The sequence below is a fragment of the Equus przewalskii genome, chromosome 29, assembly GCF_037783145.1.
Source record: "Equus przewalskii isolate Varuska chromosome 29, EquPr2, whole genome shotgun sequence".
NCBI classification, from domain to species: Eukaryota; Metazoa; Chordata; class Mammalia; order Perissodactyla; family Equidae; genus Equus; species Equus przewalskii.
Window position 1 is genome coordinate 25,820,403 of NC_091859.1, and position 220,960 is coordinate 26,041,362.

Sequence of the window (220,960 nt, forward strand, 5' to 3'; positions counted from 1 at the left end):
TGGGGTGAGGGTGGAGGTCTTTTAGATAAAAAACTAAAAATACAAATGCCGAAGGTCCCCCCATGAGGGGCCCATACTAGTGAGGCACCTTGAGGCTTAAACTTTCTTAGCTTCATGGTAGACCCATAAACCCTCTCAGCTATATATCATCCATTCTACATATAAGGAAGCTCAATGGGGTTAAGCAATTTGCCCAGTCACAGAGCTACAAAGTGGCAGAGCAAGGATTATAACCAGGCTTTCAAAATCCTTAAAGAATTTCCTAAAGTCCCCAAATAGGCAATTCATAGGACGAACGCCCTTGAAACAGCAGCATGACACCTTGATATGGTTCTGAGAGTATCCTGGCAGGGCCCAGCCCCTGTCAGAACCTGCAGGACTTGGGGGTGTGGAATCCTGCCAAAGATCTCTGGAGGAATTTGCATCTTTCAGATTTACAGACTCTGTAAGGAAAGCCATTATTGAAGGAGAGAGAAAGACAGGTTTTAATGGCTCTGCTCTTTGTATTTATAAACCAAAAATTAGAAGAGAAAAAAAAAATTCTTTTTAAGACACACGTTTAATTTAGCCACAGTCCTGGATAAGAAGCTACTAGTGTTCAAAGCCAGATGCAGTGATATGCTGGTAAACTAGCTCAGAGCAGCAGAGGGAGCCCCAATGTGTAGCATTTGCCAATTTCTATGGTGTCAATACCCCCACCATGGCCCATTTCAAGCTACCCATGGCTAGAAAAATTCCCAAATATTTAGCAAACGGCTCTTATACAAGCAGGTACAAGCCACTCCAGCACACCGCGGGCTGGATGTTAGACTTGGCCCTGACGGTCATGGCCTCAAGTTCTTCACTTATTATGAAGATCTTTGTTAAAACTCAGAGGCAAATATTCTTGGCCCTGAAATCTTGCCTAGTTGGCACTGTGGAAAGAGAACATAAGATTAATTGTTAAATCTCAAGAATGTTAGGGAAACGGGTTAAGGGTTCTTCATGGTCCACCAAGACCCATTTGTAAAATCTTTCTGCAACATATACTCAACTACTGATGCAGAAATGAACCCTTGGCCCCTGTCCCTCCCTAGCTGCCTGACCTACTGACCCCCATCAAGCCTCTGCTCCCCACCCTCCTTGAATAACTACAACAGCTGCGGATATGACAGTTGGCAAAAGCAAAAAGGGACAAGTCCAACCTCCTCATTTTACAGATAGGGAACTAAGGCCCAAGGAGAAGAAAAGTGACAAAGGTCATATAAGATTTTAAATATTAGAAATGGGACTAAAAGTTAAGTCTCCTGACTCTCTGAAATCCTTTCTAACACCTTGCTGTTTAAGCAATTAAACCTTATAATAAACATTTCATGATAATATCTTTGAACGGTACCATATCTTTCAGATTAATTTTGTAGCAACATCGGGAAAGTGATAACTTGGCTGTTCGGGGCCCTGACTCCTTTCCCCTGCCTCTGCCTTTTTCAGTTTTCTAGAGCTGAAAACATTCATCACTGTGCAGGTGAGCTCAGGGCTGCCCAGTGCAAAGACCAACAGAAAGCAGAGTCTGAGACAGGGGCTTGTGTGAGGGTAGTTTATTTTGAGATGTAATCTGGAGAAGCAGGGAAAGGCAATACATCTTTGTGTTTTTAAACTCTGGGAAACTGGGACTTGATCCCACTGGGACTCCATGAGGAGGCTTGCAGAATGCCCTTCAAAATTAGTGGGCTCCTGCAACGTAAGTCTTTCAGTGTGAAAACTAGGAAAGTCTCAGGAAAACCAGGATGAGTTAGTCACTCTATCAGAATCATCTGCCCAAAAGCCAGAAGAAGGGGACATTTATCTACTAGCTCCCATCCTTCAGTGGCTAAGTTGCCCCATAAGATGCCAACTCCCTTGCACTTGCATGTTTGCAAACATAAAAGTCAAAACACATTTCTACAGGTGTCCAAAGAGTGGAGTGAGAACAGTCCCAGAGCAGAACAAGATGCGGAGCACCTGAGGTGAGGCACTGTAGGCTCGCACCTCTGGCAGCTGGGAGCCACAGCAGTGGCTGGAGTAAGACTAGGCTGGGAGGATGTGATGTGGTGCACAAGAGCATCTAATGCAGGGCAGAAAGGGTATGCAAACAGCCTTGGTCCCTGAGCTGGTAGGAGTTCAATATCAACTGACTCTCTGAGACCTGGGATACAGTGACTCCTAAAGCTGCTATGAAGTTTTCCAGGCTGCCCTTTCATGAATCTTCTCATTACAAGATGTTGACCCATGGTTCTCCTTCCTTTCTCCCTTCCTTCCTCTCTCCCTCCCCTCTTCCCTCCATCACTTCCTCTTTTCTTCCTTCAATAAATATTTAGTGAGTACCTACAATGGCCTAGTATGCTAGGTACTTGAGATATAAAAATAACTAAACACAACCCTTGTCCTCAAGAAGCATGTAGAGAAGGGATCAGTCATAAAACAGTTATAATACAATGCAATCCTGGTAGAGAAACAAGCAGAAGTGAAAAGGGAGAAGAAAGGCTTCACATAGGAAGTAACATTTAAGCTGAGTCTCTAAGGATTATAATAATAATAATAATAGCAGATAACTTTGATGGGATGCTGGCTATGTGCCAGGCAATGTTCTAAGGTCTTTATAATTCTAACACATTTAATCCTTACAATAGCCCTATGGAGGAGGTGTTATCATTATCCTCAATTTAGAAGTGACAAAGCTGAACCAGAGAAAAATTAAATAAGTTTTCCAAGGATTAAAGTACAATGGCACAGACTGGTAGCTATTCACCAAAGCCATTTTCTCTTCTTCCTGGACACAAAGCTAAACTGCACTTCCCAGCCTCCTTTGCAGCTAATTGTCCATGTCACTGAATTCTAGCTAATGAAATGTGAGCAGAAGTCATGTGCACCATTTCCAGTCCTGACCCATAAAAATCTCCCATGTATATCCTCCATATGCTTTCCCCTTCTGGATGTCTGGAAAGGGTGACCTTGGAAAGCATGTGTTGAAAATGGCTGTGTCACCATCAATCAGGGTCCCTAAATAGAGGAGGGCTTGCCCCACTGATTATTCACCTGCCCAGTACTGTTATTTGAGCAAGAAATAAACTTTTATTATGTTTGAGCCATTATAGATCTTTGAGTCTTTTTGTTACAGCAACAATTCCAACTATCTTATGAGTCTATTTATTAATGCAGTTAGTCTGCTATGATTAATATAGACACATATAAAAAAGGGACAGAAGATTGAAAGGTTGAAAGATAAATAAAGATAAATAAAGGGTGTCATGTACCATATGAAAAGTCTGAATCTTTTTTTTCCCAAAAATACAGATGAATTCTTCTTTTAAGGTGGAGCAGAAGGGAAAGAAAAAGGTAGCTATAGATCCAGTTTGGTAGAGAGGACAGTTGATGGAGGTTATACCTAATATATTCTTTTTTCTGAGCAATAAGGAGCAGAGTCACCTTCCTAAGGGCAAGCTGGGTGTGCAAGCGTGTGGGCGGGTTGGGAGAGAGCATGTTGGAAGCATGAGAAAGGCAATGAAGGTTAATAACATGAGACGCAGCCATTAATAGGACAGACTTTGGAGCTTGTCTCAGTCATGTTCCTGTAGGGAAAACAGATATAATCTGGGTATTTCAAGTAGAAGAGTATTTAATACAGGAAATTAGGTGCTCACAGAACTGGTGGACAGGCCTGAGAGGCAAAATTCAGGAAGATCCCCACTTGCTTTCAGTTTCATTGCCTCAGAGTCAGAGGGCTGCTGCCATCCAACTCAGAAGCCTACAGGAGGGGCCAATCCCATGGCCGAGTGGTTAAGTTCACGTGCTCTGCTTTGGCTGGCTGCGGTTTTGCCGATTCTGATCCTGGGCCTGGACCTACCACTGCTCATCAAGCCATCCTGAGGTGGCATCCCACATAGCCACACCAGAAGGACCTATAACTATAATATACCACTATGTACTGGGGGGCTTTGGGGAGAAGAAGAAGAAGAAAAGAAGACTGGCGATTGGCAACAGATGTTAGCTCAGGTGCCAATCTTTAAAAAAAATAAAAAAAGAAGCCTACAGAAAACCAGTGCCAGCTTCAGAGTCCCAAGACATGATATGGCAGGGAACTGTAGTGATGACTGAAAAAACTCAAGTTTGGCAAGTCCATTTAAAAATGCTTTAAAACAGTAACTGCAAATCCTTTGAAATTCTTTTCATCAAGAGATGTGATCTGTGTCTCTTCCTCTTGAACCTAGACAGACTTATGACGGCATCAACCAATGGATTATGGTGGAAACGAAGCCATGTGACTTGTGAGGTTAGTTCACAAATGGCCTTAAAGATTCTATCTTGCTTGCTGAGAACACTCATTCTAGAAGCCATGAGCCACCATATAAGAAATCTGACTGCCCCAGGCCACCATGCTGTAAGGAAGCACAAGCCACATGGAGAGGTTTATAAGAGGAGGCAGGAGGGCCAGAGAAGGCAATGAGACAATGGAAGCAGAGGGAGAGGAGATGTGATGATAGCGGCAGAGGTTGGAGTGACACGGGCCATAAGCCAAGGAATGCTGACAGCCTCCAGAAGCTGGAAAAAGCAAGAAAACAGAATGTCCCCTAGAGCTTCCAGAAAGAACACAGCCCAGATGACCCAGTTTAGACTTCTGACCTCCCGAACACAACGTTGCTTTAAGCCACTAGGTTTATGGCAATATGTTCTAGCAATAGCAAACTAACACAATGCCCAACTCTGCATACACTGTCAGTAAATGTTTGTTAGTAAATAAACAGATGAACTAGGCTACAAGCATCCCTTCTTATAAACATGGAATTGTAATCCAGCATAATTTTTAAAGATTTTACTCTCTGACATCTAAGTATTAGGAGGTATGATAAGTCCAGTTCCCTTAAATTCCTAAATCCAGACTAAATGCAGGCAGGAACAAGCCAAATAGAAAAACAGTTTTAAGAGACAATAATGGATAAAATGTATTGAACACGTACTATGTGCTTTATTTACCTTCTCTCATTTAATGCTCACAACAACCCTATGAGGTAAGCACAACCACCATCATCTACAAAGGAGTAAATAATTTGTCAAAAGTCTCATAGCTCCTAAGTGATAGGCCAGGATTAGAACCCAAGCTGACTGACTCCAAAATTCTAGCAGGTATGCTCTGCTATGCTCTGCTGTGGGGGTGGGGGTGGGGGGTGGGGAACAGCACAAGATGATGGAAAGCCTGCTGTACTGGGCACCACCAGGTAAATGTCCAGAGCTGCCTCTGCATGGCTTTGGGAAAATTCCCTAACTTTGGGGTCTGGTTTTTTTCTTCTGAAAAATGTGGAGGTTGGGCCAGAAGACCTTTAAAGTCTCTTTCAGAATAGAGTTTCTGTATCTACTTCCAAGTTGAAGAAAAATCATACATGCTAAAGGAGTGAAATAAGGACAGGGTAGCGTTATATCCTGCTTGATGCCCTGAAGGAATGTGCTTCCTTTGATGAGCACCTGCTCAAGTTCCAGTAGCCACTTGCTTATTTCATCTCTTTACCACCACTGTTTTATAAAGGGAATGAGGATGAGTGTGTAGACTGCAAAAATGGCTCTAATTGTCTACTCCTCAATATAGCTATACCCTTTGCAACGGGAATGTGTAGGTCTTCCCATCAAGATATGGAGACTGTCTCCCCACCCTTTGAATTTGGGATGTTCTTGTGACTTGCTTTGCTCAGTAGAATACGGTAGAAATGGCGGTGTGACAGTTCTGAGCCTAGGCCTTGCACTCTTCCAAGCCCTCTCAGGCCTCTACGCAGCCATGAGAAAAGCCACGCTTGCCTGCTGCATGATGAGAGACCACACAATGCAAAGCCATGTAGGCAAGTCATCCAAGCCAAGGCCATGCTACATTGGCCAGCCCCCAACTGGTCAGTCAGCAGATCACAGATGCATGAATAAGCCCAGCCAAGATCAGCCAAGACCAACCCAGAACAGCAGAACCACCCAACCAACCATACGCTTGTTGCACGGCACTGTGGTTGTTTTCATGCAGCTTTATTTGACATTAGATAACTGATAAAGCTTCCTTTCAGTCAAAGCAGAAAGTCTGGTATGTGAATTATGCCCGTTTTAATCAGGACAATTAATGAAACAGGAAAATTAATCTAGGTTGCAAGTGACAAAAATCTGACTCAGATTGGCTTAAAGACACAAGGGAATTTATTGCCTTATGATATTGAAAAGTTCAAGGGTAGACACAGGTAGACCTAGATGCCCGAAATTTGTGATTAGGAACTTATTCTCTCCATCACTTATCTCCACTTTTGTCTTAGTTTAATTCTCATGCAAATATTCCCTCATGGGGCAAGATGGCCATAAGTAGCCTCCAGTTTATCCTCTATTGTATTAGTCGATAAATAGCAAGAAGGTTTCTATTTCCCCATATTCAAGTAAAGGTCCATAGGGACAACTTTCACTGGACTTACTAGGATTGCGTGCCTATCCCCGAATCAACCACTTTGTTTTTTCAGGGAGATACACTGGGCCTGGGCCTGGATCATGCATCCAACCCTGGAGATAGGGCGTGGGTTGGTACTGAAACCCCATGGAGTAAGAATAAACACAGTGGTGATTCTGTAAAAGAAAATCACAGTAGTACTACCCAAAGAATGGGAAATAGATGAAAACCAAATATGTCTTCTATACTCCCTAGTATTACTAATGAATTAAAGAAAAAGAGAGTGAAGTGATACTTCTCAGCATTGATTCTCCTGCAGAACAGGAGGTGGTTCACTCCTACCTGTAAAAACTTCTCACCATTGATGCCAAAGTAGCTATTGTTATGCACAATGCTCCTTTCACCCCATCCAGATGAATGGTTTAAAAATCAAATTTTGATCACATCTCTTTATCACACAAGTAGATAATAAGATCAAGAGGCCATACAAATCAAAAGGAAGGGCTTATGACAATCTTGGGAGCTGTGAGGTATCTGACCTTGATCTCAAAGGCTCTTGAAGTGTGCCCATGAGCTACCTGAATCATCAAATTGCTTCCAAGTCCTTACTGGAGGGATAGCATACCGCAGTGGTTAAGAGCACAGATTCTCAATATAGCCTGTGTGTGTTTGGGTCCCAGCCTGACTGCTTTATGACTATGTGACTTTGGGCAAGTTACTCAGTCTCCGTGCCTCAGCTTTCTCATCAGTAAATGGGGATAATAATAGAATTTGCCTTGTAGGAAGAGTAAATAAATCATTATGTGCAAAGCACGTGGAACAGTACCTGGTACAGAGTAAGAGCTATAAAGTGTCAGCTGCTAATCATCTGGGCGTCTGCATGTGTCAACAAGTCCTTTGAACCTAGAGTAAAAAAATCTGGCACTATTAATCAAAGACAGATGAGCTCAGCTGAGTCACTTATTTTCTCTGGGATTATTTTATTTCTGCATCTATAATATGATGGAAATTATATCTACCCTGCTTACCTCACAGGGCTGCCATAAGGATCAGAGGAGACTATGGATGCTAAATTCTTTGAAAACCTCCAAGTCCTTTATAAATAAGAGGTCTTATTAAAACTAATTATCTCTATCCAGATTATCTGATTTATGTGCAGTCAGGGCAGTTTTTCATCCCACACTGTTTTGCATGAAGAATCATCAGGGGAAAAAATCTGCTGTTGACATAAAATAATGGATTCCCCAACCAAACCCAGTTCGAAGTCATCAGGCTTCTTTTGTGATTTGAAATATGTATCACCACCTAGCATGAAGTGAACTGATTGTAATGGAAAGGGTATTAAATTGGGGGTCAGGACATCCAGATGCTAGTTCCCGGTTCTGCCGTTAATTTATTGCATCATTTTGGGTGAAGCATTTTATTTCTCTGCATTTCCCTAGTCTGTAAAATGATGAATGCTTGTAATGCTGTGACTGCATAGCTCTTGTAACAGAGATGTTCCTGGGCATTAGGGTTCTGATGACTTCTTGGTGGAGTATTACTCATCACTTGGGTTAAATCCCCACTGAACCTCTGGAAAACACATCCTCCCAGACAGCATTTTATTGTAAATATAATATTTGATTAAGAGAATACAACCAAGAGTATATGTTGAGACTCCAATGTCTTTGCCTCTGGAATTCCTCATGAATATAAGCACAGATCAACCTATAGATGCTCCAGAAGCAGATGACAATCTTCCTTTCTCTGATCCTACAAGGCATCTGGCAATGACCTCTTTTCCATGGACATTCTTCTGCTGCCCTTGCCTTGGGACTCTGTCAGGTCCTTCTAAGAAGCTGTTTCAGCAATTTCATACTATGATCTATAAGGCCCTGTGTGATCTGCTCCCCTACACTCCCTCTGACTTCTTCTCCTCCTCACTCACTCTGTACCAGACAAGCTGGGCTCTTCGTTAGTCCTGGACCAGACTGGAGCTCAATCCTACCTCAGGGCCTTTGCACTTGCTGTCCTTCTGCCTGGAATTATCTTCATCCAAACAGCCCCATAGCTCCCTCCAGTTCTCCCTTCCTTTGGGTTTCTGCCTCCCTGACAACCTTATACAACATAGCAAACCCTACCCACTTTGCTCTGTTGCTCCCTGAATTAGGTAGCAGCTAAGCTGCAATAACAAAGAGATCCAAAAACAAAGTGGCTTATGTTATATAGTTTATTTCCCTCTCATGTAACAGTCAAGGGTTGAGAAGTCTAAAGCTGGGGGCTCTGCCATCCTCCACACTTGGCTTCCAACGATGCTCCAGTCAATGCCATTTCTCAGCCATATGAAAGGAGAAAATGTCCAAGGCAAGTGGCTTTATCCTTCAGCAAACAACCTAGAAGTTACACAAAATGCTTCCTCTCATACCCCATCGGCCTGAACTTGGTCACAACACTATACCCAATTGCAAAATGAAGACAAGGAAATGTAGTTTCTAATGCATGGTCACGTGGCCAGCTGAAACTTGAGATAGGAGTTCTCCTTCTAAAAGATGAAAAGGAGAATGATTTCTATGGAACAATTAAAGGTTTCTGCCACACTCTCTATCCACCTGCTATATTTATCTCCATAGCACTTATTGCCATTGGACAGTCTATATAGTTACACGTTTATTTTTTTTCTCCCCGCTCTAGAATATGAGCCCCGCAAGGGCAAGGACTTTGTTTAACTGCTGTATCTTCAGCCCTTAGATCAGTGCCTGACACATAATAGACACTCAATAAAGATTGATTGAGCAAGTAAATGAATTTTTTTTTTCTAGCTGGTGTTCTGAGGCCTCACTTCTCTTTCTAATTTACTTTGGATCTCACAGATCCAAATTTCCTTGGTTTTCTAGTGTTAATGAGATTCTGGTCCTACATCCTCTTGGAGTCCCCAAGATTCAAGAGCAGAGTGTTGTCTTTCTAGAGCCTATCTCAGGTAGCCATGAAGTTCTCCAAAGGATTTTGGGTTTAGAAGGAGAAGGAGTTAAGAGAAGATGCAATTTTAAAAAATTAATAGGCTCTATTTTTGGAGCAATTTTAAGTTTACAGAAAAATCAAACAAAGTATAGAGAATCCCCACATATCCACTTATCCTCCCCACACAATTTCCCTCATTAACATCTTGCATTAGTGTGGTATATTTGTTACAATGGATAGACCAGTGTTGATATATTAACTAAAGTCTAAGTTTACACTGTTTGTATCGTACTGTTCTATGGATATTCACAAATGCATAATGTCATGTATCCACCATTCAGTATCATACAGAATAGTTTCATTGCTCTAAAAGCACCCCATGTGCTTCACCTATTGTCTCTCCCTTCCCTATCACCCAGCTCTGGCAACCACTGATCTTTTTACTGTCTCTATAGTTTTGCCTTTTCCAGAAGGTCAAATAGTTGGAGTCATACAGTATGTAGCCTTTTCATATTGGCTTCTTTCATTTAACAATACACATTTAAGTTTCTTCCATGTTTTTTCATAACCTGATAGCTCATTCATTTTTACTGCTGGATAATATTCTATTGTATGGATGTACCATAGTTTGTTTATTCATTCACCCATTAAAGGACATCTTGGTTGCTTCTAAGTTTTGGCAATTATGAATAAAGCCATTATAAACATCTGTGTGCAGGTTTTTGTATGGATATAAGTTTTTAATTCATTTAGATAAATACCTAGGAGGGTGATTGCTGGATTCTATGATAAGCCCAGGAAACTGTCTTCCAAAATGCTTGTGCTATTTTGCATTCTCACCAGCAATGAATAAGAGTTCCTGTTGCTTCCTATCCTCTCCAACAGTTGATATTGTCAGTGTTTTGGAGTTTAGCCAATGTATTAGGTTGTAGCAGTATCTCATTGTTATTTTAATTTGCAATTCTCTAATGACATACGATGTTGAGTCTCTTTTCATATGCTTATTTGCCATCTGTATATCTTCTTTGGTGAGTTGTCTGTTCAGATCTTTCGCCTATTTTTTAATCGAGTTGTTGGGGTTTTGTTGTTGTTGTTGAGTTTTAAGCGTTGTTTGCATATTTTGGATACAAGTCTTGTCAGATATGAGTGTTACAAATATTTTTCCCAGTTTGTGATTTGTCTTTTCATTCTCTTAAGATGCATTTTTAAGTGTACCTCTAAAGGTATTCTATCACCCAGATCAAAGAGTGGTATGTAAGAAACTGAGAAACCCCATCCCCCACCTCCCCCACTAATATTGAAAACGTACCATTGTATGTATGTAAGATGTTCTGGGAGCAACTCTAATAATTCTTTGACTTCACATAAGCAACATTTAAAGCATGTATGTGTACATTACTTCTTTTGATGCAGGATTAATTTCACAAAGTCACATAGCTGAGTAACCCTCCTAGGATTAGAATCCAGGTTTTCTGACTCCTGGTCTGATATTCCTTCCAATCCATCACACTGACTCCTATCATCAAGATTTTGTATTTGATTTTTTTGATTCTTACTCACCCTATAAATATCTATGTTCAGAGGAAGGCTTAAGTTTCCAGTCTTGTTTATCAGCAACATAAAAATTTTAAATTAGCTATTCAGGTATTGTTTAGGTTGCAAATGACAGAACCCAATTCAAACTGGCTTAAGCACAAAAGAGAGAATTAATAAACTAAGGTAACTGAAAAGTCCAAGGACTGGATGGATTCAGTGGCTCAAATAAATTAATCAATCAGTCTCTCTCTCTCGGTTCTATTTTCCTTTGCATAGACTGATTCTCAGACAGACCTCTCCATGAAGTAACAATAATGGCCACCAACAGCTTCAGGTTCCTACTATCTTGGCAAATCCAAGAAAAAGAAGTGCCTCTTTCTCTATAGGTCTCAAGAAAGTTCCAGGTGGTGCTCTTGGCCCAGTTTGGGACACACGCCCATCTCTGAAGCAGTTACTTGGCTAAAGAAAGACAGCCCAGATGCTGTTTCCAGAGGAAGAAAGAACAAATACAGTCAAGAAATCTACCACAACAGCCAAGCATTTATTTCTCTAAATCTGTCCCTCCTAGTTCATACTATTAAGCTGTAGGGCAGTAAAAAGTACTTAACTTGAAGTTAGAAGACCCAATTCAAATCGCACCACCACTTAGCAGCTCTCCAAGTATAAGCTCTCAGATCTCTCACACTTACAGTGAGGACAGTACACCCTACCTCATAGATATGGGTAGGAGAATTAAATAATCATAATAGCAAACACTAATATAAAGACTAAACAGTCAGAATAGTAAACACTTTCTATAGCACATGCTATGTGCCGATGTTTGAAGTGCTTTAACATACACTGAGTGAGTGATTCTCAAACTTGAGCCTGCATCAGAAGCACCTGGAGAGCTTGTGAAAGCACAGATTACTGGTGCCAACCCCCAGAGTTTCTGATGTACCCCCAGAGTTTCTCAGGTTTGGGGCGGGGCCTGAGAATTTGCATTTCCATCAAGTTCCCATAGGGTGCTGATGTTGCTGGTTGGGGACCACACTTTGAGAATCAACATACTAGGTCACTGGCTCCTTATTACAAGCCCATAAGAGACACTCATACTCCCCCTAATTTTGGGGGTGAGTAAACTGAGGTTGACATAGCAGTGGTAGAGCAAGGGTGTGAGCCTGGGAGGCCTGGCAGCAGAGTCCAAGCTCACCTCTCCTTCAAAGAAGCAGCTATGATGCTACCATCAAGACAAAAACCAACGCAGATGCAATGATAGAACCAAGGCGAGAGCAGGAAAATGGCGAGGGGGAGAGAAATCCAAACTGTGGGACCCCTTATCCTGGTTAAAGAAGACATCAACAGTCTAGTTAAGGATAGAAATAAAGAGTAGAAATCACGAAAATGGATATGTACAAATATGCAGATGTTTAAATTGTTCAAAAAGCAGGTTAATTTAAGGTATCCTCTGACATCTCTTAAAAGAAAATAAGGAGTTTAAAGTTCATGACAGAAATAATGCAAAAGGTGTATGAAAATGAGGAAGGAAAACAAGCTGAACACAGAAGGCGATGGTGTATGTGTGTGTGCGTGTGTGTGTGCATGCATGTACATGCATGTGTTTCAGGGGGTGGGGAAGGGTGTTACAAATATTTTAACACCAACTGAAAAACTGCACCAACTTTCCTGTAAAAAGTTGAGTCACTCACTGCATTAAAAATAAAAAGCAGCAGGAGCAGCAGCAGCAACGATGATCTGCTCTCTGCAAAAGGCATGTTGAAAACTGAAGACAAGAACAGCCGTTGGTTTGAGGAAGAGGTTAATGCAGGGGCTGCCCATTGAAATGCCTACAGGGGCCAGGTGGATACTTAAATCAGTGCAGGACAGTGGGGAGTGGTGTAGACAGAGGCAAAGGGGCTGCCACTACTCAACTCCAGGGGATTGCTGCTTTTCAGAATGTGGGCCCAGTGTTGTGGATTTTTTTATCTGGATTTTCACCTGAAATCTTCGGACTTTTAAAAAATTAAAATATTTTAAGAATATTGTAAACAAAACATACGAGGGGGCTACACTGGGTTTGTGAGGCCACCAGTTTGCCATTTCTGATCTAAAGTCTCTGATGCCTGAGCTTTAAACAAAGGAAAGGAGAATGGAAGCTCAAAGGTCTCAGGGCCAAAAAAGTGGTCACATAATTGAAAAGAAACAATCATAATAGTAATTAACGTTTATATAGCTCTGTATAGGCTACAAGAGACGAGCTGCATTATCTCAAAGGATCTCCTTACCAAACAGTAAGTGAAAAGGCAGATTTGGTTCTTACGCCTATTTTAAAGATGAGGAAACTGAGGCTCAGAGATTAAGTCACTAGTCCAGTTATCAGCTAATACATGGAAAATTCTAGAAATGGGACCCAGGTGTTCTTCTGAATCCAAACTCCATGTTCTTGCTGTCTCCCAGTTTACACACAACTGTGAGCAGTACAAAGTTCTCTCAAGAAGGGAATCATCTTTCGATCAGCTAACTTACTACCATAATTAAGAGTTACTAAAATATCCTCCTTGGCCCACTCTTTCTTCTTTTCACTTCACTCCCCTCTATTGATTTGAGGTCTCACTTCCTTCCCACCTTGTTCTGCTCTGGTTTGATATGTTGTATCCTTTGAGCCCCTTTCTAGACAAGACCATGCCACCAGCCAGACCTGTCCCCTTCCTGACCATCACATATAATATTTTAGTTCATCTTTCAACAGCCTTGGATTACTGTTGTCCCCACTTTATAGATAAGGAAACCAAGGTTCTCTCCACCTCTGAGTTTCACTCTGTCCCTTACATTTTCCTTTTTACTAGCCCAAGGATACTAAGGATGATAGCAATGTCCTTGCCAAGATGTGGCTTTGAATTAGCAACTGAAAATAACCAAATTTGAACTCAACTATTTTGAACCTTTTTGTATACTGTTCCCTCCTTTTTATACTACTCTCTCTACCTAGATAACACCATTCATGTCCATGCTTCTCCCTTGCCTGGATAACGTCTATCCATCTTCCAGGTCTCAGCTTAAACTTCCACCCAGAAGCCTTCTCTGGATTCCACTTCCATTTCTATTCTGGGTAAACTCCTAGTATGCTCTTATTGTCCCCTGGGCTTGAAACTGCAGTGGAATAGGAACTAAGGAAACAAAGATTAAAAAGTAAAACTTAAAGGAGTTCCCAATCTAGCTGAAGAAGGAAAGAATGAAGGAATTATGTGAATAAGTTTCCTGGCTGGAATGGATGGGAAAGGCAGAACCATTATGGAAAAAGGAAATAGAGAATGGCATGGGGATATTCAAGGCCTTGGCAGAGAGGGCAAAGGCTGGGGGAAAAGAGACGTTCATAAGTAAACAGTGGTATTTTTCATATTGAAAAGAGTGGTGCATTTTCAAACAGTGGTGCTGCATTAAGGTACTCCATAGAACCTCAGACACTTAGCTTTGGGAGAGACCTTAAAAATCACGTGGTACAATCGACATCCTATGTAGGAATTATATTATTTTTGAGTTTGTTAGGATTAAACAAAGTATCATATGCATTGTTAATTCAACAAACATTCATTAAACAACTCAAGTTCAAGGGATGCGCTGGCGATACAAAGTTGGAAAAGTACATGGTTTCTGCTTTTAAGGAACTTGGCGGTAGCCAGATAGCAGAGGATAAATGGTCACCTATTTGTCCATTCAGCAAATATTTATTCCATGTACTACATGCCAACACAATATCTTGCAAGACTGGTATTATTCTTACTTTCATTTAATAAATCAGGAAGCTGGGTCTCAAAAAGGTTAAATAATAGTCAAAGGTCATGCAGTTATGGTACCTGGCACCATTCTAAGAACCTTTCATCCATTAGCTTGTTTACTCCGCTCAACAGCCTCCTTTGGTACACATACTTTTGTTACCTCCATTTTACATACAAGGAAATGATGCTCATAGAGGTTAAGGAACTTCCCCAAGTCAAACACTAATAAATGGCACAGCTAGAATTCAAACCTGGGCAATCTGGTTCCAGCATCCATGCTGTTAACCACCATGTTATATTGATAAATTGTTAAGCAGAGTTGTCAATATATGAGAATCATATAATGAGTAACAATGCAATTTGTAACTTGAAAGTGTCAGTTCTCTTGGTGTCCTTGATTTTCATTTTTCTCTCCACTCTTTACTGTCCCATTAACTCCATCACCAAAAATAAATAACAGAGAAGGAAAAGAACACAGTTATCTGGGGGTGATTGTAGCAGTAGATTGGGAACATTGCTTAGAGTCGGGGCTCTTACCTTCAGATAGATGCAGACTTCTAACTCTCTGAAATCATCTACACATTTTAGTGTGAATGAGCTTATTTGCATTTTTCTGAGGAGAAGGTCTACGTTTTTCTTAGACTTCTTTAAGGGATGTGTGATCCATCAAGGCAAAGAACCACCTAAAGAAAAAAAAACCCAAAAGCCAATTAGCCTACTGGAAGCCAGCCAAACATTGGACACGTCTACATTTTATCATTAAAGGATAAAATCCATAAGCGCTATGGAGCCATTAAAAATATTTGCAACAACCGCATGATGACATAGAAAAATGTTGATGTTGTAATGTTAGTTACAATACAAAAGTGTTACGTCTACTTCACTTCTTCACCTGGTTCCCTCCTCGATCCATGCATATTTCACCTTCTTTCCTCCACAATGGACAGTGCTTGTCAGGGTCACCAGTGTCCTTCATCTTGCTAGATCCAACACTTCTCTATCCCTAGCTTTCAGTATAGTTGGCCACAGGCTCCTCATCTGTGTCAAGACTAGTCTGTTTCTACCTCACTGGCTCTCTCCCAGTCACCTTCCTGGCCACTGCTAAATGTTGGAGAACTCCAAGTTTCAAATTGGGTCCTCTTCTCTTCTTCATCCTTTTCATCACTCTCTCCCTAAACAGTCTCGTCCAGTTCCATGGCTTTAAATACTTCATACTTTCAGCAGTTGTGTTTTTAAGGTATTTAAGTCACACTTCCAGCCCTGACCTCTATGCTGTGCTCTAGGCAGGAATGTATTTAATTGTCTACTTAACATCTCTCCTTGGCTATCTAAGATGTAAGTACCTCAGACTAAATATTCCCAAAGAGAATTATTATTAACGTTATTAGGGTCTTCTTTAGCTCACAGTGCTTAGCCCATAGTAGACTCTCAAGAAATATTTGGTGAATGAATAAGTGAAATACACACAATTGTTTGTGCAATTATGCTTACCAACATGACATTAGAGTGGTAGGGAAAACAAAATGTTAACAGTGGTTATGCATGAAATCATAAGATTTTTCTTTAAAATTCCTTTTCTATTTCTCAATTTTAGTTAGAACCTAGTGGTTAAGAATCAGAATTCGGAGTTGAGTGACCCTGTCAGGCTGCCACTTACCAGTTAAACATCCTTGCTTTCTTCCTGTGTTAAAGGGGCTTTAAAATATGTACGTCATTTATGTTTGTTTAGCATTCAAAACGTGCTTTACTGTGAAATTACGGATGTAAAGAGCTTTGCATGGTGGAGGGTACACAGCGAAGGGCAGCGATTGCTAGCTGACAATAATTACAGGTATTTTTTTTCTTTTAGAATAAAAATGTACACATTTTTCACAAATCTTTACTGACGGGAGTAAACACAACAGACACGCCCGGCCAGGGGCTCCAGGTCTCCAGCCGGCTACCCGGCGAGTGCGCCTGCTCCGTCCGCCTCTTCCGCCCACGTGACCAGCTTAGGCTCCTCCCGGTCTTCAAGATGGCGGCGCCCAGGGCGTCCGGCTGCACGTGAGAAAGAGTCTGGGGACCTGGGAATCAGAAAGTGCAAGAGTGTGAGCCAGTTTCTTCTCCCTACCGTCGGTTACATCCCTTCGACCCTTCCCTAGGTCCTCGCGGCCGCTGCCTGTCTGCAGCCATGAAGACAAAGCCCGTTTCCCACAAGACTGAGAACACGTACCGGGTGAGCGAGGGCACTTGGGCCGGGAACCGTGGGTCCCTGCTGCCTCGCCCATGGGACCTGCTCTGAGCGGGACTCCTGGCGCTACAGTGTTCCGGGCCGAGCGTGAGTCACTTGCCTGGAGGCTCTGACAAACGAGGGAGACCCTCCTGGTATAGTAAACACGGGGTGGGGAAAGAAGGCTGGACAGCAGATTTCGCCCATGCTTTATGGGGTCTGGCCTCCCTGGGAATTCTCTTTAGTACAGAGTTAAATTCATTATCACAGACTGATTGCTTAGGAGCTGTTCTTACCCGCTCTTTTATCCTTAAAGACCAAATTGGGGGCGGGCCTGCCGGAGGAGGTAAGTGATTTCCAGCTACTGGCTAAGACACCACTTTCTCTGTTTGCCCATCGAAGGATTCTTTGTTACTCTACCACCGTAGGTCTGTATATATTTTCAAAAACTGTTGTTGCAGCGACTTAACCAGATCCCTATGCTTGTAGCGGGTTGTGAAACCTAACAGTAGATCTATGGAGGTTCAATGCCAGCTTTCACCTTTGGCCACCACAGTCTAGTATGTAACTTTTATTGGAAGTGACGTAACTGAAAGACTTATGCAAATATATTCATAGAAGTATTTGATATCTTTCTATGATAGTGCAGTGCATTTAAGACTATATCTTTCAGTTTTTTTTACACTTTTGTGATTCATCCGTGATGTCTACTTTTAGTTTCAAAACACAATTATACATTTTATGATTGATTGAAAATACAAGTCTGAAATTGCTAGCAAAACATGCTATTATTTGTACTGATAGTACATGAGGAGGCTTATTGAAGCTTTAAACTTTCTACTTGACAAGGAAATTAGCATTCAAACAGATATTCAAGATGTGATAAGTATTAAGTGATGATGTATCTTAAATATGCTCTCCCTGCCCCGCACAGTTTCTTACGTTTGCTGAACGACTGGGGAATGTGAATATTGATATTATTCACCGGATTGATAGAACTGCAAGCTATGAAGAGGTAAGAGAATGTTGTATTAGCCAGTCTTCGAGTATTCGTAGTTGGTTTTTAGTCTCTCCTCTTAGTAGAAGTGAATTGTTTTTCAAGCCATTCCTTTATGACCATGAAATGCATTAGACCTGTGCTGTCTAATACAGTAGCCATACATGGCAAATTAGATTTAAATGAAAGTAAATTAAAAATTCCAGTGCTCAGTAGCCATATGTGGCTCGTTGCTGCCATATTGGCCAAGTGCAGATATGGAACATTTCCATCATCGCAGGAAGTTCTGTTGGGTGATGATGTGTTAGACAGTTGACTTGATACTCAGGTAACTTCTCTGATTCCAGCCTCTCCCTTTTCTGTGTGCATTCCAAGCACTGCTACAGATCCATATTCCTGAAGCTACAATTTTAAAGAGATTTTGAGCAAGTCACTTTCTTGGGGCTTAGTTTCCTCCAGTATAAAAAGAAAGAGGGCAGACTACATAATTTCTTCCAGTTCTAACCACCCTTTAACTCAGTCACACCTCCAGTCAAAACTCTTGCTTTTTCTTTGTCAAGTCATTATTTTTCTGCTATCCTTTTAAGGTCCTGTATAGTATCCCTTTAATTTAGAGATTCAATGTCAGTTCTTACTGTTCTTGACTTGGCTCTAGTCAGACTCTGCTCACTGTCTGTTTGAATGCCTTGTCTCCAGTGTGTGAGTTCAGCGTGTTAAGTGATGTTGTCCAGATAAGCACGTAATGCTTTGGGAACTCATAGTGAAGGGAGCCTAACCTAAATTCTTTAGGGGTGTAAGGTGGTTTATCAAAAAAGGTAATGTAGACAAAGTGATACCTGAAATGAGTCTTGTTGTTTGTATAGGTTTTAGCATGGCAAAGAGGACAGGGAAGGTTGAGGGAGAAGCCTGTATAAAGGGACAGAGGCTAGGGAATGCATGTCACATTCAAGAATCTGCAAAGCGGTTCAGTGTGGTTATAACTGTGTGTAGACTGTGTGTGTTGATGGTGACTGGGATGGGGGAAGGGGGTAGCTGGTGAGAAATAAAGCTAAAGAGATAGTCAAGGATCATAAAGGGCTTCATATGTGAAGCTAAGTTTGGATTTTATCCTGAAACTATGGGATCTCATTCTAGGATTGTAAGGCAGGGGAACGAGTGACATGATCAGTTTTAAGTTTAGATCTCTCTGGCTTTAGTGTGGAGCAAAGAGCAGGGCTGGAGTCAAGGCAACCAGTTGTGAGGATTTAGTAGTCATCTAAGTACGAAATGGTTATGGTAGCCACAGTCAAGATGGAAAGAAGGGAAGGATTCCAGAGATATTAAAGAAGTAGAGTGAATAGGACTTGTGACCTGCTGGAAATGCAAGGAGGAAGGGAATGGAGCTAAGCTTTTGGTCCCAACAACTGGGTGGTTGAGGACATCATTTAATCAGTATAGATTTATAGAAGGAGAGCACAAGGTTGGTTCCGTTTGGAGCTCATTGAGTTTTTGATATACCTGTGGCTATCCAAATGCTGGTGTCCAAAAGACATTTGGACATGTGGATCTGGAGGAGTACAAGTGACTTTGGAGGTGGAATTACTGATTTAGCATTCAGTATGTGGTTTATAGTTTAAGCCACAGGAGAGGTTGAAAGTACTAAGAGGTAGAATGTTAAGTTAGTAGAGAAGAGAGCTTAGGATGGGATCTGGGGCTGGATGCTCTAGAAAGGCCTCAATGCCATGTCTATTGACCGGGGCTTATTGGTCTTAGTTGTCCTAATGGCCTCTTATTCTTCAATAAGCTAGACTAGACTTCGTTTCATGATGGCAGAATCTTTCCAAGAGAGCAAAAGCAGAAGGTACAAAGCGTCTTAAAGCCTCACTTTGGCAGTTGCAGGATCACTTCCATTGCACGTTATTGGTCAAAGCAAGTCACAAGGCCAGGCCAGATTCAAGGCGTGAGGAAATAGACTCTGTCTCTTTGTGGTAGGGGCTGCAAGTCACATTGCAAAGGGGCAGGGACCTAGTCTATCACAAATGGCTGACGTGTACCACTCACTGTGCTGGGCTAGGAAAGCCTTCTACATTTAGGTTTTAAACTGTTGGGTGTATTTCCCGTCTGCCTTAAGAGACACTGAAAAACGCTTAGTGAGATTCTGTTTCCTTCTCTCTATTCTGCCTGTTGATTTTATTTCATTTTTATTTGTTGAAGATTTCCAAAGCACAATTTAAGGGTTTACCTTTTTTTGAGATTGTAGATTTGGTGTGCTGTTTGTATGTGCCTATGTATTTTTACCCTCTCTCTCCATATATGTGTACAAATACACATGCATACATACATATATACATGTGTAGTAATAATTTATTGATCTTACCTTTCAAAGAACAAAGTAATATATACTGTGTTAACAAGCCAAACAACATAATGGTGAACTTAGACAAACCTGTTATCTCACCCTTCCCACCCCTCATGGCCAAGGAAACTAATGCTGACAGTTAGTATATATGTATTCTTCTGTACTTTCTCTCTAATATGTACTAACATTTATAGAAGTCTTTTTTTAAAAGAAAAATTGGTTTCTACCATGTACTTCACAATGTAACTTGCTTTTATCACTTTGGGGGTATATCATCAACATCCTTCTAATTCAGTGTAGATATAGCTCTTTTTAATAGCTGTATAATGTACTTTAATGTATAGAGACATGAGTTACACCAACCGTTTTCCTATTGTTGGCTATTTAGGCTGTTTTATATTTTCCTTCCACTATAGTACAGCTGAATAAACATCTTTATGTTGTGTGTGCAAATTTTATAAGAAATATCTCCAAAAAGGGAATTGCTGGGTCAAAGGGCATGCCTGTTTTTAATTTTAATAGAAATGCCAGATTACTTCCCCACAAAGTTGTAGCCATTCTTATTTCCAAAAAGCAGAATGAAAGAACTGTAAGACTCAGCACATTTTTCTGGGCCTAAAATTGTAAAAAACAGAAAAAAATATTTTCCTTATTGTGACTATTGCATAGGTTTTAGAGAAGTATTTGCTACAACCAAATCAACAAAATATCATTTTTATAAATCGTCTGCCCATATTGTACCTGATTGCTTTTTTAAGTTAGTTAATGCCCTTTTTAAAAATAAAAATGTTCTAAGTTTTTAAATTCTTGACTATCATTATTATCTTAAGATATTAATATGTCATTATTCTTGTTTACTTTGATCATAGTTGTGTTGTCTGATTAATGGACTGCTTTAATCTTGGCAGGAAGTTGAAACCTACTTTTTTGAGAGTCTGCTGAAATGGAGAGAATTAAACCTTACGGAACACTTTGGTATTTTCTGTTTTGTTTCTATTTTATTCACCCATCATTTGCATTATATATGGTCAAAACAACTAAACAGTGGTGTGATAGAAAAGCAGAACATACTCTTTTTTTTTTTTTCCACCCAGGGAAATTTTACAAAGAAGTTATTGACAAATGCCAGTCATTCAATCAGCTGGTTTATCATCAGAACGAGATAGTTCAGAGTTTGAAGACTCACCTGCAAATCAAGAACAGTTATGCCTATCAGCCGCTTTTGGAGTAAGTAACATGTTGAGAGAAAGCTCGATGACATTTATCTGAATTTTAGGAAAGGTTATGCCTTATATACATATGCCTTATATACATATAATGTTATATACATTATATGTATTTGTGATCTGGTATTTGTAATTTAGAAACAAGAATTTACCTTTTCTGTTAGATCAAAATATTAGTACATTACCATAAAGCAGAATTTTAGGGGTATACTTTTTTGTTTTTGTTTTATACTTTTAAGAGCATCCCATTTTTCTTTGACACTATAGGAATGATTGACCATAACTTGTGATGGAATGCAGCTTCTTGCCATGGCCTGATTTCTTTGCTGAACTCTTTTATTTTGCTGAGGAAACTTGGCCCTAAACTAACATCTGTGCCCATCTTCTTCCACTTTACCTGTGAGATGCCTGCCGCAGCATGGCCTGATAAGTGGTACTTAGGTCCGTGCCCAGGATCCAAACCAGCAAGCCCCTGGGCTGCTGAACCAGAGCTGGCAAAGTTAACCGGTTAAGCTACATATTGGGCTGGCCGCAACTCTTTTTTTTTTTTTGGTGAGGAAAATTGTCTCTCAGCTAACATCTGTGCCAGTCTTCCTTAATTTTGTATGTGGGGCACCGCCACAGCATGGCTTGATGAACAGTGTGTAGGTCTGCACCTGAGATCCAAACTTGCATAACCTGGCTCGCCAAAGTGGAGTACATGAACTTAACCACTACACCATTGGGCCAGCCCTTTTGCTGAACTCTTAAAATGTGAAAAAATTTATAGATCTCTTGAGACTTGTTTTGGAAGATTGAATTAATCCTGTCATCATAGACATCATTTGTGAAATAGATTTGCAGTCTTTGTTTTTTGATCTGTATGTCTCCAAATCAGTTACTTCTACTTATTTTTAATCCAGTTTGGTTGTACAGTTGGCACGAGATCTGCAGACAGACTTCTATCCACATTTTCAGGATTTTTTCCTGACTATCACCTCGATCCTGGAGACTCAGGACACCGAGTTATTAGAATGGGCTTTCACCTCACTATCATATCTTTACAAGTACCTGTGGAGACTGATGGTGAAGGACATGTCCAGTATATACAGGTGACCCCTTTCTCTCTCTAATACGGGGTTGGGTTTTTTTTGCTTTTAAATTTTATTTATAATTCAGTGCTCTTTAGTAAATTTATAAAGTTGTGCAACCATCACCACAATTAAGAACATTTCCATTATCCTCAAAAGATTTCTCATGCCTGTTTACAGTCAGTCCTGCTCCCTATCTGCTTCAGATTTTAGAGTGAAAGAAATATACGTATGTTGACTATTCAAGATTGCCTCTGTGAAAACAACTGTGTGCTTGAGGCCCCTAAGAAGAATGATCCTCCTCAATAGTGAGATTTTTTCAGCATTTAAGTTTTGTAAAGTTCTATTTTTTTGTCAAGGGTTGTCTTTATTGATCCTGACAACCAAGATTTCTGACTCTCACCTTGCATTTAGTTAAGACATGCATTATACCTGTGATATGTACCTCCTGATGTGGCTGCCTGACTCTCATGTGTTCTCTAATTGCCTTTTCCCGGCTTGTGACTCCAAACTACCTTTCCAGCTCAAACTCTACTTCTGTATACAAAGTTGGTTCTCCAGCCAAAGCAGCCACAGTCTGTTCTGCCACTCTGTGTTGACCTGACCTTGTCTTAACTCAAGCTATAGAAATCATACCACCACCATCAAAGCCTGGCTTGGCTTCTATAACCTCCACAAACATTTCCAGGCTCCTTGGCCCAAGTGAAAGCTTTGTACTCTGAACGCCTGTGGCCTTCTATACTACTTATACTTCACAACTCCTGTTATACTTGTTTGTTCATAGTGTAATAATGTCCGCTACAAACCTGGAAACTCTTCAAGAACCCCGTCTTAAATATCTGCATTTCCCCAGCCCCTGACATACTTACTACGCCAAAAGAGATGCTCAGCGTTTTTGAGCAAATGTGGACAGAGAAAGAGAATGAATTCTGTAGTAGCTTTTTGTTTAAAGTAAGGGAAAGATTGTTTATAATCTGTTTCAATCTGGGATTTGGTGGAAGTTTCCAGTTTATGTCCTGATTATTTCTACATACTTTAATTGCTACAGGAAAACATAAGATTAACCTTTCTCCCCTACTCCCAGTATAGGTGTGGGTATGGATAAGACTAGATTTTGTTTTTGTACCACCCCCCTTCACCCTACTCTCCTTTGAACAAACAATGAAAGAGGAATATTTTTCCAGCCTTCTCTATGAAGCTTTTGGTAAAATGTATTGGAAACCAAGATTACTGCATTAAAAACCAGCAAGATCTTAGGGGGATATATAGTTTATTTGGTTTCATGACTTCTGCTGTTATTTTATATCTCCAAAGTCAGGTTCTCTAGTTCTAAATTTATTTACTTTCAGTGTGACATCTTCAGCAGTCTGGATATTTTCGTTGAGTGTTACTGAAACCAAAGTCAGCACATCCCATTCAAGCCAACTCTTCATTCATTCATGTCTTCAGCAAATATGTACTCTATGCCAGTCACTGTTCAGTTTCCCAGTTTCTAACAGTGATACCATCATTCTTCCCAGCACCGAGTCTTGGCACCTTAGAGGTGTCTTTGACCCAGTTGTCTTCAGGGACTCCAAATCCTCTTGATTCACACGCTCATTCAGTTCTGTGAATATTTCTTGAATGCTGTCCGTCAGGTACTTGAGATATAGTCACAAATAAAACAGATAAAAACTCCTCTTTTGCAAAGTTTACATTTTAGCAGGGGGAGGACATCGTGGGCACGTGCCTGGCATGTGCAGGGAAGAAGGAAGGCGCGGTGGTAGAGCAACATGGATAAGGGGAGAGTAATTAGGTGATATCACAGACATGGTAGTAGGGGGGCCTATCATAAAGGGCCTTGTGGATACAGTAAGGTCTTCAGTTCCATTGCAGGGACTCTTGAAATGTCTCTTTGGTCCATCCTTTGCCATTTCCCTCTACCACCAGCCTCTTTTGTGCCCTTGTTGCCCAAGCTTGTGACTTGAGCAGGTTTCTAGTTGGACTGCTAGCCTCTTCTTGTATTTCATACTATATATTGCTACCCAATTAATCCTTCTGAAAATACTCATTTCTTACTCAGCCAGGATTTATTAGTACCTGCTATGAGCAAGGGCACTGTTAGATACTGGGGATATGGCAAAAATAGGAGAGAGATATTCTGTATTCTTTTGTTGTTAGAAAGACCAGTTTAAACACTGATTAGACAAGTAATTATTTAGTTACAGCTACATGGCTGTATGACCTTGGGTTGGTTGCTTACCTTTTTGCCTCAATTTCATTTTCTGTAGAAATAAGGATAATAATAGTACCTACTCCATAGAGTTGTGCTGATTAGATGAAATAACATAAATGTAAGCTAGGGTCCAAATTCCTCTGCTTGGTGTTGGAGCCACCTGTTTACCTGGGCAGCTTTATCTGCAGCTGCCCTCCTCAACCATATCATCCTCCTTCTTTTAGACTAGTTGGACTCCTTGTTATCTCTTGACCATGACGTCTTCTGCCCACCCCATTTTTGATCTCATTTGTATCTCTAATAATATGCATTCCAGTACCTACCTAAGTTCTTCCTGTCATTCAGGGCTCACTACAAGTTGCAGCTTTTTATGGAGTCTTTTCTATAACACCAGCACCACCAATCCTAGGATTCTTAATGTCCGTGACCTTCACTCTTCTGTTCAACATGGGGTGTCTTGGTAACCAAATGAGATTTTAAACTACTTATTTCATACCTGCTACGTATTCCTTGCATAATTAGCACAGTGTTGGACATATAGTTGACATGTAGTACATCTTTATTAAAATTATGCTTAATTAAACATTTTATTTTCTCATTTATAGCATGTATAGTACACTCCTGGCTCATAAAAAACTACACATAAGAAATTTTGCTGCTGAAAGCTTTACTTTTTTGATGAGAAAGGTTAGTTTAATAATTTATATGTTTATTGCTCATTAATCCTCAAGAATCTGATGGACAGAAGCATGTATTTTTTTATAATGTGGTTATCATGGACTAATAATTTTTTTATATAAACAGAAACGTATTACTATTTTGAGTTTATCTCACTGTAAGGTTGTCTTTGCTCACTAATATGAAATAATTTGGGTCACTTTTATTGTTATTTAGGGGTTTTTTGGTAGCTTTCAGTGTACATACATCAAAACTTTTCAGTGTATATATAGCCTCTAATTCAAATCAGAAAATACATGAACAGGAATACATTAACAGGAATTTTTGTAATAATTTCCTGAAAGGAACTCATTGTGTCATGGTGTCGTTTGTGTTGTTTCCTTAGTAAATTTTAGAGAGTTATTGTAATAAAACAAAGACGTTGGTATTAAATTTTTTTTATACTCGTAAAATATATGATTTACTTTAAAAGACAGAATGTTGCCTTATGTAGTTTTTCTTGGTACATACCTTCATATCATACCTATGAATTAATTATTCTTTTGTGTGACATTACAAGTGATAGTATACTGTTATAGTAATTTGAAATCATTGCAAGTGTCTATTCCTTTTAGAATTTCGTGCTAATTACATTCAAATATGAATTTGTGGAATAGCAAATAATAATTCTTTGTTTGGATATGTTTATGTTGTAAATACAATTTTCCATTTGTATTTCGTGTTTTAGGTTTCTGATAAAAATGCACTTTTCAATTTAATGTTTCTTGATCTTGATAAACATCCAGAAAAAGTAGAAGGAGTCGGACAGTTGCTCTTTGAAATGTGCAAAGGTGTTAGAAATATGTTTCACTCCTGTACAGAGAAGGTAAATAGCTGGGAGGAATACTTTGAGTTTATGTGAAAGATATTAAAGAAAAAATAGGTAAGATTTACACAAATGATGTGGAGAGAGGATTGCCTAGAATAGATAGAAAGCACTAAATGGGGAGCATTAGGGCTTTAATAGCAATGCTTACCTAATGTAGGCCCTGGGTCATTAGGTATTTTTACTTATAAAATCAGTGCTGTCTTCTTTATTCTGGATCCTAGAAGGTAACATAAGTTGATTAAGGAGCGGGAGTGGTGGGGAGGGGGTAGTTGTATGATAAAATTCCCCGTCCTAGTTTGGAAATTCCTTTTGGGATACATAGTTCACCATGAAAGCTGCCAGATCTTTAATTATTCCAGATCACATTTTAAGGTAGCTTAATCAGAGAGGGAAATAGTGTAATACTTAAAAATAAGAGTGTACATGTTCATTTTAATGATTCTTGGATTCTCACAGGCAGTGAAGCTAATTTTCCAAAAGCTAGGACCAGTTACTGAAACAGAAACGCAACTACCATGGATTTTAGTTGGAGAAACACTCAAAAGCATGGTCAAGTCCACCGCGTCTTACATCTACAAGGAACATTTTGGTACATTTTTTGAATGTTTGCAAGTGAGTTCTAATTTTTAAGAATTTGTATGTAATAAGGAGTCCAAGAGTTGATTGTTGTTGCTCTTAGTTTAACAGACCACCCCTGGAGATTGTATTTTATAATTGTTGTCTTCTTAGGATTTTCCTTCCCTCCACCCCCTGTACTACTTTCATTTGGCTTGATATCTTGAGACACAGTAGAGCCTAGTGGTTAAGAGCACAGGCTTTGGAGCACACTGCCTCTGTTTGGATCTTGGCTTTGTCACTTACTGCTCTATTTCTCAGTCTTTTCATCTCGTAAATGGGGGTGATAATATTCCCTACCTTGGGGTTGTTGCGAGGGTTGTGAGGAAATACTTTTAAAGAACTTAGAACAGTGCACTCAAAAATGTTCATTGTTATTATCATTAGTGACACCTGGTAAATGTGTCTTTTTCTTTGAGAGCAAAGGGACATGAAAATTTGAACTGCTTCACGCAATAGTTTCATCATTGAATTAATAGTTGAGTTTGATATAGTTATTCTCTCTGGTAAATTCTTTGTTTGCAGGAATCACTTCTGGATCTACATAAGAAAGTAACCAAAAGCAACTGTGGTGAATGTTCTGAACAGATAAAAAGGTTGCTAGAAACATATCTGATACTCGTGAAACATGGAAATGGATCAAAGATAACCAAACCTGTTGATATTTGTAAGGTGAGTTCCCAACTTAATTTGCTTAGAGTCTGTTCGTTAAAAGCTGATTGCTAAGTGTGTGTTGTCTTTCTTTTCTTTTACAGGTGTTGTCTCAAACATTACAGATAGCCCATCTCTCCACGTCTTGTCAGGAGACCCTCTTGGATGTAATTTCTGCTTTGATCCTAGGTGAAAATGTTTGCTTGCCAGAGGCCCTCGTCAAAGAAACCGTAGAAAAAGTAATTTATTTCAACAAATGTTAATTGAGTAGTTAATAAGATGTTTAACATTGAGTGGGTCTCCTGGGGAGTACAGATGAAGAGTGGCAAATGCTCTGTCCTCAGGGAGTTTATAATCTTGTTAAAGAGATGTGAATTGCATGCTGTAATAGAAATAAGCAAAACAAAGTGTGGTAAAAGCTAAGTCTGCTCAGCAAATATTCACCAAACATGTCTAGCTTGCCGTGTGTTGGGTATGGACCAGGTATCCCAGGGTGGATGCTGGTGCCTGTGATTTTTAATTGTTAAGGAGGTGAGCCCTGGGAGTGAGTAGTTGCAGTCCATTGAACGAATCTATTCATGTCATGTTGAAACACAACGATTAATTTTGCTTGGGGTTGAGGAACAGAGAATGTTTTTCAAAGGACTTGTATCTGGGATAGTCCTTGAAGATTAAATAGCAGTCTGCCAGTCAGAGAAGGGATTAGAAATGCTAGGAAAGGGAACAGCAAAGACACGTTCAAAAGTGTGCCATCTGGGCACATAGAGACGTGGGGAAATGTGGTGCACATCAGCAAGGTTCTGCTTGGCTTTGAAACGTTAGGTTGGATTTTATCCTGCAAGTAGTGGAGGGCTCTGGAAAAATTTTAAGTAGGGGAAATGGTTTGATGAGACTTGCATTTTAGTGAGTTGAGAAGATGGATTGGAGGGAAGTGGGATTGCAGAAAGATCAGTTAGGTTCTTCCTAGCTTCATTTAATGCAGCATGAAGTATAGAGGATGGTATAAAACCATGCTGCTTGCCCTTTCATAGTTCTCTGTAGCTGGGAAAGAACTGAGCAGCTGTCAGGCAGAGCCCTGTGTGATCCCTAGAATCGCAGTGCCCTTTGCATCTGTGTAAGTTCCTTTGGAGAAGGCCAAGCATGTGGACAGAATACTTGTTGAAGTGTGCCTACGGTTGCCGTACTCTAGCTGCTTTCACGGGGAGGGCTCAGTGCCTGTGTCTCACACCCGGGTGTGTCCCTCTACACAGTGGCAAATTCAGCCAGCAAGTTCTTTTTGCCTCCTTTGACTGTGTTAACTGATATCGAGCATCCCACTACTTCCTGCTTGCAAGTTAGAGGACCTGGAAAGTTTGGGATGTTTTTTATTTTCAGGAACAGGGAAAGTACTCTCGGTGTACTTACATTAATACTTTTTACCTGTGGTCCACAGACTTTTGAGAGCAGATTTGAAAGACATTTACTTTTGGATTTTTCTGAAGTCATGTTTGCTATGAAGCAGTTTGAGCAGGTGAGTGAGATAGTAAGTTTTCGGTTTATTTTGTTATGTTCTTAATCTGTCATGATAAAATAATCAGATTTAAAATCCTATGATTTTTTTGTTTGTTTTTTTGAAAGGAACAGAATAAGTATTTGATATTTCAGTCCATATTTTTTAAAGTAACTATATTCTAATTCTAGATCGTAAGTGAAACTTTATTCCATATGCTAAGGCATTTAAAATGATATTAAGTAACCAACTTGTTTTTTAATAATCCTTTAAGAAGTTACAGAACCATGTGGTAAAATTGAAACAACAGTTTAAGGAACTTTTGTGTGAATTTGCAGCATAGAAAATAGTTTCTGAAATGGTTGGCATTGGAGGAATGTTGCAAATTCATTTCATTGCTTCCAAATAGATACCTGATGGAAGGAGATAGAAATCTTTCTCATCAAAACCTGAGTTTACTTTATCCCTTTCCTCTCACCTCTGTCAACCGTTTGCTGCTCCTTATAACTCAGTAACCCTACAGAATACGTCATGGAAACCTTTCTCTCTGTTCTCTTATTTTTCGCTTTAGTCTTTAATAATATATATTCTCATTTGTCTCAAGAAAAGCTTCTTTGTATGTGTCCTAGCCCTGTTCCTTCCTGCCCAGTGAGGGCCCTTTATCTCGCTCTGGTTTTCTTAGCAACTGCTTATTTTTCTTCTTCCTTGTTCCCTTTGGTCTTTTAAAAAATCTTATTTTTATCAGAGTACTCTATGTCTATAGTTTAAAAGTCAAACAGGGCTAGAAGACAGTCACTTGATTTCTACTTCCATCTTAACTCACCAGAAGCAAGCACATCTAATGAGTTTTAGCATTTTTTTTTTTATTTTTTAGTATTTACTTTATATATGTGAATCCTCTGAATAACTGATTTTCCCTGATCATTAGTTTTAGTTCTCATCTGTAGACTTCCGCCTATGATAGATGGATTCTGGTTCTTTTACCTCTCATCTTCTCAAGAGAGTTACATCACAAATTTTGGTTGAATTCATATTCACCGTATACTTAATCCTTATAAACAAGGAGTATTTTATAGTTATATTTCCCTTTTTTTATACCTTTTAATTCTTCCTGAAGTTAATAATTGCCTCATTCTTTGAAAACTAGAAATTGTTTTCTTTAAATAGCTGGTCTGTGAGTCTGTCTTCCAACAGCATAGTAGAATGTCTTTCACATGGCAAACTATCAGATAATTTAGCAGCTCAATTTTTTTTTTTCCCTCCATATTTTGGAGACATTCCTCCTGGAGCAATTCAAGTCTGAATGGATTGCTTTCTCAGCCCACTGCACAGATGTCGTACTAGGACTTCCTTTTGTTTTCCTCCTGTTTCTTGGGTCCCATGTCTTCCTCTTGTCATAGTTTATTCTCTCATATTGATGGAACACATTCCCCAGATGTTCCTGAGAAAGGCTGAATGGGAGTAAAATTTTGAGATTCAGTTCATCTGAAAATGTCTTTATTCTTCTCTCACGCTAATATTGCTAATAGGTTGGGTATATAATTCTAGATTCTGTCATTTTCCCTCGGAGTTTTCCGGGCATTTCTCCACTGTCTTCTAGCTTCCATTGTTCCTGTGGAGAGCTCTGATGCCGTTATGATTCCTGATCCTTTGTTTATGATTTATTTTTTCTCTGTGGAAGTGTTACAGTCTTCTCTTCATTAGGTGTTCTGAAATGTGTATCTGTTAATCAATGTGATTTCCTTTCTTATTTTTAGCTTTTTCTACCAAGCTTTCTCTTATATATTGAGAATTGCTTCTTGATTGATGATGCTGTGGCCAAAGATGAAGCTCTGGCTGTTTTGGCCAAGCTCATTCTGAACAAAGCAGCACCTCCCACTGCTGGCTCGATGGCCATTGAGAAGTACCCTCTGGCTTTCTCACAACAGACGGTGGGGTAAGTTCCAAGTCTTTATTCCCTATAATGTTGGTAGGATTACCTGTTTAAAAATAATGCATCAAGAATACTCCCCAAAATGAAGATCTGTGTGTATTAACTGGAAAGATGTGCATGATATATTATTATGTGAAAAAAGCAAATTGTAGAATAGTACATGTAGTATGATTTTTGCAAAGTTAAAATAAAAAGTATATATAATCATAGAAAAATGTATGAAAGGATACACAAACAGGTTAACTTGGTTAACATCAAGAGGATGGCAAGTGAAAGAGAGAGGTAACTATTAATTTTCTTTAACTTTTTATTCTAAAATAATTGTACCTTCATGTGCAGTTGCAAGGAATAGTACAGAGAAGTTCTGTGAGCCTTCACTCAGTTTCCTCCAATGGTAACGTCTTGCATAAGTTTACTGCAATATCACAACAGAAAATTGACATTGGTACAATGTACAATCTGCTGTCCTTATTCAGATTTCACCAGTTTTACGTGCACTTATCTCTGTGTGTGTATGTACATGGATATAAAGTTCTGTGCAGTTATATCACATGTGTAGATTTGTAACCACCACCAGAGTAAAGATACAGAGCTGGTGCTGGCCCCATGGCTGAGTGGTTACGTTTGTGCCCTCCGCTTCAGCGAGCGGCCCACGGTTTTGCCTGTTCGGCTCCTGCTGCCTTTTATTTTTTTGAGGAAGATTACCCCTGAGTTAACGTCTGCCGCCAATCCACCTCTTTTTGCTGAGGAAGACTGGCCCTGAGCTAACATCTGTGCCCATCTTTCTCTGTTTTATGTGGGATGCCTGCCACAGCATGGCCTGACAAGAGGTCCATAGGTCCACACCCAGGATCCAAACCAGTGAACCTCGGGCTGCTGAAGTGGAATGTGTGAACTTAACCACTGCACCACCGGGCCAGCCCCTCAGTCCACCTTTTAATAGGCTCATTCACCCTGATGCTTCCCACTCCATCCCTAACCCGTGGCTACCACTGATCTCTTCTCCATTTTTATGATTTTGTCATTTCAAGAATATTATCTAAATGGAATTATACAGTCCAACTTTTGAGGTTGGCTTTTTCTCACTCAATGTTAATTCCCTTGAGACCCATCCAAGTTGTATCAGGAGTCCCTTCCTTTTTCTGTTTAACATCTTTTCATGTGCTTGTTGCTGAGTAGTATTCCATGGTATGGATGTAACAGTTTGTTTAATCATTCACTTGTTGAAAGACATTTAGGTCATTTCTAGTTTTTGACTATTTTGAATAAAGCTGTTATGAGCATTCATGTACATCACTTTGTTTCTTTGAGATAAATGCCCAGAAGTGGAATTGTTGAGTTATATCATAAGTGAATGTTTAGTTTTATGAAAAACTACCAAACGGTTTTCCAGAATGGTTTTGCCATTTTACATTTCAGCTAGCCGTATGAGTGATCCAATTTCTCTGCATCTTCACCAGCATTTGGTATTATCACTGTTTTTTATTTTTGCCAATCTGATAGGATTGTGATTTCAATTTGCATTTCCCCAGTGGCTAATGATGTTGAACATCTTTTAATGTGCTTATTTGCTTTCCGTATATCTTCTTTAGTGAAATATCTGTTCATTTCCATGGCCCATTTTCTAACTGATGGCCTGTGTCTTTACTGTTGAGTTTTAAAAGAATGCTTTATATATTCTAGGTACTAGTCCTTTTGTCAGATATGTGCTTTGCAAATATTTTCTCCCAGTGGATAGCTTGTCTTTATTTGCTTAAAAAGATTTTTCACAGGGCAAAGTTTTAGATTTTGATGAGATCCAATTTATCAACTTTTCTTTTATGGATAATGTTTTTGATCAAGTCAAGTCTAAGAACTGTTTGCCTAGCTGGAGCTCCCAAATATTTTCTCCTATTTTTCTAAAAGTTTCATAGTTATTTAAACTTGTCTGTGATCTATTTTGAGTTAATTTTTATGTGAGGTGTGAGGTTTAGGTCAAGTTTATTTTTTTGCCTATGGATGGCCACTTCTTTGGCAACATTTGTTGAAAAGCCAACTCTTCCTCATTACTTTTGCACCTTTGTCAAAAATCAGTTGGGCATATGTGTGTGGGTCTAATTCTGGGTTCGCTATTCTGTTCCATTGATCTGTGTATCTCTCCCTCTCTAAGACCACACTGTCTTATTACTATAGCTATAAAATGAGTCTTGAAATTTTGAAAAAAAGAAATCCTCTCACTTTATTCTTCTTTTTCAAAATTGTTTCAGCTATTCTTGGTCCTTTGCCTTTCTATTTAAATTTTGGAAGAAACTTATCTATGTCTACAAAAAAACCTTACTGAGATTTTGTTTGGGATTGTATTAAATCTATAGATGAATTTGGGGAGAATTAACATCTCCCTAAGGATACACAAAACCATTAACTTTGTTTATGTCAGGAGGATGGTAAGGGGAAGAAAGAAGTCACTATTAACTTTTAGATTATATACCTTTGAATTGTTAAAAGCACTGTGGATTACTTTCTTAATTTCATTAAAAACATCGCATACCCTTTGGAAGTTGAAAACAAAGTTTACGTAAGTGTGTGAGAGGATTCAGGTCATTTTTCAAATAGTTGAGTGGATATGATTCTAGAAATTGTAGATTAGGAAACCAGTTAGTTCCCTTCTCGTTCCTATTATTTATACATAAGAATATATAGGAATACATAAATTTCTTGTTTCTATTGGATTAGTTAGACCTGTTGCTACATCCTTTGAGGTGGGCATCATTGTCCCCACAGTCACACAGCAAAGTTAGTTTGTGAATCTGATCAGCATGAGATTCTGGAGGAACCCATCTTCTTCAAACTTTGCTCTTCTGCTGATCTTAAAAGTAGCTTCTCTATCAAAACATGCCAGCATAGTCTTGTTGGTTTCTTACTTCGCTGAGCCCTGATTCCTGAGGAATGGGTAATGAGTAACTCCTGTAGACTTACTCCCTTGGAACTTTTCTCTTGATTTTACAACACCAAGCCAATCTCCAACAGGCAGATTCCTTGCGAGTGGCCAGAACTCTGGGTTCTGGGCTGTGAGAGTGAAGCTGCTTTGTTGGCTTCCATGAGGTGAAGCCAAGGTCCTGGCTGAGGCTGCGGGTCAGACCTTACACTGCCATCTCAGCCGTCTCAAATCCTCCTTGGAATGTGGCACGATAAGAATAAATAAATACATGTAGTCATATTAACTTAAGGCAAGTGCCACAGCTTCTGTGTCTTTCTCTGAGAAAACATCCCTCTGCCACCCACACAGAGATAGGCTGTAGTGAATGGTCACCTTTGTCTGCATATTCTTAGTAATACTCCACCGATTCATCTCACAGATTTGTCATGAGAATAAAAAAATATAATAGCTGTGAAAACACTCTTTAGAAGATAAATTTATTCTGTCATTTGACCAATATTTATTGTATAGGCACTGTTCTAGGTTCTAGGATATAATAATGAATAAGAAAAAGGTTCCTTCTTTTGGGGAGCTATGTTCTTGGAGGAGACAGATATGAGGCAGATAAACAAACAAGATAATTTTAGATAGTGATAAAAAGAAAAATAAAACAGGTTGTTGAGAGGGTAGAGTAAATTCAGAGACAGCACTATCCCTCTCTGGAGAGGAGACCTTTGGACCAATTGTAATGATGAAAGGGTCCAGCCTTGCAAAGACCAAAGTGAAAGGCTTTCCAAGCAGAGGGAAGAGTTACTCAAAGGCTCTGGGACAGGAATAAGCCCAGTATGTTTGAGGAACAAAAAGAAACTCTGTGAGTAAAGAGCATTGAACAAGGAGAGTGGAATGAGAGGAAGTGAGAAATGAAAGTAGGTGAGGCTCAGATCACCATGGGCCTTCAGGAGGAGGAAAAGAGTGTAGATTTTATTGGAGGAGCTCATTCGCAGATGTGATGAAGCAGTGAATGACATTATAACTAATAACTCACTTTTTTAAAAGTATCTCAATATTTGTAAGTTTTTTGCCATTTGTTGGTTACTGCTACATGATTACTACTAGAAAGACTGCATATCAAGATGTAGCAACTTGTAGAAATTGTTGACTAAATTAATTATTGTAATTTCCAGGAATTCAATATCCTGGTAAGTATGAAACAAAAGAGAATGCAACTTTTTGGTTAATTTTAATGACAAAAAGCGCACAGGAATAAAAACCTGATATTCTACTTCTGTTGCATAACAAACTAACCAAACTGGACATGGAAGGTAAATTATAAAAGAAATCATTTTACTTATTGTTTCTGTAACCTTTTTTTCAATTAGATCTCTTTCAAATAAGACTGAGGTATGGTTCATTGGCAAAAATTAAGAGGCAAACAAAAATAGTGCCAAAGTAACATACCTAAAGCTGAGTGTCATGCAGAAAACATCATTGAGTAACCATTTATCAGATTAAAGCAGCAGAGAAAGTTACTTCTAAATCATAATCAGTTTGGTGACATTTGTCAAATTTACCATGATAACTTTGCAGCATCATTCTCTATTTGTGAAGTAGTAAAATTCATGTCAAAAAGGAAAGGGAGATGGAAGAAGTCAGTTCATTGCAATAAATTACCTCTCCAGTTCTTAAAAATGTGTCCATCAGCACGAAATTCAGAAATAATAGCTAAAATTAGAAGAGAAGAGACTTGGTTAAGTTATGAAGCAAATTAAAATAGAAAATAGAACTAATAGGGATTGAAAAAGCCTCTCATTGAAAATCAGTACATAACTCACATTTGATTAGTTATTTATCTTCAACCCCACTAGTCCCCTCCTCCCCCGCAGTGCTCCGCACATGGAAAGGAACCAGTTTTGTTTCAAACTTCAGAGGGCAAGAGCGATTATGTTCTCTCCTGTCCTAAACATTTGTTTGTCTTTTCTTCCTTCAGATCTTATGTAAGGCAGAAGAAGACTAGATCCAAGGGAGGAAAGGAACAGATTCCAGCATTGGACCATCTTTTGTCTATAATTCAGTTACCCCCAAGTAAAGATGCTACTTACCTTTCACATTCTTGGGCAGCCCTTGTCGTGTTACCTCATATTAGGTGAGAAAATAAACTATGTCTGATTTTGAAGGAGATACATGACATGCTGATTAAAGTTTTGTAGCCATTTCTTGCTAGTCCATGAAAAAGCCATTAAATGCTGGTTTGAACTTTTTTCTTTTTCTCCCCACTTCTTGGACAGACCTCTTGAGAAAGAGAAGGTGATACCCCTAGTCACATGTTTCATAGAGTCACTCTTCATGACTGTTGACAGAGGGAGCTCTGGAAAAGGTCAGTTAACAATCACCATTTGTTCTCATCTCTCTTTTCTGGCACACCAAAAGTAACTGTATACGCATAGAATACCAGAGAATAACACTAGCATTGTGTTCTGGCATAACCCCCATATGATAAATACAGAGAAAAGAGGATAAGGTGGACATGTTGCACTTGTACCTCATAACGTGATGACTGAGTCTGGATGTCTTGAACATAAGCTGAATCTAAAAGGTGAAGTATCAGAAGGATGCCATGGCATATAAGACCCCTCATTTTCGGGCCCCAGTTTGTGTCTTGTTCCCATCTCCCACACCCACTCTACACCTGTATACAACTTACGCTCCAGGCATTTGCTTACCCTGAGCAAGACACTTTATTTGACAACCCTCTGGCTGCCCTTTAGATGCATTCCTTCTGCCTAGAGTCCTTTCTAGGTCTTTGTCATTTGCTGAACTCGTACTTTTGTTTCAAAATTCAGCTCAAACACAATACCTCTAGAAAGGGCTTCGTGATTCTTCCAGGCAGAATTAGGCCGCCCTACCCAGAACACTATTTCCTATTGTATACTTGTACATCTCTTCCTGCTAGCCTGAGAAGAGCAATTTAAAAGTAGGTATTTTGTTTTATTCTGGCTTGGTATTATTTTTCCTAACGTGTGTAGTAATCGTTTATTCATCTAAATATTAATGTGCTAGATTCTGTGTTAGATGCTAAGTAGATATATTAGAGAATAAAGTAGATTTGCCACATTTCTAGTGCTCAGTAGCCACATGTGGCTAGTGGCTACCATACTGGATTGTGGCTACGTATTGTCACAAGTATAGAACATTTCCACCATTGCAGAAAGTTCTCTTGGATAGCGCTCTTCTAAAATCTGGAGCAGGGGTCTGCAAAATTTTTATATACTGGACCAGACTGTAAATATTTTAGGTTTAGTGGGCCACATTCAGTCTTTGTGGCATATTCTTTTTGTTTGTTTGTTTTAAATAACCCTTTAAAAATTAAAAAGCATTCTTAGCTTGCCAGCCCTATAAAAACAGATGACCTATAATATTCTGACTTATGGGCCATAGTTTGCCAAATTCTGGTCTAGGATTAAATGAATGTCTAATTAATATTTATTGAGTGGATTGTGGGCAGGAGCCATCAGGTTTGTGACTCGTTAAAAGTTGGAGACATAAGATCAACATGAGTTTTACGCAAAGATAATCTCTTAGTTTATGAAAAGTCCAAGTCTACTCTTCTCAAAAGTTCTAATTTTGATAATGGCAGTCAGTGGAATCCCTGAACTCACTCTTCATCTCAGTTAATGGAACATAGGTTTTTATTCTCTATGTTTGAGTGTATTTTTCTCCTAAAAAAGTTAAAATATAAGATTTGGAACCTTCTCTTTCCAGTTCCTTTCTGTTATTTTCTGACACTTGACAGATAATTCTTTAGAAGGCACAAATTCACTTTAAAAACTTTGTATAAATAGCAAGTGTTAGATAATGAGATGTCTCATAGTTATTGTGTCAAAGAAATAAGTAATGTGGTGTCTTCTGTTTTTCTGCCCTTAGGAAATTTATTTGTTCTTTGTCAAGCTGTAAATACTCTGCTAAGTTTGGAAGAATCTTCTGAACTTCTTCATTTGGTTCCTGTGGAACGCGTGAAGAATTTAGTGTTGTGAGTAAACATATCTTCTTCCATTCAGCTTAACAATGAATAAAATGCAAAAGCTTCTTTTTATCCTGGACATAGTAAAAGTCCTTGTTTTGTACCTGAGCAATATTCACATAGGAAATTCAGTTTTGATTTAAATCCTCCAGTTAATATAAGTGCATTTTTGACCCAGTCTTTAAATGCCGATTCATTTTTGTAAAGGGGTATTTTACTATGTGTGTAAACTCATGTTGTAGAGTGTAAAAGGCATAACGCTGATTCCTCCCAACCATAACATCGCAATGTTGACCTTTGGTAACTTTGTGAGTGGTTCCAGCGTATACATTCCCACTGCTTTCGTATTCTATCTCAGCTTAACATAATCAGCATTTTAGAAGACTTTCTGTGGTCCTTATACTAAATGCTAAAACAGTCCAGTTTTTTTGTTTTTTAAGTTTATGTTAGCTAGCTCCTGACTTGGGTAGTAGCACAGGGCCATTACTGGGAGCCATTCACTACTGAGCACCCTTTCTAAAGGTCAGGGCTTTTGAAGACCTGGTAAATTACTTGACTTCTTTTTTGGGAGTCTAGTCCATTTTGTTCCCATGCTTTTTAAAACAGATTTACTCGCTTACTTCTTTCAGTAAATATTTATTCGCTTTTCTCGTGCACCCGGCCCTATTCTAGGCACTGGGAGACATAGTCAGTGAGTGAAACAGACAAAATCCCTTGCCTTCTGGAGCTGACATCCTAGCAAGAAGAGACACTAAACAAACAAGTGAAATATATGGCATGTTAGATGGTGGTAAGAAAATTGAGGCAGAGTCAGGGGATAGGGAGAGTCTGGAGGTTGGGGACAATAGCAGGGGGGTGCCTGGCTTGAGCAGCAAGGAACTACTGTGACTGAGCAGAGCGAGGGGTGGGTAGTAGGCGAAGAGGACATAGAGTTGGTGGTAGCAGACAGTGTGTGACGTTTGGCCACTGTGGGACCTTGGCTTTTACTCTGAGTGAAAGGGGAAGAAGCCGCGGGAGGGTATTTGGCAGGGGAGTGACTTAGGCCTAAACAGGATCACTCTGGCTGCTGTGTTGAGAAAAGACTCAAGGGGAAAAAAGGAGACATCTCCAGTTAGGAGACTTGCTGCAATAATCCAGAATCTCTTTACATTTCCAAATCTGGGCAAAGCTGGCATTTCTCCATGGTTTGTTGAATTGCTTTAAATTCCTTTAAGGAGGGTTTTCCTTTGATATCTCCCTACATATCGTATTATGTATTCCCTTTTTTTCTTGATCGTTCTGTTTCAACTTATACTATATTCTTTGGTATAAACAATTTAAGGCATCTGTGGAGGTTTTGAAACAGAAAGGCACACATCTCACAGAGTGAGATTAGTATGTCCCCTGTGGAAGGCCAGCTGGCCTCCCATCCAGTTGGCTCTTAGCCTCGGAGGCCCAGAATCCTCTAACCGGCGTGAATCTGGCTCTGAGGACGGAGGCGTAAGCTTCCAGTTGTGAAAGTTGTAGATGTGGGCTTCTGTGCTCGGTGCTGTGCTAGTTACTGGCTAAGTTCATAGGCTTCACAGCCAAGACAACCTGGATTGAATCCAGAAGATTCAACCTGGATTTGAATCTCCACCACTTACTAGCTCTGTAGCTTTGGGTAGGTTAACCTCAACTTCAGTATCTCTTGAAAGGAAGTAGCAATACTTCTCTCATGGAGATTAAGTTAGACAGTGCATGCAGTAATAGCAATATACAAATTGCATTTATTGTGTTCTGAGTACTTTACCTACATATTTAATTTAATCCTCACGACGACTCCGTGAGGTGTAGGTGCTATTATCATTGTAGATGGGGGGACTACATTTCTAAAATAAATCCAGAATCCAACTACTCAGTACCGGCTGCCACCTAGTCTACCACTGTCTCTTATCTGGGTGATGGCATCAGCCTCCTAACCAGTTCCCTTGCTTCCGTCTTTGCCCTGCTGCTCTCTGTTTTATACCCAACAACCTTGTTGGGATGATTCTTTTAAATGAAAGACAGATCTTGTCCCTCTTTCGCCAATAGCTCCAAGACTGATTCTTAAGCAGGGGCAATTCTGGAGATGTTTTTGGTTGTCACAAATGGGGTCTGCTACTGGCATCTAATGGGTAGAGGCTCAGGATGCTGCTAAGCAACCTGCACAGGGTAGCTCCCCACAACGAAGCGTTATGTGGCCTAAAATGTCAGTAGCACCGCTGTTGAGAAACCTGGCTCTGGTGGTATCCCCTCTGACTCAGTATGAAATCCAAAGTCCTTATGTTCCTCAGGGCTCTGTGTAATCAACCCCTGGTACTTCTGACCTCATCTCCAGCCTCTTCCTTGTTAACTCGGTTCCTGCTAGACTGGTCTCCTTGACTGTCCTCAAATAGACGGGCACACCTGTCTGGGACTTGGCATCACTGTTCCACCTGCCTGGAAGGCTTTTCTTCCAGGTATCTGGTGGATCACTTCTGCACTTCCTTTGGTCTCTGCCTCCACGACCACCCCCTTATCAAATAGCACTCCTCTTCACCCTGCTACCCCCCACCCCAGTCTCTCCATCTAGCCTCCTTTCCTCAGTTTACTTTGCTCCACCAAACTCATCACTGTCATACTGACTATTTATTAATTTATTTATTTATTGGCTACCTTCCTCTATTAGAATATAAGCTGCAGGAGGATAGGGACTTTGTCTTCTGTTTACTGCTACATCCAGTGTCTAGAAAAGTCAGTGGCACATAGTAGACACACAATGAACATTTGCTGAAGGAAGATGGCACACAGAGGGTAAGCGGCTTGCCCAGGGTTACACTGCTGTTAGATGATGAGGCTGGCTTCAAGCCTCAGCTGCCCAAGGCCAGAGCCCCTGTGCTGGACCCCTCCTCTGTACTGCTTCCCTCCTTAGCTCAGTGCCCAACACGTGGAAAACACTTAGTACATAGTATATATCCCCCTTTATGTCATTTTCATTTACAAGCATGTGAATGGAAAAGACAGCATTGGATTTTAGTCAGAATACCATCTCCTCCTCCTGCCTCTTCCTCCAGCTGGCTTTGTGTCCTTGAGCACATCACTCACTGTTGCTAGTCCTCAGATTCTTTGTCTCTAAAGTGATGCTAAATGTCTACATAAAACTTTTAGCTGTTCCCTTTTACGTTTCCTTCATCAGTGATAACGTTCTGCAGTTTCTAGTGTAGCCTAAATATTCGGGTGTCTGGTATGATTTGGATCCGATAAATATCTCATTGCAGAATGTTTCCTTTGGAGCCATCTGTGTTGCTGTTGGCTGATCTCTATTATCAGAGATTGTCCTTATGTGGCTGCAGGGGGCCACTTTCTGAGGAAGCTTTAATGGAATTATTTCCCAAGTTACAAGCAAACATTTCAACTGGTATATCCAAGGTAATACTGTTCTGTGCTGTGTGCTTCATCTCTCATCTTTTATTTCTATATGTATTGACAGTGGATGTCAGAGCTCCTTAATCAGAAAATGCTGCTGTGGGGTGATTTCTGTTTAAAGCAGTGATTCCTAAACACTGACCTAAACGGATTGCAACAGGATTAATTGGGGAGCTTAATAAAAATAAAAATTTGGGTTCCCACACCCCAAAATTCTGATTCAGTAGGGTTGAGGTAGAACTGAAAAATCTGCATGTTTTTTGAAAGCCCTCGAGGTGATTCTGCTGCTCGTGCAGGAGTATAGAAATACCCTGAATATGTTATTTACAAATGAAAATCACGAATTTCAGTGGAATTGGAAGCTTAATCATTTGTACTTATTTACAAAGATGCTCATAGTGTCACAGTTCAGAGAAACAATATGCTTTTATGGGCAACCTTGTCTTCGTCTAGTCTGGTCATTAATTGTTCCATGTGCCATTTGAATGAGATATTGCTTAGTATTGAACATGAAATAAGGGATAGAATAAATATGTATTACTCTGACAAGTGGTATATTTTTCATAATTCTATAAGACTTAGATCTCACTGACTGATAATCAATTTCTTCTTATGTTTAAACTTCGGAGTTTGAAACATGCCTTTGACTTTCTCTAGGTTCGACTTTTGACAATAAGGATCCTAAACCACTTTGAGGTTCAACTTCCAGAATTGATAGAGGTATTTTAACAGTTCAATTTGGATGACTTTTTAAAAATGTAGTTTCAGATGTATTTTTGTTTCCAAAATGATAATTTTGTAGAAAATTCAAACATTAATTAAATATCTATCATAAAAAGTGAAATTTTTTTTGTAATTCTTACTCCTGTCCCCCCCTCCCCAGCCCCCAACAAGGCCACCACTGCAAATCCAGTTAATTGGTGAATATTCTTGCAGACGTTTTGTATACACACGCACTTTTAAAAAATGATATCATGGAGGTTTTTCCGTATCAGTACCTCTAGTCCTACCTCATTTCTTTTGAAGTTTGAATAGGACTCCACAGTTTGAAATATCTTATTTAACTAGTTCCCTGTTGATGGATGCTTAGATGGGTTGTTTGTAGTTTTCCATCATTTCCAATAATACTGCAGTGAACAACATCCTTACACAGGTATATTTGTGGGGGGAAATATTTAGAAATGCAAATTACTACTTCAAGAAGTAGAAATTACGTCTACTAGAAATAAAGTTGTATGGTGAAAGTATATATATGTTTTCTTTATTTCAACAAATGTTACCAATCAATTTGAGTCATTTTGAGATTTACTTTCCTGTTTTTTACTTGTCATTACTATGCTAGACACTAAACCTAAATTATCTACCAAAAAGTAAATGGTGTGAGGAAAAATGAATCATTTACCCAAAAATTGTTGGGGCTGACCCAGTGGCTTAGTGGTTAAATTCGCATGCTCCACTTCGGTGGCCCAGGGTTCACTGGTTCAGATCCTGGGTGCAGACCTAGATACCGCTTGTCAAGCCGTGCTGTGGCGGCATCCCACATACAAAATAGAGGAAGATTGGCACAGATGTTAGCCCCCCAACAATCCTCCTCAAGCAAAAAGAGGAAGATGTTAGCTCAGGGCCAATCTTCCTGACCAAAAAAAAAAGAAAGAAAAGATTTTGCTTATTTAATTTAAAACACTAACATATGCCAGTTTTTCTTTTTTAGACCTTTGGTCACATCGTTGTTCTTTCTGGAAAATCAGAATACTGATCTGCCTCCTTGGTTTTCTCTGGTTGTTCAGGATGATGGGCTCTCAGAGCGTCAGTCTGCCTTTGCTATATTACGCCAGGCAGAACTTGTTCCAGCAACTGTGAACGATTACAGAGAGAAGCTTCTTCATTTAAGAAAACTAAGACATGATGTGGTGCAGACTGCAGTCCCTGATGGGCCATTACAGGAGGTATAAAACAGTGGTCAGAGGCCGGCCCCATGGCCTGGTGGTTAAGTTCAATGTGCTCTGCTTCCACGGCCTGGATTCATGGCTTTGGATCCTGGGGATGGACCTACACCACTTATCAGCTGTGCTGTGGTGGTGACCCACATACAAAATGAAGGAAGATTGGCACAGATATTAGCTTAGGATGAATCTTCTTCAAGCCAAAAAAAAAAAGGGAAGATTGGCAACAGATGTTAGCTCAGGGCAAATCTTCCTTAACAACTACAACAACAAAAATTCAGGGCCAGCCCCTTAATGTAGTGGTTGAGTTCGGCGTGCTGCACTTCGGCAGCCCAGGTTTGCGGGTTCAGATTCCAAGCATAGACCTACACCACTCATCAGCCATGCTGTGGTGATGACCCACATACAAAGTAGAGGAAGATTGGCAAAGATGTTAGGGCGAATCTTCCTCAAAAACAAACAAAAAAAACTGTTCTTTTTTTCTTTTTTACTTAATTTATGCTTTAGTATATGTTTAGCTGGCTTTTGAAAAGAGGAGCATACCAAGTAGTCACAAAAAAAAAAGAAATTTTTAAAACTGATAAATCCCCAGTTTTCTTACATGCTTTGAGTTAAATGGCTCTGCCAGCCTTTTCAACAGTAGAAATAATTTACTGTCCTCCCTTTCCCTGAGTATTTGTGTAGTATGTGAGGGTAGGTAGGAAGTGGCAACAGGAGGATTCAACATCAAGTTTGAAGCCTGACTTTCTTCTCCAGATTTGTTCACTGCTGTGGGACATCAGCCCTATACCTTTTGTACAGGGATTTTCTGTCCATGACTCTTGAAGATACATCACAGACTCCTTGGGAATAAGGCCAAGTGGAGGCATTCCCCCTCAATGAGAGCAGTTCTGTTCTTAACCTGTGTTATATGTTAGTGTCCTTTGTTACATTTCATTTGGAAAAACGGTTCTGCTGCTAAAGTACATACAAACACCCCCCTCCCAAATAATAATAGAACTACCATTCTACGTGGTGCCTCCCTAGCACATGGGGACGTCAGTAACCGTGACTGTCGTTTCAAAAGGCAACTGAGAAAACTTTAGACCCTCTGAACTGAATTCTTTATTTAATGCTTAGTTTTGAGAACTCAGACATCTGCTTGTGAAGTCTCTGCTGCCATTCACAGCATACGTTCTTGGGTTCTTTGCCCTCTGTGCTTTATTGAGTACTGTAACAGCAATATTTGTTAGAAGGAAATTTAATCATGAGTCAAATCTGTTTACTCATATCTGTTCTTTAAGCGTGGACATTGGGGTGAGTTTGAATACTGTCTTTAGTGATTCCTCTGTGTTAAATAGCAAGTGGCATTTTGGGGAGAGGAGGAAAATTATACACTGAATTTTGGATTGGTACCTACAACTTTTTTCTTAAAACACAAACTTCCTTCCAGACCTCAGGTTGTCTGAGTCAGGATATTTGCATTTTGGGGGCCATTCTGTTATAGTTTATTACCCATTTACTAAACTAGTCTCTTACAATTGCAGGTGCCACTTCGTTATTTATTAGGCATGTTATATGTTAACTTCAGTGCTCTCTGGGATCCTGTTATTGAGCTCATAAGGTAAGCATGGATTAAATGAATGAAGCTGTTATGCTTTAACTACTACAGAGTAATAAGGCCAGTATTATCCTCCTAGGTGTGATTTAAATGAATAGGTGTGTATAGTATTTATAGCTACCTTAAATCCTTTGTGGGACAAAGTGAAGAAAAAATAAACATTAATTACTGTCTCTGAGGCCAAGTTTTTCAACAGTTTAAATGTTATGTCTAGTTTCTTTGTACATTGAAGTAACTGTGGAGGACTTTTTTTTTTTTACTTTATATGCTATGTCTGTATTGTTTAATTTTTTTTGCAATAACAAAGTATTGTATAATAATTACATAATTTTATTTATATGTATTGAGTCATTGAGCCAAACTTTAAAAATAAGAACTTTTTAAAACTCTTGCTGTCAAGTTTCCAAAATCCCGTTAGCTCTAAAAAGGATCTTAATAATCACATAGAAAATACATATGTTCTGCCTCATATGTAGAAACCCGTCCATTTGGAAACATTTCTCTTCAGATGGTCTACTCTGGCTTTTTGTCAAATTGGAAATATGTCATATGTGGCCTCTCAAAACCTAAGTATTAGTTCTTATTTGACAGAAGCAGAGGAAACAAATCCCTTTCCAATTTGGAACCAATTTGTCTGCCTTTTACTGCCCTTAAAGCCGTCAAACCATTATGCTGAAAGCAAGGCCTTCTAACATCAACTTCCGGATTTTGTTTATTGCACTTAAGGAGGAATCTGACGTGTGCTACCAATAGGCACTATCAAAAATGTTAGCTCTTCAGTTACTGAATGCCTTTAATGGTTCTTCATAGCTGGCTGGGCTGTCTTCCTGTTGGGTACATCTTTCTGTCTAAAAATCGGTTAATTTTTTACAATAGTCAACAACATATATAATTCATTTCTCATGTAAAGTTTATGCATATTCTCAGAAAATTAATGACAGAATATAAACATTTTGAGAATATTCTTGCGAGGATATCAAATTATGTAAACACATATGATTCATCTAATTTCTCCTTCTTAAGTTCTGAAAGTTAATGTTTCATGTAATTAGTGAATATTTATTTTGCCTTTGTGTTAATGATAAGTATATTTGAATTTGGTGGAGGAAAAACCAACATTTTAAAATTAACTTTGAACAAATTGAGTTTTCTGTCTAAACAGAGGCCTCTCTTTCCCTTGATGGGCCATACCTCATACCCCATACTCTGTTCCTGTTACCATGCCTTAAAAATAGTCTTCTTATATAGATCTACTTAGGTTTTTAAAAATACCCTGTAGTACTTTATGACTGTAAGAATTCTTTGTGCTCAGTGCAGGCATTTTGAAAAATGTAGAAAGTACAAAAGTTGTTTACAACCCCACATTCAGGATAATTTAAATTAACATTTTAGTTATATCTTTTCACTCTTTTTTTTTCCCTATAAGGACCATTCCACATTTTTTGTTTTATGATCTTTTCTCTTAGTTCTCATGCACATGAAATGGAAAATAAGCAATTTTGGAAAGTCTACTATGAACATCTAGAAAAAGCAGCTACACATGCTGGTATGTAAGGGGATGTGAATCAGGGCTGAGAGCAAAAGTGTCAGTTTAACTGTTTAATTTTGACTGCTTGATTACACATGAAATTGGGGAATATAAATGAGAAATGTATTATCTTTGATAACCTTTGGATATGGTTGATTGTTTCCTTATATTGCTAGAGAAAGAAATTCCCTTATGTGAGGAAACTAATAGGACAAATGTTAACATTTATCTAGTGGTTATGATGACTTTTTTTCTTTCAGAGCAAGAACTGCAAAGTTATATAAGAGATGAGGAGAAGCCCACTGGAAATGAAAGTTGGGAGCAGACTCAGGAAGGAGATGTTGGAACTCTTTATCTTGAGCAATTGGCATTGAAAACCAACTGTCAGGACAGACTGGACCATACCAATTTTCGATTTTTGCTCTGGCGAGCTCTAGCAAAATTCCCAGAGAGGGTAGAGCCACGGTCCAGGGAGCTTTCCCCACTTTTCTTGAGATTTATCAAGTAAGTGTTCCCTTCTAGGAATATGTCCTTGGTAGGGTATGAGGAAGAGAAGGTACAAAATATTAGGCTCCCAGATTGGCTGAGTTCTTTCTACATTTGTCGTGTTTTTGTATCATTGGCGCATCTCTGAAGCACTGGTTCTATCAGATAACAACTAAACTAGTTTTGTTCACCACTGAATTTTACATGAATTAAAATTTAGCCTGCCCACAAATGGTATTAATAAAAACTTCCAGTTTACAAAATAAGGAAGGCCATATTGACTTAGATCAGTGTACAAAGGCCTTGTTATTTCTTACTCTCTTGTTCATTGTTTTCTTGCCTGCCTTGGGCTTAAAAGTATTTTGCAGTAACCCAACCCCAGCCACTCTGTTTTGAACCTCTTGATTATTTCCCATGATGCTGAGGAATGTACTCTCAAAGTATCACAAGAACTTTCTGGAGCATTGTTTTGTTTTGACTAGATATGCTATGTGAGACTCAGATTGCTTTAAAACTCTAAAGATAAGGGATGTGGTCCACAAAACAGTACTAATCAATCAATAGAAAGTATGTTTTCCAGTAGTATTTCATTACATGGGAAAATACCGCAGGTTAGGGTTGTTTACCTTAACTAGTGCAAACCATAGCACACCTGGCTTGTTTAAGGAACAGCAAAGAAGTCTGAGTGGATATAGCAGAGTGATCCAGAAAGAAAGTAGCTGAAGATGAGGGCAAAAAGTTAACAGGAGACCAAATTGTGTAGGGCCTTTAAGTGGTAAAAAGGACTTTGTTTTTTTCTGTCAATGAAATGGAAAGCCAGTAGAAGGTTTAACAGATGACATGACTTAAATTTTCTTAAGGATTTTTATGGCTGCTGTGTTGAGAATAGACTGTAGGGGGCAGTGGTTAGAGCACAGAGACCAGTTAAACATATTGTAAAAGTCCGGGTAAGAAATGATGGTGACTAGATCAAGGTGGTAGTAATGCAAATGATGAGAGGTGGTTGAATTCTCGGTATTCTGGGAAGGATTTAAATTCAATAAGATATATTTTTGAAGGATTGCAGCTAGATCAGCCTGCGGGATTTGATCAGCCAACAGATCAGATGTGGTATCTGTTGGATTGATCAGCCAACAGATCAGATGTGGTATGGATGTGTTGGTGGAGGGGAGTGCAGGAAGGGCAGGGGGGGACGAATTGAGGATGTCTCTAAGGTTTTGACCTGAACAGCTGGCAGCAGAGTTACCATTTACTGAGGTTGGGAGGAATGCAGAAGTTTTCAGGTTTGTGGGGAGATTAAGAGTTCATTTTTAGACATGTTAAGCTTGGGATACTAGATAGACATCTAAGTAGATATGTTAAGTACACAGTTGAATTTGGAATTTAAAGTTCAAAGGAAAGGTTTGGTCTTAAGATAATAAATTTGAGAATTGTCAGTATATGGATGGCTCTTAAACTTATAAGACAGGGAATGAAGCCACACCTAGAGTGTGAACGTAAGGAGAGACTGATACCAATGTTTAGAGGTTGGGAGACAAGGAACCAGCAAAGGAAACCAAGCAAGAGTGATCGAAGAAGAACCAAGACCACTCAGTATCCTAGAAGAGAGAAGAGGCTGTAACAGAAAGTGGGTCTCTGAGTTTAAGATGTAGAGACTAAAAATACACAGTTTTTTAAAATATTTAAGATTAGTTGGTAATGATTACCTATACACATACTTTTGTAGATGATTCAAACTAATGGAAAACCCGAAGGTCACCTTTAATTCTGATTTTGAAATATATTATGGGCTTTTTATTTTTATTTTGTTAGCTAGAAATTTATATTTCTAAATATGTTTCAAACATTTTGATATTAGAACTAATTTGTGAATCTAAACATTCTTTGAGAAGAACCAAACCGGAAGCAGGAATGAATGACTAACAATGGCGAAAATATCCCAATAATAGGTGACATTTAATGAACACTTGCTGTGTGCTAGACACTCTCATAAGTGCCTTGTGTGAATTATCTTAATTAATAAATGAAGGAGTGAACATGCTGTGCATGGAGATAAAATTTAAAAATATGCTGTGTGGTTAATCAAATGTTAAGAGTGTAATAGGAATGTTATTAAGTGGATGATGATACAATTTGTAATTGACAGAGCAACTTTGCTCGTTTCATTCATTCATCCATTTTTTATTAAGTGCCAGATCCTGCTTAGTGAGAATACAAAATTGAATATGGTAGTGTTCCAGCCTTCCAGTTGTATATTAACCTGGAGTTTCTTCCAGGTGTGTTGGTAGGATGTTATCCTCAACATTCTCATGTTATTTATAGTGTATTTTTGAGTGCGGACTTTAAAGTCGGTCTGATCACTTTCCTTATATATAGCCCAGTGCCATGCACAAAACAGACAACAAACAAATTATTGCCGGATGAATGAATTAAAGTGACACAAAACTAATGCACTCAATGACAGTCTTCTTGAGAATATTAGCTACCTACAACAGTGGACCAAAATTGAAGGGATGGAATTCAGTAAAAACCAATGTGAATACCAAATGCACCAACTTAGTTTAGAAGAGACAAAACTTAAAGACCTTCTAATTTTCATTGCCACGACATTCAGTTTGAGTCTGTGTCGTGTTGTGACTACCCCCAAAAGCAGCAGAGTTGATAGTTCCATTTGTCTTATCAGACCATACCTGGACATTTTTTAATGGACATTGGCAAAGTAGAGTATATCTGGTAGAAAGTGACCAGCATGGTCTTCATGCTATACTTTAATAGAATCCACCCCTACACCTGCCTCCCCTAGTTGTGGTTCCAGAGACAGGGAGACTGATTTCAGCTCTGTCCAAAATAGACATTTCAAGTATTTTCAACAGTGTAACAATGGAACGGGCTGTCTTCTTCAGTTCATGATTGACTTGTCAAATAGGGTGCTTAAGAAGGGCTGAATAAAAAAGAATAATGTTGTAGAAGAGGCATGAGGTGTCTCAGATGTCTCTTCAGTGAGTGATTCTGTGAACTGTGGACATACCTCTTTCGTAAACAATTAGAACATTTCAGCTTCATCTGTCTTATGTCACTCTCTTTCCACTGCAGCAATGAGTATTACCCAGCAGATCTGCAGGTTGCTCCAACCCAGGATCTGCGAAGAAAAAGCAAAGGAGTGGCAGCAGAGGAAATAGAAGAAGAAGCTGCTGCTGGAGATGATGAAGAGTTGGAGGAGGAGGTGGTGCCCCAAGATGAACCCTCACAGAAAAAAAAGACAAGAAGAGCTGCGGCAAAGTAAGTTCAACCTTGCTGATAGATCACGGGTGACTGGTTCTAGGAGGAACGGGAAGAGATCTCTAATGTGAAATAGCCCTGGACAAAATGAACTACTCAGATAATTATTTATGTAAGTGCTGCATCTTCCTGGGATTTTCTTTTATAGCCCAAAGAAAACCACCAGTATTCTGAGTTTTTTATTTGCTTGCTTATTATTATTTATTTTTTCTTGTTCAGCCACAGGATGTTAGTGTTGGGGGGACTTTTGAGGTCATCTTATCATAGCTCCTTTTTGTAGATAAGAGTGTTGGGGCCTGGAGCTGTTAAATGCTCCTTGACCTTTGTCATTTGCTTTCCCAGCACCAGGTCATTGTGTTTGTGTGCGAAGGGAACACGTAATGGAACATCTTTTCTCTTGTAAATAAGCATGTCAGCACTTTTACTTTGCTTTTTGACTTACCTCCTTCTGGTTACTTTTTTTTTTTCATGCTGTTACATTCTCCTCCTTATTCTCTGGATTATTCATTTAACCTAAATTGTTGGAAACCTTAGGAAAAGAAGTGATCACGCTTTCAGAAGTTACTCCAGCTTATGTGATGATTGTCTGAATTGGGGCGTCAAAAACTGGATTGGTGCCTCTGTGTTATTTTAAGACTTTAGATCTCAATCTGGTATGCCCGTTGAGTCTTTCCCATGAGCCATTTCGTAGTTCATCCATGCGGCCACTGTGTTGAGTGCCTTTTACTAAGTGCTGGGCTACAAAGATGAATGCTACACTGCCTCTGCAATGCAGGGAGCACACTCTAATGCCTGGTGAAATATTCTCAAAGGAGAAATGTTTTTAAAGGAGTTACAGGAGCACAGTAAGGAATGACTCAATTGTGCCACACAGGGAAGACTCACAAAGGAGAGGGCACCTTTGAAGCTGAAAGATGGAAGTTTGCCAGGCAGCTAGGGCAGCGCAGCACTTGCCAGCTAATGGAAGTAGTGTGTAAAGCACAGGGGCAGGAAAGATCGTGGCCAAGCTCTATGGAACTGCAGTTCCTTCTCTGCTTCTGCCTTCTCACAACTCTCACATCCTATCCCCTACTACTTACTTCCTCTAAGACAAAGATTGCTGTTTTCTTCTTTATATCCTTCAGCATAAGAGCTAGCAAAAGATTAATTCTCATATTTGTTTGTTGAATAATTGAATAAGCTATTTATCCATTCACACCTCTTCCTTTCTCACTCCTTGACCTTTGACCTTTGCTGTGTCCTTGCCTCGTTTCTACCAGTTGAAATTCTGTTCAGGCTTCAAGGCACAGTTCCCATGCTCCTGCTTCACTGAAGCTTTTCCTGTTTTTTAAACTGAAAGTTGTCTTACCTGACTCTAAACTGTTAAAACAGCATTCATACCTATATTATAGTGTTACTCCTTGCCTTGGATATTAATTTTTTATAGATCTGCCATGTAAATGAGAAAGTCTTTAAGGTCTGTGTCTTAACTAATTTTTCTACCCCCTGTAGCCAAACCTAGACTATTGATAGCATAAACCATCATAGAAAATGTGAGCATAGTGATTATCACATTCTTGGTGCCATCTCAGTGTATTCATAGTCCAAGTTCATAATCTTTCATGGAACATCTCCTCATTGGCAAGTATTTATTGAGAACGTGTAAATTAGCTCCTGTTCTCTTTGGCTCTTTGAGGCTACATGGCACATGAAAAAGGTACTTAATAAATGTTGGGGATAGGAGTTGATGTTTCAATAGAAAATTTTAAAAGTTTATTTGTAAAACTGCAAGAGCTCAGCGCTAAGTTATTACAGGGACATTACATCAGTCAGGGCTCTCCAGAGAAACAGAACCAAAGAAATGGAGATGTATGTATATATGAAGAGACTTACTTTAAGAAATTAACTCCCGTGATTATGGGAGCCAACAAGTCCAGAATTTGTAGGGCTTGACAGCAGGCTGGAAACTCAGGCAGGATTTGATGCTGTAGGCTTGAGTCTGAAATTCATAGGTACGATATCTATGTTATAGTCTTGTGGCAGAATTCTTTATTTGGGAAGCGTCAGTTTTTGCTCTTAAGGCCTTCAACTGATTGGATGAGGCCCATCCACATGGTTGAGGGTAATCTTTATTTAAAGTCCACCAACTCTAGATGTTAACAACATCTACGAAATAAACTTTCATCGTAACACCTAGATTAGTGTTTCATTACATAACTCAGTACTGTACCCTAGCCCAGTGTCACATAAGGCTAATCATCACAGAGATTGAAACTAAGTATAAACAATAGTGCTACCCTTACTCTTATTTCTCTGTAATATCTAAAGAGGTCATAATTTCCAGCTTATTTTCTCTATATTAAGTAGTGGGACTTCCACAGTTTTGCTTTCTTTTGCCCAGGAGCAGAGGAATGCATTGTTTGCTAAATTCTTAGGAGCAGAGGCCCCACAACTAGTATTCTTTCATTTAATCCTTGTGGAAAACCGGGGAGGTCTTGCCTTCGTCAAGATGAGGAACTGAGACTCAGAGACATGAATTAAATAACTTCTGCCAAAGTCACATAGCTCAGGATGGCAGAATCACACACGCAGTGTGCTTTCCACCTTCTTTGCTTCTCCCTGCTTTTGTTCTTGAAATAAGCAAATAAAATCTCTTCGAACCTTGACAATTTATTCGTTCAGAGTTTTTTTAAAGTTCTAATATATCGTATGGATTGTACACAGAGAGAAAACAGTTTTCTCAAGTATTTTTAAAGCCTCCTAGAGCTTATGGATTAGGAAGAAATGAAGTAGAAGCTCTCCTCTCAGTCTGTTTTAGTAGATGATATAATTTGCTCTGAGGCAGTCCCATCTTCAAGTGTAACTTTTGACCACAGAACATTGCTCGCTCTTCCTCCTTCTGGGTAAGCAAGAGGCATGGTCACCTAAACTCGACCCTCTGTTGCCTGACAGCCGTATTTATCTTAAATGAAAATAAGGAAGAATATATTTTAACACTTCCCTGTTTACTGCATAGAAACTAGACAAGGAATCGAATCATTCCAAAAATCATCTGTGTTCTATTTTGGAATGTATTATTGTTTTGATTTCTTTCTATGTTTGGTTTAATTTAAGCTATTCTAAGCACATTCTGAATGATTTTCTGGGGTAGGGAACCTGGATTTCAGGGGATGGCCTGCCTGAGATTTGGAATTTCTGGAGAATAATTTTCTCAATAATTAAAACTTGTTTGTGCAATTAACAATGAAACTCTAGTCAAGGTGTTTTTGAACACTTGTCAGAGAGACTAAACCTAGTGAGTACTATCATCTTAAGAAAATAATCTCTGTTTTTTATCTGTAGTACCCACTTTCTCCTTTTATTTTTCCTTTTCTTAGGCAGTTAATCGCCCATTTGCAAGTTTTCTCTAAGTTTTCGAATCCACGGGCCTTATATCTGGAATCCAAATTATATGAACTGTATCTTCAGGTAAGTAAATTAAATTCTTGCCACTACAATTCTTTGAACTTTTCTCTACCATTTCCTTTGCCAAAGTAACTTTTAGGTTTTCAATAATTGTTGAATAGGGCCCATGTCTACATTTTAAGTATAATTTGTTTTTAAATTAATAGACTTTTTTTTGTACTTTGAGAAATAATTTTAGACAGCGCTAATTCAGTTGATTTTAAAGGCATCTTTGGTGACTAAACATTGGCTGTATTAACAGTGAGTGTAGCAAAACATGAATTACATGATGAGAATTAGCTTTTGGAAGGGAGGAGGGGACGTGCCGAGAGCAGTTGGCTACTTTTCACATCCAGGTAGGTTAACCTTATGGAGCTCTAGGATTTCAGGATCTGTCAGATTGAGTTCAAGCCGATAGTTGAAATAGTCTGTTGCAGTCACAATATATGACCCTGAATTCCAGAGAAGGTTGCAGAAAAAATTTAATGTCAGAAGCAGAAAAAGCATTGGATGTCATTCTGAGCCATCTGGGGAAACTAAATTTTCTTTTTCATTTGGATGTTTTTTAGATGAAACTTACATAATTTCAGCAGAATTTATCCATGTTCTGCGCATAATTTGGATATAACTTGTTTATAAAGCCAGAGCTCAATAGTCTCAGTTATCCACAGGAAGCAGAATTCTGAGCTGACATCAGAAAGGCCTCAGAGCTGGGTCTTCTTTCCTGGCATCGTACTGCCTGCCAATACCTTCCTGGTATTATATGAGCTTTTCCTTGTCACAGGACCAGCCCACCTGATGTAAATCCAGATTCACGTAGAGAATTGGTCTTGGCAGAAACTGATAGAGCCGAGTGTCTGGCATGTGGGATGCAGACGTCAAGAGTTTTGTTTCTGTTTTGTTCTGTGCATATATTCTATTCATCCTCCTTTACCTCCAGGAAAATGTAAGGCTGTTGTCAGGCATCAGCTTTAACCTACCTCTAAAGATTTAGATTCTAAGAGATCTAATTTAGCAAATTAATGCAAGTAAATTGCTATCGTGTGGTACATGTATATGTGACTTCATTAATTTATTCTACAAAATATCATTCTTAGTTGTTGCTACACCAAGATCAAATGGTGCAAAAAATAACGCTGGATTGCATAATGACGTATAAACATCCACATATCCTTCCTTACAGGTAAGTTATTTGAAGCTAAAGAAATGCTATTCTTTGGCTGATATTTGTCTTTCTACCTGACAGCCTCTTCTAAAATAATTTCATGAAGGCCTGGGAAATTTCCTTCTTTTCTAAGGCAATCATAGTGCTATTTTCAGGTAAGAAATGAAAATTGGAGGTATATTTGTTTGTTAAGAGTGCTTCTCCATGGATAATAATTAGATAGGAAAGAGAATATTAATTGAAAAGTATGTGTTGAAGAAGGTGATATTTCTCCTTGCTTATATAATGTCGTAAAATCTTAGTGATTACTTTGGGAATCACAATAATCACTTTCTAAGAACTGAAGAAAGCTTTTGTATTATGCTCTTTTAGACTGCTGAATTATTGACTAAGTCTAACTCCTTACCATTCCTTTTACCTTTTAAAATTTGAAAAACTGCCATTTTGGAAAGTAGTTTTGTAAAGATTTTCCTTTATGGATGTCAACCACAATAGAGACTATTCTTTAATACCTATTTCAATTATACGTATTATTCTACGTATTGCATTTTTTAAAAGTACCGTTAAGTGACGATTTGTGTTGTATTCTATTTTTAAAGGGAAAACTTACAAAGATTGCTTGAAGACAGAAGCTTTAAGGAAGAAATAGTGCATTTTAGCATTTCTGAAGATAATACAGTAGTGAAAACAACCCACCGAGCAGATCTGTTTCCTATTCTGATGAGGTATTTACACTGTCTGAAAACTGATTTTTTAAAAAGTTGATCACAGAAACAATTGTGAATATTAGTATTATAATTTTTTTCTCCAGTTGTAATGGAATATTTCATTTTGTATTGTCTTTTGATTTTTTTTTTTAATTGGACCTTTTGGGATAGTCAAATCGTTAGAGAGACTTACTTTAGAATATTTTGTCCCTAACATGAGGAAAGATCTTACTGTGGCATTATTTTAGTAATAATGTTAAGAGCCAGCCCTGGTGGGCTAGTGGTTAAAGTTCAGCACTTACCACTTCAGTGGCCTGGGTTTGCTTCCCTGTCACGGAACCACACCACCCGTCTGTCAGTTGCCATGCTGTGGCAGCAGCTCACATAGAAGAACTAGAACAACTTACAAGTAGGATGTACAACCATGTACTGTGGCTTTGGGGAGGAAAAAAATAAAAAATAATAATAGTCTTGAAATTAATTCCAATATTTCTCTAAGTTTCATTTTTGAGAAATACTAAAAATAGTTCATTCATTTAGTAGGTAACTAACTATGAGATATAAAAGCTGTTGATTTTTTGTGTTAATTATTTAACTATCCACATTACAAAACTTTGTTATTATTTTTAATAGTTTTCCTTGGATTTTCTTGGTTGAAAAATAATAGTAAATAACCGTTGTCAGATTGTTAGTCCCCTGTTTAAAAACCCTTTGAGGTCCTATTCTACAAGAATAAAATAGAAAGTCCTTACTAGTCTTTAGAGGGCCTGGTATAACCTAGCCCCAGACTGCCTCTCTAACCACGTTCCTTTCATTTCCCACCCGCCTCAGAGCCCAGTTCAGAGTCTTTTGGACTTGTTCATCCTTCTGCTTGGAACACATGACAGCTAACTCCTCTTCTTTACTCAGTCTCATTTCAAACATCCTATTATCAGAGATGCCTTCCTTGACCTCTTTATATAAAATCACTCGTTCCCCTAATCACTCTCTAGTCCCTTGCCTCCCTTTATTTGTCCTCACAATATAGTCATGTGTCACTTAACAATGGTGATACGTTCTGAGAAATGTGTCATTAGGCTATTTTATAATTGTGCAAACATCATAGAGTGTAGTTGCACAAACCTCGATGGTATAGCCTACTACTACACGCCTAAGCTATATAGTACTAACCTCTGTAACCAGTGTTGTATATGTGGTCAGTCGTTGACTGAAAGGTCACTATGCGGCACGTGACTGTACTTAATCATCCAGCATAGCCTCTTTCTTATTGTTTATCTCCCCTGCAGAAGGTAAACTCCATGGCCCCTAGTAAATATTGGTCAAATTAATTTTTTATTGTCTTTGTTTCCATATTTTAATCTATGTATTACCTCCATAGCCAAGAAGAATTAACTGTGATGGTAGTGGTTGGGTTATTTTCCTCCAGAGCAGCCGTTCTTAAAGTGTGGTCTGCTCGTTCGTGTCAGGGGGCTGTCCCTAAGACACTTTCAGCAGGTCACCAAGGTTATAACTTTTTTCATAGTACTACTAAGACATTATCTTTTTTCATTGTGCTAACGCTTGTGCCGCAGGCAAAAACAGTGTAGGGTAAAACTCCTGGTGCCTTAGCATGAATCAGGACAGGGGCTCCAAACTGTGCTACTCATTCTTCATTGCCACACACCTGGAGTTTATAAAAAGATCTAGTTTCACTTAATGTCCCTCATGAGTCTCAACCCTAGAGTACGTATCTTTTTACCATTCTGTATGGCGAAGTGGAAAATATGCATAAAATACTTATTCTGCACACTTGTTGTCTCCAGAATCGCATGTTTTCCAAATAACTGATGCATGTTATAGAACCATGCGTGGATAAAAGATCCCTTCAAAGTGCAAGATAGATTTTAATGTAACAGAGTTCACAATGTATGTTGATATAGTTTCAGATTCTACATTGAAACTAGCCTTAAGAAACTACCACTTGTGGAAGTTCAAAGTAGTGTCAAAGTAGAATATCCACAATTATCGGAAAAGAATTATCTGAAAGTTAAAAAAATATTTTTTCCTTCTCCAACTGTATATCTGTAGAAGTCTAGATTTTCTTCAACTGCAATATCTTGCAACAGATTGAATGCAGAAGTAGATGATGAGGATTCAGTTATCTTCTAATAAACCAGATAATAAAGAAATTTGAAAAAACAAAAGTAAAACAATGCCTCTAGTCTCACTAATTTTTGGAAGGGAGTGGTTTGGAAAATATAATTTTTTATTAGAAATGTTATTTCTGTTAACTTGTTTTAATTTCTATATCATAAATATCAATAGATAAAACTTACGTACTTAAAAAGTCTTTGGGGACGTCAATAATTTTTAAGAGTGTAAAGGGGTCCTAATATCAAAAAGGTCTAAACCACTGTCTTTGAATTTTGAATGTTAGGTCAATAAGTTTTATCATGTTAAGAAAGTAGGAGGCCCACCCTGTGGCTTAGTGTTTAAGTTCGCACACTCTGCTTCAGCGGCCTGGGGTTTCACCAGTTTGGATCCTGGGCACGGACATGGCACTGCTCATCAAGCCATGCTGAGGCAGTGTCCCGTACAGCACAACCAGAAGGACCTACAACTAGAATATATAACTATGTACTGGGGGGCTTTGGGGAGAAGAAGATTGGCAATGTATATTAGCTCAGGTGCCAATCTTTAAAAAAAAAAAAAAAAAGGAAAGAAAGTAGCTTCTGTTACTGGGTTATTTAGAATTTTATCAGGAGTGGATGTTGAATTTTATTAGAACGCCGACTGAGCATGTATTAAAATGGTCATATTAACTTTTTCCTGTGAGCTATCGTTCTGTATCAATCTAATAGATTTTACTAATGACTCTTCCTTCCATTCCTGGGATAATCCTCATTTGGCTTTGGTATAGTTTTACTGCAGCACTGGATACTGTATTTAAAAATGCTGTTTTTTCTGTTTATAAGCAAGATTGGTATATAGTTTTATTTTTGTTCCTTAACCAGTCTCAATATCACAGTTATACCACTATCATAAATGAAAAAGGGCTGTTTTCTTTCTCTCTGCTATGAAACTATATAATATAGAAATTATTTTTCCTTGAAAGTTTAAAAAATTCACCTGTAAAACTATATGAGCACTATATTTTCATTAAATTGAAATCTTTTCAGTTTCCTTATTTTACTTACAGTTATATTCTCTAGTTTTGTTTCCTTTTAGTTGTATAGTCTTGTTTTCGCTTTGCCTTGATTAGATTTTATTGCTTTTTTTTTTTTTGAGGAAGATTAGCCCTGAGCTAACTACTGCCAATCTTCCTCTTTTTGCTGAGGAAGACTGGCCCTGAGCTAAGATCCATGTCCATCATCCTCCATTTTATACGTGGGACGCCTACCACAGCATGGCTTTTGCCAAGCAGTGCCATGTCCACACCCGGGATCCAAACCGGCGAACCCCGGGCTACCAAGAAGTGGAACATGCGAACTTAACCGCTGTGCCACCGGGCTGGCCCCCTGCTTTTTTCTCCCACAAAGAACTACCTTCTGGCCTTTGTCTTTACTATTTCCTTCTTCCTGTTAACCTTAGCCTTGTTTTTTTATGGTTTGTCTAAATTTGTATGCTAAGTATCTAATTTCTATTTTCATTCTTCCTTGTTTCATAATATATCCATTTAAGTCTGTTGCGTTGCTATCCTAGTCTTTTAGAAAAACAAAACAGCTAGTATTATGTTTTAGGATTAACATGCAAACAAATCGTGTTCTTTTAACTTGTTAGAATTTTGTATGGCCGAATGAAGAATAAGACTGGGAGTAAAACCCAGGGGAAATCGGCTTCAGGCACCCGGATGTCCATTGTTCTGAGGTTCCTCGCTGGGACCCAACCTGAGGAGATCCAGATCTTCTTAGACCTGCTGTTTGAACCTGTGAAGCACTTCAAGAATGGTAGCTCTCAACTGCTTCTCACTCTGAATGCATGTTGTCCGCTGTGGACTTCTAATGACTAGGTTTCCCATGCTTAGCATCTTTCTAATGGAGTTGCTCCTCCCAGTCTCAATGCTGGTCCTTTTGCTGAAATGCAATTCATTTTAACTTTGAATTACGTGGAGCTCACGATTGATCCTGGGGATTATCAGCATCCATGTGTTTGTAAGCCCCTGATTAGAAAATGTGTATCTTTTTTGTTGTGCATTTAGGCTATTTGAAAAATGGTAAATACTTATCCCTATACAAGGAGTAGGTTTCCTCTAAGAAATATAAAGCATGCTGCTAAATTAATCTCCATTGTCTTGGTGCTGACTCATTGATTGGGTCATTCATAATTGAGTAATGATTTGTTGAATACCTTTTGTGCCCTGGACACTCTGTTGAAAATAGAAAAGTGACTATTTATAATCTGTGCCCTCAACCTCACAGTCTAAACAAAGTGGATGTAATAAGTGTATACAATGAGCTGTAAGACTCTGTGGTATGTTCTCTGGTATGCAATGTTAGTAATTAATAATAATAGTCGCTAAAATTTATTGAGTGCTTACTTCATGCCAGACATTATAATGGACCCCTTTACATACGACTCAATTGTTCCTTAAAACCACCACATTGAGGTATCATTACTTGATACCTCATTACTTTTGTCCCCATTTTACAAATGAGGAAAGTGAGGCTAAGAGAAGTAGGTATTTTGCTTATGGCCACTCAGCTAGAAAATGATGGAGTTGGGATTTGAACCCAGATCTTTCTGACTACAAAACTTCTGCTCCAGTCTCATAATTGCTTTGCCTAAAGGCAAACATAGATATTTATTTGTAAGGTGGTGTGTTGCATATGTTTCATATTTTTTTTTATGATAATGGATCCAGCTGTTTAAAAGGTTTTCATTCATTATAGTATTGCCCTGTGAAGGAAATTGGCTCTAATGAATACAAAAGTTTTTGTTCAGTGTAATGGCCTTCATTGTAGGAGGGCAGCTATAAATGATGCTCTTGTGGATGGACTACTTAGGTGTATGAATCAGTAAGCTCATGATCTCATACCGGTTGGTTTGAAGTCAAGCTCAAACATACAATTCAAGTCTTTAAAGTGTGAAATCAGTATGACGGCTGTTAGAAAGGGCTCTTGTTTTATTTATTCACCAGGGGCTACAAGACAAATAAAACGTTTGGTTCTCAGCCTTCAGGGAGTTTGTAATGTAACAAGGCATTCTCTACGAAACTGCTGAAGTCAGCGTAGTTAGTGAAAGCTGTATGGAACATTGCTAGTTAGAATAAAAGACTGTTAGTAACTCAGGTTTTGAGGAATAGGATAAATAGGGTGACAGTTGGGTTTAGAGACTTAGTTGTGTCACATGTTTCTTATTCTGCTTTATTCCTTAGTTTCTTCATCTCTAAAGTAATAATAGTAAAACCTATCATACCTAGCTCTGAATATTTAGTAAGAATCAAAAGGGGATAGTACATGAGGAAAGTACGTTATCATTTATAAATCATTATAACAACAGAAAATACTGTACTATTGAGGAAAATTGAAAAGAAGCTATAATTATAAGTAATAACAAATGAATATTTCCCTTTGCATGATATCTCTGTTCCTCTGTTTTCACTAGGAGAATGCCATTCTGCAGTCATTCAAGCAGTAGAAGATTTGGATTTGTCTAAAGTTCTTCCTTTGGGTCGTCAGCATGGTATCTTAAATAGCCTTGAAATAGTATTGAAGAACATTAGTCATCTGATCAGTGGGTACTTACCAAAGATTTTGCAGATACTGCTCTGTATGACAGCAACTGTATCACACATCCTTGACCAACGAGAAAAGGTGAGAGAGACTCACTGTAGAGACTGTCTTCTTGGGCTGATATGAGTCTGTGTCTTACTTCGGAAATGAGTGGGGGCCCGAGTATCCAACATCCTTCCTAACATCCATCCTAAATCTTTCTTATGTAACTCTTTGAAAGTATCTCTTTAAAACAATCTTCTTCCATATATTGGGAATCTTCGTTGTTATAAATATTTATGTATTGCTAGAAAATGCAAATGATATCAAGTGTATATTTTAAAAAGGGGTGAAATAGTAGGGAGTGAGTTAGTTCTGTATATGTCTCAGAAACCAAAGTCAGGGATGGTTGATGTTTCTTAGATTTTAATTTCAGGAGTCTAGAATTGTAGACATCTTCCAAGTCTCATTTATTCTGGATGGTTGGAGAAGGAATAGAATACTGTTGGCATCGTCCTTGTTATTTTGAGACAGAGTTCCTCAAAGCTCTTTTAAAAGTAAATGCTTGCTTACTATAGGTATAGTGTTTGAATGAAGGTAAGCAGCAGGATCAGACAAGACAAGCCAGCCTGCTAACTGCCAGGAGGCTTCACAAGATGGTGCTCAGCAAGTTCTCTTCTGAATTGTATTCAAGACAGTATATTTGTGTTCTGTTGAAGCAGGTATGTGGACATAGGTGTACTCTGTGGAGTTTAGGGAAACTTAATGTCTTATGGACTGAAGGCTTCTTGGAGAAAATGGAACTTGAAGTGAAGATCCAGACTCAGACTTCTGCTGTTGATCCTCAGTTAATGATAAATAGGCACAGTTTTAATTTGGCTAAAATTCGTTTCATTTGATTTATGGATATGCCTGGTAAATTGCCTCAAATATGGCCGTGATAATGGAAAATTCACAGCCAAAATTTTATGCTGCTTTTTGGGGCTGTGCATGGATATAAATCTGCTTTAGTAATGAAATAATATTCTCTGATTACCAAGATCTGGAGATTTAGAACACACCTTCCATTTTGGTAGGCACCATTTTATTTTCCTCATTCTTTCTTTTGTGCCTTCAACAAATATTAATTGAGCCCCTACTAATGTCAGGCACTGTTCTAGGCACTGGGGATGTGGCAGGAAATAAAGGAAACGGAAATTCCTGTCCATTTATTTATTCAGTAAATACTCACTGCATGCCTATTACCTACCAGACACTGTCCGGGTGGGGAATGAGGTGAGGACTCAGGATCATGAGGAGAAAAATAATAAATAAATACACAAATACTTAGAATTATGTCAGATGTTCTGAGAGGAAAATAAAATGACACCCAACTACAGATCTCTGAAAATCATTCTCTGTGTAGCTCTTCCCTCTCCAGTACTCTGCCCTGTGAATTCTAGCCACTTTGGCCTCCCCAAGCCACACAACTCTGTCTTCTCATCTTAGGAAGATGGCTGGATTCTGCCTGGGCTCTTCCTTCCCACACTAATGCCTGAAACCCTCCAGGCGGGAAGCTGGGGATGTCTGGGACTCACCTCATCTGTTTCCCTCTCTTGGCACTTAACTGTCCTCTGCTGCCTGCTGTCCAGTGTCTGAAAATCAGTGTGGCATATATTCTGTTCAGTCTTTTAGTTGCTTGGCAGGGAGGCTAAATCTGGTCCCTGTTGCTCCAGAAAGGAACAGCCAGAATAATCCTCCAGCTAACACAGGGCTGGGAACAGCTCATGTTCCCAAACAGCCAGAGCAGAAACTTTGTAATACCCAGGGTGTCAGGAAGAGTCCTTGGCAGGAGCCTGCCTCAGTGGTGGAGCAGATTAGTCCTGTAATAAAGGCTGCTTTGGTATCACCTAGCAAAGCTTAAAAAGATCACACTTTTTCCAAGTAAATTAACTGCGTCCCAGAACAAAACTCAAAAACTTGAAAAATTTAAATGAAAATAAAATTCACGGTGTCTGACATCCAGTCAAGTTTTACCAGGCATGCCAAGAAGGAAGAAAATGTTGCTGATAATGCGGAGAAAAAACAATCAATAAAAGCAGATCCAGAAATGACAGAGATGATAGAATTAGTCAAGGACTTAGAACAGCTCTTGGAAATACACTCCATATATTCACAAAAGTAGAAGAAAGCATGAGCATGTTGAGGAGAGACAGATAGATGTGAAGAACTTAAAATGAGGGAATGTGATAAGAGGTGACCAGACTTGGGGTGGATGGGTGCTGCTTTTCCTAGGGTGGTCAGGGTCCTCTCTAAGGAGGTGATATTTGAGCTTATACCTGCCCACTCATGGGAAGAATATTTCAGGCGGAGAAAATGCCTAGTAGCGCAAAGTTCCTGAGGTGGAACAGTCTTGGCGTGTTCTAAGAACAGGCAGAAGGCTGAGATGGCTAGCACACAAGGAGTGCGAGGAATCATATAAGATGAGGTGAAGAGGTAGGTAGGGCCTCGTGGGCTATGAGGAGGAGCTGGGTTTACTTCTAAGGGTTCTGGGAAACCTCTGAGAGGTTTGAAGCAGGGGAGTGATAAGGTCTGTTTGATGTTTTAAAAACGTCACTTTGCTTTGTGGAAAAGAGGCTGTGGGGGGCCAAAAGTGGAAGCTGAAAAGAAGTCTTGAACAATTTTTTGTCTGTGTTACGTGAGTTTCAGGCCCATAGGGAGAATTATGTGAGAATTTTCACTTTTGCTTCATGGCAAGTGATAGTGACTTTATCTATACATGGATATATTAAATCATGAAAAGTTAGAGGTTTTATAAACCCTGTGTAAGTCCTCTGACTTTGGTTAACTTAGAAGTTATTCAGTAACGCATCCTTACTCCCGAATCAACAATCAGTAACTCAAAGGACCATTTATGCAATTTCACAGTTCATTAGTTAGTGAAGTACCCAAGCTTCCTGACAGATAGGGGCTTTCCTTTTTTTTTTTTTTTTTTTTTGATTCTTGAATGAGTCCAAAGAATTCTTTGAAATGCTGTACTGAATTATTGCACAGTAATATTGCTTAAGTGAGTTAAAGTTCTACATTTGTGTGTTTGAGCTAAATTATACATTTACTTTTTTGTATCTTTCAGATCCTCCAAGACATTGACTGACACTGAAAAGTATATAGTGAGGGTTGTTTTGGTTGATTTTACTTTTTTCGTACATATCAACAGCATAGTAACTTGTGAATGTATATAAACTCAGTCATATTGACTATTCCTGTAGCAACTAAACTCTACAAATGCCTACTTTCAGAGTTTTTCTCCAGGTTATTCCCAAAGTTACTGAGTAAACTGGGCAGCTGGCCCTGTAGTTAGGGAGGTGAATAGAACATGTAGATCCTACGAAAAGTAGTTGCTAGAAACTTGATGGGTATGTGAAATATGATTCCTCAGACTTGCACAGCAAATTAATGGTATCCTTGTTCCTATTCACTTGAATTTAAAATGTGCTGTTTCAGATTCAAATACTTCTGTTGATCAGAGTATCAGGTTTTTGTGACAAATAACTTCCCTATTAGTTTTCTTCACAATATCTTGGCCACGTGACTTGATATTCATTGTATTAGAGCATTTGTGTTGTCTTTATAAATTTCAGAGTAGTTTTTAGATTTTGATGTAGGTAATTAAGGTCATATGTAAAAAAAGTTGCCACTTATATCTCAAGAGCTCACAATATATTAATCAAGTGGAAAAGCATTTAGGGTTTGAGTCTTCCCCCATTTGTTTGGTTTTTATAACATTCTGTGCTTGGGAGAAATCTCTTCTCAAATTTATAATCCCCCCTTACCAGGTATCTTCTGCATTTTCAGTCTCCCACATAATTTAATAAATTCTGTTCAGTAAGATTTTAGGTTGGTGGTCTAGTGGTTAAGATCCAGCACTCTCACCACCATGGCCCGGGTTGGTTTCCTAGTAAGGGAGCCACACCACCTGTCTGTTGGTTGTCATACTGTGGCTGCTGTGTGTTGCTGAAAGCTATGCCACTAGTATTTCAAATACCAGCAGGGTCACCAACGGTGGACAGGTTTCAGCAGAGCATTGTCTGATGTGACATCAGAAGGTGAGATGATGGCGCAAAAAGACTGAACAGGGTTCCCCTCTGCTGTATACAGCGTTGCTAAGATTCAGATTGACTCAACAGTAATAACGGCAACAAAAATTTTAAGTTGAGGTCAGGACTATGGCTGTCATGCCATTGGACCCGTTGGTGGGAGGTCACTAAATTGTTCTACTCTGAATCTGAACAAAGTGGCTGCGTGTTTGTGATTTTATAACTCGTAGAGAAGGAGATGCCAGTAGAAGTAGCAGTATCTCTTATAAAAGAAGTTTGCTGTTAATTCAGACATCCACCCACTCCAGCCTCTGTGCCTCTCAATAGACAAATCTTGTTTGTTTCCAAATTGTATTTTTCTTTGAACTGTGTATTTTGACATCTTCTAATGCCTTAATTCAGTTGCTTCATTCTCTTTTACTGCATGAAGTATTCCACTGTAGGGAGAGACTGTAAGTTCTTTAACTAATCCCCTAGACTAATTATAACAAGAATAATTGAAAACTAGTTTTAGAAAAGGCAAAAAATGATACAAGTATGACAACAAAAAAGGAAAGTGACTTTCGTTTGAAATGAAGGTTTTCTATATTTTTTTTCTAATCTAAGGTATCCTGATGGCAAAAAAAGAAGTTTTGTTTAGAATGTGTTCTGTTCATAGGAAGAAATCAGGCTTTTATTCGAGACAATGACTTGAATAAAAAAGTAACACAATGTAGAACACAAAACAGCTGTTCTGGTTGTGATTTTTTTCCCCATAAGGACATTCTAGTGTGGTTTTACTGGGCAGTGATAATGGAACACATCTCACCATCTGATTTTTTGTCTCTCTGCTTTCCCCATCTTGTTCAATGAGAAAAGCATTATGACTTCCTCAGTTGGACATTTCCACGTGAATCAGGGCCAAAGTCAACAGACTTAATAACAGGATTTCCAGTTTGATTCTTAGCCATCTGAGCCCGAGTGCCTCCCTGAGGAGTCAAGGGTAAAAATGATATATTTTTTTCAATAGGAGATCTTTGTTTTACAGATACAGCTGAGGTTTATTAACCCACTGAAAAATTTAAGACGTCTTGGAATCAAAATGGTCACTGATGTCTTTTTGGATTGGGAGTCCTATCAGTTCAGAACAGAAGAAATTGACGCTGTGTTTCATGGTGCAGTTTGGCCCCAGGTAAACCTGGATTTCTTTATTTGGCCCAGATACCTGCTGCTGCTTCCTTTGTTGAATATCCATCTTAGTCTTTTCTTCTACATCAAGCCTTTATTTCTAGCAGTTTTAGAACACTTCTCTTTGCCTCCACTACCACCTAAAGCTCAAGAGCTAGTTTCTGCAGTGCCATGGCATTTATACCTAAGGCTAATTTGACTGTGATTGTGTCTCTTAAGCAAATGTAACATAACTTTTGTAGCACCTCACATGATGTGCCTCTGGATTTTGACAAGCATGAGGGAAATACACAGGTATTTTTGTTACATATTTCCTTGTTTGATTTCTCTGGTTGTAATCACTTGATGATAACTGGTATAGTTATAGCTAGGAAGACTGTAGGAGAGACTTCATTTTAGGAAAAATTTCTTACTGCTTGAGCTCTGTCACTTCTGGCGAACTGCAACCTAAAGTGCCTTGTTCCTTTCAAGTGTCTAGCACTTCCATGCGCCATCTTTGCAGTTTTTCCTCAGTAGATGTTATTTTGGATTCCCTTATTTTTTCCTCAGGTGTCCTTTGAATGGTCATCTCTGTCCTTTGGCTCTTTTACCCTCTTGTGTGGTTTCTATGCTTATTCTGCTTTTAGTTGTTTTTTTCCTACAAGTCTGTATAGGATTTTATGCTGTATTCTGTTTTTGTTTTGTGTCCCAGATCAGCAGGCTTGGGTCTGAGAGCCAGTATTCTCCTACTCCTCTGCTGAAACTAATTAGCATCTGGAGCAGAAATGCAAGGTATAACCTTTCTGTTTCCCTTTTTTTAAAAAGTGTTTTAGACAAATCTAGTCAAAGCTAGTCAAGACAACTAATAATATCATTTATGATGTTTCCCTATAGTGAACTACTATAGGTCCAAATAAAGAGAGTAAGGCAGCTGAACTTAAAAATAGACAATTTAAAGAAAAATACGGGTTGCTAAACTAAAATATGTATAGTGTGATGCAGGAAAAATGCTGTGCGTGTGTGTAAATAGAAAATATCTAGAAAGATACCTGAGAAACTGTTAATGTTACCATAGCATGTGGAGGTTTGGGTGGGCCAGGGCGGGAAGGGAGACTCTTTGCGATACATCTTTGAAGTGTTTGAATTATTTATAATTAGAAAAAAGAAAAAGTAGATAAAATAACATTTTGCAGTTTAATGTAAGTAAGAATTGTAGCGTGTATGTTATATCAAAACGTACACATTTTTGTGTTTTACTCCTTCATTAAAACTTAAAAATTATAAGTTTTGGAATTGACAGGGATGTTCTTCGAATGTGTAATAATTCTGTCAGCAGTTTGATTTGGCCTGGCAAAGGGGAAAACAGACTGTGAAACACACCAGATAGTAATATCAGGACATAAATATGATTTTTTGCATGCTTGCTTGAAAATAAAAACTAATTGCAAGTGGCATGCTGTCTTTTTCCCAGTTCCCACTTAAAATCAGAAAAATTTCATAGACTTTTTAGATTTTTTAGACGTCTTATATTCTTTGTAAAACTCCATCTAAATATGCATACAGCTCTCATAGTCATAAATCAATATCCTTTTGAGGATGTTATGAACTGTTAATAGGACCTTCATCTACCGATGGTTCAGAGATACTGTGTTACAGACCAAATGCGTATTTACTGAGGAGTGTGGAAACTTTACCTATGTTGTTTATCTCAGTGATGGAAACAAACATAAGTTTGCCCTGATCTGTTTTGAAGAATGAGAGAGACACTAAAAGAAAACATTTTACTGTTGATTCAGTAATGTTAAAATCTTGGCATTGGTTTTTACAAAATTGGGAGCATGCTGTATAAACAGCTTTTGGTTTTGTTTTTTTCACGTACCATTATGTCATGAACATTTCCCCATGTCCTTAAATAGTCTTCAAAAACAAAGCAAAGACCTTGACATTCTTCCACAGCAAAGCTTGTTTTATTTTTACTGGGAGGAAGGGTTCTTTTCATTTATTTCCCAATTTGAGAAAGCAGTTACATATCTTGTTTTATCACTGGACATTTATAAGCAGCACTTTAGGCGTATTTGAGAAATGTTTTATAGTTGTGTAATTTTTATGCAAATAAGCCATGAAGGACTTTCATCCGAGAAGACTTTACAGTAGTGGCTCAGTTTTGTGTTAGTTGGGTCCTTACTCTAGGTGTAGATCCACATCACTGGATGCCGCTTCGTTCTCTTCTGCAGTTCCTCTTTCATTTTTGGTTGGAGAAAAATAGAAGTCACATAGCAATAGAAGAGGTAGGCAGTAGAGCTTTATTTTCTTTTCTATTTAACACTTAACCTGAAGGAAATCTTCAGAAGGGTTAACTTCCCTTGAAATCTCCATAGCAACAGCTGTGCATTTTGTAGTTGTGTGTGAAAGAATTAATGAATGAAAATTTTGGAACCACTTGATGGGAATGTTACTCTCCAATAAAAAAATAAATTTTTATTTTAAAGTATGCTTACAGTTTACCTAATGTCAATCAGACATTTAAACAGGTTTTCATCTACAGAGAGAAATCTAGCGTTTTACTTCGGATTTGGATAAATGCAGGTAGATCTGAACTATAGCCAATGTCTTTAAGATTACAACTAAGGTTAAATTGCTCAGAAATTAGGTGAACTCAAGACAACAAAAACTTGCTTACTAACTAGAGTGACCATATAGTCTATTGTCCAAGCTGAAACTTTCCTGAGGGTTGAAAGAGATACTATAAATAAGTAAGCCAAAACAACCACCATAAACTGGGACTGTCCCTGGCCACTTGCTTAATATCGGCTCTGGTTCTGACCACCGTAACCTCTGTGTGGCTCAGTATCTTCCTCCTCTGTGTTCTCTCCACTACTGGAAGGCCCTGTGATCACATCCTGCCTTTATTGCACTCATCCCTCTTCATAGCTTACCTGCCTAAAGCTCCTTGGGGGCAAAGACCATTTTGCATTTATTGTATCTTCCTCCACAGAGGGTTACCCCTCTTTATCCATGGTTAGTTGTTATTCATTGCATGTTGAACAAGTCATTGAAATGTTTGATTGAGCCATATACTTAAGCATGAAGCATGCCCAGTGTGGCATCAAGTTATATTGCTGTTCAAGAAACACAGTTTGGTCACTTAGAAGTTGCATTGGATTTGAATGGGCTCTTACCAGGACCTTGCCAGCAGTTGAAAGCAGTGCCCTCACTTTTTCTGCTTGAAAAATTTTACAACATACAGCATACTGGTTAAGAGCACAGTCTCTGAAGCCACACAAACATGACTTCAAATCCTAGCACCACAGTGTGTCCTTTGGCAAAGTTGGCCTCTTTGAGCCTCAGTTTTGCCACCTGTAAAATAAAGAGTAAGAGTACCAACCTCGTTGATAATAGAGATGATAATATATCAAGTATCCTGCTTGCTGCCTGTGCATGCTGTGCCCAATATCTGTTGGACAAAGATGTATGAACATAAGCTCTTACAACTTTCCTATCAGTTTGTCAGTACTGAGTATGTTAAAGTGCTTGAGCCCTTTTTCCAGTGATGATGAATTGGTAAAGCCAAACTATCTGAATTTTTTCAGTTTGACCTTCCTACTAACTGTTAGGATTGCATCTCTGACTGTAAAATACCTGCTGGTTTGCCCTTGGCTGGAAAGCCTTTGTGCTCTCTACCCTTGTCCGTGTGTTTCCACTGGGGGGGTGCTCAGGGGCCCTCAGGGGCGTGCTCATATCATTTGTGTGAGGCTTTCTTACTGGGGATGGGTTCATTTACCTCCCCTGAGAGATGATCCCAATCTCTGAACGTTGCATATCCTGATACAGCAAATGTTTCTTTGGTCTGTACTCCTAATTCCCATGTTGTAGTACATTGGTTTTTATGTGAGTGTGTAAACATTCACATTCTAGAAGGCTTATACATGAAAAACAGCCTGTCTTCAATACATTTCTTTTAGAAAGGGCTTAGTCTTTGGAGTTAGACTGTTTCAAATCTCAGCTCTATCACTTATTAGCTCAATGGCTATTTGTAAGGTGCCTAGAATTATTATCCATCAAATTTTAGATTTTAAAGTAATTTCCCTTCTGAGTAATCTTATTAATGTTCATACACATATACATATATATTTGTTAAACTCAGTATAAAAATTCATCTGGAACATGTTTTTAGAAATAAACATATTGAGAAATGTGATGACTATTTCAATGTTTTTTTTCTTGCAGATATTTCCCTTTCCTGGCTAAACAGAAACCTGGGCACCCAGAATGTGATATCCTGACCAATGTTTTTGCAATTCTCTCAGCAAAGAATCTCTCTGAAGCCACAGCCAGTGTTGTGATGGATATAGCCGATGACCTTCTTAACCTTCCAGATTTTGAGCCCACAGAAACAGTTTTGAGCTTGCCAGTAACTGGATGCGTGTACACAGAAAGTGCAGATGGTATGTATGCTATACAAAGCAAATGATGCTTAGACTTCTGAGGTGGCATTTGTTCCCTCAGAAAGGAAAAAGTGAGTAGAATTTGACTCATAGTAACTTATGCAATTAAAAGAATTTCTTTTCTCTAGGAATTAATACCAATTTATATAAACTGAATTTTCTCTGCAGTGGTAGAAATTCAGATTATTTACTCTCCAGAAAGTTCAGCCATCCTCCGGGAAATTATCAAATGGTTCCCACTGTCGTGTCTTCTGAATTCTTCCTACCATATTATCCTAACAGTTCTTTTACTGTTAACAAAAATGGTTTAAATAAAACCTCAGGGCTCTGGTATATAAATTTTTAATTTAGCTAATGATGTAGCTGTTTTGACTAAGAAGAAAGTTATTTAATCTTTAGAGTTGAAATTTAATTTTCATGGTAATTGAGTGCTTTCCTTGTTTGTCATTATAAAGATATTGTACAATTATCCTTTAAGAGAGTAGTTAATTAAAATCAAAACATTTATCCCTATTTATTTCAGAGTCTATCACGACAGGAGGACGGTTAATTCTACCTCATGTACCTGCAATTCTCCAGTATCTGAGCAAAACCACGATAAGTGCAGAAAAGGTGAAAAAGAAAAAGAATAGGGCACAAGTCAGTAAGGAACTTGGCATTCTTTCAAAGTAAGTGATATATTGGTCCTTCAAAGCTAACATTACCATCGTGGTTTTGATGTTTTTTTTAAATTATATCTAGGTTTTCTGTTGTTTTAAAATGGTAACGGGTTTTCAGTATTTGAAACGCCCTCCCTTTTTAAGTTAATGTAGAATTGTTTCTCTGCTGGAGTATTCATTAGAAACCTATGGCCTCTGCCTTCATTTAATTATTAAAGAGAATGGACTTTGCAAACTTCTAAAGTAAACTGATAGATTTGCTTGTTTATGAGCCTTTGCATATTTTGTTCAGTTAAAACTTTGAATTACGTGACATTACGTAGTGCAGATTTTTTTTAGTTTAAGCGATAAAAATAATTAACTTAAAAGAACAGGCTGTTTTTGTTTGTTTTTAAGAGTCAAGAAAATCTTGCAAGGGTTTTTAAAGATTCTCTTTGGCAGTAGACCTAGCAGTATGTAATTGTGATTTCTATAATGTGCAAGGTTGGTAAACCTAAGCAAAAAAATGATTGTCTGGGGCTGGCCTGGTGGCATAGTGGATAAGTTCATACTCTCTGCTTCGGTGGGCCAGGGTTTGCAGGTTTGGATCCTGGGCATGGACCTATACACCACTCATCAAGCCATGGTGTGGAGGCATCCCGCATACAAAATAGAGGAAGATTGGCAGAGGTGTTAGCTCAGGGACAATCTTCCTCAAGCAAGAAGAGGAAGATTGGCAATGGCTGTTAGCTCGGGGCCAATCTTCCTCACCAAAAAAAACATTCTATGTGAAACTCTAAATTGTTACAGGACTTAGTTGTTGAAAGCTTATTTTTTCTGTTACTTTCAGGAACAACAACAAAAAGTGACATATTAGAATCTTCCAGGAACTTTTAAAAAATATTTTATATATACTATTGTATTTCTAAGTTGTGCAGAATGAGAAACCACACTAAATACACTCGTTAAATTTTATCACAGGCTGTGTGGTAATGAAAAGATGATGAGAGATTAGGCACCAGAAAGACCAGGGTTTGAAAGACCTACCACTTCCTAGCTATGTGACATCAACTTCTCTGAGTCTCAATTTTCTCTGGGCAAAATGGGGCTATTTATTCCTCCACTGTAGGGCTATTGTGGGAGTTAAATTGAAATAGTGTACATAAAGTCTTTACCCTTAAAAATGTTATTTCTGCAAAATAATAAATTACTAATTGCTAGATTATAGCATTGGAGTTGACTATAACCCAGCTACACATCAGATGTTACAAAAGAAATAGAATAGTAGCCATGAGCCTAAAGCTGGAGAGAAATAAGAGTGAGCACTGCTAAATAACTGAGTTAAACTTTTTATACATGCACACATACTTAAAAGCCACCTTTGTCCTTTGTCACTGATGTTTTTCTACAAAAGTTTAACTTCTTAGAGGAATACTCTTAACTTGTATATCTTCCTTACATATCAGTTTTTTTCCTCTTCTAGGATCAGCAAGTTTATGAAAGACAAAGAACAAAGTTCTCTACTCATTACACTTCTCCTTCCTTTCCTGCACCGTGGCAATATTGCTCAGGTATAAATTCAAAGGACATTTACTTTGTCTTTGAAGTGGCACTTTATTAGTAGGTTTATTTGTGAACAATAATTTTCTTGGTTAGATTCTGTGAGGTATTTGTCCCAAAGTATTTGAGTAAAGATTTTATGTAGAAATATAAAACTGAAAATGAAGGAGACGAATTGGGACAGAAATAGGGATGGGGGCAGGCAAGAAGGGGGAGACGTCATCATCTACCAAAACAGTAAAAATCTATCCTCTAACAATAAAAATAGTAGCCCCTTTGTTTTTGTTTGTTTGGCTTCTAATCCATTTCAGGATTTTTTTTTCCTGATTGACTTTAATCAATAACAAATCTGGAACCCAAGAAGTGCATTGTATAATCTTAAATATGGATCATAGTGGCAAAACTGAATGAAAAGTCAGACTATTTAAATATTCAGACACAGCTAAGAGCTTCTGATAGGATTTCCAAACCATAGTTCAGTCTTGATTAAAAGTGTCTTCCCATGGCTCACACTTATTGATAAGACCTTAGGAGGTGTACTGAACATCTCTTACCACATTGTCATTCAGTTTAGAAGACCACAGATCTGCAGACAACCAGAAGTGTGTATTTTTCTTCAGCAAGCTCATTTTTCTTGGCTGTTTTTTGACTAGAAAATAGAAAAAATTATGTTTCAAAGCTATGCGTATTTTCTATTAGAATTAAAAGAAGAAACTGTTAATGGACGTTATTGTGGGTTTTATGTTAAGTTAAAATGCTAAGAACTTTTAAAAGACTATGGAAATAACTTTTCCAATCACTACTTCTTGATCATAACTATTTGTCTAATGTACTGTAATATATTAAAGCCAAGTTGATCAGTTTTATAAACTACTGAAATGTGATTTCTCTTAATTTTTCTTAAGGATACAGAGGTTGATATTCTGGTGACAGTACAAAACCTGTTAAAACACTGTCTAGAGCCTACAAACTTCCTCAGACCTCTAGCAAAACTCTTCTCTGTTGTTAAGAACAAGTTGTCAAGACAATTGCTTTGTACAGTGTTCCAGGTCTGTAATGCTCATTTTTACCCCAAATCACCCCTTTTGTAAAAAGACAACTATGACATGTAAAGCATATTAGCAGCTTTCTTGGTGTCAGTGTGGTGTTTCTATATAAATTTGATTACGGGCAGGGAGTTGAAGGGAGGAGGGCAGGAAAGTTAAGGCTTTATTCACTAATAATATACTGTTTTCATTCCTTTTAGACTCTTTCCGATTTTGAGAGTGGACTAAAGTATATTACTGATGTTGTCAAGGTAAGAAGGAAAATCTTATTTCTCTTTTGCTTCAAAAATATTATCGTTTTTGTTTATTTAAGATTTGCATACCCTCATTTACGTGGTTTCATTGGCGTTTCTTGTAGCTTAACGCCTTTGATCAAAGACATCTTGATGATATCAACTTTGACGTTCGCTTCTCGACGTTCCAGACCATCACCTCTTACATTAAAGAGATGCAAACCGTGGATGTTAACTACCTAATTCCAGTTATGCATAATTGTTTCTATAATCTGGAGGTAGGTTTTTATAAGCAAAAATTTAGGAATTTTGTTGTTGTTGTTTTGATAATACAGCTCTATGACCTGATTTCTTAATTTGTGTTTTGAGGAGAACAAGGGTTTTTAGTATAAAATTTCTTTTAGTTGCACAGTATTTTGTTTGGCAAAGACCATATTTTATTCTCATGATTTGAAAGACAAATATCTTGAATAAAATAATATATGTGGAAGTACTCTGAACAGTCAAAAAGCTGTGTATTAGAAAGGGAAATCCATAGAGATAGAACGTAAATTAGTGGTTACCAAGGGCTACGGAGGGAGGGACAAATGAGGAGTGACTTCTCATTGGCATAGGCTTTCTTTTGGGGGTGATGAAAATCTTCTGAATTTAGCATGATGATCGCACACCCTTATGAATATACCAAAACCATTGAATTGTACACTTTCAAAGGGTGAATTTTATGGTACGTCAATTATATCTCAGTTTTTCAGTTATGTAACTATATTATTTGACAGTTTGCTCTCTTTTATTGATAGAGTGGAAATAAAAGGGGTTTGGACTGTATTAAGTAATATGTTACTGAACTGAATTAAAACCCAAAAATGGGGAAAATGAAACCCTTGATTAACAGTTAACCGTGTAGTGGCATTAATAATCTCTGTGGCATTTTATGGTTAGTCATCTGACAGTAAGGATTATGTAACATATGGAAAAGTAATCTCCCTGTTGGGGGCTCTTTCTTCATATACCACGTCATATTGTAACGCAGGGAACTGAGTCTCTGCCTGGTTGGCTGAGTTGGGAATACTTTCTCTACACCCAATACCTACATTCCTCAAACCAGGAGCTATAGTGCAAGTGACCAGAATTATACCAGCCAACTCTGTCATTTTCAGTGATCACCTGGTATTGAATACTGAAAACTGGCTTTGGGGAACCTTTTATTCTCTTTGCTTTGAGAAGCAAAACTAATGAAAAGTCTATTTCACAGTATTTACTGAAGTTGAGTGGCTCTTCTCAATAAGCGTGATTTTTCCAAGTCATTTGCTACGTTCCTCACAAGCCTACATTTGCTTCTTCCTTAGGAAGTTCTCGTGGGACATTTCTTAGAGGTTTTTAGACAGAGCGGTGGTACATTTTGTAAACTCTTTCATCGGGAAATAATATTCCATATTATAGTTATTACACAGAATAATTTGGGTTTTTTCCCTGTTTGCAGTTAGGAGACATGTCTTTGAGTGATAACGCCAGCATGTGCTTGATGAGTATCATCAAAAAGCTGGCTGCCTTGAACGTCACAGAGAAAGACTACAGAGAAGTCATTCATCGTTCACTCCTGGAGAAACTGAGGAAAGGATTGAAGAGCCAGACAGAGGTATGGGGATTTGCAGTTGTAACTTTTTCTTTTAAGTACTGCTATCTGCGGTTTTGGGTTTTGTTTTTGTTTTTCCTTAACATCTGCTTCTGTTGTGTAGAAAAACAGTAAGGTTTAGTACATTTAATTAAAATGCTCGATTGTGTAAATATTCACCAAACTTTTAACAGGCAAGTCAGAGTGGAAAGAAGAGCAGTCACTTCTGATTTTATTTAACTTATTTGTTTTTACAGTGGGAATGTTCTGCTTTGCTTTTTTTTTTGTCTGAGGAAGATTCTCCCTGAGCTGGTGTCTGTTGCCAATCTTCCTCTTTTCGCTTGAGAAGGATTCGCCTGAGCTAACATCTGTGCCAGTCTTTCTCTATTTTGTATGTAGGTCACTGCCATAGTATGGCTGCTGCCAAGTGGTATGGGTCTGCACCTGTGAAGTGAACCCAGGCCACAAAAGCAGAGCGTACCTAACTTAACCATCAGGCCAAGGCTGTCCCCAGGGGAATGTTTTGCTTTTAAACAAATTTCAGTGTCTTTTTTTGTGTTTCTTCATATTACCTAGGAAGCACATTCTTTTTAAAATAAAAACAAAATTTTTTTCTCAACTTGGTGTTTGCAGAGTATTCAACAGGATTATACCACACTGCTTTCCTGTTTAATTCAGACCTTTCCAGATCAACCAGAATTTAAAGACTTGGTACAGCTTACTGATTGCCACGATCCAGAAATGGACTTCTTTGAGAATATGAAGCACATTCAGGTAGAAGACAATTCTGCTATTTTTTTCTTACCTATAAACAAACATTTCAAACAGTTCTGTCTTATTTAAAAAGATATATTTTAATTTTCCAAGAAGTTTTGAGTTTCTCATTTCTTGATCTTCGTGATCTAGGAGCCGAATTTGCATAAGAGATGATCATTTCCTGGAGTCTGATTTCCTTTGTGGTATCCCAAAGCGCAATAATACTGTCACTTTTCTCTGCCATTTGCTAGGAAGTTTAAATGCTTTCGGATCTATTGTTAAACAAATGCTATGGATTATGTCTCCGGAAGCAAATCAAGGCACAGGTGTTTGCTCATGTAACACATGGACTGTATTTCACTCCTTTAATCTTTTCATAGAAAAGGAACGTGATACTAAAGTGGAGCTAGTTGTAGGAGAGATTCTTCTGTAACTAATTCATATTTTATATAACTCATAGATCCACAGGAGAGCAAGAGCCTTGAAGAAACTGGCAAAACAACTAATGGAAGGCAAAATCATGCTATCTTCTAAATCTCTTCAGAACTACATCATGCCTTATGCCATGACTCCAATTTTTGATGAGAAAATGCTCAAGGTAGGGCATTAGATCTAAAAACCCGTAAACCTCTACCCATACCATGACACACTTTTGCAAAATGCAGCTGGGGTTGATAGCATCCATGTTGATGATGTCACCATAATTAGAGGCTTAGAAAACTTCTAAAGCCCTTAGAATTGTGCCTGTCACATAGTAAATGCTTTATAAATGGTGGCTGTTATTCATATTTTCACTATTATTAGTTCACAAAGGCCAACCACAAATATTTTTGCCTTTTAGAAATGATCACATTACCAAGATGGCATACTTTTATTTTTGTATCATAGGACTTAATTCTGGTAAACTCTGCTAATCAGCAGAGTCATCATTTTCCCAAATGGCTCATAAGAAATGAAATACATAGCTGCCTTTTCTTTAGCACCATACCAGTTACAGGCACTATTCTAAGTACTTTGAGTAATCTTACTTCATCCTCACCACAGCTCAACCCTGTGGGACAGGGACTGTTATCACTATTTTACAGGAGAATAAACTGAGAATAAGTGAGGTTATGTAACGTTCTCAAAAACACGCAGTCTGAACTGGTATTTGAACTTGGGGCTGTCTTCACCATTATGCTATACAGTGCCTAGAACAGTGCCTGGCACATGGTAAGGACTTGGTAAATATTTACTGATTAAATAGACTAATGAAAGATGGTACCCAGAAATTCAAGTCTAATTGAGGTAATGTCAAGATTTGTGAGTTGAATTTATACTGTGTTGATTATATGGTCTTGTGCAAGGATAGGTTTCCTCTGTTGTTTCAGGATATTCAAAAAATTTTAAATAATTACCTAAATAAGTAAAAGAATACTCCCTGAATTCCAGTTTAAAGAGCCTGTAAGCACTACCAACTCAGAATTTAATGGCAGTAAAATGGGGAAGAGGTATGGGTGGAAAAAATAAATTATACTTAACTTTGGTTGGTGTTTGTATGGTATATCTTTTGATAGTCTTTTATTTTTTTAACATATTTGTGACTTTAAATTGGTTTTTTTGTGGGTAGCATATAGCTGGGTCTTGCTTTTTTATCCAGTCTGACAGTCTTTGCCTTTTCATTGGTTTTAGACCATTACATTCAATATTATTATTAATATAGTTGAGTCTAAAGCAGTCTTGTTATTTATTTTCTATTTGTCTCATTTTTTTCTCTTTCTTCTATTGGATTAATTGGATATTTTTTAATGATTTTATTTTATGTCTGTTGGCTTGTTAGTTATCATTGTGCTATTCTTTTCCAAAGGTTTTGCCTCTGCATTAGTTTTAAACCACACAATACATTGTTGTTATTTTTGCTCTAAACTATCAATTGTCTTTTAAAGAGATCTTTAAAAATAAGGGAAAGATCTTTTATATTTGCTTACATATTATAATTTCCAGGGCTCTTCATTCTTTGTGTAGATCCAGATATTCATCCTATGTCATTTTCCTCCTGACAGGAAGACTTCCTTTAAATTTTTTATAGTGCAGGTCTACTGGTGATGAATTCTTTCAGCTTCTGTTTGTCTTTTCTCATCTTTGTTTTTGAAAGATACTGTCTTTGAGTATAGAATTCTAGTTTAACAGGCTTTTTTCTTTTAGTACTTTAAAATATTGCTCTACTGTCTTTTGGCTTATATAATTTCCAATAAGAAATCATTATCATTCTTATTTACATTTGTTCCTCTGAGTGTAATATGTCTTTCTTTGTTTTTCTGCCTACCTTAAAAATTTTACAGATGGAAAGAAAACCATTTCCTTTTATATCACTGGTTTTAAGCCATTTGATTATGAAGTGCCTTAATGTAGTTTCCTTCATGTTTCTTGTGCGTGGAGTTCATTCTGGTTCTTGGATCTGTAGATTGGTAATGTTCGTCAAATGTGGAGACTTTTGGCCATTATTTCTTCAAAGATATTTTTGGGTCCCCTTCTTGCCTTTGGAGACTCAAGTGTATATTAGGCCTCTCAAAGTTGTCCCATAACTCACTGAAGCCCTTTTTCTTTTCTTTTTTTTTTTTTTACGAGTTATTTTTTTCTGAGTTTCATTTTGTTTTATTTTTCTGTTATGTCTTCAAGTTCACTTAATCTTTTCTTCTGCAATTTCTGATCTGCTGTTAATCTCATCAAGTGTATGTTCCCTCTCAGCATTGTCTTTTCTATCTCTGGAAGTTCAGTTTGGGCCTTTTTTGTGTCTTACATGTCTCCTTAACATGCACATTCTTTCCTCTCCCTTCTTGATCATATAGAATATAGTTATATCAATTGTCTCGGTGTCTTTGTCTACTAAATCTATCGTCCATGTCATTTCTGATCTGTTTCTGCTGGTTGATTTTTCTTCTCCTTAGAGATATTTTTCTGCTTCTTTGTATGCCTGGTAATTATTTACTAGATGCCAGACATTGTGATTTTTTACCTTGTTGGGTGCTAAATATATTTGTATTTAAGTATTCCTGAGAATTGTTCTGGAGTGCGGTTAGTTTACTTGTGAGTAGTCTGGTCCTTTTGAGGCTTGCTTTTAAGCTTTGTTAGGCAGGAACAGCCTTTAGTCTAGAGCTAATTTGGCCCTACAACTGAGCCTCTATCTTTCTGAGTACCTGAACACCGAATGCCTCATGTGATATGAGGTTTTTCACTCTGGCTGATAGGAACATGAACTCTTCTTATCCCTGTGTCATCTTTGATGATTATTTCACCTGTTGCTTTTTGGTGGTTCTTTTCCCATCTTTTTCTTACTCACGTATACTGATCAGGACACAGCTGAAGACTCAAGGGGTTCTTTCTCAGGCAGCTTTCCTCTCTGAGGTGCTCTCTTTTCTCTGGTACTCTGCCCTGTGGACTCTCTCCACCATAGCTACAGCTCTGCCTCCTTAACTCAGGGACACCACAGGGCCCTTTTTGGGATTCCCCTCCTGTGCGATGACCTGACATTTCTCTCCACATAGTGAACTGGGGTAGTTATAAGGCACATGTCATTTGTTTCCTCTCTCGCGGAGCACTGTCCTGTACTATTTGATGTCCAAAATCAAAAACTGTTGTTTCATATATTTTTGTCTATGTTTCTAGTTTAAGGTTAGAGGGTAAATCCAATCCCTCCCAATTCTCCATCATGGTCTGAAAGAGAAGTCTCCATGACAGTGTACTCTGAATGCTGAGCAGTGCAATCTGTAGCTAACTTTGGTGTTTATCGGCTTTTACACATTGAATTTATTTCATTCACAGTCTATAGGTTTGAACCCCTCAGGGATGTTTGAGTAGAAAACAGTCCAAAATGTGTTAATATCCTTTAATTAAAGGAAGATGTCTTTCCTTTAATTGCCAACAAGTTTGCCTAGAGCCAGGGGAAAAAATAGTTTGGGCCTTCTTTCCTTTCAATAATTGCTGATCATCTACTATCCAAGTTTTTCAATGTACTGAGTTAGCTCTGTATTTTATTAGCAAATATTTGTTTTATATTAATGCTCTTGATTTGTTTTACAGCATGAAAATATAACTGTTGCTGCCACAGAGGTTATTGGAGCTATTTGTAAACATCTCTCTTGGTCAGCATATATATATTACTTGAAACATTTCATTCATGTCTTACAGACAGGACAGATCAGTCAAAAGCTAGGTGTCAGGTATGGTCAAGCTTCTTATTTTTTGTTTTTTTTAAATGTAAATTTTGGATTATTTCCTGAAATAGTCTTTCTGTAATCTCAATTTACTTTTACCTTGTGTTAATGAGATTATGCTAATATTTGTTAAAGTCAAAAATACTTAAAACTGGTAAAAATAATTTTAATGTTTATAAGTCTTTAAATTTGCTCTCCTATTTTAATAGTCAAATGATATTATTAATCAAATGAACATTTCTGTGTACTTTTTTTTTAATAGTTTGCTCGTCATAGTGTTAGAAGCATTCCACTTTGACCACAAAACTCTTGAAGAACAAATGAGAAAAATTCAGAATGAAGAAAGTAAGTTTTTAAAACTTTCTTAAACTAAATTTCCATCTCATTCTTGGATAATTTATAGTCATGAATTAAAGAAGGAAAAATTCAACTTATTCCCTCTTTCTGCTCTTAGAGTAGTGACCAATGGATGAGTCAAGAGACAGTTAAAATGGGGGCCGGCCAGGTGGCGCAGCGGTTAAGTTCGCACGTTCCACTTCTCGGCGGCCCGGGGTTCGCTGGTTCGGATCCCGGGTGCGGACATGGCACTGCTTGGCAGCCATGCTGTGGTAGGCATCCCACGTATAAACTAGAGGAAGATGGGCACGGATGTTAGCTCAGAGCCAGGCTTCCTCAGCAAAAAGAGGAGGGCTGGCAGTAGTTAGCTGAGGGCTAATCTTCCTCCAAAAAAAAAGAGGCAGTTAAAATGAATGGTTTCAGTGTTCCTATAGAAACTTATTTAGCAATAGAAAAGACCAGTCTAAATTGTATAGATGAAAATTATTCACATAGAAATCCAATTTTATCACCTTCATGTGTGGAAAGAGCATTACGTAAGGAAAGTATGAGAAATGAATTACAAATTAGAGCAACAATTAATGAAATTTAAAGTATACACAATAGAAAGAATCATCAAAGCTAAAAGTAGATATTTGAAATTATTAGAACTTGGCAAACCTCTGACAAGATTCATCAATGAAAACAGAAGGCATAATAAACAAAATTACAAATATTGAAAGGTCACAATTAAGTGAAAAAGATAAAATAATATGACCTTTGGGGGGCTGGCCCCGTGGCCGAGTGGTTAAGTTCGCGCTCTCCGCTGCAGGCAGCCCAGTGTTTCGTTGGTTCGAATCCTGGGCGTGGACATGGCACTGCTCATCAAACCACGCTGAGGCAGCGTCCCACATGCCACAACTAGAAGAACCCACAATGAAGAATATACAACTATGTACCGGGGGGCTTTGGGGAGAAAAAGGAAAAAAATAAAAAAAAAAAAAATCTTTAAAAAAAAAATAATATGACCTTTGTACTTGTAAATTTGAATACTGGGGTGAAATGTACAAATTCTTGGAAAAATAAAATACCAAAACTGATTTTCAAAGAAATAGAAAATCTAAATGGATCTCTAATCATTAAAGAAAATGAAGTTTAAAATTTTCCCCTGATGACAATGCCAGGCGCAGACTGTTTTATAGGCAAGTTCTATAAACATTCAAGGAATGGATAATTTCAACCTTATACCAGCTATGTCAGATGATAGAAAAAGAGGAAGCCCCCAGTAACTCATGAAGTTGGTATAAATGGTTAATGGAATTTAACATATTAGCATATGAAAAACATGCAAATAGACACACGGTAAACAGTTGATTAAATTCAATATCCATTCATGATAAAAACAATTATAAAACAAGGAATAGAGAGAAATTTCTTTAACCTGTTAAAAGATATGAACATGATGTAGTCTATACAGAAGTCAAAATATAATGATGTACATCTGAAATTTATATGTTATAAACCAGTGTTACCTCATTAAAAAAAAAAGAAAAGAAAAACCTAAAACAACATCATACTCAAATGGTAAAGAATTAAAAGCCTTTGCTTTAAAACCAGAATAAGTCTACTACTACTTATATTAAACATCGAACTAGAGGTTCTGGCCAGCACAGAAAAATAAGGAAAAGAGTGAACACTTAAATGGGTCAAAGTATTTATCCTGATTGTTTTGACTAAAGACATTGAAATATTCTGGCCCTCAGTTTGCACTATTCCAATGTTCCTTCCTACTTGAAATTTTCTAATTCTTCAATTTATGGTAAAATCACTCTCCAGCCACACTTAATGAATAGAAAAGACTGGTTAGAATTTGTAGGAACCATTTGTATTTTAAACAATTAATGTACTAAAGCCCCTTAACAGTTTATCTTCAGTCAGTTGAATCTACATTTTGCAATTTTACATAAACAGAAACATTAAAAAATTAAAATGCCTAATTTGCTTAACTGTCTCTTTTCTTCTTAGATATGAATGGAGTTTGAAACATTTATTGATCGCCTACTGTGAGCTGGCCTTTTGTAGACAGTATCTCATTTGTCCTCTTTTTTTTTTTTTTTTAAATGACCTTATGTGCTTTCTTTTTTTTTTTTTTTTTAAAGATTTTATTTTTTCCTTTTTCTCCCCAAATCCCCCCGGTACATAGTTGTGTATTCTTCGTTGTGGGTTCTTCTAGTTGTGGCATGTGGGACGCTGCCTCAGCGTGGTCTGATGAGCAGTGTCATGTCCGCGCCCAGGATTCGAACCAACGAAACACTGGGCCGCCTGCAGCGGAGCGCACGGACTTAACCACTCGGCCACGGGGCCAGCCCCTCATTTGTCCTCTTAAGAACCTTACTTATTAGTTACTCCATATTTTTGTGAGAAATTGAGATTCAGAGATGTGAATAAAGTAACTTTCCCAAAGCTACACAGCCCATAAACGAAATAAACCCTAATAGCTACCATTTTTTGAAAGTCAACGAAGTGTCAAACAGATATTTTACGTGCATTATAGACTGTCTCATTTAATCCTCACAATAGCCTTGCAAAGTAGGTGCCTTCTCCATTTTGCTGGTGAAGAAGCCAAAGCCCACTAGGCTTAAGTTACTTGACTGTGGTCACATGGCTTGTTAGCAGAGCTGAGTCTGGACTTGCCTAATACTGTACTGCCTGATTTTCTTTAATAAGCTGAATTCTATAATAATGGACATTTCTGCATGAGAACTGTTGACTGCCATTATGGTTTTCATGCTCACGAATATAGGTTTTTGCTTTTGGAAACCTCTAACCACAGTACTTTGGAAGCTTTCTTTTTGATTAAGACCCTCCTGCCTCCCAATGTTCCCAAAGTACCCTGTCCTTGCTATTCTGCACTCTTAAAATTGCCAGTTTACCTATCTCTATCCCTCATTAGACTCTAAATCGTGAGAAAGCAAAAGATCATTACCCTTTCTTTACTGCTGTTTCTTTAGCACTTATCTTGCCTGCCCATAGTTGGTGATTAGATATTTTTTTATTGGATGTTGGAAGAAAAGAGTACTTAACACAACTGTGTTGTTTGCTTATTTGATTTAAGGTGACTTTTGTTGTTTGCTAAACACAGACACAATAGAAGTGATTGAGTTGCCAGAGCAGGAAGCCATGGAAGTAGAGCATGTGGATGAGGAAGAGAAGGAAAATAGATGTAAGAGTTTGTCAGACAACGATGAAGAACTGGGAAACCCTGATCCAGCGGATTGTGAAGGGACATCAGTTAAGGAAGCCGAGTGTATCGCGAAGTCCATCTCCTTCCTTCCTCGGAATAAGGAAGAATTGGAGAAAACAATTAAAAATATCCAAGGCACCATAACTGGGGACATCCTACCCAGGCTACATAAATGCCTGGCATCTACGGTAATCATTGTATCTGGGGCCCAGCAGGACTTTGTGAATGCGTGTGTTTGTGGGGCCAGGTCAGACTGAGGCTCCTAACTGTTATCAGTTAACTTCAGCTTCTGGGTTTCCTTTTATCTCAGCATTTCACAGTTCACCTCCCTTCTCTTATCTTGTCTTCAAGTTCTCTCCTGCTACAGCTTGGGCAGTAATGTTCCTTCTTCATTGTGATTTTGATATGGTAGATATAGTATACTTTTCTATCTCCAAAGTAGACGTTAAGATGACTCTCATTTCCCAAAAAAGGTTATTAAAAAATAGAGTATGTTTCCCTTTTCTACTTCTTGGCTACTTCTCTACTAGTCAAAAATACATCTTTCCCTTTGTTAATAGGGGTAACGTTTAGGAGTTCATTCTCAGGAAGCCAGAGCCTTCCCTAATATTTAGTATAAAACGTAAGTCAGCAAATTGGGGCCCATGGGCTAAATTTAGCCTGCAGCCTATTTTTGTAAATAAAGTTTTATTGGAGCAGTTACGCTGATTCATTCACATTATCAAATTGTGCTTTTACATTATAACAGCAAAGTTGAGGAGCTTCAACAGAGGCCATGGAGCCAAAAATACTTACTTACTATCTGGCCCTTTACAGAAAAAGTTTGCCAAGCCCTGATGTAAATATTGACTTGGTCATTTTGTATATTTGTAAATAAACCTTTTTGAGGCACTGTATTTCTTATGTACCAACAAGTCACTCAAACACTTGGAAGTCCCTGTTGACACAAATTTTATGTGATTTTTGTATATCTCAAGCAGTCATAACCCACATCAGTGAAAACCTGGCTTTATTTTTTCTCTGGTTGCTCCTTTGAGAACATTCTTATTCATGTTATTTTTATAATTTTAGAGGGTTATTCTCAAATTGCATAATTTAGTTTGTTTTTGAAGACTAAACTTAGAAATGGACATAAGATATGTTAAAATAGTTTATCTTTCAAATGTAAGGTTGCAGTGTTGGTAGGTCCCTGATCCATTTATTTTTGTTTTAGTACAACCTAAATTTTTCTTACAGACTAAGAGGGAAGAAGAGCACAAGCTCATAAAATCCAAAGTTGTGAATGATGAGGAAGTGGTTCGAGTTCCTTTAGCTTTCGCGATGGTTAAACTAATGCAGTCCCTTCCACAAGAAGTTCTGGAAGCTAATCTGCCAAGGTATGTTGTGTGACAAATTAGAAAGTTCAGTGAATCTCAAATTGGTTCTTTCTTCCTGACTTTTGAATCTCTTGTCAGAAAGAGTAGAAGTACTGTCAAAATTTGCTGTGGTTCAGAATCACAATGACATTCTTTACAGAAATAAAACAAAGAATCCTAAAATTCGTATGGGGCAACAAAAGACCCTGAATTGCTAAAATAATCCTGAGAAAAAATAACACAGCTGGAAGCATCACAATCCCTGACTTCAAAACATACTACAAAGCTACAGTAATCAAAACAGCATGGTACTGGTACAAAAACAGGTGCACAGATCAACGGAACAGAATTGAAAGCCCAGAAATAAAACCACACATCTTTCGACAGCTAATCCTCGACAAAGGAGCTGAGGGCCTACAATGGAGAAAAGAAAGTCTCTTCAACAAATGGTGCTTGGAAAACTGGACAGCCACATGTAAAAGAATGAAAATTGACCATTCTTTTTCACCATTCACAAAAATAAACTCAAAATGGATCAAAGACTTAAGGATTAGACCTGAAACCATAAAGCTTCTAGAAGAAAATATAGGCAATACACTCTTTGATATCAGTATTAAAAGGATCTTTTCAGACACCATGTCTTCTCAGACAAGGGAAACAGTAGAAAGAATCAACAAATAGTACGTCATCAGCCTAAAGAGCTTCTTCAAGGCAAGGGAAAACAGGATTGAAACAAAAAAACAACCCACTAATTGGGAAAAAATACCTAAAAGTTATTTATCCGACAAAGGGTTAATCTCCATAATATGTAAAGAACTCACACAACTCAACAACAAAAAATCAAACAACCCAATCAAAAAATGGGCAGGGGACATGAATAGCCATTTCTTCAAAGATGATGAACAGATGGCCAATAGACACATGAAAAGATGCTCATCATCACTAATCATCAGGGAAATGCAAATCAAAACTACATTAAGATATCACCTTACACCTGTTAGAATGGCAAAAATAACCAAAACAAAAAGTGGCAAATGTTGGAGAGGTTGTGGAGAAAAAGGAACCCTTGTACACTGTTGGTGGGAATACAAACTGGTGCAGCCACTATGGAAAACAGTATGGAGATTTCTCAAAAAATTAAAAATAGAAATACCATATGACCCAGCCATCCCACTGCTGGGTATCTATCCAAAGAACTTGAAATCAGCAATTCCAAAAGTCCCATGCACCCCTGTGTTCATTGCAGCATTATTTACAATAGCTAAGACATGGAAGCAACCTAAGTGCCCATCAACCGATGATTGGATAAAGAAGATATGGTATATATATATATAGTGTGTGTATACACACACACACACACACACACACAATGGAATACTACTCAGCCATAAAAAAGGATAAAATAGTCCCATTCACAACAACATGGATGGACCTTGAGGGTATTATGTTAAGTGAAATAAGCCAGCTAGAGAAAGACAAACTCTGTATGACTCCACTTATAGGTGGAAGTTAAACATGTAGACAAAGAGAACTGATTGGTGGTTACCAGGGGAAAGGGGGGGTGGGGGAGTTGGGCACAAAGGGTAAAGTGGTGCACCTACAACATGACTGACAATAATGTACAACTGAAATTTCACAAAGTTGTAAACTATCATAATCTTAATAAAAAGTAAAAAAAAAAATTTGCTGTGGTTTAGAATCCTAATTGGGAAATTTGGGTTACAAGCAATTAAGAGACAAAAGAATGTTTATATTTTTCTTTGCTTCGGTTTATTTGGTTAGTCATTTTTCAATTTCTCATTTTCTAGTATTTTGCTGAAAGTATGTGCCCTCCTCAAGAACAGAGCACAGGAAGTCAGAGACATTGCACGTAGCACTCTTGCAAAAATAATAGAAGATTTGGGTGTGCACTACTTACAATATATTTTAAAAGAATTACAGACTACTCTTGTCCGTGGATATCAGGTAAATTGCATCTTTTGCTTTATATTCAGGTTGGGTTGGAATTCAAATATTTGTAATTTGAATAATTCATGGTATGTTGGGTCTGTCTTCAGTAATGTTGATCCGCTGAGATAGCAAGCAAGAATATTCAAAAGTTTCTAATCAGTATTTTAAAAATCTGTTTTTCAGAAAGCCCCTATATTTGATTTTTTTTTTTTAAAGATCCTTACAGGCCTGGGTTGCATAACCTGTCTTTTTCTCTCAGATCACTTGATAGCAAGTTTTGTATCCTCTGAATTCTTAATAAAATTCTTGTTGAATGTATATCGAATGTATTGCCACAAATGTGAACAATAAAGAATATAGACATATGTTTAAAAGTTGGAACATATGACATAAGTCATAAAAATAGTAAGATCACCAGATGGAATACAAGGCTCTTGAGTTGCACAGCTGTGTAACTCCTCGCTCCTCCCAGTGTGGGGCCTGGAGAAGGGGCATCCGCAGCACCCAGGAGCTTATTAGAGATGCGGAATTTAGGACCCTCCACCTGACCTACAGAACCTGCATTTTAATAAGATCCCTGGTGATCTGAAGTTTGAGAAACAGTTTGTCCTTTTCAAGTCCCCAGCCTAGGCTCCTGGAAGTTAGCTTTACCTTCTGTGTCCTAATTTTTCCCTATTCTGTAGGCTGTAAGTCTGACACACTAAAAATACCAGTATTTATTTTGACTCCCTCCCTGTGTGTAGTTTTCAGTAGTTGCTCTAGGGATTCCTGTGTACATACTTGCTTCTAATAATCTGCTGAGAACAATATTTTACCACCTCAAGTGGAACATAGATACCTTATAGTCACGTTGGTCCCTTTGCTTTTCTCCTTTTTTTTATAGTTCTTTGTGTATTCCATCTCCGTATGTTGAAGACTTCATCAGGCAGTGTTAAGAGTTTTTGCTTTTAATCATCAGAAGTATTTTGAAGAATTCAAGAGCAGAAGAGTAGTCTATTATTTTGCCCGGATATTTATCATTTCTTCTGTCCTTCCTTCATTTCTGAATTTCTACGTTTCTGTCTGGTATCATTTCCGTTTGGTCTAAAGAACTTCCTTGAGTAATCTTGTGGAGCAAGTGTTAGACTTTTTCATTTTTGTCCCACCAGTCCCTGAGGCTCTGTCTGTTCATATTTTTTTCAATCTTCTTCCTCTCCGTTGTTTAGATTGAATAATATCTGTTGATCTATCTTCAAGCTCACCTACTTCTTCCTCTTTCATCTCGATCCTGCTATTGGGCCCATCCACTGAGTTTCTTATTTCAGTTATTGGGCTTTTCAGTTCAAAATTTCCAGTTAGTTCTTCTTTGCGTCTTCTGTTTCTTCGTTAACACTTTATTTTTCCGTTTGTTTCAGTCCTCCAGTTAGATAGCTGGTGCTTTATTTCTCCCACTTTCCCATGCACTTCCTGCAACTGTGCCCACGTCAGAGGCCAAGAGGTGGCAAGACAGAGAAGGAGAAGAGCAACTAGGGTTGGCCACCCTCTCAGAGCTGCAGTTCCACTGAAGGAGAGGAAGGTTCCCCTCCCACGGAGTTGTGGCTCCTGCAGTCCCCATTTCTAGGCCACTGCCACCACCACCACCACAGGGTCGTTGGAGGGATGGGGTGTGGGAGAATGGAAAAAAGAAAGAGGAAAAAAAACAAGGAATTTCCTCCCTCTCTTGGAGCATTATGAGTTCCCTCTTCTACTCTTCAAGCCCGGGGCTTCGCCAGAGCTCTGTGCATCCTGACACCCACTCGCGTGTTCACTGGGGGATGCCAAACAGAAAATAGTGCTGACCTCACTAGAAGTTTGGTGGTATGTGCATTCTGGTATCCTTCCCCAAAAGCTGCTCCAGGCATCCTGTCCAGTTTTATAGCTGCATTCCGTGGGAGAGAAGGATAGAGTGTGCTTTATCCACCTTACCTGGAAGCAGAACCCTTGCTGGTGTCCATTTGTATTCTGTTCTTTCAACCAGCATTTATCTCGTGACCACTTTGTATGAGGTGCTGTGTTGGGCACTGAGCATACCAGGATGGATACAATACCGCTCTGTCTTTGAGGATTTATTCACATTTTAATGGAGCACTTGAGGTATTAAAATAAGTAGCCCTTTTTTCTCTAATCAGCTGTTCTTTAAGTCTGTCCCATTATTTATTAAAATAGGGATAAGGGAACAACTGGTTTGGGTTTTAGTTTTAATTATGTAAATACAGCCAAAATTGTACTCTTCAACTGTCATTCTTCATCCCCCAAAAGAATTTCTTTCAATTAGATAAAGCCCTCAGCAAACATTTTAAATATGTAAAAGCAGATCCTCTCCAGAGTACTGAAAGCTCACAGGCGGACATGGCTGACACTCTGCCTTCAAAATCAGTCTATGCAGTGACAGCCAAAGCTGTTTCCTTAGCCTCTCATCATCATTTGGTGTTTGCCTTGATAATTTGGCAGCACTGGAACCAGTATATAGAATGCACAAAGCTTCAGAGGCTGCGTAGCATAGTGACACAGAGCTGGGGCTCTGGCACCAGCCCGTCTGGTTTCCAATCTTGCCTCCACCACATCTTACCCATGTAGCCTTGAGCAAGTTACTTGACCTCTCTGTGCCTCAGCTTCCTCATCTGAAAAACACTGATAATGTAGTACCTACACCATAGAGTAGGTGAGGATTAAATGATTCAATACATGTGAGGTGTTAACATAGGACCCAGCCCATGTTAAGTTCTTAGGAGTGGTAGGTGTCATCATTATTGAGGGCAAAAACTTATTTGTTTCCGTTGTAAACTTTGATTATATTCAGTATTGTCAAGCTCCTTAATTCACAGCTAGGTCTTTAAAGTTCAAGACTCTTGTCCTTTCTTTACAAATGACCGGCCTGGTTTAGTCACAATAATAGATCCTAATCCCGGTCGTGTGTTTCTGAGCATCTTTTGCTCTGAGTGACACTTTGGTTAGAGGATTTTGGATAGTGATATAAGTATGTGTCATTTGTCAAAGGTTCCCCCTTCAGTAATGAGAGATACACACTCTGAGTGCTCTCTTTGCAGTACTTATAAGATCTGTTTTTGTCTAGTGTGGTATTCTTAACCACTCATATTTTTATTATGCATTTCATTTTAGGTCCATGTGCTGACTTTCACTGTTTACATGTTGCTGCAAGGCCTCACCAACAAGCTAAAAGTCGGGGATTTGGACTCCTGTTTAGATATAATGATCGAGGTAAGATTTAGAGAAAAGAATTCTGATTTTTTTTAAATGGGCAAAGGACACAAAAAATCAGTTCACAAAATAAGAAATAATGATAGCTTATGAAAGTGAAAACAATGAAGCAAAGTCTCATCTCTTAGATTAGCAGAGGTTTAAAAAGCTGACTCAGTGAAGTGAGATGGGTGCTCTGCCATTGCTAGTATGTAATAAGTTGGTATACCTTTCTGGAATCAGGGGCTTTTGAAATGAGCACAACTTTCAACCACTTCCAAGGAATTAGGAATTATTTTAAAGGAATAATCAGAGATTATGTCTAGAGTTTATATAAAAGTATATAAGAGGTATATAAAAATATGTAAGAGATTTATTTAATAATGATGAAAAATTAATAGCAATCATCTGTTAAAATTGGATAATGTGATAATTTGGGTGGGTAAAATTAGGAAGAGTCTAATTTTGCCATACACCCTTTTGTTCATTCCTGAAAAATGCAGACACTAACATTGTGAATTAAATACATTAATTTTTTGTTTGCTTTTTCTCCCCAAATTCCTCCAGTACATAGTTGTGTATTTTTAGTTGTGGGTCCTTCTGGTTGTGGCATGTGGGACGCCACCTCAGCATGGCACAGTGAGCGGTGCCATGTCCACGCCCAGGATCCAAACTGGCGAAACCCCGGGCCGCCAAAGCAGAGTGCGTGAACCTAACCACTGAGCCACAGGGCCAGCCCCAAATACATTAATTTTAACAATTAAGTTGCAAATATGAGAATTTCTTAGAGAGAAACTAAGCTACTCTTTAGTAATATCAAAGAAGAAGTACCTATCTGTATATTATACAATTGTATGTGTAAATTTATACAGTATTCTTTTATTTGCCATTATTATAAAACTTTGTGTTTCTGTATTTGTTTGTTTTTTGGTAATTAGTACCTTAACTACATTGAAAGAAGTGAAATCTAATAGAAAGTCCAACCATCTAATTTCAGTCCAATCCAACTTGCTTTCCTTCATTTGGACATACCAGTGCTCTTTTCGAAGACTGCTTATAGCTTGCTGAGTGCACATAATTGCCATTTGGCCTTTTTCTTTCAAAGGTTTTTAACCATGAGTTGTTTGGTGCCATTGCCGAAGAGAAGGAAGTAAAGCCGATCCTCTCCAAAGTCACGGAGGCACGAAGAAGCAAGAGTTATGATTCTTATGAAATCCTGGGCAAGTTTGTAGGAAAAAATCAGGTTACAAAACTTATCCTTCCGTTAAAAGAGGTAAGGACTTGAATGCCATAAGCAGATCCCCAGGTTACAACATTGTAAGTTCTTGAAAAGAACCTTGCAGGGCAGACCATAACACGGCAGTCGATCGTCACAATTTCCTTTGGTGCTAAGGACGCCAGTACCATATGGCCACTAGCTGGCAGCCCTGAGTTGGGCATTCTAATCCTAGAATCAGGGTCCCTGATGTAAACCATGAGTTGTAGAAGGAAAGGCAATAAGAATTAAGTGCAGGGGAATTTAACAGCTGGGTCCAGTTACAGCTGCTAAGAACACAGCCTTTAGAGTCAGACTGCTGCACGTTCTAAGCATTGTACTAAATTCTCTCTTCTCATCTATGTACCAACAAGATGGTACTTCCATCTTAAACGGAGAAGAAAATTCAGGCTCAGAAAGGTAGAAAGGAACATGGTTTAGGGGGAAAGTCTGGATTTAGTTCCAGATCTTTCTGATCCAAGGCTCACATTTTCCACTGTTTCATTCTGCCTTCTATTGGGCAGGGACTGTAATTTACTACCTTCCAAATGTTCTCTGTGCCTGTTGCAGGGGTGAACATTCCATGAACAATATCAATTCATTTTATTACAGTTTTATGTACTAAAACTAGAGTGAAAAACACTATCTAATGACATGAAATAACTATAATCCCAAATGTTTTGGTGCTAGATTAACTCAATAATTGTTCCTAGAATGCATTTAGTCTTCTCCGAGCCTGATGGAAGAATGGTAGATATGCTCTGAGGAGAGAGAGTCAACAGAGCACATGTATTTTTCATGTATGTCAATAAGTCCCTCTAAGTTAATGAAAGTTATTAATACCATGTCCTATGGAAGGGAAGAGCTATGAAGTGCTGAAGGTTTTGCTGGACTTGATGGTCCTTGGGTTCCCATTAAGTTCCTCTGATTTGATGCAGTAACTAATACCAAACCCTGAGGCTTAATCATCACACCACTTCATTAGCATGGTTTCCTCTGAGTAGTGACACTGCATTTTGTTGATATTATGTGTGTGTGTGTGTGTGTGTATGTGTATGATTGCCTAAAAACCACCCCCTTTAATGCACTTGGAGAGTTGACATCTTCCAAGTGTCACATCCTATCTCCAGCGACGTGCCCTGAGGCCTCACCAACAAAGAGCGCATGGGGGGAGTGCAAGAGATCCAGAGGCACACACATTGCTGACAGTGGTTATCTCTGGGGTTGAGGTTATAGGTAAATTTTACTTCATATGTTATGTTTGAAATTTTATTAAGACTGTGTCTGTTTTTTAATTAGGAAAAAAAGCATATTGAAAAACAAATATATAAAAGAAAACTACGATTACAACAACTCAAAATGCAGTTCTGTGTTACCCCAGCATGCATTTGTGTTTGCCTTTAGATCTTACAAAATACCACGAGTTTAAAACTGGCCCGGAAAGTTCATGAAACCTTACGCCGAATCATAGCAGGATTAATTGTAAACCAGGAAATGACAGCAGAGTCCATTCTATTGCTCAGTTATGGTTTGGTCAGTGAGAATCTCCCCCTGTTAACAGAGAAAGAAAAGTAAGTTCGAAAAAACATTATCCTTTATGTGCTTGCTTCTAATAAGCCGTTCATTTCTCAATTACCCTTAAGTATTAATCATTTAATAATTTGCTTTAGTAAAAAAAACTTATATTTATCTGAATTATAAGAGGGTACTACTTTGTGGCATTTGGGCTGAAGTCCTTCCAAGTGATATGTCTCAACATGAGAGTGTTTTCCTAAGAGTGAGGTAGCTATGACAGCAGCCAATTATCTTGACGTTTCTCTGACACTGTTTTTGTTTTAGATATTTACTGAATCAAAGTTAGGATAGATTTTAAATATATGTCACTTGTTCTGATCAAACAGAGATTTAGACCTTAAAAGATTTTAAAATACCTTACTAGTAAACTTCCTTTAGATTTTGCTTCTGTGTTCTAAAAGAGACTCCTGGGCATTTATTTTCAGAAATCCAAGAAAGGGAGCATATCCGCTTGCTGTTCATCTTCATTTAAATGTGTGTGTGTTTGTCAAGCCTGCTTCTGTTTCTAGGGTTGTCCTAGTATCCTTGATCAACAACCTGATAATCTCTCTGTGTCTTGTGATTCAGGCAGGAACTCACCCACAACACACAGCACGTTATTTAGTGCTGGACTCCCATCCCCAGAGAGGGCCACAGTAATTTCTGGAAATGCAGCATACATTGTTCTGCCCATTTTTCATTCTGTTGTGATTGACAGGAATCCAGTAGCCCCTGCACCGGATCCCCGTCTGCCACCACAGAGCTGTCTTCTGCTGCCCCCAACTCCAGTTCGAGGCGGGCAAAAAGCTGTTGTGAGCAGGAAAACCAATATGCACATATTTATTGAGTCTGGGCTTCGGGTAAGAATTAGCCTTAAAGTGACACTTGCTGCCCACATTGAGTCTGTGTCTTTTAATCTTCAGCTGAATTTCCACTATTGCTCATTTCCACTGTAAGTGCCTTACTGTAAATAAATTGATGGATTTTTTTTTCAAAGTGCATTAGTCCAGTGACTATTCATCTCTTCTAGTACTTATTTGATGATATAACTGTCTCAGAATTCATGATTCTGACCTAATATTTATTGTGCCTTCACTGCTGCTTTGCCCTTGAGCACCTTTGAATTACTTTGGATTTTTTTTAAAGATGGTAAGCTTTTAAAAACACAAATCTGATCATTTGATTTCATTTTAAAACCCTTCATTGGCTCCCGTTTTTCCTAGGAGAGAGCCCAGTCCTTCATTGGGCTGCAAGGGCCCAGCCCCATATTGTACTGCTCCAGCACACGTTCCAGCCACACTGGCTTCATTCTTCTGTAAAGTCAGCACACTCTTCCTGCCCCAGAACCTCACCACCTACTCCTCCATCTGCTCAGATCCCTACAGGACTCTCAAAACACCCTGCATTTATAGTTAACTGTTTCCTTGAGTCTGTCTTCCTGGCCAAGATCCGTCAGGGCAGGGACCGTGTCAGTCTGGATCCCTGCTATGTCCTGCATGTTGAGCCAGTGCTTAGAATTAAGGTAGATGCTGAGTAACCATTTGGGAAATGAACTTAGCATCTCAGCCGCACAGTCAGCTCCCACCTTCTTTACTTTCTGAGACTCTCCCAGGCAGTTTCTCATTTCTTCAAAATTTTTGTCACTTCAAATAGAAGCATCTTAACATTTCATGTTTCTCCCTTAAAATCATTTCACCTTTACCTAACGTATTTGGTCTTATGAACAACTGATGTGAAATATCTTTTTAAATCTTTTAGCTTCTGCATCTAAGTCTGAAGGCTTCTAAGATCAAGTCTTCAAGTGAACATGTTCTGGAAATGTTGGATCCTTTTGTGTCTCTCCTCATAGACTGCCTGGGTTCCATGGATGTGAAGGTGAGCATCTGTTCCTTCACAAGAGGTATGTTGTGCAAAATATCTAGAACTAGGCTTGCTTCACAAAATGGTTAAGTTTTTAAAGGGATTTATGACATCATGAACCATCCCTATTCCCTGCACTAAATTGCTCCCTAATTTAATAATCCCATATGTTTGGATAGCCCTTAACGGTTTTAAAAGCCCTTGTAGGTACATTAATTATTTCTTTAGATCCTCACAGCAACTTCATGAGAGTGGGTGGTGGTGTCCTCATTGTCAGTGGTCATCATCATCACTACTGCTACTCCCTGCTCTGGATCCTCATAACAACCCATGAGGCATATATCATTAACGGTTCTGTTTCCTAGATGAGAAAGCTAGGCCTTAGGCTAAGGGACTTGCCCCAGATCACAGAGCTAGGCTATGAGCCTCAGTCCGTCTGACTCCAAAGCCTACGCCTCTCCCGCCCCCTCAGATTGCCTGTTTCACAGTGAAGGTGCTGTCAGGTCAGGTAACATCTCCTTAGTTGAACAGGTAAAAGCAGCAGAGCTGGGCTTTAACCCTGGTCTTTCTGATTCCCAAGCTCCTTCCTCTCTGCCTTCACCTAATCCACCCAGTAAGGCCATCACAGCATCCAGAGCAGAGGGGTCTGGTAGGTGGAACTGAACTAGCTGATCCAGATGACCTCTAAAGGCTGGCCTGGAGGAGGATTCAGGGATCCCTGTGTAATCACTTGGTCTCAGCACACTTTTTTCATACCTTTTGCACAGCATTTAAATATATTAAATTATAGTTCATTGTTCTCATGCTTAATTTCTGAGCCATTTATCTGCTCCTTAAATGAGGGATGGCATCCTTCTTATCTTTATATTTCTAATACTCAGTAGAATGCCTTGTATACATAATACAAGCTTAGTAAGAATGGATTAAATCGAAGTACCATTCTAGAAAATAGAAAAGTCGTGTATAAAAAAACAAATTGCTAAAATTGGCCAACCCGTCTGATCATTTACCCTTGTAGGTTGGGAATACAGTAAGTCAGCACCTTTTCTTATTTGCTTGTGATCTAGTCTTACTTGCCTTGGAGAAGCAGTAGGTTCTTCTACAACGGGGAGTGGGAAACTTCCTCATCTTCTTACACTTTGGCACAGTTCTTCCAGAGTGGGCTGGCAGAGCCTTTCATTCCTTCAACTCGATTGCTTAGAGAGTCTACACAGCCTCAGGTGCTGGGTGATTGGGTTTGGTCACTTGGTAAGTTGATTGCATTTGTTTTTGGTTTTCAGGTGATCACAAGTGCTTTACAGTGCCTGATCTGGGTCTTGAGGTTCCCTCTCCCTTCCATAGACACAAAAGCGGAACAGCTGACAAAACACCTTTTCCTTTTGCTGAAGGACTATGCAAAACTCGGGGCTGCCAGGGGCCAGAACTTTCACCTGGTAGTAAATTGTTTCAAGGTGAGGCTTTTTCACTTGCTCTTAGAAAAGGCCACGACCAGCATTAACATCAAAGTTAGTTTTGCCCCTTGTCTTTTGTGGTCTTGGTCAGAAATTTTTCCAGATTAATTTGCTGAGGTCAGAGGGCTTGGTATCCTGTGTGCAAAACTACTGATGTGACATTAAGTCTGTTATTTCACTAGATCCTGGTTTGTGGGACGTCCTGGCTATTAACCTCGCTGTTGTAACTTGCAGTGTGTGACCATACTCGTGAAGAAAGTGAAGTCTTACCAGATAACTGAAAAGCAGCTTCAAGTTCTCCTAGCGTATGCTGAGGAGGACATTTATGATACTTCAAGACAAGCCACCGCATTTGGTCTTCTGAAGGTATGGTGTCACCAGCAGGTCGGATTGTGCAGTTTATGAGCCGCATGTCAGATAGTTAAAATAACCTGGAACATAGAGTTTTGACTAGTTGTAGACGTCCAAAATTAAGTACTGTATAAAGATTATGGTGATTTTGGTGGATTAATTATAAGCTAATATCTTAGTAAAAAGTTTGAATGTGAGCTCTATATTAACACTTCCAGGGAATTCTGTACAAATACAAGTCCTCTTCTTGTATTTATCATATTGGACATTGTTTTTTCCTTTTTTTTAATTGTGATAAAATATACATAACATAAAATTGACATTTCAACATTTTAAAGTGTGTCCTTTTTCTTTTGGAGATACTTTAATTATGTTTGAAAACTGCCTGTGACTGCTTTAACGTCAGGTCAGCTTACACCCATCTGCAGTAAAACATGAAATGAGTATGTCTTTTCCTTTTGTGTTTTAGGCCATTTTATCAAGGAAGTTATTGGTTCCAGAAATTGATGATGTCATGAGGAAAGTATCCAAGTTGGCAATTTCTGCGCAAAGCGAACCAGTCAGAGTCCAGTGCAGACAGGTTTGTAGAGGGAGCTTCCTCCCGTTGCAAGGGTAGGGCCCTGCCTTCTCTGTTTGGTTTTAAGATAGAACGATATGTCAACACAGACTGAATTCTGAAGACACCTTTCTGTCATATTCTTGCTTTATTCTGAGACTCAGGAACCATTGACACATCAAATGTGAGAAGAGTCTCTGCTTTGTTTTAAGGGTATTTTTCAGTTAACAAGGAGCATTTTGAGTGTAGCCCAGCACCTGTGGCATATTTCAGATGTATGAAGAAATACCTTTTCCTTCTCCAGCATGACGGCCTGCAGCAAAAGTTTCCATCCCGTTGTCCAGTCATCGACTACCACCTGTGCATATCAGTGTCTAACAGGTGCTGCTGGAGGAGCAGGCAATAAAATTTTTATAGTCCCTATCCTGCAGGAGACAGGCACAAAGCAAAAAATTCCACAAATGGTTACTTAATTACAGACGTCCTAAGTGCCAGGAGGGAAAAAGTGCTGTCATATTTCATCACTTGTAAGACACACATTATTTGTATACCTCATAGAAAGAAAAAAATTTCTTGATGCAAGGGTAAGATGCCATCAATTATAAGACACATCCCAATTTCAGATATGTTAAATGTGAAAAACTGCTTCTATGAATTGGATGAAATATGGAAGGGCATATGATAGAGCACATGGTCGGGTGGCAGGCCACCCTAGTGTGAGAGTCAGGGAAGTCCTTCCTGAAGATTGGCATGTTAGCCAAAATGTGAAGGGAGAATAAGGCTTTGCGTTCCAGGTGAAGGGAACAGCCAGTGCCTGAAGAAGGTAAGCCTTGAGGTGGGTGAGAGCTTAGCTTGTTGGAGGAGCTAAATGAAGGTGAGTGAGGTGGGGAAGGGAGCCAGGTCAGGCCTTGTGGTCTTGTTAAAGATTTAGGGCTTTGTTCTAAGAAGAGCAGAAAGCTGTTGAAATCATGAGGCAGGGGAATGACATGAGCAGATTTGTATTTATTCATTTGTCCATCCCTGATCGTATGAGCACATATCAACACCCAGGAGGCAGAAGGGTCTGAACTGGAAATATGAACTCGGGGAGGAAGGAGGAAGAGGCCAGGGTGGAAAGCGAGGAAGCATGTCTTTAGAAAAAGTTTCCCCGACTACTGTTATAAAGGAGGGCCAGCTGCTAGTTATTGAGCACTAGCCGGAGGCCCAGTACTTTCGTACCTGACTTCTGTTTGTAACTACCCTTCAGAAGAAACAGCACTCCCATTTTATGGCCAAGGGAAAAAAACAGGCCTTAGAAAGTTTAATGATGTCGCTTGGTTCTCACAGTTCATTAATAAAGGAGGCTGAATGGTACAGTCGTTTGAAAGCAGGGCCTTTGGATGCAGATAGACTAGACAGGGAATTCTGGCATCGTCACCTGAGCAAGTTACTTACGTCTCTGTGCCAACTTCATTCTGTTCATCTGTAAAGTGGGGTAATATCACCTACTTCCTAAGGGAGCGATGAGTATTAACCAAGAAACACTTAACACAGTGCATGACACACGGAAAGTATTTAGTAAATGTAATAGTTACTATTATCAGTATTAACATTATCGCCACTATTGTTCTTATTCAAGGGGAAATATGGGGTTGAACCACAGTCCATACTCAGTCCATCACCCCACTAGCAAGGAGGGAGCTTCCTCCATGTGAGCTGAGATTTGTCGCCCTAAACAAGCATGCCAGGACTTGACTCTTAGGCACCTAGTGCGGAACCTGGGAAAGTGAAGTGGAAGCAGGAAGGAAGGGCTACAGTTCTTGACTCAGGAGGCAGACTTTGCATGACTGACCACCCTTCTGGAAGGTCTTTGTAACCTACCAGTGTGTCCCAGAAAGCAGTTTAGGAAACAGGAATCCTGGAGAGACAGGATCCAAAAAATCATCTGTGTAACTTTTGTTCCTAGGTTTTTCTGAAATATATTCTTGACTATCCCCTGGGCGAAAAATTGAGACCAAACTTGGAATTTATGCTCGCTCAACTGAAGTAAGTTTAAGTCATAAATTACGCAGCGGCAGAGGGGTAGTTTCTTCTCTCCTTTTAATGTGGTAGCTGTCTTGAAAATGACAAAGCCTAAACATAATGGCACATTCTCTGAGGTTATCATCTGGATCATTGACTTGATTATAATTGTGTGTTGCTTCATATGGCAGTTCTGTAAGTTGCTTTTCAATTCAGTCTGACCATTGATTGTCATTAGAGTCCACTTAAGAGAATGGTAAAAATCTAAGAAAATTACATTTAAAACTACACAGTAGCATGATGGATATATACAAGCATTAAAATTGGAAAAATGGAGTTTTTTCCGCTTTTTAAGAAATAGACTAACAGACACCTTGATACAATATTTTAAATTTTTAAAAATATTTATTGGTAAACTTAAAAGATACTAACAAGTCCATCTGATGTTCTTGCCCTAGTTATGAACACGAGACTGGGAGAGAGTCCACCCTGGAGATGATCGCCTGTCTCGTGGACGCATTCCCTCAGGTACTGAGTCACAAAGACGCGCTGTTGGCTGCGCTTGCCTTGCGCCCTGGGAGACCACAGTCCTGGTTAGAGCATCTGAGAATGCCAGTCCGAGTGTGCTCATAAATGCCTGTTTTCCTTTAGGGACTGCTCCATGAGAACTGCGGGATGTTCTTTATTCCTCTTTGTCTAATGATGGTGAATGATGACTCTGCCATGTGCAAAAAGATGGCGTCTGTAACAATCAAATCCTTACTCAGTAAAATCAACCTTGAGAAAAAAGATTGGCTCTTTGATCTCGTGACCACCTGGTTTGGAGCAAAAAAGGTTAGGGTTGCTTTTTGTCATATGTCAGTGAAAAGTCTTACCTTTTGGTGTTCAGACTTTAAATAAGATTACATATGCTACATTGGTGAATTAATTTTTCTCAAATAGTTTTATTATTTTTATTTGATTATGTTAATAATATATTCTTATAGGGAAATTTCAGGAAATATAATAAGTTATGGAGAGTAACATGAAAATCACCTGTATTCCCACAACATGATTAATGTCAGCCAATTACTCCACTACATGAATGCATTGTAATTTTCTTAACCAGTCCCCATTGACGAATACCTTTGTTTCCAGTTTTGCTTATTCAGTTAATGGAATGTAATTTTTGTCAATGATTGCATCCACTTGCCAGTTCTCCCACCATCATGAGTGGCCCATTTTTGTGGATCATAAACAACACATGTCATATCTTAGTACTGGCTTCAGGTATTAAAGTCAGAATTGGGGGCACGGGGTGCTGTATGAAACTTGTTTCCATTCTTTTTTTTTTTAATTTAAAATGGGAAAAAAAATGTATTAAAGTATTCAGTAGAAAACGATGAGTGCCACTTTCTGTTTTACATGTTATTCTTGGGTATGAAGATTTCTCTGTGTTTTTCTTGTTAGCCACCAAAGATCCACATTCTGTTGGTTGCTGGCATTGTAAAGAAATATTGAGAACAGAGTCATGCCCACCTTTATTTTACAATTTTGGAAAGAGCGTCCCAAGTTGTGTTGACATTGTCTTGTGGTGGTTTATTTTGGTAGAGCTTAAATAGACAACTAGCTGCCCTGATCTGTGGCTTGTTTGTGGAAAGTGAAGGAGTCACTTTTGAGAGAAGACTTGGAACTGTTCTTCCTGTGATTGAAAAGGAAATTGATCCTGAAAACTTTAAAGATGTAAGTTATTTGCTAGAGAGTAAAACTTTTGCTAATTTTTGTAATTTTACTTGAGGGGATATAGGTAATACATTACATATTATTCATGTTTAAAAAAATGGTTTTTTATTAGTGAAAGCAAGAATTCTGTGCAATTGGATCTTTTCAAAATGGTGTTAAAGTAAATGATCTTCTATAATGTATGAACTTCAAAGGTTCTTAAGTAGGGCAATTCCCACCCCCACCAGGGGACACCTAGCAACATCTGGAGACGTTTTTTGGTTGTCACAGCTGGAAGATGTGGGGGCGCTACTGGCATCTAGTGAGCAGAGGCCAGGGCTGCTTCTAATCATCCTGTAGTGCACAAGGTAGCCCCCATAGCAAGAATTATCTAACCCAAAATGTCAGTAGTGTTGAGGTGAGAAACCCTGGTGTAGATTTACATGCTAGAGTAAAAATGTCCTTAAAATACTCTGAAATTTCATGTTGTCCTCATTGAATTCCATCCATCTGGTTTTTAGATCATGGAAGAGACTGAAGAAAAAGCTGCAGATCGCCTTTTGTTTAGTTTTCTTACACTGATAAGTAAACTCATCAAGGAATGTAATATTGTTCAGTTTACCAAGCCCTCTGAGACTCTGAGTAAAATCTGGAGTAAGTATTTCCTTTTTATTTAAATCTAAAAATAAACAGTTGTGATAGAATTACTAAAAACACATTTGGGAAATTAGAATATGAATACTTTAGAAAGTATATAAGGTCAGGAAAAAAGTCTAGGAGAAAAAGATTTAAAAGGCCCTTTCAAATTGATTACAGTGAAACTTTTTCTGTCTGAGAAAAATAATATATATTTATGACTTCATAAGTAATACATTTCATTTATAAAAGAAAGAATATTAATTATGGGGGAGTAAAAGAAAGGAAAAAAACTTCCCAAAGTCCTCCTGGCTGCTTGATGATAATTTGGTATATTTTTCCATCCAGTCTTTCTTTTTGTGAAATAGCCATAGGTTTTTTTAGAGAAGTTGCATAATTCCATATAAACTTTTATATCTTGTTTGTACCTAAATGAGCATATTACTATACTGTAACACAGTAGATATTCTTTTAAATAGCTATAAATAGTTCATCATGCAAATGTGCCATAATTTACTAAACCATTTCACTTCCATGGGACATTTAAGTTATTGTATATTACTCTTTAAATAAAGGATAAAATCCTAGAATTTTTAATTTAACATTCAATTTTGATTAGTCAGTAGAAAACAAACATTAGAATAAATGCCTCTAGTACCCACCTGTTTTAAGAAAACTGGTGATCATATGAAAAATAACATAATTACTACATTGCTATTTGGCCTACTCTGGTATGGCTCCACTGAGACGTGGCCAGCTTATTACAAAGGTTCATATAGAACAGAAGTAAAACCATGTTCATGAAATAGAAGAGCAGAGACTAAAACTCAGATATGACACAGTTCATCTAGAATTTTAATCCTGTTCCCCGGCACCCACCAGGCTTTTCCACTGTACTTTCCAAGTGTGGTTTATGGAGAGTGGCCATGTAGCATACAAGTGAGCTTTGGGGCCAGATCAAGCTGGGGCCCAGGCCTGGTTCTGCCTGTTAGAACCTGGCGTTTCACTTAGCCCCTCTGGAACATCTGTTTCCTCATCTGTAAAATGGAAATGAGAATTCTAATCTCACAAAACTGTTGTGAGGTCTAAATAAGATAATGTATGGAACACAGTTAGCCCTGTGCCTGGCACATTTAGAAATCCTCAATAAATGAATTCCAGTCAGGTACTTGGAGCCCCCAATTTCAATAGTTAGTAGAAGTAAACATGTACCTGTATATAAACTTACATTACTTAATTTAGAAAATGTTAATGCCACCTGATCTCCCTTGAATTTGAAACTAATTCTTATGGAACAGGTCTGGTTTGAGGCTTACTCCTACGTCTGTCATTTACTATGTTAGGAGGTGGTTTTCTAGTTGTTTCCAGTGTCTCACCACCTCACTCCTCCCTAGTTCCTTAAAAGCTTCTTGAAAGACTATTTTGTTCATCTTTGGTTCCCAAATCCAGGCACATAATAGATACTCAGTAAATGCCTAAGTTAGTCATGTTTACCACCAAAGAGTCAGAAAAGCTGTGAGACATCTGAGAATGCATTTTGGTTTCCTTAGGTCATGTGCACTCTCACCTGAGACATCCGCACAACTGGGTGTGGCTCACTGCAGCCCAAATATTTGGATTGCTCTTTGCCTCTTGCCAACCAGAGGAACTTATTAGAAAATGGAACGCCAAAAAGACTAAAAAGAAACTCTCAGAACCTGTAGCAGTCAGGTTCCTAACAAGTAACCTTGAGCAAAAGGTAAGGTTTCTCTAAAACTTTTTCCTTCCCTCGTGATCTGTGTGAGATGTTCGTGTAACTGTCTTGGGGATGGCCCTTAGGAGAAGCCCTTCTAGCCGACAACTTATTGCACATGTGAATCCACAGGAGTGTCAGGAACCAGAGAAGGGTCACCATCAAGGCCAAGGTTTTTCAGATAATTTTTAGACCATCAGTCTAGTCAGACTTTTGCTTATTCAAGATGTTCATCTTCCATTATATGTTTAAGTTCCCTATCAACATTGGAAAATAAGATTTATTTTTTTTAAAATAAGATTAATTCAGTCTGTCCTGCCTCCTTCATAACCTTGTTGATGACTAAATGTTATCACATTCATGATAATGTTTGGCAGGGACCATGTTATATCCATCTCTGATTTCCTAGGACCCAGAACAACAGCTGGCATATAGTGAGAACTCCATAAATATTGAATGAGTGGAGGATGGAAGGGAAAAAAAGAAAAAAATATACTGAGGTGTTGCAAAGTTCTCTACTAATAACCTAAGGGATTATTATCTCTGCCTGCCCAGAGCTTAGAAGTATCCCAGGTCTTTGGGCTGAAGTGCTTGGGGCAGGTAGAAGGGAGCAATTACAGTTTGTGGTCGTGAACCTTCCCTCTCCAGACTATACAAGTGATCATTCAGAGCAAAGTCTAGTCCCTGAGGTGTATTAGCATGGTTATTTGGAATTGTTAAAAACAGTTAGAAATATCCGGCATTGTGTCTGCCAATGTCCATTTTCTTTTCACAGATGAAAAGTATCTCCCTAGCCTCTTGCCATCAGTTGCATTCCAAATTCTTGGATCAGTCTCTAGGAGAGCAGGTAAGTATTGTAATCCTCCCAGTTTAACACAAGGGAGTTATTCTACCAACAGTCTAGAAACAGGTTCACCTTTGGTATTTGTATTTTTTGTTTGTTTTCCTATTTTAATGTTTGGGGAATTAAATGAAATATACACTCAAATACATGTTCAGTTATAGACATATATCTAATCAACTCTTGGGTCCATGCTGGGATTACTCTTGGCTCCATTTAAAATTCCCAGTAAAGATGATGCAGCAGGAGGCTGGCTATTCATCTTTTCATGTTCAGTTTTAACATCTACTCCACATTGTGACTGAAGCTTTGAAGGGCACTGACTGATTGATTATGGTTGTTCTTATATTAATCTGTAGTACTGAATTTCCTTCGTTTATCCCTGGAAGTTGAAGAGAAAGTAATAATGTTCATGCTACAGTGGTCCGAGAATTGTCTATCCTTAACAGAAGGCAGATAAATCACTAAGAAATTTTATATATTTTCAGATTATAAAAATGTAACTATAAGTAAAATGTAAATATGGAGAAGCATTTATAAACGTGCAGTAAATGTAAATTACTTCTGCATAGTTGGTCTACTGCTCCCTTTTATTTTTCCCTCTTTTGATAGAGCAGTAGGGCTGGTAGACGATGAGGTGACACAGATGTGGTGTCTGGATATGAGCAAGGCACTTGACCACAACTCTTGTCATTATGGACAAGATGAAGTGATGGAGATCGAGTGATGGGGCACTAGAAACTAGGTGAATGCTACATCCGAAGAGTGATCTCAAGTGGCATGCCATGAATACTAATACCTGCATCACTTTTTTAAATGAATATATAACATGCTTCATTATATGGCAGGGTCGGGGAAGGAATGGATAGCTATTCAATGGATAGCAAAGAGAGGCCAAAGAAATCCTGCCAGGGTGAACAGTGGCTGCAGTCTCACACAAATATGATTTTAAATAGAGGCTTGACAGACCAAACTTGGGTCAGGGAGGAAGAGATTTACTAGTACTGACCCAGAATGACAGAAATTATGGAACTGAGTTCACCATAATCTTAGGGTGCGTTAACAATGTGAAGTGGCTGCCACAGGGAAAAAAGGCCTCCAAAACTGGGACTGTCTTCATGGAGGCCAAGCTTCCAGGAGGAGGAAATTATAATCTTGGCATGAACTGCTGATGGCCAGGCCAGCCTTGGTCAGTGTCTGGGGTTCTGAGTACTACATCTGGGGGAACTTTTGGCACACAGCACCTCTAGCAGAGCAGCCAGGATGGTGAAGGAACCCAAAACCGACTTGGTTTTCTCCTTCATGTAATGGGTGTGAAATACCTACATCAGAGGTTTCATGGATGTCAGAGTTAGGGACCCAATAAATGCGTCCATTCTTGTAAGACTAAAATTGGTCCCTGGGCTATTTAACTGAATCAGATGGGATTTGAGGAGGGAGGAGCTCAGGGTTTAAGAACTTGGGCTGGAATTCTAAAGACCTTTGACTCCTGGCTGACCACTCACTTTGTCTTTGAGAGAGTCATTTAGTTTTGAGAGAGTCATTTAGTGACTCTGAGCCTTGGTTTTCTCTTCTGATAATAGTACCTGAGGGTATTTTAAAGTTGAATTAGAATGCCATATATAAAGTAAGTGCTCAAAGATGGAAACAGTTATGTCTGTGAAGGAATTTAATGAGGGAGGATGAAAGCTCTCTTAAACATGTAAATGGATGGCCCAGAATAAAATCGTTTATGCTGTGTGGCCTTAAAGGGTAGAACTAGGCCAAATGAATGAAAGTTACATGGAAATGGGTTTGGACACACGATAAGGAAAAACTGAAGAATTATCAAAAATTGGAGCAATAAATTTAATAGTGCAATACCCACTTGTTTTTATTTTCTAATTGTAGAATACCTATTTTAGCTTCTGCTTTATTAAGCCATATTTATTTCAAAATCAAAGTCCAATTCCGCCCCTTTCCCATTTTTTTTTTTAAGGTTGTTAAGAATTTGTTATTCGTAGCCAAAGTCTTATATTTACTGGAACCTGATTCTGAGGATAAGCAAGGTGAGATAAAAGAGGACATGGAAGAACAAGAAGCCTTAGGAGATGGTGTGGCCAGAGAGGAAGTCGGACACCAGGCCCACGCACATGAGAAGGCAGAATCTGACCGAGAAGAGAATGAAGAGGCAAAGGAAGAGAACAGCAAGCCAGCCACGCTGCTGTGGTTGATCCAGAAGTTGTCCCGGATCGCAAAACTGGAAGCTGCCTATTCACCTAGAAACCTCTTAAAGGTGCGACAAATGTGCAGAATGACTGAAAGTAGTCATTTTTTTTAAAAGTATTTTAGTGGTATTAGTGATCCTCCTAAGTTCCTAGGAACTTTTAAACCCAAAACTGCAGCAATACCTGCCCCACAGTAGACCTTGTTTTCTAGATTAACTATGTATGACCGCAAATGTAAGAGAAAACACTTCAAATGAAAAATGATCTGTACTTTCAGAGAACGTGCATCTTTAAGTTTCTTGGAGCTGTAGCAATGGATCTTGGAAAAGACAAGGTGAAGCCATATCTCTCAGTAATCATAGCTCCTTTGTTCCGAGAACTGAACAGCACCTATTCGGACCAAGGTAATTCTTCTGAATACTTGCACATTAGGACTTCTCACTTCCCTTCTGAAGCTTCCTTCTTCCTTTCTGTCCTCCCTCCCTGACAGAGTTTAAGGAAGAAAATTTACTAGGCATCAAGGCAATTAATAGCAAGCAAGAAGGCATATTTGTGTTATATTTGATTGCCTTCTTCTATATGCTTTCTCTTAAGAGTGAATGTTTCTCTCCTAAAAGATGTTTTACTCCCAAGCGTAGATTAAATATTCAAAGAAAACTATAATTTGGGGTGGTTCTAAACCTCATAGTGTTATGAACAATAATGAACAATAAAATGTCATTACATTCTCAAGAATTATAAGGTAAGAGTGTATGTATTATTTTATATGAAATTGTTTTAAATTTAAATTTTTCTTTTTTCTTGCCTGGTACATTCTTTTTTCTTTTTAGGTACATTTCCCTCACTGATCCTAAATTGTCTCTTTTAATAGGAAAAGAGAATTGGGGGTTGGGAAGAGAGGAGGTAAAGTGGATGTTAGGAGTTCTAAAATAAAACTAATGAAGTCAATGTGAAAGCAGGAGCTACGGTAGTCCTGCAACCTTGAGAGAGTTTCCTTGTTCTTAGAGAGGAAAAGCAATGGGGAAGGTCGGGTCTGCTTTGGTTCTCCTCAGCCAGCATTTATTGAACACAATATTTGCCAGGCACTGAGGGTTCAACAGGAGAAAGGGCCTAGTCCCTATCTTCAAGAAGCTTGCAATCTAGAGGAGGTGTCCTGAGCTCTCCTGAAAGTGACTGCAAAAATCTGTGGGTTATTTGCATTTCGGAGAGAGAAGGCAGGGAATGGTGGGAGAGCATAGCTTTTCTTTAGCTTCTCAAAGGAGTGTGAGTCTAACCCTAACCCTCCCCCCCCCCCAAAAAAAAGAAAGGTTATGGCCAGAAGTGATTCTCTGTGACCCATGAATTAGAAAGGGCCCAGAGAAACACACTTACCTTTCCCCCATCTGCAGAGAGCTAAGCAGGTTAATAAAGGTAGCCCAGAACGTTTCCATCAGGTTCTCAAATTAATGTCTCCTGAGCCAGGATTCCCCTGGAAAGTGGGCTTCCTGGTCTCTGATCTCTTATTGCATCCTGGATAAGGTGGTGGCTGGGAGTGCTGTGTCCAACACTTCTTTCTGCTTGTTCTCCCATCTCAGAAATGCAGAGGCTAGTTTTAGATCAGTGTTTAATGTTGAAGTAATAAAAGTGATAATGCTGTAGAAGTTTAAATTTTGCATGTTGTTGATATGGTAGATGTTCAAACGTGTCCTTTCCCTATGTGACTGTCTCTGATTGTTACACTCTGTATGTGATTAGATCCTTTGCTGAAGAATCTGTCCCAGGAAATCATAGAATTACTCAAAAAACTGGTTGGGCTTGAAAGCTTCTCACTGGCCTTTGCCACTGTACAGAAACAGGCTAATGAGAAAAGGGCACTCCGGAAAAAGAGAAAGGCTTTGGAGGTAAGCTTGCTGTTTGACAATATGGCATGTTCATTAGGCTTAATAACTCTTCTTATCCAGGGGTGTGTACCTGTGTGTGTCGCACTTACCCAGGGAGGAAAGAGGAACTGGCTGTGTTTGAGAGGAACTTTATAGCTGGGGCTCCAGACTTTCTTTAATGGGCATGTGTTGCATTCATGATGTTTAAATGTGAACAAAACGGTCCATTTCTGCAATTGATTTTTATTGGTTTAACATTTACTTTAAATTTCTGTTCTTTTTTCAAGTTTGTAACTAATCCTGATATTGCTGCCAAGAAAAAGCTGAAGAAACACAAAAATAAAAGTGAAGCAAAGAAGAGAAAGATAGAGTTCCTGCGTCCTGGCTATAAGGCCAAGAGACAAAAGAGCCACAGCCTGAAAGATTTAGCAATGGTGGAGTAAAGTGCTCCCTGTGCTCATTCAGTATCTCAGCTTACAAAGCGTGAACTTCCCAGTGTCTCCGCTAGTCTGAAATCACAGCAGATTTTATTATTAAGCTTTGGCATAGATTGTTTATTATACAGTTTAATATAATCATGCTCATATTTTTTGAATTAAAACATTTCATAATATTACTGTATCTTCACTGTCTTAAAAGCATGTGACATTAGTGATAAAGAGTTTAAAATGTAATTTTTTTTAAAAAAGGTACACTTTAAAATAGCAAGACAATGTAGAAGAAGTTAGGAACACATGATTTGCAATACTTTTATGGAATTATGAACCTTTATCAAAATGCATTAAGAAAGATCTGCACAAATGGAGAAACATAACTATGTTCATGGATAGGGTAAGAGTCTTCCCAGGTTGGGCCATTGGTTAAATGTGTATCTAAGCAAAATCCCAAAAGAGCTGTTCACATTATCCTAACAGGCTGATTCTAAAATTTATATGGAAGATAACAAGCCAAGAATAACTATGATGCTTTTAAAAAAGGAGAACGGCATAGGAATCAAATGTTCAAACATTCACAAACTTCAGCATCTGTGTTTTGATGTAGTTTATGTCTCAAACAGGAGTTCTCACACTTCCAGGGGGTTTGTAATCTACCAAAAGAATAAACTTGGGGCATCTTAGAAGGCCTATTTTAATTCTAAGTGATTTAAAGTACATGTATTGCTTTAATAAAAATTTTAAAGATCAAAAAACAAAAGTTACGGGGCCAGCCCTGTGGCTGAGTGGTTAAGTTCACGCACTCTGCTTCGGCGTCCCAGGGTTTTGTCAGTTTGAATCCTGGGCACGGACATCAGGCCATGCTGAGGTGGCGTCCCACATGCCACAACTAGAAGGACTCACAACTAAAAGTACACAACTATGTACCCGGGGTCTTGGGGAAAAAAAGGAAAAATAAAATCTTTAAAAAAAAGAGAGAGAGAAAGTTAATACTAAGGCAAATATCAGATAGTAAAAATATCTCAGGGATATTGAGCACAGCTTTGTTTTAATCAGTAAATATTTATTGAGTGCCTACTAAGTGCCAGGTGCACCACACTAGATGCAAGAGATACTAACAGTAAATAAACTGGTCCCTGCCCTCAAGGAGCTTACATTTCCACAATTTAAAGTGCATCTCAGGTATTGTGATAACAGAATTCTACCACTCTATTTCTTATTTTTTCCACTGTGACCACATGACACATCACAACTACCAACCAGATAAAACAGAAGTGTTAGACCTAAAAAGAAACCTTTGATACTATTTGTCCAAGTCTCTTGTTATAGAAAAAAAACTGAAGGAGTGGCCATTTGTGCCTGGAACTCGTGTTCTGATTTCAAGTTTGGTGCTTTTCCCATTTTCAGGCTTCTCATAAAACAATATTCAGTAGATTTTTACAAATATCAACATTCAAACTCCTGTAACATACCTGTACAGTTGTTTCCTGCTAGACAAGGACCTTATAATTTACACCATATTAAAATAAGTGTGTGCTCAATTTATCCCATCCTATTCTTTATAAGCCAGAGGCATGAGGATAATCCAAGTGCTGACCTTTGCTACAGCTTCATGTGCCTTCAATATTCAAGATGGCAAGAGCTACACGCCAGGCATCATCTGCCCTCCAGGACCTCACTTCCCCATACTTCGCACGCAGTGTTCCTGAATTGCTGGGGGTACTTAGCCACTTGACACAGAGACCAAATTAGGAATGGGTGCTGGGGCATGAGTAAGAAGAGTAAAATTCCCAGAGGTGCAAAGAGAAAGCCACATTCACTTGAGCTGAGAGGATGACCAAAAGTATGAGAGAAAGGCCAGAGGCCAACATCTGGAAGGATAGTGGTGGGGACAGGAAATGAACACTAGTGTTCCTGAGACCTGAGGGGCACAATGGTATTAAGCTTTCTTTACCAGCATCTAAGTTTTTAAATGCTGGTTGTCCAACTTAAAAAATGGAAAAAATTCCCTCCAATTTTAGTAATTACTATGGACTGTATTTACTTCTCTCACACTGTAGCCCATCCTGTGGTGCACTAGGTAGTTTGAAAAGTTCCTTTGAACATAATTGATTTTAACAGCCTAGCAGTGGCCTAATTTTTAAAACCAAGAGTGCTTAATTTCTCTCTGTAGAACCAGTAAGATTTGGACTTCTCACAATCAAATTTACATGTCTAATTACAGGTAGATAAAAAAGGAATGAAAGACAATAAAGACATCTTTTTCAATGCTTCTTAAAATAGATTTTTTTATTTCCTTTAATGTGAATTTTTTCTTCAATGTGTTGTGAATTCCATCAAATAGGATCATGTAGGATTGTTTATACTACCTCTACTAGTATGGACAAATAAATTTATAGACATTATTTTGAATACTGTGTCTACTTCGATTAAGCATAATTTTATTTAAGGAGTTGGGTTGTCAGTGTTGCCAATGTTGGCATTTTCAGGTATTTATGGTGTAGCTTATGATGGGACAAGCTTCTGACCTTGAAGTCTTACTTTGAGCCCTGTTCCCACCTCACTAGCAGGTGACCTTGGGCAAGCCAACCTATCAGAACCTTGGGTCCACATCCATAAAATGAACACATTACAACCTGTCCTACCTACATCACAGGGTTCCTATATAAATCAACTAGGTCAATATACATAAAACTGTTTTCACAACTATAAAGTACTGTAAAATAACAATTACAGATAAGTCAGTGAAGTTAACCACCAAAATAATTATTTCTACTTCATGCCTATAACCAAAAGCTTTTAAACTAAACAGCTTAAATAAAGTGGTCATTAAGCAAATGAAAACTGTATTACCCACACTATGTCCTAGCCAACTCTACTGAGTCTAATCTTTGGAAAAACTTTATTTTCATTTAAGGGGGGAAAAGTCTGAGTTAAGATATTTATTAATGTTTATACAAACAAGCTGCAACCACTAATTCAAAAATAGGAGGGTTTTTTCCTCAATAAGAGTACATTCTTTAATAGGACTATATTTGAAAAAGAATTCCATACAAAGAGAATATGTACCTTAACACAAGAAAGCAAGGAAGGAATATTTTACATTACACAGGACATTCAGCTGGTTCAATCACGATGAGTTACCCTTCCAACCAAATACTTATTTTCTATATTTATTACAAACATTGCAGTCAGTTCAGTATATGCCAATAATCACACAGTTTTAACATTTAGTAGTGTGAAGCACACTTAACTGTTTCCAAAGGACTATGTGATGTGGTCTTCATTTCAGAGAAGTGATTGAATTACTGTCTGCTCTTTAATGTTTCAACTAACCTGTGAAGAGAAAATTAAGTTTCATAAAATTAATTTCAACCTTTCAGGTATAGAGCATGATCATTTATAATATCAATTTTATACTGAAGGTAGATTCCAAAGCACTTTAAATGACACAAGCTAAGACAGTTACATTAGAAGAATAAGAATAAGGTTATGGACTCAATTTCCATGAGGGTCTTCTAGCTTTCACTTTGTCTATACTTTAAATGAATAATGAAAAAAAGACCAACTCTCTACTTTCCAGGCTGCTACTACCACAGCCAGGCCAGATGTGGATAATTCAGAGGTGAAAACTAGTCTCAGTCCTCAAGGAGCTGATAATCTATGAGTAGATGCACAAATCAATGATAAGAGAGTGTAACAAGTACTATATCACTACTCTGTGACAAGGACTAAGTGTGTATGGTAAGGCAGTGAGCATGGAGATATGTCAGGGAAGAAGAGAGCCTTAACCTAAGTCCTGAAGAATATGGAATTGGAGGGTGAGGTGAGACAGGGAAAAAGCTAGAAAAATGTCAGACAGCTGGTATATCTATCTATAACTGGGTAGGTGTGGTTGAAATAAAAGCAGATGCACATGATGACCAGTGGGAGAAAAGGCTGGAGGATCTTAATATGATAAGCTGCTAAGTAATCTGAGTTTCATCCTTAAAACTAAAGGGAAATCACACAGGTGTGTAAACAGTTGCATGCACATACAAACGCACAGATGGCTTCTGGAAACACGATACTTACCACTCCATTGCCTCATCGAGACCAGTGCCTTTGGTTGCTGAAGTTTTGAATATTTGCCATTTTCGGTCCTTCAAGGCAGGTAACCCAAGTGAATTTGCCATCTCGGAAGGAGTCATGGCCTGTTCCATGTCTTGCTTATTTGCAAATACCACTAAAATGGCTTTTCTCAGCTCTTCTTCCTAAATAAAGTAGAAGATATTTAATTTCCTCTAATCAATTTGTTCCCTTGAGTTTAGGAAGAAATGCCAAAAAATACATTATTTTAAAAGCATATTTCCTAATTAATTAATTATATAATTAATTAATATATAATGTTCATTATAAATTATTTGAAATTACAGAGAAGTATAAAGAAGCTTCACTACAATCCTACCTCCCAAACATGATCACTGTCAACATTCTGGGTATATTTTCTACTGCTTTGTAGTTCAGATACTTATAGTTTATGTAGTAAATACATTTATATCTTTAAGATCACATTTACATACAGTTCCATACCCTGCTTTAAAAAATAAACTATTAATCATAGTTGTTTCTCCAAACCATCGAAAAAGTTTTTTTTAATTAAAGGTTAAATATACTCTATACTATGAATACATGTGCCATAAAGGATATAACTTTTCCAGTATTAGACTCTTAATAGATTCTTTTCACTTGACTATTAGAGACACCCAAGTGACAGAGTCATTATACAGAATCTTTGCGTGAATCTCTATTTCCTTAATACAATTCTCTAAAAATGGAATCAAAGTGAACTTTTTTTCAGGCTCTTGTTACATATATCAATATACTGCTTTCCAGAAAGACTGTAACAATTTCAACTCCACTAACAGCGTATGACAGTGCCCATCTTCAATGCAGCCTTGGCAGAATTGAAAATTATATATTCTTCCAAAATAGCATCTCACTATATGCTTATTTATTATGAGGTTACTACGAAATACCAAATATTATTAGCAATATATTTTTCTCCTGAGAATTTTAAGTTCATGCCTCTTGCTCATTTTTCTGCAGATGTGCAAAAGGTCTTTACAACCAGTAAAGACCTGGTTTTTACTGGTTGTAAAACTGTGTCCTGGTTCCCTGTTTCACCCTAATATGTATTATTTGGCATCTGAGCTTTTGCAATTTTTTTGTCTGTATTAATATAATTAAATCTATCTTGTCTTTTGTAATTCCTTCCAATCCTCTGATTTAGAAAGACCTTCCCTATCCAGAAATTTTAAACATATTCACTTACATATTCTTATAGTTACTGATTTCCTTTTTTTTACATTTAATTCTTTACTCCATTTAGAATTTATTTTTATGTACAAAGATGATAAAACTTAAATTGATTTTGTGTCTCTAAGTTTTAATATAATAGTCCTTACCCATACCCTACCTGTACTTTATATCACATGATAAATATTTATTGAATCAATTAAAAAACACTTCCTAAAGAATGAAATATCAGTTCTTTCTACAGAAGATTATACAAGTCAAATCATAATACCACAAATAACCTAACAATCCAGCACAACTCGAGAATTGTAAACTGAAAATAATCCATTTCTTTTATGCAGTACTTTATATGATAAAAATCTATTAGACCATGTAAATTACATCTAAATAAAGTTTTCATTTTAAAAATCTATTACACCTCTGACAATTAAACAGTCCCTTGAAATTTCTCATACTTGATTTTGGTCTAAGAAACTCTAATGATAAATATGATGCTACGTTGCGAAAAAAACACATGGACAAAGAAAATAGTTCAGTGGTTACCAGGGGAAGGGGGTTGGGGGGTAAGCACAGGGGGTGAAGGGGAGCACCTATGTGGTGACAGACAAGAAATAATGTACAATTGAAATTTCACAATGATGTAAACTATTATGAACTCAAATAAAAAAATTAAAAAAAAAAAACTAAGCAAAAGTTTAAAACTATTAGGTCTGCAATTTATAACTTGGAAGCCATTAAGTAGTCAGTAGCCCAAGAAATCAGAAGTCCAAAGTATTCTAAGAATGCCTCTACCTAAGTAATCTAGTGGCCTAGAACTTCTATTTAAACATTCAATGATTGGATAATTCAGAATCATATTTTGCTGGGAAAAGGAAACTTACTCATCTAATTTTCTCAAGGAAAGGCAATTTAATTATTAATCATTTATACATTCGAAAAGCTTATTTAACAAATGGAGATTTTAAAAACTTTGATTATTTAATGCATCCTCTAAATTCAGTCAGTTAGCCAATATATAATCTTACGAACTTCAGCGAATACAATATACTGAGTTCTTAATTAAATGCTATACACTGTTCCACACATCAGGGATTTCAGGGTAAACTTGAAGAACTTACATTTTAGGGTAAGAGACATAAGTAAACAAATATATTTTAAAATAATGGAAAGAAACAATAAGTGGTACAAAGAATAAAGTAGGAAAAAGGGTTAGGAAATAACTGAGACTCCTCTCTGGGAAAGAAACATGTGAGATGAAAGATGTCAAGGGAGCCCTGCAAAGATGTGGGGAAGAGCATTCCAAGCAGAAGGAAGAGCAAGTGCAAAAAGCCCTAAGCCAGGTGTCAGGTGTGCATGCTTGGTGTGTTCAAGGAACAGAAAGGTCAGTGTGGCTGAGGCACTGTAAACACAGGGAAGTGTAAAGGATGAAAACGCAGGGAGAGGAAGTAGGGGCCAGAATTAGGCCAAAGACCCAAAAATATATATTTCTCTGAACATTAATGCTTCTAAAACAAACAAATATGCTTTCTTCTTATTTATACCCTTATCTGCTTTCACAAGCAAATTTATACATCTAGAAATAAAGACATTTTTTAAAAAATCACTTCATAGATGTGACAGAAAAGTTACTTCAGTTTGGAAAGACTTCAGCTCTGAACTTCCTGGAAATCAAGGAATCTAGTTTAAAGGAAGTTACAAGGCTGGATTTTTTTTTTCTTTTTTTTGGTCTCCAACAGTATTTCTGGAATAGGAAGTAATTTACATAAAAGAAAATCATCCTAAAGGCATGGGGAAAAGAAATCCCTACTTTCCTTTTAATTATTCCTGCACATGATGATAAACAATGGAAACAGCAAGCAAATGTAAATGATCTCCTCACATTTTAATAAAGTTTTCTTACCTCCAACATGGCAACTAACTCTGATTTGGAAATGCCAATTCGGTCTCGGTCACAACTGTCTACGACATAAATGACTGCATCTGTGTTTGAATAATAACATCTCCAGTATGGCCTAAAAAAAAAATTCAGAAATGGAGAACATGTTATTATTTGAAAGAAGAAAGTGATATGTTAATTTATATGCTAGGATTTGGCAATGATGCGGGGTAGTGTGGATTTACATGCCAATCCTGCCCAACTCATGTTACAATCAACGCCATAATGATGCATTGTTTCTGATGAATATATATATCCCTCAGATGTGATGAGATGGAAAGAGTGTTGATAAACATTAAATTACAGGACCAAGGAGTTTCAGAATGAGTTCTGACTTTAGACTGAGAGAATATATTTGTAATCTATAAAATCACCAAATATACTGAAAAAAATTGTACACAGACCTGATTGTTACATCTTATAAATCTTTAACTGGGAACTCCTTAAGAGGAATGGGTTCTTAAAAAAGTTTTTAATATGATTTTATATAATAAGCATTAAATTGATCACTGAAGCCACCAAGAAGTAGCAATGGCTAAAATAAGAAATAGACTCAAAAGTGGTTCAAGAAAGGTGTTAAAAGGCGGCAAGATGTTTGGGCAATGCACTACTAATCTTTTAAGATGACACCATCCTGAGCAACCACTGACAGTCACCAAACATTCACAGGTACCATTCAAGCACAGAAAGCCAGGCAGGAGACCTGAGTTCCAGAGGGCATTTATGTTCACATTAGCCCTAAACAGTGTCCCTGAAAGGTAGTTTTATGGCAACCAAAAGAGTCTGTCTCACAAAGCAAGGGGCTGACAAGACTAAATGGAGGACGCTTTTTAGTTAAAAACTACTGAAAGTAATTAGGTCTTGAGATTTTCATGAAAAGATTTTTCATTTAAGTGAGATCTGAAAAACTGGCTTCCTGAGATTTTAATTCATTTGAGAGAATAGGCAGTTTTTACCTCATTTTAAACTAGGTGGCTCCCATTTAAATTACAGAAGAAGATATATTTTGATTTACTGCTGTTATCCCTAAAAGAACTAACAAGTGTTAAATACCACAAAGTAATCTGGTCTCTGTACCATACCTGATACTTGTCTGTCCTCCTAAATCCCAGACTTGGAATTTAAGGTTCTTGTATGTCACTGTCTCAACATTAAATCCAATGGCTGGAAGAGAAATCAAATCAGCAGTGTATGTAGACTAATGCATTCTACCTTCAAAGTATCCAATCTAATCGAATTTAAGCAATGAATGGTAATTGTTGAATCACACTATTGGTTGAGAAATTACTCCATTTAGGACAATATGCTGTGCTATATACACAACCACACAAAAAACATCAATTAGCAAGATCAGCACCCTCTTCAGGTTATCTAAGAATCCCCAATCATCTCTGCAAATATATAATTCTCAGCTCACTGGAAATCCTGTCAAACTCCCCTCATAATACAGTACTGGCATACTAAAGTGTTCATAAAGTTATATTTAGAAAGGACAGTTGTAGATGTATTACAAAACAATGTAATTTTGGTGGGTAGGAAATAAACATGGAATAAAAACAAAAAAGCCTAGATTCCAAATTTCAGTGGGTCAGAAAACAGCAATGGCCGTATACTGCTTTATGAAAGCCGGGTTCTCTAAGCCTGGGTTCTCTCTAGCCAATCTCATGGTGTCTCTGCAGACTTCCTCTAGAGCTCATTTGTAATAAGGTCACAGCTGGACGGCCAAAGACGAGGTGTCCCATCCCTTTTCCCTGCCATTCTTCTTGGGTGGAGCTCTGGCACCACACAGCTGAGGCATTGAAAGGAATCTAAGGGAGAGTGAAGAGGATGCTAAAAAAAAGCTTAGGTGTTATATACGCAGAGATTACTGAGATTTTACAAGCTTAAAAAAACCAAAGTAAAATATGATTTATAGCTGAAACTGGACAATTAATTTTTGTTATAGACTTGTTTATATTGGTAAATGATGCTTATGAATATATGCTAAGCATGCCTATTACAACTAAAACATAACTATACTATCACAAACCTGAGTGAAAAACTATAAAGCAAGTTCATGATGTCTCCCTTAGAATATTAGGTAGGAGCGTGATCACCATCTTCACCACGATTAGGAACATTGTTTATATGCAAAGGACAAGAGTGTGGTGTAAAGTGGAATTCACTGAAATGCAATCCACTGGGCTCTGTGCACTGCAGGGGCCCCCAAGACTTAACTGTAGCAGAGATAGGCGATTCTGAGAAGCAAAAACCAAGGGAACTGAAATTTATTGAAGGTGGCAAAAAGAAATAACAGATGCCATAGGGTTTAAAAAGTTCTTCTTAAAAGCTAGACTTTTTTTTAATCTGGAAATTTAAATACTACTAAATATAGAAATACCTTGAGTGACAGAGTAACTTTAGAAGCATAATTCAAATACTCTTAATTCTATGAACTCTTAAACTTAGTTTAAAGATAGCATTCTGATCAACAAGTAAATTCAGGTCAACAAATGAAAAAAAGTAGACATAACTGAAAAGTATTCTTACGCAGTCAAACAGGACTGTTCGAGACTATTTCTCTAAGATATTAACAACTGGTTTAAAGGCGGAGTGTCTCTTCTCTTGATACTTTTAGGTAAAAACTAACTACCCTCAGTCTCTTCAACTCAGATCTTTACAAGTAATCAACAGAATTACATAAGAGAAACTAATCAATTACAACAGTAACAAACACAGGGGAAAAAACACTTCACATGTAATATTACTTAACATCTACATAATTCTTTACAGAGATTTACAAAGTATTTTATATACTTCCTCTATTTTCCCCTCAAAGCCAGTGGATATTTATTACCTTCATTTTATCAATAAAAGATACTAGCTCTCAATGAGATTAAGTGGCTTAACTCAAGCCAACTTTTAAAACAACTCTAAACAGCAAAAACCAGCTGTGTACAGGGGTCCTTAAATTACACCAAACTGCCTGTCAGCTTATGAAAAACAGTGGTATTAATATTATGCTCATACTAGAAGTTTAAAAACCTTATCAATTACTTCATGAATGATTTATTCAGAAATAAAGTTATGTTAGATGGAAAAAACCAGAAAGCTCCTGTACTCAGTTCATCATACCAACACTTACTAGGAATAGTAGTAACGACTTCTCCAACCTGTAATCTGTATAAAATTGTAGTTTTTCCTGCTCCATCTAATCCCAAAATTAAAATCCTCATTTCCCGGGTTCCAAACAGACTGGAAAAAATACTTGAGAAAAAGCCACCTAAAAAAATAATAAAAGCAAAAACGTATTCAATAATCATTTTGTGAACTAGGTCCACAAAACATTTAATCTTGCCCTTTGAAAACTATACCACATTAAATAACATTACAATATTTTCCTTGATTCATAGGTGCACATTTTTGCTCCCAATGAAATATATTACTTAACATCAAACAAGTAGTTACTGATTGTTACCATGTCCTAGATACTGTGTCAGGCAGGCACAGAAGATACACTAAAGAAGAAGAGAAATATGACCCCTGCCCTCAGGCAGCTCACTTTCTAATTAAGAGCATAGGCATACCTCAGCATCATCTCCACCACCCCTAAAAACCAAAGGGTGAATCAGAATGACAGTGAGACCATGAGGTCCTCGCTGCTGAAAAGCAGTTATCATCACTCTATAGCAGCAGTACCATCATAACTACCTTCAATCACTGAGATTTCTCTATTAAGCAATACAACTAGCCTAAGGAATTGAGACACAGAAGCCAAAAATAAAAACTATTCTTGATAGAAAACTCACTTCAAAAAATAAGCTACATTCAAAGCATATGAAATATTTCCAGAAAGCTTCCTAATATGCAAGGTATTATGTAATATAAAAGCACTTGCAAACAGAGGGTAAAATGGTGGTTACCAGATGCCGGGGTAGTGAGGGGAATGCGAAAGATGCTACTTAAAGGGTAGAAACTTCCTTATAAAAGGAATTAATTCTGGAAACCTAAAGAACAGCATGGTGACTTAGTTAATAATAATGTATTGCACATACAAAATTTGCTGAGACATCATGAAGTGTTCTCACAGTACACACAAAAAAGATAACTGTGAGGGGATGGGTGTGTTAGCTTGATTGTGGTAATCATTTCACAATGTATACAGATATGAAAACATCACACTGCACACCTTACATATATACAATTTTTATCTGTCAAACATTATCTCAATAAAGCTGGAAAAAAACTAAAGTTAAAATTAAGAAATTATCCTGTATCTCAGGAGAGCCTCCTGGTAACAGGTTAAGGTGTTGACTCATTTGGATTGTGTTTAAGTGAAATAACCCCTAAGAGTAAGAGAGGTGGAAATTTAGAATCTTTATTATTCTTTTTACAACAGAAGAAAGCAGCTTTTTTTAAATAAGTTTTATCTTTTACAATTATGGGGGAAAAAGCATTTTCGCCCTTTCCCACCAAAAGCCATTAGAAAAGATTAAAATAGAAAGTTACATTAACAGTGTACAAAGCACTTGACAGCAGAAGTGATGCCGCTCACAATACATGGTTATCTGACAACGAAATGACCTAATTAAGAGCGGCAAGTCTGGATAAATGAACACAACAAACATGGGCTAGAGAACCTCGGGAAAAGTATACTAGAAAAGGCTGACTTGACAGCCTGCCTACCGTTCACAGGTAGAAAACAGGAGGAACAACAAAACTGAAGGGGGTTATAAAAAAGACAGGAAAGCTCTCATGATGTTCCAGAGCAGGAAGTAAACTCTCCAGAAAACCGTGGAAGTATTTAAGTAAGCCAAAGAATTTGCACCTTCATTCGGAGGGCTGTAAACAGATTAAAGACTCTGCACCTTCATTTGGGCTCCAGTCGGGAGGGAGGCTTTACCTGATGCTTGTGATGACAAGGTAGTCCTCAATTAGCACACCAAAACCTGAGATTAAAATTTTATGCACTGACCGTAATAGTCTCCCCATTTCCTTCTCCATCTTACTGTAACTATTACCTACGTGAAAAGCTACAGATAAGCACACAAATGCCAAGTTGACTATAAAACACCACCATGAGCAGCACCTCTCTTTGGATTTTTTTTTTTTTTTTTTTTGAAACTGACGCAGTCCCAGCGACCAGGGAGAAAGAATCAAGCTTCCATTATGGGGTCAGCTCTTATTTTTCACCCAAGAAACCTCGGCGAACCTGCGACTGACACTTTGCCAGGCTTTGCAAGACCAACTCTATCCAACCAGTCGAGCTGCGTCTGGGGGGCTGAGGGGAAAGTTCACGGTCAGCGGAAAGGACTCCCAGGCCGCCGCTCCGACCCCTTGACCCCGCCGGGATGAAGGGCAAACGCGCGGGGGCGGACGCTCGAGGCGGGGTCCGCCCCACAGGTGAAGAGCCCAGGTGAGTGAAGTCCTCAGCGACCCGCCACCTGAGAAGCTGGCCACTCTGGCTCCCCAGGCGCGCCCCTCTACCCCTCCCGACCCCAGCCCTCGGCCGCAGCCCCCGCGCGCGCCCTGGCGCCCCTCTCAGAGCCCTCACCCATGATGAAACGTCTGTCTGCCTTCGTCGATCGTCAAAGACAGGCCCCGGCCTCGGGAGCGACTCCTGTTCGAGTCTCGGCGCCGCCACCTCCGCTCGCCGCGGCTCCAGCTCTGAGGCGGTTACCTTGGAAGCCTGGTCCGCCAGCAACTTCCACGTCGGACTCCCGGCGGGGGCGGGACCGAGGGGCTGCCGCGACTGCGCGCCGGCAACGGCGGCCTGAGCGTCCGCGTCGTCGCTTTCGACACAGGTCACCGGCGCGCTGCGGGTAGATACTGTGGAAGCCAGAAGAGAAAAAATATTCAACGGCCTCGCATCTCTCCTGCTTCTGTTTTCTTGGACGGAAAGGGCTTCCGAAGCAGGGGAATTCGAATTTTCATTTTAAATTCTGACACCAAAACGTGGCGAATCCGCCAACCAAGAATGCGAGTCGGGCCTCGATGCCGCAGTTCCGAGGATGTGGGCGCAGGCTGCCGCGTCGCAGAAGTTGCAGGTCCTAAAGTGCCCTGCGGGGGCGACCCTGCTTTCCTTGGATGCTTTCTGCGCTAAGGAAAGAGGACTACGATAATAATAATAGGAAGATTCCCGTGTCTCCGATACTGGACAGCCTCACACCTGAGGCCGCTAACTAGAGATTTTTGGCGTCACGGTGGCCTGCGGGGCAGCGTTCGAGCCCCCTCCCTCCTTCCAGCTGACTCTAAGCGCCTGACCACCTTTCCAGGGTCCGTGTTGTGGACAGGTGGTCCCGATCATGGGGAGTGGGGACCTGTTCCCTCGGGGGCGTCGATTGGGAGTAATACAGGTGTTGACTGTGAAGTGTGTTGGGAGGTAGGAAGCAACACCTGGAGGATGGGGAGAAGGGATTCTCCTAGACTCTAATCTTTTTTAAAGGTTGAGCATGCGTGTTTTAAAAATTCGTAAAGCTACAGAGAAAAGTGAACTTATCCCTAACCCCCAGTCCCGCAGTTCTCTCTAGAAGTAACCACTGTTAACACTTTCTTGGGTCTCCTTCCAAATGTAATCTTTGCAAGTTATGTTTTTGTGTGTATTAGAGATTTTCATCCATTCTAAAGTTTATAGACTACCTGTCTTGTATTTGACTTCAGTTTTTGGACCTCTCCAGCTGCCTAGGCTTTGAACTAGATGTGCCTGTGGCTCCCGCCTCCCCTCACCACTCCTAGGTTATAAATTCACAGAAATTTTCCTTGCAAGAAAAAGTGTGGGGTTTTTTTCGCTTTTGTTTTGTTGTTTGAGAAGGAGAGAGTAACTCTTTACGTAAACACCTAGGCCTTTTAAAGGTTTTGCTTTGTAAGCATTCTGTTGTCCGCTCTTGGAACACAGCGTCCTTATGATTCCACTGATCTTTCTCAGCTATTCTTCATGCACCTCTAGTCCCTCTCTCAGCAGATCTTGGCCATTGCTACTTTAAATTTATGTCCGTGTCAGATTTATGTTTCCGGGACAACACACATAGTTGCCTGAAAATATAGGTTCCTTTAAAAGGAGAACTGAAAGGAAAGATATACTAGAAACTTTATAGTCACACTGTATAATCTGAACCTAATAAGCAAATTAGATGTATGCGAGGATGCTGTGTAGACTGAAGTGCTATATACAAATTGAAAAGCATTGTTAATATTGACTATTAGATGGCGTTTCAGCCTTTCATAATCTGTAGTAAGCACCTCATTACAAATCACTATGGAAACAATAGTGTGATAAAGACCAAATAAAAACCCTTTAGGCACTTTGATCAAATACTTTGTTTTTCAAAATTCACTCATGTAATTCTTTGCTTTGTCAGTAAAGATCTGGTGTAATTTCCTGGATGTTTCAAAAACAGAACAAAAACCTCTTCTCCATTCACAGAAACCCTTGATCTAAAAAAAAAAAAAATCCCAGAATAACAAGATAAGGTATTACCCTTTAAAATTTTTCTAAAGTAGGTTTAGGACAAATAAGAGAACTTTCAACTGACTGTGTTCAAGGCCTTATGCTATGCCTATGAAGTATGCAAATCGTGAAGTTCCTAACTTTTAGATGCATTTATTAACCCAGGATGTTAGGACAGAAGATTAAAATGGTTTAGAAAGTGTTGAGACGTGTTTATAAAGAACAAAGCCATAAATAGCTACAGAAACTTAGCTAATCTTTTTTTCTTTTTAAAGATTGGCACCTGAGCTAACATCTTGCCAATATTCTTTTTTTCCTCTTCTTATTCTTTTCCCCACAGCCCCCCAGTACATAGTTGTATATTCTAGTTGTGAGTGCCTCTGGTTGTGCTATATAGGACACCGCCTCAGCGTGTCCTGACAAGTGGTGCTATGTCCACACCCAGGATCCGAACTGGCGAAACTCCAGGCTACTGAAGGGGGAGCACGTGAATTTAACCACTTCGCCACAGGGCTGGCTCCGAAACTTACCTAACCTTTGTTGGTGATTCTGTCCCACCTCCACCTAACCCCTTGCTTTCCTCAATTCCTAAGATTAGAGCAGCTCCTACTTCATGGGAAATTTCCATTTTCATAATAAGACAGTGAAAAATAGGATAACAAAACTACCACTTCCTGTATGTTTTCTGATACTAACTAAAAACAGCTATTACTCTGTAGGAAAGGTATATTTAGGGCAACATCATTTTTCAAAATGTGGTCATTCCTGTTAACGTTGACCTGGTATTACAGTTCCTCCTTGGTAAAAAGAAATACTTGAGGAAGCAGAATTATAGCAGCATGCTAAAATTACAGCTAAATATTAGATTATAAGTCTGGGGTTTTATTCTTCAGACAAGCATGTGAATTAACCTCATGTCTTTCAAGTCCTTGCTCAAATGCCATCCTATTTAAAATTGCAACCTACCCCACATCCCCCTTATCCTGATTTTTTAAAATAGAACTACCTACGAAACATTATAATTTACTTACTTATTATATCTACTTCTCACTAGAATGTTAACATCAATAAATGCAAGTAGTTTTGTTTATTCACTATTTTCTTGCATTTTGGCACTAAAACAAATATTTGTTGAAAGAATTCATTGAATTATGAAATGAGTTTTCTAAGGCTAATGCCATAAGTATTAGTTAACTTAAACATATATTGTGAAATATTATTAAAGTTGTTTCCTAAAATAGTGATGTCTAAACCACCAAAAAAAGCATAAACCAAAACCCCCCCAAAAAAGCATACTTAAAAAAAAGGAGGTAACTTCCGTTAGGCAGTGGAACACACAGAAATGTTAAGTTTCTAACTTTGGAAACTACAGCAAATTCTCTAGGCATGGTCATGTGTTTGGAAATCAATATACCAGATGTATAGATAATGACTCAGTTACAGAAAGCATCATAATCGGTTACTCTAGGCCTAGAAGTCAAAAGGAGAGGCCAAACTATCATATTCAAGCAAGTTGTCATATTTGAAGAGAAGCCACTAGGGGGTGGTATTGCTTCAGACACATTGAGCTCAGTTGGTCCTTTATTAAAAGTTGAGTGGACAATTCAATCCTTTTCAAATCTTATGATCCAGTAATAACCTACTAAATTTTAAAATGTGAATGTTTTAATGCAGTCCAAGCAAGCAAAACGATTTCAGAACTCCTCCTTTGACTATAAAATCACTATAAGATCGAATAAGTTCCAAACTTAAAAGCTAGAAGGAACCTCATTTCCCACCACCTCAATTATAGATTAAGAAGTAGAAACAAGCTCAGGACAGCAACCCTGGTCTTTTGACTTCTAGGCCTGGAGTAACACGATTATGATGCTTTCTATAACTGAGTCATTATCTATACATTTGGTATATTGATTTCCAAACACATGACCAAGCCTAGAGAATTTGCTGTAGTTTCCAAAGTTAGAAACTTAACATTTCTGTGTATTCCATTGCCTAATGGAAGTTACCTCCTTTTCTTTAAGTATGCTTTTTTGGGGGGGGTTTGGTGAGGAAGATTGGCCCTGAGCTAACATCGGTTGCCAATCTTTCTTTTTTTTTCCCTCCCCAAAGCTCCAGTACATAGTTGTATATCGTAGTTGTAGGTCATTCTAGTTCTTCTCTGTGGGATGCCACCACAGCATGGCTTGACGAACTGTACTAGGTCTGTGCCCAGGATCCGAACTGGCAAACCGTGGGTCACCAAAGTAGAGTGCGTGGATTTCACCACTCTGCCCCTGGGCCAGGCCCAGTAGTTACCTTCTTTTGCTCATATTTTACTCCATGAAGCAGAAACCTATGAACTATAACAAGGATAAATATATAAGTATAATAAATATAAGCTTCGGAAGGGCTTACCGTACTGTGTATTTATAATTGTATTTTAAACTAAGGAGCATTTTGAAATCATAATTAGGTGTGTGATTTTCACAAATCAAGATATGTATTGTATTTCAATTTTTTCCTTTTAATAATATGTACTTTGCCAACAGGGCAGAATTTCTCTTAAGACTAAATTTCTTTTTAACTGAGGTATAATTCATGTACAATAAAATTCAGTTTTTAAGTGTACAGTTCAGTGGTTTTTAATATATTCACAAGGTTTGCAAATATCACCACTATCTAATTCCAGAACATTTTCATCACCCCAAACAGAAACTGTATACCCGTTAAGCAATAACTCCCCACTCCTGCCTCCCCTAGCCTCTGGTAACCTCTAATCTACCTTATGTTGCTATGAATTTACCTGTTCTAGATATTTCAGGAGTGAGATCATACAATATTTGTTCTTTTGTGTCTGGCTTATTTCACTTAGCAGACTGTTTTTAAGGTTCATCCATGCTGTGGCATGTATCAAATACTTCATTCCTTTTTATAGCTGAATAATATTCTATAGTATGGCTATACCATGCTTTGTTTATCCATTCATCCAATTCATCCAATGTCCAACTGATGGACATTGGGTTGTTCCCACTTTTTGACTCTTTGAATAAAGGTGCTATGAACACTTGTGTAAAAGTTTTTGCAGGCATATATGTTTTCAGCTCTCTTGAGCATATACCTAAGAGTGGAATTGATGTGTCATATGGTAACTCTATGTTTAACTTTTGAGGAACTGCCAGACTGTCTTCCACAGCGGCTGCATTGTTTGGTGCAACTGTTTGCCACCGTTTTACATTTGCCAGCAATGTTTGAGGCTTCTTATTTCTCCACATCTTTGGCAACACTTATTTTCCACTTTTTAAAATATAGCCATCCTGGTAGTTGTGAAGTAGTAGCTCACTGTGGTTTTGATTTGAATTTTCCTGATGACTAAGGATGTTGAGCATCTTTTCATGTGCTTATTGGGTATATGTATGTTTTCTTTGGAGAAATGTCTATTTAAGTCTTTTGCCCATTTTTTGAGTTGTCTTTTTATAATTGAGCTGTAAAAGTTCTTTATGAATTCTGCATACTAGACTCTTATCAGATAGGTGTTTTACAAATACTCTTGCCAGTTCTGAGTTGTCTTTCCGATTTGTTGATAATGTCCTTTGATGCACAAAAGCTTTTAATTTTTACAAAGTCCAATTAATCATTTTTCTTTTGTGGCTTGTGCTTTGGTGTTATATCTAAGAAACTATTGCCTAGTCCAAGCTTGTGAAGATTTACACCTATATTTTCTTCTAAGAATGTTATAGATTTAACTTTTATATTTATGTCTTTGATCTATTTTTAATTCATTTTTTGTATATGGTAATGAAGTAGGAATCCAAATTCATTCTTTTGCATGTGGATATCCAGTTGTTCCAGCACCATTTGTTGAAACTATTCTTTCTACATTAAATGGTCTTGTCACCCTTGTTGAAAATCAATTCACCTTAGATGTGCAGATTTATTTCTGGACTCTCTGTTCTAGTCCATGGATGTATATGTCTATCTTTATGCCAATTGCACACTGTCTTGTAGCTCTGTAGTAGGTTTTTAAATGAGGAAGTGTGAGCTCTCCAACTTTGTTCTTCTTTTTCAAGATTGTCTTAGCTGTTCTGGGTCTTTGCATTTCCATATGAATTTTAGAATAAGCTTGTTCATTTCTGCAAGAAAAGGCAATTGGAATTTTGATAGGATTGCATTGAATCTGTAGATTAATTTGTGGAGTATTGCCATCTTAACAATTTTAAGTCTTCCAATCCGTGAATACAAGATGTCTTTCCATTTATTAAGGTTGTCTTTAATTTTTTTCAACAATGTTTTGTAGCTTTCAGTGTACAGGTCTTATACTTCTTTGGTTAAACTTATTCTGAGTATTCTGTTCTTTTTGAGACTGCGGATTCTTAACCTGGTATCCTATAACCCATAAATAGACTTCAGGGAGCCTTCAAACCTATTGAAATTGTTTCCAGAATTTTTTCTCTGTGTGCACATGCATTTTTTTTTCAGAAAGACAGTCAAGAACTTCCATCAAATTATCAAAGGCTCTGTCTGTGACACAAAACATTTAAGAATTATTCCTTTACACTGTATTAAGTGCTTTCATTCTAGATTATACATGTCAAGTTTTTTTCTTTCCCTTTATGGTAAAGATGGAGGAGGTTTAAGGGTATTAAATTTTTATCAAAAGGGTTTTATTACCTCTGAGGATGGTCCTGTCACCTGGGGATGAGAATATTTATTTATTAAAACAAATTTAATCTTGAAAAATAAATGTAAGTTTGCATGAAATAAAAATTAACAATTTAGTGGCCAGCACTGTGGCAGAGTGGTTAAGTTCTATCCTCCGTTTCAGTGGCCCAGGGTTTCGCTGGTTCGGATCCTGGGTGCGGGCCTAGCACCACTCATCAAGCCACGCTGTAGTAGCATCCCACATAGCACAACTAGAAGGACCTGCAACTAGAATATACAACTATGTACTGGGGGGCTTTGGAGAGAAGAAGAAAAAAAAAGAGAAGATTGGCAACAGATGTTAGTTCAGGTGCCAATCTTTAAAAAAAATTAAAATTAAAAATTAACAATTTAGCTTTTTAAGAAAGCTTTTCATTATGAAAAAAATCAAAATACACCAATTCTAATGCACAATTTCAAAATTTCAAAAGACTTTATTGAGATACTAGTTTCAATGAACACCAATAGGTGGGTACCTAACACCCATCTATAAGTCATCAGCTTATGGCCATAGTTCGTAGTCTTTCTTGTTTCGTAATTATCCCTACCATTTGCAGCCACTCTCCCCACACCCACACACTAAATTCTCTGGAATCAGGTGCCCACACTTGGACCAATCAACTATGGCTAGGGGAATAGTGCCGCTGGAGGCTCATATTTGCTTTCACATACACCGTATGCACGAATAAGGGTGCAGGAAGGGGGAAGTGTGTAGGAGCTAGGTTGAGAACACAATAGGTATTCGCTGTAGATATTTTCTAATACCAGTATTTGTCCCCTTGGAGTGGATGTGGCTGGCATTAATTATAGTACAATATTAATGGCTCCTCCTAAACTACGGCTTGCTATGATGATCCTCTTTGTTCCTGAGAGCTGAAGAGGCAGAACTGTATCTCAGAACCTCATTCAATAGGGAGGACATAACACAAACTGCAGTAGTCCAAGGCCTATGGTCTCAGATCTTTTATAGAGACTTCCCTCTTTACCAACCCAACCCCACCCTAATCCTTCTCCCTCCCTGCCGCCCCACCCCTTCCTCCTTTTCCCACGGGCAAGACTGGCTTGTCTCTCTATCAAAGTTATTATACCGGAAGTAAGAATTCACTCTCATTGCTTTATTTCCTTCTAAATATCATTATAGGAAGTGGGAGGGGGTGGCATTTTAGTTATTTATTACTGTATAACAAACTACTCCAAACAGACTGACTTAAAACAAGAATTTATTATTTCTATGATTATGTGAGTTGTTGAGCCTTTCTTTTGCTCATCTTGCCTAGGATTGCTCATCCAGGTACATTCAGTGAGCTGGCTAGAGTAGCTGGCCAGATCTTTAGTCCTGAAGAAAAGTACACTGACCTTTGTTACCTCGTTATGGCAGTGTTCCAAGAGGGCAAACCCCAGTGTGCAAGTACTCACCAAGCCTCTGTTTACATTGCTTGCTGGTGTCCCCATGGCCAAAACAAGTTATGTGACCAAGCCCAGAGTCAGTGTGGGAGGAGAGTACACAGAGCTGGGATATTTGGAAGAATGATTTATTGGGAGCTATCATTTATAACAACTGTATTTCACAGTCTATCCTCTAGTCTCAATAATTCACATATCTCCCATGTGCAAAATATATTTACTCCCTCCCAAGACTGCAAAAGTTTCATCCAATCATGGCATTAACTTTGAAATACTGGTCTTATGATCTGCATCAAGTCTGGATACAAATGAAGGTCTTCACATTCTCAACCTACAGTGGTGAGACAGGGACAGGAAAACTACAGTGGACACTTCCATTCAATTAGGGGAGGAAGGGAAGGTGTGTGGCGGGAACTAATTCATAGAAATTGTGAAATTCTGCTAGGCACATGTTACCAAGGCCCCCTACTCTGGGAATAGGAAATACTCCTTGATTATGACCAATTCTGCCGGGAGCGGTGGTTCTCTTTCCATTGTTCTCTGTGGCTCTTAGCTCTGCCATCAAAACTCTTATTTCCATCAGGAGGAATCCTTCCTTTTCCATAAGAAATGGCACCTATTTACAAATGAGTAGCTTTTCACCTGCTTCCTGCACCTAGCATGTAGGGGACTCACAGGTCTCTTTTCATTTGGAATTGTCTTTTAGTCTAAACTGGCAGTGCTTTCACCAATATACCTCTCTTAAGACTTTTGTTGGTTGCCAAAGAATCTTATTGAAGTTTATTCCATGCTCAAAAGCCACATTCATAGTTCTTTTAGAAACAGACCTCTCTGGAAGTGTCAGATGTGGAACAACCCCTTAAAGATCCTTATAACTTCTTTTATCTACCTGAGAGGGTCTATCAGCCATTTCCTTAAATCTTCTTGAGGTATTAACAAATGCTCTTACAGCCATACCACTAATTTTCTGTTTACACTGAAGCCACTTCTTATTTTGAGATTCTTGCCAGCTGGAGAAACTTGGAATAAGGAACAGTTTTATTTTCTAACCCAGGAAGTCTGGGCCCTCTGTATTTCCCCCAAATTCTTCTTACAAACTGAACAGTTCTCTCTTTAATGCTTTTCTCTCTTCCCATACCTTATCATACTCAGCTGTAAGAGGCCAAAGGACACTTTCAGTATTCTACCTGGAAATCTACCCGCCATTTAGTTCCAAAGCCAATGCCACTTATTTTAAAATTTTGTGTACCCTACTTCTGGTGCTAATTTCTCTAACAGTTATTTATTGCTGTGTAACAAACTGCTTCAAAATTTAGGAGCTTAAAACAACAATGATTAGTATTTATGACAGTCATATGGATTGGCTGGGCAGTTCTTTTTCTGGTGTTACTTAGGGTTATCCATGCAGCTGTATTCAGCTGGCACATTGGCTAGGGTTGGTTGGTCTCTCTCTCCATGTGGTCTTTAATCCTTAAAGAAGCTAGGCCGTTCTTGACATGGCCATGGCAGTACAATACACCTAGATATATACCTAAAACAAATGCATGCACATGTGCACCAAGAGGCATGTACAAGAACATGTATATGGCATTATTCATAAAAATCAAAAATTGTAAACAACCCAAATGTCTGTCAATGGTGGGATGGATATATAAATTGCAGTGTATTTACATAATGGAAAACTATATAACAATGCAAATGAAAGAACTGGAGTTGTACACAACAACATGAAGAATCTCACAAACGTATTAGTGAGCAAAAGAAGCAAGACACCAAAAAATGCATACTATGTATGATTCCATGTATATAAGTTCAAAAGCAGGGAAGACTGAACTATGATGTCATGATATTTTGGGAGGGAGGAAGGGGGTAGTGATTAGGAGGAAGCATGAGGAAAGCTTCTAGCATGTACTAATATTCTATTTCTTGACCTGACTTGCTTGCTTCTTTGATAATTCATTGAACTGCATATTTATGTTTTGTGTGCTTTTCTGTCTATACATTATGTTTCAAAAAACATTTAAAGAAACCACATGAGACATGTGGGAAAATTATCACGCTTATCCACTGTGCAATCTTTTGGCTGGCCTTTAGGTAGTATCTACATACAAAATTTTAAATGTACATACCCCTAAAAAAAACTCCACTTCTAGGAATTGATACAGATATGCTTACCCATTTACACAGCCACATTTGTATTATACCATGCTTGCACATGCATGGAAATTCTAAAAGTTTATTGAAGGAACTCTTAAGCATAGTTGCTCTGCAGAGAAACCTGCAGATCTGAAGTACAGGGAGACTTATTTTTTATTGTATACCCTTTATACTATTTGAATTTTATACCATATGTATAGGTCATTCTTTCAATAAAAGTAAACCAGTTGTTTGTGATTTTTTTAAGAAGTTACTTGCCTAAGATCATCTGGTCAAAAGTGGCAGAGCCTGGATTTGAGCCCTATTCTATCTAACTCCAAAGCTCGTACCATCAACTGCAACTCTAAATTTTCTCGTGCAGAGTCTCTGTTTTCTCCTCCATACAGTGAACATATGTGTCTAGGTCACAAGGGTCACTTTCGAGAACCAACACGGAAGCTCTGTGATACGAACTGAGCCAAAAGGGCAGATATATAGGAGAGATTTGCCACTAAGAAATGGCATCAGTATCTGGGAATCACCCCCAGACACTCCATCCACAAGGTCTACCCAGCATGATTCATTCACTCCCTGCCAGATGATAGGTTAATGCTAGGTGTATGTGCCAGCTAGAGGAACCTACAGAAGCTGGCAGTGTGAATAGTCAGTATTAAGGGGAAAAAAGAGCAAGAGCATAATAGGTACATCTGGATGTTAAAGTTTAGCTGTTACACAATTAGCTTTAGAGGAATTTAAACCACCTCACTATGCATTAACTGTAATAACCATTTATACAGGTGGTCAAATTTTGTAGAATATAGGATAGCTAGCTGTTGTTTCTGAAGTTAACAATGCGTTTAAAAAGTGAACACTTGGGGCCAGCCCTGTGGCCAAGCGGTTAGTTCGCGCCCTCCACTGCAGCAGCCCAGGGTTTCACCAGTTTGCATCCTGGGCGCAGACATGGCACCAATCATCAGGTCATGCTGAGGTGGCATCCCACATGCCACAAGTAAAAATACACAACTATGTACCAGGGGGCTTTGGGTTCTTTAGAAGAAGGAAAAATTTTTAAAAAATAAAAATCTTTAAAATAAATAAGTAAAAGTAAAAAGTGAATGCTCACCAATAAAATGTGCTACAACAGGACTTTGAAAATGGAGTTTTAAAAAAATCACCTTGGTTATTGGCATTTTTGCTGATACTGTTGCGCTAGCAGGAAAAAGAAAGTGACATTAGTGAACATAATGGTTGTGATTGAGATCACTAAAACAGCTTGTGTTACTTGCAGCTGAGAAAACAATGGCTTTGGAGCTTTCTTTAAAAACAAACAAGACGTAGCCAACCACCAACAGACAACTTGGAGCTGCACAGTCAATCCTATTGACTTCCCAGTGATTCAGATGGGTTGTTAGGAAGACCAAACATCTGATCACTCAGTTCTTCAGCCCTGCTTTTCTCTTAAACTCCAGTTCTGAATCTCCAACTCCTCGCTAGAGAATTCTTTATGGATATTCATTCAAGATCCACATGTCTAAAATCAAACATCTCTTTCCCCTAACTAAAAAGTAAAATGAACAAACAAAACCCCCAAAATCTGGTTGGCGTTCCCAACTTCCCTATTCCTCTGCTCAGTGATCCAAATTCTACCTCACTTTACTGCCTCTGGGTTAATGCAGAGTTGTTTCTTCGTCAGGCCCTCCATCAACCTCACAGTGACCAAACCCTATTCATTCTTCTTTGCTTCCTACCCTTAGACAGTAGCCACTTAACTGATCCATCCTTCTGTTTCTCCTCACTTTCAAATACCCCTAAAAACCACCATTTTGCATCTAATAAAAGTCTGGCATGTATTAGGTACTCAATAAATGTTCATTAAATAATTCATGTTAATTTCTCTATTATAAACCTTTAAAATTCATCACACAAAGATGTTTATAATTGTTGGTTACTTTTCCAGAAGACTGTGCGCTCCTTAAGGAGTAGGACCTTTCCTACTCTTCTCTGTATACCCCATGCTACCACACTGGAGTTCAATAAATATTTGTTGAAGGGATGAGGCCTGAGCAATTTTTCTGAGTGTGTGTGAGGAAGATTGGCCCTGAGCTAACATCTGTGCCAGTCTTCCTCCATTTTGTATGTGGGATGCTTCCACAGCTTGGCTGGATGAGCAGTGTGTAGGTCCATACCTAGGATCTGGGCCCATGAACCCTGGGCTGCCAAAGCAGACTGCATGAACTTAACCACTACACCAGCCTGAGCTTCTTAACTTGGGAATTCAAATACTTCCACAATCAGATCCAACTGACTACCTCTCTCTAATTCAAGCAAACATTGTGGAATTGAGGGGGAAACTCACTGTTTCCAGAGCTCTCTAGATTTGATGAGGTTAGCATTACTATCGGGGAAGCCATCCAAACAATCTGTAGTTCAGATTCCTCTGCAAAATGAAGGATCAGCCTAGATCAAAGCTTCTCAGACTTCTCAGAGTTCAATGTATATACAAAGCACCAAAAGACCTTAAACATGCCGAATAAGTTTCTGATTCTGCATTTCTATAACCTCCCAGAGGATGCTAATGTTACCAGTCTACAGACAACCCTTCAAGTGATTATAAAGTTCTCTGCTCTATGACCTGTTTACTGTCTTCTGGACATGCTTTCTGCCTGACTGACATTATAAGGTTTTGTGTATTGCTTCTCTTCCCTGGGATGCTTTCTCCATTTGTTTCCCCTATATGAATCCAACCTATCTTTTCAGGCTCTTTCTCCGAGCAAAGCCTTCCCTGACTACTCTAGCGCCCCTCCTCCTCAGCCTTTGGTTTCCATCTATTAAAGTATCCATTGTTGATGCTTGGAGTTTGACCCATCATCTACATGCAATTATTAGTTATCATTGTGTGTGCGCAAATATCCAATTACATACTTTTTCTTTCCTATAAGGCTTAGCACAATACCTCACACATAGTAAGTACTCAACAAATTGCTGTTGAATAAATGAAGGAATGAATGAATGAATGACTCACTTCAGAATTACTACTCCAGAGAGAAGTCAAATGTTTTACTGTTTTATATTGTTGTTTTCCAGAACACGGAGGAAAGAGTCAGTGTGGAATTTCCCTAGTCTACTCAAATGAGGCAGACCGATCTAAACAACAATTTGATCTATACATATGTTAATGATATTAAAATATCTAAAATGGGTTTATATTATAATTCAAATTTCTCTCTTCAGTGTCTGGGACAATAAATTTCGCTACTGCCGTTTCTGTCCCATTTTCCAAAACCAAATACACATCGTATATTATGCATGAGAACTTGACATTATATAGATTAAAAGATTAGTCCTATAGAGTATGATTTGGTATTACATCATGATTTCAATAGCCTGGTTAAACAACTTACTTTATACTAAATATCATGTTGCATATCAAATAATGAAGTGAACTCCCTGCCTGGTGAAAAACAAAGAATCTTTATTATTGATATAGAGAAGTTCTTTTAAAGTTAAAATAAGGAAGTTCTTTGAATATTGCCTAACTCACTATTGTGGGAAAAAAGTTAGAAGCATTCCAGAACATACCACTCTATTTTGCATTTCTATTAAACATTTTTTTATCAACTTGCAATATTTGTTTTGTAAAACAAACTTTAACCCAAATATCAATTTATCATTTTTGACAGTAGAAAAGAGCTATATCGTGTATTATAAAATTCTTGACCAGATAGAAGTTTTGGTTGTAAGTTATTAAACTGTAAAATCTTTTGGTAACCTGTGAAGTGCCCCCTCCGCATGTAAAGCGTTTTAATTATTATTATGCATAAAGTATAACATTTCTGGAAAATATGAGTTAAATGAGTACACCTCATAAAAGTACTGTATCACTTGAACAGCAGATTTGAAGCACAATGAATACTATTCTTAGTAAAGTCTCATAATTTAAAACAGTTTGTTTTATTTAAATTTCAAAGGATTTCCATTCTTAGCTTAGTTTACCCACCTCTGATGGAAACTTCTCTTCACAAAATAATAAGGTGAAAATCCTCAGAAAACAGACATTAATACTGATTTTTAATTATCTTTGTTTTATTTAGTTCTTTATCTTCTGATAAATTATTAATGGGAGGAAGTTATTTTTAATTCAGGTTTTGCAAAGCTCTCTGTCACCTCCTAATGTGAGTTCATCAGAATGGAGTGACATATGGTATACAATTGGTAGAAACCAAAGGGTTAAGCAGGCATGGCATTTTTATAGGATTATTTGATCTAGAAGAATGTCAGAGATCATCTGGGCCAGTCTCCTTGCTTTATAAGTGGGGACTCTGTGACCCTGAGGTCCCCCAGCTCGTTAGTAACAGAGTCAAGCTCGAACTCTTCTCCTTCTCTTCAGCCTATGGTTCTTTCCACCTTGTTAAGTGAGGCATGGGAAAACTAAGAATAGTCAGAACATCAAGAAACACAAGTAGGTAAACGAGGTAACACAGTCTCTTCTAGAGTGGCTGGGAAGCCCTGCCATTTTATCCACACTCCAGTCAAGTCTCACTGGTTTGTCATCTTTGAGATACTCAAACTTCAACCAGTGACTGGAAATTACCAGATTGTTAATTATACAAATAGAACTTCTCTAAATGTGTTTTATTATCTATATTTGTCCCTGGATGTCCACGTTTTTCAAAAAGGAAAACAAACGTTAACTTTCTCCCACAAATCCTCACTTGTGTTGTATGCTCTTCGTTTTCATCATATGTGCTTTCTAATAGCATTTATCAAGCATTTACTTTGGGTCAGTCAGTGTGCTAATGGCTTCAACTGCATTACTTCATTCAATCTCCATAAATAATCCTATAAAGTAGGTACTATTTTTCTCCCACATTTTAAAGGTAATGAAATTGAAGCTTAGATATGTTAAGCAATTTACCTAAGGTGCATAACTAGTAAGCAGCAGAGCTAAGATAGGATCCCAAGCTGTTTGACAGCAAAGCCAGACCTCTTAAGCACAATTGCTGTGTTCTGCTTCTGGAAAAGAACTGATCTACCCATAATAAGAAACTTCCTTATTAAAAAAAGAGAAAATAGGGCCAGACCGGTAACACACTGGTTAAGTTCAAGGCGCTCTGCTTCAGCAGCCCCGGGTTCCCTGGTTTGGATCCCAGGCATGGACCTACGCATCACTTATAAAGCCATGGTGTGGCAGGTGTCCTACGTATAAAGTAGAGGAAGATGGGCACAGATGTTAGCTCAGGTCCAATCTTCCTTAGCAAAAAAGAGGAGGATTGGTGGTAAATGTTAGCTCAGGGCTAATCTTCCTCAAAAAAAAAAAAAAGAATATATATATATATGCCAAAATGTTTACACATCATTTTCTAAATGATGTGTTCTTTTCCTTTTATTTCAGAGATAATAATAGTCAACATGGGAAAGTTTAGACTAACTTACCAGTCGTTTTCAATTACAATTTTATTTTTTGCAATGCATAGTTTTTTAAAGTTATATATATAATAAATAACATATTTATAATAAGAAATATATATTTCCAAAAAGGAAATTCAAACAGAACAAAAGGGTAAAGAATGAAAAGTCTCTTACCCACCCTGACTTTCACACCCAGAGTCACCTTCTCAGAATTAATTACTATTAAATTGTCTTGTGTATCCTTCATGTATTCTATGCACATATACATATATATGAATATTTCCTTTAATATTGACGGTAGCATAATATTTGCACTATTCTGTATCTTTCTATACTTTATAATAATAGATCTTGGCAAATATTCTATATCAATACATGTAGACTTACCTCATTCTTTTTAACAAAATATTTAAGCAAATGTTCTGTTGGGGAGGCGTGGCAGAAGAAAGTGAAATGAAAAGGTAGAAATTTGTTAACTAGGGGCTGGCCCCGTGGTCCACTGGTTAGGTTCACACGCTCCACTTCTGTGGCCCAGGGCTTCGCCGGTGCAGATTCTGAGTGTGGACACAGCACTGCTCATCAGGCCATGCTGAGGTGGTGTCCCACATAGCAGAGCCAGAAGGACCTACAACTAGAATATACAACTATGTACTGGTGGGGTTTGAGGAGAACAAGAAAAAAAAGAAAGAAGATTGGCAAGAGATGTTAGCTCAGGTGCCAATCTTAAACGAATAAAAAATAAAAACATGAAATTCATTAACAGTAGTAAAAATGTAAAAGTAAACTTAGGCTCTATGTTCCACATGTGACAATAAGATTCCTAGATTCCTAGCTCCTGTGGAAATCCCACAGATATGTCCTCTCAGCCTCCACATAAAGGGGAGAAATACAGGTGCACCCTCTGGTGCCATCACACAGGGAGGTTCACACTGTGCTGTCACTGTACCACACAAGACTGCAACGCATCCCTTCCCCCACCATATCCCACCAAAACTTTTGTGTCAGAACAACTTATCCAATTCTTGGATTTGACATGATGCACAGGCTCTTCAAATCTGAGTGATAAACAACAGGCAACACTCGAAATTGGCTTTCTTCTCCAGTAGCTAAGTAACTTCCTTGGAATACACCTTCCTAGGAGACTCCTGAGTCTTTCATGCAAGCAGATCTCTGGTAGACCGTCTCCAGCTAAAGGGCAACCATTCCCAGTTGGGTCTCAAACCATTTAATGAAACTACATTCCTTGGCTCAAGGTGAGTTACCCCACCCCTAAAAACACACAATGAGGCACTCTTAGAGCCCTCACGCGAGCCTATTGACACGCATGGAGAAAAGGGATTTTTATTAATGGACATCAAAGTTGAATTTTGATAATGGACATAAAAAGTGATCTTATTGTTATCATTTACAGCTGAGGAAAGTGAGGATAAGTACCATAGGTGGAAATAGTGGGTCTGGGTTGTTCAAGCAGAGGATGGATATTAGCCGATATTAAAGTCTTCTGTTTTTCCAGACAGCCCCTGCAGGGTTGGGAAACCCCTCCATCCACAGCCATTCCAAGCACAATCTGTATTCAAACTCCTGTTAAATTCTAAGCCCAGGGCTGGCCCAGTGGTGCAGTGGTTAAGTGCGCACGTTCCGCTTTGGTGACCTGGGGGTTCACGGGTTCAGATCCCGGGTGCGGACAGGGCACTGCTTGACAAGCCATGCTGTGGTAGGCGTCCCACATATAAAGTAGAGGAAGAAGGGCACAGATGTTAGCTCAGGGCTAATCTTCCTCAAAAAAAAAAATTGTAAGCTCATCAGGTGTGTGCTCCTAGATACTACACAAGTTTGATTACTTATTCATCCATTCATTGAACAAATATTCATTGAGCCCTGGCAATAGGCTGGCCACTGTGCTTAGTTCTGGTGGCAGAACATGTCACATTCAACACATAATCAAATAAACAAACAAGATACCCATAGATTGCAATAAATGCTGTGGAGGAAATGGGTAGGGTAATGTGATAAAATGTAACTACCTAGGGAGAAGGGGCTATTTTAGATAGAAGGGTCAGGGAAGGCCTCGAAGAGGGTGACATTTCAGCTGAAGCCTGAAGGGTGAAAGAGGAGAAGGAGCCAGTCATGCAAGGACAGAGGAAGAGTGTCCAGGCAAAGTGAACAGGAGCTACTTGATCTTGTCAGTTCACCTCGGCATGGCACACTGTTGAACTTAAAATATACTTCTCAAATGAAAATGAGTTTACATTGCTCTGCCAAGTACTAAGACGTATTTTAAGGTCAACTATTACCTGGTCAATTACTATTATTAAAAATAATACAATAAATAATAGTCTATTATTACTTATTTATTTTGATAAATTTTCTAATATGCATTATAGGGGATGATCCCCATTTGATAGTTTGTTTGTTTTTGCTTTTTTGTTTTTGAGGAAGATTAGCCCTGAGCTAACATCCACTGCCAATCCTTCTCTTTTTACTGAGGAAGATAGGCCCTGAGCTAACATCTTTGCCCATATTCCTCTATTTCGTATGTGGGATGACTGCCACAGCACAGCTTGACAAGCAGCATGTATGTCTGTGCCTGGGATTTGAGCCGACAGACCCCTGGTTGCCAAAGAGGAGCACACAAACTTAACTGATGTGCCACTGGGCTGGCCCCCCTATTTGATATTGACAGAGGCAGCACAATATATTCTTTCAACAAATATTTATCCAGTCCCTACTATGTGCCAGATCTTTTGCTGGACTCTGATGATAAAGTAGTGAAGCAAAAAAAGTTTATTTAAAGTGTATGCTGGATTGAAATTGGGTTGAGACCCACAGTCTCCTCTCCCACCAGGGCAGCCTTTGTGTGTTTTATATGCTGACATTCTATGTGAGAGACTATTATGGAAACTAGTTCCATTGATTAAAAAAGAAAAAGATTTGGGGCCAGCCCAGTGGTGTAGTGGTTAAGTTCACGCACTCCACTTTGGCAGCCTGGGGTTTGCAGGTTCTGATCCCAGGAGCAGACCTACACACTGCTTATCAAGCCATGCTGTGGAGGTGTCCCACTTACAAAATAAAAGTGGACTGGCACAGATGTTAGCTCAGGGACAATCTTCCTCACCAAAACATAGAAAAAGATTTGAAAAATCACTGGGTCCCCAAAGTCCCTTCTGTAATAGTAGCTAAGTATATTATTATGGAGAACTTTTTTCTTAGAATTCCTTACAAGCTATATGTGGACCTAATATTTGACACAACTCGAGAATAATATGAAATAAAGTGAATTACTTTGCTTGAATTAATGAAAAAAACATATTTACTTTTAACACAAATATAGCATTTTCCCCAAGGATACAGAACATTAACCAAAGTTCCCTGCTCTCTCAAAAAAACCTCATATTTAATTGTTTCTGATATTTTAAATTCTCCTTGTCCTATCAGAAGTTTTAAAGAACAGTCTACACGCATTTTAATGGACTTCTTTTCTCCTTTCAAAATATCTGACAACCTTTTAAGCAATAAGGAAGGAAATACCAAACTGGCAAAATGTGGGATGTGAAAACGATGCTACGGGCATGAGAAAACTGCTCCTATTATGTTAGCAAGTTTCGAGTCCTTTATGAAAAGAAGAACTAGCTTGCTAATACCAGTGTTGCTTAGTCATGTAATTTTTTTTTAAAGTTATTTTGCAGTTATGTATCGGGTTTTTCGCTGGCATCAACGTGGGAATCAAAGTCACATGAATTGAAGTTTGCCCTAAGTTTTTTCTGTCCTTTTCCTCTTTGACACCTATCTAGGGTATACAAATGTCATGAAACTCATACCAAAGACCCCCAGTCATCATGGGGGGAAAAAATCATACCCCTTTCTTCTCTTGCTTAAAGTACTTGGACTGCGTTTCTTTCTTTAGACTGTGTAAGACTGCTATTCCACATTACTACGATGCCTCGTATGAGGTGGTGAACTTGTTTGGTAATGAACATGCCAGGGACTCATCGTTGGCCCTTGGCAACACTGAGAAGTTATTGTTCCTTGATGCTTCATTTCGGCTGGTCTCTTTGGCCCGGCGGCCAGGGTCTTCCTGAGCATGCTTACTTCTACACCTGGACCCACGTCTACATTCCCTGGCCAAGTCCCTCAAGCTCCAGATCTTTCTGAGCTCTTTCCTTTGCTTATCCCTCAGTGATTTCCATATACCATAAGACCTTCATACTCAAGTATTAGAAAAGAATGGTGTTGTTCCCAAGCAAACACTTTCATTGTTGTTCAAAGGTTTTTCTGAAGTTATGAATAATATGGGGTTTCAGCTAGCTAGAAGGAGAGATTTCCCCCACCCTCAGCTTTCTTCAGGTGCTTTTCAAATTCTACCCAGGAGAGAATCAGCTTTGCTAAATGGATGTAAGCCTCCTGCCTTTCTTACTCAATGAAACTTGCTTACTCATAGCTCACAAAGTTCCCCTGTAGATGATTAGTAAGCATTATTCCAAAGTTTCAGCAAAAACACCCAGGGAGGCTGACTAACGCTATTGGATTTAAATTAGCCATATGAAAAGAAAGTCACATTGCCTTATCTGCCAGCCAATGCTTCTGCTAAATTAGTTTTTTTTTATTAAAAAAGTACTCGCACAAACAAGGAAAAAAGAGGGATTAACGAAGAAATATAGAATGTTAGAGCTGGAAGGGACCTTCAGGATCAGCTGAGCCAATGTCCTCAGCCCGGATATTGATATTGACAGAGGCAGCACAATATATTCTTTCAACAAATATTTATCCAGTCCCTACGATGTGCCAGATCTTTTGCCGGACTCTGGTGATAAAGTAGTGAAGCAAAAAAAGTTTATTTAAAGTGTATGCTGGATTGAAATTGGGTTGAGATCCACAGTCTCCTCTCCCACCAGGATAGCTCTCGTGTGTTTTACGTGCTGACATTCTATGTGAGAGACTATTATGGAAACTAGTTCCACTGATTAAAAAAGAAAGAAACTGAGGCTAAGAAGCCAAGTGCCCTGAGGAAATCCAGCTAATAGTAAATCTCATTTCTCAGTTACTGCCTCTTACAGCGCCATGATCCTCTCCCTTCTTCGTAGCATAACACCAGTTACACTTTGGCATCTGCTTATGTCATAATTTGATTAATGCCTGTCTCTCCCACTATACTATTAATTTCCCGATCATAGGTACGCTGTCTGGTTTCATTTGCCACTTGCCAGAACAGTCAGGCATGTAGTTAGTGCTCACTAAATATTTGTTGAAGGAGTCTTAGTGAACATTGATTCAACTCTTAGGAAACATAGAATCAACAGTATACTTAGTCTTTTGGAGAACTGTCAAATCGTTGTTCACATATTACGTGGACATGCTACTTAAATTAATCAAGGAAATGTTAGATTCTACTAGAGTAAAATACAAACTTTAAAATCTCAGTGGCTTAAGACAAAAAGTTTTACTTCTTATTTATTTAAGTTCTATGTGTGGCGGGCAGCTTATCTCCACCTTGTAGCTACTCCATGTGGAATATGCAGCCTCCAAGGTCACTGTGGTAGGGGAAGAGCAAGACAGGGGCAGCACAGCAGTGTGCTTTTAAGGGCCTCAGCCCAGAAGTGGCACATGGCACCACCACCTATAGTCCTTCACCAGAATTAATCATATGGCCCCATCCCAATGGCAAAAGAGGCCAAGAAAGTTTTAGGGGGAACCAGCTATCTGTGCTTGAATTGAATGGGTTAATTATAATCATCAGCAACCACTAATTTTTATTGAGTACTTGCTTTGTGCCAGGCCAAGAGCTAAGTGCCTTATTATGTTCATTGATTCATTTAATCCTTATTACAGGCAAATGAACTACAGACACTCTCATTATGGTCCATTTCCAAATGAGGAAACCAAGGGATTAATTTGTTCAAGGTCACAATTGGTAAATGGGCTCAAGGATGTGAACCAATGTCTCAGGCACTAAAGTCCATGGTCTCAGCCACTCTGACTTAATCCCACCTGTGTGTTTCATCAGAGTAAGGTTTTAAAGAACAATAGATTGTTTTTTCATAACACAAAGGATAGGAAAGAATTATAAAATCCTCTTGTGTGATTATAGGTAACCTCAATTTAGTTATTCAGTTCAAGAAGCACCTATCATTAACATCACCAATAGTGAAGAAAACTGAGATCATGTGCATCCTGACGTGACACACTGAGGACACAACATGTGTAGCCTTTCTGCCCCAAATGCATGATCTGAATCTAATTGTGAGGAAACCCGAAGTGAGGGACAGTCTACGTAACAACTAGCCTGTACTCTTCAAAAACATCAGTACTATGAAGGACAAAGAAAGGCTGAGGAACTCCTCCAGATTTAAAGGGACTAGAGAGAACAGCCATGAAGCACAATCTGTGATCTTGAATTGGATCCTGATATCAGGGGTCAAAATTACTGTAAAGGACATTTTGGGGATAATTGGTAAAATTAAAATACAAACAATATATTAGATAATAGTATTATAACAATAATATATTTCCCAAATTTGATAATTATACTATGGTTATATAAGAGAAAGTCCTGGGCCAGCCCGGTGGCACAGTGGTTAAGTTCGCACATTGTGCTTCGGTGGCCCAGGGTTCGCCGGTTCGGGTCTTGGGTGTGGATGCATGCACCACTCATCAAGCTATGCTGTGGCAGGCATCCCACATATAAAATTGAGGAAGATGGACATGGATGTTAGCTCAGGGCTAGTCTTCCTCAAAAACAAAATGCATTTAAAAAAAAGGAGAATGTCTTTGTTTTTAGTAAATACATACTGAGATATTGAGACATAAAAGGGCATGATGTCTGAAACTTGCTTTCAAATGGTTCTTAAAAAATTATGTATATAAATAAAAAATACAGTAGTCCCCCCCTTATCTGTGGGGGGTACTTTCCAAGATGCCCAGTGGATGCCCAAAACCACAGAGATTACCAAACCTTATATACACTATGCTTTCTCCTATTCATACGTACCTGTGGTAAAGTTTAATTTATAAATTAGGCATAGTAAGGGATTAACAACAACTAATAATAGAATTCTACAATTATAATAATATACTGTAATAAAAGTTATGAAAATATGATCTCTCTCTCTCTGTCAAAATATCTTATTGTGCTGTACTCACCCTTTTTGTGATGATGTGAGATGACACAATGCCTACATGATGAGGTGAAGTGAGGTAAATGATGTAGGCATTGTGAAATAGCGTTACTTTTGGACCACGGTTGACCGCGGGTAACTGAAACCTAGGAACGCAAAATGGTGGATAAGGGGGGACTACTGTACCTATAGAGAGGGTGAGATAAGTAAATGTAGCAAATTATTAACAACTGCAGAATCTGTATTCTTCTTGCAACTCTTTAAAGTTTGAAATTATTTCAGAATAGAAAGTTAAAAAAACAAGAAGAAGCATTTATTGGTGACCTGGTTGGTGCTCTGGGCACCAGAAAGTACGTTTTTGGCAAGGATGTGTACAGAATGCTATAAACATAATTCATGTTGATGAGACTGACCGGCAGAGTCCAAGCTGTGATTGCCTTTCTTTACATAAAGGCTTTTGCTTCTCTAGGTTTGGTTTTCAAAGGAAGATATGGTTTCTCCCTCTTTGGAAGTTTTGAAGGAGGAAAAAAATGAAGTTTCTGAATGGGGTGGTTAGGAGTCATAAATTTTTATCATCATTATCCTATGGTAATATAAAAATTGAGGAGGGGCTGGCCACGAGGCCAAGTGGTTAAGTTCGAGAGCTCCGCTTCTTTTGCCCAGGGTTTCGCAGGTTTGGACCCTGGGTGTGGACATGGCACCGCTCATCAGGCCATGCTGAGGCAGCGTCTCATGTGCCACAACTAGAAGGACCCCTAACTAAAAATACACAACTGTGTACCAGGGGGCTTTGGGGATAAGAAGAAACAAAGAGAAGATTGGCAACAGATGTTAGATCAGGCGCCAAGCTTTAAAAAGAAAAAAGATTGAGGAGATATGGAAAAGCGTTTTGAAAGCAAAAGTATTCTGGCAGCAGAAAACCAAGGCTCTGGTGGAGTGATTAGAAATACTGCCCTTTCCATTCAAATCCATTGTCCCTCAAAGCATTTGTGCACTAAATTGATCACTCAACAAAGACTACGGATGCTGGCGGCTTCCCATGCTCCCCTGAGGCATGGGAGCATATAAACTGCCTGATAAAACCTATAAAAACAAACAAACAGGAAGGTTTACAAAACTCCTTTTCATCAAAGTCACAAGAGTTTCTGAATTGTCGAGAACAGTTCCATAGATGACCTTAGAATGGGAGAGTGAAACTGTGTTGAAAAGGGATACAAATAGGTTGTAAATCAGAATATTGCAAAAACAGAGAGTAGCTGTGAGAAAACAAGAGTTCTGATATACCAGGAGAAATACTAATTGAAGCATAAACGTATTTTCCATTTCCCATGGATTTGTTTTATCCAGCCAACCATTGTCATTTTTGAAAGAGGTTGGAGAGCTAACTTTCAAATTTCTCTTCTTCGGCAGGCATACTTTTGACTAACACAAGAAATACAGAATAAAAGATTTCATATAGAAAAAGTGCTCGGAACAATGTCAGGCACATAATACATTCTCAATTAATGGTAGTTTATTTTTTTTAAGAGATAAAAATATTAACTGAGCAAAGTTGAGATTGACTCTCACTTAAACTCTAGTTGTCTGAGAATAAGTAAGGACCCATTGCAAAGTGTCTTAGAGATCTAGAATTTCATCCAAATTTCAAGCAAATTAGCAGGAATTTTGCCCTTGAGAGGCATGAACTTGGGAGTCTGGCAGTCTTGGGTTCAAATCAAACTGACTAGAGACATTTTGAATGCTTTGGTTCTCAAGTCTACCCCTTCCAATATTCCTGGGGGCGGGGGTGGAGGGAGGTCCAAGATCCTCAGACAACAAACACAGCTGGCTATTTTGATTTTTGTCCAGGACAGAACAATGGTGAAGAACATCAACTTCACAAGGACAACATCTGGGTTTGGTCCCACCACTTCCTGGATTCAGGACCTTGAGAATCTATGTGCCCTGATTTCCTTCATTGCATAATAGGCTAAGGATAGTATTCAACTAGGGGTGGGGTTTATGGGAGGGGTGAATGAGCTAACACTTGGAAAGTCCTTAGAATAGCATCTATCCAGCATATTGCAGGTAATGGACAAATGTTATCTAGCGTTGTTATAGCTATACTACGTACTTCTGTGGAGATCAGCTCTTTCGATTTGCCCAGGACCATTTAAACTGTTCAGTTTTAAAACTATAAATCCCAATCAGGGATCCCACCTTCCAATGTCATTCCACTCACCCTACATCCATGCATAACTCAGCTCCCCAAACTCTTTTCCCATGTCTATTTCTCACGTGCAAGTACTTGGCCTTTTTTTCTCATTCACCTTCCCCAGAAACTATGAGAACCCAAGGGCAAAAGTCTTGTCCTGGTTGCATTTGCACTTATTCATAGATAGTGCTCAATCAACGCTTGTGGATTGAACTGAATTACGCTTTCCCAGTTTCGAATGGGAGGGTCAGGGTTAATTTGCCTCTGCAAAGTATTTCCGTAAAGGTGAGGCTTTTCCTCAGGTAGATTGTGCTATTTAACCTTGGGCAAGTTAATTTAACTCCTCTGTGCCATATAATAAATAATGTCAGTGATGTTGTCGTTGTTATTGTTATTGATATTAGGCATAGAAAAAATTGAATTCGGAAAATGGTAGAGCTGGGATTTCAACCCAAGAAGTCTTTTGTATTTTTCAAAGAATTTTCCCATTTCATTTAAATTTTTAATTACGGACGTAAAGTTGTTAATTATATCCTCTGATTATTATTGATTTTTAAAATCAACTTTATTGAACCTAATTTACATACAGTAAAATTCACCAAGTTTAAATGTACTGTGAGTTTTGACAAATGTATACAGTTACGTAACCATCACCACGATACCCCAATCAAGATATAAAACACTTTCATCACCTCAAAAATTTTCCTTGTACTCCCTTGCAGCCAGTCCTTTCTCCCTGTCCCCAACCCTAGACAACTATTGATCGATCTCTGACACTGTAGTTTTGCCTGTTCTAGAATTTCATATAGGGGCCAGCCCGGTGGCCCAGCAGTTAAGTTCGCACATTCCACTTTGGTGGCCCGGGGTTCCCCGGTTCGGATCCCAGGTTTGGACATGGCACCACTTGTCAAGCCATGCTGTGACAGGCATCCCACGTATAAAGTAGAAGAAGACGGGCACGGATGTTAGCACAGGGCCAGTCTTCCTCAGCAAAAAGAGGAGGATTGGTGGCAGATGTTAGCTCAGGGTTAATCTTCCTCAAAAACAGAGGCTGGACCCGTGGCTCAGTGGTTAAGTTTGCATGCTCTGCTCTGACGGCCTAGGGTTTTGCTGGTTCTGATCCTGGGCGCGGACCTACCACACTCCTCAAGCCATGCTGAGGCAGTGTCCCATATGCCACAACTAAAAGGACCCACAACTAAAATATACAACTATGTACTGGGGGGCTTTGGAACAATGAAGGAAAAATTAAAAAAAAAATTTTAAAGAATAAAATAAATAAATAATTAGAATTTCATATAAATTGAATCTGTACTATGTAGTCTTTGGTGTCTAGATTCTTTCACTTAACAGAATGCTTTTGAGATTCATCCATGTTGAATGGGTGTGTATCAATAGCTTGTTCCTTTTTCTCCTGAGTAAAATTCCATTGTATGGCTATACCACCATTTGTTTATTCATTCATGAGTTGATGGAAATTTGGGTTATTTCCAATTTGGGGCTATTATGAATAAAGCTGTTATGATCATTTTCATACAGGTCTTTGTGTGGGCATGTTTTCTTTTCTCTCGGGTAAATCTCTAGGAGTGGAATGGCTGGGTCATGTGGTAGGTGCATGATCCTTCATAAAAAGCTAACAAACTATTTTCCAAGTGGTTATACTATTTTACCAGCAATGTGTGAGAACTCTTCATATTCTTGCTAACACTTGGTAATTATCAATTTTTTAAATTATAGCCATTCTAGTACGTGTGTAGATGTAGTTCATTGTGGTTTTTAATTTGCATTTCCCCAATCAGAAATGATGTTGAACATCTTTTCATGTGTTTATCACTCAATGTCTTTTCTTTAGTGAAGAGTCTGTTCGAATATACTCTTTCCTTTTTTAACTTGAGTTTTTGTCTTATTATTGAATTTTAGAGTTTTTTATGTTCTGGACACAAGTCCTTTATCAGAAATAAGTCTTCCATATATAGTCTTCCAGTTTGTGTCTTGGCTTTTAATTTTCTTCACAGGACCTTTTGAAGAGCAACGTTTAAACTTTGATGAAGTTAAATTTATCAATTCTTATTCTTTTAGGTTTTGTGGAGTTTTGTGTCCTATTTTAGAAATCCTTGCCTAACACAAAGGCATAAAATTTTCCCTTACATTTTCACAGTGAAATTTATAGTTTTCTCTCTTTAAATCTTTGAATCATTTTGAGTTAATTTTTGTATATTTTATGAGGTAACGGTCAAGGTTCATTTTTTTTCCCACTGGATATCAAATTATTCTAGCTTCATTTACTTAAAAAATCAATTAACCATACATGTGTAAGTGTATTTCTGGACTCTTTATTCTGTTTCAATGATCTATATGTCTATACTTATGCCAATATCACACTATGATATTGATTGCTATAGCTTTATGGTAAGTTTCCAACCTTGTTCTTCTTTTGAAAAACTGTCTGGCTATTTTAGATGTTTTGGACTTTCATATAAATTTTAAAATCAGCTTATCAATTTCTATAAGTCATGTGCTGACATTTTGATTGGCATTGTCCAGAATCTATAATTAAATTTGAGAGGATTTGACTTCTTAACAATATTGAGTCTTCTAATCCATGAACATTGTATAACTCTGCACTTATTTAGGTCCTCTTTAATTTCTCTCAATAATGTTTTCAGTGTTCAAGTCTTACACATATTTATCCCTAAATGTTTTATGTTTTTAAAATGCTATTATAAAAGACAGTGTTTTTAAATTTCAGTGTTCAATTGTTTGTTTCCAGTATATAGAAACACAATTTATTTTTGCATATTATCCTTATATTCTGCATCCTTGCTAAATTCATTTATTAGTACTAGCAGCTTTTTGTGTTTTTCTTAGGATTTATATGTAGCTAATCATATCTTTAAATACAGATAATTTTACTTCTTCTTTCCAATCTGTATGCTTTTTATTCCTTTTTCATGCCTTGTTACACTGATTAGGACCTACAGTAGAATATTAAATAGAGCCACACTTGAAATGGGTAAATTTTATTGAATGTAAATTGTATCTGTTGAAGTAATTAGCCAAAGAGACTATTAGACTGAAGTGGTTCTAATGCCTTGGTGGCCTACATAAGCAAACTAATACTTAAGCCAGAGTCAGTTGTAAGTGAACGCTTATTCAAGAAGACAAAATTTAAGAACAACCAACCACAAGCCACCAACTGGCTTTCCCAAATAAGGTAACTACTTAAGCTATAGCCAATCAAATAATTTCCTTCCTTTGCTTCCCTTCCGCTCTATGAAAACCTTTCCCCGGCTTCAGTCAGCAGAGTGCTCCTAACCACTGTCGAGTCGATGTTGCCCCATTCAAATCTCTGTTTGCTCAAATAAACTCATAAATTTTAATGTGTTCAATTTAACTCTTAACATATCTCAACAACACTGATTTTTTCATTGAACTGAATATAACACAAAAGTGAAAAGTTAAAGAAGCATTTTTTGTGGGATGGGCATTGAATTATGGAGGCAAAAGAATTGAAGATTGCAATTCTTGATCTTGATCTGAAAAACTAAAAGAAATAAAAATAATCATGGCTGAAATTGAGGAAGAAGTTATTGGGACAACTGACTTGAAATTTCTTTCTTGCCATTAGTGTGAAAATGTTTGAAAAAGATGAAAGAGGGGCCAGCCCCATGGCCGAGTGGTTAAGTTTGCGTGCTCCACTTTGGCAGCCCAGAGTTTTGCTGGTTCAGATCCTGGGCGCGGACATGGCACCGCTCGTCAGGCCACGCTGAGGCGGCATCCCACATGCCACAACTAGAAGGATCTGCAACTAACATATACAACTATGTACCAGGGGGATTTGGGGAGAAAATGCAGAAAAAAAAAAAGAAGATTGGCAACAGTTGTTAGCTCAGGTGCCAAGCTTTAAAAAAAAAAGAAAAAGTTTAAAAAAAAAAGAAAAAGATGAAAGAGAAAAAGTACTAAACGTTTTCAAAGTATTTGATGATGGTGGTATAAGAAGCATAACATAAGAAACATTAAGGTAATATTTAACTTGTGATAAACTTTAGGAAATGTTTGAAGAAGCTGTCTGCAATGGGGATAGAGCAATAAATAAGGAGAAATTATTGAGAGTGGTTTGAAAAACTTATTCTTTATTAATACAAGTCAACTGTTACCTTTTTGGAAAGTTGTTAATATTTTGTTGGGTTTTTTTTCTCATATTGTTTCTCCAATTTAATCTCTGAATCTATACTTCCCCAGTATTCAGCTCAAATATATAAACTGCATTCTGACTATTGGTTTGTAAACCACATTGGCACATCCAATTTTTTTTTTTTTTTGTGCAGGTAATATATTGCTAGTCTGCAGCATTTGGAAGCAAAGCTAGAATTGTCTTCCTTCAACTGTGAACTAAGAGTAATAGCAATGCCAGTTGTATGTTAAAAGTTCCAACTTCTAACCACTTAGAATACCTTTTTCTTTTTTATGTTTAATAAACTAGGTTTTGCTGTCAAAAAAATTGAAATAGAGCCAGCTCTGTAGGCATAATGGTTAAAGTCTGGCATACTGCTTCGGTGGCCCAGGTTTGGTTCTTGGGCGTGGAGCCACACTTCTTGTCTGTCAGTAGCCATGCTGTGGTGGCAGCTCACATAGAAGAACCAGAAGAACTTACAACTATACACAACTGTGTACTGGGTTTTGCGAGGTTGAGGAGGAAGATTGGCAACAGATGTCAGCTTAGGGGAAATCTTCTCCTGCAAAAAAACATTTTAAGTGAAAGTGGCAAATAAGCTCTTTCTTACTTTCTTACTTTTCCTTATCACAACTCTAAAATCATTCGCTTTTTAGTTATTCAATTGTTTAAAGTACAAAATAAAATTGCTTGGTGAGTGTATTATTTTCTCATTTTCTTCTAATTCCAAAAAAAGTCTCTAAGCAGCATTGTATATAACACATATTTCCTTCTACGTGACATTACACCAAGGGAAGAGGCAGAAAACCAACACCTGTTCAATACTGCATCTGTGGGATGTGTGTTCTCAGTTGATCCACAACAGCCAAAGAGACGGGTAGTTTATCCACTTCGCAGATGAGAAATCACATCAATGGGTAAACCATCACCCAATTCTCATAGCTATTGTGTAGCAGACTTGGGATTTCCAAAGTTTATGCTTTTGCCCTGCACTCTCCTGCCTACTCATAGTGCTTTTAAAGTATAACTTTTCTAACTCATTTCAGTACTATGACTCTCAGACTTTTTCTGGTAGATTTTAACTTTGGTCAACTTACCTCCCATTTTTAAAAGAGCTAAACTCTTCTGGAATCTGAATGATAGACGGGGGCAAGAGGTAATTCTGTTAAAAATGTAAACTTTAAAGACCATACCCAGCCAATTTTTAGATGCAGACTGAAGATTTTGTTTCTCTTTTGTCAACATCTAGGAGAGTTTCTTTATTCTATTGAGACTATATGTTGATGGAATATTCTTAATTGTTTTCTTAGCACCTTTTTATTCCTAATTGTGAAAAATATCCTATAGGAAAAGGAGGAAAGTATATTTTGTACATGTGTTATAAGATAAAATGCCAGCCTATAATTTTTTTAACTAGGTAAAGCATACGATAAAAAAATTCAAAGAGTACCAAAAAGTATAAGGTGAAAAGCAAGTTTCCCATCTCTAGTACCCAATTCCTGGTTTTCCCCAGAGACATTCATTTTTAGTAATTTCTTATTTATCCTCCCAGGCTATTCTGTGCACGTATAAACACATATAGTATTCGATATATCCTTGGAAATATAAATTGAATTATCCTGTACACACTAGAATCTAGCATTTTTATTTTATAATATATCTTATTGTAAAGTTCCATATTATTTATTCATATAAAGAGTTCCATATTAATACAAAAAAAGTCTCATTGTAATGGCTACATAGCATTCCATTGAAGAACATGCAACGGAAAACATATACTACTGTTTATAAAGCCTAAAAGATTTACTATTTGACCCTTTACAGAAAAAGCTTGCTGAATTCTGTTTTTATTACTAATTTTTAACTCAATAGTGAGTGATTAGACCACTTTCGTTCTCTAATCACTCACTATTGAGTTAAAAATTAATAACAAAAACATACTAAAAGCCCCTAAGATACTGTATTCAGAAATTAAAAATACTTATAAATAACTCCTGGGCCATAGAAGAAATCATTATGGAAATTTAATACATAATTAGATTGAAATTGGGGCCGGCCGGGTGGTGCAGTGGTTAAGTTGTGCATATTCCCCTTTGGCAGCCCAGGGTTCGCCGGTTCGGATCCCGGGTGTGGACATGGCACCACTTGGCAAGCCATGCTGTGGTAGATGTCCCACATATAAAGTAGAGGAAGATGGGCATAGATGTTAGCTCACGGCCAGTCTTCTTCAGCAAAATGAGGAGGATTGGCAGCAGATTCTAGCTCAGGGCTAATCTTCTTCAAAAAAAATAAAATCTGTGGCCAATAATCCCAATATCAGATGCCCTTGTGTGGTCATCTCTATTGTCTGTTGTTACTACAGGGTCTCCTTCAAGTTGCCTAATCTCCTAAATGCCTGATGATTTTTTAATGTCTGGTGGGCATTGTGTTTGAAACATTGTAGAAGTAATTCAAGGGGCCTGCCTACTGGTGTAGTGGTTAAGTTTGCACGCTCCACTTTGGTGGCCTGGAGTTCACAGGTTCGGATCCCAGGTGTGGACATAGCACCACTCCTCAAGACACGCTGTGGAGGCATCCCACATAAAGGAGAGGAAGACTGGCACAGATGTTAGCTCAGAGACAACCTTCCTCACAAAAGAAAAAAGAAGAAGAAGAAGTAATTTGAAGCCATGATGTTATCTTGTACCTAAAAGTGCCTAAAGGCATTAGCAGTAGGGATTGCCTTAATGCAATTTCATGGTTTGAAATGATAGACACAAAACTGAGCTAAAATTCCTAGGAGGGCAGGTCTACTTCCAGTTTTGCCTCAATCCTATTGTAAAGGCCGCAGGCTTTCATCCCAAAGCTAGATGGGGAATTTAGATGCCTCCCCTACCCAGAGAAAGCCACACTGAATGTTTAATTGCACCAGAAAAGATGGAAACAAATGGGCATCCTGGCCAGGTTCCTAATTTGGTGCAAACTCAAATCCAGATCCCTAAAATACCAATAAGACATTTAAGCATTTAGAAGTGAGTTCTGACTGCAGGAAAGGTGGAATAAAGATCACTTTCTTCAATGCCTCCAGGCAACCAATGTAATCTGTAATTAACTGGAACTCTCCCTCCTGAGAAAGCCCTCCAGCCCTTAGCCGCAATACTGCCTTTCAGTTTGACCTGTTATTTCACTGACTGCTCCCTCTGCCTGGACTTTCTTCCCACAGATGTCCACATGGTTCATATCCTCATCTCCTTCAAGTCTTTACACAAATGCTACTATCTTAATAATGCGTGGCTGGTGATCCTATTTAACGGGAACCTCTCGCATTCCTGCTTCTCTTTACCTTGCTCGGTTTTCTATTTTTTTCATAAACTACTTATCTTTTTTTATTATTATTTTATTTTATTTATTATTATTTTTTTTTTAAGGAAGATTCACCCTGAGCCAACATCTGCAGCCAATCCTCCTCTTTTTTGCTGAGGAAGACTGGCCTTGAACTAACATCCGTGCCCATCTTCCTCTACTTTATATGTGGGATGCCTACAACAGCATGGCTTGCCAAGTGGTATGTAGGTCTGCACCGGGGATCTGAACCAGTGAACCCCAGGCTGCCTAAGTGGACCGTGTGAACTTAACCACTGCGCCACTGGGCCGGCCCCCATAAACTACTTATCTTCTACTATGCTATGTAATTTACTTATTTATCACACCCATGCTTATTGTCCATCTCCTCCTGCAGAAATGCTACAAAGACAGCGATCTTTGTCTTTTTTGTCCACTGATCTATCCTAGCATTTAGAACAGCATCTATTGGGTGCTCAATAGATGTTTGCCGAATGAATAAATAAGGCAGCTCAAGACCTTCGTGGATACAAGAGGGAATCTCTTAGAAGTCTCACTTCCCACCTCTGCCCCACAGCTCATCAAACATTTTTTTCCAACTATTTATAGCTTGTCCTTGAGAGGAATTGGGTAAATATATTTCCCTACCTCCGTACATTTGTGGTGATATTTTAGATTTAGATACTGTAGATTATTGTTCCTGTACCCTGCCTGCCTGGCCCACCCTTAATCTGAATCTGCATCTCACAAAGAGGATGGTTTCCTCAGAGATTCCTGAAGTACTCTAAAATTCATGGGCTACCACGCCTTGCATATCCATCTCCACAATAGCGATGATCTTGCCCAGAAGCGAATTACCACTCCTTCTTGATACTTCTTGGATAGTTTTAGAACAGGCTTCTTTCTCTGATTCCTTGATTCCTTCTCACCCCATCTCTCTCTCGCTCGCTCGCTCGCTCGCTCGCTCGCTCTCTTTTGTTGTTGTTTTTTTTTTTTTTTGAGGAAGATTAGCCCTGAGCTAACTACTGCCAATCCTCTCTTTTTGCTGAGGAAGACTGACCCTGAACTAATATCCATGCCCATCTTCCTCTACCTTATATGTGGGATGCCTACCACAGCATGGCTTTTGCCAAGCGGTGCCATGTCCGCACCCGGAATCCAGGCCGGCGCATCTTGCGCCACCAGGAAGCGAATCGTGTGCACTTAACCGCTGCACCACTGGGCCGGCCCCTCACCCATCTCTTTCAGGAGACTTTGTGGTTGGTTTTATTCTCCTTGCTGTTGAATCTAATGAGAACAATGTTGACCTCCTGGTTTCTCAGTTCCTGAGAGACTCACTTGGATCTCAATTGATGGCGATTCTTCCAAACACACGAACATTCAGGCACCTTAGGATCCAGTACTGCAAATCTGACAATTGGATCTTGAACTTCTTTTCCATGGAAACTGTGGGAATTAACAGCAGGAATGCAAAAGAAAAATAATGGAGCTCTTTGGTTTCTCATTCAACAAAATAAGAGAGCATAGATGCCTTACAAATATATTTAAAATCAGGTGGGTCTGCTTTTATATCTTTCCAAAGTGGCATGCCAAGAAACATGACTCTAGAGAGTCCATATGTGAGGGATGGTGTTATCTGGTGGCAAAATTATTCCCACTTGAGTATAGGGCTTCATACAAGAAATAACACTTGGAACTGCTTGGAGGCTGACACGTGGGGACAGAATCGGTTTTCTAAACTGTCATACTTCTTTATTTCTGTCATAAATTTACACAGATTTTATTTGTTTATTTAGAGGAAGATTAGCCCTGAGCTAACTACTGCCAATCCTCCTCTTTTTTTTGCTGAGGAAGACTGGCCCTGAGCTAACATCCATACCCATCTTCCTCTACTTTATACGTGGGACGCCTACCACAGCATGGCTTTTGCCAAGTGATGCCATGTCCGCACCTGGGATTCGAACCGGCGAACCCCGGGCTGCAGAAAAGCGGAACGTGGGAACTTAACCAGGCCTGCCCCACACAGGTTATATTTAAATCATGCAGGATTTTTGATAGAATGAAAAACGTGATTTTACAAGGCTGACTGATGAGTGTTTTTACTGTTCAAAGCAAAATTGTTTCCCTAGAATTTTCTTTTTTGGAACTTCATTTGCATTGTTAGGTGGCCTTCTTATATTGTTTGTCCCCTTTGTCTGCTCTTGTTTATTATTTTAGTATGTCCTTTGAAACACATAAAATGAACACACATGAACCTATCTCCTGGTCCCAAAGCTAAAACCTTTCAAATAAATTATGTGCTATTTGCTAGACCAGCTCCCTGTTTTCCCATTCTCAGGAGCATCCACTGCTCTAAACTTTGTGCTTATTATTCCCTTGATTTATCCACAAACACACCTACCATAGAAAGATGGATAGAAAGGTAGATAGACGATAAATAGATAGTTGATAGATAGAAAGATAGTTACAGAGAAAGAAAGAAAAGCTGATTAAAATATATTATTTAGTTGTTTTTGAGCTCTGTAAAAATTCTGTCATATTTCAAGTGGTTTTCTGGATTTTCCTTTTTTCACGAAACATTATGTGTTCAAGATTCTTCCGTGTCATCTCATTTAGCTGTAGTGTATTCATTTCCATTCTTCTATATTATCCCACTCTTCTAAATTATCGGTTTATTTATTAATTCTCTTGTCCGTATGTATATATGTATATGTATGTATGTATCTGTCTTTCTATCTTTCTGTGTGTATGTATATAAACATATATACAGTCATGCACCTCATATATGCGGTCAACAACGGACTGCATATATGACAGCGATGCCACAAGATTCGTACCGTATAGCCTAGGTGTGTGGTAGGCTATACCATCTAGGTTTGTGTAAGTACACTCTATGATGTTCACACAATGACAAAATTGCCTAATGACGCATTTGTCAGATGTATGACCATCTTTAAGTGATGCATGACTATATATCTCTCTCTTTCCGTATATATATAGAGAAAGATGATGCAATGCACTCATTTATTCCTCCAACCTTCTCTGAGGTCCCATGTTGGGTTATAGTGTTTTGCTACCTGTTTCTGGAAAGTAAAAGATACGTGAGAACTGTTCTGTCCCCCTCTAGAGTTGTCAAGGTAATATAGCAGACATAATGCTGAAAATGACAGAATCCTAAGAAAGTAAAAGGTAATGTGATCATGATGGAGGTCGTGGTTATCACGGAGATTGTGTGAAAGTTATAAAAGAGAAAAACTGGGACAAACCAGTAATGAGAACCCCTTGAAGAAGATCTTTGAAAAGTTTCTCACTTTTCTTTTTTGAGCAAGATTAGTCCTGAGCTAACATCTGCCACCAATCCTCCTCTTTTTCGCTGAGGAAGACGGGCCATGAGCTAACACCCGTCCCCATCTTCCTCTGCTTTATATATGGGACACCTACCACAGCATGGCTTGCCAAGTGGTGCCACATCCATACCCGGCATCAGAACTGGTGAACCCCGAGCCACCAAAGCAGAACATACGCACTTAACCACTACACCACCGGGCTGGCCCCTCTCTTTTCTAACCACACCATAGGTGCTCTATAAATTTTTAAAAATGAGTATTTTCATTGCTAATTGAAGTTATTTGATGAAACTTAAATATAAAGGGACTATATATTTCATAATGATTGCCAACTTGATCCAGAACTTATAGCCTGTTATAGACACACAGCTGTGCCTTGGGATCTCATTAATGTATCAGTTTCCCAAACCGCTTTTTTTTTAAAGATTTTTTATTTTTCCTTCTTCTCCCAAAGCCCCCTGGTACATAGTTGTATATTTTTAGTTGTGGGTCCTTCTAGTTGTGGCACGTGGGATGCCGCCTCAGCATGGCTTGACGAGCAGTGCCATGTCTGCACCCAGGATTCGAACCCGCTAAACCCTAGGCCACAGAAGCAGAGCGCGTGAACTTAACCACTCGGCCATGGGGCCGGCCCCCCAAACTTTGAGCTCAGAGAATCCCCTGTTCCACTTTCCCTACTAGTTCCCTATCAGTTAACCAGCTAACTCCGGCAGCAGTGGTGTGCTGCTTCTCCATTACAAAGGACATTATTGTCTTGTTAATCTATTTTGTTGAAATATAGAGAGTTGCCACTCACAAATTGCTAGAAGAATAATATTATTAACCAAAAGACCTGATGAAGCAGAATTGACTGCAAACCCATCTTCTTAGTGAACTAGAAAGTGAAAATAGGCATGATGACCCAGTAAGAAAAGGAGGGAGGAGTCATTCCTCTTCCCTTTCCCAGGCCAGTGAATGGTTTAGGTTTAGAAGCTTCTGTGTTAAAAAGGCTGAAGTGGAGAGCCATACCTGCTCTTTAGGTTCAAGACAAAGATGTGTAAAGAACTTGGCTATGGTTCAGCCTCACCTCTCCCTGACTAGAATGCAGTCGTTATCAGAGCTTAGCTGTTTTAGGACTAGGGAACGCCCTTGCATAGGATCAGTCATGTGCAGAACATAGGACCAATAAATCGCTACCCTTTCAGCACCCCACGGAGACCATGCAAGTAGATCTGTTGTCTCCCCCTTCTCTGTGGAGCTGGGTGGTTTTCTACTAGTCCTGTGTCAGAGGAGTTTCCTCCGTTGGGATGAACACTGGTAGGAGCTGTTCAAGTAATTTCAGTAAATACATAGAGCCTATGAAGAATATTTGTGCAACCTGGTTATCAGGAAGAGGCACCAGTCACGGCAAGGGAAGAACTGGGTTTGAGTCCTGGCTCTGCCATTTGCCAGCTAGGCTACAGGTCCCAAATTTGGTAAAATAGGAGCAATTTTGGTGATATAACACCAAATATGCATGTTTACGACTCTTCTCCTGCACTTTCTCAGTAAAACCTCTCAAGAGCCCTTTGACATAAAGCCATTATGGAATTCTTATTCTTAGTCTCACTCGATAGATAAGGATGCAAAGTCCAGTTGAATTAAAAGCCTTTGGTTGGAGTCAGGTAGAACTGGTTTGAAAACCTTCACCTCTACCACTCACTAGCTGTGTGACCTTGAGTAAGACACTTAACCTCCCTGAGCCTGTTTCTTCATCTGTAAAGCAGGGATAATTATAAAGTAGGACCTAACATTTGTTGAGTGTTTATTAAATGCCAGGACTGTCCAAAGTACATTACATGGATTCATTCAGATTTTCACAATAACTATATGTGGTAAGTAAAATCATCCCACATTTTACAGACAGGAAACTGAGAGGTTAAGTAACTTGTCCAAGTTTACACAGATTGGAGATATAAAGCCACAATGGGAACTGAGGAATAGTATCACCTCACAGCATTACATGAGAGTTAAATAATCTATTATGATGAAATACGGAGAAGAAATATATGACAAGATAGCACAAAGGATGGGAGGGGATATAAATGGAATTATACTGTGATAAGGTTCTTACATTATACACGAAATGGTATCATAATAACTCAGGGTAGACTGTGATAAATTAAGAATGCATATTGTAATCCCTGGAACAACCACTAAAAATAAATTACAGAAGTATATCATATCATAACACACCATCATATTATAAAAAGCTAAAGGAAGAAATAAAAAGAAATAATAAAAATACTTATTTAATCCAAAAGAAAGCAGGAAATGAAGAACAAAGGAACAAAAAATAAATAGAACAAACAGAAAACAAATAGCAAGGTGGTAGTCTTAAACCTAACCGTATCAGTAATTACTAAATTGGGCTAAGCACTATAAAAGCAAAGAACATCAGACTGGATAAAAAAGCGATACCCAATTATATACTGCTTAAAGAGACATCCTTTAAATATAAAGACAGACAAATTGGACATGCTGAAAGCAGAAAGGATAAAAAAGTTGGCATGGTTAATACCAAAGCAGACTTCAAGGATTAACAGAAAGGATTAAGAGAAAAAAAGACAGATTCATCAGGAGCACATAATGCTACTAAATGAGTGTGGATCTAAAAATAGAGCTTCAAAATACATGAAGCAAAAATGGACAAAACTAGACGGACAAAAGCCGAGCCACGATTACACTTGGACATTACTCTTTGTAATCTCTGTAATCTTTTGTAATCTTTGTAATTGATAGAAAATACAGACCAAAAAAATCAATAAGGGTATGGAAGATTTGAACAACATTATCAACCAACTAGATCTGACATTTATCGGGCCCTACATGCAATAACTGCAAAATACACATTCTTTTGAGGGCAAATGGAGCATTCATCAAGATAGTTCCTATATTGAGATAGGTCACAAAACAAGTTTCAGTAAATTTCACTACAATAATCTAGTACAAATAATTATTAAAATGAAGGTGAGTGTTAGCTATTTATTTCATAATCTATAGTTCTATAAATTTTCCTACTCTGACATGAGAAATTTTCTAGCACCTTCTTCCCAGTCTGGCAATATTATTTGCTTATTAGGTTTTCAGAGATCTTACTAATATTAAGACCCAGATCTTTAATCCCCTAAACAGCTGAGTTATTTAAATAGAAATTGCAAAAGATGATAAGAACTTGCTTGAACTTGCTCTCCCTTTTCCTGGGTTCTGAAGTTCTCTATTCTCAGAGAATGCAATCTTCCACCTGAAGCTTGACACCACATGCTTTAGACTCCAGCACATCTGTTGCTTAAGATTTTCTAAAATAATCTCTGTTGCCACTGAGGACAATGAACTTCTGCAAAAGAGAATCTGTCAATCAGAGATCCTCTCTTTAGAACCCCCGTTACTCGGCTCATTTCTGTAGTTGAGGGAAACACTGATGTCCACCCATACAAAGATGTTCTGTGTGTCTGTGTATTGGGTCCAAATGTCTCAAGAAGCAGCACTTAAGCCTTAAATAAGAAAGCTTTGAAAATACAATATAGCACAAGCTCCTAAACTGGGGTCGTTGGTCTTACTGGGAGAGTTTGTCCGAAAATGTGTGCTGACGGCATTTTCCTGGGGAGAGAACTCAGAGCTTTCATCAGATTCTCGAGGAATAGGAATTTTGACCTCTAAAATGCTGAAACAATAATGCATCATCTTTTCAAGTTGCTGAAAGCATGTTTACCTTAGCCCTACAAAGGACTCAAAATCGCATTTCTATCTTCTCATATACAAGATAGAGTTGTGTCAAAAACTGTCACTGGTTTCACTAAAGAAATTCTTTTTTTAATTTTTTTCTTTTATTGCAGTAACTTTGGTTTATAACATATAAATTTCAGGTGTACATCGTTATATTTCAATTTCTGTGTAAATTACATCACGTTCATACCCAAAGACTAACTACAATCCATCACCACACACATTCCTAATCACCCCTTTTGCCTGCCCTTGTCCCTCCCCGCTACCCCTCTGGTAACCACCAATCCAGTCTCTGTCTCTATGTGTTTATTGTTTTTATCTTCTACTTATGAGTGAGCTCATACAGTATTTGACTTTGTCCCTCTGACTTATTTCACTCAGCGTAATATCCTCAAGGTCTATTCATGTGGTCACAAATGGCCGTATTTCACCATTCCTTATGGCTGAGTAGTATTCCCTTGTGTATATATTCCACATCTTCTTTATCCGTTCATCCCTCGATGGGCACCTAGGTTGCTTCCAAGTCTTGACTATTGTGAATAATGCTACAATGAACATAGGGGTGCATGTATCTTCACTAAAGAAATTCTAAGCAGCAAACCCAGCTTCCACTCAACTCTTTTTCAGGGTCCACTTCTTAACATCTTGCAGAATAAAACTCTGGAAACACTGGTTGGGGAAATGCTGGTTTAGAAAGTTCACTTATTTTTCCATTCATTTCAAATATACACCAAGCCTGTAAGAATCTGCTGGGCACGATGGAGACTACCACTGAGAATGAGAATCCTGCTCTAATGGAACCCAATCTGCAGACACAGGGCTCCAGCACGGCTGTGGACGGTGTGAGCATGAAGCTAGCTGGGCCCAAATCTGGATGAAGCCCAGCCTATCTCTCACTAGCAATTGGACCTTTGGGAAAATCATGAAATGCCTTTGAGGCTGAGTTTAGATTCCTCATCTGTGAAATGGGGCTAGGCAGGTAACTATTATCATACATGATTTTTAGAGTCTTCTGAAAAAAATTATTTTTTTCTTTTGCCTCGATTGCCTTGTATCCTTTTATTCTTTTGCCTTGCCTTGGTTGATCTAGACCCTTCCTCCTTCCTCTCTAACTTTGCCTCTTGGGGCTCAGGCTCATTTTTCTCCAGCCCCCCTAGCTTTCTTTTGATGCTTTGAATAAAACAAACTCATCTCCATCTATTCTAAGGCTTCTTGCCCCTGTTGTTTCCTCTGCTAGGAGGTGCTTTGCTGGATCTTTGCCTCTCTGCTTTTCTTTTGTGCACTCTTTCTGACCTTTGGATTTTAGCTCACACACGTTCCCTCCTCAGAGAATTTTCATGACTGTTCACCATGACTACAAACTCTCTATCACTTTCTCTTACTGTTTTCTCAGTACTTATCAATATCTAATACTTCTCTAGTCTGTTTTTTAAAAATCTTTTCTCCTCATTAGAACTTGTTCAGGGTCTGGACACAGGACAGTGTCCAGCAAAAGAAAGAGCTCAGTAATAAATATTTGTTGAATGAACCAAATGAAATAAAGTGCTAAGACAAGGGCGTAGACATAGGGATGGTACAGATGAAAAGCTCATCAACATTAGCCATTACAATTTTACACACTTGTTACTACAATATTTACATTTCAGAAGAGGAGATATGTGTTCATATTTGCATAACAAATTGGGTCTAAAAAGTAGTTGGTCTAGAACAATAGTCCCATATCAAGGGTGAGCTCAGATTCCAACAATGCAAAACAGAAAATCTCTCTCCCCACCCACAAGGCTTACAAAAAATTCTTAGGTGGTTTCTCTGCCTGCCACCCCTCCGGCTAAATGTGACATCTATTAAAATGGCAAAAGGTTACAGTTAGGTAAAGGTGATGCAGACACGTGTTTCAGAGGGAAAGATCATTTCCACCTGGTGCCTGTGGATGCTAGATTGGACTCTGATGGACAGGTAAGATGGAATGGGTAAATGGGCAGATGGATAGACTGGGAGGGAAACATTATAGGTGGAGGGAGCACCGCATAATTTCCATCAGAACCATCCCAAATAATCCTTCAAGTTAAATAAGAGGATGAGAGCTGCTCTGCAAGTGCAGCAGCTTCAAGCATGTCCAATTAGATCACCACCCATAAGTCTCTTCTAACTGTTTCGGAGCCTCTACTGGATCCAGGTGTGGAGAGAAGATTGTAGCATGGATTTGGTTTCCTCCTCTTAAAGGAATGGTGAGAAATAAGGCTGGAATGAAGAACCTGGAATGCCAGAGCAACAGCCTAAACCTTTAAGACCTCTAAGTAAGGTGATGGGTGAACGGCAGTATGAGTAAAGTAAGGTTTGGGAGGAAAGAGACCAATCTGGGGAGGCGAGAGTGAAGGCTGTTAATAGTCCAGGCAAGAAAGGCAATATAGGGTCCTGAATCAAGCAAGAAGTAATAGGAGTAAAAAAAGTAGAATGGACACGAGTTGTGCAGGTCAGAGGTTTCCAGTGGGGCTGTGCAGAACAGAGGAGTTGCAAGTTATGCTGGGTGGGGGTTTCATGGGTTTCTTCTAATGCTTTTGGCCCATAGGATACAAACTGTTCTGTACCTCTTCAAAATAATAGCCCCTGGTGTCTACTGTCTCTTTCATGAAACAGAAATTATGAAGGCACTGTATCTTTTAAAAAAAATCCCCTTTTGTAGCACTTCCTTAAAAACAGCTATTTAATGCAACTCTGCCAGTGAGTTCTTGACAGTTCTGTCCTAACGATTCTGATATTAATGAAACATCTTTGCAAAGGGTTGAAGTGTCTTCCTGGTAAGTGTTTAGCATATGTTTTTCAAAATACCTTATAATAACTGTTAATTTTCTCCTTTGGCCTAATGAGTGTTTCTCATTAACTGCTTATTCCGATACAAGAAATATTAAACAATTGAAGTGATCAATAATGTTTTCAAGCTTTTTTTACCCCTTTGGGTTTGCTACTTTTGAGAGTTGTGGTAGTTTTGTGGGGTATTTTAGATAAAGAAAATAGCCTCATTTAAGTATTTAATCCAAAGTACAACACTCATGTATTTGTTTTGGTGCCTATGAGTCAAGGCATAATTGATTGAAAGTCATTGACATGGCTATTTAAAAAATATGTATACTGATAATATTCATTAGGGACTATAAACCAGTAATTTACGGATTTTTTTTTAAGTTGTTGCTAAATTGTTCAACATCTCCTACATGGGAAACTGTATATTTTTTTAGTTATTTTCCAGCTTTATTGAGATATAATTGACATATAATTTGTGTAAGTTTAAGGTGTGGACATGATGACTTGACATACATATATTGCAAAATGATTACCACAATAAGATTAGTTAACATATCCATTACCTCACATAGTTACCTTTTTTTAATGGGTTTTTCTTTTCATATTCTCTTTTAACTGATGTGATATAGTGATTTCGAAGAGCAAACTAGAATTTCGATGTCTGACATGTTATATTGATGTATTATGGATATATATAATAATAACATTAGATTATATTATCTCATTGTATTATGCCGTGTTAAATATTAAGGAGTAAGCTCATTGTGTTTGCAGGATAAACGTTCAAAACTCATATAAACAGAGTTGCTTGGTGTGTTTAAATGAAATGATAAGCAATGTTGGACCCATCACAGGCTCTTTCTTATGTCGATTTGGGGTTTTTTTGTGTGTAGTTCTATAAAACAGTTAAAAAACATTTGGTGTGGGTCTGTGTGATAATCGTTTATTTAAAACAAAATCTAAATTACTTACAGAGATTAAAAAAAGTAGATAATGTAAAAAACTATAGACCAGGGTTCTTTTCTTTTTAATGTTCTTTTAAAAAAAACGTTTATTTTTCCTTTTTCTCCCAAAGCCCCCTGGTACATAGTTGTGTATTTTTAGTTGTGGGTCCTTCTAGTTGTGGCATGTGGGATGCCGCCTCAGCGGTGCCATGTCTGCGCCTAGGATCGGAACTGATGAAACCCTGGGCCGCCGAAGCAGAGCGCACGAACTTAACAACTCGGCCACAGGGCCGGCCCCTAGACCAGGGTTCTTAAGGCAAGCTTTTAGAAACTCCACAGATGGGTTTAATAGGGTACATTTTATTTGTAACGTAAATCTACATTTCGGGAGGGAAAAAGCATATCTTTCATCGGATTCTCAGAAGGCTCTTTGACACCTGAAAAGCTAAAAAAAAGAAATCACTGTTATAAATAGAGAGCTATGCTGAGGTAAAAAAGATTTTGTTTTTCAGAATTTTAAAATACTTCAATACTAAAAACATTTTGAAATACTTAAATATACTCCTGTGCTAGTTCCATAGATTAAGCAGTTTAGGTAATTAACTCCATTTTAACTTTTAAAAGCGTTGTAATGAGAGAAAAGCAAAAATAAACTTTTTAAGAAAGAAAATTTGCCTTTGCCCAAGAAAATTCAGGTGGTGCTTTTGGTTTTTATATTTTCTGAAAATAATTTTTGAGTAAGATATTTTAATTCAGAGGCAAGTTAAATAGAGACACTATTTAATTTTGTTTTTAAAACATTAATCTTTTTCAGAACTGTCAATTTATTAATGAAGCATGGTAAGTTGGCATTTCAAAATCTTCACTCTTCCTCCATTTTGAAAATAAAATATACGGATCATATTAATAAGGGTATGAAATGGTTTGCAAAACAGTTCAATTTTAGGTCTTGGAGACACGCTTTGGAAATTAAGAGCATTTCATTTTTAAGTAACAATTCAGATTCTGTTTGATTAAAGATATTTCCTTGATCCTTTTTCCAGATCAGTCTCCAACTATACAACTACTTGCTAAAATTTTGCAAGAATGTTCAATACTATACTATAGAATGTATACTGCTCTCTAAATACTATATTACGTGGCAATGGATCTCAACCAGGGTTGGTTTTGTCCCCCAGGGTATATTTGGCAATGTCTGAGACATTTTTGATCGTCACAACTGTGGGAGTGCTACTAGCATCTCATGGATAGAGGCCGGGGAAGCTACTAAGTATCCTACAATGCACAGGACAGCCCCCCAAAAGAGACTTAGCCAACCTAAAAATGTCAATAGTGCCATGATTAGGAAACCCTTCTTTATATCAGAAAAATTAAGTTCAATTGGTAATTTCATAACTCCAGAGTTCTGCCATTGTTCTAACAGGCTTGTGTTGAACAAGACAAGCTGGGACAAGCATTTGAGGATGCTTTTGAGGTACTGAGGCAACATTCAACTGGAGATCTTCAGTACCCCCCAGGTAAAGATGTCAGTCCCTTTCTTCCTCTGGTACATCAGATGGCTTGTTGGTCACATAAACATGTAAGAATAATGACCGGAACAGAGAAGACCATCTTTGCCCAATACATCTAGAATTGATTCTAATGAAGGCAAAAAGCATGCAGGGTTACCCAGCATAAATAAATTTAAAGTATCACATGTAAAAATTCAGAGGATGTAGAGAATGACATTCCACACAGAAATACGAATCCATATAATTATTTGCTATTAAGCATATCAGATTGATATTTATCTAATAGATAATTTTAACTGTTCAGAAATGGCTTTTCAATTATTATAATTTATTTTACAGACCTTCCTCCCATCCAAGAGATATTCTACATGGAACAATAAATATTCTTCTTCCTCACCCATTTCCCTACAGACTGTAGAATGGTAGTCTAGGTGCGATCCAGATATTTTCCTATTGAAAATAGGTGTAGGGGGCAGTTGCAAGGTAAAAGAAATCAGGAGATCCCAGCCTCCCTGGAGTTGCTGTAATATATAAAAGAGTTTCCGTAATACCAGCATAATGCAATAAACACCATAGGGAAATGCGGAGTGAGAAGAGAGCATGAGAAGGGAACACGGGGAGGAGCAATTGCAGATATAAATATATATAAGCACACACACACACAAATATAAACTTTGACTTTTTCAGTTTCTTCCTCTTGTTTTTAAATTAGATTACAAAAATTACCTGGCCTTCATCAACCACTGTCATGTCAGAGGGAATTCCAGCTGCTGTGCTGTGCTGCCGGTAGAGGAACCTGTCTATAACTGGAGAACAGTAATAGTGAGTACATGTACCAGGAGACCTTCCCTCAGGAACAGGCAAATTTCACATGTACACCAGCATTCCACTTGGTGTATGCTAGCAGAAACCCAGCTTAAAGACAGCCCTGACTGAGCATGCTTACTCAGGGTCACCAGTGGTATGAATCTGACAGGCAAGGCGGGTGATCATCAGCAATGCCATCAAGAAGGAAACTGCCCTCCATCATTACTCTTCTTCCAGCTACAGACTGGTTTGAATGACTTCTGTAAAGAGGAGGTGTTTTTAGGGTTCTCACACCACTTCTCCTTAGTCCTTCTGGAAAATTGCAGCAAAGTTATTGTTCCCCTAACACCCATAGGGCAAAGGCCCAAACTTCTGTACTGGCTTTACCTACAATTTTGTATTAATCTGCTCTGTTTTCCCTCCGGAGCTCAGAGTCAGCTACATGTATGGGACCAATTCATTTATATTTTAGTAGCCTCCTGCAAAGGAAAGTGTCCCCACCACCTATCTCTCCATTCATGCATTCTTTTACATTGTTTTCTTTGGTGAGGAAGATTGGCCCTGAGCTACCATCTGTTGCCAATCTGCCTCTTTATTTTTTTTCTCCCCAAGCCCCAATGCATAGTTATATATCCTAGTTGTAGGTTATTCTAGTTCTTCTATGTGGGGTGCTGCCACAGCATGGCTTGATGAGCAGTGTGTAGGTCCATGCCCAGGATCTGAACCTTTGAACCCTGGGCCACCAAAGCAGAGTACACAAACTTAACCACTCTGCCACAGGCCAGCCCCTACGTTGTTTTCTTTTTCCTTTTTTCTTTTTTCTTTTTTCCTGCTTTTTTATCCCCACATCCCTCCAGTACATAGTTGTATATTTTAGTTGTAGGTCCTTCTAGTTGTGGCATGTGGGATGCCACCTCAACATGGCCTAATGAGCGGTGCCATGTCCGCGCCCAGGATCTGAACCCTCGGCTGCAGAATTGGAGCACGTGAACTTAACCACTCAGCCAAGGGGCCGCGCCCCCCGCCCCATTATTTTTTTAATGTTTCCATTTTATCATCAGTCTTAATGTAGTGGGGTATAAATATGAAATGGTCTTTCTTTTTCTTTAGTCATTACCTTTAATCATGCCATGTCAAATGTCCTTTTCCTGACCCTGTAAATTGTTCTGTCAGGGCCTCTCCACAAGGCATTTCTTTGAAGAGGGAGTTTTGGTTCAAGCTTAACCTCTTTTGCTTCCACTTAGGGTTGCCAGGTAAAATACAGGATGCCCGATATTTTTAGTCGCTAAATCTGGCAACCTTACTTCCACTTCAACTCCCACCCCGTAGCATACATGGGACAACGTTTTGCCTGCTTGATAGCCCTCTTTTATGAGGTGTAGTAAGATGACACAAGTCCAGTCCCTTCCACTGTGTCTAATTAACCCATAGAGATCCACATATCCTTCCTGTAGGTAGGTAATGGTAGGAGCTCAGGTTGCTTCCTCCTGTCCCCTCTCTTGGCTCTGCCCTCCCTTGGCTGCCATCTTTCTCTTCTTATCTCTTCTTTCCCAGATGGTCATCCAACTCAGGAATGGAAACCCATCTTCCCTTTTTGCTGGCACCTCAGTTTCTACCAATGATTCTTTTGGATCTTTCTTTCTCACTGGGCATTTTTAGGGAGAAGGAAGGAAGCACCCCCCTCTCCTTTCTCATAGGGAAGAGAGGATATGGAACTCCTCACACAGCCAAAGATTACCCTCCATCTCTTGGTCCTCTTTTTATATGGGTTTGATGCTAGTTCTCGGCTGGGATATATCTGGCTGCAGTTGAGGGTAGTGCTTTCTAGAATTTGGGAGATGCTTAGCACTTCTTTTGCCCTTAGCTTTTGACTTTAGCTACCAACTAGGAGGTCACATGGAAAGCCCCACTTAACATCCTGCTTCGTTATTTATATAGAACAGTGCTGCAGACCTCTATTTTGAAGGAAATATTCATCAATCTCTGCAGAACATCCCTGAAAACCAGCTAGTACAACCTGCTGTTCTCCAGCAAAAGGGAGGAAAAGGTATGTGGATTGATCCATCACTCTTTGTATAGGTAAAAGAACCAGCTCTTCCTCAAAGCAGTTTTAGGTGGATTTTATATCTGAGTTTGGAATTGTATTTGCAAAATATTCTCTTATCGTGATTGAGGATAATTTAACTCTGACGGACGGAACCACTTCAAGCTGTTCCTCTTGGGGGAGCCTTCTCATTGCTTCACAGAGATGTTCTGAAGCTGCAAAGTGTCACTTTGCCCAAATAAATCTCTATTCAAGAATGGTGTATACACGTTTTAGGTATAGAAGGGGGAACTTTTCTGTAAGTTATTTTAGCAATCTTATTCGAATTGTGAAGGCTTCAGGATAGAAATCATCTTCTCTGTTAAGTTTTCTGAAAAAAATTTCCATAATAATTCGATATTTCATAAATTTGAAATCTTGATTTCATAAATTAAAGATGATGATGGCCTCACCTAACAGATGGGAAAAAGTGTTTAAGCGGGAGAGTAGCCTCTGATGGCTAAGCTATGCGCCACACATACTCTCATGCACTATTGGAGGGAGTATAAATTGGTACAAAGTTTTGTGAGGCAATTTGGCGATAACTATCAAAATTTTAAGTGTTCATATCTTTTGATTCTTAGGGACTATATAATTCAGGATTGAGTGTGAACTCTGGGTTAATTGTGTGAGCCTGGGCAAATCACTTAACCTTCTGTACCACAGTTTCCTTATTCAAAAAACAAATAATAATTGTATGGACATTCTAAGATTGCCGTAAAAATTAAACGAGAAAAACCATGTAAAGCATTATGCTCATAGCCCGGCACTGTAATAATTTCTTGAGATACCATGGATGCGTGCATATGTGCGTGTATGTATGTGTGTACATATAAGTGTATTACGATGTTCTTTCCAATGTTGTTTGTGATAGTAAAAGAATGGAACTCAACTACCATATTTGTTTGTGTATAAGGTACAGAGATATATATGACGCATCCCATTTTCAGAGTGCAATTTTTTAAATGATACTTTATCATAGTTATGTAAAGTTATTTTAAGTGAATGTTTTTTGGGAAAACAAGTTTTGTTCCTAGAAAACAGTATACTGTATCCTGGAATCATAAAAAAGTAATGTTCTAATCCAGCAAGGAATAAAATATGTAATCGCACAGATAAAATAAGTCTACTGTATCACTGAGTATTGGTATTGAATATTGAACTGTAGTAGTGATTTAACATAGGGAGAATAATACTTCTCCTCTGTCCAGATGTTTAGCTTGTTACCTTTTTTTTATAACTAACTACTAACTCACTCCAGGGTGTGATACCTGTATCTTTTCATTGATGTTTTGTGCTGTGGAGCTTTGCTATTAGGAGACATTTTATCTACCATTTTCTGTTTTGGGGTTTTGTGGGTTTTTTTGAGGAAGATTAGCCCTGAGCTAACATCTACTGCCAATCCTCCTCTTTGTGCTGAGGAAGACTGGCCCTGAGCTGACATCCGTGCCCATCTTCCTCCACTTTATATGTGGGATGCCTACCACAGCATGGTGTGCCAAGCGGTGCCATGTCCACACCCGGGATCCGAACCGGTGAACCCTGGGCCCTGAAGAGGAACATGCAAACTTAACCACTGCACCACCGGGTCAGCCCCCATTTTCTGTTTTTAGAGCTTCATATTCCGCCTGAAATAGGGATACATTTGAAACAGAATGAAATTTCAAAATGATTTTGGGCATTCATTATTGGGAGAAAAATAGTACATGTATAAAATGGAACATATATAGTTGTTAAAAGACATGAAGGCATACCTTATATATTGATACAGAAAGAATTCTGAAAGTATATTCACTTTTTTTGCATGAATCCTTTTTAATTCCATTATTCAAAAGTAATAGTGCTCATTATTAAAAGTTCAAATGAGGCTGGCCGAGTGGTGCAGCGGCACGTTCCGCTTCTCAGCGGCCCGTTCCGCTTCTCAGCGGCCCAGGGTTCGCCAGTTTGGATCCCGTGTATGGACATGGCACCGCTTGGCAAAAGCCATGCTGTGGTAGGCGTCCCACGTATAAGGTAGAGGAAGATGGGCATGGATGTTAGTTCAGGATCAGTCTTCCTCAGCAAAAAGAGGAGGATTGGCAGTAGTTAGCTCAGGACTAATCTTCCTCAAAAGAAAAAAAAAAGGGGGCCGGCCCCGTGGCTGAGTGGTTAAGTTCCCGCGCTCCGCTGCAGGCAGCCCAGTGTTTCGTTGGTTCGAATCCTGGACGCGGACATGACACTGCTCATCAAGCCACGCTGAGGCGGCGTCCCACATTCCACAACTAGAAGGACCCACAACTAAAAATATACAACTATGTACCAAGGGGCTTTGGGGAGAAAAAGGAAAAAAATAAATAAAATCTTAAAAAGTTCAAATGAGGGGCCGCCCAGTGGCGCAGCCGTTAAGTTCACACGTTCCACTTTGGCGGCCCGGGGTTCGCTGGTTCAGATCCCGGGTGCAGACATTTCACCAGGTGACAAGCCATGCTGTGGCAGGCATCCCATGTATAAAGCAGAGGAAGATGGTCACGGATGTTAGCTCAGAGCCAGTCTTCCTCAGCAAAAAGAGGAGGATTGGTGACAGATGTTAGCTCAGGGCTAATCTTCCTCAAGAAAAAAAAAACAGTTGAAATGATTTAGAAGTATGTAAAGAATAAGTAAAATTGTTCGTTTTTCTTCACACACTATGCCCCAGAAGTAACCACTGTCAACAGTTTGGTATTTCTTTTATCTATAACTAATCTCTGTATTCTATGACTTAATTTAAAGATATTTACTGAAAAAAGTGCAAAGTAGTGTGATGCCGTTTGTAATTTTTAAAGGATATGCATAAATTTATATATGCAAAAAAGAAAAAAGTATTTTCTAGAAATATGTAAGATAAACTGGAATTTTACTTTCACTTCGTGCTTCTGTTTGAATCTTTTACCATGAGCACATAACACTTTTATTTTTTAAAAATTAAAAAGGTAGGGGGCCGGCCCGGTGGTGCAGCGGTTAAGTTCGCACGTTCCGCTTCTCAGTGGCCCGGGGTTCGACGGTTCAGATCCCGGGTAGGGACATGGCACTGCTTGGCACACCATGCAGTGGTAGGCGTCCCACATATAAAGTAGAGGAAGATGGGCACGGATGTTAGCTCAGGGCCAGTCCTTCTCAGCAAAAAGAGGGGGATTGGCAGCAGTTCGCTCAGGGCTAATGTTCCTCAAAAAAAATAAAAATAAAAAGGTAAACATTGTTTTCAAAATTGAAAACGAATTTAAAAAGATGAGAATCCATTGTAATTGATTTGACCACTAGATGAGAGGCAGAGAATTTGTTGAAGGCTGTGACTTTAATTCATGATGTGTTTTTTGGTAAGTCCCTTTCATTTCTCAATTCATAAACTCAAGATAATATAACACAAAAGATAATCTTTGTAAAAACCTTTGAGGATTTTGGATGAATGATGACTGATGCAAGAGTATTACTCCCCAGAGAGTGTTTAAAGCAGTTTGGGAATCCAATACTCTACTTTCTCAAGGGGAAAATGGAATTTGGCCGTGGATTTTTTAGCTACTGACAGATCTGGTGGGGTGTGATATTTACCAACCAATTCAGAAGTCACAAAATGGGCTGTCACCTTTGTTCTCTGTGAGACCAAAGAAATTCAATCAACTGAACAAACAGGCCACTACAACAAATCCTCCCAAAGTTTCCTGTCTAGTTATTCTGAAATGTAAAGGGCTGTGTTCCTAAAGAGATAAAAACTCTGGAATTACCATTTTATTTCACGGCAATGAAAAATATCACAAGGCCCATTGTCATTGCTCATAAATAATATCAAAGCGTCATGAAGATATTTTGGCATTTTCCACTCCAGTTTTTTCTGTTCTTTAGTTTTCAAATAATTATGCAGACCCAGAATTAGCATTTTTACCAAAGTCTCTGATCTTGATTTCTCATAATGTTTGCATACTATTTTGCATTTTACAAAATGCATTCACATTTCTTGCCTCATTTGACTTAACTCATTTGAATAAAGCCCCTTCAAATGACTTCCCTTCTGGAAATGGCTCTTGAAGCTTCTCTTTAAAACCACTAAACTTTGCAGTCCATTGGGCTCAGTTTTGTTGTTCTGTAGAAAGTTTAGCATATGACATACAACTAGTAGTTAAGGTCCGTGAAGAAAGACTACGTGACAAATGGGAGACATGGGTAAGGCTCCGTGCTTCCCTTTTCCAATAGATCAAATAGACCTTTGACTTTCAAGTCCCATAAAAGGATGCCATAAATGCATTCCTAAGGGGGTGAGTGGGAGGAAAACCAGTCTCAGTGTAGCTTTTAATTCTGTAGTCATTCAACAAACTCTTCCTGAAGATGTTCTTTGCATACAGCCACGATGGGCTATGACATTGTTTTTCTCCATTTTAGGCAGGAAGAAGCTCCGACTGTTTGAATATCTTCATGAATCCTTGTATAATCCTGAGATGGCATCTTGTATTCAGTGGGTAGATAAAAACAGAGGCATCTTTCAGTTCATATCAAAAAACAAAGAAAAACTTGCCCAACTTTGGGGAAAAAGAAAAGGCAACCGGAAGACGATGACTTACCAGAAAATGGCCAGAGCACTAAGGAATTACGGAAGAACTGGGGAAATCACCAAAATCCGGAGAAAGCTAACTTACCAATTCAGTGAGGTCATTCTCCAAAGACTCTCTCCATCTTATTTCTTGGAAAAAGAGATCTTCTACTCACAGTATGTTCAACCTGATCAAGGATATCTCAGTTTAAATAACTGGAATGCAAATTATAATTATACATATGCCAATTACCCTGAGCTAAGTCACCCTGATTGCTAAATATACTCTTACATTTCATGATTTCCTGGCATCGGAAATCCCTACAAATTCCGGGATTTTTTTTCTTAAAGCAAATACTGAAGAGAAAAAAACCAGTTAACTTCATTGTTGCTATCTTTTATTAAATAGCATAATTTACACTAACTTGGTGAGATATTCTGCCAGTGAAAAATGATCAAGTCCCTTTTGAAAGTATAGACTAAGTGTCTTCGCTCTTGCTGTTGTCTATGCAATACTTTCTTCTAGATTAACAATGCCAGTAGAGATGATTTGGTTTGTATATTCATTTAAGTATTATTTTCCTGTCATAACACTCAGACAAAAAAAAAATCCCTCTAACGTATATCTGACGGCTTTAACAACATAACAAAAAATAATGGCATATGATAGTGTTCATGCTAAAATACATTCATGACTGTAAAAACTTCAGTGACAATCTATCTTGAACCCATGCACTTCAGACCTCATGGTCGGTGAGGCTGTGCTGCTAAAGAGACGATGGTCTAAGGAAAATGCCACTTACATTAATGATAATAAAAATCCAAAGCTTACACTTCCCACAAATCATTTTCTTGCATTTCTCTCTTCCTTCAGGTAGACCCAGAAGCTAACGTTTCTTGCTTTCCTGCCACTCAGCCACAGGGAGGTGCTTTCGCCCCATCATCTCCCTGGCCCAACCCTGTCACATGATCTCTTCCTTCTTCCCTTGAACTAGTCCAGCTGAGACCACACTGGAACAGTTGGAGGAAAAAAAAAAGGTCTTTAATAAAGGATAAAGACTAGCAAAGAATAAAACCAGAGAGGAACCAGGATTTAGGCAGTCTGGCTTGAAAGCTATGGTTTATCCTCAACATTCCATAAGGGACCCTGGGAAGAAACTCTTCACTTCTTACTTCCTGCTGGGCAGCTTCATGCATATGCCATCTATATTACCATGAAGCAGGAAAGCTTCCTAGACTACATGGCCATCTTCAGTTCTGGACAAGAAGGACTGGCCAGCAGGCCAAGATCTCCCTGATGTCTGCCCTATCAGATTTGCAGCATTCCCAGTCTGCCCTTTTCCTTTATCCTCTTGGTGCTCTTCCTTCCCCAGGGACTCTTTCTTTCTTTCTTTCTTTCTTTTTTTAAAGATTGGCACCTGAGCTAACACCTGTTGCCAATCTTTTTTTTTTCTTCTCCTCCCCAAAGCCCCCCAGTACATAGTTGTATATTCTAGTTGCAGGTCCTTCTAGTTGTGCTATGTGGAATGCCATCTCAGCATGGCCTGATGAGCGGTGCCATGTCTGCACCGAGGATCTGAACTGGCTAAACCCTGGGCTGCCATAGCAGGACAAGTGAACTTAGCCACTCGACCATGGGGCCTGCCCCACCCAGGGACTCTTAGGAAAGAACATGGCAGACCCAGAGTGACTAAATGGAGGCTAACTTGATATAGGCCATCTCTGCATGTAGTCTGGGTTTCTGTTATAGCCGAATGTTTGTGTCCTCCCAAAATTCATATGTTGAAATGTAACTCCCAATGTGATGGTATTCGGAGATGGGGTCTTTGGCAGGTGATTAGGTCATGAGGGTGGATCACTCATGAATGGATTTAGTGTTATAAAAGAGATCCCAGAAAGCAACCTTTCCTCTTCCACCATGTGAGGATACTGGATGACAGCCTTCTGTGAACCAGGAAGAGCCCTCACCAGACCCGAATCGGCTGGCACCTTCATCTTCGACTTGCCAGCCTTGTGAACTGTGAGAAATAAATTGCTGTTTATAAGCCACTCAGGTTAGGGTATTCTGTTATATCAGTCCAAATGGTAAGATAGTTTTAATTAGTACTAACATCAAAGTAAAACTCAGCATTCATACTCATTTTCCCACAAAGAAAGTATGCTTTAAAGAACATAAATTTTACCAAAGATTGTAAAGAGGAAATGGTGAAGAGGTTTCTAATATAAATCATTCAGCTAAAACCTTAACAAAATTCCATCAACATTTTACTTCTCCCCATATCCCTTCTATATTCAATGCCAGTTTAAGGGGTTCATCTTGACGGTTCTCCCAAAAGCCTCCATTCAACTCCAATTCTCTTACTGTTTTACAGAGTTGCTTCTTCTTGGGCAGAAACCTGGGTTTTGCCTTTTAGCCAAAATGTACCAACCAAAGCCCATGTTCACAAGCAAGTTATTCCTTATAAAAAGATATGCTTATACCAGCTGTTCAAAGACTAAAACCGTCTCCATGTACTATGGGAAATAATACTCTATTTCAGACAAGGTAGTAATACTTCCTGCCACTACCCAAGGACAAGGAAGAGAGATTTCTTAGCCTTTTCTCACGTCCCCTCATTCCCCAGTGTGTGGTATCCCTCCATCTCGTCCCTTTCATCTGGTCGAATGGCTCAGTTAAACTCTTCTCCCGTGAGTGGTTTGTTCTGAGAAGCAGATTTCATCCAGTCACAGTGCCCAATCATGGGTAGTTTCCCATTATTTGGTGTCTTAGCCCAGGTATTAAGCTTGAAGTCTTTCCTTCCAGGTACTCCTGTCAGCACCTCCTTTAAATCACAAGGTCTTCCTCTGTGCTCTGGTCCTGGAGCTTGTGGTCCTGGTTGGTTTATCCTCTTTTCTCCCTGTAGTTCTTCCTATTCATAAGACATAAGTAAGTGCCGAGAATGTTTTCCTTTTCCTCATCTCAGCCATTCTATGTAGGAAATGGGAAATATTCTACGGGGCAACCCTGCTCAAAGGCAACTCCTTTACTAAATTAAGGGAACAACCAAATGCATGAAGTGGATGTCAGCATTAATTATAATACATAAACCGGAAAACAGTTAAAATAATTTCCTTCTCTTCTACCCTTCCTTCCCTCTTTCTGCTAGCCTGTTCCAGGTAGAATACACCACGCTCTGGGTATCTGGTGCTAAGTGAAACAGATATGGTTCCTTCTGTCGTGAAGCTTCAATTCTATCAATATTTGATCATAGATTTATATATTCTATTACTATTTAACCAAAATTTACTTAATGGTCTACAGAGGAACAATTTGTTACTTGATCGAGAACATATAGATAGTAAAGTACGTAAAGCGCATTAATGTGGCAGCGTTGATTATATCTAAGCTTAACTGCAGATTGATGTACATACCCATATAATCATCATCCTGTTAAGATACATAACATTTCCAGAATCTCATAAGGTTGTCTTACTCCCCTTCGCAATCTATGCCCACATTGAATGTCACATACATGGAATTATACAGTATGTTCTCTTTTGCCACTGGTTTTACTTCCCTCAATATGTTAATGAAGTTTGTCAGCGTTGCTGTATGTACCAGGAGTTTATTCTTTTTCATTATTTTTCAGTTCCTGATTTTTAAAGGACTGTGAGAATTTTTTTACAGCCCTGAAATCTCTCCTTTAATCTCCAGACTTTATAAATATAAAATGAACCCTGAATATTCCCATACTCATGTGGATAGTATGACACTTTATTATCAAACATCATCCATGCCTATTTTCCAAAGAGCTGGAATGATTCTTGTATAGTCATATAACCACAATGTAGATTTATACTTAGATATTTTGGTTCATATATTTTCCCCCAACTCACATAATCTGGGTGGGATTTGATTTTGTATTTTGATGGTGTGAACTCTAATAATAAAGATACTAATGTAAAATAGATTTTAAAAAATTTACTTCTTTTCTTCTTTTTCATGGATTAATGAAAGTTAATGAAAACATTTTTTACAATTAAAATGAACCATACTTCTTCAAGTTTCCTACTGAGGAAACCCTGTGTTTGCCCTTACAGTATAGTGAACACTTACTTTGAATTTTTTTTTTTTAAAGATTGGCACCTGGGCTAACAGCTGTTGCCAATCTTTTTTTTTTTTCCTGCTTTATCTCCCCAAACCCCGCCCCCCCATACACAGTTGTGTATCTTAGTTGCAGGTCCTTCTAGTTGTGGAATGTGGGACGCCACCTCAACGTGGCCTGACCAGTGGTGCCATGTCCACGCTCAGGATCGGAACCCTGGGCTGCCGCAGCGGAACTCGAGAACTTAACCACTCGGCCACGGAGTCAGCCCCCTTACTTTGAATTTGATGAATGGCTGCCTCTCTAATTTAGGCCTGGATGGATTTTAAGGTCAGTGGGTAGATAAAGAAAGGGGGCTTCAGGTAGGGATTGTGTGTACTTTTTCAGGCCAGAGCAGTGAGGCATCATGAATGTGTAAAATAGACTACTTCAAGAATTGTCTGCCAGGAGCAGCCCTGACTTACCAGACCGTGAACTTTTTTAGTAAAGGGCTGAAAGTGGAAGAAGAATCTAGATCATCTAGGTTTTTTCAGTAGTGAGCCACATGACCAGAAATCCAAATATGAAGGGCACATGAATATTTTGATGGTGATCTGATGAGTCAATAATTCATGCCAAAGAAGTAGATGTGGTTCAGATATGCGATATTTGCAAATTGTGCAAGAACAAAGCTTTGCACAATGTTTGGATCTGCTCTTACAGGTAATTTTATTCTCTACAGCTGTTAGAACTAGTGAAAATTCTCTTTGATAAGCAAACCCATCTAGGATTTGTAGTGGTGGATTAATCAACAAAAGGCCAGTGAGTTCATAAACAGTTTAAGTGAACAAACTGGATTTCCTATAATAAACATTTTATGATGTAGATGAACAAATAAAATTTTATATAACCAGCATGTTTAATGTAAGCAATTAAATTATAGCAAGTCATGTGGTGAAAGATCACAGTTACAAGTTCTGGAGTCAGAGTGGCATCTCTCAGAACACTGTTTCTCATTAACTATTAGTAAAAGCAGGAGGATCAGTTAGGATGCTTTGGGCTTCAAGTAACAAAAAACCCTGACTCAAACTCATTTAAATGATAAGAAAATTGGTTATCTCACAGATCAAGAAGGCCAAAGGAAGAGTGAGCTACAACCATGACACATTATTGTTCTGGCTTCATTGTCTATGAGTCTTTTTTCCCCCTTCTTCCCATTGGTCTTATCCTCAGGCTCACTGGGAGTAAGACGACTCCTGTGGTTCCAGGCTACATCTTGACACAGGAATGTCCAGTCACAGAACTGGCTGGACATTTCTTCCCACTTCTCCTTTGTAGTCATGAGGAAACTTCCCAGAGCCTCTCAGTACATCTCTCCTCTTGTCCTATTGTCCATACTTGGGTCCCATGCTCTGCCCTAAATCAATCACTGGCAAGGGAAAAAGGACACTGTGACTGGCTCAGACCAAATAGAATTTGCTCCTAGAGGAAGGAAAGGGTCACAATCCCTTGAGTCACAGGAAAGAGGGATGAATACCTGAACAAAACTGGTGTTTTGCCTGAAAGGAGAGAGTAATAGATGTTGAGTAGGAAACCAAAAATGTTTGCTACAGTCCACTCCTTTGACTTCCCAATATCTCTACATACACTTAAAAAGTGTTCATGCCTTTATCAAAATTATCCACGTACTCCCTAAGTGGGGGTAACCCTAAGTCTCACCAAGTTAGTACATCCAAGTCCAGGATTGTTGGATAATGTAGTTTCAATACGTACTATTATTATTTAGACATGGTAGAGCCAATAGATCAGGAGATGACTGCCATCAAAGAGAGAATTTATTTTACTCACAGTCCTGAGAGAGGGAGTACACATCATGCCATCAGGGCCACATGGAGAAGCACTAGGGTCAGTCATGAGGCAAATGAGAGGGAGGAACTGTGGGCAAAAGACTTTATTGTGGTTTCTGCAGGAAGAAATGGATGAAGCAAGTAAGCAGGTTTAGGACTAGCTAGTTTGAATAATTTCAGCAGATTCTGGGGCAAAGGGGCTTTCCCTGCTTGCCTGGTACCTGGCCCTGGAGTGGTTAGAATGGGTGTATAGTGACCGAGTATGAGCACCCTATATGCAAGGTGGTTGGGGTGTAGATTCTGGATTGGTTGGTTTGTATTTAAAAATCACACCCCAGGAGGAGGACTCTTCCTGGAGGGGGATGGGGAAGGTGACAAGGGAAGCAGTTGGCTCAGGCAAGGTGACTCAGGTGTATTACCGGGTTCTCTAGAACAAGGTGTGTCTGGCATATGCATACAGGGAAGATGTCAAAGCATTGAGGTTAGAGAAGCTAGAAATGTGGTTAACACAAATGTTCAGTTGTCTCCTTTGATCCGTGACTGTTTGCTCTTCATGGTTCAGCGATGGACTACAATATAAAGTCTGATTGGGAAAGGGCAAGAGCAGAAAATGACTCCCAGTCACTTTTCCATAACACATACTTTATCCAACTGCACAGGAATGGTGAGAACCTGCCTGGGAGAGGAGTAAGCTCCTTAGTCAGTCAATCAGGCTGACCCTTTTGCCACTCTTTTCAGGAAATACCCTTTATCTTGTCCTTTATGATCCTTGGTTCTGCCTCTTGGGATAATCTCTTTGTTATTTTTTTCTAGGGGCATATCTGAAATAGGCATTTGAAAGATGTATTTTCTTAGAACTGAGCAGTGCTATGTTAATATGATTTCAGAAGTCTGAGATTGCCAATTCTACATTTTAGCATTTGCTGCTGGCAACACCCTACTTCCTGGTACTGAATTTTGGAGGAGTAAACTTTCTTGGTTGTAGCTAACTGAAGTCAGTGTTAACTCACTTAAGCATTCACCAGAATTTTTTGAAAGGGATTAGATTGCTTACAGAATTTCCGAGAAGGCTGGAGAATAAGCAACCAGACGTAAAGCCCCAAATCACATCAAAGATCTGGCCAAGTGAGGATGTCACTGTCACCAATCACTAGATGCCTCAACTTATGTCATCTCACATGTTACTGAACAGAGCTAGCATAGCATCACTGCTGCCCCTAGAAACTATCTTGCTGCAACCGCCATTGCATTCAGAGATGATTGTCTATCATCCCTGCTTCTGTACCTCACTAACTGCCCATTCAAATTCTGAGAAGGGGATATCTGATTGGCTGAGGCTTGGTCATGTGCACATGTTTGGCTGCAAAGAAAGTTAAAAAAAAAAGTGATTATCTGGAACTTTCAATTCTTATACTGGGAGACTATTTATGCATCCTTTCAAGACTCATAAGGTCAAGAATTCCCCAAACATAGGAAGGGGTTCAGATGCTGGGCAGCCAAAAGAATGACAAAAGATCATTACATTTTTGAACCACAATAACAAGGATCAGAGCACGTATAGTTTAATTTTAAAGACCTTTGCCCCACCTGGCTAATCTCCAAAAATGCTCTTTGTTCTTCGTACTTCCGTGGTCATAGGAATTTAAATAGTCTATAAACAACTTTTCTTTATCTTTCTGAGAAGGAAATTTCAGCACAGTATTTAAATTCTCCAACTATCAAGTAAAATTGTAACTTATATTTCTATAATTGAAGTTAATCTAAGAAATGAAAGTGTATAAGTTTTAACTTTTACAATATGGAGACTTTATTCATATCTGTTTGCCTTTGTTCAGGAAGTTCTTATAATGTTCCAGTTTCATGGTTTAATTTACTTGGAATTAAGCTGGAAGAGCTCAAAATAATGTAATCAACCAGTTACAATTATAAAAGATAACTGATAGTGCCTCTTTTCCCGAGAGGATTTTCTGGTTGCCAGAGCTGCTCTGAGGACGTGAGGAGGACAATGGATGTGCTCAGGATTTCCTAATGGCCCCTTAGGAGCATCTCTCGATCAATGACAGATGGGAGGGAGATACTTACCTCTGTTTCTTCACCATTTAGCTGGAATAATTCTGAGACATGTTCTTAAACCTCCCGATTCCCCTAATGCTGTTTCCTGGAACCACCTCTGAAACTACTAACATTCACATTCTTGTCTCAATGTTGGCTTCTGGAGAAGGGGGAGGACCTAACACAAGTCATTATCTGAATCAAGTTACTTAGGACACTCTGTTGTATCAGTTATGAATGACAGCAGTGGACCAGCAGGTAGAGCTTACTGGAATACTAGTGTGTTTACTGCTCTCTCTCTCTCTTTCAGGCTCAGGCTACACTATGAGTCAGGGTAGGTGTTAACAGCCCTGCTTTATAGACGGAGAAACTGATGCTGGAAGAATTTGTGTATTTCTAAAGTCATCCAGCTAATGAATGTCCCATTGTCAATTTTTACTAGGTCCATCTAATTCTTTCTACTATGCCATACTGCCTGCTGATATATAGAGTATCTTAGGTATGCATTAATATGGGTTCTCTACCTGGGCCAATGCCAGATCTTCATAACATTATCATGTTGTAGAAAAGCCTTTGCTAAATTTATTCAGTGCTATCAATAAAAACCGTATACAAAATAACCCCCTACTCTCCATCACTGTTGGTGAGAATATGTATTAGTACAACTTTTGGAGGACAATGTGATGACATTAATCAAAGTTTTAAATCCACGTAATTAACATTAATGTATTTTTATTTTTATCAAGGAACTCATGTGTGGAATTCACACTTCAATTAGTTCTAAAATGCTTATAATGAAAAACAACAGTACCCTGCTCCAACCCTCTCCTCTTCCAGTCTTGCTCACCAGAGGCAACTACTTCAAACTCTTTTCGCTATTTCTTTGGTATCTATGACACATGTCTAAATAAGCACTAGTGCTGTTTCTTGGTTTCCCATCTTTAGATATTATCAGTTGACTTTGTCAGCCTGCCACTCTCCTGCACTGGTTCTCCACTTACAGGATATCAGGCTTCCTCTCATTTTGCTACGGCATATCTTCAAAGAGCTTCTTAATACAACTTCATAGCAGGTAAGTGTTTTTAGTACGTGTATGTGTAAAAATATCTTCATTTTATCCTCATATTTGATTTACAGTTTGGCTGGGTAGAGAATTCAAGGTTAAAAACCAGTTTCTTTCTGAATTTAGGAGGCATTTCTCCCTTGCCTTCTCACATTCACCATTTTTTGAGACATCAGATGCCCTTCAGATGGTGACTCCTTTTCTTTTGCTTTATGAAAGATTTTGGATCTTCTTATCCTGAGTAGTCTAAAATTTCTTGGTTTGTGCTCTGGCATGGGTATTTTTTAACATTTTGTGCTGGGCACTGAGTGGACATTTTAAAGCTGGAGACACACGCTTTTCAGTTCTAGGATATTTTTCTTATTATTTCTTTGATATCTTCCTGCCCAGTATTTTCTCTGTCTCTCATTTTGGAACTTCTGTTAGACCCCATGAACTGATCCTGTTAACTCTTATCATTTCTCTTCTCTTTTTCATCTCTGTATGTTCCACTTTCTGGAAGATATCCTTAACTTCATATTCCAATTCTTCAATTAAATTTTATTTTAGCTATTATATTGTAAATATCCAAATGTTTTACCTTGTTTTCTGATGTTTTCATTCTCATCATATCTTGTTTCTATTCTCTGGATGCATTATCCTCTTTATCTTTCTAAGGTTATTAAATACATTCATGTAGCTTTAAGTTTTCTCCATTCCCGGTATAATCTCCTTTCTTTCCAAGCTACCCCACCACCACCACTTTATTTTTTCCTATTTGCTTTTCCCTCTCTTTTATGTTTGTGACTTTCTTCAAATGTCTGATGATTCTTGTCTCTTCTCTAATGTGTAAGGCACTAAAAAGGATTCATGGGTAGAACTTGCTGACTTTGGGCTTCACTTTAAGATGATGTGGTTGGAAGCTGGCTATTTCTTTGGGAGCCCAAACATCATCCCCTGCAAAAGAATCTTCCTGAGAATAATACTCCTGGAGGGAGACTAGAGAAGGAAATGCCTGATTCTTGGGCTTCTCAGAGCAGGTTGAATAAGAGTCTTGGTATCCCACCATTCAGTAAGCAGATGTTCACTTAATATTAGTGTTTTCAGCTTCACACTTCACCTTACATTCCACGCCTAAGTTGGAACCATTCTGATCCAATTTCTCCACATAATAAGCCTATGATCTCCTATTAGATGGAGTAGTTACCTTTCTGGATAGAGGACCTGAAGATGCAACTGCTCAATTTAAAGACTTTCAACTAATCACCCTAATTTCAACCCTACGCTGCCCTCTGCTTTCCATGATACTTGGCGCCTCCAAATTCTGAACTTCTCAGGCAGATAAATCAGTAAACCAGCTTGGTTCATAAGTTTCCCCTTCTGTATTTACATGGATTGAAGTTTTCTCTTCTTGGCCAATCCCCTGCATGGATCATCTGTGGGTCTGTTTCTATTGTCTGTTTTTCCTTTTGGTCTGTCTGGTAATTTTAAATTAAATGACAGAAATTTAATATGAAAAATTACAGAGAGTCTGGATGATATTATTTCCACCAGAAAGGATTTATTTTAGCTTTGGTTAGAAGATAGATGAGGAAGACTATACTTTCAGGGATCATTTCTATACTTCACCACTAGAGAGGTTTCTCTGAACATGTAGAGGACCCAAAACCACAAGAAGGAGGCACAGCATTCTCTCCTGAGTGTGCAGCCAGCTCTTGGTGTTGCTTCTGCAACTGCTATTTGCTATTGACAATTGTTCTCTTCTTTGGGGAGAGTATGAGGGGAAAGACACTCTCTGAACGGTTTTTCTCATAAAAAATAAAAAAAGAAGATAGATTAGGAGCAAATCACCATAATCCAAGCAGGGACCATGCTAATTCAAAACTGGGTTTCAGTCTTTATAAGGAATAGCTTGTTTCATTTTTACACTACCTCCTAGGGTATAACCCTGCAAATATGTTATACTGAAAGTTAAAATTTTCACTTTAAAAAAAGTGTGTTGTATGATTTAAAAAAATAAATCAGATAATGAGAACCTTGTAAACTTATACTTTTCAAACTGCATGCATTCACCTCCCAGGAGTAAGAAGAAATGTACCATGTTGTGGCAATATGATGTTAAGCTATAGGATTAACATGTTGCTGCATTCTGGAGAATAAATTTTACTCATAGATAGGGACACTAAAAATCAATAGTTTTTCCTTAAAACAAATTTCCATGTATTAATGAGAGAATGCAGTATTTCCATGAATTCTTATGCTAAATCACAACATGATTTTTCACTTCTGGTGGAGTGTTTCAGTCTATGTACCCCAGGAGTCATTCTCTTTGAACTTTAGTGGAGAAGTTTGAGAAGCAGTGATTGCATCTAATCTGCTTTTTCCTCCTTCCTATTGCTCTGATGGCTAGGAAATTCAAAAGATCACATTACAGCCATTCAGTAATAATCAGTTCCATTAATTTCTTTATCCATTTTTATTTAAACACTTTCATTCATGATATTTTTACTTTGTTTTTATTTGTATTGAGCTCATAATAGTTTACATCATTGTGAAATTTCAGTTGTACATTTTTTCTTGTCCGTCACCACATAAGTGTTCCCCTTCACCTGCTGTGCCCACCCCTCCATCCCCCTTCCCCTGGTAACCACTGAACTGTTTTCTTAGTCCATGTGTTTGTTTACATTCTGTATATGAATGAAATCATATGGTGTTTGTCTTTCTCAGTCTGGCTTATTTCGCTTATCGTAATTCCCTCCAAGTCCATCCATGTTGTTGCAAGTAGAATGATTTTGTCTTTTTTTCTGGCTGAGTAGTATTCCCTCGTATATATATATATACCACATTTTCTTTATCCAATCATCAGCAGATGGGCACTGGGATTGCTTCCACGTCTTGGCTATTGTGAATAGTGCTGCAATGAACATAGGGGTACATGTGTTACTTTGGATTGTTGATTTCAAGTTGTTTGGGTAGATACCCAGTAGTGGAATAACTGGGTCATATGGTATTTCTATTTTTAGTTTTTTAAGGAATCTCCATACTGTTTTCATAGTGGCTGCATTGATTTGCATTCCCACCAGCAGTGTATGAGGGGTCCCTTTTCTCCACACCCTCTCCAACATTTGTTATTTTTAGTCTTAGTGATTATAGCCATTTTGGTGGGTGTTAGGTGGTATCTTAGTGTAGTTTTGATTTGCATTTCCCTGATGATTAGTGATGTTAAACATCTTTTCATGTGCTTATTGGCCATCTGTATATCTTCTTTGGAAAAATATCTGTTCAGATCCTCTGCCCGTTTTTTGATTGGACTGCTTGTTTTTTTGTTGTTCAGTTGTGTGAGTTCCTTATATATTATAGAGATTAACCCTTTGTCAGATATACGATTTGCAAATATTTTCTCCCAATTGGTTGGTTGTATTTTTGTTTGGATCCTAGTTTCTTTTGCCTTTCAGAGATCTTTAGTCTGATAAAGTCCCACTTGTTTATTTTTTCTTTTGTTTCCCTTGTCTGAGAAGACATGGTATTTGAAAAAACCCTTTTACGTTTGATGTCAAAGAGTGTACTACCTGTATTATCTTCCAGGAGTTTTGTAGTTTCAGGACTTACCTTCAAGTCTTTGATCTATTTGAGTTTATTTTTGTGTACTGTGTGAGATAATGGTCCATTTCCATTCTTTTGCAAGCGATTGTCCAGATTTCCCAACAACATTTATTGAAGACTATCTTTTCTCCATTGTATGTTCTTGGCACCTTTGTCGAAGATTAGCTGTCCAAAGACATGTGGTTTTATTTCTGGGCTTTCAGTTCTGTTCCATTGATCTGTGTGCCTGTTTTTGTACCAGTACCATGCTGTTTTGATTTAGTAATCGATGGCTTTGTAGAACATTTTGAAGTCAGGGACTGTGATGCCTACAGCTTTGTTCTTTTTTCTCAGGATTGCTTTAGCAATTCGGAGTCTTTGGTTGTCTCATATGAATTTTAGGATTCTTTGTTCTTTCCATGAAGAATGCCATTGGGATTCTAATTGGGATTGTATTGAATCTGTGGATTGCTTTGAGTAGTATGGACATTTTACTATGCTGAATAAGAGTGATAATAGTGGGCATCCTTGTCTTGTTCCTGTTCTCAGAGGGATGGCGTTCAGTTTTTCCCCATTGAATATGATGTTGGCTGTGGGTTTGTCATATATGGTCTTTATTATGGTGAGGTAATTTCCTTCTATCCCCATATTGTTAAGAGTTTTTATCTTAAATGGTTGTTGGATCTTGTCAAATGCTTTGTCTGCATCTATTGAGATGATCATGTAGTTTTTTTCCTCATCTTGTTAACGTGGTGTATCACATTGATTGATTTGCTGATGTTGAACCATCCCTATGTCCCTGATATAAATCCCACTTGATCATGATGTATGATCCTTTTGATGTATTGCTGAATTCCTGTTGCCAATATATTGTTGAGGATTTTTGCATCTACATTCATCAGTGATATTGGCCTGTAGTTTTCATTTTTTGTGTTGTCCTTGTCAGGCTTTGGCATCAGAGTGAGGATGGCCTTGTAGAATGTGTTAGGAAGTATTCCATTTTCTCTAAATTTTTGGAATAACTTGAAAAGGATAGGTATTAAATCCTCTCTGAAAGTTTGGTAGAATTCTCCAGGGAAGACTTCTGATCCTGGACTTTTATTTTTGGGGATGCTTTTGAATACTGTTTCAATCTCTTTCCTTTGATTGGTCTATTCAGATTATCTATTTCTTCCTAATTTAGCTTTGGGAGGTTGTTAAGAGTCTAAGAATTTATCCATTTCCTCTAGATTGTCCATTTTGTTGGCATATAGCTTTTCATAATATTCTCTTATAATTCTTTCTATTTCTGTGGTACCCATTATTATTTCTCCTCTTCCATTTATAACTTTATTTATCTTAGCTTTCTCTCTCTTTTCTAATTGTATGTCTAGCTGGGGGTTTGTCAATTTTGTTTATCTTGCCAAAGAACCAGCTCTTTGTTTCATTGATCCTTTCTACTGCCTTTTTTCTTTCAATTGCATTTATTTCTGCTCTGATTTTTATTATTTCTCTCCTTCTGCTGACTTTTGGCTTTGTTTGTTCTTCTTTTTCTAATTCAGTTATTTGTAGTTTGAGATTGCTTATTTGGAATTTTTCTGGTTTGTTAAGATGAGCCTGTTTTGCAATGAATTTCCCCTTATTACCACTTTTGCTGCATCCCAGGTGAGTTGGTATGGTATGTTTTCATTTCCATTTCTCTCCAGATGTTCTTTTTATTTCTCCTTAAATTTCTTCAATGATTCATTGGTTGTTCAATAGCATGTTGTTTAGTCCCCACATCTTTGTCCTTTTCTTGTAATTAATTTGTAGCTTCATAGCATTGTGATCACAAATGATGCTTATTATTTCAATCTTCTTAAATTTATTGAGGCTTGCCTTGTTTCCCAACATATGGTCTATCTTTGAGAATGTTCCGTGCACACTTGAGGAGAATGTGTATTCTGCTGTTTTGGGATGTAGTGTTCTATATATGTCTATTAAGTCCAACTGGTTTAGCTTTTCATTTAATTCCACTGTTTCCTTGCTGATTTTCTGCCTGGATGATCTATCCATAGATGTGAGTGGAGTGTTGAGGTCCCCTACTATTATTGCGTTATTATTAATATTGTCTTTTAGGTTTGTTAATAGTTGCTTTATGTACTTTGGTGCTCCTGTGTTGGGTGCACAGATATTTATAAGCATTATTTCTTGATGGAATGTCCCTTTGATCATTATATACTGTCACTCTTTGTCTCTGTTTACCTGTCTTATTTTGAAGTCTACTTTGCCTGATATAAGTATTGCAACACCTGCTTTCTTTTGTTGACCATTAGCTTGGAGTATTGTCTTCCATCCCTTCACCCTGAGCCTGTGTTTGCCATGGGAGCTGAGATGTGTTTCCTGAAGGCAGCATATTGTTGGGTCTTGTTCTTTAATCCATCTCACCACTCTGTGTCTTTTTGTTGGAGAATTCAATCCATTTACATTTAGGGTGATTATCAATATTTGAGGTCTTAATGCTGCCATTTTATCACTTGTTTTCTGGTTCTCCTGCATTTCTTTTGTTTCTCTTCCCATGTGTCTTGGTCTACCAATTGAGTTATGTGGTTTTTTATGTTGTGTTTCTTTGTTTTCTCCTTATTTATTATTTGTGTCTCTGTTCTGCTTTTTTGTTTAGTGGATACCATGGGGTTTGTATTCAAAATCTTGTAGGTAAGATAGTCCTTTCTCCAATGGCCTCTTATTTCCTTAGACTCAACCGATTCAGTCCATTTCCTCTTCTCCTCTCAAGTTGTTTTCCTCATATCTTATTTTGTCTTTTGTTGTGCATTTGTGGTTAAAATGGCAAGAGTATCTTTGTTTTTGGTATTTTCCTTCCCTTTATCTTTAATGGTATACCTAAGTATTTGCTAACCTGTTCTGATGTATTGCTACAATTTTCTGATTTTGTCTACCTGTTTATCTCCTTACTCCATGCTTTGTAACTCTTTTCTCCCCCTTTTTTGCCCCCCAAGTATGAGGGCCTTCTTGATGATTTCTTGTAGGGAGGTCTTGGGGCTATGAACTCCCTTAGCTTTTGTTTATCTGGGAAAGTTTTTATTTCTCCATCATATCTGAAGGATATTTTCGCTGGATAGAATATTCTTGGCTGAAAGTTTTTGTCCTTCAAAGATGTCATTCCAGTCTCTCCTAACCTGTATGTTTTCTGCAGAGAAATCTGCTGAAAGTCTGATGGGGTTCCTTTGTAGGTTATTTTCTTTTGCCTTGTTTCCCTTAGTATTTTTTTTTTGTCATTCACTTTTGCCAGTTTCACTACTATATGACTTGCAGTAGGTCTTTTTACATTAACATATTTAGGAGAATTGGTAGCCTCTTCCACATGGATTTCCGTCCCCTTCCCTAGTTTTGGAAAGTTCTCTGCTATTTTTTCTTTGAACAAGCTTTCTGCTCCATTCTCTTCTCTGTCTGAAATACCTATAATTCTTATGCTGCATTTTCTAACTGAGTCAGATATTTCTCAGAGGCTTTCTTCATTTATTTTTAATCTTAGCTCTCTCTCCTCCTCTATCTGGAGCATTTCAACATGTTTACCCTCGATTATGTTGATTAGCTCCTCTATGATATCTGCTTGAGTGTTCAGGGAATCCATACTTTGCTTTATCTCTTCCATTCTGTCTTTCATCTCCAATATTTCTGATTGATTCTTCTTTATAGTTTCAATCTCTTTTGTGAAGTAGCTCCTGAACTCGTTGAATTGTTTCTCTACATTCTCTTTTAACGTGTTGAGTTTCTTGATGATAGCTATTTTGAATTTTCTGTTATTTAGGTTACATATTTCTGTATCCTCAGGACTGATTTCTGGGTACTTGTCATTTTCCTTCTGGTCTAGATATTTAATATAATTTTTGATACTGCTAGAGAGCATGGCTCTGTTTTTGCACACTGTGGTATTACTTGGTCATAGTTCCCCCCAGTGCCACTGGGTAGGGATCAAGAGATGCATATTCTGAGCCCTCCGGGTTCTGCCAGGATCCCAGGTGCTGGAGCTGGAGCTAGGTGGGTGGGTGGGAAGGGCGCTTTCTCCTGTGAGCTCTGGTGGGCTTACTTGCTCTGCTCTGGCTATCTGCTCTCCTGGGGTGTTGGCTTGATGATGTCACCCTTGTGTTAGCATTCACCTCAGTAGGGGGCTTCCCTACAGGCTGTGAGGGCCCTTAGGGATCTTTGACATTCCCACAAATGAACATCCCCTCCCCGCTTCCTTCCCTCTTGGAGGCTGCCTGCAGTCCCAGATTGCAGTCTTTTGGGGAGGGAGTAACACTTTCTCTTACCCTGATCCACCTCCTCTGAGGGGTCTCCAGCCTCTCCACCCTCTAACATATGGCTGCATGGGTCTTTCAGAAGTCTTTTGTGTTGTGTGGATGTCCTCTATTGGAGTATGAATGTCTTTTTTGTTGTACATGGAGGAGAGAGATTACTGGGAGAGCTCACTCCACCATGATGCTGAAGTCACTCCTCATTCATGATTTTTTATTTAATTACCCTTCTTTTGTCTATGTTTATTTTCTGTTTTTTTCTTATCTGTATTTATCAAGTAGGCTTTTATGTGTATTTATTGTCTGCTGCTTTATAGCCTTTTTGGGAAGTAGATGGGAGCATAAACTATATCTATACCTATGTCTGTATCTATCTGTCTATGTCTATTGCATTGATTATGTTATTTGTTGCCTTTTTCGTAAGCTTACTTTGAGTTTTTTTCAAAGACAGTGATATGATTTATGAATCTTGGGTAGCATTTTTATTAAAATCACTGGGAAATCAACCTAATCTAATACAAGGAGGTTAGATAACCATCATAGACAGCGATAGTGTTTCTAAGACTATTTCAAAGGAATTATTATATTGCTATACTTTAAAATATATAAGGCACTTTAAACTACAAGGAAAACTATCATTTTCATGCATTTGGTCACAGGAAATTAGTATTTCTTTTAGGTTTCCCCATGCAAATGTTTTCAGAGGCAAAAACAACCTAACATTTATTATGGATATTTTTAGAAGCATTTATATGTAGGGACTACATGATATCAGGATGATGTGAAAACACTTTGTAGAGCAAGAATATCCTATCATATCCCCTGAGTGGCAGAAGGAATATGTCATTTCAACTCATAAAAATATTTTTGCTATCTTATTACCTCCATACTGAATAATTTATTCAACTCATCTGACTTTGTGGGGTACAAAGAGAGTCATTTTGGTTGGAATACATAAGAAAACTTTTAAAATTATTTCTTAGATTGGCATATGGCTTTTGATGAAGGGAATGTGACTACCAGAGTTGTAATTTGTAGTAGAAAAGAAATCACAAGTACATTAAAGGGGTAAAGAACATTACAGTGAGGCTTATGGCATAAAAAATATTATTGACATAAAATATAGGAATGTTTTACTTTTTAAAAATGTGTGTGGTTGAGGATTGTTAGGTTTCGCCTATGAATGTATGTCAGACAGAGTAGAAAAGCCTGAGTTTAAATTTTCAGTCTTGAACAGTGACTTAAGTTCCTTGAGACACATTTATTCATCATTATCATGTAGATTTACTCTCTCTCAAGGCTATCCTGAGGACTAAATGACATACCTGCCTCATAGAAAAACCATGTTCACCCCAATTTAAAGTGACCCCAAATATAACTTAATCCTTCATTTTCTCAATGAGAAGTTCAGAAACTAAATTCTCTGTCACTTGAAAATATAAACTTCTAGGGTGTGGATTAGTCAAATGACTATGTTTAGTATAGTAAGTTTTCTTAGTCATACATATTTTAAGTTACATATATAAAAATAAGTAATAATTTATTATTATATCAATAATAGAAATGTTGTATTGAGTTAAGGAGATATGTGTGGGTGCCAAGTTGACAAAGGGTGGACTTGTGATGGTTAATTTTATGAGTCAATTTGACTGGGTCCAGACATTTAACAAACATTATTCTCAATGTGTCTGTGAGGGTGTTTCTAGTTGAGATTAATATTTGAATCAGTAGACTGAGTGAAGCAAATTGTTCTCCTTCTAATGTGGGTAGGCCTTAGCTTCTGTTGAGGAACTGAACAGAACAAAAAGGCTGAGTGAGAGGGAAGTCCTTTGCCTGACTGTTTGAACTGAGACATTAGTCTTTTCCAGCCTTTGGACTTGCACGGAAATGTCAGCTCTCGGGTCTCAAGCCTGCCAGCTTTTGAACTAGAACTTGTACCATAGGATCTCCTGGTTCTCGAGCCTTTAGACTTGGACTGAAACAACACATTGACTCTCCTGGGTCTTCAGCTTGAGGACTACATATCTTGGGACCTCTCACCCACCATCATTGCATGAACTAATTCCCTATTATATAAATATATATAGTTTTTTTTTACGTCCTGTTGGTTCTGTTTCTTTGGAGAACTCTGACTCATACAGGCTTCCATAACAAACTACCACAGACTGGGTGGCTCAAACAACAAAAGTTTATTTCTCACAATTCCGGAAGCTGGGAAGTCCAAGATCAAGGTGGCAGCCAATTTGGGTCCTAGTGAGGATTCTCTTCTTGGCTTGCAGACAGCCTCCTTTTCATTGTGTCCTCAAATGGTGGGGAGAGCGAGAGAGGCTGTCTGATATCTCTTTTTATAAGGACACTAATCCTGTCAGATTGGAGTCTTACCCTTATGACCTCAATTAATTACTTCTTTCCTCCAAATACAGCTGTGCAGGGGATTAGGGCTTCGATTTATGAATTGAGGGGTAAGGGGACAGGAGTACACATACATTCAGTTCATAACAAATATTAACCTAGAAAAACTGTTTTTTAAAGCACTCTTGTTCGGTGAAACATTTTTATTGACACTTTCACATGGGTCTTTGGCATCCAGGTTGCTATGGGCACCTTTTGAGCCATCAACTCAATTTTTGCCTGCCTCCTGAATTGTTTGTTCTACAGCTCTCCTTAAATCAGTTATGACGCTATCACAAGAAATTTTATCCTGAGGCCAAGTGCCATTTGCAAACATTAAGACATTTTAAGTCCTAGAGATTTATATTCCTAATCTCTAGTAACCACTTCCATTGCTTTTTAAAGCAAATGTTTAAAACTGCTTCCTCCAATACCCGTTACTCATAATTGTGAAGTCACATCCTCAGAAATGACTTAATCTGTGTTAGATTTCTTTGCCTCCTTTTTCAAACGATTTTGTAAGCCTCTCAGACTACCATTGACTGAGGGGGTTTCAGGTAATATTTCCTCCCCAAACAGGATTTTGCTGTGCAGTTAAAGTAATTGTGAGAGTACTCCATAATATAAGACTTTGTAAGGATTCAAAGATAAGGAGACTTTTCTCTGTGGGAAAATATATTGAAGGAAACTCCATTTGCAGTCCTTTAATATCTATTGGTTGAACCTTGTCTCTTCTCTGGACATTAGTACTTAGCTCGCCAGAGACTTGTTGAGATAACCATCGGCAGTGGGCTGAATGTTTGTGTCCCTCTAAAATTCATATGTTGAAATCCTTAAACCCAAGATGATAGTGTTAGGAGGTGGGGTCTTTGGGGGGTAATTAGGTCATGATAGTCGAGCCTTCATAAATGAGATTAGTGCCTTTATAAGAGACCCCAGTGATCTGTCTTCTTCTCTTTCTGCCATGTGAGGATACAACAAGAAGATGGCAGTCTGTGACCTGGAAGAGGGCCCCCTCTAGAGCCTGACCATGCTGACATCCTGATCTTGGACTTCCAGCTTCCAGAACTGTGAGAAAGAAATTTCTGTTATTTATAAGCCACCCAGTTTGTGGTACTTTTTTATATAGCATACTGAACTGACTAAGACACCATCTTTCCTATGCCTACTTTGGAAATCCATTTTGATTATTTGTTTAGAATGTGGGCTTATGTTACTCTTATGAGCATCTACACGGCACTGATATAACAACAACAACATCAGGGAACATTTGTTGAGCCCTCATTACGCACCAGGCATTCTGCTAAGGGCTTTTAAACTTTATCTTACTAAATCCACACAATGGGCATCTTGGGAGATCTTTAGGGGCCACCAAATCTCCATCAGGACCTCAAAATAAGAGAACTAAGTAGACTGTGCTTGCTCTGTAAACTAGCTCCTAAATCTCTTCACATCTTCCAATCACACTGCTTCTCATAAGCCCTTGCTATATAGAAATTATGTAACTAGAATGCAATAATTATCATCCACAGTACACAGATGAGGAAACTAAGGCCCTCAAAATTTACATAATTTGCCCACAGTCACACAGCTAGGAAGAGGCAGAGCTGGGGTTCAAGCCTAGGCTGAGAGCCTGATCTTAACTACCATACCGCACTGAGAAAATCTAATAAGTCAGTAGGCCTGAGAATGAACTTAGAAACTTAATTTACTAGTCTTGTGTAGCAGCATTTCTTTTATGTTGACTGTGCCAGGTTTCCAAGCCCAAAGTGGGTCATCAGGTGCTAAGATTCTTCTATTTCTACATAGAACAATTATGCAATCACACCCTCCTACACCAGGGTCAAGAAAGAAACCATTCAGCCTCTCATAGAGTAAATTGTGCCCAATTTTGTTCTGCCCATCTTTACATCAGTGTTAAGAATTGGCACCAACAAAATTTGACTGCAACATCTCATAAACTGCCAAATTTATCTATTAACTTAAATTCAAACTGTGCATTTATTTATTCAAAAAACATTTCTTGAGACCTGCTGTGTTCCAGGCCCCAATCTAGACACCAAAGATACAGTGGGGCACAGGACAGATGAGGTCCCAGCATTCATGGAGCTCACTTTCTAGAAGAAAGAGACAGGTAATAAATAAATAAATAGTAAATAAAAAAGTTAAAAATGTCCTGCAGAGAATTAAAACCAAAGGACCTGAAAGGAAGATGGCAGAGAGGGATTCTGCTTTATATCTAACGGCCAAGGAAGACCTCTCTAAAGAGATGACCTCTGTGTTGAGACCTGAAGGACAAGCCAGTTGCATGAAGAGTTGGGGCAATGTGCAGGTGAGAAAGGGTTTGGTGGTGTCAGGGAAGAAAAAGGAGGTGATGGCGTTGAGAAAAAGAATGAGATGAGATGAGACTGGAGAAAAAGGAAATGGCTTCCTGATCTTGGAAACCATGGCCAAGAGGATGTTTTTTCCTAAGGGCAAATAGAAGCTATTGAAGGACTTTAAGAAGGCGAGTGACAGAATCTCAACCCTGAGGTCAGTTACATACATCTACTGCCTGGTTATTTGTTTTGCCTCTTTTGTCATTTTCCCTTCTCCCCTTATTGCCACCCATGGGTGTCAATCCATTTGTATCTGTCATTGCACATGGGTGCTTAAGACTTTTCATTTTAAATAATGTTTTTCTTCCCTTGGAGGAAACTTAGCAAATACAAATTCTTCCTTAAATTTTTCATGGTACTTTAAATAATTGATCCAGCACTTTTTCTGCTACTAATGGGTAGAAAAGTCAGCATCACCTCAAAGGATTGTTTGCTCGGGATAAATGGCTTTACCACTTGTGATGTCCTTTCAAGGGCTAGACTGAAAACAATTTCTGGGGGAACCCAGATCCAGGAAGAAAACATGGAGACGACTTTTGGCTCTGACTGACCTTGGGCATGCTCTTCACTTATGAGCTTTGGTGACATCCCCTGCAAAGGAGGAAAACATGATGACCCAACTCAAATGCCTCTTGGTAGAACTGAACACACACATATCCTTAGACTATATTGCACCTTGCATTAGTTTGCTAAAGCTGCTGTAACAAAGTATAACAAATTGGGTGACTTAATCAACAGAAATGTATTGTCTCACAGTTCTGCAGACTAGAAGTTGGAAATCAAAGTGTCACCTGCGTTGGTTCCTTCCGGGAGCTGTGAGGGAAGGATCTATTCCAGGCCTCTCTCCTTGGTGTGTAGACGCCTGTCTTCTCCTGTGTCTCTTCACATCATCTTCCCTGTATGCATCTCTCTGCGTCCAAATTTCCCCTTTTTATAAGGTCGCTAGTCATATTGGGTTAAGAACCTACCCTGCTCCAGTGTGACCTCCTGTTAACTTCACATTACATCTGCATCAACTCTATTTACAAATAAGGCCACATTCTGAGGTACTGGGTGTTAGGACTTCAACACATGATTTTGGGGGAGAAAAGATTCAACTCATAACACACTCACATAGAACTTTGTGCTACACATCATAATTCCATAATATTTACTATATTCTTATATCTTCCAAAGTATTAATGAAAAAGATAAGCTCTTTCAGGTTAAATATTTACTCAAAATTCAGTTTAAGTGGAATCAACTTTTAGGCAGAATGTCCAGTCAAGGAAAAAATTGAGGGGAAAATATCCTCTCTCTAAATTGAAGAGGTAGGAAAACTGAACCTGGAAGCTGAATTCGACACTGGCACATGGTGAGGTAAGCTTTCTATTTCTCCTCTGCAATGTGTCCTTCATATTAACTCTCATGGTCAAGGTTCCTGAAGCTCTTTGATCTCCTACCTGGCAGACATCATTTTCTCCTCTCCCAGGGCTCTCTGCCTTTAGTAGACTTCTGTTACCACTATCTAAATAGCTGTCCTGGCCCCAGCCAAAGCTTTCAATGTTAATTAGTTCCTATGAACTGACTCAAAACTTATGGATATGATGGCTGATTACTTTTTATTTCTTCTTTTTTTCCTTCATTGACTTTTTGGATGTCTTTGAACCTAAATCTGTACTTCTAATCTTCATCTCTTATCTAATCAACACAATATAATTTGGGGATCATTTTAGTAATGGAACACTTTCATTCATGAGAATATTATAAATAAAGCGTAAGCTAAGGACTTTGGCCCTTTCTTACCTCATCCTCACCCTACAGGATTTCCCTTAATCTCTTGGTCAGGAAATCCTTGGATCACCACCTTTTTTCTTCGAAATGGAGAGTGCTTCATTCTTTTCTGGTTGTACACACATAATCCATACTTCTTGTAAAAAGTTTATTAAACATAAATATAAAGGCACAATAACCACCTTTTATTTTTTATTTTTAAGATTTTATTTTTCCTTTTTCTCCCCAAAGCCCCCCGGTACATAGTTGTATATTTTCAGTTTTGGATCCTTCTAGTTGTGGCTTGTGGGACACCGCCTCAGCATGGCCTGATGAGCGGTGCAGTGTCTGCGCCCAGGATCTGAACCGGTAAAACCCTGAGCTGCGGAAGCAGAGCGCGCGAAGTAACTACTCAGCCATGGGGCCGACCCCACCTTTTATTTTTTTATATCTCCTTCCAAACTTTTTCTACACACATATAAACATGTATATATTTTAAAAAATGGTGCCATAAATGTACACTGTAATCATCTCTCTGCACAGAAAAATGAAGCATGAACATATTTCTTTGTGGGCAAATAGAGCTTCATATTATCATCCTAATAGTTGCTCGGTATTCCTTACGCAGATACGGCATGATGTATTTAACAGACTGACCCTCCAATCTTGATCCAGGACATTGTCCAGAAAATTTTCCAGATATCACACCAATTTTTACCTCTTTTTTAGAGACTAGACTGTTTAGGTTTAAACTGCAAGTTTTAGCACTAAAAATAGAAACCCGGGGTACTGACGTCTGAGCCGTTACTCCTGTCAAGTCACATCCTGTGCACAGTGCCGCCGTTTTTCCACTGTGAAACGTTACTTGAACAGATTCTCAAAATAGCACTCCCTCTTTTTAGTATGCCAGCATCTCACTTGTGTTATCTGGCCCTCCCAAGCGGCCAGCAAGAATTCTCAACTCCTCGGCCCCGGAGTCCCTCTGTCGCTGTGTCAGACCAGACTTAGCAGTCAGGGCATAATGTCGGGGAGCCGCAGGCAGTTGGACCCTTGGGACAGCAAGTGGGAATGCAGACTTGTGGAGCTGGCCAGCTCCCTGTCTCCACCCATGGCAAGAGATCTTGGTGTCATGCATAGTAGTGATCTGAGTTGGGGATAAAAGGTCAGGGGTACAGGCTTATGGTGTACTCCAAACCCAGCCTAACCAGCTCCCATTTTGTATTTGCTGTTACCTGTAAATTACAGGGCAGGTTTAGGGAGGTTCTAGATTTTTCAACTCTCTAATTTTCACTCAATGTAGTATAATTTAGTAAAAGAGTACGGCCTTCAGATACAGTCTTAGGTTCAAGACTAGATCTACCACTCATTATTTATGAGACCCGGTACATAAGCACTAAACAAATGCTTATTGAATACATGTGTGGAATGTATGTCTGTGAATTTCAGCTTCCCCAGTTGTAAAATGGTACCAGTTCACAGGGCTGTTATGAGAACCATTTGACGAATGCACAATCGGCATATAAAAGGTGTGCCGTAAATTTGAGCTGCTACTTTATCATTCTCAGAAGAAAAATTAGAGCTCTTCTTACCAGAATCAGTTTTATAGCCCCCTCATCAGATTTATTCGTTCAACAAGTATTAAACAGGTGTTGTGATAAGTACTGAGGAAACATGTTGAATAAGACACTGTCCAGGGCTACAATCTAGAAATATCAATTCATTCATTCATTGAACACATATTTATTCACTGCCTATTAATCAGGTACTGAGAACACAGTCATCTACCTCCAAAATATTTCTTGTATCTCTCTGCTTACCTCCGTCTCCATTGTCATCATTCTGTGTACTCCATCCACAGCTTCCTAACTGTTCTCCCTGCTTCCATTCTTGACTCTTTTAAACCCTTTTATATCCAGAGTGATCTTTTAACACTGTAAATCTGATCATGCTATTCCTTTGTTAAAGCATAAAATCCCATTTAGAATAAAACACAAACTTCTTACCTTGGCCGGAACAGCCCTGTATGACCTAGCCCCTTCCTACATCTTTAATCTCACCTTAGCCCACCTGTATTGCTCTCTCTTCGTGCCTACCTTCCACAGATTGTCAGTGCCTAGAACCAGTCAAGCTCTTTTCTACCTCAGGGGCTTTGCATATGCTGTTCCCTCCATCTGGAATGCCATCTCCTAGTCTCTTTGCATGACAGGCTTCTCATCTTTCATGTGTCAGTCTAAAGGTCGCCTTCTCAGCGAAGTCATCCTTAATAACCATGATTTATTCCCTAACACAGCATCTTGTTTATTTCCTTCTTACTGTTTTTTAGAATCTCCATTTATTGTTTCTATTTCTTTGCTTATCTGTTAGTTGTCTGTCTCTCCCGTTAGAACATAAGCCCCATGAAGGCAGGAACCTTGTCTCTTATTCATTGCTTGCTCTTTATTGCCTAAGACTGTGCCTGCCACATGGTAGGTACTTGATAATTTGTTACATGGCAGAACGAATTTCTATTATTTGAAAACCTCCAGGAAGAGAATTCTGAACCTCAGGTGAGCACATTCTAGGATAGATGTCTTTTGATGTGAAAAGTTATTTTTATGTTGGGCAAAATAAAAAAAAATTGATGGAATGCAACCTGGAGAGGAGAGGGAGAGTCAGTCTCCTCCAGGAGACGAGCCGTGAGGAGGACACTCCAGCAGCAGAGAAGTTAAAACTCATTTGTATTTAGGGACTGAATGAGTTACTTCTCCACTGTCCTCTAAGGAACGCGTCATGGTAAAGATGAGGGTTTTGGAGCCAGGAGCCTGGATTCACATCCCTGCCCCACCAGCTATTAGCTGTATGGCTGTGGGAAGGTTAGGTAATAGCTCCGAGTCCTTTTGAGTGAGATATGGACCCCAGAATCTGCTACAGAGTTAAGTACTCAGTACATGTTAATCAAAAATTATTCTTTTTATTCTGCTAAAAAGATTTTCTTAGACATACTATTGCCCGTTTAAAAGACACTGACAACCAGGGGCTAGCACAGTGCTGGGTATGCCAGAGATGCTTAAAAAGTGAGAGTGCAATTTCGCAGAGTGCAATGGTCCTCAAACTCGAGTGTGCATCCGAGTCAGCTGGAGGGCTGGTTAAAACACAGATTGCTGGCTCCCTCCATGAGTTTCTGATTCAGCAGTTCTGGTGAGTCCTGAGAATTTGCATTTCTAACAAGTTTCCAGGTGATGCTGAGGCTGCTGATTTGGGGACCTCACTTTGAGAATGATGGGCAGTGGCTAAGTACACCAACTCTCGTGCGAGACTGGCTGAGTTCATGTCCCAACTATACCTCCTCACTACATATATGATCTGGGGTGAGTTGCTTAATCCTCTGGCCCGAGTTCCCTCATCTGAAAGCAGAGATAATAACAGAGCCTTCCTCTAGTGGTTGTTATGAGGTAGAAATGAGGGTTTACATATCATAATTGTTCAATGCATACTGATTGTTAGCTGTTAATAAAAACCAATTTAAATGAATGTATAACAGTGCTATCCAGTAGAAGTCTCTGGGGTTATGTAAATGTCCTATTCTATGCTGTGCAATTCAGTGGCTACTAACTACATGTGGCTCCTGAGCACTTGAAATGTGGCTAGCACAATTTAAGAGATGAATGTTTGTCAATTAATTTTAATTAATTTAAATTTAAATAAACACATGTGGCTAGAAAAGCACAAACGTCTAGTTAGAACTCCTTCCCGAGACCTGGGCGGAGGCTGCTTGTGGCTCTTTGGAAGCTGACAGCCCAGGTGGATGTGAAGACCTGGGTGTGTGTGGGTCTACACTTTCTAACAGCTTGATCCTAAGAGAGCAGCTCAGTTTCTCAGCAACACAACCTCCCCTGTAAAGTGGGAATAATAACACGTGCCCTGATTCCTCAGAAATTCTCTATGCACCTTATCGTGATAATTAATGTAAAATCAAAAACACAACACAATTGCAAGGATTTCTGTAAAGCTTTATAGCAGGTTCCCAGACCTGCTTTGAGGGCAATGGCTCATCACCCTCAGCCTTATGTGTCCACAGTGCCCGACACATAGTAGATCCTGAGTTTAAAAGCAGCCTCCGTGCAGAATGTCTTCTAATTTGGCCTGCATATCTCAGCACTCTAGGACATGTAGCAAGAAGAAGGAAATATCTACATTATTTTCATCACAACAATATGCCTTAGAAAAGCTGTCATCTAGAGGCTGGCCCGGTGATGTAGTGGTTAAGTTCGCTCACTCCACTTCAGTGGCCCTGGGTTCACAGGTTCAGATCCTGGGTGCAGACCTAGCACCACTCATCAAGCCATGCTGTGGCGGCATCCCACATAAAACAGAGGAAGATTGGCACAGATGTTAGCTCAGGGCCAATCTTCATCACACGCGTGCACACACACACACACAAAAGCTATTGTCTAAAAGTCTTTTTTTTAAAAGATTGACACCTGAGCTAACATCTGTTGCCAATCTTCCTTTTTCTTCTTCTTCTTCTTCTTCTTCTTTCTCCTTCTCCTTCTCCTTCTCCTTCTCCTTCTCCTTCTCCTTCTCCTTCTCCTTCTCCTTCTCCTTCTCCTTCTCCTTCTCCTTCTCCTTCTCCTTCTCCTTCTCCTTCTCCTTCTCCTTCTCCTTCTCCTTCTTCTTCTTCTCCCTGAAGCCCCCCAGGACATGGTTGTATATTCTAGTTGTAGGTCCTTCTGGTTGTGCTATGTGGGATGCCACCTCAGCATGGCCTGATGAGCGGTGCTAGGTCCACACCCAGGATCTGAACCACAGGCCGCTGAAGCGGAACACACAAATTTAACCAGTCAGCCACAGGGCTGACCACCTCCAAAAGTCTTTTTAAAGTAATGTTTATTTTGTCCCAATTGTAAATAATTCATAGTCATTTTAAAAATTGGAAAATGCAGAATATTATAAAGAAAAAAGTGTAATTCTTCCACAATCCCTCTACCTAGAGATAACCTTCATCAATATTTTGAGGCATTTCTTTTCAATTTTATAAGTGTGGGTGCATATTCATTCATCCAACAAATATTTTTTGAGTATCTGCTATGGGCAGACACTTTTCTTGGTGATGGTACTACAGCAACGAGCAAAAGACACCAAAAACTTTTTCCTCATGGAGCTTACATTCTAGTGGATGATATTTGAAGACTCAGGAAAATATATATACAAATTTAAAAACAAAATCAGGCTAATGTTGTTTACACTGTTATGTGTGTTATTTACTGTTTCCATTATGTTGGGAGTGTTTTCTAATTTTCGTTTTCTTAAAGCAGATCTGTCCTTACATTCATTGCCTGCTGAGACAACCCACAGGGCTTGCTGAGGCAAAAGAAAAAATAAACCCTTAAGGTATGTCTTCAGGAACTTTAGCCTGGGGCATGATGTTCTTAGGGGATCGATTGGACTGCCCAGTACTGTGTCCCTTGGAGTATCCTGTCCAGAGCCAAAGAATCCCAAGCCCAGGACTCAACGTTCACATCTCAGATTTTACTGAGTCTTCAGGCATCACCGTTTCGTCTTGTGGCTCTGAAACATTTCTTTAGTTTTTTTTTTTTTTTTTTTTAAGGAAGATTAGCCCTGAGCCAACATCTGCCAATCCTCCTCATTTTTGCTGAGGAAGATTGGCCCTGAGCTAACATCTGTGCCCATCTTCCTCTATTTTATATGTGGCACACCTGCCACAGCATGGCTTGACAAGCTGTGCTGTGCCCGCACTGGGGATCCGAACTGGCGAACCCCGGGCCGCCTAAGTGGAATGTGCAAACTTAACCACTGTGCCACTGGGCTGGTCTTCTTTAGTTGTTAAAAAGAAAGTCTTCTGGAGTGATCAGGATCCACTTTGTTCATGGCCCTTCTCTCTTCTATTCTGGTATGATTAACCTGGCTAATTACTCTGCCCCTTTGCAGGCTCAGATGAAAACGACTACAACTCAAATCCTGAAAGAGGCTTCTAAGTCAGAGTAATGAGGAGCATGGGCAGTGAGGAGCAAAGCTCATACTACGATGGGGGGCTGTAGCTGCTGGACAGAGAACAAGGACAGTTTGCCCCCTTCTGTGCCTTGGGCCATTACCACTACGGCCCCCTCCTTTTCACACAGATTCCCTCTCTTCTTGTTTCTTCCCATTCCTCCTGTGTCCCATGGCCCCATGTTCTTTGTCCCCTAGAGTCTGCAAAAAGGAGAAAGAGCCCCTATTTCCTCAAACCATCAAGGGCAAGGATCTTGTCTGACTTGGGAATAAAAGGACAAATCCATGAATAAACAAAATTGTTGCATAGAGGGAAGTATTATGTTGATGGGCCTCAATGTAAATCATCAAGAAGGATTGTTTTTCATCTCTTGTCTAGAGGGGAACAAGGAAGATGTCCATTGGTTGCTGTTGTCTGCCCATCAAAGGCTTGAGCCAGGACAGAGTCTAGAAATGAGGAGGCATTCTAAACAATGAATAGCACCACAGAGCTCTACATGTTGAAAACAATAGCTAACCTTTCTCGCTGCTTCAGGATTTTGCTGCTGATAATTTCAGATGACATCTCTGCTTCTCTTCTTTTGTTCCTTTCCACATTCTTCACCACACCATTCATGCTGACAGTCCATTCATGTTGCTAATAGTTCTATGCAAAATGCAACCATTAGCAAGGAAGGGCTTTGCTACTGGATGAAGAGACAGTATAATGTAGTATAAGAGTGTGGACAAGTGCTGTCCGATGGAAATAGATGGCAAGCCGTGAATGTCATTGAAAATTTTCTCATGGCCATATTGAAAAAGAAAAGAAATAGATGAAACTAATTTTAATCATCTCTTATTGAACCCTGTGTATCCAAAATATCATTTCAACATGTAATCGATAAAAAAAATTGTTAATGACATATTTTATATGTTTCATACTAAGTTGTCAAAATTTAGTGTGCATTTTATACTTATAGTATGTCTCAGTTCTGACTGGCCACATTTCATTGGCTTAACAGCGACATGGGCTGGTGGGCACTGGCAGTGCAGATATGGGCTCTATAGCCAGAGTACCTAAGGGTGTAATTCTGGGAAAGTTACATAATCTCTGTGCTTCAGCGTCCTCATCTATTAACTGGGGAAATGGTAGTCCCTACCTCATTTAGAATTGTTATGAGGATTAAATGAGCACTTAGGTCATTGTCTGACACAGACCTGGCACTCAGTAAATGTTAGCTCTTATCCTCAGATATACATTTAACCACATCCTTATAATGATCAATGCAATCTTTCAGTAAGGACCTACTCTAGGCTTTCTAAGTAGGGACTGTATGTCTGAGATCTTGCAATGATGAAAATCACATGCCACTTCACAATTCCTCTGTCACTTCAAACAAAGGCTATCCGGGAGAGTTTGATCTGAAGATGTGCTTTTACAAAGCTGGGTAACCTGTAACTTGACAAACTTCTTTAGACTATTAAGTCTGCAAATAGTTTATCACTGAATTTTCCAGATAAGCAGTATTATATTTTTATTGGGATATAAAATTAGGTTCACAGCTATAAAATTATCCCAGCTTGCTTTTTCATGCTCTCTTACGAGAAGTGAAACCACGCTTCACTACAGTAAGAAGATAGCACTCGTCTTCCTGAGACTATGGCTTACAGCCACAAATCCATATTAATATCACAGGATATATTTGGGGGCTTGAGCAGCATGATACATAAATTATTACCTGGGCACTTGTATGACAGCATTTGAATAAACAACAGAGTAATTCTACCACAGTTGTCTTGGGTCACTTAAAAAATATATTTTAGAATTTTCCAGATCTCTAATTCTTTCATTTATTTATATATTCACTCATTTATTCATTCAACTATCTGTTTAGTCAACAACTATGTATTGTGGGCTTACTATGGACCAGAAACTTTGCTAGGTACTGAGGAGTCGATGGTGAGCAGAACATATGGTCCCTGCCCCACTGAGTTTACAATCCACTGGGAGAGAAAGACGTTAATCAAATAATCATGCAAATAAAACTGGCAATAGCATAATGACTATTAAGACGAGGAAGTGTTGCTTTGAGAGATTTGAGGAAGGAATTTTATTTGGTCAGGGAAGTTTTCCCTAAGGAAGTGCTGATGGGGTGGAGAGCTGGAAGAGTAGGAAGAGTTAACCAGGTGGAGAAAGGAGGGAACTGCATTCCAGCCAGAGGGAATAGCTGGACGGAAGACCTGAGGTGGCAGGGGCATGGTGAGAGGGAGAGACTGAAGGAGAGCTGTGGGCCTGAAATAGTGAGGGCAGGTGGGCTCAGGTTTAGCTAGAGATGTAAGTAGAACCAGACATCACAGGTTCTTGACAGCCACATTAAGGATTTTATATTTACATGAAGAGCATTAGGAAGCTGTCATTGGGTTTCCAAAACTTGAGAATGCTTTTCTTTTACTGGATCAAACCTCACTTTGATTCTTTGTAATTGTGATTAAATATAAATATTGGGACACCAAGACATAGAAACCAAGAAGTGGGCTACACATGTCCCTTATTCCCCATCAAGAGCAAACCAAATTGACAGCCACACTAACTCTTGCTTCTGGTCCTCCCTTTAGTTGCTCTTCTCCAGTTATCCAACCAACTCTGAGCCTCAGTCTTTGTGTTTCTCCCCTGGTGTTTGGGAGAGAAGACAACAGAGGAATTTTGACTATAGTTTAAATGAGAACCCCTGAATAGACCAATTGTTCCAGAAAAGAAAGTGAAGATCTTACATATTTTAAGTCAGACCAGTGAGTCTTAATTCTGGGTAGGAGACAAAGAGGGAAGACATGATCAGATTTGCCTTTTAAGATGATAGCTACTGGGACAACATCAAGGACACTAACATCCACATTATAGGTGTACCAGAAGGAGAAGAGACAAAGGGGCAGAGAATGTATTTGAAGGAATAAAAGCTGAAAACTTTCATAACCTAAGGAAGGAAGCAAACATGCCAGCACAGGAAGCACAGAGAGCACCCAACAAGATAAACCCAAAGAGGCCCATACCAAAACGCATTATAATTAAAATGTCAAGAATTAAAGATAAAGAGAGAATCCTAAAATCTGCAAGGGAAAGGCAGCAAGTTACATACAAAGGAAACCCCCAAAGGCTATCAGCTGCCTTCTCAGCAGAAACCTTACAGGCTAGAAGGGAGTGGCTCAACATATTTCGAGTGCTGAAAGGAAAAAGTCTACAGCCAAGAATACTCTACCTGGCAAGGCTGTCATTCAGAATGGAAGGAGAGATAAAGAGTTTTCCAGACAAGTAAAAACTAGAGGAGTTTATCACCAATAAACCAGCCTTACAAGAAATGCTAAAGGGACTTATTTAAGTGGAAAAGAAAAGACCAGAAATAGGAATAAGAAAATTACACCAAAAAAAGAACCATAAAATCACTGGTAAAGTCAAATATACAGTAAAGGTAGCAGATCAACCACGTATGAAGCTAATATGAAGGTCAAAAGACAAAAGTACTAAAATTATCTATTTCCAGGATAAAAGGGTAATGGATATACATGCACAAAAAAAGAGGTTAGGTATGATATCAAAAACATAAAATGTGGGAGGAAGGGAGTAAAAGAGTAGAGCTTTAGCAAACTTAAGAGACCATTAACTTAATATAGATTGCTATATATGTAGGTTATTATAGATAAGCCTAAAGGTAATCACAAACCAGAAACCTATAATAAATACACAAAAAATTAAGAGAAAGGAACCCAAACATAAGACTAAAGAAAGCTGTCGAGCCACAAGGGGAGAGAGCAAGAGAAGAAGAAAGATGCAGAGAAGAACTCCTAAAACCCGGGGGGAAAAAATGGCAATAAGTACATACTTATCAATAGCTACTTTAAATGTCAATGGACTAAGTGCTCCAATCAAAAGACATAGGGTGGCTGATTGAATAAAAAAACAAGACCCATAAATATGCTGCATACAAGAGACACACACTTCACACCTAAAGACATTCACAAACTGAAAGTAAAGGGATGGAAAAAGATACTCCATGCAAATGACAATGAAAAGAAAGCTGGGGTAGCAATGCTTATATCAGACAAAAACAGACTTTAAAACAAAAACTGTAACAAGAGACAAAGAAGGGCACTACATAATAATAAAGGGAACAATCCAACAAAAGGATCTAACACTCGTGAATATCTATGCACCCAACATAGGAGCACCTAAATATATAAAGCAATTATTAGCAGACATAAAAGGAGAAATAGACAGTGACACAATAATAGTAGGGGACTTTAACACTCGACTTACACCAATGGATAGATCATCCAAATAGAAGATCAATAAGGAAACATTTGGTCTTAAATGACACATAAGACCAGATGGACTTAGTAGACATATACAGAACATTCTACTAAAAACTGCAGAATACACATTCTTTTCAAGTGCACATGGAACATTCTCCAGGATAGATCACATATTAGGCCACAAATCAGGTCTCAATAAATTTAAGAAGATTGGAATAATACCAAGCATCTTTTCTGACTACAACTGTACAAAACTTGAAATCAATTACAGGAGGAAAATTGGAAAAGCCACAAATATGTGGAGATTAAACAAGATGCTACTGAACAACTATTGGGTCAATGAATAAATCAAAGGAGAAATTAAAAAATATCTGGAGACAGATGAAAATACAACATGCCAAAATTTATGGGATACAGCAAAAGCAGTTCTAAGAGGAAGGTTAAAGCAATACACTCCTACCTCAACAAACAGGAAAAATGCCAAATAAACAATCTAACAGTGCACATAAAGTAACTAGAAAAAGAAGAACAAACAAAGCTCAAAATCAGTAGAAGGAAGGAAATTAGAAATCAGAGCAGAAATAAATGAAATAGAGACAAAAAAGATCAAAGAAACTAAGAGCTGGTTCTTTGAAAAGATAAAAAAAAGTGGCAAAGCTTTAGCTAGACTCATCAAGAAAAAAAGAGAGAAGGCTCAAATAAGTAAAATCAGAAATGAAAGGGGAGAAATTACAACAGACACCTCAGAAATACAAAAGATTACAAGATAATACTGCAAAAAGCTATACATCAACAAATTGGATAATCTAGAAGAAATGGATAAATTCTTAGAATCATACAACCTTCCAAAACTGAATTAAGAAGAAACAGAGAATTTGAATAGACCAATCACCGGTGAGGAGATTGAAACAGAAATCAAAAACCTTCCCAAAAATAAAAGTCCAGGACCAGATGGCTTCCCTGGTAAATTCTACCAAACACTGAAAGAAGACTTAATACCTATCCTTCTCAAACTCTTGCAAAAATTGAAGAGGAGGGGAAGCTTCTTAGCTCACTCTACAAGTCCAACATTACCCTGATACCAAAACCAGACAAGGACTAACACAAGAAGTAAAATTACAGGCCCATATCACTGATGAACATTGATGCAAAAATCCTCAACAAAATACTAGCAAATCCAATACAACAATACATTAAAAAGATCATACAACATGATCAAGTGGGATTTATTCCAGGGATTCAGGGATGGTTCAACATCCACAAATAAATCAACGTGATACACCACCTTAACAAAATGAAAAATAAAAATCACACGATCATCTCAATAAAGGCAGAGAAAGCATTTGACAAGAGACAGCATCCATTTTTGATAAAAATTGTGAATAAAATAGGCATAGAAGGAACATAGTTTGACATAATAAAAACCATAGATGACATACCCACAGCTAATATGATACTCAATGGAGAAAAACTGAAAGCTATCCATCTAAGAACAGGAACCAGACAAGGATGCCCACTTTTGCCACTCTTATTTAACATAGTATTGGAAGTCCTAGCCAGAGCCATCAGGCAAGAAAAAGAAATAAAAGGGATCCAAACTGGAAAGGAAGAAGTGAAACTCACTATTTTCAGACGACATGATTTTATATACAGAAAACCCTAAAGTATCCACCAAAGGACTTCTAGAAATAATAAATGAATATGATAAAGTTGCAGGATACAAAATAAACATATAAAAATCAGTTGCATTTCTATACACTAACAACAAAGTAGCAGAAAGAGAAATCAAGAACACAATACCATTTACAATTGCAACAAAAAGAATAAAATACCTGGGAATAAATTTAATCAAAGCGGTGAAAGACCCACACACTGAAAACTATAAAACATTGTTGAAAGAAACGGAAGAAGCCACAAAGAATTGGAAAGATATTCCATGCTCCTGGATCAGAAGAATTAACATAGTTAAAATGTCCATACTGCCTAAAACAATCTACAGATTTAATACAATCCCTATCAAAGTTCCAGTGACATTTTTCACAGAAATAGAACAAAGAATCCTTTGTTCTATTGATAGAAAAAATTATATGGAACAACAAAAGACCCCACATAGCCAAAGCAATCCTGAGAAAAAAAGAACAAAGCTAGAGGTATCACATTCCCTGATTTCAAAATATACTACAAAGCTGTAGTAATCAAAACAGCATGGTACTGGCACAAAAACAGACACACAGATCAATGGAACAGAACTGAAAGCCCAGAAATAAACCCACACATCTATGGACAGCTAATTTTCAACAAACGAGCCAAGAACATACAACAGAGAAAGGAAAGTCTCTTCAATAAACAGTGTTGGGAAAACTGGGTGGCCACATGCAAAAGAATAAAAGTAGACCATTTTCTTATATCATACACAAAAATTAGCTTAAAATGGATTAAAGACTTGAATGTAAGACCTCAAACCATAAAAATTCTAGAATAAAACATAGGCAGTACACTCTCTGATATCAGTCTTAGCAGCAAATTTTCAAGTACCATGTCTGACCAGGCAAGGGAAACAACAGGAAAAAATAAACAAATGGTACTACATCAAACTAAAAAGCTTCTGCACAGCAAAGGAAACTATCAACAAAACAAAAAGACAACCTAACAATTGGGAGAAGATATTTTAAAACCATATATGTGAGAAGGGGTTAATATCCAAAATATATAAAGAACTCAAAATATATAAAGAAGGGGTTAATATACAAAGTATATAAAGAACCACAAAAAACTAAGAACCCAGTTAAAAAATGGGCAAAAGACCTCAACAGACATTTCTCCAGAGAAGATATACAGATGACCAACAGGCACATATAAAGGTGTGTAACATCACTAATTATTAGGGAAATGCAAATCAAAACTACAATGAGATATCACCTTACACCCATCAGAATGGGTATAATTAAGAAGACAAGACACAACAAGTGTTGGAGAGGATATGGAGAGAAGGAAACTCTCATACACTGCTGGTGGGAACGCAAATTGGTGCAGCCAATATGGTAAACAGTATGGAGATTCCTCAAAAAATTAAGAATAGAACTACCATATGATCCAGCTATTCCACTACTGGATATTTATCCAAAGAACATGAAAACATGAATGTGTAAAGATACATGCACTCCTGTGTTCATCGCAGCATTATTCACAACAGCCAGGACTCGGAAACAAACTAACTGCCCATCAAGAGACAAATGGATCAAGAAGATGTTGTATATACACACAATGGAATACTACTCAGCCAGAAAAAGATGAAGTTTTGCCATTTGCGGCAACATGGGTGGACCTTGAGAGTATTATGCTAAGCAAAATAAGTCAGAGGGAGAAAGTCAAATACCACATGAGCTCACTCATAAATAGAAGATAAAAACAACAACAAACAAACACAAACATACAGAGATTAGATTGGTGGTTACCTGAGGGGAAGCTGGGAGGGAGGAGGGCAAAACGGGTGACAGGGCACGTGTGTATGGTGATGGATGGTAATTAGTCTTTGGGTGGTGAACATGATGTAATCTACACAAAAATCGAAATATAATGATGTACACCTGAAATTTACATAATCTTATAAACCAGTTACGTCAATAAAATTTTAAAAACAACAACAAAATGATAACTAGATACAACATCATAAAAAGGGTTAAAGGAGGTTCAGAGAGAATGCAGGGAGACAAGAATACTATTGCTGTCATCCAGGCAAGAGGTGATGTTAAATATGAAGACCAGTAGACAGATTTGAAAGACAGAAAGTAAAAATCAACTGAACTTAAAGATGGATTGGATGTAGAAAGCAAGAGAGAGGGAGATGTCAAGAATAACTCCCAGAGGGGCCGGCCCTGTGGCTGAGTGGTTAAGTTCGCGCACTCCGCTGTGGCGGCCTAGGGTTTCTCCAGTTTGGATCCTGGGCGCAGACATGGCACTGCTCATTAGGCGACGTTGAGGCGGCATCCCACATACCACAACTAGAAGGACCCACAGCTAAAATATACAACTATGTTCTTGGGGGATTTGGGGAGAAAAAGCAGGAAAAAAAAAGAAGATTGGCAACAGTTGTTAGCTCAGGTGCCAATCTTTAAAAGAAAGAAAAGAACTCCTAGAATTTTGAGCCGTATAACTGGATGGGTGGTCATATACTTCTTTAAGATACAGAGCACAGAGTGAACAAGATTTGAGGGAAAAGACTATGAGTTCAATTTTCAACTTGTGGAATTTCAGATGCCTCAAAGATATCCAAGAGAGGACGTAAGCAGCGGATGTTAAGGTCTGGGACTAGAGACATCGATTCTTCAAGATGCTTCATGGATGATTTCAATCTGGAAGCTCAAGTACTTCAGTTTGTAAAATGCTCTTGAGCTATTTCTTTGAGGCTTTTCTTCCCTTCATTTTCTCTGTTCCTTCTTTCTACAACTCTTGCTACTTAGTTGTTATCTGTCCTCTCCTATTTTTCACTAAATAGCTTCAAACCAGTTGAAGCAAAGCTGTTTGTAACCCATATTAACTTGCAAGTTTTTACTGGCTTCCAGAAGTTTATTTGCTGATAATCTTTGGGTTGCAAGATTAGCAAGAAGAGTGGCTCCTCCTCATTTCCCAGATATTATTTAGTTACCAAACAGTAGACAGCTTCATGTGATTTAAATGACCTTGCCATTCACTTTTATTTCATTTTTGACTTTTGTGTTTCCTGAATCTACGTAATGCCTTGACTGTGGATACCTCTCCGACTTCCACTCTCCATCTCCATTTATGGTTCAAAATGGGAATTTGAAGATCCTCTAATTACCTCTGCACATCTTTGATTAATTTTTCTCTTAATTATTCTGGTAGTTTGATTTGTATCCCATTGGAGGGAGGAAAAGAGACACCAGTTCCATCTTAAACTTCATAATTTTAAAGCATCCCAGGCTGGCCAAACTCAAAAACTGAATTTGAAGAAAGAGACTCGTGGCTTAAAAGTAAAAGTTGCAGCTATTTCTTCCATGCGAGACGCCAAGAAGGGCAATGTTAGATGGTGCCTTCGCCCATACTTTTTGAAACAGAAGCTTGAGTTGACATTGACACATGTTTAGGTTAACCTGTACTCTAATATGGAAAAGAATGTCTACCAAGAACATCAGTAATGCCAAGTGAAAAGTCTAGTTAACTTTCTTGAGTAAGATTTCCCGAAGTGGCCCTATGCTTTGAGCTGACTCCTTTTCCAAGATGTACATGCCCTCCTTCTTTTTTTAAACACCATGTTGATTTCCTCTTTTTATTTAAACCCCATCCTCTGAGCTCTCAGCATTTTCAGTTTATTAAAACATATTTTTCAAGTCCCCTTTGCAAACTCCTACAACACAGAGTCCTGAAAATGTCACTAGGATAACCAATGCAGTCCCTTCTCCAAGTGGAGTGACCCTACATAACTCTCCGTGCCTCAGTTTCCTCATTTGTTAAAGGAGAGTAACAAGAGTACCTATTGCAGAGGGTTGTGGTGGAGAGTAAATCAGTCAATATACTTAGAATAGTTTCTGTATACAGTACAATTATGCACCACATAACAACACTTCCATCTATGACGGACGGCATGTACAACGGTGGCCCCGTAAGATTAGTACCATGTAGCGTAGGTGTGTTGTAGGTTATACCATCTAGGTTTGTGTAAGTACACTCCATGATATTCACGCAACAACAAAATCACCTAACGATGCATATCTCAGAATGTATCCCCGTTGTTAAGTGACATGTGACTATAATCACTCAAAAAGTGTTAGCTGCTACTTTGTTTTATTATCAATACTATTATCATATGAGAGCTGAGTAGCTGCTAGGAGAAATTCCTGGCTTAGCACTCTCTTAGGATGATATCAGAAGAAGAGAGTGAACTGGTATTTGAGAGTTCTCGAACTGTCCAGGGCGGATGAATGCGATGCAGTGTCCTTTCTGTACCCACCAGAGACTCATGTGGCCCTTAAACTCTGCCTCTGAGATTTTTCTATGGTACACAGAGTCACAAGATAGAAGATTCCCTGAGATTCTACCACTTGCTATTTAAACCTATAGATCCAAAAGATAATACCCTCTATATTTACATGGAGACCTAAGTAGATAGGATTTGTTATCTTCCCCTGCATCCTAATACCAAGAGGACAAACTAGGCAGAGGTGGCATGACTGTGACAGGGTAAGTGACATGGTTGATGTGGCAAAGCACAATCTCATGAAACAGGCTCTGCTCAGCTTTCGATTTAAAGAATGTTAGGCCATGCTATTCCTAGGGCTGATCCATCTGCACAGCAACCCCTGCCCCTGCCCCTCACCCAGGGTGAGATTTGTACATGGCTGAAAGCACATCAGCTAATTCTCTTTGAGCCTAAATCTCTCCCCAGCTTGCATTTGAAGATGGTTTATGGGCACAGAGCTCATCCCTGGAATGCTGAAAGAGCTAAATATTTGCCCAGTGGGCACTGCACCAAAGGCGGCCCCAGCTTTTTAGCTTTGATGGTTGTTTCAAGGTAGGATTTTGCAAATATATCTTGCTGCACACTTAACCATAGAGACAAGCTTCTCGGCTTAGGGAAGGCAAGCCAATCCCCAAATCCCCTTTACCTAAACTGAATCAATTCTCCATGACTGCCCCTGGTTCCTGATTCCAAGTGTAATCCTTTCATATTACTCCTGTAAATTAATTATGACTAGAGAAGGGTCAAAGAGCTTCAGATAAAATTCAAATTAATTTTGAAGTAAAAGATTATCTCAACTGAATTTAAGGAGGTCCATTCCTTTCAGCAGCTGGTGGTAGATTTTCAAATGTATGTAAAAGTATTCTGGATAATTGTCAATCCTACAGATCTAGGGGCAGGACATAAGGGAGATTTAACCAATCGGGAGATATTTTTCATGCCATCTCAAAGTAACTCACAGATGCCTGACAGCTGCAGCTGTCCAGGCCCCTTGCGATGGCATTGCTCTATGACTCAGAGGGATGTTTATGCCAGAGAATGCTGCCACTGCAACTCTACCCCAGAGATGCCCCAGGAGAAAATAATTTGGAGCAATAAGTAAGCGAGGAAGGTCCCTGGGAAGATTTAGTCAAACTCAACCCCATCTGAGCATAATTAGTGGTATATGGAGAGGGGGAAAATGCAAGGGCTCTGGGGTCAGATAGATCCAGCCACAGTTCTTAGCTCTGGGCACTTTATATTCAGCCAGTTAGTCATTTATCCATTCACTCACTCACTCACTCAACTAATATTTATTGAGGATCTACTATGTGCCAGACACTGTGCTAGCTACTTGAGATATAGTGATAATTAGGACTGGTTACATAATTTGTGGGGCTGGTACAAAAATAAGATGCAGGGCCTCTTGTTCAAAAATGATATAGAACTTCAAGATAATGACAGCAGAGCATTAAACCAAGCAAGCATTGAACCCTCTGAGCTGGGGGCCATATGCAACTGCACTACATGAAGTCAGTTCTCATGATAGGCCTTAGGAGACAAGAAACTTCGTGCTCATGGAAAAGAATTTCTGGGGAGAAACTCATTAATCACACCAATTAATCTAAAATTGTGAGTCTGACAAGGTCTGTGAAGGACAGGAGCATGGAGCTATGAGTGCCTGTAAAAAGGGGTGTCATAGTCGACTCAGGCTGCCATAACCAAACACCATAGACTGGGTGGCTTAAACAACACAGATTTATTTTGTCATAGTTATGGAGGCTGGAAGTCCAAGATCAAGGTGTCAGCAGGATTGGATGCTGATAAATGCTCTTTTCCTAGCTTGCAGAAAGTCTTCTCTCTGTGTTCTCACATGCAGAGAGAGAGAGCTCTGGTCTCTCTTCCTCTTCTTATAAACATGCTAACCCCATCATGGGGCCCCCATCCACATGACCTCGTCAAAACCTAATTATCTCCCAAAGGACCCCTTTTCAAATACCATCATATTGGAAGTTAGGGCTTCAAGATATGAATTTTGGGGGGACACAAACATTCAGTCCATAACAAGGAGGTTTCATTAGTCAAGGAGACCAGGAAAGGCTTTACCAAGGAAGTGATGATTAGAATGAGATTAAAGGATAAATAGGCATTAACTAGGCAAAAATGAGAGCTGATCTTTGATCAATATTATGCTCTGAGATCTCCTGTGATTCAGAATTTACGTATCAGTTGGGTTGAGTTCCTAACTGGGAGATGGGGATGGGGTAGGGCTGGAGTATGGAATGTAAACGCTTGGGATAGATTATAGAAACATGTCAGCTTAGAGACATTCATGTCAGATGCCTAACAAAGAATGGGAAAAGGAGCGATCCCACATTTTCTGCCCTTCTGAGTTCATTCCAACATCGTCTGGATATTAGATCTCCTTATGAATGATGTCGGGCTCTGCGGCTTCTGTTTCCTGCAAACTTCCCTTGCTAATGCTTGTCAACAAATTCAGAAGCAAAGAAATGGAAAATTCTAAGACTAAGCTCACATGGAGAGAAAACTTGAACATCTTATTCACCAGAATGTATACAGCAGTTCACAAAATGCCTGGCTAAAAGTAGATATTCCCAGAGGAAGCACTAATAAAGAGGCGGAGAAGAGAGACAGGGAAGGGAAGGGAAGGAGGCCAATAAGGTGTATTACAGAGCACCTGAGACAATCCTATTAGAAAACTCTGGGAGACCATATCACAGGCATCTCAAAATTATCTCCCTCCCCGAGAAGGGAGGAAGATAAGGTATTTGTCCTCCATTTCCCATGCACTTGGTCTGCCTCTGGGTGGCCAAGAAAAGGCTCTTAGATGGAGAGGACTTCTGCAGGCACGTGCTGGAATGGTTAGTGACAAGAGGACACGGGTAGGGCACCAACAGTGTCTGCTGTGGAGAAAAAGAAAAGCAGAGTGAAGAGCAAAAATGAAGAGGAGAAGACGGGAACAACTCAATATGTATGTGTGTGTAACGAGATCTATTAACAAAAATTTTTAAATAATAAGTAGGAATAGCTCACAATCAACTCCTCTGTGCAACTCCTGTCTCCATCTGACATAAGCATTTTTTTTATCAGTTTATAAAGATCGTTGGTTCTTGTGCACGGATTTCCAAATAGAGCAAGACATTATAAAGTATTTATAAATAAAAATGGATTCAAAGAAAAGAAAATTCCCTAAAGGACTAATAAACATAATAAATATGTGAAAAAATATTCCACTTCATTGGTAATCAGGGAAAGGCATAGTAAAACAATGAGACACCATTTTGGGGGGAAAAATATTTGGGGAAATATTTAAAAGATTAATAATGTCCCATGTTGACAAGGATATGGGGGAACAGACATTGCCATACATTGCTGTTAGGACTTTGACTTATTACAACTTTTGGAGAAAGAAATGTAGCAGTTTATTAAAATTATAAACACACACATCCTTTTCTTCTTTCTGGAATCTCTCCAAAATAAATAAAAGCACTGGTATATAAGGATATTTATACAAGGATGTTTATTTCTGCATTATTTGGGCAAAAATGCTAATTCCATTAATACGGAAAATTTGTGGTATATCCATACTAGTAAAAATAATGAATTAGTGCGGTATGGATTGACTTTTGAGGAATATTCATGATATAGTGAGAGAAATTAACAAGTTGTGCTATAATATGTATAGTTCAATCCATTCAAGGAAAAAGGAAAAACCTTACATATGTACAAATGTATTTGTATGAGATAGAGAAAGGTATGGAAAAATGTACTTCAACTGTTACCATTAGTTACCTTGAGGTTGGGTGGCACGGTGAGATTTGTAACCAGGGCAGGGGGACATGGTACTACGGGTGAAATGTTCGTTTTTTTATTGTATTGTTGGCCTTGTGGCCAAAAGCAGGTATTTCTTTTGAGGTTTTGATTTTCTTTGAAAAGAAAATGAAAGGAAACGTGGAGAAAAAAAACCCTCAGTGCTGGCACAATTGTTGAAAAGTAGACATGATGACAGACATGACAATTGGGGGTCTTGAGAATCAGAGGAATCATTGTGGAAGGAATCAAGGCAGCATAACAAGGGTCCTAAAATAGATGATACTCACTTTGGGAATGTATCCCCAAGAAACAGCTACCTCTTCCCTCTCTGTGACCTCCCTTCTTTTAAAAGAAAATGGCACAAATTTTTCTTCAGCAGTGCTACAGAAAATCCCCATGTCCAAAAAGCAGGGGGTAGTTGAGCAAACCATAATATACTAAGTACTTTGCGATTGCATAGTAAAGGCCAGAACTAGGCATCGGTGGGGTCTGCGTTTGAGTTCTGGCTCTATCCCTTGTGGGTTGTCTGACTTTAAGCATGTCACTTAACACCTTCAAACTTTAGTTTTTTCGTCTTGAAATGTTTGAACAATAGTATCAAACTCATAGGTTTGCTCTGAGGATTAGAGGAGACTTGCATATCATTATGATTACTACTACTACTTTATAACTTATTTTATAAGTGAGTGAATGAATAGATTAATGCAGAACTCTATATGAGATACTGCTAAGTGAAAAAGTAGAACCGGACATGGGTGCTTTATATTAACTATGTAAAAATTATTTATACAATGATTAAATTCAAAAGGTCAAAAAATTTTATAAATGCTAGTAGTTGGTATTTTAGCATGGAACTATTTGCCTCTAATTTTATTGATCTTTTACCTTAAAGTTGATTAATTATGTAATAGCTTAAATGCATATGTAATACTGAAAGCAAATGCAAGAAACAAATTTCTTAGGGGTCCATTCTTTGACAATAAAAATAATGTTCTGTGGTGTGCTTGGGACAAACCTCTACTATGTATCTGCCTACAATCCATCACACACACACAACACACACACTTCTCCCAGAATATCTCCATAGTCCCCAGGCTGCTCATCAAACTTGTGACTGGCAGTTACAGTCTTCCCAAAATACAGAGTCCTCTAGGATGTCTTGCCAGATGGACCAAGGTCCAGGCTGGCGGAGGTATTTGGAGCAGGTTCACTCAGATGGAGCTTGGAAAGCAAGGAACACCCAGATACTGTGTATCTATGTAGAAAAACTATGTAAGCCTGATTATTTAAAAAAAAAAAAAAGGGGGGGGAAGTCCAAGTTCTTTAGCAGGCCAGATAAGGCCTCTCAGAATCTGGCTCAAGCTCCTCGTTAGTCTCCTCCCACGGTGCTGTGCAGGCCCTACCACGCACCCTTGCGCCAGCCCCACCAGCCCTTTTGTTAGTCCCTGGACACCACATGATGTGCCTGCCTCCATGCCCTTGCCCAGGCTGCTTTTTCTGTCAGGAATGTCCTTCACACTCTCCAAGCTTCCTCTGGAAAATTTCCCCTGATCATTCTCTTCTCTTCTTTCCATAGCAGATGGAATCACTGTCCACTGTGAACAGCATTGGGTACAATTCTCCACCAGAGTACCTACCATCCTGTACTGTAACTGTCTGGTTTTCTAATGGGACGCCCCCAACTAGACTATCATCCTTACCCATGTTATGTTTGTCTTTCTCCCTGCACAGTCACTAGTAAATAGCAGGCATCCAAACCTGTTGGTTGGCAATGTACGTGGGGAATGAAATACGCAGAAAGAGAATTGCCTATTTAGTGACATCCAATTGAATTCAGCACCTCACTATTACTCAACCAACTCTAACACAGAATTAAGTTTAAACCTAGGTCACATTCAGATGTCACCCAAAAAGTTCTACTTACAAGAAGCACAAAAGAACTATGATAACAATTTCACTTAATTTGATGTCTGCCTTCTATGAGCTCAAACATAGTAATCTACACCACTTGATGTCAATTTCCTTTCTATCCTCCCCTCCTTTCCTTCCTATCCGTGTCATTCATACAACAAATTTTGACCAAGTACTTCCTATTTGCTTACCACCATGTTATGGGGATACAAGCATTAATAAGAGGTAATTCCCGAAATATTTAGATTTAGAATCTTGGCGCCCTCACTTAACTGTAGAATGAATGTTGGGGAAAACAAGCTCTCTGGCCCACGGTTTCCTCATCTTTGAATTGACCTAGCTTTTCTTCCCTCAAGCAAGAATCCTTCCTCTTTAGGGATTTGGGAAGAGGGAGAATTCTCTTTGGCAGGACAGGGAGGAAAGAAAAGTTGTGGATACTCTTACATGACTTTTTTTTTTTGGTCTCATCACAAGGATGTTTGGCAACCTGCAGGAAAGAACGTATCAGAGTCAAACATAAGAGGAGAACCAAGTTAGGAGTGGAAAAGCATGTGAAAGGAGTAAACAGCAGGTGGGACTGCCTGGATGGAGAGGAGGAAGGGGTGACCCAACCACCTGATTGTAACTTAAAATATCTTTTCTACTCTATTGATACGAATGTTTGATGTTATGACTGTGGTAGAATTTGCATAGTTGATGAATGAGTTCTACCCATGGGTATAAGGTATTCTAATGTCGTTGGAGAAGACGTTATTGCTTAAATTTCTAAGTGCCATGTGTGAAAGTGAATTATTGAAGAATCAAATCAGGAAAAACACATCACTGGACCGTGTTCAAAACAGATAAACAAGCTCATTATTGAGTAGGGGAGATAAAATGAGAGACTGAGAGTGTTAGTTAACTTATACCTTCTCCAAGGTTCAGAATACGGGCTTGGAGACTGACAACCTAGAGTCAGACCTCATCTGCACCACTTACTAGCTGTTAACTTTGGGCATAATAGTGAGACGTTTATTCCTGAGTTTCTTCATCTGTAAAATGAGGCTAATAGTACTACCTACTACAACAAATTGTTGTACTTGATAAATAGTAACCAGTAATATTACATTAGCCCTCTTGAGATGGAAAGTTGAGAATGGTTTCCTCTTATATTATACTAACCATTTGGTGAAATAGAACTCAAGCATTACAATTAAATCTGAGTGGGATGAAGAAAGAAAGCAAAGGGGCTGGGAGAAATTTTCATTTGACTGAGTTGTTATGAGCTGGGCTAACACAATCATAATATATTACAGGCAAAGAGGGCACTGCAGATTTTTGGCTAGGTACTCACTGAAACCATTAGCACTTCTCATATCAGAAGTTAACGCCTAATTCCATGAACGAGGCAGTTTGAGCCTATATTTATAACTGCCCTGGAAGTCTGTTGCTGAGATGAA

General features: G+C 38.6%; 3 protein-coding genes, 1 long non-coding RNA gene and 1 other non-coding gene across 7 annotated transcripts; 4 read left to right on the forward strand and 1 right to left on the reverse strand.

Moving 5' to 3' along the window:
- Positions 1-16,615: 16,615 nt before the first annotated feature.
- On the forward strand, positions 16,616-109,483 carry UTP20 (UTP20 small subunit processome component). 2 transcript variants are annotated; one of them, XM_008527446.2, is made up of 62 exons: positions 16,616-16,867; positions 17,796-17,876; positions 21,105-21,171; positions 21,291-21,423; positions 22,325-22,513; positions 25,313-25,394; positions 26,113-26,250; positions 26,710-26,865; positions 27,394-27,540; positions 27,624-27,758; positions 28,952-29,029; positions 30,766-30,944; positions 35,825-35,980; positions 36,123-36,211; positions 37,759-37,864; positions 41,113-41,263; positions 41,918-41,980; positions 43,048-43,206; positions 44,730-44,806; positions 46,270-46,349; positions 46,592-46,835; positions 49,911-50,096; positions 53,453-53,543; positions 54,617-54,702; positions 55,284-55,409; positions 59,151-59,317; positions 60,975-61,183; positions 66,185-66,328; positions 67,016-67,095; positions 70,531-70,748; positions 71,272-71,416; positions 72,870-72,957; positions 73,852-73,995; positions 74,193-74,243; positions 74,351-74,503; positions 75,706-75,861; positions 76,471-76,611; positions 77,054-77,191; positions 80,653-80,792; positions 81,049-81,131; positions 84,217-84,533; positions 85,582-85,721; positions 87,509-87,665; positions 90,789-90,887; positions 91,972-92,139; positions 93,526-93,692; positions 94,394-94,535; positions 95,434-95,550; positions 96,816-96,986; positions 97,221-97,352; positions 97,807-97,917; positions 99,839-99,918; positions 100,353-100,422; positions 100,546-100,728; positions 101,485-101,616; positions 102,117-102,249; positions 103,782-103,969; positions 104,739-104,810; positions 106,783-107,079; positions 107,289-107,415; positions 108,746-108,891; positions 109,158-109,483. In XM_008527446.2, exons 1-62 carry the CDS (start codon positions 16,823-16,825, stop codon positions 109,311-109,313), a joined length of 8,406 nt encoding a protein of 2,801 aa, XP_008525668.2. In that variant the 5' UTR covers positions 16,616-16,822; the 3' UTR covers positions 109,314-109,483. The 2 variants fall into 2 exon arrangements, with proteins under 2 accessions (XP_008525668.2, XP_008525669.2); XM_008527447.2 differs by having other exon boundaries at positions 84,244-84,533.
- Positions 109,484-110,346: 863 nt separating this feature from the next.
- On the reverse strand, positions 110,347-122,937 carry ARL1 (ARF like GTPase 1). 2 transcript variants are annotated; one of them, XM_008527448.2, is made up of 6 exons: positions 122,072-122,753; positions 119,663-119,800; positions 117,621-117,702; positions 116,503-116,614; positions 113,379-113,557; positions 110,347-112,640 (listed from the first exon to the last, which is right to left on the reverse strand). In XM_008527448.2, exons 1-6 carry the CDS (start codon positions 122,073-122,075, stop codon positions 112,610-112,612), a joined length of 546 nt encoding a protein of 181 aa, XP_008525670.1. In that variant the 5' UTR covers positions 122,076-122,753; the 3' UTR covers positions 110,347-112,609. The 2 variants fall into 2 exon arrangements, with proteins under 2 accessions (XP_008525670.1, XP_070456340.1); XM_070600239.1 differs by lacking the exon at positions 119,663-119,800 and having other exon boundaries at positions 122,072-122,937.
- A 41,096-nt stretch (positions 122,938-164,033) lies between these two features.
- On the forward strand, positions 164,034-176,215 carry SPIC (Spi-C transcription factor). Its single transcript, XM_008527449.2, has 6 exons — positions 164,034-164,280; positions 166,043-166,068; positions 166,652-166,745; positions 167,452-167,561; positions 169,485-169,593; positions 174,019-176,215. Exons 2-6 carry the CDS (start codon positions 166,066-166,068, stop codon positions 174,444-174,446), a joined length of 744 nt encoding a protein of 247 aa, XP_008525671.1. The 5' UTR covers positions 164,034-164,280; positions 166,043-166,065; the 3' UTR covers positions 174,447-176,215.
- A 6,712-nt stretch (positions 176,216-182,927) lies between these two features.
- Positions 182,928-205,302, forward strand: LOC139080173 (uncharacterized). The gene is made up of 4 exons (XR_011534451.1): positions 182,928-183,201; positions 200,757-200,895; positions 202,843-202,918; positions 203,477-205,302. It is a non-coding gene; the product is annotated as an uncharacterized lncRNA (long non-coding RNA).
- LOC139080407 (small nucleolar RNA U3) lies at positions 184,765-184,975 on the forward strand. The gene has a single exon (XR_011534892.1). It is a non-coding gene; the product is annotated as a small nucleolar RNA U3 (small nucleolar RNA).
- Positions 205,303-220,960: the final 15,658 nt, after the last annotated feature.

Coding starts and splice junctions, on each gene's coding strand:
- UTP20 (XM_008527446.2), top strand. CDS start 16,823: ATGAAGACAAAGCCCGTTTCCCACAAGACTGAGAACACGTACCGG. Junction 26,251..26,709: donor TTCACTCCTGTACAGAGAAG/GTAAATAGCTGG, acceptor GGATTCTCACAG/GCAGTGAAGCTAATTTTCCA. Junction 36,212..37,758: donor CAGAGGGAGCTCTGGAAAAG/GTCAGTTAACAA, acceptor TTCTGCCCTTAG/GAAATTTATTTGTTCTTTGT.
- ARL1 (XM_008527448.2), bottom strand. Junction 117,703..119,662: donor AGTCGTTACTACTATTCCTA/GTAAGTGTTGGT, acceptor TTTCTCTTCCAG/CCATTGGATTTAATGTTGAG. Junction 112,641..113,378: donor CTCGATGAGGCAATGGAGTG/GTAAGTATCGTG, acceptor TTCTCTTCACAG/GTTAGTTGAAACATTAAAGA.
- SPIC (XM_008527449.2), top strand. Junction 167,562..169,484: donor ATAACTGGAGAACAGTAATA/GTGAGTACATGT, acceptor TTATTTATATAG/AACAGTGCTGCAGACCTCTA. Junction 169,594..174,018: donor CCAGCAAAAGGGAGGAAAAG/GTATGTGGATTG, acceptor TCTCCATTTTAG/GCAGGAAGAAGCTCCGACTG.